General features: G+C 41.1%; 7 protein-coding genes across 20 annotated transcripts; 2 read left to right on the top strand and 5 right to left on the bottom strand.

The window, feature by feature from the left end:
- Positions 1 to 17250: 17250 nt before the first annotated feature.
- On the bottom strand, positions 17251 to 23624 carry LOC308038317 (transmembrane protein 14C-like). Of its 3 annotated transcripts, none has more exons than XM_080340718.1 (5): positions 23262 to 23624; positions 22921 to 23004; positions 20869 to 20970; positions 18005 to 18092; positions 17251 to 17815 (listed from the first exon to the last, which is right to left on the bottom strand). In XM_080340718.1, exons 1-5 carry the CDS (start codon positions 23539 to 23541, stop codon positions 17758 to 17760), a joined length of 612 nt encoding a protein of 203 aa, XP_080196844.1. In that variant the 5' UTR covers positions 23542 to 23624; the 3' UTR covers positions 17251 to 17757. The 3 variants fall into 3 exon arrangements, with proteins under 3 accessions (XP_080196844.1, XP_080196846.1, XP_080196845.1); XM_080340720.1 differs by lacking the exon at positions 23262 to 23624 and adding an exon at positions 23244 to 23261; XM_080340719.1 differs by lacking the exon at positions 23262 to 23624 and adding an exon at positions 23154 to 23239.
- A 746-nt stretch (positions 23625 to 24370) lies between these two features.
- Positions 24371 to 34594, bottom strand: PAK1IP1 (PAK1 interacting protein 1). 2 transcript variants are annotated; one of them, XM_080340709.1, is made up of 10 exons: positions 34365 to 34594; positions 33435 to 33597; positions 31971 to 32091; positions 31801 to 31875; positions 30805 to 30857; positions 30182 to 30327; positions 29994 to 30091; positions 28508 to 28607; positions 26757 to 26883; positions 24371 to 26119 (listed from the first exon to the last, which is right to left on the bottom strand). In XM_080340709.1, exons 1-10 carry the CDS (start codon positions 34425 to 34427, stop codon positions 25959 to 25961), a joined length of 1107 nt encoding a protein of 368 aa, XP_080196835.1. In that variant the 5' UTR covers positions 34428 to 34594; the 3' UTR covers positions 24371 to 25958. The 2 variants fall into 2 exon arrangements, with proteins under 2 accessions (XP_080196835.1, XP_080196834.1); XM_080340708.1 differs by having other exon boundaries at positions 26748 to 26883; positions 34365 to 34495.
- LOC308038315 (tRNA selenocysteine 1-associated protein 1-like) lies at positions 34022 to 48105 on the top strand. Of its 6 annotated transcripts, XM_080340713.1 has the most exons (11): positions 34022 to 34288; positions 35607 to 35784; positions 37308 to 37388; positions 38399 to 38475; positions 38572 to 38708; positions 39362 to 39493; positions 40384 to 40503; positions 42804 to 43002; positions 43724 to 43769; positions 44372 to 44540; positions 47783 to 48105. In XM_080340713.1, exons 4-10 carry the CDS (start codon positions 38446 to 38448, stop codon positions 44506 to 44508), a joined length of 801 nt encoding a protein of 266 aa, XP_080196839.1. In that variant the 5' UTR covers positions 34022 to 34288; positions 35607 to 35784; positions 37308 to 37388; positions 38399 to 38445; the 3' UTR covers positions 44509 to 44540; positions 47783 to 48105. The 6 variants fall into 6 exon arrangements, with proteins under 6 accessions (XP_080196839.1, XP_080196836.1, XP_080196841.1 ...); XM_080340710.1 differs by lacking the exon at positions 47783 to 48105 and having other exon boundaries at positions 44372 to 44757; XM_080340712.1 differs by lacking the exons at positions 34022 to 34288; positions 47783 to 48105 and adding an exon at positions 34599 to 34712 and having other exon boundaries at positions 44372 to 44757.
- Positions 48106 to 50088: 1983 nt separating this feature from the next.
- Positions 50089 to 96521, top strand: NUP153 (nucleoporin 153). Of its 4 annotated transcripts, none has more exons than XM_080338928.1 (22): positions 50089 to 50674; positions 65539 to 65755; positions 68248 to 68496; positions 69726 to 69865; positions 69948 to 70076; positions 71897 to 72013; positions 72141 to 72185; positions 72288 to 72341; positions 75783 to 75929; positions 76655 to 76707; positions 79175 to 79307; positions 80754 to 80891; positions 81683 to 81775; positions 82010 to 82100; positions 82381 to 82500; positions 84070 to 84684; positions 86543 to 86737; positions 87204 to 88043; positions 89939 to 90301; positions 92024 to 92296; positions 93598 to 93742; positions 94209 to 96521. In XM_080338928.1, exons 1-22 carry the CDS (start codon positions 50576 to 50578, stop codon positions 94291 to 94293), a joined length of 4341 nt encoding a protein of 1446 aa, XP_080195054.1. In that variant the 5' UTR covers positions 50089 to 50575; the 3' UTR covers positions 94294 to 96521. The 4 variants fall into 4 exon arrangements, with proteins under 4 accessions (XP_080195054.1, XP_080195056.1, XP_080195057.1 ...); XM_080338930.1 differs by having other exon boundaries at positions 82013 to 82100; XM_080338931.1 differs by having other exon boundaries at positions 69975 to 70076.
- Positions 96522 to 97076: 555 nt separating this feature from the next.
- FAM8A1 (family with sequence similarity 8 member A1) lies at positions 97077 to 105581 on the bottom strand. The gene is made up of 5 exons (XM_080339719.1): positions 104940 to 105581; positions 101286 to 101406; positions 98921 to 99044; positions 98553 to 98692; positions 97077 to 98232 (listed from the first exon to the last, which is right to left on the bottom strand). The coding sequence occupies exons 1-5, from the start codon at positions 105526 to 105528 to the stop codon at positions 98088 to 98090; spliced, it is 1119 nt and encodes a 372-aa protein (XP_080195845.1). The 5' UTR covers positions 105529 to 105581; the 3' UTR covers positions 97077 to 98087.
- An 8826-nt stretch (positions 105582 to 114407) lies between these two features.
- On the bottom strand, positions 114408 to 169573 carry CAP2 (cyclase associated actin cytoskeleton regulatory protein 2; the record flags this gene model as incomplete). Its single annotated transcript, XM_080339358.1, has 12 exons — positions 114408 to 114491; positions 116047 to 116187; positions 118847 to 118929; positions 119154 to 119277; positions 120507 to 120682; positions 121546 to 121729; positions 134812 to 134917; positions 136627 to 136712; positions 136944 to 137087; positions 148647 to 148724; positions 165663 to 165763; positions 169450 to 169573. 12 exons carry the CDS (start codon positions 169571 to 169573, stop codon positions 114408 to 114410), a joined length of 1431 nt encoding a protein of 476 aa, XP_080195484.1.
- Positions 169574 to 210532: 40959 nt separating this feature from the next.
- RBM24 (RNA binding motif protein 24) lies at positions 210533 to 221202 on the bottom strand. 3 transcript variants are annotated; one of them, XM_080338631.1, is made up of 4 exons: positions 220656 to 221202; positions 219994 to 220117; positions 218838 to 218892; positions 210533 to 212644 (listed from the first exon to the last, which is right to left on the bottom strand). In XM_080338631.1, the coding sequence occupies exons 1-4, from the start codon at positions 220821 to 220823 to the stop codon at positions 212254 to 212256; spliced, it is 738 nt and encodes a 245-aa protein (XP_080194757.1). In that variant the 5' UTR covers positions 220824 to 221202; the 3' UTR covers positions 210533 to 212253. The 3 variants fall into 3 exon arrangements, with proteins under 3 accessions (XP_080194757.1, XP_080194758.1, XP_080194759.1); XM_080338632.1 differs by having other exon boundaries at positions 210533 to 212672; XM_080338633.1 differs by lacking the exon at positions 220656 to 221202 and having other exon boundaries at positions 219994 to 220437.
- Positions 221203 to 288358: the final 67156 nt, after the last annotated feature.

Raw genomic sequence — 288358 nt, forward strand, 5'->3', positions numbered from 1 at the left:
GGTAGAGCTTTGCCATGCCCAATACAGTGGTACAGAAAAATCTTCTTAGTAGGAGAAGAAATATATACCATGTACAATCATTACCTTTTAACCACCCAAGTCCACTGGATTGCCTGAAACAAAACAGAAATTACCCAGGCAGAAACACCTGATCAATATGTGGAGGAAATTCCTGTGCTTTCACAGAAGATGCAAGGGAAGGGGAGAGAGAAGAGAGATGAGAGAAGCAGATTTTGTTGCTTTAGAAAAGGACAACGAAGATGTTCAAAAGAAATGCTAAGTAGGACAAGAAAAGTAGGGAACTTGAAAACAAAACAAAACAAAAAAACCCCACCTCTGCTTACAAGAGATCCCCAAAAGAGACAGCATAAAACAAGCACTGAAGTGTAGAGTTACTTGGGTGACTGGTCTAGCACTTGCTCACTTAATGTTTGCAAGGAGCAAAACTCAGAGCGGTTTTTGTCAGAAACACAGTGTTTGGGGCATCTTGCCTCCCTCCAGAAATTTGCTGTTGATTCAGAGTTTCACAAGTAGCTCTTCCAGTAACCCAAATAGTCATGGAAAAATGCTAAAAGAGTCCTTTCTCCCTTGCCCTCTGACTCTTTTTAATTGCTCACTGGAAACTTTTCACACTATCCATCACACAAGTCCTGTCAAACCTCCCTTCCAAACAAAGACGGGTTCCCTGCAGTTCCCTTAGGAAAGAGACAAGTTCAATGTTTGTTCCCACGGAGCATTTTGGTGACCTTCACTCCCTGAAGTATTCCTCTTCATTTGATCTGCAACCAGCTCGCCTCAACACGAGCGTGTGGGGAAGAGCACAGGAGCTGGAGATAACCTGGCACCTGGTAGCCACTCTCCTCCCTTCCCACCGAAATCAAAACCCAGCTCTTGGCAACAGCAGAGGCTCCTGAGAGGCAAAGAGGTGACCGAGGTTCATAGTCCTTCATTAACAGGTTGTGCAGTGGCAACAGCCTGCTGGCAGCAGTGCATGAGGGCTGTGCAAGGCCTGCGTCACAGAATCACACAGAATGGAATGGAAGGGACCTCTGGAGATAATCTAGTCCAACTCACCTGCTGAAGCAGGTTCACCTAGAGCAGATCGCATAGGAACATGTCCAGGTGGCTTTTGAATGTCTTCAGAGAAGGGAATTCCACAACCTCTCTGGGCAACCTGTTACAGTCCTCTGTCAAGCTCTTGACACCCACCCTTGAGATATTTATAAGCATAAATAAAATGCCCTCTCAGCCTTCTCTTCTCCATCGTCTCCCTGCAGGTAACCATGAGCCCCTGCAGCCGTGGCCCTGACCCATTGTGGCAGCCTTTTAGCCCTCCTGACTGAGGAAAAGCTCATGAAGATCAGAGGTCTTCCAACCCCCTAGCAGATGTATTAGCCCTGCAGCAAAACCCTGTCAGCCCTTCCCTTGGCCATGAAGAAAAAAGTGTGTCTTCCAGGTGGGCAGCTCATAAACACATAATCAACCCTCTCCTGGAGAGAAGCGAGCCCAGAGCATACCAACAACCAAATAAGTGCAGGAGGACAAAAAGAGTCATGGCTAGGGCACAGATAAGGTGCCTGGATGTCTCCTGCTGCCTTTGAGTGGACACTGTGCCAAATCAGCATTTGAGGGCGGTTTTTACTTTTATCCAGGATCGTCTTGCCAGGTTACCCAGCAGACCAGTTGGTGTTTCTGCAAGAGAGCTATGTCTGGAAATTTCGAGCTTTTCTTTCTGATATTTTGGGGAGCAGAAGCTGACCAGATGCCTGTTGGATGCTCAATAGGCACAGTCTTCCCTGTAGGTGGGCACAGCATCACTGCGTGGCCATACCATAGGTCCAACTATTGCTGGCAGCACTGTGAGTACTCAGCACACAAACCTCATCTGTACAACACATGTACAACACGCTCACGGCTTTCCAGAAACCTGGGTGCTGCTGAGGAGACGCTACATCACACACATGGACATCTTTGTACCCAAAATCTTCTACGGAGAAACACGACAGCCCTTAGCGTGCATCTTCTTCCATCTACAGAAAGGCTTGGCTGGCGCTGTTGAATGGCCTTTCTGCATGTCCCTGTATCCATAATTCATCCGGTGTGCAGGCTGTGCTCCAACAGGCTGCTTGTGATGCCTCTTTTCAGCCAAGCTAGTGGGAGCTGTGTTGATCTTTACTTATCACTGACTGCTTCTTCACCTATTCATTACATACATATTAGTGCCTTCTCATTCTGCAGAAATAACTTCTAATGTGCCCATAGGGCTGATGGTGTAAGATGCCACATCACAAAAAACAAGGCATTTCATGTTCACATAATGTCGACTGCTTTTCATCAGCAGGTCTCAAAGCACTTTATAAAGGTCTGGCACCTTTATCTCCAATTCGCATACAGGGACATTGAGGTGCAAGTAGATGGGCCATCTACAGCCAAGCAGTGGGTCCAAGGACAGAAACAATGTCTATTCATTTCAAGTCCAATATTGTATAAACACGGATCCCCAGGTTTGGTTATTGAGCTTGTAAGCCTCTGTTTACCCCTCACTTTCATATACTTTGTGTATGTTACACCTTTTCTCAGTTGCAGAAGCCTCATATTATGCACCTCACTCTTCCCTCCATGGCAAAACAGATGGGAACCAGCTAACAGCAATCCGCTTCTTCTTTCTAGCACACATGTGATTTCTGATCGAAAGCCAGCAGCTTGGTTGGCAGGAAAAGACTGAAAAATATCATTGCAATTAATGTGGAGAAACTTGAAGCTACAACACTATCAGCAGCTCCACAGAATGAGACATAAAAGCGCAAAAAGACTAAGCGATGCTTTGCAAGCCATATGGGTGGTTTTTCTCAGGGACTGCTGGACAGTCTTTAATAGACCAGTTGGATGGGCGAATTCCCATTATTTTAGGGCAAGCTATGGGACAACAGAAAGTCTGCTAGATTGGCATCTCTGGTGGAAAAAGGAAAAGGAAAGGCATTTCAGAAGGTGGATATCAGAACCACAGGGAGTTTAATACTGCTGGGTTAATGCAGACAAAAACCTCTTTAATAGCAGTCTGTCTGGGTTTGGGTTGCAGAACCTCAGTCAGATTCAGAAGCAGAAGATTGAGATCAATACAGAGCAGAGTACCAATTAACATCCCGGGTTTTCAAGAGCATCCTTCATTTGTCCTCTAAAATTTCTTTTGTCTCTGTCACAATTCAATAGACAGTACTGAAATTTCCCTTATAAGTTATGATGCAGGTTGCATCTAGCAGGAGAAGCAACACCATACACATAAGAAATCTGTGATCATCATATATAGAAAAACAACTTGCGAGTTTAAATATATATGGTTCCTTGCCTTACATCAGAGATTTACTTGAGAAACAGACATGATTTGTTAAGAAAATACTTTTTTCATTCTCCTCAGAGATACGTTTTCTTAAAATACAATGTATATCCTTATATATATAATACTATCATGGTAGGGAAAATACAAACAAATTGCCTTTTCTGAAGACAGAAAATGCTTAGATCAGTGTCTTCCTCTGAGAGTCAGGTAGCTGTGGCTCCAAAATCTCTCTTCGTTCCCCTTCCCCCTAAGCACCCTGGAAAACATTTTAAAAGCGAAGTTTCAGCCTGAACATATAACTTCATGACCACAGTTGGTTGTGTTTAGCTGGTTATGTTACCTCGTTCCTTTTATGGGACAGGTCTCCACTGCAGGGCTGAACCGGCCAGCCAAGGGTGAATTTTATCCCTTGCTCCTTTACCACCCTTCCTCCCTTTTTTATTAAATCATTTGCACTTTTATTCCCCGTGGGGAACAGTGGAGAAACACTTCAAAACAACAAGAAGTGACGGCAGCGACCGGTGCACAAGCAGGGCAGGAAGCCCAGCTGCGCCACAAACAGGTGCCACGTGCTTGTGGTCACTGAGGTCCACTTGCCATTTCATCATGGGGAGAGTCTTGCTCAGCAGTCATACCCACCAGCCTGGAAGGTGTGACACAGCTGGCCCAAGACTTGAGCATAACATCAGCCCCTTCCCACCTCTGCAACACCCCCCTCACACCCCCAACTCACAGGGCTGCTGAGGGGATACATTTTGCATAGTCGTGTTTTTTATCTCCCATCTTACAAACATAGAATCATGGAATGGTTGGGTTGGAAGGGACCTTTAAGGGTCATCAAGTCCAACCCTCTTGCCATGGGCAGGGACATCTTTCACTACGTCAAGCTGCTCAAAGCCCCAGTGCAACCTGATCTTGAACACTTCCAATGACGGAACATCCACAACTTCTACAGGCAACCCATACCAGTGTCTCATCACCCTCACTGTAAAAAACTTCTTCATGTCCAACCTAAATCTACCCTCTTTCAGTTTAAAACCATTGTCCCTTGTCTTCTCAGTACAGTCCCTTGTAAAGTCTTTCTCCATCTTTTCTATAAGCCCCCTTTAATACATTGAAAGGCCACAATAAGGTCTCCCTGAAGACTTTCTTTTCCAGGCTGAACAGCCCAAAATCTCTCAGCTCTTCCTCATAGGACAGGTGCTCCAGCCTTCTGACCATTTTAATGTCCCTCCTCTGTACCCTCTCCAACAGGTCCATGTCTTTCTTGTGATGAGGACACCAGAGCTGGACACAGTGCTCCAGGTGGGGTCTCACCAGAGCAGAGGGGCAGAATCGCCTCCTTTGACCTGCTGGCCACGCTCCTTTTGACGCAGCCCAGAGTGTGGTTGACTTTCTGGGCTGCAAGTGCACATTGCCAAGTCATGTCAAATTTTTCATCCAATAATATCCCAAAGTCCTTCTCCACAGGTCTGCTCCCAATCCATCTTCAGTAACAGAGCACTTTGGAGGAGGAAAGCGTGGCTACCTTGAATTAAATGACAGCAAAAAGAGCAAAGAATAATGGCTGGGAGCATTTAGCAACCTGTTCACTGCCAGAAGCACAGCAAAAAATTCACGTAGCTTCATGACTGGATGTTGTAGGATCTTTACACATCCTACCAGACCCTGCTCTAGATAGCTACCTTTCACCACAGCTCCCTTAACAAGCACATCAGTTCAGATCTCTTTGACAGGGTCAGTCTCAGGCACTTTTTTCCCAAAGGAAGTGGGGGACATACCAGCTACAGACAGGTCATGCAACATCAGGCTTCAGGAAGGTGGGAACACTAATTGTTCTGTATTAATGTAATTATTTCAGTTAATTGCTCTGGTGAGAGCAGCCTGCTGCTAGCTGTACCTCCTCCCTGTGATGGGCTGAATCACTGGGTTTATTTTGAATAGGACCCATAAAAATCGATTGCCCTGAGCAGAGGTGGCCGAGGTGACCAGGGTGATGCCCAGGACACTGGTGCACCCCAGGCAGCAGCACAGCACAGCCAGCTCGGGGTACCAAGCCACCCAGACCCCACATATCACTGCCCTGGGAAGGTTTTAAGGCTGACACTTCATCTAGGGAAGCAATTGCCCCTACCTGAGGGTTTGGAGCCACAGCACGCAGGAGCCAATCCATGGCCCACGAGACTTGCATTTGGGGAGAGAGCTCTGCCTCTACAACCCCTCCTCCCCATCACTCAGTGCCCTGCACCATTCCAAGGGGCTTCATTTTGGTGAGAGGGGGCACTTTGCCTGGCTATTTACTTGGCAGGGCTCCAGCTGTGCAGAACCTTACATGCAGCTGTAGTCCTGCTTTACACATCTGGCCAGTCAAAGTCACCAGAAAAGCATAAATGTTCAAAGAGCACAAGACTGATTTTTCTGCAAGCTATCACTTTGCTGCTTCTTCAGGAAAGAGGCTTGTCTACACAAATAAAGGTAATAATTAAAGTGGGTGTGAGGGGGCATAAAGGGGGAGAGGTGAGTAACAATTTCCATTTCCAAATTCAGCCCATTTTGTCCCACAGCCAGATTCCACTTCAGCTACCTTGGGCTGATGTTTGGGGTCAGCCATGGTAACAATGTATATATAGCAATTCAGCTGGAAATAAAAAATATGATCAGACCTTGTGAAAGCGAGCTTATTGGTATTTATTTTTTGTTGAGTGCATGACCTGAACAAAGGCACCTTTACTTTTTTCCCCACATCACATTTTGTTTAAGTTTATAGCACATTACAGGGACTCCACCATGCTGCACCCATCATATCATCTTACAATTCTGAAGAAAGAAATTGTATTTGATTTTGTCTCCTGAATTTCATTTATTGCCAGAGACAGGTTGTTGGTGCTTCTACATTTTGTTGTAGGTTTGTATGAGAAAGGCTTTTGAGATGAGGAACAACGAGGGGTCAAGATTTCTACCCGGAGCGACATTTCTAGAGTATGTTATAATTTATAAAAAGTCACTCCACCCAAAAAGTAGATTGTTTTTGTTTATTGATACAATTTGTAATTCTTGTATTTCAGAAATGTAAAGGAAAACGCTCATCATAGATATCTATTCTGCTCACATGCATTCTGAGAACACAGATCAGTGCGTAGGGAAACAGATGAAGGATTTGGTCAAATGGAACAACAAAGGGAATATTTTCTCTGTGCCCACTTCTCTGAGTGAGCAAGGGACATGGGCTTTTTTTTGGAGTCTGCCTGCCACATAACCAAGACACAGCTATTTTGGCCCAAGTCCAAAGGCGAGGGGCCACAGATTCCCTCCAGCAGGGTCAATGGGGTTTGGCTAGGGGGTCTCAGATTCAGCAGCCTGAGGGAGAAGAGGCCACCACAGCTCCACTTCCCCAGGTCCCAACCGTAGCGTAGCTGAGAATACGTTCCCAGTAGGTACACATACAAACGTAAGTATGTATACATCACATACATACATAGATGCACATGGCCAGCCACACAGACCACACTCAGCATTCATGCAAACACATGCAGCACCAACAGCCTTGTCCTCTTCCTTTCGCAGCCTGATCAGGTTGAACACCTATTAGGGGAAAAAATAGTATATGTATGTATTAACACAATGTGGATCCCTCGAGTAGCTGCCCATAGACACTCAGCCTGACCAGCAGCTGGCACTGGATGCTCTCACCTCCAATTGCCTCCTGTGCAGATACACACAGAGGTCTCCCAGTAGACCCCAGCTGGCCAGGATCCCTTGGGTCACCAGCACCTCCAGCTTCCCAATGTGCAGGACACAAGCACGTCCAGCCCAGACTTATGGCCTAGTTGCCTGACCACTTACCCTTCCAAACAGCTAGTCCAGCTCAATATTTCATTCTCATCACACAGCAAGATATGCACCCAGACTGGCTCCAGTTGCTGACACCATGGATGCTCAGGTACCTATGACCCCTGGACTCACGCCAGCAGCTGGCACTCGCACCCCTACACACAGGCACACACTGACAGGGAGCCCCTCACCCAGGAAAATACGAGTTTAACAAGGAGACATGGCAGACTGCACTGGCCAGGAGCATTCTTGCCAGCCTCTGCTTACCTGTGACCTGTCCCTTTTATCCCATTATCCTTCTATTTTTCAATAATCAATCCTCCCCAGACTACCTCAATCCCTCCCTGTTCTCACTTCTGGTTCCTCTGCATCCCACGATGAGTCCCCTACCCTGGGGCAGGGACCCCTCAGTCTGAGAGGCATCTTGAAGACAGTCCAGGGAGCAGCCAGGCCAGGGAGTTTTTTGGGTTCCCCCACCTTTGTGTCTGGTGATGAGCCTTTTATCGTTTAATCTAACAGGGCAGAGAGACCAAAGGATAAAAAATATGAGGGGAGGGGGAAAGGGATAACATACTCTGGAGATGATACCAATAAAACAGGGAAGAGCTCTTTGGGCTACAGTGATGAAGTTTTCATTGTCTAATGCAGCCTGTAGCAATAAAGTCTGCAGGGTGACAGACCTCTGGGCAAGGATCCATATATCACCAAGCACTTCCATCTCTGCTAGGAGCTGTAGGCCCAACTATGGTTTGATAATAGTAACACTAGAGCAACAGAAGATTATAACCTAGCACTGTAAAATCACTCTTCTTGATATAAATGTGTTGATAATCCTCAAAGCCTATATACAGTCTTTTTTATAACTCTTCCACCAGCAGGAAGACTAACAAAACCTGGTTCCTTGCATTGCACATGCCCTCTTGTGCAATACCTTCCTGTGCCCTCATGTCCCCAGCCAGTTCCCACCAAAATGTTCTGCTCTTTCTCTATCTCCACCCTCTCACCAGGGGACTACACATGGTGTGACTGGTCAAGGGCCATGTGAATGGTGCTTGGAGAGGCTGGCAAATGGCAAACTAACTCTGATCAATTTTCCTTCTGGTCCTCTATTCAGCTAATGATTTTCAAAAATCTTAAAGAAATGAAGCTGCTGAAACTTTTACCCCTCTGAGTAATTCAGATGAAGGTGGCAGAAAGTCCAAAACTTTTGGCAGAAAGGGGAATGGACATGGCATGTCTAAATTAACCTCTGTTCTTTGGGAAAAACAGATAATAAAAAATACTGACTTTCTAAAAGAGCCTAAGAGAATACTCCTCCAAGAAAAAGACATTTAAAACAATTTGGTCCAATCCCTCTATAGGAGATAGGCTGTACAAAGGGAAAGGAAAGGTCCTCTAGCATAGTGAAGACCACAGCTGGTACCTAACAGGCATGAGGGTCTGGAAGAGGTGTAACCAAGGTGTGATGGCACTTGTGTCATTCTCATCTGCAACCCCAAGGCCAGCAAGCTGTGAGTACCCAACGTGCCTTAAAGCTCTGCGATGTCTTTAACTGTGTGGGGGCAAACAGCTGCACTGCCCTTCGCCTGGCTGGGCGTCACACAGAGGGCTCTGCTGTGGGTGCAAACAACTGAGTGCAGTTGGGAACTTCAGTCTAAAATTACCAACAGTTTATCCCGTCAGGCTTGCTCATAAGCCAAAGCCATGCAGAGCCTCATTTCCCATGCAAAGGGGACTCTGGGGGATTAGGAAGATTTCCCGATTGAGAGGAAAAGGAACTTGGTCTGTAAGATCTCGAGATCCCAGCCTGCTCCAGTTTGCACAGCTTCAGTCAGGGTGGCTGGGTGGAGGGTGCCTCAGACAGCCTTGCCTGCAGGGAGAAGATCCTGTAAGTGCATCTCCTTTAAAAAACAATTTTGAGTGGATCAGTGAGTATTAGTTTTCCCAGGCATGGTGATTAAACTAAGCCTGAACAGTATTGCCTCCAGAGGCACCTAAAGAAAAGCTTATTGCTTCAGTTTTCTCCTCTTCCATAAATTTCAGAGCAACCTCAGGAGAAATTAACACAAGAAATGCCTTCTCCTTACATCCTCCTCTGTAGGGAAATACTTCAGTTTCTGAGAGGTTTTTTTTTGGCAAGGTCTGCCAATAGATTTACCACTGGTCACAGTCAGATCTTTCTGTTGGAAAATGAAAAGCTGAAGAAGGAAGGACAGAAACTCAGACGGGTCAGCTGGCACAGCAGACCTCAAGCCAGCAATGCTTAGCTCTGCGACACGTCAGGATAATCTTCTATGAAACCCTTGTCCAGGGCAACATCTTCACAGCTGTTTCATTCTTCCTTTTGTTAGTTAACAACCTGTATTTTAATTTTTCCCTTGCTCCCAAGGATGCCGCACAATCCTATTTCTGCTTAGATTCAGCAGAAACAGGGGCATACCCCATCTTCACAGTTTCTGGATGAAGGGGAAGCACAGCACCCAGCACTAAGCAGGGCATGGCAATACAAGAGTCACTCTACCTCTGGGCAATGCCACAGCTGAATTAAAATTGTCAGATGCATAAGAAACACATGTTTGATAAAGAATGGGAGACTAATTAAGACAGCACGACTCTGAGCAAGCACAAATCTTGCCAGGTGTTGCCATCTTGGATTTCAAACCAAGATGTCAATTAAAGATTTGAATGAGGTCAACTGCAGTGACCCAGCTAAACAAGATGCAATTAATAGAAGGCTGACCTCTCTTACCCTTCTTCCTCCAACCTCCTCTTCTGTGTACACTTACTGCTCCTGGGTCAAAAAAGAAAAATGGAGATTAGCACTAATTGGGTGTTACTTAACAGGGTGGTTTAAATAGTTAGCTCCTCTCTTTCCTACTGCATTTTTAACATACACACCACACCCTGTTTATGGTTGATAGGGAGGGATTTGAATGCTTTTAACATCCTCTTTTAGCACATCTTTTGCTCTGCCCTTGCAGAGAAGCTGTCTAAAGCAAGCCATAGGTTACCACCATCCAATATAACGCCCACATGTAAGGAGTACTCTTGAGGAAAGTCCTGATCCTAAAGGGCATCCTGTGGGATATATTCTGTAAACCAAATATGTCTAACAAAATATACAACTATTTTCTGTCTCCATGCAACACACCATTCCCTAGAGAAGCTGGTACTCTGACAGTTGACAGCTAAGAGGAACAGGAATAATTGCAGGCTGCTGCCACCTCTGTCTCAGAAAGTCTGTAGCCTTTTACCATTGACTATCACAAATATTTGCTTGCTTGACAGTGTGGGAATGTGATACAGATAAATAAGTGTTGTATCGACTGATAAATACCAAAAACATACATAAACAAACAAATTGCTTAAAAAACCTGTAAATAAAACACCTGTGCATTTGTGGTACTGTCTGTCGCTGTGCACACGCGTGAATGTGTGTTGAATGCACACCTGGCTGCAGGAAGGATGTAGTTGAAGCTGAGTTTGAGTTGGCTGGAGAGTCTCTGTGCTGCCTGAGGAGCCAGCTGCTAAACTATCTGGGCTTCACCTAAATAAATGAATTATATAAAAATAAATTATTATAGATGATAATTATAGAAGTTGAACAGAGAGTCATTAATGTTTGGCAAGGACAAGCCAGTAGTCGCATACAGAATAGAAAATGTGGTAGCAGTCCCTCAGCTGATGTAAATGCTGCATGGATGCCAGGTGAGGTAGCATCTGGGAACTGAAGGTGTTGCTGAGTATAGAAAAAAAGCAATGCAGAGTGGAGCATCTATCACCCTGCTGAACACCAGGGATATGTAACTACCCAGAGAACCAGAAAGATCATTTTCACAACAATTTTACAGATTGGGATGCGTGCAAGAAGATTTTAGGTTTGTTGCTCTGTGACCATTGTCATGGTTTGTGGGTCCTTACCCGCATCACAAAAAAAATTCTCCTGCCTCTCAGTTTAGGCTTCAATTTTGTTTTGAAAACAGGACTTGGGTAAGTGGACCCATCTCATTCTTATCTCAGAATATTTCAGGTCTTGTCATGATCCCATAGACCGGCACAAATCTCAGTGGAAAGAAATTTCAGTCCAGAATTTAAAAGCGTTTACTTTGCTCCTGCTGCTTGTCATCTATTTTCTCTCCTCCTGGTGTGTATTTTTCCACCCTGCTGGCTGTGGTGCTGCATACTAATCGAGCAATACTTGGCCCATCCCCAGAGGAAGTTGAGTGCAGGTTTATTGGGGAACAGAGAAGTGAGAAGGAATTTCAGTGTATCAAATAACTCTCCTAATAATTGGATGCCTACAGGTAACAGCAGTTATTTGATTTCGGCCATTTCCTACTGTTATACCACTGCTTGAAGAGCACAACCTCCAAGCAAACGTATCCAACATCCTCTCCCTGACTATATATATGCTGCAGCAGTTTACAAAACTGTAATGCTTGTGTGTTTCTTAGAAGTGCTTAGAGAAGGAAGCCTGTCCTGCTAAATCTCCTCTGCTCATGACTGAACCTGGAGATTTTGTTTCTTGCTGTTAACATGCACATGATAAAGGCTGGGCTGATCTTCCAGTGCAGATAGGAAGCGATTTCTTTCAGGGGGTGCAGGAAGAGTGGCAGGAGGTTTTTATTTTAATTCTTCGGGCGATTATAATCAGCTTCTTAGCAGCACTAGTTTGGGATTGTATAGCATGCTTGGTGAGAGAAGCCTTTTGCCTCACTATCAGTTCTCATTCCTCAGGTCAGTGTAAAGGTAATAAATGAAGCAGGCGCCCATATTCGGCTGAGTGAGCAAAGGAACGTGTTTGGCGTTCCAGGTTAGACAACTACAAGTGGGTAACCCCAAATTAGAAGCAGGTAAGTCGTGTTGATTGTTCTTTATCCTTGCCTCCATCTCTCGGGGCGGGGTGTCTCTCCCCCAGCTGGCGGGTTGCCGGGCGGAGCGGCAGCTGCATCCGAGCAGCGCTGCCGCCCCCTCCCGGCTCTGCGCGCTGCCGAGCCCCGACCAACACTGCCCGTCCCCAGCGCAGGCAGCCACGAACGAACGAACGAACGAACAAGGACGGAAAGGGAGAAAGGGAGGAAGGAGAAAGGGAGGAAGGAAGGAGAAATGAAGGAAAGGGAGGAAGGAAGGAAGGAGAAATGAAGGAAAGGGAGGAAGGAAGGAAGGAGAAATGAAGGAAAGGGAGGAAGGAAGGAAGGAAGGAAGGAAGGAAGGAAGGAGAAATGAAGGAAAGGGAGGAAGGAAGGAGAAAGAAAGGGAGGAAGGAAGGAGAAAGAAAGGGAGGAAGGAGAAAGGGAGGAAGGAAGGAGAAAGAAAGGGAGGAAGGAGAAAGAAAGGGAGGAAGGAGAAAGAAAGGGAGGAAGGAAGGAGAAAGGGAGGGAGGAAGGAAGGAGAAAGGGAGGAAGGAAGGAGAAATGAAGGAAAGGGAGGAAGGAAGGAGAAATGAAAGAAAGGGAGGAAGGAAGGAGAAAGAAAGGGAGGAAGGAAGGAGAAAGAAAGGGAGGAAGGAAGGAGAAAGAAAGGGAGGAAGGGAGGAAAACAAACCAACCCTCGAAACAAAAAAGGACAATATGAAAAAAAAAAAAGAAAATTAAAAAAAGGGAGGGGGGGGGAGGAAAGAGAAAAAAAAAGAAAAAAGGAAAAGGGAAAAGAGGAAAAAAGGCAAAAAAAAAGGGCAAGAAGGAAAAAAGAAAAAAAGGAAAAAAGGAAAAGGGGAAAAGGGAAAGAAAGGAGGTAAAGGGAAAGAAAGGAGGAAAGGGGAAAAGGGAAAGAAAGGAGGAAAAGGGAAAGAAAGGAGGAAAAGGGAAAGAAAGGAGGAAAATGAGAAGAAAAAAAGAGGGAAAAAAGAAGGAAAAATGAAAAAAGACATCAAAGAAAAGAAAAAATTAAAAAAAAAAAAAGGAAAAGAGAGAGGGTGTTCTTCATTGAAGGGGTGGTCAAGCACTGGAACAAGCTCCCAGGGATGTGGTCATGGCCCTAAGCTTGTCAGCGTTCAATATGCATTTGTATAATACAATGCTCTTAGATACATGGTTTCACTTTTAGGTTGTCCTGTGTGGAGTCAGGCGTGGGACTTGGTGATCGTCATGGGTCCCTTCCAACTCAGGATATTGATCCCAAGTATTACTACTAAAACTCAATTCAACTTGGTTGTAGTACTTGCAGGACAGGATCTAAAAATACTATGCAAATGCTAACATCTAATGAAATGAAAGGAGGGAAATAGATGTTTGTCCTACCATAATTTTTCTCATTAGGTATTTTTTTAAAGAGTATTAAATTAAAACAAGGTCAGACTGTATTGACTATCAGCAATAAAACAGTGTCAGACCTACCAATTCTTGCTTCTGGGGTGAGGAACATGTTATGCCACGCACTATACAAGACAGCAACGTAGAAGACAGACAAGGAAAAGATACAGAGAACATTATTTCAGTTTCACAGGTTCAGAAGAGAGGCACAAGAAGACTAAAAAAACATCTGAAATCCCTTGTGTATTGGACTGAGCTGGGGACATGGCACAAAACCACACGCATTTTCACCTGCTCCAGCACAGTATTTCAAGGACACAGGAGAGGAGATGTTGCATCAATATTGGCACAGGGACATCTGGACACATTTTGCCACTTTTACATGTAGGGATTCTGGAGGAACAAAGACTTGCCTCCTTCTGTCATAACTGCCTGGAGGTGCTTCTGACCCTTTCCTCCCCTCCCCTTTTTCCAGGTGATTAAACTGTGCAGCCAGAAAGCATGACTATAACGCCAAGAAGCCAGCAATTTAACACCACAGAAGGATAATTGTGTAAGACTTCAGGCCATATTAGTTTCAGCACAGACTGACCCTCACCCAGGGATGACAAAGCGCCAACAGCTCCAAGCACAATGACTGACAGAACTGGGACATGGCAAATTGCACTTTCGAAGCCTGCTGCAGAAAAAGAGCTGGGGTTAAAACTTTGCATTAAAACCAGTCACATACTATATTCTTAGAACAAGGGATAAAGTAGGACAGCACACGACTAAGTTACCTTCTAAATCATTTCACTTGAAACGTTTTCCATCTTCCTCTTATTCTCCTTTTCTAGTCTGTAAAAGACAGTTGTCTGTACAACTAGTGTAGCGTTACTTCTATTTTTACACTGTACTACAGATTTGTACTCAATTAAAGAGACTTTGCTACCTGCCAATATCACGTTGATTGAAAGAACAGCTTTGGGTGTGACATCTGTCATGAGTGAGGGAAAAGACTGCTCTTCCTCCCCTCAACTCAGTGCTGCAATTGAACTGCAGCCCATTATTGCTGTATTAGAGGTCTCAGTGTTGCACCTGTAAAGATGTAACACACAACCAGGCACTCAACTGTACAAGATTTTGAGCTCCCCAGATCTTCGCTCACACCTCCACTTACTGGGTGGTTTGTAACATTCCCAGCCTGTATGTGCCTGGTGCTGACCCAGTGCAAGCAACCAGGAGGCCATAAGATCCTGAATGGGAAAGGATCTAAGGTTAGCCTGAAGTAAACATATAGCACAGGGGAAATTTAGGTTGTACCATGAGTTTTCCACCTGGGCAGAAGGCAACCCGAGTTTTATTTCTCAGCTTCAGGACCATTGTTGTATTTTTGCCAGTTACTATTTAGCTTTAAAAGGTGACCAAAACAAACCAGTTGTTCCAGTTCCCACAGGTCTCAGGAACTTCGCACTCTCTTCTCTGCTGCGGTGTGGCTTCCACAGGCAATACCCCCCAACTGTGAGGTACCCCATGGCCTGAGGCACAGAGCCATCTCCTGGGAAGGGAGCTTGAACCACACCAGAGTGGGACCTGAAGGGAGCCCAACATCTCTCACTTTCAGGACTTAGGGTAACCAACCACTCTCACAAAGACAGATATGCTCATAGATCCCCCTTAGAAAGTCTACTTGGAAGCTCCTACTTTCAAGAGATCATTTATCTCCCTAAGTAAATAGGAAATTCCTTCCTCTAGTCTTGAGTGAGCCTCTCAAGAGAGGGCTGAAATACTTGACATTTCCTATCGCCACCCACCAGGCACTGCAGATGTGACAGCAACACACAGAATATACACCTTGGGTCTTCACTCTGGGAAATGGGGCTTCGATAACCCAAACTCTCTTCTTCTGTCATTACTATATCGTATTTGATTTCTGGAGGCAAGATTGAACTCCAGGTCATTGAATTTTGGTGACCCAATCTGCATATTGTAAAACTAGTTTTCTGTTTCTGTGCCTCATTAAAAATAAAAAAATCAGTACTCATTTCAGCTCATGCTGACAGCTGATACTATAAGTAATATTAAACTAACATTTTTTATTTTCAAAGTGTGCTTTGAACAGCCTTAATTTAAGAATTACTTTAATAGTTCATTTCCTAAAAATAACTAAATCACTCTTTCCAAACATTTTGTCCATACAAAAGCTGACTCACAGCATGAAGCTTCACTGAAGCCATGGCATGGCCACAGTGAGTTCAATGCAAAAGCAATAATCTCAATTTACATAGAGACCACCCTCAGTGAAAAAACAAAACAAATCACCAAAACCTACATAATAAAAATAGGAAAGAAAACTTTTGGGATTATCTAAAAAGCAGCCTACAAGCACAGCCAGTCTGCAGAAAGGACATTAATGTCTTTAATTCTTGAATGGCTCTAGAAAATTTTATAGCAGGGATGAAATATTCTATTAAATTACATAGGGTGATTTAAAATATGTAAAGGTAAATACAAAACTTCTGTTGTATTTTGCCTACAGCATGGTCAAAAGAGACTATGATCTAACCGATACTAGAATTTCAAACATGCTTTTACATGTTTTCAGTGTTGCTCCCTGCAGATCCATCCTGTACAGATCAGGTTACTTACGGATTTAGTTCCTGGAAACAATAGAGGTTACAATAAGAATTATGTTCAAAAACCTGGAATTTTATAACTTTTGCTAAGGGAACTAGTAACGCACAGCACAATTGGCCCAACATCTATAGATCTGCTTGTAATTATTACTTTCTACCATAACAACTTTCAATCTACTACGATATGGGTTTCCATTGGTTCATGACAATGGAAATGTCACTCTGGCTCAATCTTGTTAAATGGAATCTTCAGAACAGGAAATACAAGCTTTGAAGTGACCAATAAAATGGAGCAACTACGTAGTTTAGTATTTGCTTTAGGTAGTTTCAGAAAATTGTTACAAATTTCTTTAAGCACTACAAAACTGGAAGTAGCGTGCCTAAGATGTAAGTTAATTTAAACCTGCTTTGCTGTAATTACGTTATGCAGTTGACAAAGTTTTGATATAATCAATGGTAGAGAGGTCCCAGAGTAAAGTCTTAAATAGTCGCACATATCACTATAAAATACAAGTTACACACTGTAAGAACACTAGTATACCAATAATCATATAGAATTAAGAATAAGTTGAGAAAGGATTTTCTTTCACACATTTCTTGCCTTTTCCTTCCATCACGGTGCTAAGCCCAGGTTAGCTGTGCCTGCACTAACAGAGCTGGGAGAGTCTATCACAGGAGAAGCGATCAAGATTGGCGTGTCAACAAAGACACCAGATGTCACTTATGCCTCTTCCACACTTCAGTCCTCAGGTACCACAGCAGAACCGGGAACTCTCCTGAGTCCAAGGCTTTCTAGTGAAGACAGATTTGAAGAGGCACAGCCACTTCCCTAAGTGATAAAAATAAAATGCTGATACATTCTATTGTCAAGTAAGCCTGTAATATCAGAATTACATAGCGTTGATCTTAAGCTTTATTATTCTAGTTATACAGTCCTTTGGTCAGACCACATTCAACTCTTCATTTAGCCTAGCACAGTTCTTGCTTAATTAACCCACAAACTAATTTCCCTTCCAACAACTGTTTTAATGCAGTGTTAATGAATTTAATCTTCTGCCCTCCATTTAAAAAGTGACTTTTAAATATCATTAAAAGACAGTACTTTAATACTAACAGTTCATTGTAAAGACTTCCACGGAGAATAAAATAAGAAGGTTCAAAATAAAAAAAATCCCCTACCCCCATACACAGAGGAAGGATATAAAAACATGCCAAATAAAGGTTTGTAGCAGATTTTATTTGTAGAAAAGCAACATTTTAGCATCACTTCACAATAAAAATGTAAGATCTGTTTGGTGTTATACAGACATGGTGTATCAACTCAGAATGCAACAGGTAAAGCATACTGTAATACTCAGTATGAAAGGTATGAGATACACTTGTATTTAGCCAATTACTCCTGGTGCTTCTTTGTGGATACTTTCTTAATTACAGGTCCTCTCTGCTTCATGCACATCTGCAGCGTATTTTGGCATAAAAAAACCTGAAAGTGTTAAAATACACTGAAATGCGTCTGGAAAAATCAAATTCAGGACCAGTTTCTCACTACACAATAATAGCTCTACCAGATCATTGAAACAAATCTGTCCCATCATGCTACTCCTCCTTATATAAAAAAAGGAACAAAATTGTCATAATATAGAAAATTGTTCCATCTTGCTTCTGCATTCACACAGATCTATCATCAGTTTTCCTTATTCAGATATTATGCTGTAAAATGAAGTTATTTATCGTGGGGCTTTTCCATCATCTTCAGTGCTAATCTTCCAACCATTAGCAAACTGTATAAGAGGGAAAAACAGAGAATTATAATTACAATAATAATTATTTTTCAAATAATTTTCAAATGTTTCCCATGTGCAGGGAAACTAAAAAGATGCACAAAACATGATTCACTTCATCTCAGTTTAATTAAGCAAATAAGAAAACACACATAGGAGGTTAAAAAAGAAAAGTATATAATGTTGTACCTGACACCAGCAATTAGCCCTGCAGGCATGAACTTTCCAGAGTTGTAAAATCTTGTTCCCATGACAGCAGTCAGTGTTCCAGATGTAACTTAAATGAGACATTATACAGTCCGGTCAGCAGAGATGCATGTGTGTGAGAGAAATGCTACAACTCAAAACTAACAGAACAGAGAGAAATAGTAGCATCAAGTAAAAAGTGAAACAGGGTTATTTCACGTGATGGACAAAAAGAGCCAATAAATTGTGTAAACTTTGGAATGCCTCAGTTTGTGAAGCATAAACATTCTGAACCAAGTTCTAACAGTCAGTGCAGTCTATATGCTTCTGCACACACTCCTTAGCCTTCTTCGTCAGAATGTGCTGCTTTGGAGACTGGAAACAATCTGTGCTATACTGCTCTGGAACACACTCCTTCCGTGTGAACAGGCAAATCAATAAATCTGTGCACATAACTCCCCTGCTCCGCATAAAAGGAAGAGAGCATTTTCGTGTCTAACTTGTTCTGAGAATTAACTAAATAATGCTTGCAAAAGACTTCCAAAGGGAAGAGTACTATGTAAGTGCTAAGCCTTACTAATCCATTTCATAGAATCATAGAATAATTTTGGTTGGAAGAGACCCTCAAGATCAATGAGTCCAACCGTAACCTAAATCTAGCATTAAACCACGTCCCTAAAATTTCAGCCCTCCACCACCTTCCACTATGATCAGAGAGTTAAAGCTACCAACCCTGACCACTCGACGCAGAGACAAGACCCAGGTAGCTTCACTGAGCCAGTAAAACAGAAAGGGCAATCAATCCCTGGAAAGATGGAATACCAAGAAAGCTATATGGAAAACATGCTGATTAAATCCTCAGACTTAGCATGCATATGCTACTCAGTGGTAACAGCTACACATTGCCATGTTGTACCAACCACTCATCTTCTATCACTGTTCCTATGTCACAGCTGTTCCTGCAGGACCCAACTCATCTTCAATCCTAGCCACAGCATCCTTCCTCCCTAATACCACCCTAAATACTGTCCTTGATGTCTAATAGTCTCTTACAAGAAGATATGTAAAGGACCAGGCCCATAGTCTAACACGCAAGAAAGAACTACTACAGTGTTCATGTACCTCAAGTTCTAATCAGTAGCCAGTCTTCAAAATATGCACATAAGTAATTTTGTCTAAACTAGAGCACACCTTTTCCAAAAACTTTAAAGCATGAAGGGGAGGAGGAAAAGACTCCCTATGCTACTGAATAATAGAAAGGCACCTGTCTTTTGCATTTGGGAAAATACTTTGTCTCCTGTTAAGCTTCCCATATTTGCAGTTTATTCCAGTTATTTAGGCTTGAACACGCCCAACTTTTGACCCATCCCTTAGATGTGGAAGTGGACTGCACTGTAGACAATGCTGAAGTGGAAAGAAACACTGGGCCTTCCCCTTTCACTTCTGACTTTCACATATCAATGAGCTAGATGCTATGTCACTGCTTCAGGGAACAAACGCTAGTCAGTGGCAGCTCTTTAAGCACTGCCTAAGCAGTAACCCACCACAAATAACTTCTCAAAGTCAGGGAGAAGGGAAGCTCCACTTCTGAGAAGAAGGAAGAAGATACCGCATTACTGAAGCTTGCTTCTCTGTTGAATCTCCCCAGGCGTACAACACCTTTGTAATTCCACATTTTTGCCACATATAAAAAAAATAAGCCAATCACAGTCTTTTACCACTTTCAGCAATAATAAAATAACCTGCTAGGGTGTGGGCAGTCTGCACAGGAATCACTCTTTCTGAACTGCTCCAGTCTCCTGCAAGATGCTGAAGGTAGGATCCAGGCGAAAAGAGGACACACAGAGGTCAGACATCTATTTACTAGCACTTCCCTTGCACTATGATCACTCAAACACATCAGTACAAGACTGATGCATGATGGCAGCCACCAACGTCTTCTACAGATCAAGAACAGAAAGGAGAGGATACTGCTCACACAGATACTGGGCAAAGGATTACGCAAAACACACGCTCACAAGTATCTGAGATACAGCAGCCTAAGAAGTGTCAGGCATCAGCTGAGCTGCAGGAATTATCTATGTGTATTTTCTTAGCCCACTTCAACTGCAAAGTACCTCTGCTTATTAGTGAATGAGAAAAGTTCAAATCCTCTTATTTTGCAACTGGAATGAGCTTTAGGCATGCACAGGTTAAAGGCGTAGGTGATAACTACCCTAACTTTATTGCAACCCTGAGCTCTATATGGTAAACGGCAGAAAGACAAAAATTGCATTTTGGAGATTCACAGCATACAAGCTTTTAAACACAAAATACTTATTAGATTGTTTTGCTGAAGGATGTAAAATAACGGTGTTTGGTTTGATTTTTTTTTTTAGCCACATAAATTTCACCTCATCCTAGCACACATTTTCCTTCACAACCCGTAGGTTTTTCAGTGTTCAGAAGACAAACTCTAATGATTAAAAACCCAATATTTTCCTCTTCTGTTGTAGAAGAGGAACAAAAATGTAAGTTTGAACTAGCACCCAAAACACTTTATACTTCTTACAAAAGGGACGAAGGAATGTAGTGAGAAGTCACTGAGTAAGACACACCAAGACAAGCAGATTTTAATATGCATTCTCAATACAGTCTTTAAAATAATAATTAAGTAATGCTAACAGTTCGCACTCCAGTGAGAGTTATGGAGTTTGGACACTAATGGAGATTTTTCACTAAACACAAGTTTAAAGATTGGACTGAAACTAGACATATAACGCTGTCAATTTAACTCTTCTGCAAAGACTTTTAGGTACTTATTTTGAGTATCCAGTTATTTTAGGGTAAATACAACTCCTCCTCATTAAAAATTTTAAGCTACTTACTCAGAGAAATCCAAACATTATTTGGATCCTGTGAGAGCTGATAGGCACCCAGTCCAGCCAAACTCCCAAAGAAAAGGCCAGCAGCTAATGATGGGACACTACCTGAGCAAGTGAAAGATAATGCATTTATTAGAAGCTCAGAAATAAACTTGTTCATCATTTTACCTGTTTTGTAAAACACTAACAAAAAAAAAGATGGGCATTCATTATTATTAAACAGATTAGAGAGGTTTTTTTCTTTTAAGATATTAAGACCATACTGCTCTGCACGAAGAAACATGTTAAAATACTCTTGCATAAGATATAAATAGCATTAGCATTTAATTCTTTAGCGGCAAAGCCATTAATATATTTATGAGGAAAAGAACAGTGAGAAAAGCAAAAGAATTTCTGTTTTCTTCGTGCAAACTGAAGCATGCTGTTTCAACACAGTAATATGAGAGAGGCAGTAGATGGATTAAATAATAATGGTTTAAGATCGGAGAAAAAGGACATATGAACTGAACTGTGTAGGAGGGCACTTGGATAAATTATAAGTTGCCAAAGACAACAGCGAAGTCAAATAAGAGAGGCTGTATCTCATACGTATATTTGAGATCTGATCCAAAGGTAACTGAATACTTTGTCAGAAGATTTCCTGGACTCATCCAGGAAAAGACGCACACTCTTGTAAGCAGCCGTTCTGCACGGAATACTGTTTAGCAGTCAACATGTGGTAGGCAGAATTCTTTCCACAAGTTTGGGAGGCCACAAATGGTCACCATATTCTTGAATTTAAAGCATTGTTTAGGCAGCTATGGCACATACACTTACTAGGGACCACCACATACACATACTAGGGACCACCACACCACTTCTGGCTCAGGAAGTTCCTGAGTCTCAAAACTGTGGGTCCCAGACAACAAAATTTAATAAATCACTCTTTGCTTCCCAAGGCATCTACTGTTAACCACTGTCTGTGTGGGCAAATAGACCTGGTTGTATAAGAACAGATCACCACCTTAGCTTTATGGATGAAAGTTCTGTTTTCTTTTGGTTTCTCCAAATTATTAGTAGGGGTACAACAGCTTTTTTTTTTGTTTTTTCTTTTAAAATTTCCCTACAAATCACCATACAAGTTTCTGTTCCCCCTTCAAAAACCCTGTGACCTCAATTCTCCTGACTCAGCATGACCATGTCCTCCCCTCTGGGACCAGAGGATAAGAAAAGTACCCACCATTTCATAGTGACCATAGAGAAATGCAGGTGGGATTAATAACTTATTGTCCCACCACTCACAACCCAAAGGATAAATCAAAGTAGAAGAAAGCAGACTAGAATAGGCATTAACATCCATGTACTCAAACACACTGGTAAGATTCTTACAGACTTCAGCAATGCACCTTCATATTGCAAACACTAGGATGGCTTAGAGACTTTCAAAGTAGAAAGAGATAATATTGCAGTAGGGTTGAGTCCACAGTTCTGTCTGGAGGAAGGCAAACTCAGAAAAAGGTCAGGAAATGAAAGCAGTGGGCCAGAAGGGAAGTTTATGAGTAAAGAGCCCAGAAAAGGAGCAAGCTTAAGGACTGATTGGCACTGCTCAGCTCTACTTGCAGAAAGGAACCTTCTGAAAACTCTGTGCAGCTTGCAGTATACTGTTATCATCAAACATTAAAATAAGAATAAAACTCTAAGGAAAAAAAAGTGGTGATCCGTGCCATTTGAAGATACAGAACACTTATAGAAGGTTTACATTTCAAATAGCAGAGGAAAAACCTTTCTGAAGCAAACTTATGTCAGTTCACCTAAAGCGCACAAAGCAGAGGCAGGATACCAGCATGGACCAGAAAGCAGATTATGGGTTTATCAGCCTAAAGCACTAGCTCAACCCAAAAAGCACCACACCCCAACAGCACCAAGTTAGTAGCTCATGGCACAAACTGATAAACTTTACATCTGCCTCTCTCCTTCGAGATAAGCGGCTTTCGTGAAAACCGCCCAGTCCACGCCAAGTTATTGGGGGGTAACAAGGGAGTGAAGAAGAGTGAAAGAGACCTTCGCACACCGTACCTGCTTTTGCATAGCCAACAAGCCCTCCTGATGCCACCAGGGCGGCGTAGCCAAAGCCGAGCCAGTCCACGGCCATGCTGAAAACTGAAAGACAAATTGGAGTGAGGGCTGGTATCTTTTAATTTTCTAGGAAAAAATAAAAAAAAAGGGGCATTACGCCGCGTGTGTGTGTGTGGGGGGGGGGGGGGGGGGGGGTCCAAGATCAAGGCCTGCCTAAAGCCTAAGCCCTATACCCCGTCCGAGCGATGAAAATCGCTATGTTGTGAATACAGCCCTGGGGGCGGCGGGGCGGAGTTTGGGCTCAGCCCCGACGGGGAGCGTACACGCACACCGGCGCTCACCTCTCCAGCGGCCCCGCTCCACAGCAGCCCGGGGCGGAGCAGCCTGCGGAAGGGGAGGTGAAGGAGACACGTACCGCCCAAAGCTTCCCTCTTCCGGCCCGTCTGAAGGAAAGACCCAAAAAAAAAGTAAAAGGAAAAAAAAATAGGCAGCAAGCCTGGGTGCCTGAAAATGCGAAGGTTTTGCGTGGTTGTTCAGTGGGGTGTCGAAGCTGCCTTGTAGCTGCCTTCGTGTGCACCGTGTCCGTACTAGTCCTGACAATTTGGGGCTGGCTTTTGGCATGGTGTGAGCTACCACTGTTGGCAGCCCACAGGCTGCTTCTAGCTTCAATCAGTAATAGCCCTTTCACGGAAGATGTAGAAGGTTTCTGTAGTTTTAAATTATAAACACAGCTAGAGCAACAGAAAACGAAGTCTGCTGAAAAAAAAATTAGGCAACAGTGGGAGATAGTAAACATCCTGTAAAGAAAATACTTGGCATTTTTTTAATCTGGAAAAACATAGATTTTTATCACTGTCTGCAAAGACAACTCTGTCTTTTTTCAAGTGGTGGAACTGGCTTTCTTCACGTACATAGTGCTGCATAATTTATTCCAGCTGGCTTACCTCCTGTGGTCTCTAGCTGCATTGTGAATTTTCCCATCTTTATGAATTAGCCTAATGGTCAGAAAGCAGAGAGCAGTTTAATTCCCTTGTTGGCCTAAGTGGTTTAAATAGAGATCTATCTTCCTGGAAAGCACCACAACCAACACAAATCTAAGCTCTACTGCATGGGGTTCCCTATGCAATAGCTATGAAGTTTCACTGGGCTGTGCTTTGTAATCCAGCACTGGGTATCCCAAGAGGAAAACAGGAGTATGGGAAGAAATCCACTGCTGCCTAAGCTGCTGAACTCACCTGTGGCTCAGCTGAGATGCTCGCTTAGGCTGCTGTTTCTTGCAGCAACGTCTCTATCTACTCTACCAGCATCATGCATGCTCACCCTCTCTGACACAGGAAGAGCTTTCTCACCGCTGACATCTCCACTCTCTTTGTGCTGCTGCCTCCCCTTAGAATGGAAAATGTACAGAAAAGGTAGATGTGCACAAGAAAACAACAATAAAAAGCAAGTGCTGGTTAGTAGCTCAGCATTTACTCAAGATGCAGGAAATACATATTCTCCTCTCAGGGCTGTTTCTGTATGTCAGCTTAGAAGCTATTAGGACTTGTCTCTGTCTCCAGTTCACAAATTGTTGAGACTCATAAGATGCATAATTCTTTGTGACTACACAGGGAATTTGGATTTTTACAGCTCTTGAATATTTACTTGTAAGTCTAAACCTTAGAACCAAAATTATGTGGATTTTTTGCTTTATAATCCTTAAAAGTATGTGCAGAATGGATTTTTCCTGATCCTTATGAGAACTTGCTTCTGTAATTGTGATGTCCATGGCCATGAGCTCGTATATTTAAAAATTCAAACAATTAAACTTCTTAGTAGTGGCAGCCATTTTGTCAAGCACAGACATAAGCACTGTAAAATAGACATATCACTTTACTAAGTATAAGCTTAAATAATGGAGTTATGTAAGTCCTATATTTACTACAGGTGCCTTGTTATCAATCAGAAATCTAATTTAGTACCTTTCCTGTGAACCCTACAAAGTGTTTTAAGTCCTATATTATTTGTCCATGTTTGTGTGCACGCATATTTGGGGTATTAAGTGAAAAGCTCTGTAAGTTCAAACTGAAGTACAGTTGAAACCCCTTTTATGTTGAATTACACAAAGCTCATATAAACCAACTGTACTGAATACTCAGACAATACTGTGTATTTGTAATAAGACTTAGGATAAAATCCTGTTCCTACTGACTGAGAAGGTCAGGAATTAAGTTTTTGTTTAAGAGCAAAACAGATGGGTGACATTTTATCAGCATTACAAACTTTCAAATGTTAGATAATTTTTTTTTTAATAATACAGCTCAGGTCAAGGACTTGAAAAAATACTATGGGAAAACCTTATTGATATAGACTCTTCCACCTAAAAATTTGTATCATATTGTGAATAAAAGTTTTCAATCATCTGAACCATGGGTGCAAAGACTTTTTAAAAAGTTAAATGCATGAAGTATGGCCATGGTAAAAAAACAACCAACCAACCATTTTACTTAAAAAGTCTACGTATAACTCCATGTCAAAAACTGGAAAGTACGATTTTTTGTGAATGTATGAATGGAATGTGATCATCATATTTTAAATAATTTTAACATGTTCTTTCTTACAGTAGGAAAAGTAATACATGACAAAGGCAAGATCATATTTTGAGACAAATCAACAGTAACTTCAACACTAAAATGAAAAAGTGTGTTTTTAATATACACATTTAAGTGAGACAAAAATGTAAAAGACAGATGCAGCTATTTTTATTATTTTAGCTGGCTTTTTCAGAGCCAGTTAAAAAGTGTATGCTATTGTTAACAGAAAAATATAAATATTACACATTATGAATTTATTTTTGCCTCATTCACTTAAGAAAAGTTGCCGTCTCTTTTGCGACTTCTGAGAATGATCAGCCAATTTATTAGGGTAAAAACATTCATTACTTTTAAACAACAGATCAGTTTGGAGGTGTATGTCCTGTCAGAGATTTACATTCTTATAAAAACTACAGCAACACCAGCATTTACTTTTTTTTCAGGAGAGAAAGTAAGTAGCTGCCTTCATGCTGAGCTATTCCGTTTCTTTTTCTTCTTTTGCAGTGGAGCTTCCAATTTGGTCTTCTCTGGAGTAATTTTTCTCTTTCTTTTTGCTGTTTTATCACTTTTTTGAGTCCGACAAACTTTGTTTTTCCTGACTATTGATGATTTTTCATCTTCATTTGCTGAAAAAAAAAGCAGGAAATAAATCACAGTGATATATGTATCCAGTCTTTTTTAGTATAAAATGGCACAGAGACGTATTTGTATCTCATTTTTAAACAGGAGTTATAAATTATTTTTTATTTACAGTGCAATGTGCCATTTATGATAGTTTTGTCTGTGATATGAAAATATCTGAAGACCAAGGATGTAAGTGGATTATGAGACAGGAAAACAATTTTTAAAAAGCCCAAAGTGAAACAAAACAACACACTGAGCCAGACTTCGTAAGGTTGCCCAACTGCATCGGCCTCAGACCTGATTTTGGTTATAGGAGAAAAAGACATGCAGTTCTATTGAACTGTTTATTAATTTCTTATCTGCCTCAAAAGCTTCACAGTGTCTTCCTCAGTGCATTATTCCAGTAAAGAGAAACAAAACTTTGATGTGATAGAAGTTAGAACAGGCTTATGTCCTCCAACATAGTGCAGGCTTGAGACACTACCAGATTGGTAAGGATATCTGTATCACTGCCAGTGTCATATCCCAAATTCTTCAAGATACCAATAATTTTTCCAATGCATATAGTAAAGAGCTCCCACTTAGTAAATTCTGTTTCACAGTCACATTAACAACTGAAAATACACACACCTCTATTACCTTGAGATGATGTTTCAGCTTTCTCAGAATTTTCTTTTGTTTCTGAAGATTGGTCAAGCCATACTGCAAGACACGTCAGCCTAGCTTTGGTATTGACTTCACACAGTAAAGATGGCACATCTTTTATCTGAAGATAATATAGAAAAAATAGAAAAATATTAAGTATTAATTAAGGTAGAAAAAGATTAATTAAACATTACTTATGTGTAAACTTATTGCAGTATTTGAAGTGAGAAAGTATCTTACTCCCCACCTTCCACTTAATTTCTGGTGCCTAACAACGTTTAGAACTAGAGGCTGTTAATGGCCACACTGTTACAGTCCTGCTCCCGATATCATTCCTCAATGGTGGTTTTCAAAAAACTCCCATGGCTTTAAGATCCTATCATCTTGATAAGCAAGATCAGTGGGTTTCAGGCACATGGGTATGGGGGTAGGTTAAACACCAGAAGTACCTAGATGAGTCACAGATGCACATAAAAAACTTGCTAATGGTTTCAGAAGTTTCTCCAGAGTAAAAGGTATTTTTTGGTTCAGTGAAAATAATTTGACTTAAGTTATTGCATCAGATTCCTTTTCTCCCTCACAAAGACAAATCTGCTGATTAAAAGTAATCTCTTCAGAGTATGTGTCAGTTTGCTTAACTGCAATTTTATCAGGCATCTCCGAGAATACTTGAGCAAATGTCCTATTACAGATACTGGGGGGGAAAGTGTCACAAGGACATGTGCAACATAACAGCATCAAGCATCAGAAATTACTTTTATTAGGATATTCTGACTCAAAGAGCTGGACAGAGCAGCCCACACAGTTATTCAAAGTTTTACAAAACTTTGCCTTCACAGGAAGAAAATCACACATTTGGCCAAAATAAAGACGATGTTACTGAGGAAGTTAGAGTCCCCTCATCACTGTGTCAATTATGTACAAGGGGAACAGAATTTTGAGGTGAATGGAAAAAAGGGATTTTTACTACTGCACGTAAAAGTATAAAAGTAATCAGGGAGGATGAAATTAAAAATGGGCAAATTCAGACAAGATACCTAATATGAATAAATGTTGAGAGATATATAGCTAAACTATTCAGGATACTCATAGTGGAATATAGTAAATCTTTTATTACTAATCATTACATTTTAAAAAATCTTATTATGATTTCAAAAGACAAACTGCAGATGAAACAATAACATGGGAAACTTTGAAGATATGATTCCTTGTTAGAAATGTGCTACTCAGAATGGTTTGAAAACACAGGAAATAAAAGTATCCAGTGTATTAATGTTTTTGAATTTTTCAAAAGGACAACTTTTTTGTCCTACATGAAGAATCACCACCGCCCTGAAAACATACAGTTTGTGTTCTTAAAAGAGTAGCAACAGTCATCAACATTACAAAAATTCATGGCAGTCCTTAGAACATATATAACTGATAAGACAGTCGTAAGTCTGGCCATGTAGCTCTACAGGGAAGCAGGACTCCACATAGAGAGGAAAGGAGACCTCCATAGCATTGTCTGATTTTATAGTTTGTTTAAAAGAAAATTACAATAATAGAAAAATATACAACTGCATAAAAATATGTACATAGACATGCTCATCTCTACTGAACATAACACGGAGGAAGATCAAGACATCCAGATTTCAAGTTAAATTTCCTCAGTGATTTAAAATTAATCTTTGTAAGAGAACTATCTGCAATTTTGGTTGTCCGATATTTTTCCATAAATGTAACAAGCAGTTTAATAGACCAACCTTATTAAGATCCAGATTCCACATTTTAATGTAACCATCACTGGATGCAGTAACAATAACATGTTGTCCTTCTCTTTCAAAACTATAGATATCTTTTATTCTGTGAAGAAAATGCAATACTTTGTTACATTATAGGATGGCAGCTCAAAACAGTAAGCTGACAGAAATTAAAGATGAATAGGCAACAGTCTAAAAATCAGTTTGAACAGAACACCCACAAATGACAGGCAGGAACTCATAACAGTAATCTGTTTTGAGTGCTGTCACTTACAGTCGGAACACTTGCCATTGCTCGGCTTCTTAGGATTCAGTTCTGAATGCTTTAATACTTTTAATACTTAAACCGCATCAATGACATTTGAGCTAATGCTTTTGTGTTTTGATGAACTAAAATCAGTATTTGGACAAATATTTGGTATTTGACAAGAACAGAGAATATGTCATTACCCTCCTGTTGTCTGGACTGAGCACAACTGGTTTGTTTTATTTAAGAATTCTAAAGATTCAGAATCTGTAAAGACTGGTTAAACATTCTTTAGGTCTTACAGGAAAATATCGGTACCGAATTTCAGAAACACATAGACCATACACACAGAAGTGTGCACCTGTGTGTGTTTATTTTTGCACACATGCACATATATAAATAAATAAAACCATATACATGCATTCTATATAAACCCAAGTAATTTAGCAGAACCTTTTCTGTTTTGCTTTCCTTACCAGCCAGCTATCCACTTCAAAGCTTTGATATACCAGCGTGACTAACCTATGGTTCTAGAGACATCACTGGCCTCTGAGCAATTCCACTTTAGCCAGAGGTGGGTGCCCTATTTCAGGCCGTGCAACAGGGATGATGAGCCTGCTGGGGAGTTCAGAATCCGAACTGCAAAGATGGCAATTGTTACACGGACTGATCAAGATAGGACAAGAAAACATCACCAGATGTCTTTCTACCAAATTTGCCTGTCCAGTACAGTCCAGTTTTGTAGTGGAGCACTTGGAACGCTGTACAGCCATTGTCATCTATCTCCTGCCTGATAAGCACTACAGACCCCACTTCAATTCTGATACAACAAAGCTTTGGGAAGGAAAGAGGGAAAGAAGACCTTCTACCTGAAAAAAAAAGTTAACATAAATCCATGCCAGTATATCGAGATCTTATATTTAAGACTTCTATTTAGATATGATCTTTTGATCTTACACTGAGACCTAAATATTTGTATTGTACTTAGATAATAAATTTGGAATGATAATATTTCTAATTCTATACCCTGTTGTTTTTGTAATGTGAATGGACAGCAGAGTACTTGCCTTCACACTAAAGCAAACAGTCTGTCCCAAATTTGGAACTTAGCACATAAGTAAATGTACTTTCTGTACTAAAACAAAACCAGTAGTAAAATATGCTGAACATTACAAGTCATTGAACTTCACTGAGTACTCAGCATTGCCGTAAATATTTAAACAGTAAATAAATATAAAATACCTGTTTTCATGGGCTTTAAATTCACACAGGCATTTTTGAGAGTCACAGCTGTAGAACCTTATCATTTCATCATCTCCAGCTATGGCAAGGACAGAATCCTTGGAATGAAAAAAAGGAAATTCAAGTCTGATTAATTTCACGTGTTCTGAACTAGATAATTTCCCAGTACCTCTCTTTTTCGTACTTACTGTAACAAAAATAAGTGAAGAAATTCTCTTCTCTGTTGTGATAGTGCCAGTGATTGAAGCTGTGTCAAGTTTGTAGATATCCACTTTATTTGTTATCACGGTCACATATCTTTCTCCATCAGGGGACCATTTAATTATGTGGGCATCTGTAAACATTGATACATTTGTAAACACATGTTCACAGGTCTTTTGCACTCTATATTGCATAAAAATCTAAAAATAAGAATCTTTAGAAGCTACTAGACACTGTTTTCTACCTAAATGTGAGAAAAATGCAGGAAAAAAATCAAATAACCTAGAATAAGCAAGTGAAACTATGCTCTTAAATGTTTATTTCTGATTATCAGAAGCATATAAACAAAAAAACCTCACGTTTATTTAAATGTCCTGACATCACATTTAGAGGAAAAAAATTACTTTAGTGTAACTATGTTTTCGTTTTGGTAAATGGTTATTGCTAAGGACATAAGCTTACATATGCTTGCCTGTACGTGTAAAAAAGTTATTGTGAAAGTTGCTTGCAATTAACTGACTTGTTGCTTCAGTCTACTTTTCTTTACAGAAAAAAAACCCAACAAACAACAAATTCCACTTTTTCAGAGAATTTAGACTGATAAACTCACTTTGCTTCAGGTTTTTGATAAATGCTGATCGTCCTTCTACAAGATTCCAAGTTCTGAAAGACAACAATAAATAATGTGCATTCTGTTTAAAAACAGTACAGTGAAACTGAAGTCCAATCTGCTGACATTAGGCATCCAAAGGAAGCTTTTAAGCATCTCTATGCATTTTACTGCCTTCTTAATGTAAGAGAAAATGATGACTTCGTATATCACTTGCACATAATAAGGAGTTTGGAATATTTCTTTTATAAACCACCAATACCAATTTGTGCTTTTAAAATAGCATTTTATATATTTAAAACACATATATACAGCAACTTGTACACACTCACAGAGAAAAATTACTTTTCTCACACTAAACAAAACCTGACAGCGTTCAGAAGTTTAAAAAAATTGTGTTCCAAAATGCAAATGTATTTACACATCTACAAGTGACTACAAAGAGTCAGAGCATAGCAAGAGGCTAGGAACAGCTAAGGGAGACCTTATCGCTGTCTACAACTACCTGAAAGGAGGTTGTAGCATGGAGGGTGTTGGTCTCTTCTCCCAATTAGCAAGTGATAGGACAAGAGGAAATGGCCTCAAGTTGTGCCAGTGGAGGTTCAGATTGAACATTAGGAAAAATGTCCTCACGGAAAGGGCTATCAGGCATTGGAACAGGCTGCTAAGGGAAGTGGTGGAGTCACCATCCCTGGAGATGTTTAAAAGGCATTTAAACACGGTTCTTAGGGACACGGTTTAGTGCTAGAGTTAGGTTATGGTTGGACTTGATGATCTTGAGGGTCTCTTCCAACCAGAATGATTCTGAGACTTTAAAATATTGCTGGTACCTAGAACTTCAAAAGACAAACCAAAAGATCTTTGAAACATTTGATGTCAAACTATGTTTTAGCAGTGTTGCACTGTCCAGTCCCAGCACAGAATTGTTGCTTATAAGAATTTACTAGAAGTTACTGAATTATGATTCTCAGTATTCCTTCATCAGTTTTGACTCACCTTAGTGTTTTATCTGTTCCTACTGACAAAGCTAGTTTCCCAGAAGGATGAATCGACAGAGATGTCACATGCCCCCTGATAAAAACAAAACAATGTATTAGTCACATACATCATTTACAAGGAAAATAAAGATAAAAACATGTGTGAATATGCAGAGTCAAGAAACTCACTTATGCGCCTTAATGGATTTCAGGCATTCCCATCTCTTTGTGTTCCAGATACAAATTATTCCATCTTCAGCCCCACTCAGTAGATGTGCAGTACCATAGAACTCCAAACAAGTTATTGTGCCTAGAAATCCAAACCAGAGCTATTAACAATATTGTACATACTGAACAGTTATCACACAGAGAACTTATGAATTAACTGAGAAGCTCCTAGTGGCAAAACACGCCAGCTACTACCCTACCCTTGGGCAAATCTACCCTAGGACACAAAATTGGGAGGAGCTGTCGACATTCTTGATGGCAGAGAGGCCCTGCAGAGGGATCTGGACAAACTGGAGAACTGGGAAATCACTAACAGCATGAAGTTCAACAAGGGCAAGTGCACCTTGTTGCATTTTGCACCTGGGACATGGCAACCCTGGCTGTACATGCACACTGGAACGAGATGCTTGAAAGTAGCTCTGGAGAGAAGGATCTGGGGGTTCTGGTCAACAGCAAGTTGAACATGTGCCAACAGTGCCCTGGCAGCCAAGAGGGCAACCGTGTCCTGGGGTGCATCAAGCACAGCATTGCCAGCTGGAGAAGGGAGGTGATTGTCCTGCTCTGCTCTGCACTGGTGCGGCCTCACCTGGAGCACTGTGTGCAGTTCTGGGCAACACAGGATAAAAAGGATCTAAAGCTACTGGAGAGTGTCCAGAAGAGGCTACAAAATTGGTGAATGGTTTTGAGAGGAAACTGTATGAGCAGTAGCTAAAGTCACTTGGTTTGTTCAGCCTGGAGAAGAGGAGACTGAGGGGAGACCTCATGGTGGCTACAGCTTCCTCACAAGGGGAAAAGGAGGGACAGGTGCCAAACTCTTATCCTTAGTGACCAATGACAGAACCCCAGGGAATGGCAGGAAGATGTGCTGGGGAGGTTTATTAGGTTGGACATGAGGAAAAGGCTCTTCCCCCAGAGGGTGGTGGAGCACTGGAACAGGCTCCCCAGGGAGGTGTCACGGCCCCAAGCCTGACAGTGTTCAAGAAGAGACTGGACAACGCCCTCAGACACATGGTGTGAACTGTGGGGTTGTCCTGTGCATGGACAGGAGTTGGACTCCAAGATCCTTGTGGGTCCCTCCCAACCCAGGACATTCTATGCTTCTATGAAATCTGAATGATTTCCTAAGTATTTATTCACAACCCCCCCAAATCTTCTTGTTATATTCAACCACTGATGTTCTCTAGAAGCCCTGCTGCAGCCATACACGTCTGAACTGCATCTTGTCAGTTTTCTCAAACAGCAGTACTCAACCACTATGGCGCAGGTGACACAGAGCTTCTATCAATGACTATCATGGCTGCAACACCATCGTTATTAAAGACTTAATTAAAAAAAAAAAAAAATCAATGTCCTTCTTCTGGCAAGGGCCAGTTTTTCACCTGCATTTCTATCATCAATGCTTTTTATTAAGAAAAGCTCCCTTACCATTGTGCTGTAGCAGTGCCCCATGTTCTATCTTCTTTTTCATGTCATAGATTTGGATTGTCTCATCTCTGCTCCCAGTGACCACATATCTGTTATTCACTGCTACTGCTGACAATGAGGCAGAGTGGGCATGATGTGTAAAATCAGGGACAACCGTCCAGGACTGTAAATGAAATACAAAATAAACAGGTCTTTCTGAAGCTTCCTGTAGTGAGCTTCTACTTCATCATCCTGTATTTTTTTTTAAACCAAAACCCGAAAAAGTATATGAGTAAAATGCAAAAGAATTATGCTTAGCTGTAAGTGTAATGGGATCTAATTGAGTTAATGTGGTGTTAGGAGATTATTCCGAACGATTTAAGTGTGCAAACTGCTTCACTGTACTCAGTGTTGGGCTTAGTTGAAGCTGTGTGAGGAAGAGTATCTGCAGAGAGATAAATCTCGTGGACAACGGAGGCGAACTCTCCCTTCTCCCACCATTGCAGACTGGAGACACGCCTTCCGCCTCCCACCGCCCCCCCCCCCCCCCGAAACAATGTGGCATCGGTCCTCTGCGCAGCCGCTTCTCCTCAGCTCTGCGCTGACAGGCTGAGAGGAACGAGCTGGCAGCACAGCCCCTCGCACCCACGCGGCCGGCCGCCTTCCGCAGCTCCGAGGATCCGCATCTCCGGGGGACCCTTCGCGCTTCCCGGGCCGGGCAGCGGGGTGTCCGCGGGGTGTCCGCGGGCCGCTCCCACACCCCACGCCAGCAGCGAGGGGCCGAGCCTTGCGGCTGCGGGAGCCTGCCCCGCCCCCGCGGCGCTTTAAAAGCCCACCCGGCGCGCCCGGCCCCTCCACTCCGGAGCGAGGAGTCGGTGAGTAGCGCGGTGCGCTCCGGCGCGGCCTTTCTCTCCCTCAGGGAGGCTGGCGGGCGGCCCTGTTTGCTCTCACCTCGCTGGGCCGCGCGGCGAACCCGAAGAGGACCTGCTCGTAGCAGCCCGCCACCAGCTCCATGCGCCGCTCTCGGGGCCCTGCCGCCCTCGGCTGCGGGTCCGTCCTCCGCCCTGCCTGTGCTCGCGCCGGGCTGGGTCCGCGGCTGGCGGCCGGCAGCGCTCGCTGCGGAGAGAGCCTGCGGCCTCCGCCAGCCGCTGAGGAGGGGGAAGTGCCGGGGTGGGGGGGGCGGCGAGGCCGCGGGCTTGGCGGGTCAGGCTTCGAGCGGGGCAGCCCGCGCGGGAGGTCCTCGCGGGGCGGAAGAAGTGTCTCGCGCTGCTGCTGATGGCGACGCGGAGGATGAGCGGCGTTAGTGCTGGGATCGGGGCGGGGCGGGGGGAAGCGCCGTGATCAAGGCCGGGGTGTGGGGGCCGGCGTCGGGGGAGGGGGCGCGAATCCAGATAGTACGCAATGGGGGGCGTGGGGGGGGCGGCCTCCTCCCTTCCCCCGAGGCCTCAGAGCCGCCGCTTCACGGGCGGCTGGGCCGCGGGCCTGCGGGGCGAGGCGGCCCGGCGGCCGTTAGGCCGGACGGCCCGTTGAACCAGCCTCCCCGCCCCCACCCCGGGCGCTGCCAGGGGAGCGTCGCGGCCGCTTTCAGGGCCTTGCGGGCTTTTAAAAATCATTATTACTTCGTTTCTTTCCCCCCCCCCTTATCTCGTAGCACAATAAACGGGAAGCGCGGTCCCGACGCCAGTGTGGCCGCTGCGGAGGCCGCGGCCGGGCGGGGCGCACTACCTTGTGCGCCGTGGCCTCTTCCCGTCGTGCCGTGTGGCTTATAAAAAATGCGTCACTGTACGGTGGTGAGGCTCGGGCCTGGGCTTGTCGGGCTGGTCGGCTGGGGGTCACCGCACCAGCCTGAGGCGATCTGGGGTATTCCCCCTCCAGCGCCTCGTGAGCGAAATTAATGCAGGAGGGGGGCGGCTTGTCCTCCATGTTTGGGTGAGCGGTGTTCGCGCATGTGGTTTTATTCGTAAAGAGTTTAATCCGTCTGTTTGCCAGTACAAACGTTAAAAGGTGGAATAAATGGGCTAGTAAAATGTGTATGTAATCCAGTTAAGGAGCTGCTTGAATTCTAGAGGTTGATACTGCCCCACTGCTTAAATAATAAGCCAGCTGTGACTGTAGCTAGAGTTAAGGCATATATAGGAAGTATAATGTTAATGCATGCTGTTTTAACTGCTTTTAAATGTTGTTGTTTTATAGTGAAAAGATCAAGAGGCAACAGTCAAGATCAAACGGGGAAAGAGTACAAAAACATAGTTTCGCGTAAAAGTCTGTGATAACTGCAACTGAGAATTGCATCATTTGCCTTCTGATAGTCTTTTGGAACACAGCTTTTTTGTAGTGTACTCCATCCTCTGTTAAATCTGCAAGAAGACAGGTAAGTTTAAAACAAAAAAACAAAAAAACCCAACCAAATAAAACAAAACAAAAGCCCCCAAAATACCTCAAAACAACAAAACAAAAAACCCAACAAAAAGCAAAACAACAAAAAACACATTATGCAGCTGTAAATTCAATGATTAGTATTTCAGTGTTAGAACATGGAGGAGCTTATGGTTCATTCTAATAGAAGTAATGCTTGAATTACAGGTACATCACTATGGATGTTTTTATTAATAATGACCTTCTTTAGCAGGAAGAACTTGATGCTTATGATTCTTTATAATGAGCACAGCTAGGTTTAGCAAGAGGGCATATACTAACTTTGCTAGTATATACCTGTATTTAAGGGTTGGTTTGTACTGGACTATTTTATGGCTTTGGATGGGTGTGGGGATGAAGTGCATGTTTTTTCTGAATTACACCATGCATGGGTGCTCTAATTGTGGTGTATGGCTGTCCTGTGTCAGGTTAGCTGAGTGCGTTTTCAGAAGCAGTGCTCTGAACTGTTGCCCCATGTGGACAAGCCTTTAAGGCATTACAAACACTCTGTATTTATTGTATTATGTGAGTATGGATTTGACCAGTGAGTATGTTAAAACAAATATGTGCGTGTATATATATATATATATATACATACATACACACACACATTTTTGCATGGAAGCAAAGATTAAACTTAAAGAATCAAGTATCTGTGTAGAAGGAGCAACACTGGATGCGGAAAAAAAAATCAGTGGTGAAGGAACAGTTGTGTGTAGATATAAAATATTTTGCAAATGAAGTTGTTTTGCACTGACTTACTCTTGTTGGATAATTAGGGGGAAAAAACGTAAAGGATATTACAATCAAGAAAGATTTCCTCTTCAGGAAAGTTTCTCAGTGGTTTAGTGACAGTAATAAAAGGTTACTCATTGTGGTGAACTCACTGGTAGTGAGAGAAACATGTATGTGGAAGAAGCAAAAGAGAAGACATACCTAAGAAAACGTGAAGAGAATGATCACATTTACCTGTACTGTGCCCTCTTCCATCTTACATGTCTTTTGTTTAGCACATAGGAAGCAACACTTGTTTCAGCTGTATCATTTGTGGTACAAATAAATCAACTTTAAATTTGGCTAAAAGGGAAAAAAAATGAGGGGTTGTACAGAACATTGAAACCTCTGTTGCTTAGTTTAACTGTTCTAGAACACGGATCTGAATTACTATGTTAGATGTAGACATCTCAGAAATGAGGATAATGTATAGGTGGCTTAAAAGCTCTCTGTAATTTTCTTGTGCTTTGAACAGTGGAAAAATCTTTGGATTATTACAATTTAAGAAAGTGAAGACAACTTCTAATCATCCCATTGGCCATATATCCTTATTCCTGCTGCTTTAGCAGTGACAAATCAGAATTTACATTTCTAAGTTCTGAATACTAACATTAAAGATGTAAAATGGAGTAAACATCTTTGAAAGTAGTTCTTCTCAAGTTTAAGATTCTTTATCTTTTTGTTCCTCCCTGACATCTCTTTCAGCGGAAGGACTGCAACAAACTGAACCTGTGCAACCATATCATTCGAGAAAGGGCGAAGACAGTTTGAATCATGGCAAGCCCGGTAAGATCATTTGGTCAGAAATTCAGGCTTGCAGTGCCTAAATGGATTCCAGAACCATACTCAGAATTCCTAGTAAATGTAAAGCTGAAATAGCTAGCTTGCTCTGAGTTGGGTGTTCTTTTAGTCCTGTGATTTCTTCTGATAATGTGGTAATTGGTGGCTGTCCTCTGGACACTTAATCACATCAACTGAAGCAGGTTTGGGGCATAACGTTAAGCTTTGCAGTTTGGATTATTTGAGCATGAGTTCATCTGAAGGACCTTGCACATAACACTCTCTATATAAGATACATGTAGAGGTGTTCTAGAGGAAGAACGTTAAAGCCCGCGTAAGTAAAAAATGCTGCTAAACACCATTCTTATTTTTTGAAGTCCTTGTTCTTCAGAATCTTAAGTGAGGGAGGCAACCTGTGTTAACACAGCTGTTGTTTCCCTCCTCTTTTGTATAGTTGCCCCACTTCCTTTTTAAACTGTGGGGTTTGTTTTTTTGGTTTTGGTGGTGTGTGGTTTTTTTTCTTTTTTCCTCCAAGAGGCACTTCTTATGCCTCTTTGTTCCTGGCCTTGCATCTGGGTTTGAGTTTTCTCTCAGCCAAGCTAGTGCCTGTTCCTGGTCTGCTTTCTCATGTTCCATCAGCTGGCCTCCTGTTGTTCCTGGCCTAGGGGAGTGACTCACAGCTGGGTAGTGAGTAGAGGCATCTCACATAGGAGAAGAAGGATTCCTACCTAGATGAGGGGAGATAGGGACAGCCAAGATCCCTTCTAGGCAAGAGTGGTGACTTCGCTGCCTCTTCATCATTCGGACGATGCTGCTGCAGGGTTTTTTTGAGTCCTGGAGCTCAAGTGGAACACAATCCAGTCCTGAAGCTAATTAACACTTAGGATTGGCCAACATCAAAGGGCTGTCTGCATTTTCCCTGGTTCCAAGAGGAAGCTGTCAGTCCTTTAGCCAGCTTGACAAGTCAGGGGAATATGGCTGTTCATACAATCCTTTGGCTCTGTTATTTTTGCCAGGCGTTTTCCCCAGAGGCTGCTTTCCCTCATGGGAGGCGGAGGGAGAAATGGGACCCCAGGCTTCTTTCAAGGGCAAGGTGAATATGGGGAAATCACCTGTGGTGATGGGGAGTGGGAGGGAGGAATGTAAATGAGGCTAAATATTATAAAGGTGATTTTTTTTCTCCCAACAGGACTTGATGGCGAAAAAAAGAGAATGTCTCCAGGCCTACAGCTGGTGGAGAACACCGCAGAAGAAACGGAAGAAAAAGAACAAAGTAAAACCAGCAAGAATAGAGTTTGTGCCTAGTAGTACTAATTTGTCAATCAGGTAAAGGAGAAGCTGTGACCTTTTTATCTGTTTGAATTGATAGTGACTAGTGAATGCCATGACTTACTTTTAAAATCCTGAAATAGCAACCAAATGTGCTATACACTTAAGTATTGCTTATGGAAATCTATTGCCAGTAGAATAATGACGGTTTCTTTGTAGTGTCTCTCTCATAATCACTGAGAAGAGGTGGTAAAATAGTCCTAGTTCTTTTGAATCATGGCTGTAACTTGAGTTAATAGTTTTTCTTGGTATTTTTATGCCTCCTTCACCTTGCCTTCCCCTCTCTCACCCTGTTCAGGCAATAAATATTTATTTTTAAAATGAACTTAAATCATATATATATTATATATATAATATATATAATATATATTTTATATATATATTTTTTATAAAATGGGTTTCTGAAGTGCTCTTACTACAAAAGCAGTAGAATGGACTCAGAAACTGAGAACTGGAGTGATGGCATTGCAGTTCTGGACATTACTCAGCAGAGTTTTTCAGTTAATACTATTTTCACATTTTGTTTCCTTATTTGTCCAGTGTATCCTTATTTGTCCAGGGATAACTACCTGCTGATATGTTAGATATTTTAATGATTCAGTCAGCTACCTTAGTCTCAACCTTAACAGTTCTCTTTTATCTTCTTCAAGACCTGATTATTCAATATTTGTTGGAGAGCTTACTCCTGAAGTGGATGACTTCCAGCTCTTTGACTATTTCCTAAAGAGGTACCCCTCATGTCTTGACTGCAAAATAGCAACAGACCTGCTGGGATATTCCAGGTAATGCTTGTGAAAATGTATAATGCTGTAAATATATTTGCTTCTATAAGTAATACAGAAGAACTTGTGTTGAAACTGTTTCCTGTATCATCTTTAGAGGCAGGAAAAGACCGATTAGTCTCTAGCATCACTTTTTTTTTTTAACAGCATGGGTCCTTGTGTTTTAAAACTTCCTGGTTTAAACAGTTAAAGTGATAAGCTTCAATTTAGACATGCTTATCTGCATTAAATAAAATAAATGGTGGGAGAAAGGAGAGCCATGCACTGAAATCTGTGCAGCTGTGCTTACATACAGCAGTGAGTCCACTTAGTCATCTGCAGTACTGAAGACAAAATTATTTCCTTTTTACATGTGGGAGAAAAGTGTAAGGCCTGGCAAATTGTAGGGGGCTGGGAGGCTGAACCTATTAATATTAGTAAATAAAGCCTAGCAGGAGTTAGACTGGCCAGGCAGTGAGTCAAGCAAGGGTGAGTGAGTTTGCTGTTCAGACAATGCTGAATGCAGTAGACAAATTGAAGAAACTTAAGTATAAAAAGAATGTTAGTGCTGTACAGTGCTAGAAGTGGGTTAACGCTGATTGATAAATTAACTGCTGTAAGTGCAGAAATATGGAATCTGATTACTTACACAGATAGTAATTAAAATGTATTTGCTCACTCTCAGCAAGTTGCATCTTAATGCTATCAGAGAACAAACATTTTTGCTTCTGGCCCACGTGTTTCACTTGAAAGCATCTTCTGTGTATATGAACATGCCACAGAGGTTACTTAGGTAATGGAAGCTATAGTAGCTACTATCTTCAGTTTTTGTAGAAGACAGGAATTGAATTAATTAGCTTTGTAACTGTTATGCATACTAGAATTTGTTTTTTCCCTTTTGAAAATTGCAGAGGGTATGCCTATGTCAGATTTGGTGAGCAAGGTGATCAGATGAGGGCACTGCAAGACTGCCAGAATGCACCAGGTCTTGGGGGAAAAAGAATCCGCCTGAGCATAGGCATTTCTAAAAGGTAACAATGAGTTATGCATTGATACAGTAATACTAAACAATCAGATTCTTGTAGCTCTGCCTTTGTAAAGTCTGTGGCCCCTGATGTAGTGGCTGTACCCACGATGCAGTCTCCAAAACCAAAAATACAGAAGCATTGTCTTTTGACTCCCTGGATTAATCAACGTGTTTCAGGATTGCTGGGGGAATTAACTTCTTTAAGTCTAGCCAGACGGTGTAACTTGAGCCTAGCTGCTGTTGTAGCCAGCCTTAATTCTTATAGTAATGAAGCTGAATGCATTAATACATTTTTCCAGGTTTGGGCCTAAAAAAAGTAGAAGGGCACAGCAAGTGGTTTTGTATGTTAGGGTGCTCTTCTAGACTTTTCCCTTTAGTTTAGACAAGCTACCAGGCAGCTAGTTTTATAGAGGCTGGCAGAGGAAGAAACAGTTTTAAGTAGAAAAATACAGAATACAGGGTGAAGAAACCAAAGTAACCGTTGCTCAAACAGTTTGTTCAGAATACTGTTCTTTGCTTTTCAATTGATAGGGGTAGCAAGGAAATTGAAGTTGATTAATTTTGAGGGTTTTTCACTCTGCCAGCTCAGTTGTCTCAGTTACTTAGGGCAATTCAAGTCTTTGAACAGTTAGAGAATTGATACCAAATTTGATAAACTTTGATCAAGGATACAGACGAAATTACAACTTCTAACATAAAACAGTTTCAGTATATTTGAGGTTAGCTTATGTGTTCTGTTAAATAGTAAAAATAACAGGTTTGTTTTCCTCTTTGCCCTGGATAATTCTGCAAATGTCACCTCTTTACTTTAGAACGGAAATGCTTTTACTCGAGAGCACTGTCCAGAATTGCTCTGACTACATTATTTTGAAAGCAAGAGGAGGTCACAAAGAAACAGCAAGTTCCTTCACTTCTGCTATTCAGAAGAGTGTCGTCAGTGTTTTCAGATTTTTCTTTCCTACAGAGATGTATGTAGGAAAGAAGCTGGAAGCAGAACATATTGACACATCATGTCATTTGTTTATTACAGTAGCAAGACAAGAGTACTTATTTATTATAATGTATATGTAGCTTTGCAGTAATGAAATAAATGTAGGTATTAAAGTACACATCAGTAATCTTTTTTTCTGAATGGCTGAGTACTGTACTGTCTTAGCATCAAAATATGCAGCCACAGTAGTTTGTCATTAAGTCATCTATACAGGCATCTCTATTTCTGAGCTCCTTCAGTCTGTGTTCTTGACAAAAAGCCTAGATATGACTTGAGTGAAGTGGAGAGACAGAGAAATTGGACTTTGCAAATGCAGGAGGTATACCTGTTCATAGTAAAGAAATCTCTAAGCATAGAGGATTTTTTTGGAATGTGTAGCTGGTTATCTGAATGCATTTCTTGTAGTGTACCTCTGTTTTTGGACCTTGGTTGTAGTACAAATAACACTTGGGCACTGATTCTTGTCAATAGTGTGAAGTTATCCCTGAGAACCTGCTCAGGAGAGTAGTGAAAACTAATCAGCAGGCCCATTCATTTTAAGAACCAGTGAATTTTGTCATTTCCTGCTGCATTGGTTTCTTGCTGGGTAATGGCAGTGCTGACTTCACCTGACAGCTGTACTTTGGCAACTGTTCATGGACTAAAAATTGAGCAGGTGGAGGTAGCCATGCCAAACTGGTAGACAGTCAGATACTTCTGAGAGTGGTGAGGTTGCCCAGAGAAGCTGTGGATGCCCCGTTCCTGCAAGTGTTGAAGGCCAGGTTGGACGGGGCTTTGAGCAACCTGGTCTAGTGGAAGGTATCCCTGCCCATGGCAGGGGGTGTGGAACTAGATGATCTTCAAGGTCCCTTCCAACCCACACCATTTTATGATTCTTCTGAAATGGATAATCTGACTTCATATCATTGTTTCTAGAAATAATGAGTTAGTATTAACAAAACAAAAGATAGAAGGGCTAATTAAAACTGAATGCATCTTTAAAGCAGCTGTGCTTGATGTATGTCTCTGGTTTTACTAAATAAGTTTTTCAGCAGCTTGCTTATATAGATACTAAAAATACTTGAATACAGATAAGTGTCATGGCTTGAGTTAATCCATGAAAACAATTGCTCTTGGTACTGGCAAAGGTGAGAGCATTTGCATCTGTATAAATATGAGATCTCACAGTGACTTACTGTTGCTTAGGCAACTATTCAGAAAAGCTTCCTTTTAAACTTTGAAATGTGTAAATCTGGAAAATTGTGTAACTTTAGAACTGGATTTGCAGCTTATTGCTCTCAGACTCTTAACTGTATAAACTTCTCATGTTTCAGACTGAAAGCAGAATTCCAGCGGTATCCATCGTACAACTATAATGATTATTACCAAGATTATCAGAACTACTATTCCTCACAGTGGAATTATGATCCTTATGCTGATTACAACTACAGCTCCTATACTCCCTATGATAGCATGCAAGCTGTTGGAGAGTGTTCTTTAGGAGATGCTGTTATGGCCCCAGCTGTTTTTGAGGTAACGATACTATACACTTGTTTTGAATGAATTAAAAAAAATCACAACTAATAAGTTGTACAAGTTGTGTAAGAGCAAGAAGTGGTCCTGAAACTGAAATAATGTCTTCTGCTTAGTGTGGAGGTTGGAATAGCAGGCTTCTTTCTGAGGCATCTTTAAGTGCTTAAGTAATGTATCTATAAAATTAGATCTTTACACCATTATTTGTTAATGTATGCCAAATAGGTTTTGACAGCATAATGGTGTAGGCTTCCTCTCTTCCTTTTGTTCTGAGATAATTTGTTAAAAGCAAATTAAGGAATTATCATAAGGTGGTCTTACCTTAAATCAGCCAGTTTATGAATTACAGCTTCCAGAAGTTGCTTCCAACCTGAACTATACTATGTTTTTTGTTGTTGTTGTTTTTTTAAAGAAAACAACCCAAAACAAAAAAACCAATCCAAAAACCAAGCAAAGGAAAAAAAAAACCAACAACAAACAAGGGGGGGGGGAGGGGACTAAAGAAAGAAAAAAAAACCAAAACAAAACACAAAAATAAACCACAAAAAAGAACAAAAACAAACTGCAAAACTGCAACTTTCCCCAACAAACACAAGCCCCCTGCCTATTCTTGTAGCTGTGGGAGAAGGGAATGGTTTGGGAGTACAGAATTATTTTGGGCTTGTGATGCTTTCCAAAATTGATTAAACTTAAGATATCTTTTTTTTTTTTTTTTTTTTAGGAAACTTCAGCTATGACTGAAATCAATGATGACCTGATAACTGAAGGTAATGATTCTATCCCTGCAAGTTGAATTTAGCTAGACTTGTGCCCTTTAGCAATGCAAGCCAATGACTATTGGATGAAGAATCTTATTCAGCTGTTGCAGTGGCAGCCTCCATGGGTTATAGCTGAGATGAGGTAGGATTTTAAAGCTGATAATGTACACCATGTCAGGCAGAATGGGACATTGTCAACACCACTTCTGCACTTAAAGATAGGTACAAAACTTACAAAATGTAGTTGTAGGGCCTAGAAGGTTTGAAGGCAGTTCTGTGTATAGACACATCTTGTGTTAGTGTTCAGAAACTTTATCCTGCCTAACACATTCTGTATAAATGAATTAAATGGCTTTTTGGAGAGTTTGTTAGTTATCATGAAATCTATTATTTATCTTGAAATGCCGATATAGTCCTAGCATTCTAGTACACAGATTCCAAAAGGAGCTGGACTTGGCAGGTTTGTTAAAATTCTAGCTGGATAAACATCTTACTACATTGACTGTTAAATCTATTAAATGTCTAAAACCACGTTTAGACATTTATTTACAGTTTTTGTGTGCATGCTTCCCAAGATCTGACCCTTGTACTTACCAGGCTTTTATTTTCAGATCCGCAGCTTTACTTGGATATTGATGAAATGAACAGACAATTTATCGAGACAAGTGAAGAACTCTATGATTCCCTCATGAATTGTCACTGGCAACCTCTGGATACGGTCACTTCTGACATCCCCCCTGCTATTTAAGTGTCTTATATAGCATGACCGTTATGACCAAGGTGCTAAAATTACATTTCTTCTACATTACTCTAGATCATAAGTTTTAAAGCACAATGATAGGCTGAGTTTTTCTGCTATGCTTTTGACAGTTTCTGTAATTTTTTTTGTCCATCAATTGGAGCATCTTGAAATCATGTAAATATTCTAGAAATGTAAAGAGTTCAATGGGGTCTGAAGATAGACTTGACTGTGTAAATAAAATTTTGTTTCTGCAAACCTGCCAGCAAGGGATTTTACTTACGTATATTAAGCACATTCTCTTCTGGCTTGTGGAATTTAGCTGGAGGCAGTAGGCATATTTCACCTGGTTTTGGTATGGGCATTGGGACACTGTTGAAAACTGGCTCTGATGTATTTCCAAGTTACCTAGGCAAACTTTTACAAGCTCTTAACACACTTGCTTAGATCATGTGTGTATTTGGGAGACACTTATAGGGTTTGTAGTGAGAACACTTGAGCCCATTCTTTTTCCTGCAGTCTGCTGCTGCTAACTATACTACTGTTGATCTGCTAGGTCAGTTAGAATTCCTTTATCAATATGCTATTGTAAACATACAGAAGGACAAACATTCAGCTGCTGTAGCTGCAAACATTCCAAAGACTAAGGATGATCCCTACTAAAAGTTTTATTCCTGTACTTCTTATTATTAGTCTTCTGAACTGACACTTTACAGCAAAGAAACTGGTGTAACATAACACATGTTCTTAAACCTAAAAATTCTTGGGGGAAAACAAGTCTCTTATTTAAAGGAAGAAAAAATAACCCATTGGGAATAAACTGCCCTAATAACAGCTCCGCAGTTAAGTTGCACCCTATGCTAGGCATCTCTGTAATTTGTTCAGTCTTCATGCTCAGGTGTTTTATAGTGATGAAGTCATAATTTTAGTAGGATGACAGTTTTTGGTATTTGAGGACATTAGGGGAGGTAGCAATGAGGAAAGTTCTGCAACTTTGGAGTGGCTTCCTCTAAACTGTTCTCATCTTGAAGTATAAAGTATTTTCTACCCACAAGGACTACTTAGGCCCATGTGTATGCAAAAGTTATTTACTGCTTAATGTACAGAATAACATAAGTTAGGCTGGAAACAAAGTTAGCAGAAATTATCATAGGTAATAGCTGTGGAAGCTACTAAAGCTAGTCAACACTGGTACTGCCATGTGTGTTTTGGGGGCAATCTAAACCATAATTGCTATGATGGCAGATAGGAATAAAGTTCTCTGACTTTTACATGACAATGTAATTAAAGTGGTAGTCACGACCTATATGCTGTTCTTGAATTAAAAATAAATACTGAATTGCTGAGTGATGATTTGGCTGCTGACCAGAATATCTGTCTTGGCACAGTTTAATTTCAGCTAGGAATACTTAAAAAGTCTTGCCCGTTAAATGTAGATGCTCTAAAACAGAAGAGGTTTCTGGAGTACTATAGGAGGTTCATTCTTCCTGGATTTTGTGCAGATGTGTATGTAGATAGAATTCAACAAACCTCATCTAGGCAGAGGGAGTAGCATTGCAGTTTCAGCAGCTATTGCCCTGCTTTGGGGAGGGCTAGTTGCAAGGTAGCTGGGAGCTTAAATTTCTTGGGTGAATAATTCCTATGTGAGGAATTGGAGGGTAATGGTAGGGAGGTTATTAACAAGAATGTGACAGAAAGTAGAAAGGGAATGAAGCAAAAAGAATGAGTGGGGAAAGGGGATGCCTCTGCATGTATAGAACTTCCAGCAGACTACGCTAAACTCCAGATAGTAGATGCAGGCCCTTTGGATTTGGATGGGAGTATTAAAGCTTCAGAAGCGTACAGGATTTGATGCCACTTCAGTTGTGCAAAGCTGTGGTGCTTGAGCTTGGTAGTACAAACTAGTCTGCTGAGAAAAGGGTTTTGTATCTAGCAAGCACGCTCACCATGAGCAGCAAGGCAGCTTCCATGTCTGTGCCTGGGTTATATCCTGATTTGAAGTGGCTTGCATAGCATCACCTAAAACTGTACTTAAGTTGCAGCAAGTAATTTGTGGAAACCTTTTATTGTGTTGTCAATTAAAAACGTGATGCTAAGAATGAGTGTTGGGTCAGCAGAAATACTATGGGGTATCTGCTGATTTTTTGTTTGTTTCTTCTCGTTTGGGAGATTGATCTCTGTGTCAGTTATGTAATGAATGGCCATGTAGCCACGTGATTTCACTTAGTGCAACATACTATCACCACAGTACTTAAACCTCAAAGTCACAGTTTGTAGCCACCTCGTTTATGCAGATTTTTACCTCTTAACAAGATCTCTACACTCTTAGAAACTGTTTTCAGACGTGCATGCATCTTCTATTCCGGACTGTAAAGTACACAGTTAAAATGTTGTTTCTGTAATGCAGTGAAAGAGGTAGTTTGGGCCATTAGTTTTCCAAACCTGTGAGATATTGGGGGTGTGTTTTGTTCTAGTCAACACACAAGAAAAATGAGGTGAGGAAGAGAGTCTGTTGGTTGCAACCCATGTGACACTGTTGTTCTAAAATAGCTCTCTGACCTCTTTTTTCTGTCTCTTGAGCCTTACTAGTCTGTTCCTCTTTCCAGTTAGGAGTGCATACATGGGATCAAGATGGTGTGTGCAGTGCATGTTCTTAACTGTAAAGGCATACTGAATGCTAAATTTCTTTCTGTATTGGTGTGTTATCCACGAGCCCCAAATACAGGAGAAGGCGAGTGCATCAGAACTATGAGAATGCATTGCTGAGACTTTTTACTGAGTAAAGTTAGAGCTGTTCAACTACCAGCCTGTATTTAGTAGCTTGTACCTGAAAATACGATACAGGTGCCTGCCATCGATTCTGCAAAGATGTGATTGCAGTGGGAACATATAAGAAAAAAAAAAAAGTCTTATAAGCAACTTTTGCAACACCATGATATTTCACTTCTGGTTGCGTTTTGTCTCTGATTTACCCAGCTGAAATATAGGTGTGTTTTCTAAGCTTGATGGTTTATTTGCAAAAATATCTAGTTCTGGTTTTAGAAACTCTTCGTTGCACCTAGCTGCCATGGATAGTGCCTTTACTCAAATCTTGCTAATTTCTTTGAAAGGATAGTGGTTTGGTTTTTACTACTTACCTGGACAGGCTTTATGATGATGGTTTGAGGGACTACTAATCCTGCAATCAGTGAGCAGGAAGAAATAGGCCAAAAAGGGTGGAGTACTTAAAAGGGTACAAAAAGCACAAAATGGTACTTAAGACAATGAATGTTTCTTTTTGCAGGGATACTCTTGGACCAACAGCTTCTTTCTAGTGCTACCTCAAAGTAACTTGCAGATATAAGTCAACAGGGAAGACAGATCAAATGGTGATGATCCCTATCATTCTGCTGGATATATATATTTGCCTTTTGTTTTGTCTCATTTTTAATAACACTTATTTACTTCAGTGACTCACATCAATAGATGTTGTTTGACTACATCAACAAGTATTTGAGTCATGAGTGTCATTAAAGGAATGTAACCATATGGAAATTATTCCAAATAAGTAAAATGGAAGTAAAATAAGTAAATAAAGCAGCACTTGAATTTACAGAACAAACATAAGAGTAGCTGACTTTGACACACACATGAAGGAGAGCAGCATGTCTACAGGTTACCTCAATATACCTAGCGTGCATCAGAAAGGGAATCTTGTTTAAAATTTGCCCAGCTCTTATGTGTCCAGTGCAGGAGTGATTTTAGTCAGTTCCTCACACAGGTAACATTTTAGAAGTCAGTGTTACTACTGATGAATGTCTGTTACCAAAGGGCACAGTTTATATCCCTTTGTAAATCTTGCTCTTCCCATAGTGGAAATAGTGTTCCTTCCCCTCCTTAAGTTGGAGTGTAGCATAACAGCTTCCTAGACAAAGAGTTACAAATCCAGGCTAAAATACTATTTTTCTTGTATTTTGATGATAATATTGATGTAGTGGTTTTTTTTTTGTTTTTTTGTTTTTTGTTTTTACAAGCATATTGTAGAAGTAGAGCCTCACCCTAAAATTGGTCCACAGATGTAACACACCAGCACTTTACATGACATGAGGTGGTTCTTGGAGGTCACCTCTAAACCCATGTGTTTCATGCCCTGGGCAGGACTATCTATCACTGCAAGCCATCCCACTGCACATAAAATTGTATTTGCAGTGGTACGATAGGAGAGGAAGAGACTGTGGAGTTCTGAACATGCCATTCACGGGTGCAAGTACCTGCAAAGTAATTCCGCTCTCCTGGGATTTTGAAAATGGTTGTCTCCTATAGACAACCATGAAAGCAATACTAAGAAATGGAGAAGGAGCAAGTCATGTAGGAGAGCTGGGAAGATAACAGGTTAAAAAAATCCAGTATAAAACAAGCAGCAAAGACTTGCATGACAGAACTCCCCAGTAATATTCCATCTAAAAGCATGTCCTACTCTGCTGTTGCTGCTCAATTTTGTTTCTTGACAAACTGGTTTGAGTTCTCCTAAGCCCCAGAGCTTAATACACTTTTTCTTCATGTTTCTGTTGTGACACTCTTTGGTGGAAGGAGTGTGAACTATGTAACAGCTCTGCATTTCACTGTTAAGTACCTGTGTCTCATTCTCCGACAGTAGTTTTTTTAGTACATTGTTTTTTCTAGGGTGAACATTTTTATTGTCTTCTAAATAGGGAACGTGCTTGTAATTTTCTGTTCCATTCTCAGGGCAGATCAGTGCTCTGTAAGATCTGGAGCAGAAGTGTCAAACTCATTTTCACCGGGGGCCACATCAGCCTCGCAGTTGCCTTCAAAGGGACGCATGTAATTTTAAGCCTGTGTAACTGCTCCTACATTTATACCGATCTGGAGCTATAGATTTTTCTCTGCTTTTAGTAAAATTTTTAAAAATCCAAATATTTTACATTTATAGAATGGAGAAAGAAGCAGCTACGTTGCAGCATTTTTCCACCTGCTTCCTATCTGCCAAAATGAGCGACGATAAACCTGCAGGTTGTCATTTCTATTGCTTGCGCAGACCCAATAATTGTCCAGTGGCACCCCGAGGTCATGCCGCCTACCTCCCCCTGCTTCCCTGGCGCCTGCCGGATGCTACCCCTCGCCGGCTCCCCGGCAGGGAGAAGGGAAAGCCTCGTCCCTTGGGGAAGCTGTCGTTACGGTGAATTGTGTCCCCTGGGAGGTCACGCCGCCAGGACAGGCGGAGCGCCGCGGGACGAAGGAAGAAGACGGAGGCGCCGCCAGCGCCACCTCTTTCGGGGTCACGCCGGCGCGGCCTACCCCCGTGACGAACCTCCGCTCCCAGCCTTCGCTTGCGGCCCGGGGCTGGAGTCATTCCCGCTTCCCCTCGCGAGTCCCGGCAGCCCCTCGAAGCCTCTTCTGGCGCAGCCGGCCCTGCGGCGGGGGCTCGGGGCCGCCGTCGCGTCGCGCCCCGTGTCCCGCCCCACCCGCTTCCCTCGGGCGGGCCGTGCCCAAGCGCGCGAGGGCTGCCGGGCGGTCCCGCTCCTGTGACGCAGCCCGCGCGGCGCAGTGACGCAGCCCCGCCCGGGCGGGCGCTGTGTGGTTGGTCGGCCGGAGAGGGGGAGGGGTGCAGCGGCTCGGCCGCGAGCGGGCGGGCGGGCAGCGCGGGGCCGGCCGGCGCCGGGGGAACGCGAGACAGAGAGAGAGAGAGAGAGAGAGAGAGAGTGAGCGAGCCGGAGGGCGCGCGCGGGAGCGCAGAGGAACGTTCGAGGCGGCGCGGCGCGCGCGCTCCCGCCCGTGAGAGAGAACGAGCCCGGCGAACGCGCGCGGGGTTTGGCGCGGCGGGGAGGGGCAGGCCGCGGAGTCCCCGCGCCAGGCCGCGCGGCGCGTGGCGGGCGGGAGCGGCGCAGGAGGCCGGGCCGGGCCGGGCCGGGCCGGGCGCGTCCCTGAGGTGACAGCGCAGCGAGGCGAGCGCGGCCGGGCCGCGGCGGAGGAGCGCGGCCGCACGAGGCGGCCGGCGGGGGCCGGGCCCGGCGCGCGCGCGGCGAGGCCGGAGCAGCGGTGGGGAGAGAAGGGGACGGAGCAGGGGCCGGATCCCATCATGGCCTCGGGTGGCGGCGGCGGGGTCGGCGGCGGCAAGATCCGGACCCGCCGGTACCACCTGGGCGCCGCGAAGCCACCCTATGCGAGGAGCAAGCAGGTGAGGCGCGGCGGGAGGCCCCTTTCCCCGTGCCCCCCTCATTCCCTTGGCGCCCCGGGAGGCGGCCCCGCCCCTTCCCTCCCCCTCCCCACGTGCGAGGCTGCGGGCCGGGGTTTCCCGGCGGAGCGGGCTCGGGGGGCGGCGGCTGGGGAAGGGTTTCCCGCCGGGGCCGCGGGGATTGTGGGAGTTGGGGTGGTCGCCCCGGCCCGCGGGGGTGGGGGATCCTCACCTCCCTTTTGTCTCCTGCTGGGCCGGGGGAGATGGGCCCGCTCGGCGGGAGGAGGAGGCGGCTCGGGGTAGATGTTCCTTCCCCCGCCATGCGGCCGGGGTGGGCTGGCTCCCCCTTTGCCGAGTGATCGTTTTGACTCCGGGCCGTCTGATTCTTTAAGGACCCCGGGGCGAGCACCAGAAAGAACCATCTGTGCTTGCTGTTTGCATGCACCCGTCTCAGAGTGAGCTCCCCTGCTTAAGTTGATGCAGGGTTACCATCCTTTCTAATATTTGCCTTTCTTGACAAGTTTCAAATTGCGAACGAGTTTGTGGGGGTGCTATTCAGTTCGGCATCTTCGATTTCTTTTTTCTTTTTTTTTTTTTTTTGGTAGGATGCTGCATGCAGAACCCTGAGGTCTGCATCTGGTAGTTTCTTCAGTCACTTGTCTGTGCCTAAATGTGCTGATGCAGTGCAAGTGAAATGTAATTCATAAGGCATTTGGTCTCCTTTGTATTGTAGGGCAGAGTAGAATTTTTTTTTTTTTTTTTTTTTTTTTTTTTTTACAAAAAAACCAGTTTGTAAATTAAAGCACAAAAATCTCACACCATTCGGAGTGGCTGGGGAGGGGAGAAAGAGAGATCCTTCCCAACTGCTGTTTAATCAAGAAATTTGAAGATGCCCAGAGACAGTGCTCTGGAGATGCCTTTGCACGTGTATTTATGAACCTGAATTTGCCTGTTCAACCGAAACCTTTACATTATTTAATCAGTAACATAAGTTCAGGGATTGAATATTATATGCCAAATTGAGGGTGTGTTATGCACGAGTTGTTGCTCAATTAGTTTTTATTGTTCGGGAAGTACTATACTTCGTCTTTTATATAGTCTACTGATCAGCAGTGTTGTCCTTGTAAAGATAGGATGGTGACCTGTAATACAAAGGATCGCTGCACTTACAGGACAAATACTGAAAGCTCCTCTGTGAATGATAATGTTGAAATCGCCATATCTTGCATGTGTTGACTACTACGTAGATACGTGATAAAGCTTACAGAGGACCTTAAAATAATAAGTGTAGATGGTTTTCTGACTCTTCTATTGTCTGTTATCTCTGTGTGTTTTCCAGTAGGTTTATTTAGACAATGTGCCAAAGCAAACACGTGCTTGGGGATATCTGTGGGATTCTGCCCAGAGAATGGATGCTGCAAATACATAGTTCAAATTAACATAGTGGGGAAATTAATATAGGGGGCAAAAAATTGTAATGATTAAATAGGCAAACTGATCCATGTGCATTTGTTATAATGGGTAGCTTTTAAACCCTATGCAGCTTGCTAGCTTGCATTACAGAAAAAGATGAGCTCTGGGTAGCGAATGAGCTTAAACTGAAATTAATTGACAAGTGTTCCTATTTTCAATATGATATCTACTTTGCAGAAGTATTCTGTGGTTTAGTGTTAATTGCATCTCAGTAATGAGTTTGGGAAGACATGAAAGTGCCCAATGCAATCTTGACATGAGGTTATACCTCCTGATTCTCCTCCCCCTCTCCCCTAACTATTATCAATAAGGAGGTTCATAGAAATACTTTAATAGAGCCGTCCTTGGTGCTTGCAGCCAAGACTGTGGTCCTGGAAGCCCTCGGTCCTGTATCACCAAGCTCTGAAGGTGCCTAAGTACTGTACGCAGTATAACTAATAGCTTTAAAGCTCCTAGGATACGATTTTTTTTTTTTTTACTTAAACGGGAGATGATTAGCATGATGCCTGGCTCATGATTGTCTGCTTTCTGGATGTTGTTATTTTGCCATAGTCTCCTGGGGAGTTCAGTCAGGTGAGAATTCTCCGGTCACGCCCACCGTGTGCTGCAGAGTCAGTCTTCTATAAAGTACAGCGACAGCTTTAGAAGACAGTTGGAAGAGGATGTGCTGCTGCTGCCTTTTCATGACTATTAGCTAAAGCATTTGTTCAGAATGTGGTAGACCCTGCTTCAGATTCTCTTTTTGCCTGGAGATGTCAACCTACATCTTCCACTTTCCGGGTGGATATCCCAGTTGCTAAGCTGTGTGTTGTCTTCAGTTCTTCTGGCTGAAGCTGTGTTACTATCCAGAAAAAGAATGCGTGATTCACTGAGCCAGAAGGATGATGTATACGAAGACATTGCCTTCTAAGACTGGAGATATGCAGGCTCTGATCCTTCATTTCAGAAGTTAATTTCTTTTATGTTAGATGTTCCTTGGAGCAAACACGCAAAGCCTAATACTTCCCGGCCTTTTCTCCAAAGGTACCTGATCATTAAACTTCAGAGCCGTGCTTCATTATGTTTGTGTGTGTGTGGTTTTTTTTTTTTTTTTTAAACCAGACTCAAATAGGAGCAGTGAACAGATGCTGCCTGGAAGAAAGGACTCTGACTTGCAGCTTGTGCATTCTCCTGGAGGTTGCAGACAATGGGCACAAATTCCCTTACTAGTGAAGGAACTAAACTGGTATTTTCCCTTCTGAGTTACCATCCAGCCTTACAAAAAGTGCACTGTCAGCAGCTATGTTATTAAACAAACCAACAAACAAAAACAGCAGCACTGCTGATTAAAGATGGTATAGACTTGCCCATTGCGAAGGTTTGTGGGGTGGGAATCACATCTTGGAAAGAGGAGAGCCTTTTTGTGTCTCTGTGTTGAGCATTCTAGGAGTAGAACTGAGGAGTCCCTCCCCATTGACTGTGCCTTCCTGGTGGCTAAATGCTGACAGGTCCACACTGAATGCATTGACTTTAGATTACGCTGTGGTTAGTGTGCTACCTGTTTATTCAGCTGTCTCGTGCTGAAATGTCCAGCTTCCTTCTGTACTGTGTAAGGAGCTTAGGCACTTGGGTTAAAATTATGGCTTCTTTGAGAGCTAAGCACGTGTGAGGGAGCTGTTGCACTCAACATCTGGGTTTCATCCTCTGGATGTGGCCTCAGTGCTTCTAAATGTTGGTTTGTCTGAGCCATTTAGGTAGGCTGATGATTGGAATTACTAGTGTGGATGTGTTAATGGGATGAGTGTTTACATTGTTGACTTATTACACAGCTTCTAGTATAGTATGTCTTTGTTCCTGTTAATTTTATGTTTAGTTTTGCACTTTTGTGCATGTACGCTGGTTTAGCCTGGAACAGTGCCATTCTCATCCAGGTAACATACACATTTCAAAGATTCGAGATGTGACTTATAGGAGAAGAGAATCAAATAACTTTCTTGGTTATTTTTTTATTTAATAGTTAATCAAATGAAAGTGTAGAGAACTTTGGCTCTCCTGGGCTTTCATGGAAGCAGATTGAAGCATGCGAAAAAACAATTATCTGAAAAGGCTTTATAACCTTCCTATAAACCTGTACGTTTATGTTAAGCTTCAGCTTAGAGTTGTTTGATACTAGAGATAATATTTGTAGATTGAAAATTTTGCTGGGGAGTGATAAATTTTTGGTTTTTCTTATGTATGTACGTGCCAGTGCATATTTATAATGTAGATCACAGAATGTTGGGAATTGGAAGGGACCTCGAAATATTATCTAGTCCAGTCCCCCTGCCGGAGCAGGAACATGTAGATGTGCTACACTGATATACAAGAGAACAGTCCAAGGATGTTTTCCTTGGTGAAACCAGCATAAGCTCAGCGTGCCTTTAGTTGGTCTTGTCCTGGTGTAGTTAGGATATTGCTTGAAATGGGGGACCAGAAGGCCACTGAAAGGCACATTCACTGGTCCTGGTCGTGAAAACCTTTCTGAATGGGTGAGTTTCACAAAGTGACTTGAAACATCATGTAATGTTCTTCCCGAATGGAATAGGTACAGGATTGGGAACTTAAACTAGATGCAGCAATGTCTAAATGATTCCATTATCACCTGCTACTGTCTTGAAGGTAGACCAATTTTAAATTATTGTTTGATGTACGCATGGGATTTTCTTGGTGGATGGTGACATCAGGCAGAAGTAATCTTATAAACCACCTGGTTTATTTTGGGAGGAAATTTTGAAACTCATGCTAAAGATTTCCTAGGGTATCATATTGAGCAATGTATACTAATGTTTCATGAACCTGAAGCAGGAAAATATTAATTAAAAAAATTTTATTAAGAATGTTTATGCGGACCTCCACAAGTAGAATTGTGTTGGTTTAAGTCCTATCGATAAGATTGCACCTTGAAGCTTGCTTAGGTGGTTGTATTTATATTCGTATGCTTCTCTCTGCTTGTTTTGGTTCAGTAGTAGGTTAGCACATTGATCTAAAGTGAATAGATTTGAAGAAATGTTTAATGTGTATTTAAAGATTTGTTTTAAAAGAATGGTCTAGTAGTTAACATCACAGCTTTTGTCTCTGTCCCAACAATATCAAATTGTATTAGCAAACCAGATATTTAAATGTGGTACTTGGCTTTCTACTGCTACTGTAAACAAAAATGTATCCTGGTTGGGAAGAACTTTTTAAACTGAGATATTGACAGTTCTCTCTCGTTTAGGCTAACAGTTGCTGTCAGTGGTACAACAAATTGTAGATGATGATTGCTATAGCATTTTATTAATACTTTGGGTTTTGTCTTTCGAAGTGTTGTCATGACAGCCTTGGAGACTGTGAAGTATTGGAGAAAAACAATATTAGTGAGCAGTATCTTAGGAGAAGAAAAAAACAGATGAAATAATTGACTGTGTTAGCTGGGACACTGCAAATTGCCTTTGGATGCTGGCAGCACATCACTTCCTCTGAGTTATTTATTCCTCTAGTCAGTAATTAGAACCGGTTCTTGCTCCCCTGCTGTGGAGGAACTGCGCTGCTGATGATTCTGAGGACTGTGAGGGGACTGAGTTCAGAACTTCTGCTTGCCTAAAAAAGTTTGAGCAGAGCTATTTCGGATTAGTGTAGGTACGGGCTGCCATATAATCGTGTAACAAATTCGTAATGCGGTGGGAGGGCTGGCTTAGTGGACATCGGGCAAGCAGTGGATGTTGTTTACCTGGACTTTAGCAAAGCCCTCAACATGGTCTCCCATGTTATCCCTGTAGTCCAGCTGGTGAAATACAGATTTGTCAGGTGGATTGTAAAGCAGCTGGAAAATTAGCGGGACCATTGGCCTCAAAGGGTGGTGATCAGCAGTACAAAGTTCCAGTGGCAGCTGACTGCTAATAGAGGCTCTCAGGGGTTGATATTGGGCCTGACACTGTTATACGTCTTTAGTAATAACCTGGGATGAAGGAATGTCATGCATCCTCAATAGGTTCCCAGACGATACCAAACCTGGGGGAACGTCAGCCCTATTGTATGATGAAGGACAGGGCTGCCATTCAAGGATCTCAACAGAAGTGGTCTGCCAGGAACCTCATGAGGTTTGATAAAGGCAAATGCCAAGTCTTTCATCTGGGACAAAACAACCCCACCTACCTGCTGGACAGCAAGTTGAACCTTGAATCAGTAGCATGCCCTTGAGGTGAACAGGGCCAACTGCATTCTTGGTGGTATTACTAAGAATGTGGGAAGGATGTTGAGGGAGGAGATTTTTCAGCACTTCTGGGACTGCATCTGGGGTGTTATGTCCAATTTTTGCCTCTCCAGTGCAAAAAAAAAAAAAAAAAAAAAAAGATGTCGAGGGCTACCAAGGTGATTAGGGGGCTGAGGCACATGAGGACTGTGTTTATTCAGCTTAAGAAGAGCAAATGCCTGACAAGAGTGTAGAGAAGGTGGAGCAAGAGGTTCATAGCAACAGGAAAAGAGACAATGGACTCAAGTTGCAAAATGAGAAGTTCTGGTTTCATATTAGGGAAATCTTCTAACTCAAAGGATAGACAGTGTGTTGGAAGAACTGCCTAGAGAGGTCCTAGTCCCTGGAGATGCTCAAAACCCAGATGGACACAGCTGCGGGCAACCTGCTGTTCTTGGCCCTTCTCTGAGCAGGATGTTGGAGTAGGTGACCTCTGGGGTGCCCTACAGCATCTGTGTGTACACGGTTCGGTTGTTGCTGCTGTTGGACCACAGAGCACGCACAGACATGTGGCTTCAGCATAAATGTCAGTGTTACTTTGGGTGGGTCGGTAATCCTTTTGTTGATCTGTCCTCTAATTCTGTCTTCAGGGCTATGATGCTCTTTGAGGGAAGCAGTAATGCCTCTGTCTCACTGTTGCATTTTATCTAGAGAAAATTGCAAGGTTGCCCTTAAGAAGAGAATAGCTAAGAGGCTTTTCTCTATGATTGCTGTTTTCCAGATTTTTTTTTTGTCTTCTGGATTTTAGTGATACACTTTTCAAATTTTCTGCTGTTAAATTTCAAAAAGTCTGTGAGTTTTTTGCTTTTTAATATTAGGTATAATCAACCCAATATTTAATTGTGTAGCTATTGTACATGTATGGTATGTCTAATAGTGATACTTGAACAGTCATGAGAAAAGAAGGAGGAGTCTTCCTCAGTATATGTTTCTTGGTATGTACTACTAAGACATTATAATGAAAACTCCTGTGCTTTTTGTAACGTACAGTATAAGTCCTCAATGCTGAATAATTGCTAAATGCCCACAATATTTTTCTAATGAAGAATTCTAGCCACTAGGCAAGTTTTTTATTACTTGTTAGGGTATTAAGTTACTTATTTATGCAATTTCATGAACAATTGCCCTAAATTTGGACATATTTCTTATTTTCACTTGTACCGATCTCTTGTGCCAGGTATCTTCCCTTCTTGCCACTATATTCCATATTTTATTTTATTTTTATTTATAGTGCTGCAAAAAAGTCTTGGCTTGCCTTCTCCTCATGCCTAAACACTACAGGTCTTATCTGCCCACTACAACTACCTAGTTGAAGGTACAATTTAAATACATCATTTAAGCCAGAGAGATGTTAATTTCACTAACAGTTGAGCCACTTGAAGGTAGTGTTATTTGCTGCAATTTATCACCACATCTGGTGAGAGATTGTTATCTCCCTAACGTTGTTGTTGGAAGGACAGGGTAAGTACTCTAAACCTTTGAAGCCAAGTCAGTTGGACCATCTTAAAATTGAGTGAAGGCAAGTATGAACTAGCTCATTTAACTTTGCCTGAAGCATAAGTACTTTTGCAGTTTGCTGATACACTATTTGTCATTGTGGTATCCTAGATTACTGTACAAAAATAATTAAAAGATCTTCTCTTAACGATGAGATTTGCTTTTCTTTGTTTTTGTTGCAGAGTTCACAAACACATTCCCCTTCTTTTGACAAGAAAAGACTTTAAATATTTTTTCTCCCCTTTGTGTATGAAATGCAATAGCACTAAAGCTATTTGGGCAGCAGTACTAATAGTTCTGAGGGAGGAGTTCCCTTTGAGTTTTTATAACTCATCTCATAATTGCATGTTGCATTTAATTACAGTGCCTTTGTGTGTGTTTGGCTTGATTGTGACCACCATGTTTTTTAAAGAAAGCCTAAGTTCATATTTACATTCACATTTGCTGGGGAAAATTGTATATGCCAGCACCTGGACACCAACATGGACTGAAATCTTACCTACAGTTTTAGCACATGTGAGCTTTGTGAATACCTGTGCCAGTAGAAAATTTTATTTCTCCATATTTATCACTGTTTCCATTGCTCTGGTGTTGGAAAGAGTTGTATGATACTGTTCTGGAAAGCTGGCTGACTTTGCTTTTAGTTATGATTGTATTTTGAATCATCTGCCTTTTTGGAAGCAGGTATGTCTCACGACTCCTTCCCCTATTAGAGCTCAAGGTCTGGTGACCTCCAAGACTAAAGTAAACCAAGTGAAGAGTTAAACTGTTCAACTGGCATTTTCTTTGGGACTGGATTACAGATCTAGTGAAACACTGAAAGATTTACGGTAACAAAATATTAAATTGATGAGGAAAAACTGTAATAGTATGTGCAAGCCTGTAATATAGGTACATTTGTAGCTTAAGTCACACCAAGCTAAGCATATGTAAACAAGGCTTAAAATGGTTTGAATGTAGCTGTATTAAGGAATTACTGTGGTGCAACTAGGTACGTGGTAAAATGAGCTGTGACAGTGCACCTCTTCTAGTGTCAGTCCTCAGTATTTGTTATTAAATTTACAGAGTGATAGAATATATACAGACTTGTAGATGCAATTGCTTACAACCGGTAAAATAATCTGTGTGTGCAATGGCAATTTTTCATCTTACTGATAAGAGAACAGTGTTTGGAGGTACTGGTTATGTGTTTGTGAGATGCTCTTGGTTCTGTCAGATGGGCTGTGATGAAAAATTATGGCCAGAAATACACTGCTGCCCCTTATGTCCGAAGATTACTGCCCTGCAGCAGAGGTGAGCCTAGCTTGGCTTTACAGTTTCAGAATCCTACTTTCAAATGTTCAAAGGATATAACTATAGCTGCTGCTTTCGCTAAAGCAGCCGTGCCTGAGAGTCAGTGGTTTAGTTTCTCCTAGGCACTAGTTCTTACATTTTAAAATCTAGTCAAGAAGTATATGCGGCAGGGTTAAATGTGTCCTATTTAAAGTGATTGCAGGTTCTGCTGATTTAGATTTTATGAGGCTTAACTTCTGTATTCTAGACAATGCCTATGTACAATACTTGAGAAGTAGGAAGGCTTTGAGTTTTGCTAAAATATCAGGTGATCACAGAAGATAATTAACAATGGTTCTTTGGTTTTCTTCATTTTAACTTACATGGTAGATGTTTTGAATAAGATAACATACTGAATGTGCAACGGGATTGACTTATTGCATTTTGCAAAACCATTTGCACATTGTATTGTCAGATCAGTTTGTAGATTGGCATGGATAGGAAAGGTATTTCAGAGGGAGCATGAGAGTACTTCACTGTCTTGTTAACACCAAATTTAACTTAAAAATTTAATTATGGTCTTCTTTGAAGACGGTGATTTACTTTCGAGTGCCACTCTAAAGTGGCAGGAGTGAAATATTGTAGCAGTAAGTACTTCATTTTGTGAGATATACTTAAGTTATCTAAAAAACCTTGTCTGCACACAACAAGGGGATGAACATCAGCAAACTGTGAGTTGCCCTGGAATGGTATTTCACCATTATTTCAGGAGTTGCTGAAGAATTTGGCCTGCCCTTGCTTGTGTTTTATATACATAGCGTGTACTCGCTCCTACGTGCTGAACCTGTGGTACCATGTTTGTGAGTGCTTTTAGGAGAAGTGGCTCTAAAAATGTTTAATTCATTGCTGGAAGTCTAGTATATTACAGGAGGTGGAAAAACTGTACTATGGGGTTTGATGCCTTGAAAGCCTTTGTATGCATAAACTTACCATAAATGCGGGAAAGAGGAAGAGTTTGGTGTTTCCATGATCGGTTATGTTTGGTGATGTTGAAATATTGTAATGAATTGGGTCTTACTGTATAGAGAATACCTATAAATAAGATAGACAATTTTATGCCTAAACTGTGTGTTTAAATCCTAAATATAAAACGTGTATTATCATACTCTGCTAAATCTGGAGAGAAAACCATTCAGCATCACAAGGATTAAATCTAGTGGGGTAGACACCAACTTATCAATCAGAGCATAAACTGGCTTTTTGCACTCAGATGGAAGTGATAATCGTGTGGTAAAGATGTGCAACCACTGCCAAAATGAATAAAGCACCTGAATTTCCCTGGGGTGTTTATTCGAAAGCTAACTGGACTCAGGAAAATAAGGGTCACTTCAAGCAATAAGAAGGAAATACATTGGTGCCTGGCATCATAATCTTCTCTTCATGACTTTTAGAAATGAATCTGCACTAGTCCACTTGGCTTAAAATTGTTGTTTTTCAAATGTTACATAATTAATTGCATTCCTGTAGCATATTGTTCATATTAAGTCATAAGTTTTTATTGTCCTTTTTCTAAATGAAATATCAAACTCTGCTGTCCTACATCCAAATTGAAACCACTCACTGAATAGCAAAAGCAGGGTTAGTTTAAGCCAGTCTGAGTCTGTGCCACTGCAAGAGGCAGTCACGTCATGTTACAATTTCTATTCCTGCATGAGCACCCCTGCAGCCACAGGGTGACCTGCTGCCCCTGAGGGGTAGTCCTCACTGCCGCAGTCTATTGACAGATTTTTTGTCTAGGTCTATTTGAGAGAGCCCTCATACAGTTCGTCACTTGGCTGTGTGTATGTGCCAGTGCAGCACCAGGGAAGGGTGAGTGGAAGAAGAGAAAGGGATGGTCTTTTTAACAGCAGTCCGGACACAGAATGGAGGAAGTTTACTTTCTTCCTCTCATCCTGGCTGCCCCATCTTCCTCTCTCTCTGGGCCAGTTCTGGTGCACTGGGCCAGTTCTGGTGCACTGAGCCAGTTTAACTCATTAGTCCACCAGAGAAGCTTGTACTTTTTGCCAGATTAATGAATTCTGGTAGTTTCCAGAGTATCCTGCAATGCACCAGAGCTGGCATGAGGTAACCGTGGAGGATGGACAGAGCACAAAAGTTCCTTTCTGATGGCTGGAAGAGGTCAGATTGATTTGCTGTATCTCAGTGAACTTCACCATTAGGTGCATGTTTTCTTTTTGAGGACTTACTAATTCATATGTTTTAATAACTTGAAGCTTGAAATGGGGAGCAAAAAATCTGAGAAGCCTGGAGAAAATCTTGATACTCTCAAAGGTGTGCATATAGTGAAGTGGAAATTGGGTCTTTTATCTGGTTGTTTATTTTGCACCTCTTGACAAATTAATATTAGTGTATGACCTTTATAATTTTTTTAGTATTTCCTGTGTTGTATAGTGGGATTTACTTAAACCTTTCAGACTGATCAAATCATTTACAAAAATAGATGTTTTCCAGTAATACATCGTTGCTGAGTACTCCTGCCAGCACTGTCCTCCTCCATTGCTATGTGAAAGACATGAGTGGGAAAAGCATCCTATTCCATACATATTTTTGGCCAAGAAATCGCCTGCTTTTAAGTTTGGTCGTCAAACTGTGACCATAACTTAGGGATATTTCTTTCTTTATAGAGATCATTTGAAGAGATTATATTTTAAAGTACTAAGTTAGGACACTTGTTTGTTTACTGCTTAGTATTTGTATCTACAGATCTTTTGCTTAGAGTTGCATCTTAAAGCAATATGCCTTGAGTAACTGTAACTGTAGTTACTGTTGCTGTGGCATTTGTATACATAGAATATATCGAGCGGAGCTGCAGACAGGTTGATGCACAGGATTTGAAAAGCCGTTGTAAATATCTGTTCCTAAGCTACTGGCTCTTTTCAGGTTTTTTGTTGTTTTGTTCTGCTTTCCTGCTGATATTTTATGATGAAAATAGAGTATGAATGCATTTAGGATGAGCTGACAGCCGTGGGTACTGACAGCAGCTCTCAGACTGCTGAAGTCAGTCACTTAAGGACCAAAACACATTCACTAACTAAAACGCTGCTATGCGCAGTCAGGATTGCCCTAGGGCATCTTCTGCCCTTCCACGATACTAAGCTTGGTGCCTCTCTGACCTGTAGAAATGAGGAGTTATGAGCGTTAAAGCCGTGTGCCAGCACCGCTGCTTCCGCTCCCAACCCGGCCCTGAGAACTGGAAGAGTTTTTGTGCAGTAGCGTGGTTGGTGTAGCTGTAGGGAATGAAGGTGTTCAGGAAGGGGCTGGTACAAAATTGTGACACCAGGGGCTTGGGATCTGAGTGGTCTGCTCAGATTTTGCTAGAGGAATAAGCATGTTAGAGTCATCCTGTGTTGTGTGTTCTGTATTTCACCTCTAAAGATCTCTTTGTGTCAGTGGGATGGACAAAATACAGAGGTGGTGGTGCAGGAGCACTAGAGGGAGGGTGCTCTGCTGCTGGCAGGGTTGGCTTGTCTTGCATGTGTAGGCAGAGAGAGTGTTCAAACCAATGTGCTGGAACTGTAGAGCTAGAAAATGAAAAGTTAGAGTAAAACTAAAATTCCAGCTTTAAAGGCGATATAAGGCATAGAAATGTCGTAGCAAGGATATGGAATGTGCATGTTTAAAAGTGTAGCTAGTCAGTTGTACCTTAACTGCCTGACTTGGACAGGAATCCAGCCATGGTCCTTTATTGATCAGTTTTCAGCTGTGATGGGCTGGAAGGAGATACCATAAGGAATTATTTTTTCTTTCTTTTTTTTTTTTTTTTTTCTTTTTTTTTGGTGAATGTGTATACCTGGGGTGCATGTGTTATTTTTAGGGGGAGGTATGATTTTTTTTATTTAGCAAGATCTGTATTTGATGGTGGCTTGTTTATAATGGCCTGCCGATTTTTTTCACAGTGCCTTTAATCAACTTTTTCATTTTGCAGTCAGAAAATGGAGGTGCATTTCCATATATTTTGCTTTTCCTTGCTTTGTCACTAAGCCAGCAGTATTCTGGAGCATAAAACTATGCTTCTTGTCTTCCACTGTATCTCAGCCAGATGGAGCAGGCTATTAGGACTTGCCACAGTATGGCTGCACTGAGCAAGTTCCAGCTCCTGGATTGATTTGGGAAGTTACTCTGTGATACCCAGCTTAGTCTTAAAGTGCTGATGATGTGGAGATTGCCAGCAAGGCTGCCACATGCCAGAAAGGGTCAAACCATTCTGGTTTTAGATATAGATGGTAAAATGTCATCTTGGTTAATTATTGGTGTAGTTAGATTCTCCGGTTACTTACTTGGATCACTAATGATTGTGTGTTCTCTCTTCTGGATGCCTACATCTTCCATCCTGAGTCTCAGGTAGCTTTCAGTCCTGGGATTTCTTCAGCAAGAGAATCTGTTCTATGGCAAATAATATCTGTTTTCTGATGGAGAGACTCTCTAGCAATACTGAATTCAGTTTAGCTTTTTGGAAAGAGCATTGTCTTGGATGCAGTTTGTGACCCAAACATTTGCTCGTTTTGGCAAATTTTAACTCCTGTGAGTTCCTGATAAGCTTTTATTCATAGCAGCAAAATACTTACCCCCCAAAAAGGGGGAGAGTGTGTCACAGGGAAAGAGGGGCTGGGGATGGGGTAAGGTGAGACGCTTCATTGCTGGTACTGTGCACCGAACTGTTTGTGAACTCTGGTATTACATGCAGTTAGTAGTTTTTGTTGGAAAGCTGAGGCTTAGTATTTATGTAGAATAGCAGCAAGATCCTGACCATGGTGTACTTGCGTGCATCTTAGTGTAGTAATTGTGATGGATGTGTTTATTATGCTGTATTCTGTCAGGTTTAAATTCTCCCTGGATATTTATTCTGTCTTTGCGCAAGTACAAGATGAAATTAGAGATCATTATGAAAAACGTCAAATTGTAAATTAATATGGCTTTCTGTGAAAAGGCTTTTTGTTTCCTACCTTCCCTTCCTCGCTCTTTCCCCATCCCCCTCTTAACTCCAAATTCAGAGTTGTCTAATTTGTTCATAAATTGTGTAAGTTTGTGTTTGCATTATCATGTACAAAAGACTTCAATAAGTGATTTGGGCTCCTGTTTTAATTTGTGTGCTACATTTTTACAGGCAGTTGAATACAGCAGAGTTCTTCTTGTTTCAGAATAGATTACTAGACTGTATCTGTTACATCCTCAAAGAATATTTTCAATATTCTACACCTGAATAACAATTTTGACTAGAAAATTTTGTTTCCTAAGCTCAGAAAAATATTTTAAGCACCTTGGCAGAGCCTTTGATACATGTGTTGGCAGCTGACGATGGAGTTCAACAAAAATCTGTTTAACTCTTGCTGCTTTTCAGTTTTCGAAGTGTTGAAATTGCTGAGTTAGCTGTCACATTTGTTTGCAGCTTGCAGTTCAGCAGCTGGTTCTGCGGCTGCAGGCAGTGTAAGGAGGAGGGAGCTCCATGCTGCGAGCGTTCTGCTGTGCGGGTTGAGATTTGACAGGAAAGTGTGTTGTGAAATTTTGAGGGCATGATGGGGAACCAAGTGATTGCCTAAAACAAAAGGGTAAATAAATATTTCTTAAATGTAGAATGTAAGCATTGCAAATAATTGGTAAACGTCAACGTGGAAGTGGCTTTTGTGTGTTCAGTAACTGCAAAATATTAATGTTTGGAGATCCAAAACTTTAATATAGCATGAAATGAAATTTGATCAGAATTGATCTGTTTAACAGTCCTGTAGTGAAGTATCTGTTATTCAACTATAGCTGTGTTTCTTCCAGGATTTCTTTCAGGATACCCTAACTGTTCAGAGCATAACAGTGGGGTTTTTTAATACACGTTGTTACTGCAGTTTAGCATTAGAAACATTAGAAATATCTAAGTTCACTGATGATCTCAGCTGTTGTGGCTATCACTATCACTGTAGATAGCTGCTGAGCTTCTGGTTTTGGTGGTTTTTCAAGTGAGGATGTGAAGAGGAGGAGTCGTCAAAAAAGTATGTACATCAGGAGTTATTTAGAAATAGAATTTCCTGATGGCCTTGTGACTTCACAAGCCTATAGTGAACTTTGGCTGAAATTTCAGAATTCTAAACATTGCTGAGGTCACTGGGAAGTGCAGAAACTGATAAGTTAGTAAATCCATCTTAGGTGGATTTTTGTCCTGCGTGTCCCAGAGTTCTGGAGATCCTATGTCAAGTATCAATTCACTCTACCTAATTCTTGTTACGAATATTTGCTATTTATTGTCTGTCTTCAAGGTCTGTGCAAGCTTTCATCCCAGCCTATGCTGTTGACTGTGTTTGTGTAATTAACAAGTGTTTTTTCTTTCAAGCAGGGAATCATTAGCAGGGTGACAGAATCAGTGAAAAGCATTGTACCAGGATGGTTACAGAAGTATTTCAATAAAAGTGAGGATGAATGTGTAGATACAAATGAATCTACAAACCAGGAAGAGAATCCAGTAAACTATCACCATGATTATGCAAATGAAGATACCATAATGATTGATGGGCGAGTCACGCCTGAATCAGCAAGAATTAATTTAGAAGGTATGTGAAAAATCATTTCGTATTCTGGCCATCTGTATTTATTCACAGATTTCTGATTTTGAATCTAAATTTCTAAAGGAAGCTGGAAGGACCATTTTGACAAAATTAAAAAAAATAATAATAACAACTCCCCCCCCCAACCCCCAAAGTAAACAAAAAGACCCCAGCAACTGTTTGTGAAACTGTCTTAGCTTTAAACTCTAAACATAACTATGAAACATACTGGAGGTTGTCTTACAGCTCTTAGAAGTCATCAAAGTCATCAGTTAACTTCAGATAGTCAACTAACCAGGTGGAAAACATTGATAATATTCATTTGCAACTGTTCTGGGTTGTATTTTCTTTTTAAAACATCTGGTATGGAAGTCTGTCTTATTGCCTGAGTTAATAAAATATTAATTTGTTTTGTTGTCTTTAAAACAAAAGGCCCCATGCTGGAATGCCAGGGGAAAATTCGTTTTCATGTCCTGATTTATTTTTTTTTCTCCTTTGGGCTTCTTCAGTCAATTTAGTAAAGTGCCTTGTTAGCTTAATGGATAACTGGGGAGCTTGGTTTATGACATTATTATTAAAATATTCAGTAACATTAAGGTGCGTGCATGGCTAGCATGGGGTCTTTGAAAACCTATTTGGGCCCTTGGCAAAGAAGTCTGCAAACCCTTACCTTACCATACGATAGATTATGTTTTAAATCCAGTGCCTCTGACTAACTCTTTCTGTAGTTTTCTTCTGTAAATCTGCATGTACTCTCATTTGAGTTTTTCTTAAAGTAGCAGGTTTGTGGAACTTAATTTTTAATAAGGAGAGAAGCTTTATCTAAGCACATGTACATAACCATCTGTGTAGAAAGTCAGTTGCTTCTGTTGTTGGAAGAAGGAAAAACAATGAGGAAATATCTTTGTTGCCAATGTAAGGAGTTCTATTGCTTTCTGTGTAGCTGTGGTTTGAGAGTAAGTTTGGATAAAGGAATAGAGAAGGTCTTCATGAATGAGGAACATGTGTTGGCTTTCCTGAAGAACTGTGTGAAAGGACCTTTCAGTAAGAACAGCTGCATGGCAAACTTTCTAACTCCAAGAAATCAGGAGCAGATGGACACCCTAAAGCCTTTAGTAGCTTGTGTTGCAGTCTGTGGATGTTGAAGACCAAGCTTTCTTGCTATAGTTAAGAATAAGATTTTATAATTATTATTACTATTAAAATTGTAGAAAACCTGTTTCATCAGCTCTGAGATACTGATGTGCTAGAGCCTGTATTCCTTTGCTTGGTCAACCTTCAGCCTGATAACTCTTTATCTCAAGCAGAACAGTCTTAAAAATCTGTCAGTGCTTTGGAGACCTAATTACTGAGACTGTGGTGGTTATGAAGATTGAACTAGCTTGTTTAAACTTCAGTGCAAATATCAAGAGGATAGTGACTCAAAATCATGTTAATTCCCAGAATTCCTGAGAGAGATTGTGGACTTAGGTGGGTATCAGGCAAGATATCCATTAATAGCTCTTCTGTTTGTTTAGTGAGTCGTAGACATTGGGATGTTGGAGAGAGTGCAGAGAAGAGCAATGAAGCTGGTGAGGGGTCTGGAGCACAAGTCTGATGAGGAACAGCTGAGGGAACTGGGGCTGTTCAGCCTGGAGAAAAGGAGGCTGAGGGGAGACCTGATGGCTGTCTATAACTACCCGAAAAGAGGCTGTAGTGAGATGGGTGCCAGTCTGTTCTCTCAAATAACAAGTGATAGGATGAGAGGAAATGGCCTCAAGTTTCAATTGGCTATTAGGAAAAATTTATTCACCGTAAGAGTTACCAAGCATTGGAAAAGGCTGCTCAGGGAAGTGGCTGAGTCATCTCAAAGACGTATAGCTGTGGCGCTTAGGGACATGGTTTTATGGTGGACTTGGCAGTGTTAGGTTAGTGGTTGGACTCAATGATCTTAAAGGTCTTTTCCAACCTAAACGATTCTATGATTCTATTTTTTCCCTGTAGCATGACCTGATGTTATAGAATTGTGGAGGTGGGCACCAAAACAAACAAAACTCCCCCAAAACCCCTGCAAATACACAGTTTCATGTTATGTGTTCAGATTAACACCTTTGTTACAAGATTGTATAAACTACAGCATTGTCTGCAACTTGCCATGTCATCCCAAAGTTTTTAAAGCTTATTGCAAGCTTTATCTGTCAGAAGAAGGCATTCATACATGTTTGATATAGTGAAAGACCTGGTGTTAAAACTCTTGAGCATGGGGTCAGAATTTGGTGTTGTAAAACCTCATAATTAACTACTTCTCAATGTGACATTAATACTTAGTATTGCAAGCAGTGTTGCTGTTGTAATCAGACATTTAGATGAAACCCTATCTGGATGAGGAGCAAGTTAAATTCAGCTTCTCTATTTTTGTGCTTAGAACTTGGCAATAGTATGACTGTTGATCGAAAACAGGTTTTGGCTTCTGTGAGCTTGCCTACAGGAAAGCTGATTGTCTCCCTGTTCTTGTTTAGAACCATCCACGAGTAGATCTGCATTGAACTTCTCAGATGTGTTAACAAGGCCCTCTCTTCATCGGAGCCATTTGAACTGCACCATGTTGGATTCCACAGTACCACACTGTCAGCCCTCTACATCATCTTCATTTGGCATTGGCAGTCCTGGACTGTCTCTTGTAAAAGAAATAAAAGATTCTACCTCTCAGCATGATGATGATAACATCTCAACGACGAGTGGCTTCTCCTCTAGAGCGTCTGATAAAGGTAATAACTTTCATGTTCTCTAGATGTTTTTTTTTGGTAACGTGAGGTACTTTGCATTCTTTACTATTGCACATCACCTTAGTAAATAAAGTAGGTGAATGTCAGCTTTGGATGTTAGAATTAATTTTTTTGTATTTTAGAAGTATATAATCCTGTCACTTTTTTAATATAACCCTATTGCAAATAGTTGGTGCTGATAAAAACACATGTTTAGCGAGGTGATCTTTAAATCTTGAACTGAGATAGAAGGAACAGAAGATGATTCGCAGTAGTTTGGCAGCTAGGTTGATTGCCTGCAAGGAAGAGTGACTCAGGATGTCTAACTGACAGCTGGCTAAATATGAATAAATGAAAGTGACAAATAGAAACACCAGATGTCCTCCTGTGTTTCCACCAGGAGTCAATCAAGAAGCTATTCTGCCTGGACAAGTTTTGTGCTTCTCTTTTGGCTTTTCTTGGTAGAAGGTATCAGTTGTCAGTACTGCCATGTCTTTTGCTGAATTCAGTAAGGAATGCACACCATTTTAAAGTAAAAAAAATAAATAGGTGATCTCACTGAGAAAGGGCAACCAGCACGTCTGCAGCTTTAGTCCTCCATATAAACAGGAATTGAGGCATGCTTAGCAAGTTCTCTGGAGAACGTATTTTTACAATTCAGAATAGATGTTGCCAGGCTTTAGCAATATAACCTGAGTTTACTAGAGCTTTCTGGTGTGTCTCCATAAAACATACATGGAAAATATGTCATTAAGTCTGTTAGATCAGCCTTTGGGGAATTTTTCAGGTTCAGAATCTCTAACAATTCTGGCCTCTGACCCTTTACCAACATAGAAAAACTTGGTATCATTATAGAGGCACCAGTGTTTTATGCATTCCTTTTTATGTTACTGTGGAAGAAGAGAAAATAAAATGGCTCTGCATTGGAAGCATACAATAATATTAACTTTTTGCGCAGGCTTTTGAAAGATTACTCAAATGTAGTGTATTTGCAGTTCTGTGAGCAGATTTCATGCTCAGAGTTGATACTTGGTTTTCCTGCCATATATGAAATTGATCTATTTGAAGAACTCTGAAGGTTGAGAATGCTGGAGAAATGAGTGTTGGGGGACTTTTTCATTCTGTAAGATTTATTTTTCTGTATTGAAGGACTCCGGAGTTAGTGTGATCTTTAATATTAAAGTTCTCTCTCTGCATAAGACGTTTACATACAGTATGTCTCATTTTGGCAGATATCACAGTTTCAAAAAATACTTCAGCACCGCTGCTCTGGTCCACAGAGGCTGAAAGATCTCATTCCCTCTCACAGCATCATGCAGCCAGCTCTAAAAAACCTGCATTCAATTTATCTGCTTTTGGATCTCCTTCTCCTGTAAGTACTGCACAGTCTTAATTTTAATCAGTTTGAATGTGTAGCCATTTTCCTAACCACTTATCATACCACCTTTCTGTAGTCACTTGGAAACACTTCTCTCTTTAAGACAAGCCAGCTTGGGGATTCTCCATTTTACCCTGGAAAGACCACTTATGGTGGTGCAGCTGCAGCAGCAAGGGAGACAAAAGCCCGGATTGCTCCTTATCAGGTATGAGAATAGTAGTGCGGTGTGAGGGAGGATATAATTGAAGTACAGGATGGGTAGCACTGCCAAAAGAGCTGGGAGGAGGGAGCTGAAAATGTGGCCACATTTCCTATTTTTCCCTCTCAGCCTACAAATGTAGACAAGAACAATTTGTGTTTAAATTATTTTTTAACGGTTTACATAGAAGTAATTGTCATAATGCACAAGAATGACAGTAGCTTCTTAGGTTCTGGCTAGTTGTTTGTAGTCAGGATTTCTTCTGTTGTTAAGTCTAAAAAAATTCGGTTTTCTGCCATCATCTACCTCTGACTGTATTATGTGAAAATAACATGTAATTAAACCCAATTATGGTATAACTTTGAAAACTTGTGGTTTTAGTAGCAAAAGATACCTGCCTGATACTTGTCTGTAGATCATCCACAAGCATGCCTACACTCATGATATGAATATAGTGTATAAAATGATCCACTCTTTACTATAATAGTGTCTAAGAGGCAACTATACTGATCCTTGGCTCTTCTGTTACCTAGAGGGGGGCACACAGTCCTAAATGCGGTCTCAAGATAAACAATGAAATGCTTTCTATTTTAATATCATTCAGATAGCTCTTGAAAAGTTACTTGCTCCTAAGAGTTCTTTGCATTCTGAAATGAACCAGCAAATTAGAAATGCTGACAACTCTTAGTAGCTAGAGTTGAATCTAAAAAGGAAGTCAGTAAAATATGGCTCGGTTGAAATGTGTTTAAATAAAAATGACCTTTATTTAAAAAAAATTAATCAAAAGTCAAAAGGAGCTTTATTTAAGGAACTGGAAATAAAAGTTTGCTGGACCTGTTCTGGCAGTCTATTTCTACCATGGAACAAGAGGACCTACAAGTTCCTGACGTAGGGGAAACCTTGAAAACTTGTGGTTTGTTTTGACTTAGAGTTAAATCAAACTTCAGAACACTCAGAACTTCCTGTAAGCTAGGAGCCCTCTTTGGTTAGCTATTTAGATATTTTACAAAATAAATGTGGATTATGCTGAAATGAGGAATCAGAATACTAGGCTTTTAAAGGAGAGACTAGCTTGCTTGTTGCTGCATGCTGTGGATTACAGCGAATCGCTTGTGTTTTGTACATGCTGTATGGTCTGCTTCCTGTCTTCACACAGCAGTATGGGAAGCATGATGTGGTTACGTGAGGGGTTTAACGTAATTTTTTTTTAAAGTCACACTGAAATAAGTTTTTAAAAATTATATTCAAAGTCATGTGGTACAGATACAATAGTTTACTTTTTCAGTGTAATGTTTAGATCTGTTACTGTTCACATCAGATCTTTATCTTTTTAAAGAGAGTTAAAAGATCTGCAGTCATCTGTAATCTTGGGCAAAGGGAGGAAACAAGAGAAGCAAAGCTAGAAATTCCTGATGATGATTGTATACATGGTTTTAAGATGTAAGATTTAAGCTAACACCATAATGAAACTCTGAGATCCTGTTTTGTCACTGAAAGTATTTTCTGTAGCACAAGCTTTTGCTTCAGTTCTGTTTTCCTGATTACTGCTTCAGAGGCCCTACAGGCCTAACATCTTCCCTTTTAGGACCTTTTACATTTAAATCATTCTTTTGTTGCTTATCCTGTATGCAGTATGTGTGGGGCCTCACTTAAATGAAGTCAGTAGAGTGCATTTTCTTCTTCATGGCTTGAATGCCCAGGGAGTGCATTTTTCCCTGTCATCACAAGGGTATTGGTTGTATCATCAGTATAACCATAGAGCATAAAATACATGCATGTGTAAATCAAAATGAAGCATCGTAACATTTGCAATGCTAATTTTTCAGCCACCAGTAAGAAGACAAATGAAAGCTAAACAAGCAAACGTGCAATCCTATGGTGTAACAAGTTCCACAGCGCGGCGCATCTTGCAGTCATTGGAGAAGATGTCAAGCCCTTTGACGGTAAATGGCACTCCTTTTAATCTGTTTTGTTTCATGTGTTTGAAAAGCATAGTAAAGGTGCTGGTAGAGGACAAAGATCTTCCTTATGTGGTGTCCAGTATAATTTATTGCACTGTTTTTTCAACAGGATGCTAAAAGGATTCCATCTTCTGTTTCTAGTCCACTATCTTCTGTAAGTCAATCACAAAACCCCCATGTTTTTGTTGGATGAAACCCTCTCTTAAGAAAAAAAAGTCCTCTAATATTTAACCTTTTTTTTTTTTTTCTCCTTTAGCCTGTGGACAGGAGTATACTGGATATTACTAGCTTCCAATCCAAACGAAACCAGGTAAGAACCAGTAACATCTTAAGCTCAGATAACTTCCTATGCTTTATAGCTGTTAGAAGACGTCACAAACCTCAGTGACAGCATACACATGAATTCTAGTTAATATTAGCATTATGTGAATTCTAGTTGTCTGGGTTGTGTTAAAATTGCTAAAACTGTCTTTCTACCCACACTGGATGAAGGACTGTAAAGATTACTCAGGTTAAGGATTATGTTATCTTTTTGTGGTGGTGTCTTGATAAGTCAATCTTAAGAGCAACTTCTCTAGAACACATGAAGTAATTTTATCTTATCGTGCAGTTTGCGGTTATGTTGCATGATAATCTTTCTGTTTAGGAAAGCTTTCTCTTGCATAAATGATCAGAAGTATAGAAATATTGATTGAGCTGTCATACTGATCTTGTGCAGATTTCCATGTTTAATGTTCCTAAATCCCTACTTGGAGGTAGCACTGACCTGGTGATAATGTTATGGTAAATCATGATTTCCTTTGTTTTTATTGAAAAAAAAAAATACAACTAGTAATGTTTTTTAATCACTTTTATTTTGGGTATCAATCATTGAGTTTATTAAATTGTAAAACCCATAAAAGGCCACTTTAAGACCAGGCAACCAAAGGAACAAAAGTGTGGGTTTTCTTCCATGCAAACTTTTCCTCTGCTGTTTTAATGCAAAAGTGGACAGAATGTCTCAAGAAGTTTGTATGCTAATGCATTGATTAGAAGTAGAACTAATTTTATAGTCACTTCAGAGTTTACAAGCATCTTGAATTTCCTGTACCATCTTTTAACATATGCTAAATTACAAGAATGTTGAAGAGGAGAGCATATTTTTTTTTTTTTCTTACCATAAATATTATCCAAATAATTGAGGACAAAGCTGGTATGGATTCTCAGTTAAATTGTGGAACTACACCTGTGATGAGGCATTAAGAAAGTTCTACCAGATTTGCAGTAGAGAGCCTGACGTCAGTCAGAAGCGAATGTTGCATGCAGCTGTCACTGGGTAAAAGTAGAGAAATTGTCCATTCATAATACTAGAATTCATAAAGTTTGGCAGGGGAAGGGTAGCCCTTGCTGAGAAGGGGAGGGGAGGGCTGTGTGTGCCAAGCAGAGGGTTGTGTGTTTTCCTTCTAAAGCAAGCATGGTTGACAAAAGACTTCAGCACTCAGGCAAAACTTCTGCCGGTATTTTTGGTGATATTTTTGTTATTTTGAGGATCGGCATCAGAAATAATAGCTCTTAGTGTGCTAAACATCTAAATGGGTGACTTTTATTTTTTTTTTTATTTGTACATTCCAGTCTAACTAATTTGATATCCTTCTACAATAAGATCACCTGCCTAGCGGGTGAAGGGAAGATAGCACATATAGTTTTTCTGGATTTTAGTGAGGCTATTGATATTATCCCTCACAGCATCCTTCTGGACAAGTTGTGGGATGAGCAGGTAGACGATGCACTGGCTGAAGGGCAGAGCTTGAAGAGTTGTAGTGAAGGGGGCTACATCTTGCTGGTGACCAGTCACCAGCGGTGTTCCTCAGGGCCCAGTTCCAGGGCCAGATCTGTTCAGTATTTTCATCAAAGATCTGGGGACAGGAGTTGAATGCGCCATTAGCAAGTTTGCTGATGATACCAAACTGGCAGGTGCTGTTGACTCTTTTGAGGGATAAGAGGCCTTGCAGAGGGATCTGAAGAGATTGGAGCATTGGACAGTCATTAGTGGCGTGAAACTGAACCAGAACAAATGCCACATTCTGCACCTGGGATGAAGTAACGCTGTGCACCAGTATAAATTGGGAGAGGAGTGGCTGGAGAACAGCCCTGCAGAAGGGGACCTGGGGGTGCTGGGTGACAGCAGGGACAGTGTGAGTCGGCAGGTGCGCCCTGGCAGCCAGGCGGGCAAACTCCATCCTGGGGTGCATCAAACACAGCGTCACCAGCTGGGCAAAGAGGTGATTGTCCTGCTGGATTCAGCGTTGGTGCAGCCTCACCTTGAGCACTGTGTGCAGTTCTGGGCCCCACCATTTCAGGATGTGAATGTGTCCAGAGGAGAGCAGCAAAGCTGGGGAAGGGGCTGGAAGGCATGTCCTCTGAGGAGTGGCTGAGGACACTGGGCTTGTCCAGCTTGGAGAGGAGGTTGAAGCATGATCTCGTTGCTCTCTCCGGCTTCCTGAGGAGGAGAAGTGGAGAGGGGGGTGCTGGGCTCTTCTCCTTGGGATCCAGTGCCAGTATGTGTGGGAATGGCTCAAAGCTGCATCAGTCAGGGGAAGTTCCAACTTGACATTCAGAAGCATTTCTTTACTGAGAAGGTGGTCAAACCCTGGAACAGGCTTCCTTTATAGGTGATTAATGCCCCAAGCCTGTCAGTGTTTAAGAGGTATCTGGGCAACACCCTTAATACCATGCTTTAACCTTTGGTCAGCCCTCAAGTGGTCAGGCAGTTGGACTTGTTGTAGATCCATTCCAACTCAACTGTTCCAGTTCCAATTCTATTTACATTTAGAAACAGCAATGGACAGTCCTTTACTCGTTCACTTACTATGAACTTGAATAAAACACAGTTTACTCAGGGTTTCAAAGTGAGTATAATAATTATTAGAAATACGTACTTTTATTCACTTTGTAGGTAGTACAGCATGAATTTTATTACCAAGAGGTGGAGGATACTGGGAAATTAAAGCTACACTGTAAACACAGTTGTCCATTTATACTAGTTTAAATAGTAACATGCATCCTCATTCTGATTCTTCTGATCCTTAAGACTGCAGATTTTGGGGACTTTCTTATTTCACAATTCAGTTGTCAGTTTTGCAGAATGTACATTGCTTTCTGTTAAAAATTAACTCCTGTCTGTGAAAATGCTTTGACAAGGAAAGTCAAACCAGTATTTTAAGTGCATCTGAAGCAAATCTAAAGCATTGGAACATATTTTAATGAATGAGACTATTTTTAAATTGTTTTACAACATTTACTTTTTTATTTTTTGGAAAGTGTGGCTTTCAAGGAGGAATATGTAGGAAAAATGAAAACCAGAAGCCTCTATAATTAGCTGCTTAACACTTTGAATGTTAAATTAATAGATTAAACCAATGAAAAAAATACCACAATGTGGGCAGAGGAGAGGAAAAGATGGGAGCATATTATAGTAACATGAGTTATTTTGTTTATAGTAACACGAATTATTTTGTCTATGAAGTTAACTGCCAAATTTTGAAATAGGATTCAGTCAGACTTTGGCTACTTCTGTAGCTTTTTGTATTTCATAACTGGTTTTCTGGTGATTTCCATCTGCAAGCTAAATGCTTTCAACACTTCCAAATAATTTTCACTGGGTGCTGAAACTGATCGGAGGTTTATAGTTCTATAACTTTTTCATCAGTAAATGCTGCAGTAATTTGGGTGGATGTGCAAGGATAAATTGATTGCCGCTTCTTTTTCAAAGATGGAATCACAGCATCCACCTGTCCAGAAGCTTGTGACCCCGAAGGCCATCTCTCTGTCAGTGAGTCGGACTCAGTATTTTAAGCCTTCTCTGTCTCCAGCTGCTGATTCTGGCAAAATTCACCAGGGGGTGGATACAAAGCACAAGGTAAGTAAATTTTCTGGTCCTTATCTGCTTTTTACAAGTTTGGAATGTCTCTAGTGAATTATTCTACTAAGTTGCTCTTTCTTGGCAAGGAGTACGGTATGTTTGAGGTAAGCATTAAGACAGTGGGAGTCATTGTGACGGAGATACTTTGAGGTTTTATGGATTTAATTGTATTTTTGGAACAGTAAGTGGCTGGTGGTTATTTTCAGAACAAGATGATGTGCTATTGGATCAGACTATTCTCAGTGAAAGAACGTTAAAATACAGGAACAACATTTTCCTTTTTGTGTGCTCTCATACACTAAGCTGTCTGTTTATGACGGAACATGCTGATGTTGTCTATAAACTCTTTGAGGTGAGCTACAGGCTCCCAGTGAGATTTCTGACAATAAGCTTAATTATCTGTTCTGATCACTTTGCTGTAGATGAAGTCCCTGATAAACTTTACTTAAAAAGATTGTCATCGCTTTCAGAAAAGAAGCACCTGTGTTTCTAGTATCAATCTGAATGTAAAAATGACCTGGTGTTAATTCTTTGGCATTTTAGGCCAGAGATCAAAGTGGATAGTCATACTGCTTAGGGAACAAGCTGAAGTAGACAAGTTATACTTAGTGGTATTAAAAAACAAAACAACAACAACAGACTACAAGTAGTTGTCTTTGCTTTGTGTATAGTATATAAATACATTCAGATAAATCTTGAAATAAATCAAACTTAACTTGCAGGGCATGAGAGAGAAGAGTTTTCCTACAGAACAGCGAGTAAAGCCATCTGAAAGGTATGACAAATCTATTAATTTAAAACACTTGAAAGAAGAAAGCTCTATCCTTTGTCACTACAGCCTGCATGCCTTTCGTCTTCTGGAAGGGCAGTAATAGTTCTCAGTAAAGGGAGCTGAAAATAAAGTGAAAAATTTGTGTTATGAGAGTTTAACCATTTGTGCATCTTGGTGTTCATTAGGGGACAGCTATTAGTTTCAGCTATTTATTTAATTCTTTGGAGTCTGAAAGCTTTGTCCTAAAGGAATTCTTTCTGAAAGATTCTTTATAAGGTGAAGTGGCTTACTTACACTTCAGGAGCATATTTAGTTTTTAATTCTTTCTTAAAAAAACAAAAACTTGGAGGAAGATTGGGGTTTTTTTCTTATGTTCGTTTCGTGGATAAGTCACCTATCTGCTCTGTGAGTTTGCATGAGAAACAGGCACACTTTAGAATCATCTGAGGCCAAATGCCAACTTCTCTCTAAAACACAAAATTCCAGGAGAGTTAATAATTGTACATCTTGAGGAGTCTGGAGTGTGTTACAGTGCTTGCTTGGTTTAGGGAGAATGACTTCACCTCCAGATAATACTGGTGGCTGTTCCTTCTGGGCATCTAGTCTTTTGGGTATTGCATGAATTAAGACACTTTGTATTCAAAGGATACCTTTTTCAGAGGATTTGTCCTTTTCCAAGAACAGCAGGGAATTGTATTTTGTTGTCTCTGTGTTCATCTTCCAAGCAATTCTTATGTTGCCTTGGGCATTCTTTGGCTTGCAAAAAAACCCAAACAACCAGCCTTTTGTTTTGGCATCTAATATTTTGACTTCACAGCCACACCTTTTCCGGAGTGTAAAAGATTGGCTCTAAGGTTTTGGCATAGGTGCAAACAGATGTTAGGTTTTAATTGTGGGTTTTTAAACTGCTCTGTATTTTCTTTGATAGAACTCCTTTCTTCTCCATGAAGAAGACAAATCCAGAAAACTGATACTGCTCTTTATTTGGTTCACAGGTTTTACTGCCATGTTCTACTTTTGTCTGTAGAGTAGATGATCCTTTTTAAAAAATTCTTTTACAAAGCCAGTCTCTGTTTGGTGCCATTTTCTGGAGCAGGAATGTAACACTGAGAAGGGGCAGCTGGCCAGAATCCCTTTGTGTAGTTAATGTGTAGTACTTTGGTACATCTCTGTTCAGCCTACCAAGGTCTATTTAGTTTTTAAACTTGGGTCAGAATTGTATACTGGACTTTCTTCCTTGAAAACAGAAGACAGTCTTTGCCCTTTAGAAGCTGGCAGGTGTTAAGAGAAAAGAGGAATATGGGCTATTACAGGCAGTCTGTAATTGTCTGAATAAAGCTCTATTTTGACATGGGTTTTTTTTCAGAATTCAAATTGATTGTCAGTTTGGATTAGAGAAAAGTTTGAGCATATGGCTTTGAGGATCTGGCTTCCTCTCTGTGGTTACAGTGCTGAGGAGACTGTTCACATGTATGTGACAAGTTTAGACCAATTCTCTTCCTCAGTCTTCTGGAAACTTGACCTGGTGTCTTCCAGGATGGTCAAATGTACTTTTGTAATGACTGACTGCTTGGCTGCAGGGTAAATTTTGATATGGTAATTTTTTCTAGGGATGCTTCATTTTGATGTCATCCTGCTTTTTATTGTTGTTATTCTGCAGTTTACTTATGGTTTAGGGTGTGGTTTGGGGCTGGTTGATTTGTTTTGAGGGGTTCTTGTTGGTTTTTTGTTTTCATTTCCCTTCCCACTTGGATTAGGGAATCTTTCTGGTTTGGATCTCGGCTTCTGTAATGAACAGAGAAATGCCTTTGTATGGCTTACAAAAGGGATCTGTCTTCATGTCTGAAAAGACTTGTGGAGTGTTGGAACACCCAAACATCTCTGCTGCTTCTGCTGGTGGCCCCAGGAAGGCCCGAGCTGCTTTGGGAAGGTTTTGCTGTATTATCTTGCCACACAAGTTTAAGCCTCTCTGTGTCCATAAGAGCTGGTGGCAGCATTTCATGTGCGATGCACACGCATGCGTGCGCGCACTCTCTCTTCATATGTATTTTTAGTCGTTCTTTTATGTCCCTGCAAAGATACTTGCTCATCACAGAATCACAGAACTGGCAGTCAAAATTTCCACTGTCTAGGCTATTAAAAGAAAACATTAGAAAATAACATTCTAAATCAGTTCTTCTATTTCAGGGCTTCTGGCTTAGTCATCATTCCTTTATGGATGTTGTGACTGTTCCTTATGTACGTCCTGCTCATTGCTGCTCTTATTAATGCAGCTTTTGCTGCTTAGAACATCAGATACTTGCCAGCATTTAGTGACTTGTGAAAACAGTTTATTCTCATTAGAATATGTTAGTTTTAGGACTAATAGTGGCTATAATAGCTTGAAACAATTAGTTGACTTTTATTTTCACCTTTTTTTTTTTCTTTTTTCTTCCTCTTCCTCAACCTGCGCATTGTTATTTGGTGCCAGCAATTTGACATACCCCAAGTTCAGTCCTCCTGCATCCAATGGTTTGTCTTCAGGAGCAGGAGTGGGTGGTGGTGGCAAGATGAGAAGGGAAAGAGGAGTACACTATGTATCAAAACCCGGACAAGAAGAACAGGTAAGGGACACTGAGGTTAATTGCTCCCACTGATATTACTGACGTAACTGGCAGAGTATGCCCAGTGTGTCGCCTCATAGTAGTTTATAATAATGCCACTTCAGTTTTATGGGGGTTTTGCTGTGGATTTCAGGGCAGGCTCCAATTTATTTAAGTGCTTCAACTTCAGTTTTATATTTAGTCATGTTATCTTGGAGATGCCTTGTACTATAAAGTTTCTCATTAGCAGTTGAGTAAGGAATTTTGTTGGAGGTTTGTGTAGTTTTTATAAAGGAATGATGTTTGAAACAACTGCCAAGTAAGTAAACCAAGTTATTTAATTTGCTATTTCATATTTAAGTCAAGTAGAACAATACAGGCCGTGAGTTTGAAGCAGAAGACAGTGTTCTGCATGTCTGCTAATGATCATTCACAATTTTTGGCACTTAATAAACTGATTGTGAGGCGTTTTTTTTCTTCTTTTAATGGTAAAAGTCCATTTAATAAAACTATGGTCGTGGCTATCCTGAAAATTATTTTCCCGATTGGATGTTATGTAAGCTGCCTACTACTGGATCTTAAATGAAGATATTTTAAATCATTCGTCTGGCTGATGCAAGAAGAAGAAATAGTAAATACTGGAGAATGTTTCTGTTAATACAAATGGTCTGAACACTGAGGTCTAATGAAGTACATGTAAGCTGTAGGATGCATTAAATTTCTGTAGTGCCAACTTACATCTCTGTTTAGTCACTTCTGGGTAGATCTGAGTACTACTGTGCAAATTGTGATTAGATTGGCTATTCCCATTTAAACTGTAACTAATCTAATCTTGATAAGACCAGATGTTTTTAAGATACACTGGTTTCTAAGTTAGAAATTTGCGTCCTGATACATGATGTGGACTAGATTTACCAGAATATGATCTTCTGTGCTGCTGGTCAGGCTTTCTTTGTTGGCTTTTTGTGCTTTGGTTCAGTTTGGGGGTTTTGGTGCTCCGAGGAACCCACGTACTTATTTAGACGTTATCTTTTTCCAAGTTCACTGCAGTAGTGACTTGAGAAACTTTGGCAATTGTACTGCCTAAGTGCAAGAGGAACACTTTCTCATTTGTCTTGAGAATGTACTCTTAATTGAAGGGATGAGAGGATAATAATAAACATCAACATCTGATCTGTGCTACTCTCTGTTCTGCACAGGTAACAATTTAGAGCTAACTTTCAGTGTTCTTACTGGGCAGGTGGTGAATGTAGTATCACATGGAAACAGGTCTGCCATAAATTAGAATGACCTGGCAGACTGAGGTGAGCAGGTTAGGATTCCTTTTGAAAACTTGCTTTGTCTTAGGCTGTAGATCCCTCTGTTGTATTTAAGTTTGTTATGAAAGTAAGGGTGGGTCAGGGTAGGAAAAGGGTATGTCTTGTAAAAGAGAAAAATTAAAATGGACAACAATTAATTTACATCTAGGAAGTGGAGGAACCAGTGCTACCGAAAGTACCCCTACCCATCAGTACTGCATCACTGCCTTCGTTCAACTTTAGTTTTCTTGCCAGTAGTTCTGTCTCATCGTCACCAAGCACTGTTTCAACAGCAGTGACAAACAAGGTAAAGCTTTGTGGTATATGGTAAATACTTTTTTAGGACATGCATACATTTGCTTTGTTGCACGTTAACTTTTTCCATGGTGCTCATGAAACTAAGCATTATTAGTTTATATTCTGTTGAATAAATCAGGGTTGTATTCAGTTTGGAGGTACAAGGAGGCATAAAGTTTTTGATTGGGCCTCTCTCCATCTTATAGTGTGCAAAATTCTGGTTAGCATAATTGTATAACTGTTTCAAATGCTATGAACATTTTGTTGGGATTTTCTGCCTATTTTAAATTGTTAAATTAGAGGTACTGTTAATGGTCATACAAGCTTAGTGTAGAATATGAGCCTAGGTTGCAATAATTGGAATATTAGTGCAATAAAATAAATATTCATCTGTTCCAGACTACTTGAAATATTTTTGTATGTTTTGATGCAGATATCTGCTTTAACATGTTGAGGTATTTGCTGGAGCTCTGACTACAATTGAGCTGAGTTAGTTTAAGGTTCTCAAGCTGCCTGGTCTGCTTTTCCATATATTTATTATATTTAGAACTAAAAAGCATATCAGTTTTTTTTCTCTTGGTTTTTGAGATTTGGTTTTGATGATATTGTGGTATATGTTTACTTGCAAGCTTCATTTTCTTTTATTACAACTCTTCTCTGTGGATTAGAAATAAATATCAAACATCAGATTTCCCAGCTTCACTGGAGAACATCTGTTAGGTAGTGAATTCAGGTAGAAACTGTTGTTTCACCAGGGTGTTTTGCTTTTAGATACAAACCTTAATTCTTTTGAAAATACAGGTACAACCAGCAAGTAATGTTGGCAGTCCTGTGTTCAGATTTTCATCTCCAATTGTGAAGTCTGCTGAGGCAGAAGTGCTACCTCCCTTGTCTGTAAGTAAATTAAATAAAGCTCAATATTTTCTCAAGCCTTTAGTATAATATTGCAGAACAATGAAGCAGAATTGGTCCTGGTAAAAACAACAAACATGGATTTCCGGCTTATAATTTGTCATCCAGCATGGATGCTAAAAGTTTGAAGACTGGATTTCAGATTTTAATTTGTGTGTGAAATTTGATTAAAGTTTCTTTAGCTTCAGAATCTGAAAAATCTCTCTTTTTTCGTAGCAGATTGGGTTTACATTTAGTGTTCCTGTTGTAAAATCAGCAGAGCTTTCTGGATCCAGTGATACACCAGTGACATCCCTACTCACTCTAGGTAAGAGAAATTTTAGCATTTCAAATCTGAAGTACTGATTTTCTTCTTTTGTATATTAAATAGTTGATCTGTCTATTCTGAGCATATTACCAATTCCAGGCAAGGTGTGTTTTCAGTGACAGATCTCCTTTTAACCAAATGGTAATTATAAACTGTTGTAAACAGGGTAGAATCTTGAAAATTCTTGTATAAGAAGTTGGAAGTTCTTGCTTCTAGCAAATGTGAATATATTTGAAGTGGATCTCCTTGTGAAAGATGTTTTTTCTTTTGTTTTTTAAAGATACCACCACTGTAAACAGCACCAGCAATAAGAAGGGAGAAAAAGAAGAATACAATGGCCCCTCCAAACCTGCAAAGGTGTTAAAGGAAGGAAGTGTGTTAGACATTCTAAAAAGCCCTGGTGAGATACTGAACTCCTTTTAAAAAGATACTGCAAAAAATATGGTAGCATATAACCCTGTTGTTTTTTTTAAAAAAAAAAACAGCACCACCATAACAACAAAACCACTTTGTCACAAGTAATGCAATGTTAGCTATGAATATACTACAAACATAGGAGAGCATTATGTTAAATGTTGCATCTGTTAGGGTGGATCTCCCATTCTATTCTAAGTGGCATTTATTGCTGCAAGAAAAACTGCAACTTCAAATCAGATGCGTTGCTTCTACTATATGTGTTAAGATGTAATTGTAAATGAAGTATAAAGAGGATTGGTCAGTTAATCAGTGTTTCATTTTAAGTAAATAAATGCTTTACAAACATTCTTCTTCTACCTTCATCATCCCTGGAAATTAAGAATAGTAAAGACAGTTTCATTTCTCAAGATTTTTCAAAAGCTGCAAGTCTTTTGACCTTAAATAGGTAGTGTGGATTCAATCCTAAATTTTCAGCAGAAGTGGGCTGTTTCCCTTTAAAACCCTTTTCTGATTTTTATTTTTAAGCAATTGTTTTCAACTATTTAATAAAGTGTCTATGTGTAGATTTTTTTTTTTCTTTTAAGAAAAAGGACTTTAATTAATTTGATCTTTTCCCATAAGCCTTCAGTTGCATCAGGACTTTTTTTAATGAAGTGACAAATCTATGGACTTCTTAAGGAGACAGCACCTTTTTACTTTTGAAAGAGCTAAGTGAGAGAAAATACACTCTGCATTTTGTTTAAGGAAAGACCTATAAGCAAAGTGACATTAATTTGCTTTATCAGTTAATGAGAAGCAGGTTCTAAATCCACACTGTTCAAATACTCCGCTTCTGATACCAAACTAAACAAAAAACACCCAAAAAACCCCAAACAAATCAACAGAACAAAAAAACCTCGTCATTTTACCTTTGCAAGTAATTTGAGCTGCAATTTAAGGTGCATTGCCATACCATTGTCTTTAGTGTTTCCATATTTGTAGTTCTTGTTTTCTGTTAAACTTGGCAGTTTTAATTAAGGAGTAAGCCTGTGTCCAGTGCATTTTGAACAAATATTATGGATAACAATTGTTCCATTGTCTTTATTTTTATTACTTAATTAATATTCGTATCTGTTTGGAAACACCATGTGGATTGCTGCGCCAAGTAAACGTGAGTCATCTACTATGGCAGAAATAGCTTTAGGAATTTGATTTGATGGGGCATCGTCTGTTAAAAAGGAATAGGATTATTTCTAGTCTGTGACAGTCAGCTTTCAGTACTGTTTGTTCACACTTGTATTTACCAGTGAAGATTTGTATCTAAAACTTCCTTGGAAATGAAGAGTTAAATCAAGCTTTAAATAAATGTTCTGTTGTGTCCCAGTGCAGCATATGAAATTTCATCCCCTTAGATAAGATTTCCAGGGACTTCCTCTTGCAGTTAGTTGGAATCTATAGTTGTAACCTTTGGCACTTGGTTTAAGTTTGTGCCATCTAGTATTATAAGTAACTTACATGTGGTGAGGGTACTGCTTTATCAGTGAGATCTTTTCCTGTTTATTTTTTTTTCTAGGCTTTACGTCTGTGAAAACACACTCCCCTACGCCTGCACAGCCTGTTACAAGCACAGAGGTCTATACAAGACCTGCAATAAGTAGTTTTTCTGCAGGTAAAGACACCTCTAAACAAGCGTCCTCGTTTTGGCAGTCTGACACACGTGACCCGTGTCTGCAAAACGAAACCACAGATGACAAATGTGTAACATGTCAAGCTGCTAAAGTGTCAACAGTCGAGAGTACGAAGCAGACGATAAGCTCAAGTCCATGTGTCACCTCTAAGGCAGCGGTCCCTGCAGCAGGAACATTGGGCTTTGATGACAAATTCAAACCAGCACCCAACACATGGGACTGTGATACCTGTCTGGTCCAGAACAAACCTGAAGCTACAAAATGCATAGCATGTGAGACACCAAAGCCTGGAACAGGAGTAACGCCTGCTCTGACATTGCCAGTGGTCACAGAAAACTCGGTGACAGTGACATCCTCTTCCAGCAGCACCGACACAACAGTCACTCTGGGGTTTGGAGACAAATTTAAGAAGCCAAAAGGCTCTTGGGACTGTTCGGTGTGCCTTTTATTAAATAAGGCAGAAGATAGCAAGTGTGTAGCTTGTCAGTCTGAGAAACCAGGTATGTTCTCCTCCTTTCTGTTGTTTCAATCTAAGCCTCTGTGCATTCTTTACAGAATAAAATACATTACATATAAAAAATACTTTCAGCAGCGTCGCTGTATGCCAGACAGGATGGATTAGTGCCTGTCTGCAGGAATGGTTACAGGCACTTCTAAGGTCTCAGCCCAGATTCAAGCCTGTCACATGAATTAAACTGATAGTGAAATGAATTAGTGCAGAGTGGCATTGAAGCCCTGCTTTGCAGGTGGTGAGGAAACATGACTAAACTGGATGCCTTAATCAACTTAAAACCAATTTACTCATTTTCGTCGTGGAAAAATGCGAAGAGTTAAAAATTACTATGTTTTTTCTGTTTCAAAATGTAAGTAGAAACAGTATTTGGAGAACATGGCCGAAAATGTCTCCACTCAGCACTGTGTGCTGTTGAGCAGAGGTGTGAAGCTAGATTTCAAGACAGTGTCATCTTTAACTAGTCATCTTAAGCTAAAACAAACCTGTATGTTCAGCTATGACTGTGAAGACCAGGGGTAGACTTCCAGAGCATGGGTGACCTTGTTCTGGAAGGTCAAGGTCCTTCCAGACCTTGGGGAAGTGGGTGCCTTCTTCAGTGCAGAGCTGAGTTGTTTCCCATTCTGAGTGTGGTGAGTGTTATTGTTTTTAAAGCACAAATAATTATTTTAGCACTAACTGTCATTATACTATTATGTCAAAAACCACCTTCGCAAATGTATCATGGGGAAAAAAATATCTAAGATGGGCTAGATTGTGCTTTTGGAATCACGCTCTACAGTAAGAGTGGAATTTCTTCAGATAAGATGATACATTTCAGAGGGAGGTTATTCTCATGGACTTTCAGCCTTAGAGTGATCAGCTGGCACATTTATCTGAGACTCCAGCCATTGCGAGGGGGAGTTTTGGAAATGTGAGGAGTTTGCCATGACCATCATAGTGCAGAGAATTGCACAGTTATGTTACATCTGTGAAGGGGAAGAGTAAGGCAAGTAAAATGAGAGGATAAAAATTCTCTAGATGTGCTGCGGAAGAGAAGACGTGTTCCTGTCTTTGTTTTGAATTTGAGACATTATCTTCTGCCTCTCCTTCAAAAGCCACCCTCAGTGGTTTAGAACTGTAGGTGAACATGACAATTCTGTGGTGCCCTTGTGCCTTCTGGATCTCCACTTCAGTCTGCACGCTTAGGCAATCTGGAGTTTTCTGTTGGGGTGCAGCATCAATGACATCTCTTCCTCTACAGGGGCGAAAAATCAGAAGGCAGTTGTCTTTTGGGCCTCTTTGTAGAAGTTTCTGCTGCTGTTTAAGACAGTGTAGCTTGTGTACTGAACACAGAGTTGTGGGTTTGGAAACTGAGTTCCTCTCTGCTGTGGTTTTTTGTTGTTGGTGGTGTTTTGTTTTGTTTTTATCACAGTGTAGTTTTGAACATGTCTGTCTTTGGGATTTGGTGATGAGTCATTCTGATAAATTCCAGCCTTGCATCACTTGACAGTGATCATTAATCTGTGTGGTGCTAACTTTGACTAAGTTACTTGTGCCACCAGAAATTATTTTAGTAGTTTTAGTTGAATACACCACCTTTCATTTACATCTGAAATAGGCTATGTTGCTGTATTGTATGAACTGCAGTTGCTGTTTAAATGTCATTCATTCAATTTGCCCTTCAAATCATATATAAAGATGAATATTGTTTATATTCTCAGATTGAGTATGACTTGTAGTTTGATGTTGTTTTACTGTTGCACCTGTCCGCTTTGTAATTTAGTGAGAATTTAAGAGTTTCTTAGAAAGTTCATGTTCACTTTATCATTTCAGATGGATGATTAACTACCTTGCTTATTTCTCAGGGAGTTCAGTGCCTGTGACCAGTAGCAGTGTTTCTGCGTTTTCTGCTCCTTCTGGAGGATTCCTGGATTTAGACAAATTCAAGAAGCCCGAAGGAAGCTGGGATTGTGAGGTCTGCTTGGTCCAAAACAAAGCAGAAGCCACAAAATGTGTAGCCTGTGAAAGTGCAAAGCCAGGCACCAAAGCAGAGCTCAAAGGTAATACTTAATGGGAAAAGCAAGGGTGTGCATTCTCTAGTCTTCTTCCCTTCCCTTTCCCCTTTCCTTTGAGGTATGGCAAAATTGTTCAGTTTTCCTTTAGGAAAGGTAACATGCCTCTGTTTACATACCCTGTGCCCAGAAAAAGATTATGCTTTTTAGAGAAGAGCTAGCATTGGTATCATAGTTGTTCTTTACAAGCCTTATGTGTTGTTCATTTGGAGTTTAGACTTTCAAGTTAGCAGCATACTTTTCAAAGGCAGGTGGTGGACAGAAGAATACTATTGCAAAAAGGTGTATATAGAGAGGAAGTTTAGAATTTTCTTATTTGGTTGGTTGGTTTTTTTGTTTGTTTTAAACAGTTTTGACTGTGAGAAACTCAGGACTAGAATCCCAGCCATGTAGCTAAAGCCTGCATGTATTACACCATATAGTACTAACTTAACATTATTGCTTGTTTCTGCAGGTTTTGGTACTGCTGCTGTGTCCACTAATGCCACCATGCCAACCTTTGCATTTGGTGTCCAGTCATCCTCCTCTGAATCTTCTCATACATTAGGTAGCACAGGAAATTTTAAATTTGGAGATCACGGGAGCTTCAAGTTCGGCATTGCATCTGAATCTGCATCCTCCAACACTGGGGGATTTAAGTTTCCTACTAGTTCAGCGGACTTCAAATTTGGAGTTTCCTCCTCAGACTCTAAATCAGAAGACAGTAAAAAAGAAGGTAAAAGTAACAGTTTTACCTTTGGACTTCCATCTACAAGCAGTCAGGCTCCTTCAACATTTCAGTTTGGGACAGCGAGCCTGGGACAGCAGGAAAAGAAAGAGGAACCAGTTTTGGGAAGCTTTGGTTTTGGCACGAGTTCTACTTCTTCTTCCATAGCTGTCAATGAGAATAAAACCGGAGTCGGTGGCTTCACTTTCGGAACTGTGGCAGAAAAGGAGGTAGCATCGCCCGCTCTTGCATTTAAGAAGTCAGATGAAAAAAAGGATGAACCCCTTTCAACAAAGGCAGGCTTCTCTTTTGGCATTGTGGAGGCTGCACCTGCCTCACAGTTTGTTTTGGGAAGGACAGAAGAGAAGCAGGACTCTGTCACTTCTGCTGCTCCATTAGCATTTAGAAAGAAAGCCGACAATGAAGAGCTAAAGGCACAACCGATCTTCTCAGCTGGGATGGCTGAGCATACCAAAGAGGAGAGCACAGCAAAACCTATTTTCAATTTTAGTTTCGCTAAACCGTCGGAGAAGGAAAGTGAGCAGGCAAAGCCGACCTTTGCATTTGGGACACAAACCAGTAATTCAGGTAAATGAAACATCTCTCGTCTTCGCTTGTCAGCTCGTGTCCATCAAATAATACTTTTGAAGCCACATTGGACAAATTCTGTGGGATTTGATCTATTGCTGCATTAGAGCTTTAGAAAAGGTTTAATTGCTGCCTGCAGCCTGTCTTCAGTTTTGATTGTTGGTGTGTAGACAATACGTACCGAGTCCTTTTTACCTCTGGGGAGATTTAGGTTGTATATTATTAATGAGAAAAGGTTCTTCCCCCAGAGGGTGGTGGAGCACTGGAACAGGCTCCCCAGGGAGGTGTCATGGCCCCAAGCCTGACAGTGTGCAAGAAGAGAGTGGACAAAGCCCTCAGACACATGGTGTGACCTGTGGGGTTGTCCTGTGCAGGGACAGGAGTTGGACTCCATGATGCTTGTGGGCCCCTTCCAACTCAGGACATTCTATGATTTCAGTGAGTTTTAACACTAGGTTTATACAAGAAAACTGCCACACCTTAAGGAACCTGTATCGCTTCTTGTATGAGTGGAGAAGTTGTATTGTCTCGGTGGTAGCAGCACAGCTGTAGTATGGAGCAGTATAGAGGCCTCACACTGGCACTGTTTTCCACAGTGAAAGTGGATGAGAGAGGGACTGTCTTATTCCCATGTACTTGCAGCTGTGCTGCTGGGTGGCCCACTGTTTCTCCACTGCTACAAAGGGATAAAAATCACTTCACAGATATTAATTACACAGTTCTGTATTCCTTTAATTTCTTGAAACTCTGGAGTTCTTCTGTGGTGATCACTGTGCGGAAAAATTGTAGCTGTTGAATTCCATTTGTATGACATAGCAACTGTGGTTTAGAGAACGGAATTAGTTCCTAACTTCTGAAGTGATACGGAAAAGGACAGCAGTAAGTAACCCTGAATAAAAGCAATACATAGGTTTATACTGGGTTTAATCAGTATTCTTAGGTTGAACTGCTACAGAACAGGCAGGTTTTTGGAGGATTGTGGGCTTTGGGGAGGGGAGATGGGTGGGTGGGTGGATGGATAGGGGGTGTTGAGGTTGGGTTTGTTTTGTTTTTACCTGCCAGGTAAAGTTCTGGAGTTTGGTTGAGTAACAGCAATTTGATGAAGCACCTTGTGCAAAAAGGAAATCTTAACAAGTGTTCTGAAGAATGGTATAGTCCCTTAAAAATTGCATAGATGAAAAGGGGTCATAACTGCTGGAAAAAAGATAGTAGGAAATCTGAAAAAAGATCACAAATCAATAATGAGAATTAGACCAGCAGCTTAGGGAAAGCTGAAGAACGACTTTAGAGACAGCTCTATTCTAAGCTTGTAAAACTGCACTCGTTACTTTATAAAAATGGTCTTAATGGAGGGTTGTTCTCTGCTCCTAAAAGCGGGTCTTGCAGGTGCTTAAAGTACAATGACCTCAGGCTTGGAAGAGTTAGGAGGATGGTAAGCTTTGCGTGAGTTACAGCTGTATGCACCGGGCTGTATTTTTGAACAAGTTACAAATGCACCTCTATTGCTGTGTTTTTCAATACTGCCCTTGAGCAAAGCCATAAAACTTAGAGGTGATTGATGTTGTTCTAAGAACATCTGAAACATTTCTGTTCAAAGTTCAGAAGTACCGGTTAAGACTGGTTCAGGAAATGACAGCCAGTGCTTAGTGCTTATAAGCACTGAGGCCTAAATAGACTGCAATGGTGTCCTCATTCTTCACAATTCTTCCATTCCTTTAATTGTAGATGGGAGCAATCAGCACAGTAAATCTGGATCTTACATAAGTGACAGTAGCTGGCATAGTAGCAGAGGTGTCATTCAGGACTGCTCTTTGTACGGTGATTGAAACAGGAGTCTACTTGCTGTGCTTTGTTTGGCGTTTCCGTTGTGGTTGATGTACTGCTCTTCCTTTCAGATCAAGGAGTAGCAAAGCCATCCTTCAGCTTCTTGAGCTCAAGTTCCTCCAGCACGGTCGTACCCACCACTTCAGCCAACAGCAGCAGTGTGTTTGGCAGCGCCATCTCTTCCTCAAATCCTCAGCCTGTTCCCGCTCCCTTCGTGTTTGGACAACCCAGCAACACTGTGAGCAGCTCTGTTTTTGGCAATTCTGCAGACTCTGCAGCATCCCAGTCATTTGGCTTCTCTCAAGAAAACAAACCAGCAACAACATCTTCCAGCACCGGCACGGGGTCATTTCTCTTTGGTTTGGGAGCCAGCAGTACCAATACAGCAAATTCAGGCTTTAACTTTGGAGCCACAACCACATCAAGTTCAACAGGTACATTTTAAATAGATGCTCTTCTCGTTTTTGCCATTACATAGTGGATCATACTGTTTCATTAATATTTTACTTTGGAGAATGTGTAGGCCAAATGCATGGAAGTAGAGAAAAATATTGAGTATTTATATCCAACAGCATAAATTTGGGCTCAGTTTTTCATAGTCTGGGAAATACAGTTTAGCTATGAACGGGCAGCGGTGTTGTTTTATGCAAAAGACAACCCTTTACTGGATTTCAGTTCAAATAGGAACTTTTTCTTCTAAGAATGATAGTTCCTCTCCTCACTGTCAGTCCAGTGCCTACAGTTACAAGTCAATGAATTACAACTTTCTTGCCTTTTCTCTCCCATACCTAAAACTCCCAAGTGTTGTAAATAATGTCAAGATTTGCAAAATCCTTCCTTAACAAGTATATAGGAAGACAGTACCTTACATGCAATTGCTGCTGCTTTAGGATTGGTTTCTAATAAGCATTATGGCCAGTGTTTGTTAATTTTCTAGCAGTTTCAAGAAGGCAGTGATAATAATCTATAAAGTTTCCTCACATTTTATGTTCACTACCTCACTGCATGAATTTAGCAGTACAATACTAAATCTGCCAAAGCATGTTTCCCCTGCTAGCCTCACAGTATGTTGGAAATAAAATTGAACCAGTGAGGAAGAGACTTCATCTAGTTTGATGTGATCGCTTAGCCTTGTCATTCACAGAAATTAAATTTGCACACTGTTTTTGTGTATCAGAGAGAGAAAACAGTCCTGAATTACAACCACCAGCAGATCAGTTTAGCCTTACAAATCAGTAATTTTCAGTGTCATTTTGTTAGTAGGCGACGCCATATTTCAAACATCTTCTCAAAAGGATTTATTTTTTTTAATGCGGAAGTGTGGATTAACTCTTACCAGTTATCTGTTCTGTTCTTGTAAAGAAAAGCAGCAGTCAGCCATTCCAAGTTACGGTGCAATGGAGGATATTTTCTGTTGCATGAAGATGGCTTAAATTGTATTAATACTGCTGTTTAAAATGTCCCCTTTTGCGTAGCACATCTACTGTGTGTGTCCAGAGTCACTGTTCAGTCACGTATTTTCGTTTCACTATTTCTGCTGGCTGTGCAGAACCGAAGCAGCTAAACAAACAAGCTGCTTGCTTGTTGATGTTACACAGAGAAATAACTCTGCTAAACAGAGTTTTTCAGTACAGAGAGATCACTGCAAGCATGATTAGGCCTCCAGAAGTTGATAATGGTAAACACTTGGGCAGAGAGGGGTGCACTCGCTGACAAGGAAGATTCATGTCCTCCTAGTAAATCAGGAGCTGTATTTTGCATGTTTGAAAAATACAATTTGAATGAATATTCTGTGCATGATATAAACAGATTTTAGTAAATACAAATTAAAATGTGTTATTTGTGGGAATCTGTTTCTAGAACATGAATGTTAACATAGTAATATGAGTCTAGACAACTGATGTATCTGATATTTAATTTTGTCTGACTCTCATAAACTTGGCGTTTCTTGTGTTACTTACAAGAAAAGGTGCAATTCCTGTTGTGTTTGGTATAATATTTGCTTTATATAATCACACAATTAGTTTGAAATTAAGATGGGAGTATTCAGCTACCAGACTTGGGAAAGATGAGTTTTTAGAGCCTTTGTTTCTGGATTCATCCTTGTGGGGGGCAGAAATTCTGCATATCTTGACATTTCTCTTCTGTTCCCCAAGGGTCATCCTCTTCGTTTGTGTTTGGCTCTGGGCCTTCAGCACCGGCTGCCGGCCCGGCATTTGGCGCCAGTCAGGCACCAGCATTTGGCCAGAGCCAAGGGTCCAGCCAGCCTAGCGCTCCAAGTTTTGGATCACTGTCGACGCCGTTGTTTTCAGCCGGTGCTCAGCCTGCTCCTCCTGCCTTCGGCTCGGTGACAAGCAGCACTCAGCCCTCACTGTTTGGACAGCAAGCGACCCAACAGCCGGGTTTTGGCTCCGGTGCCCCCAGCGCTGGTGAGTGCCAACCAACCTCTTCCCTTTTGGTCTCACAGATTATGTTTTTGTTTGACTTCTTCGTGAAGTGCACCTTCAGTTACATGGAGAAAGAAGACCTTCGGCCTTGCATACATGTTTAAGAATTACCCTCCATAAAAATAATGGCTGCGGGGTTAAAGTATTCATGTCTCACTCCTGACTGTGGAGGATGTGGCAGAGGTCTGCCAGCCTCACAGTAAGCCTCCTCCACAAGAGGCTTGGCACACACCAGGGTTGCAACCCTACCACTAAATCCTGGGGTTTGTTTTCTTGAGAGATCTAGAGATGAAGTGTTGAAACCCATGGAGTATTCACTGGTAAGACTGTACAAACTAGAATGGGAGAAGCTTATTTTTGGACTTGTTAGAGTAGTTCTTAGTTATCCGACTTCATTAACAGGCTTTAGTAATTTATTTGGATTGGGGGCTTTGCTGTGTAATAATGTGGTCAGAATTCTTTTTAAGCATTTATGGGTTTAAGGCTTACGTAAACTTTTTTTTACTAATGAGTACTGGGGGAAGGGAGCAGGGAAGGATCCTTATTATTTAAGCATAAGAAAGACCTGTTCCACACTAGTAATTATTAAAAAAGAAACACACTGCCAGAACGTACATATTTGATACCATCACATCAAATACCTAAAGGGAGAGGTGTCCTCTTCATCTTAGAAGTTTAAACTCCAGAAGTTTAGCCTCCATTAAAAGTACCTGATATTTTTGTACCAATCAGTAGATTAGTTGGCACACCACGTTACTCAGTGTTGCACTAATCAGGCAGCAGTCAAAAGAGAAAAATCTCCCTGTGTTGTCTGTGTTGCTTATCCGTTACTATGATGATAGGGTTTATTTTTTTTTTTTTAAGATGAGGTGCTGTGTTAGCACATTAAATGAAATCAAGTCCCCAGGTCAACTGAGTGAACACAAGAAAGTTTACTTACATACAAATCTACATGATTCAATACTATAATTTAAGACTTCACTGATAAACTTCTGTATGCACAGGTATAAACTTAGTGGTGGTACAGAAGTTAGCAAACAATTCGTTATCAGCGTGCCAGCAGTATTATACTAAGAATCCCTTTATGATTCTCTACTGAAGTGAATTTTTCTATGTACTGTTCCTGTTGTAATGTGGAACTTATGGTGCCAGCTTTGTTGTCTTGAGTGACCTGTGAAAAAAATTCATTCAAGACAATGGGAAGAACATGAGGATTTTGCTGGAAAGGATGACATCACGTTTCAGCTTTCTTAATCCCTTTTGCTTCCACCCCATCTTCCCAGGTCCTGTATTCCAGTTTGGAAGTAACTTTCAAAATAACCCTGCAGTATTTACTTTTGGTGCAAGTCATCCTGCACCTGCAGCACCGGCACAGCCTTCTGGCTCTTCAGGATTTCCCTTCAGCCAGCCTCCAGGATTTACAGTGGGGTAAGAGACTGTATCAGAATTTCACTTGAGCTTCGGGTAGTATCAGTGGACGGTGTTCCGCCTCTGCTGCTGTTAAATCATGAGGTGTTCAGATGAACCTTGGAGTTTGACGCTAAATTTGGCGTCCTTCTGTGTATTAACCTGACTGGCTAACTAAGCAGCGGTATCTGGAAAGGAGCCTAGTTGTCAGAAATACCACACATCAACGGATGTGAAATGGTCTTGTTCTCGAAAGATAAAATCCATATCTAGCCATTATGCTGCTGCTTCCCTTCTGAATAAGAGAGATTTAATTCTTTTGGTTTCTGGAACTCTCTTCCTCCTGTTCATCATATGCCATTTGTTGCCAGCTGGTAACTAGTGAGGCAAGACTATGAAACGGTTGTTCTGGAGTATCTGCTCAGTGCTGCTACTGAATTTTCAGCTACACTGTCCTAAACTCTGAACTACTAATTTCTTTTGATAGGACTAATGGGAAAAATATTTTCTCTGCCTCTGGATCTTCGGTTTCTGGTCGGAAGATAAAGACTGCAGTTAGACGTAGAAAATAACCGCCTGATTGGTAAAGCAACTTTCGAAGCAGCTGCTACCCTGCATTGTTCAGTTGTCGGGATCGTACCTCATGCTGGGTTAGCTCAAGTCAGATCTGCCTAAAGGAATATAAAACTCTGCTGCCCTTTCCTTCCCTGCCCTCTCCCCAGTTAGGTCTTTTTTTTGGTAATGAATAACGTTGGCAACAGGGCCGTTCTCAAGCAAAACTATTTTAGAACTCCAGCAAGTTCCTCCTCTCACTGACTCGGCATGGTCTGGCTGTAGCCATGAGTAGAGCCTGCGCAGTGAATGGCTTGTACAATACCTCTTCATCTGCACCACTATGTGCACTCATCTGCGTTTACTGACGCCTCGAAATTGTAATTATATCAGCGAGGGATGCTGTATAGAGTAGAGAATGTTGATACCGAATGATTTCTATGCTGAGTTTGTGCTGGTGTATGTGTGAAGTGAGTGAGTTTGGGTGTATCGTGCACTAAAATTTTCTGATAGAGGAAGACTGATTTAAGGATGATCCATGCTAAGGACTTGTTAGATCTGTAGTTCTTCATTTAATAATTATACGCTATTTCTATATTTTCATTCTTACAGCCCTTTATCACCTGTCTCGCCTTTGTTATTTTATTATGAAACATGTGTAAATACAATTTTGTTTCTCTGTACTTTTGGCATAACAAATCTGTGAAATTGAAATTTTAATTTTGTGTGTTACGGCCATTTTTGTTTAGTATCGTCTCAGATTTTATGTAAATCCCATTATTCAAAGTTGCCTAAATCCATTTAGAAAATCTTTAAAATTGGGAATTCTTAAAGTAAGTTTATTGGCTTTTCTGATCCATTTTTGTTTGGACCAAAAACCAGTATTGTACAAAGTATTAAGTATATATTTTTATATTTACTGAAATGGACTGTGGTGACTTTGGATAATAAGGAAAAGTTTAATATTAAAGCCATGTTTATTACAGTATAATTAACATGTTAAACCATGGGATAAATGCCATCAATAAAAACTATGAAATACAATTTGGCTTTTTAAATTCTCCGTGAAGGGTGCGACCATATAAGATGATCCAATGAACCTGAGCAATGTCACATGCTTTCTCCAACCTCTGCTTTTTGCCAGTGACACCGATGCTGATTTTAGAGGATCTTAAATTAGTTAGAGGTTCCTTGTTAGGAAGGAGAGTTTTACTGTAGACTTAAGCTTGGAGCTATCTCAGTGTGTCAACTGTTTGGCTGCAATGGCTGCAGCTAATTTTTGTTAGAGGTATTTAAAAAAAGCAAAACAAAACACACCACCCTACAAACGAGTGATTTGGGGATTTTTCCACTTCCGTTCCAGTTAGAGGAGCTTCTTAGAGAACAGACATTCTAGTAAAATGAGAGGAAATGCTTTTTGTTTGGCTGGAGACTGAATCTTAACTTTTGCTTAGCCACAGCATTCAGTGTATGTTTGAGATCTGTGCTTGCTACAGCTAGAAGTGAAAAGACGTGCACAACTGCATAAGCTTTGGCTTCAGAGGTGTTGCCAGGGTATTTTGCTCACACTGCTGCCCTTCGCCCCGGTGCTGCTTGGCCCTTGTACACCTACACGTGCCAGTATTATGAAATGAGATCCTTTTTTTTCACCACAAATTAGACTTGACAGGAGGACAAAGGCCAACTTCTGGTTTTGTGATTGGAGCTCTACATGTGAAAACTTCCACTATTTCCATAAATACAACACACTCAGCAACTAGACTTTAAAATGACACATGGAAACTCCTATTCAGGCACATCCTGCCACTCTAGCTGTGGAAAGATTATACACAATAGTGATTTCCAGATGTCTAAATCTGAACAGTGCCACAAATTTCACTTTTTTTCCCCTTAGCTCTATCACCTGCCAAATAACTCATCCTACAAAAAAAAAAAGGTGCGTTTTTAATGCAATTTGCATAAAACTAAAACCTAGCATTTACAGCAGCATAATATATACATATTTCCATGGATGTGTTCTCTGTTCCTGAATTATGATTTTTTTTTTAACCTGCTGTATAAGGGGTAGTATTTTTCCACAGGCTAAGAAATACTTTCCCTTATCTGAAGTGGGAGCAAAGTTTCAGCCAAGGCTGTTGCTTTTTCCCTTCCTCCCCCTATCTTGTATCCTAGTTTCTAGATCACTCCTAGAATAACTAGAACAAAAATTTTTGAATTCATACCAAAGTTGTAAATAGGGAAGACTCACCCTAGAAGGGACTTGAGTGAGTTCTGGCAGCTTTAGCTTCTGACAGGCTGATTGCCCTGCCTAACTTCTAATTCAACGCTTAAGTCAACAGTGTAATTATTTGAAAGAACACTTCAGTAAAGTTCTGGTTCAGCTAAGCAGCTTCACTCAAAAGGCTGCTTTATTCAGGCCTGCTTATGATCAGTTATTGCTTAGACATTTTTATTTCAGTGATGCACGTCAGTAACGCAGTACGTTTAAGACGCCAAAGCGTAAATTATTAGTGTAAAACAACAGTAACCCTCAAAATGATGAGGTATTTTGATAGATACACTTTCTGATTATCCAGACTTCTAAAAAAAAAAAATCAGCCAAACCCTTGTCCAAAACTGAATGTAGGGTAAGGATTTCAGCCACTGACTGGCAAGTTACACCTAAGGGAGGAACACAGGAAAACTGGGCCCTAGAAGAATTCTAAACTCTTACTCAAATTTTAATACAACATTCCCATTACTGCTTATATTCCTTTCTCAAGATACTAACAACATGAGAATAAACATATCATTATCAAAGCTGTGTAGTCATGCAAAATATTAAGCTTCTTTATTCAGTATTTAAGTTATTCTGAATATACAAACAATTAGCTAGAATTATAAAGTGAAAATAACCAGTATTTGTACTTTTGTAGATTTACACCCAGAACACAGTTTGTGTTTTCTGCATGCTCCTGAAACACATTCAGTTGTTTTGCTTGGTATCATATGCAAGAAACAAACAAGTACTTTCACCCCAAAGAGATGCAAAAGAGTTACCTTTCATTAGCATGATCTGTACTGTTCACAGCTCCAAAATTATTTACATACACTAATTCACTAACACTGCAGTGTAACATACCCTTCCCAGAGAAAAAGCAGCTATTATTTCACCCCTTTTTTATTAGCTTTGATATGTGAAATAAGTGATAATGCTTGAGACAATCATGCAAAAACCTCTTCACATTAATGTTCTGATAAAATACTTAAAGAGGTGAGGGAATATGATCTGTGAAGCAATAATAAGGGATATGATAAACACTGCTCAGCTCTTCTAACACACACGGCAATTAACATGATTTGCCTTACTTTCTAATACTGCAGTTCTCTTCTCGGAGTTTATCAAATGACTTGGGCAACTGCTTGGAAAACAACTTGATTTTCTAGTTACCTGCCAACATCCAAAACTGTAGGAACGACATTTCTTTTTAGGTGAAGTATTTCTAGGTATCTGCTTTCCACAGACTGATGAACGGAACAGCTCCTTTCTGCAATTCATACAGTCACTTTCCTTCTCATCAGTCGGAGGTTAATACTTCCAGATGTAATACGTATTGTTTCTCACAGACTCCTTTGGCATTCATGAAAACTCCAATACTTCGAAGGTAGCTGCTGGCATCATCTCGGAGCAGAACATCAGCTTCTGAACCAGTTCCCATTTCATTTGGGTAAAAGATTCTGATAGACACCTCAATTTCAGTTTTGGGGTAGTTCTTTGTTCACTGGGGGTGGGAAGGGATGTTAAAAACCAGTCTGGAAATCTCATCTTTTGGTATCATCTCACTCCATTTCTTCTTACCACAATAGTTCCTGCTACAATATCATAGGCTGTTCTGTTATGCTGGAAAAACAGCAGTGTAATGAATGCAGGAAAAAATGAAGCAATAGAAAAATTCTTGATCAAAGCTCGTATTGTGGACCTGAAAAGAGAGTAAAACATTCAGTGCCTTATTTTCACCTTTCTGCTTCTATCAGTAGGTAGCTGTACTTTCAAGTTTAGTGCCTCAGTTTTGCACAGCACAGAAATCGATCTCCAGAGTTCACAGATTATTTAACCTGAAAAATATTCACAGGATTGAATAACTGCTGGTTTTTTTCTTAGATCACAGAATCTAACAATAGCTCTTGCAATCCAATTATTGCAAAGGCCAATAACAAAGAAATTGTGTATTTCCTTCCAAACCACATGTTTATCACACTACCAACCTGCAAGCAATGTGACTGATCTAAGAGAACTTACGTTGTCATACTGACATTAGAGGATGGAATGACTAACACACGGCTGGGTGCAATCAGTACAGATGTATCACACGTCACAACTCGCAGTCCAAGCAAGAACTTCCCTGGGGTTGCTCCACCTGCTCCCCAAATACAGATTATCTGTAAAAGAAAAGTTATTTCAATTTCACACACCACCATGTTTTCGACTGGTCTAGCAAACCTGGTTTTCCTCAAAACTATGTGAATGTCATAAGCTTCAACATAACCCAAAATACTATATAAATAGGATTTACTTTATAGGCCAATGGTGATAGATTTTTTTTTTTAAACATTTATTCAACAACTGACAACTATCAATTGCAGATGTTAATGTTTATGAGTAGGTACCTCATAGAAGCAGACTAATAACCTGTAGATGAGAGCTACTATCATCATTTTCTGCAAATCTTCCATGGACGTATCTTCATCTATTTCTTCTATGATGTAATGCATGGCAAATTTAGAGATGTCCCTGTACAAAATAAGATTGAACTTTAAAACCATCTTTCTCCCAATACCAATGTAACCCCTTTAATAATAGAATTCACTCCTTCAGTTCTGCTACTAGTAAAAGAACAAAAGCTTCTTGGCTACTCTGACACTAAATAAGCCATTAAAATTCAGAACACTGGATTTCCTTCTGAGTTGCTGCCTAGTTTGTTTTGTCTTTTTCATCAAGAAACAAAACATTCTTTATTACCCCTTTCGCACAATGGTGTCCCTGGGCAGTGAGCTGCAGAAGCATTCTGAAAATTCTCACGCTTCTTGAAAGATCAACAAGAGATTCTGCATGTGACCACCTAACTGTATAAATGGAAGGCATCCAAGTCTCCTCCTTACAGGAATTCTCAAGGAGAAGGTGGCACTCCTCTCCATAAATGCAAGGGAGAAGTTGCAAGTCTCGCAACTCAGCCTCCCTTTGCATGACCAGGGCTCCTTATTCTCAGTACTCTTAACTGCTCACCACACTCTTCTAGAGGCAGATGTCCTGGCACGCAGGAAGAAATTTTTAACTTAAAACAATTGAAACCTTCAGCTGTTTGGCTTAATAAAATTAGCAAAGCATCAGTTTGGGGTCAAATAAGTATTTCCACAAGATAAACTACAGATTTAACATTCTCATCTGATAGCTGGAATTGGCGTACCTGCAACATGAATTTAGGCAATGACCTTTCACTCACCTCTTAAGCAATAATTACTACTCACAGAAATGTGCAGTCTAACCTCAAAACAGTCTATCTATATTTGTACTACTTGCCCTTCTCTTTATTCAGACTTTAAGAACAAAATATATTAGAAATTAAGGGGAAAAAAAAAAAGTGTAGCACAACTTGTATTTCCCTTCAATACAACCTTGGCCTGAAGTCTCTATCTTGAGCTTGTGAGGATGTTTGCTTTTCATGACAACTCCTGAGTCCAGCCCCAAGGACAACACACCTCACGAGCAAAAAAACCCCAGAATGTTTCTCTGAAGCAACTTGTAAGCAACTTATTGGCTCTTACAAAAGTAGTAATATTGAATATACTGTAAATGGATTGAAAAAAAATTCCCTATCACCTTCACTGCTTTAGAGAAGAAGTATACACATAGTTCTTCCCCACCGTTCCAGTACTTCATTTTTATTATTCTCAGCCTACTAAAACCAAGATGTCAGGTGACAGTTGGAGGCTTTGGCAACTAAACAGAACTGAGAGTTTGGCATTTCAGTTGAATGCTTATCTGAACAAAAAACACTGATCATTTACATCGACATATTTATTGTTTTGGATTTGACCCTCTTCCACACAACTTCCAAGCAGCAGTTTAAGGTGTCTGAAAGATGTTATCTGTACAGTATCAGTTTACAGTCAGTCAACATTTGGAAGGTTCTTTGGCAGAAAACTCAGATTCTGAAATGTGTTTGTACAGTAACAGAATTACTGACTGTACCAAGTTCTTATCTGCTAATCAGAACAACATATTTGATTATACCAACCCAAAGCAGAAAAGCTACATGAGCTACAGAATAAAATATCTGCAGTTAAAGAAGCAGATAAAAAAAAACAGTCTTTGAGGTAAACTATCACATCTGAAAGATTCTTCATTTCACATTTTACACTCGATCTAGTGTAGAGCTGATACACATGATGCTTAATTGTACTTTTTAAGAAACCTAACTTATGTCCAGTAAAGACTGCAGTATGGTAGCATTCCTAGCAATCTGGCTGTATTTTAAAAGTACATACATATCTGACATGCAGAAGCTGAAGTAACTTTTTTTGTTAGTGTTGCTTTGGTCACAAATCAAAAACACAGCACCACAGGAGATGCTATGAAGAAAATCAACTCCATCCCAGCCAGACCTAGTACATTTTTAAAGGCTGTTTAAAAAAAACCATCAATCAATGCTTTTTCTTGGGATTTTTTAGAGGACTTCAAAAAAAATCTTGCAACTGCCTCCCAAAAATAGACTGCAAGTCTAATCTGTCCTTAGTAGGGAGTTTGTGAGCCTACAAAGACACCTGTACAAATTTGTTGTTTCCATCAGCTGACCCAAAATCAGAAAGTGTTTAAAAGGAGGTTAACCTAGGGGTGATTTTTCCTCCACTTTTGACAGTTACTAAGTGCCACCATACGCGTAAGCATACCATACATATATACACATCACAACACTTCAAAGAGCATGAAGAGCTTAAAGCTGTACATAATAAAGCTTTAAACTGTTCAACTTACTTTATTCCACTGAGGTGCATAATACTTAAAACAATGGTTGCCTTTATAAAGAAGAGAATAAAAAAATCCACCATCTCTGCTATGAACCTGTGTGCCAGCGAAGGGATAATGAACTCCCGACCTGCAACAGAAAGAGTTAACATTACTCAGATTTTACTGTGCTTACACAAAGTTAACACTGTCACCTAAAGAACATTTCACATTAACCTCACTGCAAGAACATTATCAAGATCTTGATCTCAGCTCACATCATCTTCGAGAAAACTTCTAGAAGTGTACAAATAGAAAATGATCTGAATTATTTACATTTACAGCCTTCTTCAATTAAATGAAACTCTTTCAGAACTCTGAGTCCCCTCGCAATTAGGGTCACAGCCAAAATCCCACCCCACTAAAGAACCAAAGTACACTGAAAATGCATCAATGTTTATGTTCTTTCATTTAGAACAGCTTTCACAGAGACAGATTTCAGTAAATCTGAGAGTTCAGAGAAAGGAAAATTAGATCTTACATCTAGCATAACTTTCTATTGCTCAGCAGAAAGGCTTCTGTATGCACCAAGTACCAGCTCTCTAAAAGTAAAACACAGCCTATTTTGCCTCAAATCAAACTCAGAAACAGGAATGAATGAAAATACTAGTCATAGCTGGCATAAATATTCCTACACACATCTTATTATAATAAAGCACGGATGCTGCCCTACCACAAACCAGAAAAATCTAACACATTTCTCCTATTTAATTGGCCAAGTGCAAATGGGGGCAAAATAAGCAGTCACAGTTACAAGATAACGCTAAGTCAGATTGATTAAAGCAATGAAAATACTAAAGAGTATCTTAGAAGTTTTCCAAGGAATAGTCTTGCAAAGTAATTTTCATCTGAACCCATCTATCCCTCTGTATTTCCCAAATACGACTACTCATATCAAACTAGCAAGGACTCACATCAAAATTTCATTAAAAAATACCCAAATGCTACTAAATGTAACTTGTGGAATGTAGTGACTGTGTTAAGTGTTCCTCAGATCACAAACCCCTATGCACAGAGAAAGGGAAAAAAGGAAAGAAAAGAAAATAGTTCCTCTCTCTAATCTCAAAAAACATCATCAAATTTCACTCAGAATAAGCCTCCACAGTTCAACTGCTGAGACCAACACTGCCAGCCACTAGCCTCACAAGTTACACAAGTGAAGCTGAAAGCCCAGAGCACTTACTTGGGTGCTTTTTAAATGGCTTAAGTATAATCAAGCAATGATTAGGCAAGAGCAAGTTCTTATTTAATATATGTCGGTTTATAGATCTTTCTTTCATACCTGTTTCACTGATAACTCTGCATTGATACTATTGAGTAGCATCACTGTTACGTAAATAATACCAAACTGGATTAAATTCTCATTATCAAAGTATTTCCAAGTTGGCAACTAAATTCTAATTAAAGACTCTTCAACTAAGGCAGAAGGGAGCATAGCCAGTTTCCCCAGTCCTGACTTGAGCATACAGCACCAGATGAAACCATTCATTTGCTCTGTTAAAAGGAACACATTCACTGAAGTTAGTGGCCCAGTTTCATTTGAATATACTAGACTCAACAACTGAATAAGGAAGAAGCTAAATGGGGCTAAGAAAATAAGTATTAAAACTATGTTAAACTCCGTTACATTAACAACCCCTGGTAAGCCTTAGACTGGCAGATTTCCATTGCAGTGATCTGAGATGTTCCTTGTATCAGAAATCCATTATTTTGCCAGGAACTACTATGTGTACAGCAGGGACAGCCAAATGCAACACACACCCATCTCAGCTCAAAGTCTAGGCATTAAACTAGCAATAAAGATGGGTTCACACCAGGCAGAGCAGGTGAGGCTTGAGCACACATTCTGTTCCACTGTTCCCAGCAGAAGAGCAGTAATTTCCTCCAGTGAGGCAAGGAGAGGCAAAAGGATGTTCTTAAATCATTATCACCTTGCACAAAAAGCCTGCTACCGCCCAGAGTGCTGTTAATTCTGGTGCTTTGACACCCACCTGCAGGCAGATTGAACTGGAAGAGGCAGTTACCCATTCCACTTTTTGACATCCCAGTTTAAAATCTATCACATTAACACAAGCTGTCACTTATTTCAGTTTAGGTAAACACACTGGGCTGTGAACTGCGGTGCGTAGGAACAGACACATGACCCGCCCTGCCAAGCCTGCTGTGTGGGCAATAATCCGCAGCAGAAAAGAAGGAGCCATAATTGCTTTAGCTACTGCACATACATCCATGTGCAATCTGGAGCCAAAGCACCAGTACGACAGTCTTCATTTGTAATTGTATCGTATCACTATATCACATTGAGTTCCCTTAAGAAGGCCTGGTGTTGCAGCAGTATTTAACATTCAGAAGAACTATGTTCAGCAACACAAAATGCTATTCCTGCCTCGAATTACCTTTAACATAGGGCATTAGTTCCTGAAGAACTAGGATTAAAAAAAAAAAAAACAACAAACACCTAAGAGTTTCAGTCTAGCCTTTGTACATATCCTCTTTTCCAATGACTGGCAATATCTGTTTAAAACCAGTCTGTAACCCAGAATCAGGGCACAATTAAAGAAAATACTGCTTTGTGTTACAACCTTATTTAAAGAGCATGTGCTCAAAAACACAAGAAAGAAGCGAGTTCAGAAGCTAGATTCCCTTCAAAAGAAAGAAAAAGCAACTAAAAACATCCTCACCTCACACCCAGCCACTGAGCTAATAAACAGCGTCACAGATCGGTAACGCCGTAGTCTGCCCTCCAGAAAGAAAGGAGATCTGGCTTTTCTCCGAAGTGCATCAGTGTTTTGCTCAACGGTTTTCTACCATTATCCAAGGTGCTACCTTCAGGGAATCTCAACTAGGTGCCCCTCAACCTGTCAAGAAACGTTTGTGCTCCAGGTTTTCTCTCTGATGTGATCAGAGCAACTCTGTCTTATCTCCAAACAAACATAAACAGAAGCACTGCTATGTACAGTATTCAATATTTGTAGCCCTAACAGATTTCTGTTTATTTCAGGTCCTGCCACCAGCTTGCTGAATGTAAGCACGTTTTTACTTCTCTACTTCCGTTTCATCAAATAATTTTATTTGAGCACAAAGAGTCCACTAAAACTGATAAAATGAGCTCATATTTCACCACTGAAACAGGCTACTTATAAAGCTAGATGTATTACAAGCCTGCCACCACAACACTAAGCCTCGCAGGAAAAAAAAACAACAACAAACTCCTTCATATCTACGAAAACACGCCACAAACACTAAACTTGTAAGAAGTACGTACAGGTCAATCCTCTCAAACCCGCTTACGGATTAGAATTATGGATTTAGAGACTGGTGTTCGGGCTGTCAGCTTTCACAAGGCACGGCTACACGCCCAGCTCTGCAGCCCACAAAGGCGCAGCGACCCCCAACCGCGCAACCCCCTCCCCCAAACTTCCTTCTCCCGATAGCGTTGCCTAGAACGGAGCCGGAGGGGCCCGTGGAGGCCGAAGGGGGCACCAGCGGAGGCGACGCCTCCGCTCCCCGCCCACCCCGCGCGGCCGCCACCCGCCTCCCCATGGGTGACAAGGGCCAGGCCGGCCGCCACCTCCCGTCCCCACGCGAAGCGACCGAGACCAGTCCCCGCCCGCCCCCACTCACCTGCCGGCCGCCCCGTCTCCCTGGGGGTGCCGCTGCCGCTGGTCCCGGTGGCGCTGCCGGAGGCCGCCCTGGGCACGGGGGCCAACCTGCCCGCCGCTGCCGGCCAAGCCGGGGTGGGGACGGCCGCGGCGGCGCGGGGCCCCGGCTCAGCGGTGGCTGTGGGGGCCGGCGCCGGAGCGAAGAGGTAGAAGGGGTTGTAGTAGGCAGCAGCGGCGGCCGCCCCCGGCGGTGGCGAGACCGGTGGCGGCGGCGCGGGGACGCGAGGGGGGCCGGCGGCGCAGGGCGGCGCGGCGGAGGCGGCGGCGAGGAGGGCGGGCAGGCAGCCCTGCCAGCTGAGGTACCCGCAGTACGAGTCCCAGAGCCACTGGTGCACACGCCGCGCGTACTCCGCCGCGCTCAGCGGCTTCGCCCCGCCGCCCTCGCCCCCAGCGGCCGCCAGAGGGGAGCACGGCGCTGACGATGCAGCAGCAGCAGTGGCGGCGGCGGCCTCCCCTTCGGCGACACCATCACTTCTCTCGCTGTCGCCCTCCGCCATCGCTGCCGCCTCAGCGCTGGCCCGGCCCGCGCCGGGCTCCGCCGTCTCGTCCATCCTCTCTGACACTGACCGTCCGCGCTCAGCGCGCAGGCGCTGGGGTGGTGCCTCGCCTCTCCCACTTACCGCGGAGGAGCAGGGGGGGAAGCAGAGGAAGTGGACAAACACGAGGCGGAGTCCTTGGGCACCTAGCCTGACGAGGACCGTACCATCCTCCAGCAACCCCCTTTCTGCCGTTGCGCCGGAAAGGAACGAGGCTACCTCCCCTCACGCCTCTCCTCCTCACCGCCCCCCCCCCGCCCCCCCCCCCCCCGCGAGATGGTATCGCCTGGCGCTGAGGCAGGGCCGAGGTCTACCCGGGGCGGTTCCAAGCGCTCCCGAGGTAAAAACCCCCAGGGTGGAAAAGTGCAACGGCTCTGGGCGCTGAAGAGATCGCGCTCTGGGGAGGTCTCTCAGCAGCCGCGTACGCGTAGAAGGCACGTACTTTTTCCTTAGCATAAAACACCAAGGATTCCCGCCCCCGGTCCCCCCCGCGGCGGCGTGGCGCCACCTGGAGGCCGCGCGAGGAGCCTGTGTCACCAACCGCCGCGGGGAGACAGTCGACCTTCTCCTCAGACCCAGCCCTGGCTGCGTAGCCGGATAGCGGCTGTGGGGACTGCCCCAGGGCGGTTAGGCCAGCGGGTTGTGTGGGCCGGGAGCCTCCCATCTTGTGTGCGAGCCATTCCCAAACCGCTCCTCTCCGAACGTCGCCTTAGCAGGGCATGGCAGGCAGGCCAGAGCATGAACTTTCTGCCTCTCGCATTCTCTACCTCTTCAGCAGACTGCTGAGTTTGGCCTAAACCGCAGATTTATTACTTCTCCTAGGCTGCGGTAGGTGAGCTCGTAACCGCGAGTCGGGAATGAGGCGCGGCCTTGGCTGCGGGCCGGTGCAGCTGGGCAGAGCTGGCTGCCCCGCTTGCTGCCACCTGTCATCACAGCTGCTCCTGACCTCCAGCAGCTCACTAAACACTTCACTAGTAGGAAGTGGGTTGAAAACGGGGAGAGAAATGCTATTAAACTGCCACTTGTGTATCGCTACATTTTGTTTTTGTGGTATAAACGTTGCTTGCCATCTCCCTTTTTTATCTTTCCCCTATCACATTCGTGTTCTTCCTGTGCAAAAAGGCTGGATCTCTACAGCAAGTTTAAATGCAGTTCTCAGAATTGCTTTTTAATATTTAAGGTTCCTGTGTACGATTAAGCTTCTCAAACAGACCACAAGTTCCATATAACACAGAAGTTAATACAGCTTCATACTGAATTAACTAGTAATATCTACTATAAACACTGAATATTTCCCATTTTAACACAGTAAATAGCATAGCTGAAAATAAAAAAGTTTCTCTGTCTGTTAGACTAAAACAAATACATTATTTTTCCCATGTAACCCTAACCCATTTAAAAACTGACATCATTTCTGCAGTATGAGTCCCTTATATAGGTAAGATAAAGTGAATTGATGAAAGTGCTTAGCAAATAACCCATTCTGTCTTAATTAAATGCAGTTGTGTTAGGTGCTGGCACTCATGAGGATATGGTCCTAATTACACTGGCATCTGTTTTGTAACATAGACCTGGGTGAAATCAATATGGATAAATCATTTGGGAAACAGCAAGTTTTAGCATGATGAGGAAGGTCAATGAAGAATGAAAGGAAGACAGACAACACCATGATCTTAAAACAGCTATTAACTCCTAATAGAAAAACTAGCTTGGGAAACTGATAGTAATATAACAGAGCTTCTTCCTTTATAATATTCATGACTTCTTTCATCAGTTACAGTCTATTTTTTTTTTTAAATTGGTTTTTACCACAAACCCTTCAGGACCATACAGTGTCAGGCTTTTTGTGTGTGTGGCCACACGTTTTGCAAGCCAGATCAGATCCTAAGGTACAATTACAAGATCTCACAGGCTTCATATAATGCTGACAGTCACATGTAAATTTTAGGATCACCAGCAACATTGCACAGGCATACCAAGTTAGAACCCAATATGTGATTAGGCTGGATACTCAAGGTGAAATGGAATGGCTGATAGTGGAGAGAAGAGGAGTAAGAGGTAACAGTGACAACGTAATATTTCCTCATTCCCCAATGTTTCAGTTATTAGTTTTTAATTATTTTGCCTTAAAAATGATTCAAAAAAGATCTACAAATTCTGCAGATATTCAGATTATTCTATTCTGGGATGCATATAATAGAGTTGTTATAACAACAGGGCTTGCTAGTGGTGGGGAACTCACAGCTGAGGCTTTTGATGGCAAAGGATCTTGTTTCACTGCTGTATCAGATTGCTACACATGTTATGGGAGTACTTGTAGTCTTCTGTAGCACTGATTTCTCCTTCCTTTAGTTTGCTTTCTCTTGTTAGCAGAGTCAGGAAGGCTGATAATCTTGGGTAGTTCATTGTACCAGTTAATGAAAATAAGTGGCTGAATGCCTTGGCAGCTAAAAATCCTCTTTAGAAATTAGATTTAGGCAAGAAGAGTTGTTTTGAACTGGATCAAAAGCAGGAGGTAAGAACCTAAAAACTGATATTGCAGTAGTTAAGGTTTAAGGTGAATCTGGAATCCCATGTTAAACTGTTTAAGTAATGCTGAAAAGCCTTGTCTGTCTCTCTTGAGTGGGGAGTATTTTGTAATCAATGGGAAGTAATAGAGCACTGGTCTGCTGTAAATCTAGCTGTTCAGAGCTACAGAGGTGTATTTTTCCCCATTTTTATATGCATTCTAGCATTTGTTTTCAAGGGAGGGCTTCAAAACCTTTAAAAACCCAATACATTGCTGAAGCATTCATCTGGATGTAAGAAGCTGAAGTTCAATTCCTTTCTTTGCTTGGAGGAGACACATCACATCTCCTGCATCATGTTGAAGTGCTCTAATAATAGGAGCTCTTTTAAAAGACTTGGATGAGAGTTGTTGGACGTTAATCAACACCAACCTCTTGTCATTCAGAAATGGTTAATTATTGTTGTGCACAGCAGCCTACATATATTCATGCTATTTAGACATTTGTACCAAGTATGTATGTTCATGTACAGAGTGAAATTAAATGGAAGTGTTGGTTAAAGATATTGTTCATTACTCAAACATACACACTGAGTCACCAAAGAGTGAGAACATTACTGCTTGTTGGGGCAAGGAGTCAGGTACAGAATATAAAACTTGAGCCAAAAAAAATGAATTATACATTTATGTAAGTATAATGTAGAGCATTATATGTTTCAGTGTAGGAAAATGGCACAACTGTCTCTCAAATCAATGTAGCCTTTCACTCTGAAACTGATTTGTCTCATCCGAAGATTTTGAAGGAGAGATTAAAAGCTATCATAGTTCACTGAGAGACAAGTGAATAACAGATGCTAATAGATGCAACTTCAAGTGTAATACAGACAGAAAACAGAATCCAAATGGTCACAGTTGATAAAAGGCCAGAGCAAATCAGCTAGAGGAAAAAAGGAACTTTTCTGCTTTTATTTTAGGGTACATATATTTTTAGTGTAGTTGCCTGTTTACTAGTACTGTCTGTTTTGGGCGCTGTGTGTAAATACCTTTATTTGCCTTTGACTTTGATCTGGTTTGAATGAAGAGTCACCAGAAAACAGCTTTACTCAGCAGCGTGGCACTCAGAAGCCCTACCAGTTAGCTAATTCCCTATCACATTTCTTAATGTTCCCAGAGAGGAAATATGAGTGTTCCTTCATTGAAGCAGCACTGGAACTAGGGATTTGGAGAAGAGTCTTTGGTGTTCAGTGGTGATCAGGTAGGGTCCTTGGAATGCTTCAACACTTAGGGAAGCAGGGTTAAGCCTAGGAGATGACCACTGGGTTTTGGGTGGAGGAGTAGGGAACGTTCTGTGTTCTTCTACAAAAATTTGGCACCTGATAAGATTTTTCAGGATTATTTCAATTATGAAGAGGGGGCACATTCTTGTTTTCTAGTAGCCAGAACATTTTTTGAGGAGTGTTATTTATGATTTTTATCTAATGACAGTTTCATATGTCAGGACCCTGTTTATAAGAACCTTCTGAGGGGAGTAGCTACTTCTGGGCAATATTTTCACAGCAATGGGCCCAAATTGCTTCCAGCAGGGGAACTGAACCTGTCTTGTATGTTAGTGATAACTGCTCTGCTTGCTAGCATATCATGTAATTGAGTGAACATTACCTCCATTTAACTGAACAGTTTCAAATGGACAAATGCTTGATCTCTGGGAAAGAAATGTGAGGTAGAGGTTTATGAACATGTATGTTGTACAGTAATGTGGAAGGAACTCATGCTGATTCAGCTACACTGAGGACTCAGAAAGGAGTAAGAACAAGAATGGTTTGTCTGGATAATAACTATGGCACTGGGAAGCCTTAGCAGGTGCCTAGTTCCCTAGGACATTTAAAAGATGCCTGGTTTTCAAATGCAGACTTGAAATTACTTACTCCTTTATCTTCAATAGCTCTGTTAAATATTACTTTTAAGTTAAATCAGGATTTTTTTTTTAAATATGCTTTTAATGGATATACGCTTAGCAGTGTTCAGAAAACCAAAAGATCAAATTAATCACTGGTAACAAGTAGTTGTATTTTATTCTTCCTCATTCATCCCAATCAAACCTTCTCCTTTTACCAAAATGAGAATTTCAAAATCAGAGTAATCTTTAAATGTTTTTTACAGTGACTTTTAGACAGTAGAGTTTCCCAGTTCTTTGGCAAACAGTATACACATCCTTCGTGAACATTGTGGTCCCACATTTTTTCATTAACAGAGTTGGCAGAGGCCTAGGCCTCAGCTGGTTCCTGCCATCTGGTGGATACATGGACTCATTACCTCAATACTTCTAATTTCCACTAACCCTTAGTAACCAGTATTTTAAATAACTAAGCAAGTATCACAGAATCACAGAAGGGCTGAGGTTGGCAGAGTCCTCTGGAGGTCACCTGCTCAAGCAGGGCCACCTACAGCTGGTTGCCCATGTCCAGATGGCTTTTGAATGTTTCCAAGGAGGGAGAGTCCACAACCTCTCTGGGCAACCTGTGCCAGTGCAACCTCCTGTGTTCCAGTTTATGCCTGTTGCCTCTGGTGCTGTCTCTGGGCAGCACTGAAAAGAGCCTGGCCCTGTCCATTTTGCACCCTGCATTCAAATACTTAGAGACATTTACACATCTCTCCTGAACCTTCTCCAGGCTGAACAGTCCCAGTTCTCTCAGCAGTTCTCATAAGGGAGGTGCTCCAGTCCCTTAATCATCTTCATGTTCCTTCTCTGGTCTCTCTCCAGTATGTCCATGTCTCTCTTGTACTGGGCAGCCCAGAACTAGACCCAGCACGCCAGGTGTTGCCTCACCAGTGCTGAGCAGAAGGGATGGATCCTCTCCCTTGACCTGCTGGCAATGCTCCTTATGCAGCGCAGGATACTATCAGCCTTCTTTGCTGGCTCATGTTCAAGTTGGTGTCCAACAGGACTCCCAGGTCCTTTTCTGCCAAGCTGCTCTCCAGTTGGGCAGCCTCCAACATAAATTGGTGTGCAGGGTGGTTGTTAACCAGATGCAGGACTTTGCAGTTCCCTTTGCTGAACTTCATGAGGCACTTGTACAGAGTACCTCATGAGTACTTTTACAGAGGTTCTCTTTGAGAAAGTAGGAGATCTGCTGAAACTTTTAATAGGAAAAAAAACCTTTTACATTTGGACACAGTAAAAACTCCTCTTTTACATGTGTTTTAGTGGCTCATGGACAGCATCTATACTGGTGAATATTTGACCCATGCAGGTTTATAAAAAAATGAACTGGTTATTGTGCCATACAGATTTGTTCTATATCACTATATGCACCAAATGCTGATTTAGCATAACCACAATATTAGTGCAGGGCAGAGCTGAAATCAAGGGGCATATCTAGTGTGACAACATTCCGTAAAAAGAAACGATCAATAGGACTTTAGGGATGCTCAGCATTTAGCAGTTTGTTCCGTGCTGGAGTCAGACATTAAATACAGATCAAACTTGCTGCTGAAGACTTGGTGGGACACAACTGATCGTGGGTGGGATGGCTCATGAAATTGTCATTCTGAAGCTTGTTGACTAGTTCTATCTCAAGATATACTTGATTTTTCAGAAGATGAGTTTTTAACCTTTAATTGTACAGAATTCCATGTAGGGTAAAATCAGAACCGTGCATTTATTTGGCTTATTTAGGACTTCTTTATATTTTTGAAGTTAAGAATAGGTTGCAGGAAACAGTCCAACCTACCTGAAATGTATGACAAGTATTTTTATGAGGACCAGAACTGACAAAAGCTGGTTATAGATTTTTTTCGTCATGTGGGTGACTGAGAGTACTGGATAAAAGCTGTTTGCATATTTTAAAAGTCTCTCACCTGTTCTGTTTTCTTGTGTCCAAGAATACACAGGCTCACTAGCCTTTTCTCCAGATGAAGCAATTATACCTTGGGTCTGTCCATGCAAGGCTTTCTTCCTTGTCTTTAAACCTCTGCCCTCTGACAAAATTCTCAGGTGTGCTCAGACTCTCAGGAACACACTGTTACTGCGTAAGACTTCTTCTTTTTAAGAAGCCAGTCAAAAAAATGTACTTGGGTCTAACATGCTGCAGGAACATGAGTGTTAGGGAGAAGGTATAGACACAACAGAATTCGCTTGCAAACATCTAAAAGAAGAATCAGTCCGCCCTTCAGACAGTTTGTTTTTGAGGGAGGAGTTAAATCCCTAGGAGGAACTAAAATAATTTGTCTGTGTAGCGATTCAGAGCTGTCCTGCTGCTTTCTGTTTAACATCAAGCATTCGATACTTGTTTTGTATCGTACCTGCAAAGGTTGCGGTTGCTGCTGCACAATGACTTGACCCCTTTTTGATGCTGGATGAAAACAAGAGTCTGTATTTTGATTCAGAATGCTCCAGAATGAGATTATTTTCTGGAGCAAATTATGATGTAAGTATTAAACAATCCTTCAACAATGCTTTTATCATGACTGGTATCATGATGCCCATTTTTCATATGTGAAGCACACCCAAGTGAAATATGGAGTAGACTGCTTGTGGAGTTTGTTAACACAGGAGGGACACATCCAAAGCCTTATAAGGAAACCATGGGAAAAGCTAAAAATAGAAGGCAAACATAAACTTTTAGCAGGTCATAATCATCTCCTTAGGAATAATGTCTGGAAGACACAGGTGTACCTAGAAGTGAGAAGTTCAGTTCTCTGTCTGGCAACTATGTATGAAACTTCAGGTTTATCTGCTAGCGTGCAGAATACCCGTTATTCACTGTCAGATGGATTATGGTGGCAAAAGTGATAATGTTTAATGAAATGGGAGGAGCAGCTACTTTTTCTCAAACTCCTGAAACAGCATTAATGAAGGAGGAAGCATACAGGACAAACACTGCAATGGAGCAAGCCCTGAACAAATTTGTATTTAAACAAGTACATTTTTCTTTTTATTTCATAGGAAGTTTACTGTTGAAAAAATGGTATGTATTAAAGCAAACACATTGTACACAAAGATTAAAGATCAGATAGCAAAACCTTACGAATGAGCGTTACTGGTTGTATTGTACAGGGTTTACAATCAAAGAGATACTTAAAAACCCTAAAGAATGAATGTACTTCAAGGTAAATTAGGCACAAAGTTTAGCTTGAATAATAACTAGCTCTGCAAGCATCTCACTGTGATTTCACTGTTACAAAGTATTACAAGTGATCAAAAACATAAACTGACTTTTAAAATTTTTAAAATTTTATTTGTACTATGTGCTGAAATAGTACAAATGTATACAACACTATACCTTTGTTAAAAAAGCATGTACAATAAGGACTATAAAGTAGAATCAAAGGGCTAAACAGGAAAATACCCCGTTATCTGGGCTCAGAATTAGTATGACATAAATCTATGGCTTTGCTTTGTGGACATATTTGAAATTGAGTAAGTCCTACAAACGTGGGGAAGAAAGAGGGAGATATTTTTAATGAATATGAGGTACAATAGCAATATTTTAGAGGAACATTCTTAATAAGGAAACTAGCTGGTATCTGACATATGTGCCTTTCTCCTTTTCTGAATAAGATGCAAGATACAATGTGAAATTTTAAAGAATGAGAGATTGTCTCACAACAAAAAGAAAAAGGAAAAAATAAATCCAAGGAGCAAAAAACCTGCAAGTGATTTGCTGCAAGGTTTTTAGGTGAGGCTTTAGCTTAGAAAGAATTACTAATTTGCAACGAATGAGAGGGCAACAGCAAATCTGTGGACCATAATAAAATCTTACCTCACAGAAAACCTAGGGATCTTCTAAACATACATATTAGAAAAGTGTTTGATTAAAATATCAGATTTTTAAAAATCTTCCGTTAGTGAAATGTATTGCTGGAAGTTGCTCTTTTTTGCTTGTTTAAAACCAAACCCATAGTGATTGCCACAGAACTGCAAGGAAACATATGCTTTCTAGGGGTACATTTTAACTGCATTGTACAGGAATTGCTTAATAGGTAAAAATAAAGTCTTGATGCTGTTTTTGATTAGCAGAAACGTAAAAAGGAATGCACTGAAGCAAGATGATAACAAAGTGTATCGTGCAGTATTTTGGCTTAATGTATATAGTATTTCAAACCAATGATGTGACTGGAGGGTGGGGGTTTTAATCCATTACATTCACATGATATCATTTAGAATTAAAATTGTACGTGAAGGCAAACTGTGTGGAAATGTGAAAAATACTGGGATGCCTAACAAAAGCGTGCCAGATGTGTTATTGTTTCTAGCATGCAGAGCTAATGCTTGAAGGCCTGTCACAGCAGTATGAACTACCACTGCTCCTAGTTCTGTACATTACTGCTTTGTTTGTGCTGGCTGCGGTCTGGTCACGGTCAGCAAGTGCTGTATGGCGTTGGGAAGTTAACCCACAATTTCTGCAGGTTCAGTGACCAACTTAGATCCATCCCATGCTGTCTTGAACTGTTCAGGAACCGGAAATTCTTTCTGGTAAGAAACAAAAGCGGCAATGACAGTTAAATAAACAGAGGATAACTAATGAAAACTGGTTGAATACTATTAGTGCTACATGACTGAGAAAGCATTGATAGCTCAGACATACCAGGATTAGAGAGAAGCCTTCTTCATTACCCTAGGAAGCTATTTTACAATGCCACACAGGAAAAAGCCTTATTACTACGCAGTTTCAAATAGCCTTGGTATGCTACTACTTTGCAATAATCCCTCTCACACCATTATTTGGAACAACTGAGAAAATAAGCCTCATGTCAGAAGAGACTTTGGATTCCATCAGTGTCTGGGCTGGAAGACAGTAGAAAGGATTTAGATGTGGAGATTTAGCAAGGAGACTAATTTTAAAGGATAAAAGCAATATTACAATATGGAAGGAAAAAAAAAACCCCACACAACTATCATTTTCGGTGTGATACACTTAAAAAGACTCCGCATCCCTTCTGAGGTACACAAAATGAAGCAGGACATCAAAGAAAGTCTCATTCCATTCTGTGTATTTAGTGAAAGGATGGGAGATGTCACTGTGTCTTTCTCTGCTCCCAATAAACAAAAAAAGCTGTGAAGAGAAGGGCTTATTTGTTCAGACCACAAAAGGGAGTTTTGATAGCCAGTAATTTCAGATGATACAGTGCTCTGGGGCAAGACTGATTAAAAGGACCTTTTTAAAATTTAAAAAAAAAAAGAAAAAGAAATATGGACCCCCTGAAAATCATTCCCTTTTTAGTAATCTGAAGCTAGGCATCAATCAGTCACTTTTGGAAACGTGGAGTGTGAGAATTCTCTTGTTACATATTTTCTTTTATAAAGCCTAAACCTCTCTACCATACAAAATTCTAGCCCAAAAGATCTACAAGAAATTTAAGTTCTATCTGTGGCCATGCAGTGCAATTTCAACACTGCTCTGTTGAGGAAACTATTAGGAGAATGTTTTGCCTGCATAGTCCCTTGTTAGTGTGTGAAGTGACAGAGCATGACTACCAGAAATGCTGGTGGGTACGGTATGAAAATCTTACTAGAACAGAAAAGGAGGCAGGAAAATACATATGTTTAAGGACATGGCTTTTAAGCACATATGTGGAAAATACTACAGATTCTGTCCATGTACCAAAGGTTTAGAAAAAAACAAGTATATTATGCTGTATTATTACATCTGTAGTAGTATTACATTTATCTTAGTTTTAGCATCATCATAATCCTTGAGTGCTCTTGTGTGAAGTTAATTTCTTTGGGAGATTATTTTAGATATCAAAAAAGAAAATTAAATGGAAAGGAGATTAAGCCATTATCTATCAAAATGGAAAGTAGTAATGTCATGTCTGATCTTTGAAGTTACTTTGTGCTCCAGAAAATAACAAGTTCTTCCTGCACTGATAGCTGAGATATTGGTACACAGAAATTCAATTGTTTTGGATCATTTTTTGAGACATAATATATGTAGTATGTTAGTTTATTTCCTAGCAGTTCAAGTGCTGTTAGCTACCAAACTAGTGGGGAAGGGGAAGGAAAGCTTTAAAAATGTCTCACTCACATAATCACCATCTTGGGGGATGAGTATGTTCATCTCAGATGACTTGGCGCTCACAATCTCACAATCTAATGATTCCTCACTGAGGTAGATGTGGCAGCCTTCTGTTTTGTTAATAGAAATGGTTGGCACTTTCCCCATCACCTGCAAAATAAAATCTACTTAATATTAAATCTTAAAATGCACACAAAGATACTGCTAATAAAATCCTTCTTGCCTGCCAGGTCTAATTTTGGCCACCAACACCTGATCTGGATGTCAGCTGCCTGCATGATGCTCATATTTGAGATAGAGCTAACCACTTGTTGGACTGTGTGAAAATTTGTGGTGGTGGTGGTAACAAAGATCTATACACAACAGCAAACTTATAATATACAGCAAGCTTTTATACAGTTTGATAAAAGTGCGCCCCTGATTCTAATTTCAGTGACTCTTTTGTGCTGATATTTAGATGGTGTTCACCTCGTTCATCGTTGAGAACTGGTTGAGAAATCAAACATGTCAACTTCAACCCAGTAGGGGCAAGTGAAAGATCCGCAGCATATAGGAGTACTCAACAAGTGATTTGTAATAAGTTCTGAAGACTTCAAAGCTCTTCCAGGTTTTACGGCATACAATAGGAAAGGGTTTTTATCTCCTTCAGGCAAGCTACAGTTCCAAAAGAGTACTGAGATCAATTTAATTAAATCTCTAAAGGTATTTCTTATGTCACTTTAAAAACAAGCACAAGAGCATCTTGAGGGGAGAAGGGTAATCTTCTCTTGTTTATAATTCCACAGATTAAAATATTTCTTCATGGCTACCTGGCTGACTTGCTAGTTGCCAGTAAAAATTGCTCCTTCTCCTGCCCTCTAGCAGGGACAGCAATATACTCTGGACAATGCATGAAAAGGGCAGGGGTTATTCTGAGCCATAAAACAGTAATAGCATGTGATACATATCTACATGTTAATGAAAGAATGTCTCCCATCATTCAAGTTAAGAATGTATTTTCAGCTTCAGTTCCTTAAATGTGACAGCAAAGAATAAGTGTATCTGTCCTCTTGCATCCCACCCTGATCCTGTAGTCTGATCTATATAGTGATCAATGGATCTTAAACTGATCTTTCTTTTCTTCAGTGAGTTCTCATGCCATAGAGAATAAAAGGAGGGTTTGTTTAATAAATTTTGCAAACATCTGGCAAGAAAAAAAAAAATAAACACTGTCAGGAAGGAAAGCCAAGCAATATGGCACTGAAGTAACTATTTAATAGCAACATCTCTAGGATGAATTTACTGAAGTTTGTTGCATTAACATACAATGTATTGGCAAATTATAAGATCAGGTCTTCAAAATAAAAGTTGAGGTGCTCAGCACTTGGCATACTCAAAGCCTGTGGAAGCTGCCTGATTCAAGCAGCATATAGCCAGACTCTACCATTTTTAAGTGGAGCTCCACTCTGCTCTGTGGCATAGAAGCCTTATGCAATATTCATAGAACTTGCTTAATCAAAAGAATTTTGATTCTTAGAAAATATATTCCCCCTTTATTTGAGTATTAACAAGCTGTGGTTTCGTTATTCATTACATCTGAATTCCTCAGCTTTCATGAATAGTTGTAGAGGTAATGATAAAAATCATGTAGTTATTTAAAAAAAACCCACTCAAATAAATGCCTAGGATCTTTTTCTTTAACTAACTGCCTCTGCCATAAGAAGACATAGTGATCATGCTCGCTACATTCAGAAGATGATGCACAGCTGGTAGCAATGTCAGTCGCTTGCATGAGGTTCAAAATATAAAAAAAATCTTGCTATTGTTCCCTGTGGTGGTTGTGACCAACATTTCTGAAGGATGGAGCAGGATTGTCTACATTTAATGTCACACGGCAGGCACAGTCTTTTAAGCAAAAGACCTCACTTTGCTTGAATACTGGCAGCTTGATATAATTTGATTAATATTTAATTTCTTTTTCACTTAAAATAATACATCCTAAAGTCCTTTCTGGAGACTAGGCAGTGGATGCTGGATACAACCCTGTACTACAGGATTTATAGTTCTACCTCTTTGGAATGGGATGAGCAAAGTGCTGTAAATGTCAGGCAGAATGTCTGTATTTTGAATGGGGCAAGTGTCCCCAGCAGGGAGGGCAATATATGCACTTAAAATACATATATTTTATTTTAAAGAGAACCACAAGGAAGGTGATCTCTGATGAAGGTTTGCTTACTAGTTATCAAAAACAAAATCAGTAGAGGCTCAAAGCCCCTTTGTTGGCAAGTGATTACATGACTTACTCATGTAATGTGTCATGTCACTGGCACAAGAGATTTCAGAGATCCCATTGCCTGCTTTCACTTTATGTCATTTAGTTGTCCTTTGACAGTCTCTTGGAACATTTCCATTGAGAGAATAAGAAAAAAAGAAAGAACCATCTTCTGAGCTTAGAAATCAATTAGCTAACTGCCAGAATTTGTTCCATAAGCACCGCTGAACTTTCAAGTGCCAGCAGCTGTGTACCATGAAAGCAAGAACATTAGGGCCAGAAGTAATAGTTTTGACAGCATATAGGTGTCTCAGCTTCACTGGAACCAGGAGGACTGGGCTAAGTGAGGTTTGTTCAGTGATACTCAATAGTTTTCATAGGCATTTTCTAAATACATCAGCAGAATTCAGTGCTTGTAAAGATGCATATGGATGCATCAATCTCTTATTTTTGTTGTGCTTCTGTGAGTTTTTACAATCTCTTGTAGCCACACATCGGCCTTTTTCCCTACTTGGTCTCCATTCTGTTTCTGTCTTTGTTTTTCAAATAGATGTTTACCTGAATCTGAATATCCCTGGAATTGATCACTTCCACGATTCCCACAACGTTGTCAAACACAAGGCCAAACTTTTTACAGTTGTCTAAAATAAAAACAATCATAAATAAGCAAGGTGAGATAAAAGCAAATATACGCAAACCTCCTACATTAACTATGAAAATTCCCAGTCTTGCACTGCATAGCTGAGTGGCATTACTCATGTGATCAATCTATTAAAGTGAATAGAACAATTCAGATGCATTATTAATCACATAAGTCAGTGTTTTCAAGACTGGGATTAAAAGCTCATCTGAGCTAATCACTCACCAATAGTAATTGAATTGATTTTTCCTTTTATCTGAAGTGTAGATTTGTTACATTTAAAAATGTAGGCCACTTGCTTGAGTTCGGTGTTGTTAATGACCAGGTCATTCTTATCCTCTTGATATTCCTATTTCAAAAGAAAGTTTATTTAATTGGTTGCCTTTAACTAGCTAATAGTCAGACAGAGTTTAGTATAACTTATCCTCGAGTCATTGTATCTTCAGTTACAACAGAGCAATATCCTTCCTGTGGCTTAAAATTTTAATCTGCTTGGTGATCAGACATTTAACCTAATTCACCCTTAGGTAACGTATATTTTAGAGCCGCAGAACTAAAGAACTTGGGATAGACTATGACAAAACCCATTGATTTTGTAACAAGGGCATTATGCTCACAACAATTTTAAAATGCACTCACGAAACTGTTGCTTGGCACCCATCCAATTTAAACTGGCATCTTGAAGAACAGAGCAAGTTTTTGTTCCCCCTGATGTCATATAATGGTCTATACAGTGTGCTATGATCTGGTGCAGGCATTACCATATACAATAAGGAGTAACAGATGAAGACATTTCCATTCATTATGAAGCATGAAGGGACATTTACACTCCATGGATGTCAAGGAAAGACTAGGTATTCACAAGGAAAGCTCCAGGGGCTGTAACCCTAAGGCAACATAACACAGGCAAACGGTGACTGCACCTTCTGCAAACTCAACTCCACAGTAACGACTGTGTAGATAACCTTCTGCATGACTAAACCACATCTTGATTCTTCCCTCTTTTAACCAACACAGTCACGTGGATTTTCACTCATAGATTCTGTGGTATGTGCCTACATCAATTAACTCCCAAACTTGAAACAAATCTATCTTTTCCATCTGTAGATTGAGCAAAAGGAAAACACTGCTCTACTTTTAAAGCATGGGAGTCATGCTTGCATGGTGATGAAAAATAAATTTATAATTCTATTGGTTAACAATGCCAGAGCAAGTGCTCTGTGATAACACTGTTCTCTCTCACATGAATGGCCTGCAAGAAGGAATTTTAATTGGAGTCCTCCACTGGACTTGTTTCTGGGGATTGTCTAATTTTGCAAGGAATTTACATGCTCATTCTGACATTCTCCAGTTCAGAAGAATCAGTATGATTCTCAGAGACAAACGAATTCACTTTAGATGCTACAGAACAGTAAAAACTAAACTGCAGCAAGGCAGAGCAATGCAAGAACCAGCCCGTTTTACTTGCAGCTGTGATTTGTTGCACCCTGGTCATGGACAGCCTTTTTGCAAGATGTTCAGTGCTCAACCTGGTTTGCAATATGTCGGGTGCAGTTCTGAGGCGTGACTGGAACTCACCACTCTCCACTTCTTTCCCTCTAGCTCCAAGACAGGGGTATGGCTCTGCTGCGGGGAATTCTTGGGAGAGGTGGGGCTCGGAGTATGGCTTTTTGTCGGAGAACGAACAGGGGGACACTGGGCACGTAGGCTGGGGTTCTTGTGAGTCTTCTGGTCATCAGAGACATGGCGAAGCCCTAAAAAAAAAAAAAAAAGAAAAAAAAAGGCATTTATGAGAGAATCTGTTTTCCAGTCTTAAGGGTGTTAATATTTAAGCAGGAAAGGTTCAATTGTGTGAAATTATTCTGTGAATTATTTACATTTTTTATTTCCTCAAGGTGTGCTTGGGTAACAACCTAAAGTGTAACTGCCTACACATTTTCAGCAGCTCATAAACAACCTCTTTTGCTGTGGATGGGCTATCTTAGTAACTTTAATAGGAAATGCTGCAATGTCTTCTGTCACTCTCTGTCTGTAGCGAGCTCTGAGAGCTTCTTATATTTTTCCATCCATAAAAATGATACTATTTTTCTAATTTATGACAATATTTGACCTTCTCCGCAGCACTAAAGGCAGATATATCAATCACATGTATTTAAACTCATAACCATCCATAATCACAACTGTCCAGTATTAATACAAAAAGCTTTATTATTGTATTTCACGCTGAGCTGTAACCCATAGTTTTTCACCTAATGTAACACATTTTGACCCAGGTTGGTATACTGAATGTGAATCAGAAAGGGGGACAAATTTTTATTGCAATTGCAACTTAAGAGGTTCACCAGCCACTTGGGATTGAAGATGTCCAGCTTGGCTGCCTTAAAGTTAAAATGATACCTCTAAATAAAGTGTGAATTTCGAGTGTGCTCAACATATTTTGGTGCTGTTGCTTCTAAAGGCGGTTTTGTTATGCAGTCACATCCATCAGACTTAGTGCAAGCCTCAAAAATATCTGAGCTGCTTAAACATAACTTAAAAATGCAGTGGAAGTTGGGTTAATACACATAGCACATGTAGTTTGACTCTTCGGCCAAAATTTGATATCTTTTCTCCTGACCTTTGGTAATTGCCTCTCCCTGGTTAAGCTGTGCAAACAGGGCTGAGCGAGCTGCAGTTCCTTCATCCTTTATGGGTTCTGTATCAAAGATGGGGGGAGGTCCAGGTGGTGGCGGCGGCGGCGGGGAGAGGCATGACCCGCTCGTTACAACAGATCGCATAGACATGGGTGATGCAACAGGACCCTGTTTGAGGTAGATGGAAATTATTTTACATACGGTATTTCAAGGAACATTGTATTATGATAACTGTTATTTATTATCATCCTTGAATGCTAGGACCTTGGGTAGCTCCGGGCAGCTGCAGCATCAGAAGAATTGCTGGCACCATAATCAAACGTAATACTATGAATCTTTCCCTGCATCAAAGCAGGCAAGGCTGGAAAGACTGGCAGTCCACAGCACAGCCTTACTGCAGAACTACTCCACTTTAAATAGTTCTCTTAAATGCATGTCAAGACTGATGTTAAAAATCTTTAATAGTAGTGATTCCATAATTTATTCCAGCATTTACTTAAATGAAATGGGAAATGTCCCTTTTTTTTCAGATACCAAATTCAGTTTGCCATAGGTCACTGTGCATTCAGAAACATATGGAAAATGTTTTGATTTAACATAAATAACTGGAAGAGTCACAAACTATCAGTTATGCAACATGCTAAATTGTATGCAAGATATAAAATGCTGTTCTTCACACTGTTCAAGTAATCTGCAAAGATTCAAATACAGCAGAATGTAAAACTATGGTGATTCAAGTTTGTTATTTATGAAATTCAGTATTTGATTTTTTTAGTTCAATTTCTTGAATTCTTTCCTTTTTTTTTTCAATTGCAGGAAATCCCACATGCAAGTTATGAGTGAGGTGGGCCTTGCTAAAGTAAGTAATCCAATCTTTCTTTCAGTTTGCATAAGCAAAAGTACATGTTTTGTTCTGAAATATAACATACATAGAATATTATTAAACAGGCAGAAAATACTACTAATGATCTAATTAAAATTTTATGCGTCCTAATAATAGATACTAGATAGAATCTGAGAACCTGAGAGTGACTTTTTCTGTCTTGCCACTGCGTGTCACTCTGATCCCACCTCTGTGCAGTAGAGCTGAGACTGTTGTGAAAAATTAGATAGGTTCTGATTACTTTAGCTAGCTATACAGACATTGTGCATTGCACTAGCATGTAGTTATTAGCTGAGCAGTTACAGTGGGAAAATGACAGGGACTTACAGAATCACAGCTCTTCTAATTGGCTCCCTTTGTTAAGAGATACAGGTTGTTAAAAGTGCATCCTTGGTAATCAATACTGGAAATAGATATGGCTTAGTTGGACTCAGAGGATATTTTAAGCCATTGATGATGCCACTCCTTTCTGCTGCTTTCCACTAAATTGAAACAGCAAAGTATCCATCTGGTTCATGTGTCTCACATGAGTGAACACTGTAGCTATTTTTTAAGAAATAAACTTGTTCTGGCCTGTAATCCCAAACTGATAATGGGAACAGGGCTTAGGTGCACATGCTCTTTTTTTTCACTCTTCAGACATGCTTTTTTAAAAAAAAAATAAAAAAAGAAAAAGCTGCCACATTTGAGTAAGCAACTGCATTCAAACCTCTCGGTGATGATGACCCTAATTAAGGTAGCAGGAAAAGGGAATAATATTAGTTAACCTCTTAATGTATGCCCTCCATTGGCACATGCGTCTTCAGCATCTAAGTACTGTTGTATTTGAAGGAGCTGTTAATGGAATACGTTTAGTGATCAGTACATAGCAGGATTCTTTGTTACTTTAGTGACATTAAAACTGCATTGCACAAAAATGACTGTTCAATCCTTGGTACTTGGGTGAGTAATGAAACTGATGTAGTGGTACAGTTTGACTGTTTCTGAAAAGATCCAAGGTCTCTTTAGGGAATGAGCTCTCTGCTATTAAATCTTTTTGATCAAATGTAAACAAATGAGAAGAATCCCTTTTTTCAATTGGTTCACATTTATTGTCAAGATACACCAGCACTGGTGTGGACTGCTTTTAGAGACATTTTGTTGTTGCATGGATTCATTTAACTCAGAGTGTTTCTGCTTACATACTTAGTAGTTATAGGTTATTGTTTGAGGCTGAGGACGACTTCTTCACTGTGCCCTCAATTTACACTGCCTGTCTTCCAGCCTCTGCTAATGCCAGTAATGTTACCTGCAGCAGAGTTAGCGCAATTGTGAATTAGTATAATTAAAAAAAAATGAATGTAAGTGGATTTAGTGGCACAATCAGTTGATGCTGCTTGAGGTGCAATAGACATCTTCCCTATCTGTTGCCTGCAACCATAGCAACTGAATCCACTATGTCCTGGTTATCCAGAATTATGAACTTTGCATTTTCATGGCTTTTCAAAATACTCAGACACCCAGAAATGGCGCTCACTGTTCACAGTCCAGTGTGGACATGCAGATATGAATTATGTAAGCTTTATGGAAAGAGATGAATAGTAGTAGTGGTAGTAGTTAATAACTTGTAGTCTGAGATAAAAATCTGATTTCCCAGATTCCAGATTGGCATCTGATTTCCCAAACATACCTTATTGCTTCCACCTGCATAAATAGAGTGCTGTGATTTTCCAGAAACTTGTGTGTGTAAGACTCACATGTTCATTTGGAATTGACACCAATTAAATTCTGCAAGGGCTGCAAAGATGCATTAGAGAAAAAAAGATGTAGAAGTTATCTGGGTGTTCTGCATACAACACAGAGTTGCGGTTCACTCTGCCAGTTTCTTTACTTAAAAGTGTCAAGCTGAAGGCCATCACAGATCATGCAGGTGACTCTAGGCTGAAATGATGCTGCCGAGTACTGCATCAGAGGCAGTTTCCAAAATAGCAACAGAAGTATGGGAATGTCTACGTAACAGAGGTGGAAGCAAAACTCTGAGGGATTTATCTGAGGAAGTGGATGATGTCTCTCCAAGAACTCTGAAAGAACTGTCTTGTGAAAGTACACACAAAAAAAGAAGGATTTTAAATACATCAATTGAGTTTGGATGTGGTTTTGTACGACTGGAGAATGTCTTATTTACTTTTCAAGAAAGAGCAGAGGTAGGAAAGAATCTGGGAAAACAGGAGCATCTTTCCCTTCTAGGGCAGTACTGATGAAAAGACAAGTCTAGTCAGAAATCCCAACCTGAGGAGTGAAGACATTCTAGTCCTTTGAGTGGGTTTCAAGAGTGGGGAAAAAAAATTTATCCTTTGCACTCATGTTGCCCACCTGCCTCCTCTTTTCTTTACAAGCCTGGTCCCTCCATCAAAGTCAGTTGCTATTTCCACTGAGCTCAAAGAGTCTGAGTTAGATCTAATTAAGAACACAGGAGCTGTCACAAAGTCTTGGAAGACAACTGGACTTTAGTCACCCTTCCCACTTTTCTTCTTAATTTTGTGCAGTCACAGAAATAGGAGACGGACTGAAACTTTCTTGTTAACTTTTCTCCTGCATGACAAATTCTTGTCTAGTTTATCAACTGAATTACAGCTACACAAGCTAACGTATATTGTAGAATGATATTTTCAATTATGTCTGGACATCTATGGCTATCCTGGAAACTGCAAACAATTTAAATCATAAATGAGGCCAGGCAAAATTGAAGGACAAATCAAAGGGGAAAAGGTCACTAAAGTACAGGGAGGGACTAACTGCTCCATTGTAGGTCTACCATCTTATGACATGGACACATCCAGTGGGACAATCCCCCACGGAAACAGACCAGCATGGAAAAGACAGACAAGTCTCACTGACAAGGAGGCGTGCAGAGACTTGCTGTAAAGAGGGGTTCAGTCTTACTCTCGTTTTTGTCTTCTTTGCCATTTTGATTTACCTCATAAATAAAACAAACATTCAAGTGCAGCGAAATTATTTGTGTGAAGAGTGGCTATGGGGACAGAAAGCACAAAAGCAAAGGGGAAACGGCAGAAAACACGCACTTCTTGCATGCCAGGAAGATGAGACCTGTGTTGCACTGAAACATCCAGACAGAAAGGGCAGTTTTAAAATCAGCCTAGTGAAGTGTTCCAGGAACTTTCTTTTTTGATTATTTTTGACCTTTATTAATACATTGACCTCCAAGTTCCCAACCTAAGTCACTAGCAATTGGTTTGCTTTCCTTAGTCCCTTCCAAGGCCACTTAAGCCCTCAGGCTCTAGAATATTTCTGAACCAGACTATTAAACTGTTCTGGTATCTGACAATGCTTGTGTATAGTCCTATCCAATTTCAACTAAAGTGCCCTTCACGAAGTCCCTTCATTTCTGTTCTGTATAGGGTGGTGTTTGTGAGAGCTGCTGGGAATAAAATAGCATGTTATATGCCCGCAAAAGTTCATCTATCCTAAAGCAGCAGGTGCTTACCAGCTTTGCTATTTGCAAACAACTCTTAAGATTAACTTCAAGCAGATGTTAACAACAGTGTATCTTTACACAAGGAGTATTAAGAGCCATTTGGACTAGCAAAGGCGGTTATTTGCAAGCCGCCTTTCTTCCTCTTTTATTTCAGCTGTTTGCCTTGGTAACAGCTGCTGTTCTGAGTACTGTGGTGTCTATAGACATCACGTCAAGTTACATTGAGAGCTGACTCCTCCTATTAACGTGTTGCTGTGGTCATTTTCTTATTGTTTGCAAATACACCTCTTGTAAGAATTATTATGGGAACAGATGATAGCTTCAACCTTACTTTGTGAAAATCTAACACAAAATGAAGCCATTAACTTTTAACCTGCTAGCTTTGTATCATAGTGAATTTGATGTACATTAAACCTTGTTTCTGGAGCCTTCTGAAATGAGGGAAAATGTAATTCTCTGAGTGACGTCCTATCAAGAACAGGAGATATGTGCACTGAGGCCATGTAGTTACAGCTCTGTAGGGGATGGAACATGCCAGAAATTTCCTCCCAGGGAAAAAAACTGTCTTCAACTTCCAACTAAACCATGCTCTGAATGGGGTGACAGGAATGGGTATGGGTTTGCTCCTTGCTGGAATAGCCCAGAGCCATCTGCAGAGCAGCCCAAGGGCCTCTCACTGACTGTGTCTCAGCAGCTTCCTTTAGTGACAGTATTTGAGGCTGGGTCTGATAAACGTGTATTATCACTGGGCAAGGGTTTGCAGGACTGCAATAGAGTCTGAAAGTATGTTGTATTTCTACTTTATCTTGTAGAACTGGCAGAAGGGTGAGGTACTTTTCTTTTTCTCTTTGTTGACTACCTAGCTGTCTCACTGGAAAAACGAAATGACTGCTTATGTTGAGGCAGCTGGCTGGTTAAAATTCATCTCTGTTGAATCTCATTTAATTCCCTTGAAATTAGAGTAGATACAAGTGAGGCACTTTGCTTCTGAGAAGCTGGGACTTGTTATAGCACTTTTCTCCTAAAGGCTTCCCCTGGATCACAGGGCAACAGCTAGTCTCGTTAGAGAAATAAAATGCTGTTCATGCATAACACAAGTGCTCTGGATGCCATACTGTCAGTACTTTTTGGTGCCCCTATGCAGCTTGACATGTCTTTAGGTTAAACCCAGCTACTGAGAGACAGTACGAATTTCTTTTTATGTCTCACCACAGATGTTACTATTTCCTGAGCCATTCTTGCTGAACAATTCCCTGGGTTAGCCTTCCATGTCATCGTTGCTCTATTTGTAGTATTGTAGCAGCAAGGAGCCCTCATCAGAGACTTGTAGCTTTGGGAATATGAGGGGATTATGTGGCAGGCCCTGTATGAACAGCCAGGGCGTTCCTCTGTGTTGATCCACCTTCAGGCCCACACAGCACAGCATGGAAACTGTGGGGAACAAAGTTCTTATGGTGGGAACCTGCCGTGGAGCATTTGAATGGACACAAATTTCTAGAAGCTGCAATGGTTGTTTTTACTCCAGAAAGACGTATTATAAACATCTGTAGAATGCGTATAAAAAATTATATATGCATCTGTATAATAGTACCTATTTTATTATTCATTCATATTAAGAGGTATCTATTTGCAGCTGAGACAACAGGTGGCTTAGGCAGAGGCATAAAATCCCTTCCTTAATTTACTGAAAAGCCTTCTTCTCATGGCAGCAGATAAAGAGGAAACCTAACAGGGACTATGTTCTTCTCAAAAAAAAGAGATATCTCTGTTTTCTCCCCCTCCCCCTTTATAGTAATCCTAGTTTCACATCTAAAATGATTTCAGCATTCTGTATTGTTCTTTCCATACATATGCACAGCCAAAGACAAGAATCACGAAGCTCAAAATATCATGTATCAGTCTCTGGGAACAGGTGGACTGTGACTCAGGGGCACAGAGCTCTTGTTTAGGTGTTTTTTTGTGTAGAAGTAGCTTAGCACAACAGTTCTATTACCTACTGTATTTAAGCCACCTGTCTGCAAGGGGTTCTGCTGCCCTGAGATCCACAATTTGCTAGATGGAACAGCTGACTGACAGGGCATGTAATCTTTGTGAGTGAAAACACAAAACAGCAAAAACCAGGCCAGCCTCTTTTCTTGCTACCAGGTCTCAGCAGAATTATTGTATCTGTTGAGTGTTCAAACTTTGAAGCCCCTTTTGATACACTCCTGCTGTTTATCACCTGTTCAGAATTTAAAATGGTGCTTACATCTTCACAGTTACCCAGCCAGAAATGTTTTACACAGCCAAGGTCTTCTAAATTATTTGAGAACTGTATGCTAACGTAATTATCAACAAGTAATATGCTCCCACAAGCACATGAAACTACCTTTTACTTATATAAACATTCAGCTAAAAAGAAGATCAATCCCTTTTACAGGGTAGTAAAGTTTTAGTAGATGTGCCTTTTTCTCTCTATTTTACATACTTTCAATTTTCCTTTCCCTTTTCCACTGGAACTAGGTTGCATTATGTTACAGGTCAGGTTGCGTTTGACAGCTGTTGTGAAACAAGCCTCTTCTGGGTTCTCCCTTAAACTGTCTGAATGGTGTTTGGTGACTGATGTTAAAAGGACAGCACTGATACTCAGTAAAGACAAATATTGTCAGCCTTTGTTGGAATAAGGGAGTAAAACTGCTTTCTTTCGAAGGGACGTGGATGTAATTGAGGCAGTCTCCACCAAAGAGGCAACTATTGTAGAGTTGCCAGGATGGCCAGTTTTTAAATCGACAGTGTACCACAAACTGAACATTGCCTGTTCTCTGAGGAAGAAACAGTTGAGATTAAAGGATGCCTTTAAAAAAAAAAAAAAAGTATAAGGAAATAGAGAAAGGGAAGGCAGGAGAAAGGAATAGAAGGAGACAGAAAAGGAGAGGAGAGGCTATGGCTGAGACAAATTCAGCACTCTGAAAATGTCTGTGTCTTATCTAAGCATTTAAATCAGTGTATCTATGCCGCCCTTCCTTCTACCTGAATGAGGCCTCTGGGATGGAAGTTGCAGCTGGAATTTGGCACTACAGTCTTGACCTTTAGCGTCAGTGAAGTGTCTCTGCCAATGGCTGCTTGATAAGTGGGTCAAACTAGACACAGCACAGAAGAGATACTGAAAGGATAAAAGGAAGCTTTTGCCTGCAGAAGCTGGTGTTTTGCAGCTTGTTCACCTCAATAGGTCAAGACTCAATATATTACAGGAAAATGTTTTGATAGTACGGGAGAGAAGCAGGGCCATTTAATAAGAAAATGTCTGGAGGTTATTATTTTAGACAAAAATGAAATCACACAGAATCACAGAATGTTAGGGATTGGAAGGGACCTCAAAAGATCATCTAGTCCAATCCCCCTGCTGGAGCAGGAACACCTGGATGAGGATACAAAGGAAGGCGTCCAGGCAGGTTTTCAATGTCTTCCAGAGAAGGAGACTCCACAACCTCCCTGGGCAGCCTGTTCCAGTGCTCTGTCACCCTCACTGAGAAGAAGTTTCTTCTCAAATTTAAGTGGAACCTCCTATGTTCCAGTTTGAACCTCTTGTCCTACCATTGGTTGTCACCGAGAAGAGCCTGGCTGCATCTTTGTGACACTCACTCTTTTCATATTTATAAACATTAATGAGAAATGAGGTCACCCCTCAGTCTCCTCCAAGCTAAAGAGACTCAGCTTGCTCAGCCAATGACCAATGTCTGTGCTGAGACTAGTATAACTGCACTCAATCAGCCTAATGTAGGAATTACAATGGTTCTTGGTGTGGAGCCTGTGGAGAATTCCAACTTTTAAAGTCTAATGAGTTGTAAGCATTTTTTAAGATGGTATTTCAGGAAAAAAAGACTTGAATATACTGTATTGGGTTCAATAGGAACAGGATATAAATAAATCTCAACTGCTTATAAAGATGCAGACTACCTTTTAAGAATTTGTTTTAATTTGTAAAGGGAGGAGGAACGTTCATCACTTGAATGAAATTCTGTATTAGAAGCTAAACAGTATAATGAAATTCACTGCTAGTTTGTAAATATTTCCTGTTTGTAAATAATCCTGCTGGCAAAATTTGTCCTAAATGACTATTGTATACAAAGAACAAAAACTTAGCTGCAGATTTACCTGCAACTGAGAGAAACACTCAAGACGATTATCCTTTAGTAAGATTTGTTTCTTAACACTTATTTGATATACAGGAAACTACAGAAGTTGCTCATTATTACTGGTTTTCTTGCTGCAAAGTTAACCTGTAGAAATAGGAGCACAAGTTTCACTTCCCTCAGCTTACTCATGAGGTCCTTGTAGCAAACAAACTTTTATTAGGCGTTCTTGTGAACTTACATTACAGCTGTTAATTTCTTTGCACCACCAAAAAAAAAAAAAGTTGAAAGGGAAGAAAGAGCTGTACTTCAATACTTGCTGCTTATCAGTAAGAACTGAAGAAAAGACATAGGTTACTGTTCCAGCTGTAGATTTCACCTTAAAGTCAGAAAGCATGCAAAAATAACAGTTGCTGCATGAGTAAAATGCCACACTGGGCATTTAAAACATTTTGTTATAATAATGGCTTTTGCATAAGACTCACTGATACCTGAGAATGTCATATCTGGTAGAGGATTAAAACTTGCAAATCTCCCTGAGGTTGGTAATTGCTGTTGTTCCTGTTGGCTAAATGGAGATGTAGTGAGTGTCACGAGGATGGAGCCAGGCTCTTCTCGCTGACAACCAATGGTAGGACAAGGGGCAATGGGTACAAACTGGAACATAAAAGGTTCCACTTAAATTTGAGAAGAAACTTCTCAGTGAGGGTGACAGAGCACTGGAACAGGCTGCCCAGGGGGGTTGTGGAGTCTCCTACTCTGGAGATATTCAAGACTCACCTGGATGCCTTCCTGTGTAACCTCATCTAGGTGTTCCTGCTCCAGCAGGGGGATTGGACTAGATGATCTTTTGAGGTCCCTTCCAATCCGTGACATTCTGTGATTCTGTGTGTGATTCTGTGAGTGTAAAGAACTGCTACTCACCACACAGTACATGTGTGGCAGAAGGTGGCTCACACTTCACATACAAAATAATGAACTACAGAATTACACTTTAACGGAAATACTGTAGCTCCATCTGACTTCCACTGACAAGCATATTTTCTCTGACATAGCCACAATAATTTAATGAAAATGAATACTTCCGTTCATGGTGGAAATACAGAGTGGAACATTTTACTCTCTGGGACAATACTGCTCACAAATGTATGTACTTTAAATAGGTAGTTTTCTTCTGTGAGCACAGTAGCAACAAATATGCTAAACTTGTCCACCATGTCTTGAAATGCCTGTGATTTACATAGGGTCCAGTTTGTACCACTGCTCCACATGGGCAGCAGAATAGGCTCAGCTATGTGAAGGTCTCAAAGTCCTTAACTCCACTGATTTCTTGGCTTTCTCCTCATACAGTCCCATGCATTTCAATAGGATACCCTCAAGGAGTGAAATATTGTCACACATCTTGGCAGAACCAGAGCCACAGTGAATAAAGAGAGAACTGTCTCAGGTCCAAAAGACTGTAAGCATCTGTTTTTATCACAAATTTATTGTAAAGCTGATAGAGGTAACTGTTATTGTCAGAGCCAACTGCTTAGCCATTATTTCAACCTTTTGCACCTGTTTCAGTGTCTGTCTTATAATTTATTAAGACATTTCTTTCTCTTTCCTGAAAAGTGCCTGCCTGTGTGCTCACTGCCAGAGCCAGGAAGACTTTATGCACCAGTGATCTGTTCCAAGGTTGGCTGCAGCTGCCCTGTGCAGCTTGATGGAAGGGTACAGGGGGGGCTGGAAATGGCACAACTTTGTGATACTGCCAGGGAGCAGAGCCAGAAATGTGCACACTGTGATATACAGAGCCTATAGGTAAAGGGGCCAACTGCCCACTAAAAAATCCTGTCCCTTCCTTTTGGGAAACACAAGCATAGTCTGATCTAAGCTGATGCTCTTGGGGTTTTATTGCAGCTCCAGCTATGAGAACACAGCTCTGAGAGGAGCAATAGTTAATGTTCTCCCTGACTCTTCGGTCTCTTCAGAAATATCCAAATAGGTTACTTAATAGCTTTTTATCTAAAGCTTCAAGCATTGCTTTGTTGACTTCTGCAGATATGAAGGGTAAATTATCAGTATAATCCACTTCTAAATCTGTATTTATACAGGCCAAAAACTTCCTTTCTTTCTCTCTCCCTCTATAATAAAATAGCAATTCTGCATCAACATCTCCCTTTCATAAACGTGCCACTTTCTTAATGTCTTCCCAAACTACTGCTTTTTCCTTTTTTCCTTTTATGCATGTAAGTAGAAGCTGCTGTATGCAATGATTAACGACTGTGTCTGGAATATATCTACAGCTTTTACATATATCATATGTCTGTCTAGGCCCTGATTCTGCAGACCTTTATGCTTAACTTCACACAGCATGAATTTGTGGTGTTCTCACTTTAAGATGTATAACAGAAATGAAATTATCGCTTGAGTAACTCATTGCTTTCTTGAATGTTTGTTACCAAGCTTCGTAGAAATATTTAAACAACATGTAAACAACAAGCTATTTAAACAACCTGCGAACTTACTGGATTCCAATTTCCTTACACTCACATGAAGTAAAACTTAAAAAAAATTATACATCCTTAAAAATGTGTTTGTAATTTATTTTTTCTGACATACATTACATGAACAATAATTTAAATAAGCCATACTTCCCAGACAACTTTCAGATCTGAGTGATATCCAAAGTGAGGGAAATCAATCCTTCAGGCGCAGTAATGGGCTCATCACTCATGACGGAATGAGCTCTGTTGGCTGGAAACTATACTTAATATGAATGAACAAGTCACACCTAGATTTGTATTGAGCAATTTCCTGCACAACTGAAGAGAGGGAAATAGGAAGATGTGATGGCTGAAATGTTAGTTTTAAGTGCAGTCAAATATAATCTGCAACAGCTACACTTCTGAATAAGATCACCAGTACTCAACAGCACTGACAGTTCCCCCTGTCTGATCAAATGGCTACAACAAATCTTTATCTTAGAACACTATTTCTGTACTTGTCAAGTTCCATTAAAGCTGAAGGTGCTTCCTTCTCTGTATTAACAAAACTAAATTTGTCCTAAATTCTCAGGCTAATTCTGCTTACAGGGTACTACAATTCCTTTTTCTTATATAATAATAATAATTTAAAAATCATTAGCTCTTCTCATATTTATTGATTAGAATAGAGTAGGATGTAGCAAGTGTGAAATTTTGTACTAAATTAAGAGGATCATGTTTAATATTTCAAGTTTTTACTACAAAACCTACAAAGCAGCAGATCATTCCAGTCTTCTAATTTATTATGTTTAAAAATTTTTGCATTGCTTCAAGCTAAGAAGTACATACAGATCATGGTCTCTCTTGTCTTTGAACTTGCACTTGAATACCTGAGTTCTGTAAGGCCTTGTACAATGTCTAATGAAGGGTGTGAAGAGAAAGTTGCATAGTCTGTTGCTGAGCACAAGTAGGATAAAATCTCTTACATGGTTATCACCTCCATACAGGAGGAGAGAAAGTAATTTTTCCTGGTACCACAGAATCACAGAATGGTTTTGGTTGGAAGCAAACTTTAAAGATCATCTAGTTCCACCCCCCTGCCATGGGCAGGGACACCTTCCACTAGACTAGGTTGCTCAAAGCCCTGTCCAACCTGGCCTTGAACACTTCCATGGATGGGGCATCCACAGCTCCTCTGGGCAACCTGTTCCTGTGTCTCACCACCCTAATCATAAACATTTCTTCCTTATATTCGCTACCGTCTTTCAGTTTGAAACTGTTACCCCTTCTCCTGTCAGTACAGGCCCTGTTAAAGACTGTCTTTGGTTTGGTTTGGTTTGGGAATTAAATTATCCAGTAGCCTACATCAGTCCTCTGAATAGTCATTCAGTTTTGAAAAAAATATTTGCCTATACAGAAGAAATTATGAACTTGGTGTGAAAAATTGCATGTGCAAGCATGTGAGTGTACTGTTAGGTTTAGGAGATGATAACAGCTCCCTGATTAAATTTTTAATATACTCCAGCGATTCTCCTGACCTGCTAATAAACATAAGCACATTATTAGAATAATAGAGAACATTGCATCAATGTAGACAGTGGACATAAACTCTTCTGTCCAACAGAAGATTAATACTTTGTGTTTATACCTTTCTTTAGAGGACCATATTCACAGCCATCATCTTTCTGTGCATCTCAGATGTAACACACAGATGTTTATGTAAATACATATAGAGAGAGCATACATAGTTAGGCATACAGTTATACTTACTTTCTCTCTATATATGTATTTCAGAAATTATTTCTCTATGTATAAAATAACAGTTTTATAAAGATAGGTATCTATGAAGTAATAAGCTGGTATGTATCCCTTGAGTTTGTTTTTCCTGTTATTAAATATCCTTCTTTGTTCAGATTCTTTCCACCACTCTTCTCCTTTCCCTGTCATGTTCCCCCTATTTTCCTTTTGTCTGACTTGTCCTTCAAATTTTGGGGGTTTGTTTTTGTTCCTACCTCCTACTGTAGCAGACCTGCAGAACTGTGTCTGTGTCCCCTCACCATCTGCAGCTGAGGCTTATGGCTATAACCATCCCATGTTATTCTTCCCTCTTCCTCCAAACTTTATCACAATGGCCTGACACATCTTTTCCACCTGTATTTCAAACTTTTGTTGGTGTGGCTGGGAAGTCCATGGACCTTGACTTCTGTTCCTGGTCTAGATACTTATTTCTACCTGAGCTAATGACCCACATTAAAAGACAAATTGGTTACTGGCATTTTACGGTTCTTCATGAAGAAGTAAAGAGTACTTACAGTTTTACTCCAGGTGAGACCTGTGGTGTGATGCTCTTTGATATAAGCTTGAAGCTCAGACCAGATGTTCAGATATGACTTCACCCAATCAACATGGCGTGTGTCACTGCAAAAACAGACACATTATTTATATGTGTTAATGTACTTAGAACCAGAAAGCATTGCTACTCTTGCTTAAAGCAGGTAAACCCCAATGTCTGCCTTAAAGCCACAGACAAATCAAGTTAGCAGGCAGCCAGCCAGCCCAGTGCCAAAAATCCTGAGATGTACTACACTAGAAAGCTTTTAGATCCTTCCAGAGGACAAACAAGGGCAGAGTGCTTCCTGCTGCAAGGGTCAGTCATCATCCTCTTCAGGCTCAAAGCCAAATGAAGAAGCACTGAAGGCCTATGGAGTTGTGCAGCCATTAACCAGGCTCAGTTTCAGGGTGCTGAATTTTAGGAAATTAAATATCTGTGGGTTCTGTAAGATGTTCTAGCTTCCAAGTTCATATGTAGCCAGGGTAATACTGGATCATGTTACAGTCATCAGACTAAAATATTTATACATCAAGAATTTTTAAAGCACAAGTCACAAGTTGACTCTGGAATCATTGTTTGGAAGACTTAGTCTTTCAATGGGACAGTAAGTGAAAACAAGAAATATGTAGAGAGAGAGAGAGAGAGCAACTGCTTGTCAGATGGAGTCCTTAATTATGAAGGATTATTACTGAACAGTGATGGCTATGGACTGGATGCTTACAAGGATTTGAGTGTCTACCTCCTGCTTTTTTCCTTTGGAGCCTGATGCTTTATACTGCTGAGGATCTGGATCAACAGGTTTAATCCACAGCCTACTGAAGTCAAGAGAGAGCCTTCCATTACTTTGGAAGACATGGTGATCTGATTCAGTGAAAAACAGGAAAAGAATTCCGTATCAGAGGAAGAATGAAATACCTAAACTGCCGTGTAAGAGATTTTCTTCTCCAGAATAATTAATAAAGCTATATTGTAAAAATCTTCAGTTACCCCAGTAGGTACTACCTTCAGTAAGTAAACTGAGGCTTCAGGAATAATATGTAATATATATAACATAAAATATTATAGATAGTATAAAATATATATTTATACATATGCAATAAATATAAATATATACAAATGGTTTATATATATAAAGTTTTCCTTACTAAAGAGGAAAAACTCAATAGCAAATACAGTTCTTTGCCAAAATCTGGCTTCCAAAAGTACCAGATCAACAGGATTTATATATGACTTTTAAAAGAGGGCATAGGAAGGACCTTATTTTTTTTTCTCTTTCTCTGTCAGCTCACAGATCTCATTAATGGACCTTTTTTTTGTTAATTCCTTGTGCTCTTTAAGAACAATCCAGTGGTACAGAAAAAAATCAAACTGGGAGCTACAGAATTATATGCTCAGTTATATACAGCTACCACCCAAATGCAAATTTCCAAGCAAAGAGCGAGAACAGCAACAGTATGAGTGCACAAGTGAGATGAGGACACGGAGCAGCTAGCTGGCCACATGCTGATACGTAAATATGCATTTGCATATAAGCTTATGATGCTGGAATGCCAAAAAATGAAATGTAATCCTAAAATTTGCAGAGAGTTAAAAACCAGCACCGCCAGAGCTGCTGCCACTCTCACTGCAACATGCTGCAGGTCAAAGATGAGGAGGGGAAAATATACTACTGCAAGCAGATTTTACCAAATGCTTTTTAGTTTACAAAATGCTTTCTGTGATGGCATTGTGAACCCTGTTGGTGTGGGTAATGTTCTGTTCTCTGGCTAGTAGATACTGGGGCTTGGCAACATACCTGTTCTTGTAGTCCTTTAATACCCTGTTAGTATAAAAGGTGGCAGCATCATTCATCTCCTTGACATAAGGGCCTGGTTTAGGAGACTAGGACCATCAACCCATGGTAGCAGGAAACAACAGAAGGAGAAAGGAAGTAAAACATTAGTCAGACACCCTCCCCGACTAATTAGGGATAATAAGAAACACCTTCTTTGGGTACAGTAGACTGAAGAACTAGGCAGATGAGACTGCAGAGTTATGCAAGATTTTGTACTATTCTGGGCCACGCCATCCAGAACGCATGTACAGCCCTCCCAGCCACCCTGTGTCACTCACCACTGCTATCCACCCAAGGGCAGGGATGCTCTCGCTGACAGCTGAGAGGTGGTTGAACATTTTACTTCCTCTGTTCCTCTCTCTGAAGTTCTGGATTTCCTGAATTTTCTCTGATATTGGCTTGAGAAGCATCGCCACCTCATTCTGAAAGGAAAAAAAAGAAAGAAAGAAGATGCTGCTGTTAGAATGGGTGATCCAAAAACTACCTGTTGGTTAACATTGCCCTTCCTGCCCATTGATGTAACAGTTGCAAAGAAAGGTCAGCATATTCTCTACATTAAAGTAACAATTTAATTACCCTCCTCTGGCTGCAGCAGCAAAATTCACAGACATTAACAATTAATGTTGCAGCAAAAATTGTTCTTAGCACTGGCAGCATTTTCACATGCTGCTCAGATTAAGACCCATAGCGACCCCATCGTTCAGAGTCTGCAGAGTGTATTTTTCATGTATTTTCATGTGTATTTTCATGTATTTTTCATCTGACATTCCTGGAAGGTTTTGAGAGTCTTTATAACAGCTTGAGTTTTTGAAGTTATTAACCAAGTTGTTCTTTCTATAAGAAACACAAACTGCTTGTTAGGTTAGTGGTCTCTTATCATCTGGCAACAAGACCGAGAAAGTAAGGCAATATCAATTTTAGCTTTCCCTATTGGTAAGTTTTAATGTTTTAATTTCCTTTGGCTGCAAGTAATGTGGGATGATTTCATGGGAAACATACTGCCTGCAAGCCGTGGTTTGGGGAAATTCTCTTGTGTTAATCAGAAATGAATGGTATCCAGGGGAGTGACTGTTGAGCGGAAGGAATAGTGTCTGAGTGAAAAGCAGAATGAATGTAGAAGCTACCCAAGCTCTTTCCTGTGCAAAGTGAATGCTGATCACACTGGCCCAGTGTCTCGGAAAAACGTATGTGGAGCACTAACTTACTGGGAAAGATTCTTCCACTCAGAAACAGCACACTGAGGGACAAGGTGTCAATAGTTAGAAGCAAAACAACTGCTGAGGACTAATGCTGTCATGACACACAGAAGATGATGTGTGCATATGTCCTGCTTGATCTCTGTCATCTGCAACATATTTCTGTTCACCCTTCCACAAGACCTCAGCTTTAGAGAATTTTATGTCACCTTAAAATAAGCATGTCTGCTATGGATGATCATAGGTCAGAGGACACTCCAAAAACATAACAAAGAAGTGGATCTGCATTTTTAAAAGAATTTTGATCCAACTGTGGAGCCTTAATATTTTAGTGGTAATGTAATTTTGAGAAAGCCCTATGCATTTGAAAGGCATGGGGATATTTGGTCTTTTTTTTCTTTGGGAGAAAACAAATATTTACAGTATTACTGGGAGATGAAAAGATTTTTTGTTGATGGTGTAATGACCAGCGTAAATCATTAAGTCTGAAAAAGCCCTGAAACCTCCATGATTTGTAGTTCTTAGAAACTGATTTTGTTGCCATAACATGATAAAGTCTGCAGGAATTCTTCTTTTTAATTTTCGCTTGTTTACAACATGCTGCAGCTGGTAGGTCCTTTCTTATTTTGCAGGGAAATCTTTCAAGTATGACAGTAGTTAGCAAAACTGAAATTTAAGAAAGTGCTTGTTCTTCTTTGATATTATGCCAGTTTTCCTCTCATAAAGTCTAAGGGATATTTACAGTCCTTAGCTTACTGCGAATCTTCATGGCCCAGTTCCAGCCAAAGAGAATATCAGGGCTAAAAATACAGCTCTGCAGATGCCTGGTATATCTAGACAGCACTGGGAGGCAGCACATTTCTGTGGACGGGGCACAGAAGTGGGAGTCCATAAATGGGGTTTCTCTTTGCAGCTCTCCCACCAAATTACCATCAGGTTTCAGGAAAGCTCCATTACCTTCTGTGCTTCAACTTCCTAGATGTGAAATTATGCTATATAGCTGGTTTGTTTTGTAGAACACCTTGATATTTACATGTAAGAAGTCAAAATGAGGGCCAAACATTCTCCTGAATGGTACCATAAGACCCACACTTCCTCCTACTCCTGCCAGAAAAACTCCAACCACTTTTGTGAGGGTTTTCTGTCAGTGATACAGACAGAATTTCTGCCCCTCAGAACACAGGACTTAAACTGTCCGGTTCATAAAAACATAGTGGATTTATGTAATTTCACATTAAAAAAGTGCCTTGTGGGAATTGTAAAGGTGAAATATATATTGCTAAGGAAAGCAGCTCAAAGTAATCTGGCACTGGAGGGATGCCCGAAGGAGCCACAAAGGGCTTGAGGTTTTGCCCAGCCCTGTCACTTGTGAGATGTACAGGGGAGCAGACCAGGCTGCCTTCCCTTCGCTGGGACCCCGTCCTACCCTGCCAGGGCTGCTGGCTCTGTGTGTGTGCAGGCGCCTTGTGAGCCAAGTTTCTGTGCAAGGGCTGGACACAAAGGAACACCGGCCTGCAAGGAATCACTTAATTGAATCTTGTCTCCACGCAGTCAGTTCTAAATTTTTATTTAGTGATTAAACTGCAGATGAATTATAGTGTATGGCATACGGGTATAGAAAGGGTCGTTAATCCTGTCAGTAATCAGTCTTGTTTGGCTCCACAATGCAGAATCAGTTGTGCTGAGTGTTCTAGAAGAATGATCTCTTTATTGCAATGAATATTAAAACAGCTGGTTGTTAATAAAATTATTGTCTATACTGTATCTCTAAGAAAAAATGAATTCAAGGAGATGAATCAGAGCCGTTGGAAAAATCTTCAGCATGCCTTTGGCATGTGCTAGATAAAATTTCTTGTCATTTAAGACACAGAACAGTTGTTTAACAGAAAGTTAAGAGTCTTTGTATAAACACCATTCCTATTATAATATCAGTTTTGCTGAAATGTTTAAAAATGCAACAGTGGCACAACTTAGAAATATCAAAACTAATTCCCAGTATGTCTTTGTCCTTTTTAAATAATTATTAAAACCAGATGGTCTTTTAAAATATTAATACCTAAACAGCCAGCCAGCTTCCGTCCATGTCTTATAATTCATATGAGAAAATCAAGGGCAGTAAGACTACTGCAGTGATTAGCTAAACCACTCCGAAACAGTTACAGCGTGCAACAAGAACTGCCTTAGGCTTTGGCTTCAGAGACTTCACAGTCTCAACCCAGTCTCAGAAAATGGCCTGGCACACCAGTGTTCCAACAGACCTCACCAAACAGGCTTTCTTCTCCTTCACATTATTGTAATACTCTCACAAGAAGTTCCCCAGATGACACGTTTAACAGGACTGGGGCACACGGGTTTAATTCAGAAGAATGGCCAAGCTTTTGTGTTTTGTGGGTTTTGCTATTTGCCTGTGAAATCACACTAAACTGAGGGGCTTGCTTACGCTTTGGCTGCTTGAGCCAGTGATTACTTGAAAATCTCAGCTTTAATTTGAGAATATTTGGATATTTTGGATATTTTCTCAGGACCGTTGTTGTCCAGAAACCTGCCAGCATGAATCACAAAGACACAAAACCCAGCAGGTAAATAAAAATACAGTTTTGAAAGATCTTATGTATTTCTAAGCTAATTGTACGTGGTTTTGAGGGGTGAGACTGTTTACTGAAGAATTTTTATGTTAATGGAAGGCAACAAAATTCAGACCTCACTATTATAGTGTTTACATCAACCTGACCTATTATGAAAAAACATGGCAAGGGAACAAATACCCTTTTAAGTTTGGCTAACTGAGGGGGTGGCAACCTTTGGCATAGGAGCAGCAGGAGAAAGCTGAGAGCATTTGGGATCAGCAGCCCCTTCATTTTACTCAGCTGCAACCAGAAGAGCATGACTGCAACCTTTCTTCCATGGTGTACAGTTCTTTTATTTTCATCTGTCAGTTCAAAATCTCCACCATACTTACACTGTATTTTTCACAGGCAGGTTTGAAACACAGAGGTGATTTGAATCAGCTGTCTTTGTGTATGTTGGCAAGTAGTGCAGCCTAATAGGAATGGTTCTGTAGTGCTTAACAGTTGGTGCTGACACCCTGACATTCACATTATATGTGGTTGGGGGGGATTATGTTGGACTAGCTGTAAATCGTGGTTTAGGTGCTGTCTGGAAGTGTATCTTTCATTTAACTTCATCACAAAGATACCATTTTTGTACACCCTAAGACTGCTTCGCAACGTGAATCACAGCCTAGTAAATGGGACTGATTTGAAGAAAAAATATAGTCCTACTGTGAACTAAAACATTAATGTATACACAGCCATTATCTCTGCAAACAGCCTAGTACAGTCCCATCCCACATTTCATCCTTTCAAGAGATGAAAGACGTCATGGATAGCATCCACCACCCTCAGTTCTAGCAATTCAAAAGGTGAGCATCTGCTCTCAGCTGAGACTCGATTCCCTCTATTGTGAATGAAGAACAGGGTGTCCCTGGGAAATTATTTCCACCTATTAATAGATGTTAGAAGACTATATATTAGAAGACATTAATAGATGTGAAGACTGCATTCTAGAGGTACTGGCATTTACTGTAAAGAGAGCCTAGAAGGACACCTTACACAACATGACTACCCTGATGAGCAGAATCTCATCTCGTATCAATAGGAATAAGATACTGGGAGCCTCAGTTTTCACCAGTGAGATGCATTTCTGCTATAAGTGTCTATGATTCTAGAACTTAAAGTTTTAGATTAACAGTAATTTCCCATATTTTGTATTTTGTAAAAGGCAATCTGTAAAGAAGATGTTAAAATTTAAGTTAGGGCTTGGGGTTTTTTTATATATATATGTGGTTTAAGAAAGGCCTGTCTTTTCTGTTGTAGCTGTGTATCAACAGTCTGAATGGAATCAGTGTTCAGATTAGGCTGAGGAGTAACCTCTTTCTTCAAGTATATAGTGCTTTTTATTTTTCCAGAGGTGAATCTAAGCTGGTTGCTAACTTTGAGCATCCCAATGCTGCATCCAGATTCCTCAAATGCTTACTTTTTTTTTTTTTTTTTTACTTTTCATTATTGCTTCCATAGCAAAATGTTACTAGCTTTTCTTGGCAGCTGTCAAACTGTTCTTCTAGCACTGCCTATCTCCATTTCTCCTTGCAGAAAGTGTTCCGCATTTGCTACCACAGTTTTGCTTTTAAAACTGCAGTATAACTCACTACACCTTAAGCCAATGCTTTCTTTGCAGGCATTTTCTGATTGGAAGTAAAGACCATCTGAGATCTTTCTCTATGATCATTACATTCATGTCCCTCTAGTATTCTGGTATTTTCAGGGTTCAAAAGTCTCCTCCTAACTAATTACAGAGAGACATTCATTTATCCTGGTCTTGTTTTCTTTGATTGTAAATCTTCAACATAGCAGCCTAAGAAGCATTTGATTTGTTTGTCAACAGTGCAGTTTTTGCCACTTTAACTCACTGCTGTGCAACAGCAGGACTATGACACAGAGAGACAAATCTGCAGAAATGTCTGGTCAGCTTCATCAGCACAGATGCTTAGACACATTTGTGTGCTTCCAAAGTTACTTAATTGGTATTTGGCTTTTATTCCTCTTAGATAACACATAAATTCTCAATCTAACAGCCAATATTAGCTGTACCAATTTTGCGCTTTGGGGCGGGGGAAAGGGAAGACCAAACCATAACCCCACATGACAAATTACTAGTTTGGTCATTTGTGGGTTTGTTTTGAAACATAGACTCTGAGGGAGGGCAAATGAAGAGGAATGTGAAAGACAAACAGCGTAAGTTTCAGAATTCAAAAATCATTGGTTGTGGTCTGATTTAGACCAAAGTAAAATTAGAAAAAAATTAAATAACCCATGAACCAAAAAGCCCTGCTTTTCAGTCAGCTGTATCTCCAGTGCTTTCCCTTTTAGAAGATCATGCATAGTCCAGAAATCCAGGGAAACAATTGGGTAGCACAGAAAAAAGAGCATACTGGTTTGGATTTGGGTTTAGCACAGATTGAATATGCTACATTGCTACAGGGATTGAAAAGTAGCCTGGTGATTTTAGGACAGTATTTTAGGACACAACAGAATTCCAATGAGAGTCTGTAGGATCCCCAGAATTGCTTAGCAAGTACGTCAGATGAGGAGCTAGACAAGATAGAGAGTATCATCTTCTGCAATGTCTTCCTTACAGGATGATGCTGTTCTTAGCCCAAGTACAGACATACTGGAGTAAACAAGTGCAAGGATCCTTTGCTTACTGGAGTCTGGTTCTCACACAGAACGTGAACTGCTGGAGAGTTCGTGGCATTGATGTGAGCCAGTCCAGAGCTGTGCAATAACATGCATCTCTGCCTCTGTTTCTCTTTGTAACAGGCTGGGAGATGTTGCGCTGATTGTGGCCCTTCTGTACTCCTTGGATCCTCAGGTGTCTCTTGGCCGCCTTCTGGCTGAGTGCTCTGCCCCTGGGGCAGGGCTGAATCTCAAATGCATCCATCTTTTCATGGCAGGGGCTATCGACCTTGTAGTTTTGGCAAACACACATGAGGAAAGAGAAATGGTACAAGGATACCTGCAGAAGTTAACTACAAGAAAGATGCTGAGGTGCTGGAGTGTGTCCAAAGAAGAGCCATGAAGCTGGTGAGGGGTCTGGAGCCCAAGTCTGATAAGGAGCAGCTGAGGGAACTGGGGCTGTTCAGCCTGGAGAAAAGGAGGCTGAGGGGAGACCTGATCACTGTCTGCAACTACCTGAAAGGAGGTTGTAGCATGGAGGGTGTTGGTCTCTTCTCCCAAGTAGCAAGTGATAGAACAAGAGGAAATGTCCTCAGGTTGTGCCAGGGGAGGTTCAGATTGGATATTAGGAAACATTTCTTCACATGAAGGGCTGTCAGGCATTGGAACAGGCTGCCCAGGGAAGTGGTTGAGTCACCATCCCTGGAGGTGTTTAAAAGATGTGTAGATGTGGCACATAGGGACATGGTTTAGAGGTGGACTTGGCAGCATTACAGTTAGACTCAATTATCTTAAAATTCTTTTCCAATGTAAATGATTCTATGATCAGAAAATAAAATGAGCTTGGGGCTGGTTAAATGCAGTTGAGCGCATTTGAGACAAAATTATGAGATAACAGGTGTCAAGGGGGCTATCTGGACCTGAAACTGAGTAAGAGTTTGCAACAATATCCAAAAATGAGCCTGTGAATGCTGTAAGGCAGCAGGCTGGCGACTGAAACCTGCCAGTTGGTCCCTCACTGCGGCTGTGACGACATGTCGCATGCATTTGTAGGCTTGCTGATAGCAGAAATATGTCAACAGCTTGGCAAGATTTCAGAGCACAGGAGGGGGAAGGGGTTCCCTTTAGAGCTCAGGACTCTCAGGCTCTGTCCATGTCACTCTTGGCACCTGCTCTAAGTTTGGGACCTCAGGACCTTAAAAGGACTGAACTAAATTCTTCCTCGAGCTATTTCTAGATACAGAGGTGCAGGTTTGCAGCAGTCAACTGAGTAGAATGGCAGCAAAACTTGTCTGCAACTCTTTTGCATGAGTAAATAATAAACTAATGAGATGAGGGGTATCTCACTCTTCATATTTTTGGAAAACAGTAAGGCTGATCTCAGTAAGTATGAGGAAAAGTAGTGGGAAATTGAATGACATCAGAAAATCAAGGTAATTAGAAAACAAATCCTGCTAGGATGCAGGATAAGAAGTCCTAGGAGTCCTGTTACTGAAGTACTTCAACATAGAAGAGAGAAAAAAATGAGCAGTCCTACACTGTCAGAGAGTAGGGAACTGTAAATCTTCATATTTGATTTCTATATAAAAATTCTAAGAATGAGTTCTTTATTCAAAGAAATTGCCACAACTATTCTACTCCTACAATAGATTTTTTGCTTGACTATAAAAATTAAAAACCGCACAACTTGTTCTCATGGCTCTAAGTCTCACTTCAAATACAGTTTCTTGGGTTTCAGGTTTTTTCCCCCCACTTTTCTAGTTAGAAAAGGGAAAGTTCTCCTTCATCTCTCACTTCCTTCCACCCCTCTCCTCCCACCTGTGTGCAGAATCTGGATATTTAAGCTAGGTATTTAATTGGAATGCTTGTCTGCACAATGTTAGTAATTAAATCCACAAGCTCTGGCAGTCATATGAACTCAGCATTTTTTTAAATGAGAAATTATGCAATCAGTTATAGCCTGAACTTCATCTGTCATTTAAATCTGTTTGTAGTACTTCTTACCATGAGTATGCTTGTCCTGGATATGTTTATATAGATTCACAGAAAAACTTACCTCGTTACCTAGTTTCCATTATGGGAACAACGGATCATTCATGCCCTCAGAGCAACTCTTAAAATTGTTTGAACTTTTAAAGCGAAATGAAACCACTCATAAAAAGAAGGCAGCATACAAGTCCCCATTCACAGTGAATTCAGTGCAGTGCCTTTGCGTAGTGATCTTGTACATCAGTATTCATGACCATAAAGTTAAAAAAAAAGTTACAAATATAAACTTGCTCAGGAACACTGATAACTTTTAAAATTACTATACAATAAAATAATAACGTTTCAATCAGAATTGTATTTGAATTAGATTATGGGGAATAGAAAATTCAGATCCAAACTGTTTCGGAGTATTTTGTGAAGGTTTATGTTAAAATCTATCTTCTGGATTGCCCAAGCAACATGTAAATGTATGGTCTCAAAACACCTTTTTAAACAGAATATAGCAATATTCTAATTTAATTTCCCTTCTCCATCTTCTCTGTACTATTTAATATATAGTCAACAATTTATAATAGAATCTTTTTTCTTTACTATTTGAAGTTTGGCGTCAGAAAATAGTTTCTAATAAGTGGATGAACTGCAGAATCCCATCTTCCTGAATGAGCCTGTATCCAGCAGCCATAAGCTGGGACATACACAAACAGGAATATCAACCGGTGGCTTCATCATGTGATGTCTTCCACTGCACTTACAAATATAGAACATGACCATAAAAAGTAACAGAACATGCACTCTGCAAAGTAATTTATTGCAGTTGATGCTAGATTGGTATGCCAGCTGGAATTACCTTCTCGGCTCCTACTATTTTCACATATACAGATAATAAAGGCAGTGCGCTGCAACAGATTCCAAATGAAAAAATATCAGCATTTATTAACAAGAAGCAAAACTCTGCAAAAGCAACTTCAGCAAGCTTAACTGTTTGAAAATGTTTGCTAGCGACTCACAGCAGGAGTTAAAGAGCTAAATGAATACTAGAGCTTCAGCATTTTCATAGGGGGGGAAAAATATTGCTTTTTGTAAGATATACATTTCTCTCCGCTGAGCACAAAAAAATCTAAGTACTATTATAGATATAGGAGCTTTCTTTTTGTTTGAATTCCTTCTTCATTAGTTTGTAAGCTGCAAGAGCTGAGCTAATTTATTTTCCCAGGGCATTTCCCCCTCCCTCTTTTTTTTTTTAAAGGCACCATGTATGACATCCCAACATGACAGGAACTCAGTAAATCCCCTCAGTCTCCACACTGCTGTCTCTGAATGTCTACAAAGCTACTATGCCATAATCGCAACTCGCTGGCTCATTCACAGCTTTACATTATAAAGCAAACAGTCTAGACAGCTGAATGACAGAATTACTCTCTTTTCTCTTGCATTTGTAGATATGCTGTCATCTTCATTTGCTTTTCTCTGCTCTGTGCATTCTGATACACTAATGATTAGCTTTCCTGTTTGGATTCCAGGCTGTCTCCGTGGCTCTAGGCTATAAATACAACCAGAGCCCGGATGATATCACATGAATAAGGTACTGGGGATGTGGGGGGGAGGACCCCTGCTGCTTTCCTTCTCCCGTGTTAGCCAGTGATAACCAGATTTTTCAAAACGGTTAACCTATATGGCTTTACAACGGGATTATTTTCCCTGTTGAGATGGAGATATAAAAAGCCTGGTGCCTGGAACCATCACGCTTTGCAGTGGAAAATACCGTTCAGGTTGCACAGAATAGGCAGCCTTTAATTATTTTCAGGTCTGTCTATAATATAGCTGAATTATCTGTGCAAAAAGTATGTGCAAAAAAGAGTGAAAGGAAATTCAGTCTGTAATATTCCTGGTGTTTTAACTTTGGAATGATGCGTACACACATATGGCATTTCCTTGGTGCTAAAAGACAGTTAAATGATAAAAGTATACTTTCTTGCCTTCAGCAAGTTGCAGAAATCTATGCAGGCCTAATAACATGCAACTAAGACATATGGATACACATGGCCAGCTCTGGTAATGTTTATAGTAAGGTTTTTATTATTTGTTGCTTTTCTTCATGCTTCTGTAACTGTCATTCTGGACTGCTGGAGAATCTCTTTTTACATCTGTTTTTGTTCTTTTTGTCCTTGTTTATTGCCATTTTAAAAATGAAAGTTTCTAAACTTTACAGTTGAAAAAAATCTCAAAGCCTTGACTTCAGGTCTGAAAGTTGTAAGGCTAAAAGTGGGGAGAAGCCGTGGCATTCCCACTTGAAAAGCAGAGGAAGTCAAACCGGTGGCACATCAGAACATGAGGCCAAACAGCGAGCCAGAGCTTCTGCTCTCACCAGACCCGAGATAATACCAGCGCTTCAGCACATTGCATTTTGTTGTGGGCCATCAGAAACTGTTCATCGGGGAATATTTTACCGAGGAGCCTGAAGAGTTTTGTGGGCCACTGGGTGCAATTGTATTCACAGCCAATATAAATGACTGCTTGAGGTCTGCACCAGTGGGAATTTTGCCTGTTCTCTGTGAGTCATGACCCACTTTTACTCTCTGAGATCAGGGACAGCTGGAAAAACAACTGATCCCTTCTTGCTTGCAACTCTATAAATCTAAAGCCTCGCCTGGAATATCTGTGCTTTTTTTTTTTTCTTGACTACCCTTGCCATTAAAACATACTGATTAGAAAAACTTCTAATTTGTGTCTCTAAGAACGATAGTGACAGCAAAATTTCAATAATTTATGTCCATGGCAGAGAGCTCTGATTTGAAAATATGTAATTTAGTGAACTATGGAGCAGGGAGCTGGTGGAAAAGAACTGAAGTCTGTGGGGCACTATGCAAGAGAAGACTTTAGTTTCTGCACTCTCTAAGAAGGAAGGTTCGAGGATGGCCACAGAAGCGCTATGTGGTTGTTCCCAGGAAGGATACGGCGCTATTCACCAAAACTCTGTGCCCTGCAGAAACTACAAATCAGATTTCATAACAACTCCACAGCCTCCCTGCGCTTTCTAATTGTGAGGGAAGGATTTAAATAGTTGCCACTAAAATAAGTATATAAATCAACTTGTTTTTCTTTTTTTTCATGACAAAATGCTTTCTTCCTTCCAGAATTGGGCTAGCCTGGACCTCATCTTGGAGAACACTGAGTATATGGGCCAATATTGATTTTTCTGTCACTAGCTTATCCCTTGATTTCAGAGCCTGTCCTACAGCATCCGTGGAGGGCCAGCAAAAAGCCAGTCTATTCCATGGCATTTCCACCTTCTAGAGAAACACTGATCCCACTTACAGCTGTAAAGTGGACACCTCCTTTGATTTCTTCAATGATTTTATATGTACTGGTACAGAAAAGGTTTTTAACTCTGAACTGTGGCTTTCTGATTATTGCAGCACCATGCTAATAAAACTGAAAGCAAGTCTCTAAGTGCACTGTAAAAATAAAGCAACAAATAAAAGCAAATGCAGGGATTGATGACACATGGGAACACAACCTTTTTAATATACTTTCTCTCGAAACTCTAGGTCACTTTTCTTACCTCTTGAGGCTCTTGACATTGAGATGCTAACACCAGGAAAGATCTCTGCGCTTGGAAAGCAGCACGCACCATCTCTGCCTGTAACAAAAGGAGGAATATGAATTAAACCTTAGCCTGTAACCTCCAATACCTCTTCTTGGCAGCTCAAAGTCAAGTGTGACAGCTCAAATCTTGCTTGCAGCTTCTCATCTAAATCACAGCAAGGCTGACTGGAAGAAATGTATTACAGTACTGGCTTAGCTATAAATTTTTTGAAATCTAAGGTTAAGTTCCCTGTCTTCTTCAGATAGGAAGTAAAACAAGTTGATATGCAATCTTTTGGTTATCATTTATAAGATTAGTCACAGGAGGACTTAATTTTAACACTTCAGAGGATGTTTAGGCATTTTAATGATGATGTTTATCCTTGAATACATGATAACAACTTATTACCGCTGAGAACAACAAACTGCAAACACTCTGTTGAACTGTGACTTAGGTTGTAGTGATGTTGAGTCATACTTGAGTAGTTGAGTTTGGCATATTTGCTGAGGGACCCTGCTGCAATTCATTCATTGCCTGTCCTCTGGGAGCAGACCCTAAGATCAATGGCTATGAGAGATGGTGGCTGAAGACTTTGGGGCAATTTTCCCCCACAGAACTCTAGAATTTGGCTTAAAGCTGCATCTGACAGCATGTTGACATGGTAACAGTGTGGATGGGAGGTAAATCTCTACACCCCCAGGTGGACTCTACTGTTCAAATTTCTGTCTTTTTGTTTTTGAACACTCCACATTTTTTTGTACATTATGGGTGTCGTACACTGATTATTGCTATTTCAGTATCACCTACACCTCATTCAAGTGGATGAGCAGGGACTAGGAGAAAGCAATATTGGTATAGAAAAGAACTATTCATAGCTAGTGTTTATTGCTAAGTAGAAACCAAAGCAAACCAAATTCTGTTAAGTTAATCTAATATGAATAGGTACATTTATAATCACTTTGTGAAAGGGTGGGGAAGCTCATGCTGTTTTTCCTTGGGGTTTCTTCAATCTAAAAAGGAAACAAGGAAATTTTATATACGGACCTATGTGGATGCAACTTAAAATACATAAAAGTCAGGAAATTCGAAGTTGTAGCAAAGTAAAACAGCCAAATTATGTTTATTCATCTTAAAATGTGATGGCATGAATAAAACATAATCTTTTAGGATGAAAGTCACTGCAAGGAAGATGGTAAAAAGAGACCCAACTTGGACAGTGTTTGGGGACAAGGGGATATTATGGTCTGACAGGCTGAGATTTGAAAGAGAGTAACCATGTCTATAAATAGATAAAGAAATAAATAATAAGGGAATTTGTGTGAGCATAGGAGAGTTAAATTTTCCAGGCATAGACATAAATACCATCAATAATAACAAGGTTTAGATATTCTTAGACATTTCAGAAGACTGACTTTTTGATACAGAAATTCATAAAACAACAAAATGTGTGCTATTTTAAGCTTAGTTTTTTGTGCAAGGAGGATCTTGCAGAACAGCTGACCAAAAACTAATGTTATAGGAGGAAGCGATAAAGAATGGATTTGGTTCTTCTTAAATTGCAAGATGGGCAAAAAAAAAATTATAGCAAAGAATTAGAATAGCAAACTTTTAGAAAACAGATCAGTGAATGAAGATGACTGGCCTGAGGACCCTAATGATTTGAATGCAGGAAAGGACAGATTTACATTAAGAATAGAAATAATCTATGCATGCTGGGCAGGAGGGAGAAATTGTAGGAAAGGGCTAGTCTCTGAATGAGTAAATAACTAAAGCAAGATAATAAGAATAGGTACAAAACATCCAAAGAATGAGAAGAGGCCTTGATTATAAAGGAGAACCTTTTTCAGGCATTATAAAACATAGTAGCAAAGGAATGATGGAGAAAGGCCTTGTTGGACTGCACCTTGCACAGAAAAATAGAAGAAAGCTTTATTGGTTTTAGGTGCTGGAACAATAAAGAAATAAAGCAATGAAGTGAGGCCGTGGCAGTGACCTGCAGGGTAAGCAGGGCATATCTGCATTATTCTTTATGTAGAGCTTACCTGTGGTTGACTAAATGCTTTTCTCCAATTTCAAGGAAGTTGGTGTACATGAAGATACTGAAAGGATAGCTAAGGAGAATGATGATAAATCAATGGGAATTACATAATTTGAAAGGGAAGTCAAATATATGTGTGACAAAATCATTGAGTCCATAGTATCTTCCTTCTAGAGTACTGAAGACACTGGAAGATGGAAGCACAAGCAGAAACTATTTTAAATGTATATCACTTGAAGATAGTACCAGATGACAGAAGTATGCAATGACGGACTAGGCAAATATGCCCAAGAAGAGGGGCGCAAAGTATGTCAAGTGATTTCATGGCTGTTAGTTTGACTTTGGCACCATGCACATTAAGAATGGATTTGAAAAGAGTGATTAAAAACACACATGAAAATTACAAAAATGGGAGAAATTACAATAGGATCATCTGCAGTTAAAATCATTACTTTTGGGGATTGTTTAGAGTTTTGAGTTTTTTAGGCAAGGATAATGTGTCAGATCCAGTACATTTAGATATTATATAAAAAGCTTATCATGGGTCCTCATAGGAAACTCCTGCTTTAAGTGGAAATGATGCAAATTAGTATAAAAACTCCTAAGTTGGATAAGAAGCTGGATACATGGAGACGACAATAGGGTATGCTACAGGTGGTGTTACTTGAGAGGAGGAAAGTTGCTAGTTGTGTTTCTCAGGGATTAGTTTTAGGAACTAGCAATATGTTTATTAGTGTCCTAAGAGCAAGAATTAGCTGTGCACTCATAAAATTTGTGGGCCACACAAAGTCAAGAAGGACTCAGCACTTAAGAAGAGTAAGACAACTTTGTTGGCACAGGTAATATGAAAAGGATAAAGTTTAGCAGTCCTCCGCTCCACCCCTTTAAAACAATGCATAATTTTGGGTGTAAACAAGGAGTTTAATGAGTTTAGTTCGGAACTGATGCAGAGAAAACCTATTGGAATGTTTAGAGCACTAAGTATCTGCCATACAATAAATGTTAAAGTTTCGCTTGTTTTGCTTAGCAATACAGTGGCTGAGGAATATGATGATTCTCATACAGAATGTAAATAACAGAGAAGGAAGATGACAGGGCTGTCAGCTGGGTCACGAGTAATCATAGTCTCAAATTTAAGATTTCCAGCTATCCAGAAAGTGAAGTTCAGAAGCGATCTTCCAAATTCCTGCAAAGAATCAGCATTATTTTAAGACAGAGCTTTAAATGCTGATGAAACAGCTCATAAAACAAGAGCAAAGTGTTCTTAGATACGGAAAATTAAGACTGTTTTGTAAGTTCCTGAACATCTACTGAGCTGGTAGCATCAACGAGGTTTGAAAAATGTGTCTGTTTGGTACTTTGTTTACAATGCATTAAATCCATGCTTTTGGGTTCCCACTGGTCACTCACGGAGGGTGAAGAGGATTTTTTTCTCTCCTCAAAGTAACAACTGGTGTGTTGTCTGATTCTTCACCTCTTTCTGATGAAGCACTGGGATTTAATCAGAGCTGGAACAGATTGTTGGATGATGTACACTGATGTTCCTAAAAGACTGACATTCCTTGAGTATGCCTCATACATGTGTCTTGCTCATCTGACCGGTGTTAAAACTATTTTTGGGTGTGGAATAAGATGTACTTCTCCTCCAGACAAGTGTTACTCTTTAATGTTCATTACTCCTCCTCCTCCTTTACTGCAGAGTGTGGCCAAGGCCATTTTCTCAAAACACCTGGGAGCTGTCTTTGAGGGCACTCAAGCCATTGGTAACTCATTGAGTTACCCCTGGTGCATGAAAACTCTGGCTTTTTGCATTTTCTTATTATTCCAAATTTATTATAGGTTGTTGGGAACATTCAGTGGTCAGTGGACTCGACACTGATTGTAAGGCCTGTGCTGTATGCCTAGAATTTTTCCAGCCCCAAAAGCTTTTAGTTGTGTAGGGATCAGAGCACTCACTCCCTCACCTTTGAATTTCAGTCTTAAAGTATTGTGCTGACACAGTTCTTGCAATTTTCAAGCAGAATTTTGTAGGACTTCTGCCACAGTTCCTTCCTTCTTTCTCCAACAGCATCAAAAATGCCTTTCTGAGTTTTACTCTTGCCAAGCATGCGGTACTTCTTTCCACGCATCCCAACAAAATAACAGAAGAGCTTCTTCTCATTAAGAATGTATTAGTTCAGTCTATCACCCTTCCAGTTCCTTCTTGGTCTTTGAAATGTGACACTTCATGACTGTCTCCTATTTAGCAGGATGGCTGTGTAACTAAGCAGCCAGCACTACTTTTTATAGAAAGTTGACGCTTTTCTTTAGACCCTCATATCCAGTGAAGACTAATGAGACAGCTTGTGAGGCTCAGCCCAAAGATTGCCACAGGACAAATCAGCTGAAACTCTTTCAGTTATAATGAATAATAGTAATGAAGCCTGAGTGTCAAAAATGCATGAGAATCATAAGTACATTTATCAAAGTAGACTAGACCACAAATTCGCACACATCTGTCTGCAGAAAGAAATGGGTGTATTTTGGAGCAACAGATAATTGACATCTAAAAACTCTGGGTAATCCTTCTGGCACTCCTGGGATCATGCATGGACACAGCAATCATCAGACAGCTTCCTCAGCTGAGGCGAATATTTTGAAGGAAGCCAGTTCCTCAAAGCATTTCCTACTTGGCTTTTAGCAGTTTGTTCTGGGAGCTGGAGGAGACGGCTGTGACTGTGAGCCTGAACACCAGGACTGTGTGGTGTTCCATTCACCGTCTCTGTTTCCCCATCAGTGAAATGCGGAATAAATGTCTTATTCCTTTACCTCAGGTGTGTTTGACAGCTGAGTGAGGTCACCGATATGGTTGGAAGAGCCAAAGTCTGATACATATGCAACATCTGCCAAATCTGACACCTGTTGAAACCTGTGGCTGACTACAGCGAGAGACCCGTCTGTCGCCATCGCAGTCACAGCACAGACAGGCTTCTTCATAGTGAAGCCTGCAGAACTTAATGGAGGAATCATCCGTGTTTAGAAATTGCCTTTTTAATAACAACTGGTTTAACCTTCTGTGTCATGATACAATGCCAACTTTTGATCCTTCCCAGAAGACACTGCTTGAAATATTTGCCAGAGGCTCTGTGAGAAACATGTAATGGTGACAGTGCTTCTGACCTGTTTGAAGTAGCATTGAGTGTGGATTCCACCCGAACTTGCACTCTTTCAAACTGAGTAGACGTAGATGCACTGAACCTGGAGCTTTAACTACCAGTTTGCTTTGGCAAAGTTCAGTTGTTCAGAGCAGATGTGATTTTAGGATCTGTGTCTCTCTTGTTTTGAATGTTTTAATTCAAGCTAAGTTGCCCATCATTCTGGTATCCAAGCACTAATAAATATAAATATTATTTATGTGACAACAGTTTGGCAAACTACAAGAAGAAACAGGCATATGAACTCAAATCTTGAGTTGCAAGTAAATTCAGTCTTTGAAAAAAAAAACAACCAAACCTAAATACAAGAGAAACAAACAAAGGATTTCCTAATGAAATTTAGTCAAGAAAATTACCATATTGACCTGATAATATTAAATTTGTCAAATACTATTATATTTAATAATGTATTTCCTCAGAGTCATAGCACTGAAAAGCATAATGTAAAGATCAGAATCCACTGGACGTCTGTTGCTGGAGGATAATATCTATCTGCATATATATACATGCTAACATTAACAGAGATAATTTGCAAATCAAAATACATATCTCTAAAATATTTCTAAATATACTTAATGACTTTATTCTGAAACAAAATAGTAAAGAGGACATGAGGGTAATAACTGGAATTTAGTGATCCAGAGTTCTGATCGTAGTTTCTGCAGAAAAAATTCTGGGTCCTTTGGGTCTAGCAAAAGACACACTGCCTGACAGCAAACGATAAGTACAGCTGGAGCTTCACCTTTATGAGCAGAAACCTCAGTCTTTCTGTAAAAGGGACAGTACTGCCCGAGGAAAAGAAATAGTTTGCCTTTTACATTCTGCTTTCAAGAGCCTCTTCAAAGTGAAGTGGTGAAGTGGCTGGTGGCTTGAAGGGAGAAGCAAGAAATGGAAAAAGAATGGAGTTTAGATTAAGTATGGGGCTGCCATAGAAACTATCCAGGCCGGCCGAAGAGACAGTATTTATTTTGTACAGCTAAATGGCTGATAGAGATTTTTTTTAAACTGGGCCAAATGCTGAAGAGCCAGTGGCAGTTCTCCAAACTTTTTATACTAGAAAAGGAAAAGGAAAGAAAGAAATTTAAAAAACACTGTCACCTTTATCCTACTGGTCCATGCAGAAAACAGGGTTGAAATTCTAGTCAAAATTGAAGTAAATGGGAGATTTGCCATTGATTTTGATGGAGCCAGACACCACCCCAGATATTTTCTATTTTCAGACAGATGTATTTGACTACCACCAATCAGCTGTCCTCTATTACTGGGGTTTTTTGTGTGTGTTTTTCAGCCTTCATAGCTATGTCTATATTAGGGAATTTTTGCTAAAATTTCTCAGCATTGCTACTGCCTGTCCAGTACCAATGTAAAGTTATATCAGTGCTGTTCTCTCTAGTTGTTTATATCTGCCAGTGTATTAAACACTGTGTCATGTAACTGTGCACAGTGCTAGCCAGTATTACTGATTTGTTGCCTCAGAGTAGCATTTGTATCTAGGTTAATTAACTTTACCTTTTAGTAAGCTTGACCATGACTTAAACCACTCAGAGCTCATACCTCTTAAAGATCTTTCAATGCTAATGACATAAGACAGATGGATAGAATTGTTTGGGGTAAATTGTTGCTGCCATTTTATTTCTCCATCTGAAACACAGATGTGCTGGAGTAAAAGCCATGATAGTAGTTTTTACATTAATTACAAAATTATTGCCTTGGATAAAGAATGTACAGGTTCTGCCTCTTTTGCACCAATAACATTTGCCCAAATATTCCAGAATTTCCTCTTAAGTTCTCCCAGGTTTGAATGACATGAATGGTTGAGATTGTTCTCAAGGGATTCTTAGCTTTAAAACCTAATGAATACTATTTAAATGTCAGCTTTGATAAATAATTAATTATTAATCTTGGTAACAGAAGCAGTCAGTTATTTTGTTCATCTGTCACTGTTTCAAACAGATATAAATATTTGGCTGCAGGACCATTGCATCTACTGATTACTGCCAAGTGAAGTAGTAGGAGATCATATTCTCCCAAAACATCTCTAATAACCTCCACCCACCCGAGAAGCAGAGCAAGTCCAGACCAAAGCTCTTGACTAGTTAATGCTTTCCTGAAGCTCAGGCTGATTCTGTGTCTTCCAGATTCACAAATTCTTCATTAATCTCTTTTACAACAGCCAAAAATCTGCAGCTCTCTTGACCTCTGTTCATTTTAACTTCTACATGGAAGTCGAAAAAAGTGATGTAGTGTGATGCCCATCAGGGATTCCAGAAGATTCAGCATAGAATTGTGTGCAAAAATAAATAGTTCACACATTACAGAAGATGTGGTCTATTGAAAATGTTTAAGAATTCAAGTTTGCCATTTACATTGCAGACTGCTGTCTTCTGCAGAGAGTCGGTCACCTGCTGGAGATTTCAAAGCCATTTCATTGCACAGCAGACAGTCATGGATTTACATTTAAAGGTCTCCGCATCAATAGAAGTAAAAGATGCTATTGGCACATTGCAACACCTGATCTTCCAGTCCCTGGTGCTTGTCTATAGACTAGACATCCCCAAAATTGATTGTCAGTCATGCAGAATTTGTGCTGTCATGTTCTGCCTTCATGGTATATAATTAGTGATAATTATAGAAACAAACAGCTGATAAAAACAGCCAAACATTTTAAGAATAAATGGCTTCTCTACAGCACAGAGTATATACCACTGAAATCTATATTGGCTACCATTGTTGGTTGGAGCATCTAATAATTCAAAGACTGTCATAGTATATTTTATGAGTTTTAGAGTATGAGGAACAGCAAATAGTGGTCAGTTGGTCTTGACCTGCCTCCAGTTTGTCCCCAGGAGTCCTGAGGTGAAAGGCTAACACTGTAAAGGAATGACATCTCAGAAAGTATGCAGTTTTCCACAGGAATTAATTGAACCAATGACAGTATGGAAATATCATTTGTGTAACATGTCAAAGCTTATGCCATTGACAAATTGTAATTTTTTTTAATCAGTATCAGGGAGAGGAGATAGAAAGCACTCCAACCTGAACAAGCATTTACAAAGTTACCCACAATCTTGCTGAGAAACCTCTTATAGCTCTTCATCCTGACTAGCCTGCAAATGCAAGCAGGTTCTCAAAGAGATACAAGAAAGGATAACCAGCCCACTTCAAGGGTTTCATTAAAGAACAGAAACTACGGTACATTAAAGCTTCACAGGCTTCCAAAGCTGCTAGTTTCTACTATTGGAGCTACATTCTTCATCTCTGAAGACGTCACTTCCTTAAATAAATAGGAACCACATATAATGTACTGAATAGATGAAGTCCAACTTCAGCTCTTATCAAGATGAAACATTTTCAAAATTGAGGTTGATGTTTTTTTCTTCCCATGGACATCTGAGTTTAGAATTCTTTGGAGAGCCTGGCTGTCCGTGTCGAGGAATTATTTGTGGAGAGACCTCATCCCCTGAGGAAGGCAAACCTACACGTCCTACATGGAACAGACCCTGTACATCAGACAACCAGAGAGATCTCAGGGCCCTGCAGGTCCCATTGTCAGCTGTACAACCACAGTTTTGCCTGCGCTGGCTGCAGGCACTCCAGCTCCCTCTCTGATGGGCTGCTTTGCCCCAGACATCTGCTACTAAGCAGTCCCACTCTCTACCCCAGCTATTCCCTCAGCAGCACTTCTCAGTGAAGGTCCAAATCCATGCTGAGGAAATTTCAGAAAAGGTGCTGGGATTTCCCAGGCTTTAGAATGTCTTTTGTGTGTCTCTGATTAAACAAATACAAGTTCCAGGAATTTCAGGTTACAGCACTTGTTGAGGTATCACTTCATGAATATTCTTCTAGGAGTGTTCACTGGGCACCCTACTGAGGAGCTGATTTCTTGACTTTCTGTGTCTGACAGATGCCAGATTCCATAATATAAAGTCTGGAGAACCATCCATTTGTAAGAAATCGCACTGTCTTTAGAGAGAGAGCTTGGATAAATAGGTTCTTATATTAAAATGGTTTTGTGTGTGTTCTGACTCTCACGTACTTGAGGACAACTGGTGACGTTGCCCACATCATGCTGCAAGCAGTCCCGTTGAGCTCCCTGAAAGCATCTCAAAAGCTGAAAGTGCCAGGATCTGCCTCCTTGTAACTTTGCTTCCATTTTTATCACCTTGGAAGAATCCCAGACCCCGGCCAAAATGAGCTAACACAGAAGAAAGTTCAAGCTTAAAGCTGACACATCTATAATGATATTTAAAGTTTCTTCCTACCCAAGCCAGGCTTTCCTTTTCAGAAGTGCTAAATATCAAAAGCACACATTTTCTTGGACAGGGAGCCTCAGCCTCTCTGAAAGGCAAGGTGGTTATCTACATGCACAGTGATGTGCTTCAAAAGCAGATTGGACCTAAGGTGGTTTTTTTTTTTTTTAAACAGAATATGTATTAAAACAACACAAAAGAAATATTTCAGCCTCAAAGATCTACTTCAAGACCTCAAACTGATCTTTTTATTATAGCTCTGAGACTTAGAATAAAACATGCAATTCAACTTACGAAACAAAACAGCAAAAATTAAATTGGTTTGCAGTTCAGATTTATTAGGGAAATATGTAGTTCTGTTTATGGATGTTAGTAGACTAACAGAAGTTAGCAGTGACAGTGACATGGTTTAATCTATCCTAATGGACTCTTCAATATTAATTAATCTGGCCATATTGATCATGCAATTCATACTGGATAAAAAGAGGCAATACCCATTTGTGGCCACATTCTACCCTCATCACTCCTGACAGCATTCCTAGCTTATTTAAAACAACATTCAAACCGCACGTCGGTTTCCCTTGTGGCTTAATTCTCATTATTCACTGAACTCCTTTTTACTAGAAACTGACTGAAGAGCCAGATTCTGAGCTCATTGTTTGGATTTTTGCTGACTATAATGAACAGCCTTCTCAGTTTCCAAGCCCAGCATTTCTATACACTCAAAACAGTTGCAACCACCAACTAGCAAAATAAAAGCAGGTCAGGGATGGGGAGGCAGGATGAGTGAAAAGAGTGTGCATGTGCTTTTCAGAAAGAATGACACTGAAAATTAATAAAAGACTTGCTTATAGCCTGTAGCAACAAATGACATCAATCAAGCACGGGAGATGTGTGTCCAAAAACAGGAAAAAAAGAAAAAATAATCATGGATGTGTGTTTCTCAGCTTGAAATAAATGGGCTTAAATAATGTTACCACTGCAACTTGAAAAATCATAATTATTCACAAGAGAAATAAGAACCATGAGCAATGATGCAAGTAAAGAAAGTTTTTAGTCACAAGAGGTTGAGGCTGATGAGAGAAGCAGGGACACTGTCTCTCTGCTCCTCTGTCTTGGTTCTCCTGATGGATCAAGATAGTTTAATTTGGCAGTGGTTCACTGGAAATTACTGCTGTAAGAACCACAGACCTCACTGTTCCAAGGCTGAGTGCCTGAAATGACCCACCACCCATGGCCTCCCAAACCTGGACTGTTCTGAATCAGAAGGCAAAGTAAAAAAGTCAGATTACCTTCTCAAGACTTCCCCATGGACCTTGGCTCTGTGCCAACTCCGTGTCTCCAAATCTCTCTCCTAAGTTTCTCCCTGCTTTACGCTGGCAAGTGTCCTACGCCACGACTTTGCAACAGGCTCTTTGAGACACTCTCACACTGTCTTGGTGGCTGTGAGTGCAGCTGATCCACACACTAAAGCTATTCGTCATTTAGCTAGCTAATTTAGGCATGTAGTTTTATCACCTGATGATTTTTGGTTAAGCTGATGAAGTGGTTTTCAACCTGTGGGACACTCTCGGTCTATACAGTACTTCTCCTGGAAAGCCACCAAGAAAACCAGGTTTTCTGTCAGTAGATTCAAATTTGCTCTTAAAGAGCTTCAGTGAAAATATTTTAGAGGACAGCAAAATCAGCATGAGCATATAAGGAGTTCTGATTTGGACTTCAATGGCTGAAAAGATAATGTAGGCCTTGATTATTTGTGCCAATCATTAATTAAGTGAATTGGTAAAACATAGACCTTAAATCTAGTCTGAACACTGGATATTATTCTGGATAGTATTCTGAATTTATCCGGTCGATTAAACAGCCCTTCACGATTGTTAATTTTTTTCATATGAACAAGTTATCTTTTAACATTTTCTTGGGCAAACACAATGGAGTTTTGTTTGGATTCGCACTGCAATAAGGTTTCCCACTCAAATCATTCAGATACATTTTTCCTGGCATCCTTTGGAGATCAGAAAATCCCATTTTAGTATGTAACAACATTCAGATATTATCTGTGTTTTTACGGGACAACAGTTTTAGACCCTTACCCAAAAAATGGTCCCTGATCAACTGCACTACTTTGAAATCAACAGAACTACTTCTGGGTTTAGTCAGGAACTACTCCATATGCGGAGAAGCCCCACGAAAACAGGTTATGAAGAATGGCTGACAGCCTTGACTGTTCGTGTTTCTGATTTGTTATGCTTCTGACTGAGGGAATGCCATATGGAACGTTCTCATCATATATTCCTATCACCACCACCCTAAATTTACAGGTGCATATTTCTTGTGCCAGCAATACACAACTAAATAAATACCCTGTATTGGCCACCATGGCCTGTATTTTTCAATAGAATCTGTTCGACTTTTGTATCTTCCTTGCCTTCTTAAATAAGAAGAAAAGCAAGTGGTATTTACTGCAGTGTTGGTGTCAAGAAACTAACAGCCTGATCCAGCTCCCACCAAAATTAACGGGAAAAGCTCCCATTCTTTTAGGGGGTCTTGGTCTAGACTCACAATGAGCAGGTTCTTCATGCTCAGGAGCCATCTCTATTCCAAACCAGGTGTTTCAATGGTCAGGTGCAACCATGTCTGCACACCAATAGATGACCCAATAAATCCTGCTTGTTTTGAAAGTCAGACTCAATGCCTAGGCCACGAGTGAAGTCGTCCTTTGGAACAGAGCAATCCAAAGTTGTAAAGCTCCTAAAAATGATATTTTTTTCTGGATTAGGCACTCGGCTACATTGTGTATATTGCATTTCCATCTTTCTTGTCATACTAAAGTGAACGTTCTTTATTGCTTATGTTATGAAATGTCTTGTAGTGCACATAGGGGGTGAGAAATATAGCTGAGTTAGCATTAAAAAATCAACTTTAATATTGATAGATTTCAAAGGCTGCTTTTTTTGGATCATGGTTACTTGCTCTATTTTTACTTTTGATGGATAGCAGTACTGTTTTCTACACTTAGTCGCTTTCTTTCAGCCGAGTGCATTTTGTATGCTATAAAAATGTTTGTCTTTTTATTCTTTTCTATGTATTCTGTTTTTCCCAGTCCTGTGGTAGCTACTTGGTTTGGTGTTTATTTCATGTAGCAGAAAATACCTATCATAGAAATGCAAAGGCAGCCTGACAGCAAGCTTCTCTTTGGGCATGTTGACATCATCCTCCTTTCTGAGCTCTAATTCAACTTTCAACACAATGCCTAAAACCGCACAGCCTCTGAGCACAAAAGATGAACACGAGAATACACTTGTGCATTCTGTTGCCCTGTAAGCAAATTGCCTTGTTCATGAGGAATCAGTCAAATAATGGGTTTGATAGTCTGTGTTTAGATTAGGTAAGATAAAGTGCAAAAGTGGGTTTTGGTGTATTGCAGACAGCAGCACATCCTGTTCAAAGTTCAGGGCCATGGAAGTCATTGACTAATTCTTCAACATCGCTCACAAGAAAATACAAGATACAGCTATTTCATGTGTAATAACTGCTCTTTGGAAAAAAATGAGGAAGGTAGGATTTTTTAACTTCACTGACAGGCCAAACCAGAGCTGCGCTTTGCAAAGGGCCTATATACCTCATAAAAGATAACTCCTGCTTTCAGTTGTCTGTCTATATTTACATGGACTATGCTTGGAGGAGGAGAATGACATCGCTTTCATGTAATAGACAGTGAAAGAAACTCTGTGGGTATGTACATACGAACAATGTCTGTGGGGTGAATGTTCCTTCCCCTGCTCTAGATGGTAACAGATCAGTGCCAGGACACAGAGAACCCCTGCAGACTGGATAATGTGAATTGCTTCTTTGTGCCAGCTTGTTCGAGTAGTCATACATGTAATGAATTGTATCTAAACTCTCTCTCAATAAGTGGAAAGCTAACCAAAAGCCTTTTTATTTCTGAGTGCTCCAAACCCACAATGTAGTTGGTTGTCTGTCTGAGCTCTGCATTTCAGCAGCTGGAAGTGGAGGGAAGAAAGGTGGGAAAAAGCATCTGTATTTCTATAGTTTTCCTTTCCAAGCTAAATAGCTTGGATGAGAGAAGAGGGAACATAACTGAATCACTCAGACAATCTGTTCTTTCAGCTGGTGGGGTTGGGAGGTGAAAAGATTTTTACAAATAAACAATTAAAAAAAAAGGCAAGTATTAGTTTATGTGTTTGACAGGAAGGCTGTAATTCTGGTCTGTACCACAGAAAATACTAAAATATGGAAATTTTATGTTATCTGTCCCTCTCTTGTAGAACTAGTACATTCTCTTCTTATCATGATGTTTCATCTGGTACATTATTCAAGCTCAAGCCAAAGTATTCCACCACTTGAGATACTGCATAAACAAAAACAATGTGAAGAAGCTCATAATAAACACATCACAAAAACCTGCTTCTTGGCCTTCTAAAACTTTGCTTGCTTTGCTTTGACAGGCCGAAGAGCACATCAAACCTGCCCAACCAGCTTCCTCCCAGAGGCACAATCTGAAGGCAGACCGTGTCTTCCACAAGCAGCTCTTTCTCATCCTCGGCACACTTTCTGTGGTGGTGGGTGCACCTGGGCAAAGTGATGGGACTCACATCACGTCTCAGTGATCCATCAGTCAGACAGTGCTATCCTATGGGCTGGGTGTCAGAGAACTGCCCGTGCTATAGACCCACAGTCTGTTTTATACTGCTTTTGAATTTCCCTCATTCTGACAGAAGAACGGTTCAGTGTTGGCACACATGGTGAGCCAGCTTCAGGGCTGTTATAACCTGTAATAGCTGCTGACAGTCTCCAAGACACTGGTATATCAGTCCAAAGACATGGTTGGCAGCAGTCCTGGCCATACGTACTCTTTCACTGACTTCATGTGTTCTACAGTTATGACATGGACAGTGAAAAGTGGTTTCATAAAATCTGTGCCTGTATGGGACTTTGTATTTCATAGAAATATCCATATAATCACCAGATTTTTATTCTGCAGTGACAGGATGGAAAAAGGATTTAATTTCACCTGTTTAGGAGAATTTGTTTCGAATAGACTAAGTAAAAACCCTAGCCATTCTGTCTGTCTTTTAAAATGTGGTTAGCTTCTTTGATGCAGTTGACCTCAGAGATTCACCACTGCGTGTACTGTGATTTGAATGAGAAATTTGCTGCTCTCAAGACTGAGTCAAAGCAGAACTCCTATTTGATAAACTAATCTTTGTAAAATCCACCGTGCTGCTGTGTTTAACAGAGCCAGGAGCCAGCGATTGGTTCTTTTTTTTTCTTTCTTTCTTTTGTTCTCTTTCAATAGACTATTTAGAGTACAGCATGCTGAAAAACTAGGAATGAGGCTCCCCAACAGATAATAGTTATGTCTGTATTCTTCCTTTTGCCAGAAACACAAGCCACACAATCCTTAGAGCAATCAGCACAAAACACATCATGTTAAATCCCTCATTTCTATAGCATAATATGAAGTTTCTCTTTCTCTCATATTACCATTCTGGTCAGTCAGGTATGTGAGGTTTTTCTAGGCAACAGGTGTTTTTTGAAATAAAATACAACCTTCCCTTCAGTTATTATGTGAAAGACACAGCAGCTGCAAGTATAATGCTGAGGACACATGGTCTATAAGACACCCAGAAGAAAAATACTCCTTGTTCCACTTGTTAAGGTAAAGCACAGATGTTGCCTCAGTGATAAGCATGAGCATAAGGCAACCACAGTCTGCTTCATGTTGTAAATTCAGAATCTAAGATTTCAGAATATTTAATAGGCTGCAATCAGGATCACTGGTTTCTTTATGTAAGGGAAAGTTGTTTATGTCTAATCTCACAGTCCTAACAAATACTCTTTATCACAGTTTGCATTACACTATAATCAACAATATGCTAGGGACTATCCACAGACTTGGCAGATACATTATTAATAATATTTTATATAGATTCAGTTATGAGTATCAAATAATGATAAATGTATAAATTAATACACTTACCGATTTAAACATTTACAGAGAGTGTATATTAAAAACATTTTAGTCATTTAGGATGTTAAATGCCATTTTTTCTCTGCTTAGTGTTGGTACTAAGGCTAATTCTGTATCTCTCAGATCCAGAATATTGTGAAATCAATTTCAAAATAAAGGTGTCTAATGAATGTAATGACCCAAGCTAGAACAGATCCTTTCCAGGGAGCAATTCTCTGCTTAGTGAGGTGGATAATTCCCCCTAACCCCTCACTCTATTGATTTTTCCCTAATTTCTTTTAAGAACAAAATACATATTTAGTAGCTTACAGTATAAATGTTCAGATGAAAAGGCTTTTTCAAATAAAAAGGAAGTGCAGCATTTTCTCAGAAACAAAAATATCATCTAGAACTGCCCCATCTCCTTACTCCTTCCAGTTTTCTAGGCTTATCTAGGTCAGAAGCCCAACCCTACCAACAAGAATATATAACACCACAGAGAAAACACAGTTCACAGAATAATCCCAGAGTTCCTGCCCTGTTAGCAGACTAGTTACTCTGGTTGTCTTGCAAAATATTTATGCTGGCCTTGCAGCATAAATCCCAGTAGCCTGCAGGACTGCATGTTTTTCTGGCTACACTGTTCGTTATGTGGAGCAGCTGCTGCAGTTAACTGGGAAACATATGGAGAAAGGCCTCCTAGAAAAGCCAAAGGCTTCATGCTCCTGCACATCCAGCTCAAACTGATCCTGGCTCTTTCATGTGTGGTTTTTTTTGTGGTGTTTTTTTTTTTGTTTTTTTTTGGTTTTTTTCCAAAATCTGTATTGGTAACCTGTCAATGAGTCCATATTTTGTCATTTTATCACCATCAGTTTTAGAGCAGACCAGCTTAGAAAATAAAATGAAACAAACAAGCTCTGATCACAAGATATTAAGGTTACAAAATAATTTCATAATGAAAATGATAGCGTAGTATTTACTTGCTATGACTTGTGGTAAAAAAGGGTCATTTAACTGTCTGACTTCCTCATTTTTTAGTTTGCTATGGTGTTCCAAATGAAAGAGATGTGACTAGTAAAAACAATCAAAAGAACGAATTCTCTACATTAACTGCAATGATGATATATGTGTTTAGAAGACAACCACAAGAAGTTATCGCTGCTATTTGCTACTGTTTGCTACTCATTTGTTGCTGCTTGTTCTTCGTTGCGTTCCTGTCATGCAAAGGGCTCAGCAGCCAACAGGACAATTCAAATTGCTTGTGACTGAGAATCTTCATATATTTTGCCCTACTATGGTCTTCAACCTTTGGTGCTGTAGAAGAGGAGCAGTCTCTTCTCTTGAATTCGTACAGCCTTCTGCCCTTCCTGAACCAACTGTCCTCAGTGTATTATGCCAGGTTATTGCCAGTACAAGAACTAATAATTCAGAGTACTGCTATTAAGATTCTCCTCTACTCAGCAGTCAAGGCTGATCATACAGATTCCAAGACTTGTGCGCTTATAACATAAGAAGAAAATCTGTGTAAATACTCACATGCGTCTTCACGTCACCTTCAAGAATCTTGCTGTACCTGAGAAACTCAGCAACACTTCCATTCAGCAGCCTGTCAAAGGCTTCAACATATGGTGCTATGCCTATAGAAGAAGAGCATTCCGTTATAATGGGTTCATAAAGTACATAATGCATAGGACATTTCTTTGTAGCAGATGGAGAAGAAATACCATAGAAACAGGGGAAATTGCTGTAACTCAGTTTCTCCCGTACTCATTGATTTGTGAAATCAGTGAAAAAGGATGTATAATGATATTTTTCTAGTTTTTCTAGAAAGAAAGAAAAACAACAACAACAACAAACCAAGCCAAACCAAAACAAAAAACCTGATCTGGTAGAACTTGGCTGGGAACATGAAGAGAATTTACTCTAGAAAGTAGTGGGAAGCCTCCTTTGTCTTAAAATAACAGGTGCTAAAAGAAACATTTCTCAGCCCTTCAAAGGCCTAGTGGCCTGATAAGCATTATTGTCTTAATAAAATTCTACTGTTGGTCATAAAACAAATATTATCTCCTAAAAAGAATATGCACGGTACTGGACAACTATTTTTATACAACCTACCCATTCCTGAAGATCTTAGTATTGTTTGGTGGCTTTTAATAACAAGCAATTCGATTTCCAGTAAGATACAGTCTTAGAATCTGTTGGCAGTGGATTAATGCAGTGAGATGTAGCTTTGTAATCTCCTTATTTTGTTGTCTGACCTTGCAAAACTGCCACTGGATAAAGAAAGCTCAAACGAGCCTTCTAGTCACATCCCGTTGACTATATATATGCTACACATTCTAACAGAGGAACAAAAATGCTATTCTCTATATGGTATACAGAGCAGTTTCCTGATAAAGTGGACAATCACAAAGTGCAGATTAGACTCAGGTTCTTATGCACCTGGCTTCTAAAATGGCTCTATGTGGCACCTTTTAAAACAGCAAAAGTAATGTTTCCTTGGATGCTTTCCAGCCCTCCCTTTACTCCCTGACATATCCTCATGGTTCATCAATGCCTCAGAACCTTTGCCAGGTCCAAACATGAGCAACACACATGTGAATTTATGGCATCTGTAGGATCTGAGAGACCAAGGTTAAAATTCTTCCCAGCCTCTCTCCCTCATTAACGAAGCCTGAAGATTTCTCTTGAAGAGGTACCAGGCTTTCCCCAGAGTTTGCTTTAACCTTTTAGCACTATATGACAATTGTGTCCAAATTCATAATCTTGAAAGCCCTTTTTATTCCATAAGAGTCATCTGGCTCCTTGACAGAAAAAAAGAAAGGCCCCAGCAATGGGAGTTTGCAATGGCCTGTGTGAAAAAAAAAAAAGTAGTTGGCCAGCTAGGCAGGATTTCAAGGCCTCTTTTGTGCTCTTGATGTCACTCACCTTTAATTCTGAGGAATTTCTGGGCTTTCTTCCATATTGAGTGTTTGTGTGTAAACCCCTAAATGACCTCGTGTACAAAAGGTTTTAGTTGGGGAGATGCTTTCCAAAGCCCATTTATGTTCTTTGTAAAAATCTGTGTATGTCTCCAAGAGAATCATTGTAACCTTTTACTTTAGATCAGAGTTTTAAATAGCAGTTCACCAAATGGCAATTGTCTTATGCAAAACTAGAAGGCAACTATGCTATTTTTCACTATTCAATACATCTAACACCCAGCAACATTGACTAGATTTTGCCGTGGGCTCTGCAGAGCAAATGAATGTTTTGTTTGTAATCCTGCTGTTGTAATGCCATTTAGGAAAACAGTAAAGGTACAGTTCTCCCATCTTCCTAAATATTTTGTTGGTTCTGAAAAAGTATTAATTGAAAAGCCAAAGCTATTTTTTTGTAATAACTATAATTATGGAATGATCTTCCAGGGGAAGGGGTCATGATAGAAGAAAGCAATAGAAGTCCATTTCCACTAGAGACTTTAAAAGGGTGACACTCTGGCTGAGTATCAGTTTTAAAGGAGAAAAAAAAAAAAAGAGACCTATTCTGTAAGACTGTCAACTCTGCAGTTGCTGTGAAGGTTAAGTGAACCTCTGCAGGAGCACAAAACCAGAGGCACATTAAATGATGCTTGTGGCACTATAGGCATATCAGTCGCCCAAACTGAAGATCTAGCACAGTCTTTCCTAACTGCATCAAGCAAAAGCAAATTCCTGAGTCCCCGTGTGAGACAGCTCCGCCAGGAGATGTGGCGCAGGCTGGCAAAGTGCCCCATGGCACCGCTCAGCTCAGCTGCTTGCTGCAGCCTCCCTGCGGGTGTGTTTTATCATCTCGCTCCGACCAGGTCTGTCAGCTGGTTTCTTCTAGGGATCTGTTGAGGTTTTAAGGCTCTGCTTCCCTGGGGGGTGAATCTTTTCACCTGCCTGAGCTCTGAGGTCAGGCCAAGGGTACATCAGTTGTCATGGAAGTACCTCACATGGTGGGTTTGTCTCCCCTTCTGAAAGCAGCCCTGGTTCTGCAATACTGAGATCTGGATTAATACAGAGATCCACCTAAACTGTTTCATTAAATGATTGAAGCCTGTATTTTTTAAAAATGTAGATTCTCCAGTAGTAATTTATTTGTCAATTTGTACATGGATCGTGTTTCTCCATGACTTTCCTACAGTGTGCTAGCTGTCTAAGTTTTCTCTGGACTGTAAGCATTTTATTCCTGAAGATCCCCGTGACTGGCAAACTCATCTGCCATGGGAGCCTGCTGGAAGACGCTCCCTTCCTGCCATAAAAACATGCTTCTCTCAGTCAGCTGCTGCACAGCAGCTGCCAGCGTGGGGGCCCACGGCATCCATGGCTATGGGGAAGGTCCCTCAGACGTGTTGTGGAGAAGGGCTGGCACACAGGGACAATAAAGCAGCTGACATACGCTGACTTGCTCCTGTGGCAGTGAGGAGGCTGCCTGCAGCTTTCTGCTGGTTCTGAAGCTTTTGTGCAGCAACTGAGTCCGTGCTGGGATGTGCAGGAAAAGGGCCAAGGAATACAGAAAGCAAAGGACATGAAGTGAATAAAGGGATATTTGTCAGGGTTCTGGGTGAAAAAACAAGCTCTGGAGAAAGGAAAGGGCACCTCTATTCAATCAGCATTAGAACTGCCACATTTATAAGGTTATGTACCCTGTACATTTCAGGAACAACAGGAAAATTAAGGAGTGAAAAAATAAGATTTGGTCGATTTATGTGAATAAGTGAAGACAGGCTTTTTTTGTGTATTCTCCAATGTGGTGCCTTGGAGATCCGCTTGAGAAGGGAGAGCTCAAGAGATAACAACGTAAGGCCATGGATGTGTGGCCGCCTTTAGTGAGCAAATGCTTATGAACAAATTTGATTAAGGATATTAAATAAGTGAATGAAGTAGGTCCACACCATGAAATTCAGAGACCTGGCAAATAAACTCAATGTTTATATTGCTGACTTCTTCAGGAGTATGTATGCTGTAAATTTTGGATATGTCTCAGTTCTTCTGCTAGTTGGGCTCAAGCAGACATTTTCATCTGGTGAGTTATCTACAACAATATAAATGCTGAAATGGAAAGAGTGATACAGCTTGAAATATGGACAGTATATTTAAGAGACTAGTCAAATATTGATTTTTCTAGACTATATTGATTTAGAATTATGATTACGACTAAGCTTGTCACACGACATTTCTCAATTCATTTTTTGAAATCCTACTTTCTCTTGACACAGAATTCATAAGTGGTGGGATTGCACTCCCTCTTAGAAGATGAACACGTGTGCTACTTGAATTTTTTTTAATAACAAAGATGGTACTTAAAAAAACCCACTTACTTCCATTGACTCCATTGATGGCATCACACTCCATTCCACCAGATCTGTGTGAATCTGAAAATAATGATTCAAGTCGAGTCACTGCTTTCTCCAGTCTCTCCATCAAACCATGAGTCTCTGCCATTCTGAAAAGAGAGTAATCAAGGACAGAAACAGTGTTAGACCCCTCTGAGTAAAGCCCATGCTTCACTTCATGTTCATCTCGTGTTCATGTTCATCTTCTGTTCATCTCATGCCTTTATCTTTTATCAGCTTTTACGGTAAAACTCGTATATTTAGGTATTGTCTTTCTGGCATATAAGCAGTTGCAGTGAAGCAGCTGACATACGGTAACTTGCTGCTTTGTCAAACAGGGAATATGATCAGCACTCAGCCCTGGTTTTTCCTTCTAAATAGCAGATTCAAATCACTGCTAGCATGGCTTTGGACAGACTATATGCAGACAATTTATGACAAGTGTATGCGTATGCTCCCAATCAGATATTGAGAAGACTGAAATATTTATAAATGTAATTGGTAGAAACTTATGCCTACAATGATTTGCATCAGCCATTTACAGAGGCAAAAGTACGGACCCAATTAATACTTGACTGAAAGCCAGACTTTAAATGTATACTTCCTGATTTTTGAAAAGGTACATTCTGAAATTTGCCTTAGCCTTTTATACTTTGTAGTAAGACTGAGCCACTTTATTGAAGACTACACAAGATATGATTTGATTTCCCACTACTTATTTTTTTTCTTACAAAAGCACCTGATGTGAACCAGGGTTTCCCAAGCTTTTAAATCAAGCAATAATTAACCTTTGGAAGGAAAAAAAAAAATTAGGGGCCTGCTTGTGCAGTATTGATACAATGCTTTTTATTTAAAATGAAATAGCAATTAGGTTAAATTTTTAACAACTCGGACATTACCTTCTTTCCCCACAATGTGATTATCTGCTTCCCTACATGTGAGGAAGCGTAGGCATTGACATTTTTGAATACTGGCCAATGTTTCAGGGAACACGGTGCTATACACACCTCACACTGAGAAAATATAAGCAAAGACAAAGCTGTGTTTAAGTCCCCTATCAATATAACAAGTTTAATGTACACTTTCCTCACTTACAGGTTGTGAGTGTTTTATTCTGCTAAGCGACATACAGTAAGAGGGGAGGGAGGGGTGTGACCTATGGCTCTTGATTGATGTGATCCTTCAGCTCAGCTTCCCCACTAGGGCTACATCCCCTGCCCAGCACCGGGCTGTGCAGGAGTAGGGGTGAGGGGATAACTTGCTTGTAGACCAGAAAGCTTAGGCATACCTGGAATATATGTGTATTAGTTCCCAAAGAACAGCCTGCTAAAAGCGCTGGTATTTCAGAGATACCAAAGTGCAACAGGAGATTCCAATAAACTCCGTAATACTGTGCAACGTGGGCAACCAAAACAAACAACCCTGCTTCAGTGTCCCCTACCCGACAGAGAATGTCTAAATGTTATCATTAAAAAGTAAAGTAACATGGAAAGAAGGTTTGATTTACAAACTATTATTAATATTTCTTATGAATAAAAATAATAAGTGGGTTTTATTCTTAAAATTTAAGTGCGAGAGCAGATCGGCTACTAGGACAGTGGAAACACACGCAGAGGTCTTGTGCCGAGTCATCCTGAGCTGTCAAACAAGGTGGGACCTTCAGACTTTACCCTATAAATATAATAAGGTTTGTGTTTGACCTAAAAGTGAAGCAGAAGATTTTACAGTGAGAAAGTCTTGTCTGGAGTTTATGGGCTTTTCCTATTTACATTAAATAAAAAAGCAAACCCTCAACAGAGATGACATTGGACAGTGTGCATATAAAGACTGTCAAAATTCAGAGGGGCTCCCTGCCTGTGCTGAAAATGCACACTATTCTGTTTGAAAAATCAATGAATTAAAAAAAAAAAAAAAGCTTAACTTTTTGTAAGGTTACAAGTATCTTGGCAGCCATGAGATCAAGGTATCAGGAGAGCTTCTGAAATCTGCAAATTTTTGTAAGAATAATAAACGTTTTCTTAAAACAAAGCACTGTTAATCCTCAAAAATATCATGGACATATTCTTTTCACATTTTACCCTGCTACATAAAAGCCCAAAATGGTGTCTGTTTTAAAAGTTATGTTTTAAACGAGTCTGAAGTTAGGCTGGTCTAATACAGCATACTAACAGTCAACTCAGTTAATGAGTATTTTAAAGTATATTTCCAGTATAGTTACTGTTTGTCTTTATTTGAAGATACAGTCTGGTAGGTTTGGGGTTTTTTTCATTTGCCTTAAAATCTTCCTTGATGACACATACCGATTTCTTTTGAAGACTCATTGCTTTTTGATCTCTTCAGCCTGATTTTGCCTGTGGAAGGACTCAATTGTTTGACTACAAACGAGGTGTGTCTGACTGCACACACTTGGAGGTCTGAGGAACCTCACAAATGAACAGTGGTGCTAAGACTTGTAATGTTCTACCTAACAAATTGCCCTCTGTAAGATGCTAAGAATATGGATTACAGTGTTATCAAGGGAACAACCCAACTCAATAACTCTACGAATATTTTAAAGCAACACTTTCCAACTGCAACACAGTCTTTTGCTCACTATATTCTTCATGGCTTTATTCTGTTCCTGTTAGCTAGAGAACTACAATGTTGTTCTTCCAAAAGCAGCTATCACCAGTGAGGCTATCACAGAATAACACATTGTTACAGTCTTGTTAGACAGATCACAGTATCACACACTATCACAGTATGTTTGGGATTGGAAGGGACCTCAGAAGATCATCTAGTCCAATCCCCCTGCCACAGCAGGAACGCCTAGGTGGGGTCACACAGGAACATGTCCAGGTGGGTTTTGAATGTCTCCAGGGAAGGAGACTCCACAACGCCCCTGGGCAGCCTGTTCCAATGTTCTGTTACCCTCACTGAGAAGTTTCTTCTCAAATTTAAGTGGAACCTCTTGTGTTCCAGCTTGATCCCATTACCCCTTGTCCTATCATTGTTTGCCACCGAGAAGAGCCTGGCTCCATTCTCGTGACACTCACCTTTTATATACTTACAGACATTAATAAGGTCCCCCCTGAGTCTCCTCCAAACTTAAGAGACCCAGCTCCCTCAGCCTTTCCTCATAGGGGAGATGCTCCACTCCCTTAATCATCTTTGTTGCCCTGCGCTGGACTCTCTCCAGCAGTTCCCTGTCCTTCTTGAACTGAGGGGCCCAGAACTGGACACAATACTCCAGATGTGGTCTCACCAGGGCGGAGTAGAGGGGAAGGAGAACCTCTCTTGATCTACTAACTCACCCCCTTCTAATACACCCCAGGATGCCATTGGCCTTCCTGGCCACAAGATGTAGGAACTCTTTTAACCATAAATTTAGGGATGCCGGGTTTTCATTGTTTTTATAAGGAATGTTACACTTAAGAACTCCTCATCCATTATCTTTACACTGAACCTACCTTTTAATCTGTGTACTTATATTTTAATGCCTACATAGTATTTGTATCTATATTTAGATATGTGTGTGCACATAAGTATATACACAGGGATGCACCATGTATGAATAAAGTGCAAGTATACTTTGCCATTACACTACAAGAACAAATCAGTTGTATATGTAATAACCTTACATTTACACTACACTTCACCATCAGTGGACTAGGTATCTATCTTACAAACAAGGCTGGAATTAATGTTACTGTTCTGAAGACTCCACCAAGCAATAGCATAACAACTCTTCATCCATTCTCAGTCTACACATTGACATCTTTGCCTATATTTAGGGATTCATGTATTTAGCTCATACTATGACAACCTTCAGCATTTTTCTTGGCCTGTATTCAGCTGTTCATCTGATTACTTATCATTCTGCACTGCACCCTGCGTGGTCAAACCGACATCGCAAAGCCGCAGCTCAAAAGGAGTCAGAACACAAATGGTACAGCTTGGATCTGTGAAGATACCATCTGTACAATATAGCATCAGAGCTTATATTATAAATAAACAATAAGACTGGTTTACTTACAGTGCCAAATAAAATATTTGCATGTTAATGAAAAGCAAAGAGGATGTAAATACCTCTATGGGGTGCTTCCACTCCCATAAAGCAAATTTTTATATCAAGTCAGATTTTCTATCTCACCTCTACTAAGATTTTAATTAAAGCTTTGATCTTCAAGTGGATTATTGGGGTTAATCATATATCTTTTCCTGGAGTTCATGATGACCACCTATAAGGAGTTAAAACCAACAGTGCTTCGACTTCCATGTAATCCTGTATCCAGTTGCTCTCTTGGTGAAGTACACTGTCCTTCATGGAAAATAAGGTCAACCGAGAGCCAGGAAAGGTGTTAACCCACATCTACTGACAATCATTTAAATGTTGACACTGTTAACTGTCTCTTGTGCACAAAAAATAAGACGGAGGATCCACAGATCTGCCCTGTTTACTGTTAGTGATATTTTTGGGCGGAGTGCTAAAAGTATGTGGTAATACTACCATCTGCTGTTTCTTCCCCAAAAGAAGTGAAGCCAAAACCAGGTAGAACAAGGCATGCTGAAGAGCAAAAAGCAAATATCTTTTTATAGGCAGGCCTTGGGAGAATATCACTGCTTTTCTCCCCACTTTTACAGCTGTCTCAAGGCACCATTTATCTACTATCAAGGGAAAAAAACTTGCCTGTAGACGAAAAATCCCTGACATACTCATCCCAAATAGCAGTCACACTGGAAGCCAAAACACACAACTACTATTCCTGTTATCATCTGTGACTTACAACAGAGGACCATATTGCTCTATCTCAAGAAGAAACAAGCTGTAACGAGCCCACTGGGAAAAGCAGTATACGGGGTGTTTCAAAAAGATGGACCCAATTTGATATCTATTTGCTTTGAAATTGGGTCCATCTTTTTTAAACACCCCGTAGTAGCATAAGGGGAAAAAATAAACATATGATGACGTATCAGTCATGTAAAAATGGCAGTTTTGAACACAGAAATGGTGCCACCCTGTAAAGTATTTAATTATTATGACAAACACGAGCAAGAGATAGTATGAAGTTCCACAGGTGCTTTTACTTCCTAGCACTCTTTTAATTTAGAAGAAAAAGAAGTGCCCTGTTTTGTTGTTATTGTTGGGTTGTTTTGTTTGTTGGCTTTGGTTTGGTTTGGTTTGGCTTTTTTTTCCCCCTTAAGTACCAGTCCTTCTAAATCCACTTAGCATGTGAAAAATTAAGTCAGGTCTCACTTGTGCTCATCATCTGAGATGCTACAGGTCAGATTTTGATTATCCTCTCTATGGCAAAAAAAGGGCAGGTGCCTAGAACAGAATACAGGCAGGAATGTGGCATTTTAACTGTACTTGACATTTCTGCACTGCTTGAAAAATGTCAGTCTCACTGACTGTATAGCAGCCTGCACATGTGCTTTCTCTCATAGTCTCTTAATAAATTGCTACTGAGATCTGAAATAAAATACACAAAGACCTAGATTGCCAACTGGCACTATCAGAGAGCCAGTCTTGAATATTTTATAGATCCAAAGTACTGTGTCCTCTAGGAGTTTTTCTGTACAATATATATCAAGGGAGGGGAAGTGCATACACGTTCCTGATCATCCCCTCAAATTACAAAAGCAGCTTCTGGCACTTCATTTCTGCAAAAAACAGTCGCCTTGAGCCTGAAATGTCTCACTTCTCTACATACCATTCATACACATGGACCAATTCCAGGCTGTGTTGAGTGGGTGGTCATTTTGCCACCTCTGGCATCAGATGCAAATTCCTGCTGCACCCCATTCTGGTCCAGACAGTGAAAACCCACTGGCCTGGGGTCTTGGGGTTTCTCATTCCCAGGCAGAGCTCCGAAGCAGCCTGGTGCTGCCTGAGTGGTAACAAGGAACCCCTGAAGCTGTTTGGGTTACTACTATGAAAGATTTTGGGTGGAGATTGCAAAGCAAGGGAGTATTGGTTAGAAGAAAGTGTGTGTTGGTAGACAGACAGAAACATGACCTTGTATGGTTTGTGTTTTGTTTCCCATTAGCTATATTGGAGGAATGTAAACAGAGGCTTGTCAAATTGATCGTCAAATTGGATTAAACCAGAAGACCTCTGAGTATAGCCCTGTGTGAGCAGAATGATTCAGGGTTCAAATCAGAGCCTTTGGTGACCCTTTTTTTTCTTGTTTTGTCCCCCCTTCCTTTGGAAGCAATGCTTGAGTATAAAGAATTATTATTATTTTTTTAATCATAGGAAAAGATAGAATCTTGTATATCTAACAGTATTAGAATTTTGACAATTTTTGTTTTGTTTTGTTTTGTTATAGTGGACAAGTGTTGCACCTGGAATAGCAAAAAGACAAAAATGTCTGTGTGACTTCTGCTTTTTGTAGATGGGTGTGCCATCCTGACAGATAAGTTAGTTTGAAGTCTTGGCTGGCTCTTGTGTACTCACAAGAAAATATTTCTGTCTATAGCTCAATGAATGTGTTAAAACCACTGCTGTGCTATGAATGAATCCTCTACTGCTGTGCACAAAAGTGTGCTACCTAAATTCTCTCATCTGTGGACTTCTCTCTTTGGCATACCCTCTATGTTTTTAAAGGCTTATTTTTAATTAGCAAAAAACATTTTTGTGTAGAAGAGGTAAAAGCAGGTTCGTGTTGAACCTCTCCCATTTAACCTATGTATTTTTCCTTTGTCTGGCTTTATGCTGTTGGTACCAAAAAGCAGGCTTTTCTCTTTGCATTCTGGCTCTTCCTCTGCTTCTCTGCCTCTCTCAGTGATCAGGCTGCTGTCTACAAAAACATGCAGGAAAGGAATGGAGGCATTTTTGTATCCCACTATTTAAAAAATATTACAAAACTCCTTTGTAAAACAATCTCTATTTTCATAAGTACCCCTAAGACTGTTGACACATTTTAGATTTCTTATCTCATCCCTGTTTAGTCCCGTAATTATGGGTGAGCAACTGCACACATCAAGCTGTGTGTCTACAAGTCAGTGTAATAATAGCACGGACTGTGGCTAGGCCTCAGATAATTTAATATGAATTATTTAAAATATGTCATGTGTTAATGTATGTGCTTAGTATCTCCCGCAATATCAGTTCACTTTCTAATTATATGGAAATTCTGTGAAGAGCTCCTATCCTTTGCTGAATAATTTTGACTGTCTTATCAATTTTGCGATCACAAAGAAAAAGTTCATTATTTAATGATATACTGAAGCAGTCAAGACTTGACAGTCTGTGTAAGCATGATTGACTCAAAATAACCAAGGCAACCCAGTTTCTAAGTACATTCTCCTATTCTTTTTATGCTCCCTTTTTATGTCACCACTGCTCATGGTCTTTTGTCTTGGTTTATTTTATTCTCTCCCTCCAATGAAGTGTAAGAGTTTTAGTGTCTCTCCAATCAACAGAAACACAATGTTCTTAGCCACCTCATTTACTACATATTAGTGTGGTGCTCTTCATGTAATCAAGCATCCTAAAGGCCTTACCAGCCATTTAATTACCTGTCACAAGTCCAATTACTGTATGTAAGCAGGCTGCCTCGCTGAACCAAGAAAATACTGCATGCAAGGCATTGATTTTATTTAAGTGCTTCATTTCAGTTCATAACTGAACAGTAAGATTCTTTATGCTACGGTTCCAGACAAATTGAATTTGCACTGTCTGCAAGGGGAAACTCTACAAAGTTACACACCCTTATGGCATGTTTCAGTACTTCTGGGATGTGAAAGGAAAAAAGCAAAGGGGGAAACTCAAAATTAAGCAGATAGTGTTGCAAGCTGTAAAAAACACAAAATATGAAATTACTTCTGCAGAAAAGATGAGATCAGAGTTATTCAGTACTGAGGTTAGTAACGGTTTTGTTTGCTGAGAGGGTGGCCTTTCATAGAATCATAGAATGTCCTGAGTTGGAAGGGACCCACAAGGATCATGGAGTCCAACTCCTGTCCCTGCACAGGACAACCCCACAGGTCACACCATGTGTCTGAGGGCATTGTTCAGTCTCTTCTTGCACACTGTCAGGCTTGGGGCTGTGACACCTCCTTGGGGAGCCTGTTCCAGTGCTCCACCACCCTCTGGGGGAAGAACCTTTTCCTCATGTCCAACCTAAACCTCCCCTGGCACATCTTCCTGCTATTGCCTTGGGTTCTGTCACTGGTCACCTGAAAGAAGAGATCAGTGACTGCCCCTCTTCCTCCCCTTGTGAGGAACCTGTAGCCTCATGAGGTCTCCCCTCAGTCTCCTCTTCTCCAGGCTGAACAAACCCAGTGACTTTAGCTGCTCCTCATACAGCTTCCTCTCCAAACCCTTCACCAACTTTGTAACCCTCTTCACAACACTTCCACACTCTGCTTCTCCTGTGTATTCATATTACTCCAAAGCATGAACAGCTGGGCTTGACCTGAGCCAAGTTAGCGAGTGTTCTTGCTCTTACCAGAACATCCTGGGGCAATTATGATCTCAGTGCTTGTTGCTGGCTGGTCTCAGACTCATCGTGGCTGTCCCGCTCAGCCTGTGGCCCTTCTTCCAGCATGGCAGCAGCCAGGAGGGGCTGAAGCAAACCTTTTGCCCTTTGAGTACTCCCTTTGCTCTGCCGCTTGCTTGTGATCTATGCTCATCACAAAAACTCAAGGCCTTCGCCATCTCCCCTTCTGAAATTCAGCCCGCTGATTCTACAATGTTGCCAGCACTGCAATGGGTTGTGCCTTTCCTTCTGATTTGGGATGAAATGGGCCACCTGCTACTAAAAAAGACCTTTCTATTTCCTGCTATAACCTGGTTACTACTTAGAGGCCCTGAGTTTTAATGACAATCCACGCAACCTTGCTCACTTACAAGATCTGAGACATGTGGCTATTTATCCTTCCTCTGTTTCAGTGCGAGCTATCATGAAGCTCAGAGAGATCAAACTGGACCCATCTTAGATGCTTGTAAAGTTAGGTTTTTCTATGATGGTTGTTCTAGAGGACCCAGAGCTGTTAGGTGAATTATTCTGCTGTTTCTTCTCTCTAAACAATGACGAATTACACATAGAAATGTAAATCATTCTTTGCATTCCTTCCAAAAAGCAATTAATTAAATAAACTAATACAAAACATAACTTAAATGCATAGGATCTCAGCATATCTTCTTGGAAAAATACGATACAATTCAATTATGTACTTGAGCATATACCTGTTTGGGGTTTTTTTAAATGTATGCTACAAAAGCATTAAGCCTTTGATTCTCAGCATACTACTACTGGTGTTTTGGATTTTACATGTGTTTCTTTAGCCTGCTATTCCCTGAAAAATTGTGGGTCAGACAGAGCGATTTCTATTAGCAAATACTCAGGAATGTAGTCTCACTGGGACCTTTCTTGGTAACAAAAAGTCCCTGAAAATTGACATAGTCAGGATACCTTCCAGACACAGGTGAAATGAAAACAATAGTAGCCAGTATGTGTATGGACTAAGGCCATGTCTATGCCATAAAGTCTTGCTAACATGGTGACAAAGATCACAGAGGTGACCCCGAAACCCATGCCCCTGCTGAACTAGCTGAATCAGCAGAATCTCTGCCATAGCTGCAGCTGTGCTTATGTGTGTTTTTGTTATCTCAGTGTACACTGCTCAGTAAAGGTGCTGATATTCTGGTACAGCTCTAGCGGTGACACTCTTGAAGAATAGCCAAGTTCCCCGCATTTCTTATTTGAAGAGCCAATAAACCATTTCTGCCAAAATTACTCGTTTTTCAAAAATATGTGAGCAACTGGAGCTGATTCTGTACCTCAGGAAAACTACAAGTTCCCAGTTGCTCCTCCTATTACGAAAGAAGCACATAAAAGTTTAGAGAAAGGAATTAAAATTATTTAAATATACTAGGGTGCTTAATCAAACAAAATCTTTTAACCAGTTAATAATAAAACATCTGTTTTAATAACTGCAATAATTTATACCTGATTTGTTGTACATGTTTCTTTGGTTTTGCCCCAATAAGCATGATAAGTAAAGAATGTTCTCTTTCAAGTAGTCAGATGTTCTAATAGGCAACAACTGCAACTACTTGGTTTGCTGCTGTTGCACGTGATATTAAAACTCGTGCATTTCTTTAACGTATCTGGCAGTATCTGGCATTTTTCTCTCTAGAGTTCGAACCTCTTGCAGCGTTATTGTCACTGACAATCCACAGGTTGAAACACGGGAAGATGATCTGACTTGCTCCAGGTAATGTCACAAGTCAATGTCCAGGCTGGGAGCTGAATACAATCCAACTGGTTTCCAGCCCTCCTTGCTGCGCTCTGCTTCTTTTCCAATACCTGCTAATTCAGATTCCCATGAGTTTTAGTCCTGGGGGAATTTTTCTTCCCCTAACTAGAGTCCCCAATGTATTTTACATGGTTAATAACAATTATACACTGCGATTAGAAAATCTAATGGGGGGTGTTTTAATACATGTATTCTTAGTACCCTTGCTCCTTATGGTATATCAAGAAGCACTTTTTCTCCACTAAAGTGAGTACCACACCTGACAAAGAATAATGAAAACATGTCATAGGTTGGTTCTACTGTCATAGGAAACAATGCACATCCTCTTCATTTTTTTTTTAAATTGAGAAAACATATTTTATTCATTACATTTGGAATTGTGCCTGTCCACCTTCTACATCTGAGCAGCGTTCATTTGAAGGGGAAGACACAAATGAATCATAAGAATATTCCGAAGACTAGCATTTTTGTTATGCCCAAGACCAAAAAGGGCCATATTGTTGTTATGAGCCTGCCTTTGCTACAGAAGGTGAGTTGCCTTTGTTCTTGTGCTAACTTGCTCAAAATAGAATCAGTGTTATGAAAGCCTTGTGTTGCAAATGTACAGAATCAGAAAAAAGTTTATTAGCATTTGCATAATAAGCAATTAAAAGGAAAAGTTAAGATAAAATTTGCATAAAATTAGGATATCCAGCTCACAGTAATGTCTTAAAAGGCCAGCTCTGAGAGTACTATATTGAGTTTCAACTCTTCTATCTACCACTTTGCTATTCTAAATATTTGTTAAAGTTATGTTTCTGAAGTAGGACTAGTTTCCTGATTACAGTTTCACTGAACAATGAAACATGGTAGTCCATGAGCCACTGCCACTTTTGCCTGGCTCAGAAATCAATTAATAAAAACGTGCAGTATTGATCCCACCCAGCCCCTCTGCTACACAGACTCCTTCCAACTATTTCCTAATAGACTGACCTCTATGTAGTTTTTTCTTTTTTCTGAAAACATTGTCCATCATTGGTAAACAACCACGTTTAAGTAATGCATATAAATAAATCTTTCTTCCCCAGATGGTCTTTTTAAGACTACCTCTATATCTTATGAAACCTGAATTTTACTTGATATAAATCCTCAGTGTTGATCTTGTAACGCTGAGATACAGACCCAGAGCCACCCTCAAAGCAAAGGACAGATTTTCCATTTTTAGGTGGGGTCATGACAAGTTCTCCTCGGCTATGTGCTGGCTGCATCTCAGGGGGGTTACTCCTTTCAGATGTCAAGTTATTGCAAAACGCAGCATCTCAAGCTTCACAGTTCTTCATCTCTGCCTTCCTCCCGCCCCCTCTGAATACCATCTTCTATTCGGAGAATCTCTTATACATTTTTATATAAAGGTATATGTTCTGTCTTCAGATCTCTAATCATAAGATGCTGTTTAAGTCTTTGCTCTGGGCTAAACCTGCCGGCTGTGCAGCCACCTCCACCTCATCCGCACCTCTGGCTCCAGGCGCGGGGGGAACCGGGGACTCCAGCCCAGCTCCCCACCGCACCGCAGCCGCCTCCCTCAACATCAGATCATCTTACGCTGATTAAGAGAAGTCAAGATCGGCATCGCTTGACAGGTCTGCATAAACGAGCGGAGGGCATTTTTAGTAACGTGTCGCGAAGCCGGGCTGCCCGGCACAGCCGAAAGCCCCCCGGCAGTCAGTCCGTCAGTCCGTCAGTCCGTCAGGGCGACCGCCGGCGCTGACCAGGGGCTTGGCGGAGCAGGTCCGGCTTCAGCCCCAAAGCAGATCCCTCAGCTGCTGTGGTATTTTGCTCTTTTTTTTTCCCCCCCGCTACCATTACGTGTCCCCCGCGCCTCTTTGCATTTCTCCCCCGGGGGGTGGGGGAGGCTCTCCGGGCGCAGGTGACAGGAGGGAGGATGAGGGGCAGAGCGGGGTCCGGGCGGGCAGCGGGGCCCTGACCCACATCGCGCCCAGGGCAGCGCCCGCTCCGCGCACTGACGCCGCCGCCCCGCAGGCCTCGGCCCCGGCTACATCCCGAAGACAACCCCCCTATCGCTATCCCCCCCTCCCCAAGATGTCCGCTGTCGCCGGCGGGAGCGCACCCACCTCCCCGGCCGCGCCGAGCCAGGCCCGCCCCAGCCTGCCCGGGGCCGGGGGGGAGGTCGGGCCGCTCCCCGCATCCCGCCCCTCCCGCCGCAGCCTGCTCTTGAGTTACCTGTTTTGATGACCCGTGTAGCTTTTTTTTTTTTCCCCTCCTCTCTGCAATGAAAATCTGTGGCCGGTCACTCGCTCCCCCCTCCCTCGCCTCTGCTTTCCTTCCTCCTCCTCCTCCTTCTCCTCCTCCTCCTCAGCGGGAGCCGGTGTCAGTCAGTCACATCAGCTGCCCGGGCAGGCAGGGAGAGAAATGCCCGGCGGCTTCCGGGAGTGCCAAATAAAGACAAGTCCAGAAAGAGAGAGAGACGGTGGCAGAGATGGAGAAAGAAAAGCAAAAAGTGGGTGGAGTGTGAAAATGGAGAGAGAGGGAGAGGTGGCTCTCGGCGGCGGCGGGGAGCCGGAGGGGAAATGGCAGCGGTGGAGCATCGCCGAGGAGCCGGGGATAGCGCAGGCACCTGGCCAGGGGCAGCCAGGGCAGGGGCAGCCAGGGCCACAGCCATGGTGGCCCTGCTGGCCCATCGGGCACCACTGGGGTGAGGGGAATGCGAGCACCCCAGCCCACGCCGGGAAAGGAGAGCGGGGTTGGTGTGGAAACCAACAGACCCCTCGCGTGGCAGCGGAGGCTGAGGGCAGGCTCACGTACACCAAGTTTATTGTCTACGCAGAGCTGGACTAAACCGTACCAACTTGGCCCACAGTGGGGCCTTCATTCCGTGCACCCAGAAAAACGGGACTTCTCCTAGCCGGCAAACCCTCATGCCTAGGCCTTGTTAGGCTTGTGGGCTTCACGCTAGTCCTTAGCCCAGGTGTTTTGCAATTAACGCAGTGCTCATCACCACAAGGTCCCAAGGGCCATCTGATCATCCACCTGAAATCTGCTTCGCCTCCAAGTGTCAAATGAGCTGGCTTTCTGCACAGCTTCTCTGTGGGAGAAGACCACAAATTCACAGCCTTTAAAGGAACAGTTTGCTCTTGAATGGAAAAATGATTCATTAGTTAGTGATAATAAAAATGAACACATGTATTTTTCAAGTCAACCATGTGGTGGTGTGAAAATCGGTAGCACTCTTCCCTGTCAAATATAGAGCTTATTTTTGAAGACTTTGTGTTTCATTTCTGATCACTTAACAACACCACTATAAAATATGGAACATAAAGATTTGTTTGAATTGTGCAGCAGTTAAATGAGGGCTGAGGAAAGTCGTATTTTAACAAGGATGCCATAGTTAACAGAAGCTCACAGACCTCACTTGCCTAAAAACAACATTAAGCAAAAGAAAACTAACTACAAGGATCTGTCTGGGATCCAAACTCACTAGTGCAGTCGATGTAATTGACATTGGATATCGCCAAAAAAAAATAATATCAGTGCCGCAGCTTTCTGTACAAAGTGAAAAGAACTACTTCTCCTTGGCATTTATAAACAGCCAGATAAAATCAGTAGAACAGCACAGGTTTTAAACCAGAGGGTCTTGCCAAGCTTTCCAAAAGGGAAAAGAGCAGTATGGAATTGAAGACCTGATTGCAAAAATGCACAGAGCACAGAAACTACTTAAGAGAAGCAAGAAACAAGCCCAGAAGTTATCTTCCAGAAATCAAAAGGATTAAGAAACTGTGAAGCTACTACATTTAGATTAAAGCTCAATCAAGGTCCATATTCCATATAACTTGGAGAGAAAAAATAATCCCTACATCTGTGCAGTTTCAGCATGATGAGTGGAAAGTTTAGGATGATAAATGCAATTGAATTTTGTAGAATATCAGTTTAATTTGAGGAAAAAGTAATGTAGTTAAGAAAAGTTTTACAAGCTCTTGCTGTAAGAGCACTGTCAAGCACTGCTCATCATCCATTTACACCACAAGCACACAGAAAAAAAGGAAAAATCATTGGGCGTTTCATCTCCATGGAAAGTCTTATGAGAGTACCACACTGGCAGATGCCACACGTCTAAAACAAGTTCCCTCTAACACATCTTTGCGCCCAACTTCTAGTGCTTTCATCACAAAACAAGTTATTTTTTCTCTTCCCCAGGAGAATGTTGGCAAACTTAAAAGGCTAAGGTAAAGGGAACAACATGAAGTAATACATTTGGTAAGAAGGGAAAAGAGGAAGATTCAGTAACTGTAAAGTGAGCTCACAATACAGAGAAAACCCAGTGGGATGCAAATATGTGAGACATAGCACCTGAAAACGTTAGAGAGCTTTGCAGTTTCTGTATAAATGAAAGTGAGCTTAATGGGCAGCTCTATAAAGAACTTCATAGTTATTAACTCAGGTTGAGCAACAGCCCCCTAAAGAGAAAAACTGAATGAGAGATGTGCAAAGTTTGGACTTTGCAAAATACTGTACGTGCAAAAATATTTACTAGATGACATGCTCTTGTTTCATCCCATCAAGGAAAAAGAAGCCTTGGGCAGCAATAAAAAATATGTTTCCAAACTGCTTGGCATTGACATCAAGTGAAACACTGAGCAAGAAATGGCTGCAAGATCAGACTTCTGAGCTGAGTACTTTGTCCTCAGTCTAACAATGCATTCATATATTTGCTTAATTTTATAAGCAGAAAGTACATTGATGCCAGTAATTGCAACATTAAAAGTTAAAAGTTTTTATTTGTGCACTTTTTTTTGGTGGGGGCAGGGTCACCAACTTCAGGATCAAAACATTCAAAAACCCCTTACAATTCTAATTTATGCTATAGTCCTTCTGAAATTATGAGTCCTTATGAAATTATGCAAGAAGTGCAGTAATAGCCCTCTTGTGGGTAGTTACCCAATTTAAAAATAGTAGCTCATGGAGCGTAGCGTATGGCATTTAATATAACTGTATAATTTTTTTTCATTCTACTTTTTGACTTTGCTGCTGCAGACAATCTATGCTAAGGCTGGCATGTTTTATTCCCTTTTATTGAAGGATGTATTTCTGAAGTTGTGCAGGGATCCCAAAGTACACGTCAGAAGCTTCAGAGATAGGCTATCAAAATCTCTATAGATTGGCAGCATTGTAACCTACTTAGAAGAAAATGCTCTGGTGCATCTTTTATTTGCATACATGTTTTCTCATAGAAGAAAACTGTTGAAAATGTTAATGCTTATCTTCTCAGTATTTGTTGAAAATGGACTTTCAGTGTATATGATTGTAAAATGTCCTTGTTGATACAAGTTGCATCTATCTGATTCACAGATGAGTTTGGAGAACACCGCAAATATTGTCCCTCATTTCTTTGATTTAATGAAGTCTATCTTTGATGGGACAATGCAGAAAATATTATTAATAATATGAATTAAAATTTCAGAAGCACTTACTGACGTGAAAATAAATTCGAATGTCATGTGAAAATCTTGGTAGTGTGACTTGCTAGATCTGCTTAAATCATATTGGAGTGCATCCAGGACATGTCAAGATGCCTTTTGCTTTCCAAATCTGCTGTTTAGTCTACAGAATTTGAAAAACAGCATATAGCTAATTAACTCGATGGATCTTTGAAGAACACTTTGTGGGTATCTTGTATGGATCAAGTGTCAAGACACACAGGAAAAAATGAAAGATTCTGCCAAAGAAGTGGACTATTTCTCCTCTTTCAAACTAGTGTGAAACAAGGCTGAATCGGTCATCATTCAGTCTGATCACCTGTAGAATAAGATTATGGCAGATTCAAATTACATTTAGTTTCATAGATATCACTCTACTGCTTTTTTTTTTTTAATCTCTTCTTTTTATTCTCTTTTATGCAGTAAGCTCTGGGGGTGTGGACTCTCATAATTGTACATTAATTAGTTGTATGCTTCTCTTTAGGCATGGCAACATAAAAAGTTAAATAATAAGCACGTGCTTATCATTAAGTATGTCAGTAATGGCATCCCTGTGTAGCAGAGCACTTAGGCATTCCAGTTGTATTTAAGCAGCTTGTCACATAGGGATGGAATTACTCACTTGTTTATAATTCAGTATATGTTTAAGGGCTTTGCTGAATCCAAGGGGAATATGTCCTGATCTCACAAATACTAATCTTTGTGACTACTTTTACTAATGGTAGTTTTGCCGTTTAATTCAGTTCCGTAGAGCTGTTCTTTTGGGAAGGTTACTCAGTAAAAGTTGTAGACTTGGGCCGCAGTTCTGCTAAGTATTCACATTGCCCGGTCTATTTATTATCATGAGATACAGGCTTCTGTTGTATTTTTTGTAAAAATCCTGGTTTATACAGTACTGGGTTTTGATACTGATTTTGAGTGAAGTTTCATGGTTTTCATTTAATTACAGGCAGAAATTTGCAAGGAACTTTTAGTGAGGATGATTTACCTGAGAATCAGAGGAAGGCCAAATTTTCAAGCATGTGAGTGTAATGTTACCATGTCCCCTTGAGCTACTCTTTTGCGATTTGTTAAGCCTATAGAAGCAGTGCTGGGGAAAAGGCAAGCATACCCAAATACTGCTGAAAGTCAAAAACTACTATGGTCTTCTTCATGCCACAGCTTCTTTGCCACATTCAGTCTGACGCAGCATCCTTAGGAGCTTCAGTGACTTTCAGAATGCACAAATGGGTCAGGCGTGAGAGTCTCTTTTTTCAATCTGTGTTTTCTTGTGGCCACGGTTTTCTTTTACCAGGTGACATTCTTTTCATTGTTGTCTGCTGCTTTGTTTGTTTCATCACTGTGTCTGTGATGGCATCAATGTCATGACCAGAGCCTGTCAAGACTTGCTGCATGTACACCATCAGTAAAATGCATCAGTCCCCTCCATGTACTAAGGGTTAAAATCCCTTATCTGATGTTCAGTAAGAGCCATTTTTGCTTATTGCTGAGAAGGTTCTGGCATGGCTTACCTTTGTCCCTGTAAATTCAGATTGCAAATACGTTTTTTCAGCCCCTAGGGGCATAAAGCACAGAGTCAGTTCTAAACTTTTTCTTGGGATGATTTACTAATGATTCCCTGAGATCAATGTTCTTGTTGTGTAGGAAAGCCCAGACAGCTGGTGCGGCAGAAGTACTGAAACATCCAGACATGCACAACTTTTTTTCCTAAAAAGCTGGGGATGTGTGAGATTCCTTTTGTTGCTATTTTTGAGCTGTTGGGCAATGATCAAGTAAAGAATTCAAGGTTTACTGTACAATACACTGGGCTAGAAACTTAATTTTTGTTTAAAAGAATTACACAATCACTCGATTCTAGGAAATGGTGCTTTAAGGAAAACACCATATTATGTAAAACTTGTGGTAAAATCTCATAAATTGATAACTTTGTGAACTAATTTTTTTTTTTTTACGAAGAGAACATTTAGTAGGATATAATCAAAGAGCAATATGGGCAGATGACCAATGTGTATTCTGACAGTGACGTTTTAGTGTTTTTCCAAGCACTTAACTAGACAGTGTTCTTATTCAGACAGTGGTTCCTAAATAGCATAACCCCAACTGCAGTCCTTGCAGGCCAAGTAAGTCAAAGGGACAGAATTCCTCTGTTCTTCCACAACGGTTAATTAGCTACTGGGTGACATTTCCTACCCCTTTCTGGCAATGCCATACCTTCCTGGTTTTGTCTTCCATCTCCAAGCTCCTTTACACAAGATGGGTGAGGGGAAAGTGAGATAAGTGCTCAGTGCCTGTTAGATCAGTTCACTCAGGCAGAAAAGAAAGACCTTTACCTTGCCATATACACCATGCTTGGGCTTGTCCTTTGAGGACCCATTTAGCTGTTGATAATAGGATAGGATAGGATAGGATAGGATAGGATAGGATAGGATAGGATAGGATAGGATAGGATAGGATGGGATAGGAGAGAATATGAGAGGATGGAATGGAATGGAATGGAATGGAATGGAATGGAATGGAATGGAATGGAATGGAATAGAATAGAATAGAATAGAATAGAATAGAATAGAATAGAATAGAATAGAATAGAATAGAATAGAAGGTGGAAAGACCACGACTTTTGGATGTGAGTCTTTGAAATCTTTTACCTAGTTCTTGAAAGATACTGAGGTGATTTATGCTTTTCCAATACAGAACTGGAATGCCAGAGGCGACAGCAGTGTGAATTTTCTTCTGCTCCTTCAACCTCTCCTTCAGCTGAGGACTTGAAGAGTGAGGATCTCTCAGTTTTATATCCTCCTGCGAAATGAGACTGCTGGTAAGGATCCCTAGGTATAGTATATTGCTTAAATTAATATGCAGTTTTGTCAGCCTAAATTATTATTTTACAAATTATGACTATATAGATTAGGTACAAGGAGCTGATCAGGCACAGCAGCACAAAGCCTAGTACAGCCATTCACTCCATCTTTCATATTCTCCATGGCAAGTGGAGTTGCATCTTTCTGCAATATTCTGAGAGCTTTTCAAGACCAGCCCCCTTTTCTGAAATCTGTCCTTCTCAGTACATGTTTTTCCCATAAAGCTGTGGCAGAACCATTTTATCTGTTCAGTAAAGAAAGGTTTGTTCTTTCATAAGAACCTTCTAAGTGTAAAGCAAAAAAATGTTTTAGGATAAATCAATCCAAGTACTGGAGTAGCCAGATTATCTTCCTTTTATTTTTTTTTTTTTTTCCAAAAGGGGAAGGAGGAACAAAGAAAAGGAACAAAACATATTTAAATTTAATGCCTAAAATGGATTAGAAGGAACTATAAATATTTCACACTGAGGGGGTGTGGTTCCCCTCAAGTCAATGAGTGTTTTGTCACTGATGAACAGGGTCAGCACTTCACCCTGTATTTCTGGGTTCATGTTTCACTTGAATAAATGTAGGAAAATTATTTAAGTATCAGAAATAATATTTTTGTTTCAAAACGATTTGTTTGTTTCATTCTTATTTTCTTGCATTCCTCTACTTAAACAGGCTCTGTACTTACTGCACCATATTTCTAAAATTGATCATTTTATTTGGAAAAGAATATTGTTTGCTGTCCTGAATAATTCATCTTAGAATTCTCTTTTAATCCCCCATCAGATGTGCCATTCTTGTGTCTTCATAAAGGAAGAGAAAGGAAAACAACATTCTAAGGCTGATTTATGAATTAGACCATGAACATTAAAAATATATAAAGCCTTGGGATAAATAAGAACTTCAGTTTAGATTCTCCTTCAGTTATATTGGTACCTCTGAAAAAACACTCTTGGTTGTGTATAGATTTCTTTTAAGGTAACTGACTTATCACATAATATGAAAAAAGGAGCATAAGAGAGAAATATAATGAGGATTTTATATTTAGTCTTGAGCTAATATAACTGACAGTGTATGTAGGATTTGAAGGGAAACAGAAATGCATAGAGTACAATAAATATTCAACAGTAAATACAATGCAGTTTATAGTATTTGTGAAACAACTGACTAATAGTTGATAAAAGAACTTTTAATGTAAATTCCTGTATATCCTACTAGATTAAAATGTAAATATTTTAGATGGAAAGGAAAGAACCCAGGAGCACCTTCATAGATAGTCTGTGGCCTACAAGCACTTCTTAAGGACTTTCAGTAGGTTACTGTTATACATTTGATGTACGTGTCGGATTAGCGAGAGACCTTTCATCATTGCTTCAAATTGTGCCAGGGGAGGTTCAGATTGGATATTAGGAAAAATTCATTCATGGAACGGGTTGTCAGGCATTGGAACAGGCTCCCCAGGGAAGTGGTGGAGTCACCATCCCTGGAGGTGTTTAAAAGATGTGTAAATGTGGCACTTAGGGACATGGTTTAGTGGTGGACTTGTCAGTGTTAGGTTAACAGATGGACTCGATGATCTTAAAGGTATTTTCTAACCCAAATGATTCTATGATTCTATGATTCTATGATCTGCCTCTACAGCCCAGCTGCTGAGCTGGGATATCTCCAAGTCTTTGCTGTAAGCAGCTCCATCTCATTTTCCCAGTATAAGATAGACTCAGGCATTGCAGCTCCTACAAAGTGTAATTTCAAAGCTTTATTTCTTTAAAACATTAAATGGTAATAACCAAAATAGTTGTGTATCACCATGAAGAATATATTTACAAAGTCAAACCGGTATTAAAGGCGCACATTTATGCCACAGCATATAAAAGGTTTTTGCTTGTAGCTGAGGTGACCAATCCTGAAATGTCACCCTCTTCCAGCCGCTGGCTTCATTCAGCCTGTAACAGTCAGCCAAAATGGTGGTGTTTACCTGTGGCTGGTTGCCTCAGCATGGTTGAGTGGTTTGTCTCTGGCTTCTCTGATCTCCTGTGTGCATACCTCAGCCATAAGCAACGTTAGGGGCTACATCAGGGAGCAAGGAATGAATTGTTGAGACTTCTTTTGTATAGCACTTAATAAAAGGGAAATAAAATGTGTTAGAGAAACAATGGACTGAAATCTTTTGGGAAAACAAAAGAGAAGAGGGTCCCCACATTAACAGTCTTGGAACCATTGGCAGATCTCCATCATCAATTGTGGTGAGCAACATATAAAATCCCCTCTTCCTGAGTCATCTGTCAGTATTTATAATGTTTCACCAGTGCCAATGTAATAATGTTTAAGAAGTTGAAATACTTCTGAAGTGTATCTTCCTCAGGAATTCTCATGGAATTCAGAACAGATCTTCCCTAAGCCCCTTATTAATGTTATTGAACATATGTGGTAGAGAAGCTGATGTGCTCCACATATGGGAGTTGTTCAAGGTTGACTTGTTGATTGGTGTCCTGATCTTTGTGTTATACAGGTCCCAGCCAAAAGGTTGCGTGTTTTGTAGGGTCATTTACTGTTCAGTTAATAAAAGCAAAACAGAAGGGACTATGATTTGTTTGCTTTATTTTGATATTAATCGCAACCTTTGTAATGTTTTCATTTTCTGAAATGCAAACAGTCGTATTTAGGAGTACAACCCAAACCTAGATTTGAAGTTTCCGTATCACATTTCTGACTGTTGGCTGGATGCCAACAAATGACAAGCATTAGAACAATTAGTTTCATGTAGAAGTAAAAATGCGCATATATATTGATGTTTCCTAATACTGACCTGAAACAGGATAATGAGCAAAGGCTCAGATCCTCAGAAGTGTTTAGGCCTCTTTCAAATACACATTTCAGTACAGACACTAAATAGAAGATGGGCACTGCCAGTATGCATCTGTATGTGTCCTGGAGCCATTTTTAGCAATTGGAAGGTCATACAGGAGCCTCTCTGAGCAAAACACCTGCTGATTTTAGTCCAGTTTTGTTTGAGGGAGAGCCCCAGGTTTGATCCAGGATGACTGAAGTCAGCACAAGTTTAGCCATTGATCTGGAAGAGCAGGTGGCAGTCCTTAGGGGTCCGCTCCTGTTCCAGCTGAACTCAGCTGAGTCGCTACCTTTATTTAATAGGCGGGTGCTGTAATTCAGCAAATAATTAGCAAAAATATCAGTAAAAAATGTCCTTAAACCTTTGTGCAGCTGAACCAGCTCACCTTTGAAGAAAGCTCGTCCCCTTCAGATAATGGGGCTATTGACAGGAGCAGGGGCAGCAGCTGCTGTGTGGGTGGCAGGGGGTGCGTGTCTTGCCCAGCAGCCTCATTCACTGGCTGTGGATTCCACCTCCCACGCTCCACCTGCACAGGGCACCATTACTCAGTTTCTGTGCAGCAGCGGTAGGTTCAGCCTGGTGCTCACGCTTGGCTGAAAAGCAGTTGCAGTTTCTCTTTTTGAAAATCCTTGAATGCTAGAGATGTTTTTCCAGCCCTCCTTATGCAATATTCACGAGCTTCAGAATAGCTGGAAAGGTGTGACTGCATGCAGGATGAGAAGTACAAATGAACCAGTATTATATTAGGACTGGTTTGTCGTGTATATGGATGTGTGTATGTATGTACACACAAGTGATCTATTTTGGATAAGGAATTGCGGTACTGATAGTCATAGTAGTTTCTCTGTTGTCATTATACACATTGAATTGGAGGGTGTGCTGCTAAAATACCTAGTAAAGAACACAGAAATAGCCCTTTTTCTCTCTGTTTCTCTTTGCTAATACTTTTTTAGTTTGTAATTTTTTTAAAGAAAACCACATTAGCTTTTCTTTACTTTTATTTGCACGCTATGTAGAATATGTAAAATATAATGTATAATAACTATATAATGTGTAATCTATGTTATATATGGTATATAGCATAAGGTCTATAACATAGGATATATATAAATATCTATCAGAGAATCACAGAATTGTTCATGTTGGAAGGGACCTCTTGAGATTATCTACTCCACCTGCCCCTAAGTTTTTTTTGTCCAAAATTATTTTTCATTTTAGCAAGGGGGTCCTTTCATGCAGTTTCTTCTGACTTATTTAAACTCTTAATATGATGTACCCTAAAAAAAATAAACCAAAGATAAATATAAACATTATATAAAGTATATAAAATAAATGCCCTTTTTAGAAAATTTTAAATAATTGCAGCGCTCCTTTGGAATTAATAATAATGTTATTTATAGCATCTACAACTCTGTGTCTGAGTTATTCTATGTTTCTTTAATACAATCATTCTAATCACGGGGTTTTTACCTCTTTAGAAACTGGTTTGATCATTCCATGTTGGAGCCACACCCTGAAAAACCAAAATGCTTTGCACACCTAATTTAAGATTTAATGTAGTATCAGTGTTAAACCTGTTTCTGTCTGTCATTCTCTTGCTTAAAAAAATCTCCAGGGTTTCTTTCTATTTGCCTGTTTAGCAAATCAATTTATTATAATCTGCCATGGTTTAGAACCCGATTCCTGCAGTCTGAGGTGTATAATGCGCTTTTCTTCCACTAAAAATAATTGGGAAAAAAAATTCACTGACCCTTTTTTTCCAAGCGCATTGAATGTAACAAAAAGAGCCAACTTGATAGCACTGTAAGCTAAACTCTCATAATTGTGCTCAGAGCACACAACAGACAATCAGGCCTCCTTGCGTAAATCCTGAAACCTTCAGCCTTTCACCTGCGTGCAGCTGGTTTTATGTGCTCTTGCTGAGGTTTTCAGCAATGGTCACGGTTGCAGATCACCGAGAACTGGATTGGTACCACCTCTGATCGCTCCTGCACTTCTGAAAAGGTTTTGTGGGAATTAAAAAAAACAGGCTTCCTAATTCATGTTGCTTTAGGCTATCATGATGCTACAGTCTAAAAAGATCCCCGGCTTTAGAGCTGCAGAATCCCTGGGAAGTTCAGGAACCTGACTCCACAGTGACCTTTTCTGAAAAAAAGGTCAGCATGCCACAAACAGACTTGCCAAGTCAACTGCTTTTCCCTGTAGACTAAAGCTTTGTGGTCTTATCCGCAGATCTCTTAGGAAACTTGGCCAAGATACTGCTTTTTGTTGTTTCAGGCACAGTTTGTGTGTTGAATGGAGTTTCATAAAGTGAGAGTGATTTCAGTACAATGGAAGTAAACTCAGCATTGAAAGTGCTTAAAATTCATTCTGTGGCTCCCTCTACATTATCTCCAATTTTTTACAATTTTAATGCACATTTCCTAGATGCATTCATAGGATTTGGTTCTGTACAAGTCTCTCTCCCATTTTCATGCTTGTTCTTTTGTTGGCTCAAAGTTGAGGCGAGATGGGACTTATTTGTTACAGTAGGGAACGATCTTTCAATGGTTTGAATTAGCTTGGGATCAAAAAATATCCACGTTACTGACACCTCATTATTGCTACCTCATTCTTTCCTATGCCATAGAGCTTTTAAGCTTTTAAACAGGGGTTTATTGCTTTTATTTTAGGGGAGCATTTTTGGGGTACAAATTCTGGATAGGCCATTACCACTTACTTTAAACACATTCGTAGAAATGTTTTGACAGTTGCGGGTGGCTTGGGGTGGCCATTTGGCTTTGGCAGTGGCTTGGGGCTTCTTGGGTTTAACTGAAGATTAAATTTGGGCCAGAAAAAATACGTGGTCTTCCCATCCTCTTCCTTCAAACTTCTCTTTGTGAGATAAATTGACATTAATACTGAAAAGACTGCAGAAGCTGAATATTTTATTGTACTAAACCTCTCTTTTCTTTATTTCTGTTTATTTGCATCTTAGATTAGGGTACCTGTTTAGCACAAGAACTGTGTCTTTGGATAGTATTCATCAGCTAATGTATCTTTGGAGATAAGTATGTGAATTTTTCTGTTATTATTTTAGAAGTAGACTCTTACCTGTAACAGTTCTTTTTACCCATTAAATGTTTTGGATCAGATTCTCATTTCTTCTAGGTTTCCAGACCTATACTGAAAGCTGCAGGAATCTATTGATTTATAGCCACTGCACATCTGACCCAGAATTCATGCAGTTATTTCACCGAAATATAATCTGAAACTAGGAATGTGTATGCTGCTAATGACTTCAAACTTTATTTATGTAACTAGCAAAAATACGTGCCAATCAACAGTGGCTTCTATATTGAATATTGTCAGTAACTGTGCAGTCGTGCTCATACGTACCTCCTAATAAACCTGGAATTCAGAGGCTGGACACAGATATGGCATTGGAAAGTGGGAGCTCCGAGGTTGCGCTGACAAGGATCGATGAATGATGGGCTGCTCTGAATAAAATATGTTACTCTTTTAATTTTTTATTAACCTCAGAAGCCTCAATCAAGGTACTTACAGCAGAGTAAGGTATGAATATGTCAGATTCCTATGTGAGTCACAGACTAAATGCTGTGGATCAAAAGCTCAGTGGCTGAACTTTGCAGTGGTCTTTATAGCAATAACTTGCACTTGAGAGTCCCAGTGATACCTGTGGCTGCTGCAGGTTCCATGTTCAGATACCTCTGCAGCGTCGCAGCTCAGCACAAACACATTCACCTAGAATTTGTTATGTGCTCTAAGGAATAACTTGTCATCAAACCTGTGTATCAGTAACTATATATGTAGTGAATAAAGGTGGATTGTTCTCATCCATGGCAAAAAAAGCAGGGGAATATACATCAGTTTGCTGTTTAGATGGCTCAATTGGCTCAAATCAAGTTTTGTGATACAACTGGCTCTTCAGTTGTTTTATGATACTTTCCCCATCAAGTTCCATCTGTTTCAGAAGGGTGACAGAGTTGAATTTGTGGAATTCCCGTCATTTGGTATGATCAGAAGGGCATAGTGAGGTATTTTGAGTCTGGCAGCACTGCTGGCTATTTTGGCTCATGTTGTGCAGGATGAAATGGGATTCGCCGTTACCAGCTCCACATGTGTGTTGTAGCTGTAAACACTGGTTTGTCTCTGTGGGTTGTATCTTCTGACAGGACACTTGTAGTGCTGTCCAAAAAAGAGGAGGGAGATTCGTGGTGATGCGTAACGTGATGTTTAAATTTATACAATTGCTGTCTTTCAGTAATTGGGGGAATGTTGGATTTTACAGCATGATCCATGATCAGCTGTGAAATTCCAGTGCAGCTTTATGAGGAACCGAAACTTTCCAGCAATCATTTCACCTATATGCAAGAGCTTTTTCTGCCTTTTCACAACTTCCAAAATACTCTGTCTTTCAAGATTATGGATTTACTGTGACTACTCATTCAGAAAAAGCCTGCTGCCTTCATTTGTCTGAAGAGAAGTTATTTAGCAAACAGGCAGTCTGTATTGATCCACTGTCTTGGCAAGGTAAAAGTGGCCATTAAAACTGCAACAATTCCAGCTCAAGTATTTTGAAAGAACTTATATAATCTGCTCCTCTCTTTTTATTGTGGGGAAAAAAAAAAAAGTCTGTGTTTTTCCAGCAGTTTTTTTCCTTTTCAAAGAACAGCCACAACAGCATCTCACAGGACAAAGTCAGTGAAAGCTACACAAGGATAAAATCTGGCCCACTGATACCAAGTTTATTTGAAATTCCCCTCCTGCACACAGTCATCTGAGGCGTTTGCAGCTTTGCGCTACCACACCTGTGTTAGTTACCTGGCCTGCGCATCTTTCACATTCCATGCGTTGTCTGGCTCTCAGTCCACATGCGGATGCATGCGCAGATATTCACACCACAGTGAGCAAAAGTAATAAGCCAGAACCAATAGAAATGTTGAGGAAAAGGCTATGTGGAAAAGACTTAAGCAGCTGTGTTCATCTACATGTGTGTAAGTGAAAACAGGCAACGTTGTCTCAACACTAAAATAATGTGTTGATGAAAATAAGATAACCAATATGCAAAAAAATGCATGTGGAGTGCATAAAATGAATGTGTTATGTATGTGTTTGGTATCCCATAGCACTCGTGAGATAAAATTCGATATGCAATTATGTGAAATTGTTTATTATATTTGGTTAATTGTTTCTGTTCTTTCATACCTTACTGTTTGATTATAGAGATTAAAGACTGACATCTGTTCTTGACTTACAGTCTGTGGCTTTTAGAGTTACAAATGTTCATTTCCAAAAGCTATGTGGAAATATGTATCACATGTAATATAAACATTGTACAGCATCCATGCTGCGTCAGCTCCATTAACTAGATGCTGACACCAGATTTATTGAAAAGTGAGACTTGAAAATTAACCAAAACAAAAATATTGTCCTTCTCTCCAGGCACTTAGAGGTCCTGTGCACCTCCATTCACTCTCATAAAAGAACATTTAAATGGTCCATATACTTACAGAATTTTGGTTTAATGATTTTTTCTGTAGAAAACTTCGTTTCAAACAATGAAAAATGTGGTGGAAGATGTTTCTTCCATTTTTCTTTTCTTCTTAGACAAGTTTTTCTTCTTTAATAAGCTATTTACTGGAGGTGCCACTTTTTACAATAGACATTTTGATAATTTCAAATGCCAGTTTTCACAAAATCATCTTGATTTTTCTGAAATGGAAACTACTTGAAATATATTGTGAACATTTTCCTCCAATGGTTTTGAATGGTCTATCTAAACACAGGCTGTGCTTGCTATTATTTCTTACTGCCAATATTTGATATCATAGTGAAAGTTGTATCCTTAAGACTGCTGGTGATTGTTCTGTGAGTTAGCAGCAGAGTATCATTGCCGTTGATACGACACATTCATAATTCATTGTGTTGCAATATTGCTTTTATGATTGTCTCTATGAACTGTCTTTAGGATTTAGTTCAGTTCTAATCTGAGAGGCAGAGCCAGGCAATCCCTGTCTTATATTTCTATTTGAAAAACAGAAAATCTGCAGAAAATATTTTACATAGATGATAAAAATAAAACTGGGTGAAGAATCTACAGAAGCAAGCTTTAACTTAGGTGAGCTAGTCCCCCTTGCATCCTTTTACAATTAGCAGAAAGAGGCTCCTCTGACAGTAATTCAGAGGATCTATGTGTCTCTTGATCACAGAGCAAGACTGGGGAGATTAACTCTCCTAAAGTTAGGCCTGTGGAAAAGACTAACAGTTTTCTCTATTAGAAACAAGTTCTGCTTTGCAGTGAACTACAGTATTCACCACTGGAAGATGTAAGATACAGAATGATAGTGTTTAGCATCATCAGAGAATACTTGTCTAATTCATTGTAGGAAGGGAAGTACATATATCTTATTGTCTTCCCCCCCGCCAACGAGAGAAAGTACTTGAGCCCGTTCTTACCATTTAACTTGATGTAACCCTAGATACAGAAAGTGATTCTGTATTTTGTATACAGAATATATAATCCCATTCTCATTTCTCACTGTCAAAGATATCTGGTGATCTCATGTGGAAAGTTCAGAGTGCTGTGTCACGGTCGGCATATTTGGTTTCTTTGGAACTAGGCAACCCCAGCTTAGTGTATTCCAAATAACAACATTTCTTATTAATAGGGTTCTTTTTAGAGTATTGATAGTGCTTGGAAGGTATGGAGAGTTGCATGTGCTAGATGATGGCCTAGTTAATTTTGGAATTTGATTCTCCTTTATTTCGTGGGCTGACTTGCAAATTCTTTCTCTTTTTATCCGAAAAGATTTTTGCAAGCACCAGAAACTAAACTGAAAAGGAACACGGGATTTTTTTCCCAGGTCTGATAACAATCTTGTGTGTTGCAAATATACCACAGCTGTCCTGACTTTAGAAGTGTTTGAAAACATCTGTTAATGGACTTTATTAAAACCATCTAGTCTGAAGACAAGTCCACAAGGCCGGATCCAAAGTTCTCTGATGGTATCTGGAGAACTTTCAATTACTTCACTGGGCTGTGGAGAAGACCACTAGACCCCTTGAGAGGAAAACAGTTTTCAGTCAGTATGAAAACATCTGTGATTCTGTTTGTAACCTCTTTTCCAGGCTCTGCTTTGTCCTGCTGATTCTGTACTTGCTTCTGTCCTGACCACTACAGTGATGAAACCTGTTCTTAAACTGCAGGCTCCTCTTGGTGTTTTTCAAAGCCTCAGGATACAGTTCCTTTCTCCTTCTCACAATTTGAGAATAAGTGGGCAAATCCAGAAGTCCTTTTTCCTCTCCCAGCACCAGAGGTTTCAAAGAAGAAAAGGGAAGAGGATGAGCAGAGGAGCCTTCCTCCACAGTGGTAAAGGAGGGTTCCTGTCTCAGGCCCTTCCAAACATGTGCCCCATTCTGCAGCCTGGCGTGATATTTATAAATGGATTTTATGAGTTCATTACCTATTTCAAAGCAAGTGCTGGATGCCAACACATCTTTTCGTGGCTCATCTGTGGACAGTGGGCACCTGTTGCAGAGAGATTCCTCACCCAGGCCTCTCCAGCAGATAAATCTGAGCTTCCACCTGGATAAGAAAAGGTCTTGATTCAAAAGGAACAGCCCTGGGTGAATCAGATAGAAAATTAGATATGCAGATAAGATCTTTGGGGTTTGTTTGTTTTGTTTTAATTATTATTCTTTTCTGAACTTCAAGCACATTTATTCAAGTGACATTGTTAAAAGGGAGCTTGCTGAAAACCCGGTTAGGATTCCATAACATTTAAGTGCTTCACATGGCCAGATTTCATTTTACTTTTGCTGAAATATGGAAAAAAGGAGAGCAAATAGCTTTGAAATTTATTTTTGAGTCCATTTAATTGGATGGCAATTAGATTTTCCTGTAACTATACAGGTTTGGGTCAAAATTTTACTAAGGCAAGATACCATGAAAGCATTACCTGCTTCTTAAAGTGTGTAAGAACACATGAGTGTGTGTGTCTAAACTGTCACACATTTAAGAGGAATTTGTGTATGAAGTTTTTTTCTTGCGCATGGAAGTCAAAGGATTCACGTATACCAAAGTATGTTTCTTAAACATACATAGAGCCTTTTTTATGTCAGTTCCAGAAGCAGCAGTCTGCAAGAGTGGTGTAAGGATCAGGGATACTGTTGGGCTAGTGATTCTAGATTGTGAGCTGAAATTAGCTGAAATTTCTTCTAAATTTCAGAGGTTTTGGACACAATGTGGGAGATCGGCAGTACTTAAGAGAACAGAGAACAAGATGCATGAAATCTGTGAAACAGCAAGAGGTGAGATTTGATCATCTGATCACGGATCATTGTGTTTTTACCACCTTGGTGATTTAGCACCATGTTCCCCTCCTTCTCTCAGCTTCCCAGCATTCACCAATAGCCAAAAGAACTTTTCAGTTGGGTACATGAAAATCTTGAAAGGACTTGGATTAGATTCCTGTTAGGGCAGAAAAAGGCTTTGGAAATCTTCTGTCATCCCATCAGCCCACAGAAACACTCCAAAATACCATGTTCAGTGGGAGAGAATGGAAAGTATCTAGAGCACCAAATGTGACAGCTGGAAATTATTTAAAAAAATACACAAGATGGGTAGGCCAGTAATGTTATGAGGGGTAAGAGAGGCAGCTGGGAGATTTAAAAGGGCAGGCCTGAGAGCAGCTGAAAGATGCCAGCAGTCTGCCAGCAAGAGTGTCTAAGAGCTGTGTGTGATGAGAAAACATGCCAAAATGATAAGAAAAACAGCTGAAGAAAAACAAAATTTCAAAGCCTGTGAAACAGGGATGGATATGCAAATTCTGCTAACACTATTGAAAGAGTGAATGAAATAGTTTGTTTGGTTTTTTTCTTCTGTATGCTTTCATAAGTTACTCTTGTTTTCACAAATGACCTCTTTCTGCAGAATCTGCAAGAGTCCTTTGCTGCTGCTGCCTCCTTCTCTTGATCTTTTGGGCTTTGGTTGTTTCCTCCACAGAAAACACCTGTCTCTGAACAATACTGTTCACTTGTTAATAGTTTCTTAAGCCAATATTTGAATAGTTTATTTTTCTATTTCCTGACCTTATCAAGATTTTCCCTGCTTATCATTCCAAATGTGAAAGCCCCTCAGTGGAATGCCATTCTCTGTGAAGAAAATGCACTCGTAGCAGTTCTTTTTAAAAGTTCCACATCTCATTCTGTGTTGGATCTATAAGACTTAGATGGCTTTGTATTCCAGAGGCCTAGCTGGAGGAGCTGGCAGGCTTGAAGGACCTGATAAACAGTCTCTAGAATTTGGCAGGGCCTAAACCAAGCTTGTAGTAAGAATGTGGTGACTTGGGAAAGTAAACAATAAAAACACACAGTGGGGCAGATTTTCAAGGCTTTATGCATTACAATTGCACCTGTATTTTTGCATGTATTTTATTATACGTAGAGCTTATAATTTACTTGCATCTGATCACAAATTTGACTCTAGTCTGGGTGTGCACATCAATGATGTGAAGACATATGCCAATATCTGCATATAGTAGCATGTTTTTTACCTTTGAAATTGTGGCTCTGCTGCTTTTCAGCTGTGAAAGCATGAGACAGTATGTGTGTACTTTTTTTTTCCATAGATCATAAGGAACAAAGAACTTATGTGAAAAGAAGAGTACACGATAAGATCTTAATAGATTCTGTCCTATCAGAAACTGAAATACAGCAACATGAAGAGAGCAAACATGCTGTCTAGCTCCTCTGAAGCTGTTTGCTAATGACCTCCAATGAACTAGAAAATGTTAGAGAGCATAGTCTCAGCTTGAAGCCTGACAGGAGAAAAAACAGCAGGCAGAGAAAAGGATGAAAAGAAAGTGAAAGAGAGAATGGAGATAGTAAATCATTATTTTTCAACAACAACAAAACCCTAATCTGGCAGCAAATTTTTGATTGCTTCCTGACCTACACTGTTAATTCCAGGCCAACAAGAAAAACAAAAGCAGTTCTGGAGGATAGGAAAGCAGACTTACAGAATAATAAAGTAATAGAGCGAATGTAAAGGAATGAGAAGGTATAAAAACGCAGATTAAAATATATTAGACTGAGCATTTTCTGAAAGACATCTGAATGATAACCAGTTATTATTGGTAAAATGTAACTCATTATGTAGCATATACTAAATATTTTAAATAAAGAAAATAATAGGGCCAGGTCAAAAGATTTACAGTCCAGTCTGATAAAATGTCAAATGAAACAGAGAGCTAGAACTTTTGCCAGGCAACGTTATGCATGTTTGGCATAGGGAAAAATACGTGGAATCAGTGAGAAGAAATGTTCATGATGCAGATTAATTGTTTTTAAAGAAAGCGTGTACTTTAAGTTTTCAGATACCTGAAAGCCTTTGACTGTATATTTTAAAAGACGATCTTTTGTTTTGGAAGCCCTTGACACTATATTCCCCTAACAGGGACAATTAACCAGAAGCATAAACTAACAAGAAATTTTACATGTAAGATCTAGTTCTGCACTTCTTATGCTTAAGTAAATTTCTCTCTTGGAATTTCAGCTTCCTCGTTTTCTCCATGATTAGCAGCAGACTAGGCAATTTATTATTCTACATTCTACTGTAAATATAGATGGACTCTGTTTTATGAAAAAATGAGTTTGTGAGAAATGAGTGCAGGTGCACTTATCTGAAAAGAAGTAAGATAGTGGATTTGAGAAAAAATGGGGAAGGCCCTGACCAACTGTTTTTTCAATGCATTGCCTTTGATAGTTGAAAGAGCCCTCCCTGCCTGCTACATGTCCTGCTTCCCAGCCTGTAGGTTAAGAAGATCTTTGCCACTGGCTTTGCACCACTTTGTGACTTAAGAGAGTTCTCCCCCCCAAGAAGGCTGTCTGGGTTCATGTCTTAGCCCTCAAGAAAAGAGGATTTCAGTTGCAGAAGGAAGTATGGTTTGGTCAGTTATGTTTTTAATTAAAATGAGGCAGTGGTGGAGAGACTGAATTTGCCGGAGCGTGAACCTGTAAATCAAGTCAAGCTGCTATGAAGTCTACAAACTAGAGATGCGCCCAGGTGGCTTCATTTAAATGGAGTGCAATAATTCAGTTTCAGAGTTGGCATGGTTCCCCCACATGCATCTCTTTGAGTGATATTACTCCATATTGTTTCTCAAAAAATCCCAAGGTAGGGCGCTTTCTGCCACTTCTCAAGAATGAGAACGCCATGAGAGATTTCACCACTGATAATTTTTTCCAGACTCTGGGGAGTAAGCAGAGCATCACTTTGGTATTTCTTTTTCCTCTCCTCAACACCAAGCCATTATCAGAAGAGGAGCCAAAGTTCATCACAAACATGAACATGTACCTACACTTATCTTCTTTCTAGCACATCACATTGAACAGCAGAATTATCTTTCCACTGAACATACACAGGTGTTGGAGTGTGCTCCCATACCACAAATTTTGGAGCAAGACGGTAGGGCAAGGTAGGGCAAAGTACCATTTGGAAGGTCTGTAGGCAGCTTGCTCTGCTCAACAGCAAGGCCTTCCTGAGTTGTTCAATGGGATAGCCATTGTTTTGCAAACACAGGTAACCCTCTAAATACCAGGATCTGTGAATAGTGTAGTAAAATAGATATTTTCTTGAGATCTTTGCTGATTTAGGAATTAAAAACCAGTTAGTATCATTAAAACTTCTACCTGTATGACTGACAGAACCTGAGACTTTGCAGGTAACCCTGCCTAGATTTAATAACACCCCACTGAGAAGCAATTTGTTTTCTTGTTGGCATATTTATGACTTTGTCTTCAGGAGTCATCAAATGGGCAATAATTCCCCTTGTTGTCAGCCAGTTAAGACCTGGAAGATCTGCTCTTAGTTTTTAAACTCCAAACAATCCTACCATCCTAAGCACATTAAATACCACAGTAAATGTCAAGAATCCATGAAAATCTTTTGATGTTTGCAAGTAATAGCACTTTTACCACCACTGAGCAGACTGCACTTCTGACTCCTTTGGAGCAGACCTCTCTGACCTCCAGCAGTTCTGTCAGGTTATGTTCATGCCTATCTTCTGTTTTCAGTCTATGCCCTGGCTCCAGTCACAGAATCACAGAATCACACAATGTTAGGGATTGGAAGGGACCTCAAAAGATCATCTAGTCCAATCCCCTTGCCCTGGGTATCAAGCTCATCTCAATTGTGCCCAAAGCTTTGCTGTTCTGTTCTCCCTGCAGCAAGGGCTGTGGCACTCAGCAACCAAGCTGTCCTACTGAAATGGAATATCATTAATACAATGCAGCCACATTTCAAATGAACCGTATCTTAAGAGCAATGGAATCACAGAATCACAGAATGTCAGAGATTGGAAGGGACCTCAAAAGATCATCTAGTCCAATCCCCCTGCTGGAGCAGGAACACATAGATGAGGTTACACAGGAAGGCGTCCAGGCAGGTTTTGAATGTCTCTGGAGAAGGAGACTCCACAACCTCCCTGGGCAGCCTGTTCCAGTGCTCTGTCACCCTCACTGAGAAGAAGTTTCTTCCCATATTTAAGTGGAACCTCCTGTGTTCCAGTTTGTACCAATTGCTCCTTGTCCTACCATTGTTTATCACTGAGAAGAGCCTGGTTCCATCCTCATGACACTCACCTTTTATATATTTGTAAACATTAATAAGGTCACCCCTCAGTCTCCTCCACGCTAAAGAGCCCCATCTCCCTCAGCCTTTCCTCATACGGGTGATGCTCCATTCCCTTAATCATCTTGGTGGCTCTGCACTGGACTCTCTCCAGCAGTTCCCTGTCCTTCTTGAATGGAGGGGCCCAGAACTGGACACAATATTCCAGATGTGGTCTCACCAGGGCAGAGTAGAGGGGGAGGAGAACCTCTCTCAACCTACTAACCACCCCCCTTCTAATACACCCCAGGATGCCATTGGCCTTCCTGGCCACAAGGGCACAGTGCTGGCTCATGGTCATCCTGCTGTCCACCAGGACCCCCAGATCCCTTTCCCCTACACTGCTGTCCAATAGGTCGTTCCCCAACTTATACTGGAACCTGGGGTTGTTCCTGCCCAGATGCAGGACTCTACACTTGCCCTTGTTCTATTTCATTAAATTTTTCCCCGCCCAACTCTCCAGCCTGTCCAGGTCTCGCTGGATGGCAACACAGCCTTCTGGCGTGTCAGCCACTCCTCCCAGCTTCGTGTCATCAGCAAACTTGCTGACAGTGCACTCTATTCCCTCATCTAATTAGTTGATGAATATGTTGTATATAGTATAGTACTGTATAGTATGTTGTATATATATAGTACTGGTCTCAGTACCAACCCTTGAGGAACTCTGCTAGATACAGGTCTCCAACTAGACTCTGTCCCAGAAGAGAGAGTACAGACAGTGCCCAGTTCTCCATAACACTGCCATTCCCTGAGTTTAGGAAACCCAGATTCCTTGAGGCTTCTCCACTCACCATTTGTATCTTTGCCGAATTGTGTTCTTTGAGAACTGCTGGCAAGCACCGCTGCCATTGTCGGGATCAGGCCAAGTCACTCCAAACAGTTTGCATTATACTGAAGACAATATACTAGATCTTTGAAGACAGCTTCATTCTTTGAAGTTCCAGACTAAGACTTTCTTCCCCAGGAAGACACTATGTTGCTGCTTGGTTTGCGCTTTGGCCAGTCTTTATGGAGCTAAACGGATGCATTCACACAAGAAAGCCTTTCAATGGCGGTGTGGCCTTCTCAGGAGCTCCATCAGCTGAGCTGCTGCAGCCACACCAGGGCAGCTCCCTTCTGACAGAAACTCTCTGAAGGCTGATGGGCACACTTCTGTTTTCACACTCAGCTGCTGCTCTCGGAGCTTTACGTTGGATTCTGATTTCTTTTGGCAAGATCCCAGGTGTGGTTAGAGCAGACGGGAAAATCACTGTTCTTGATAAGGTCAGAGGAAGACCTGTTTCAAGATACAGTAGTGTATGTGGAACTGGTGACATTTGCAGCAGAATAAAGCCTGGAGATCTTTGTAATCTCTCTCACATGAAAAACAGTATAAATTATGGTGGCACTCAGGTTAGCAAAAGGATGCACTTTACGGAAAATGGGAAAAAGAGTTTCCTTGATAAATAAGTTCACTAATAGAAAAAAAGCCAATATTGATGAAAATCAGGAAAGAACAATGCATAAACTTGCATACTGTAATCCCACTCTACTCTGTGCTGGTGTGGTGTCACCTGGAGCACTGTGTTCAGTTCTGGCGCCACAGGATAAAAAGGGTATAAAGCTACTGGAGAGTGTCCAGAGGAGGGACATGGAGTTGGTGAAGGGTTTTGGAGGGGAAGCCATATGAGGAGCGGCTAAAGTCACTGGGTTTGTTCATCCTGGAGGAGACTGAGGGGAGACCTCATGGGGCTACAGGTTCCTCACAAGGGGAGGAGGGGCAGGTGCTGATCTCTTCTCTCTGGTGACCAGTGACAGAACCCGAGGGAATGTCAGGAAGATGTGCCAGGGGAGGTTCAGGTTGGACATGAGGAAAAGGTTCTTCCCGCAGAGGGTGGTGGAGCACTGGAACAGGCTCCCCAGGGAGGTGTCACAGCCCCAGTCCTGACAGTGTGCAAGAAGAGACTGGACAATGCCCTCAGACACATGGTGTGAACTGTGGGGTTGTCCTGTGCAGGGACAGGAGTTGGACTCCATGATCCTTGTGGAAGAGATCATACCAGACAAAGACAGCAGCCCACTTTTAAGGTCCTTTGTCCCTAGTGTGATGAAGAAATTTCATTATGATTGAAACTGACCATGCTCTGGACATACCTTGAAAAAAACCTTGTGCTTCAACTTGGTTATGCTTGGGTTGTTCATATTGGCCATGTTTACTTGTCTGCATAAAACATTCCAAAATTGTCCAACTATCTTCAGTGAAAACAAAATTTGCTTCTCGCCTTTCATTATTTCTTTCTTCATTCAGAAATATTACTAGCGAACAAATTAGGAGATGAATTCCAGCGGTTAGAACAAATAGCCAGAGAATCCCAATTTTTTGGCAACAGTATGGTATCCACAGCCTTGAGCAAGTAATCAGTCCTCCCTTTGAAGCAGCTGGAAAATATGCTGATGTGTTTCTGTTGAAAACCATTCAATCGTAGTGATTTGTGTCAGGAAAAAGTCAGAACATTCTACTCTGGTACTTTCTGAATGCAGAGGTATTTTGGTTTTAAACCATTTATGATTTTTTTTAAATTATCAAAACACAAAATGTTAAAAAATATACCTTTATTTTTCTGGGAGGGAGTTTTGTTTAATACAGTGTTTTAAATTTTATCTGCTAATTTTTGTCATTGCTACAAATCCAGACAAAACAAACAAACAAAACCACCAAACAAACAAAAAAACAAAACAAACCAAACCAAAAGCCCCACAACCAACCAAACAAAAAAACAGTAAAAGTTTTTCAGAGGGTGGCAAAATCCCTTATTTGCAGTGCTGGAAAAAAATGTGTTCTGTTCAACTATGTGGTAAAGATTGATTCAAGTACAAGAGGGTACTGAGCTAAAAAGTATACACGTCTCAAGAGACCTCTCACCAATTAATTTGGATAGCATCTTTTGACTTTCAGATGCTTGGTGATGGAACAGGCTACTGTGGGTTCCTCCCTATTCCCAGACTGTTTAGGTCAAAAATAATGATAGTGTAAGCTAGCCGAAATTCATGGCTTATCTCAGTAAAGTTGGCACACGGAACTGAGAAACGTTCCAGAGCTAATTTTCTTCATATTGAGAAAAGCTGGTAATTGTTTTTTCTGTGCATATCTGCATGTTTGAACATAGTCATAGTTGTAGTGTTCTACTTGTTCTTTGACGCTCTGTCAAGCTTATTTTTTCTCCTAATTTTAGACTGGGTTTTGGAGGAAAACATCATTGGTCATAGTAAGCATTTTGTAAATTCAGACATAACCATGCTGTTTTCAAAGTCCTTAAAAATCTTTAGTTGCTGCTACTGTCAGGTGTTTTATTGGTTTTGTTAAATGTAGTATATAACAATATAATGAATCCATTCCTTGGGATCCTTATGGCCAATAATATGGTGGCATGAAGGCATGGAGGCTTATGGAGGCATGAAGGCATGATCTAGCTTAAAAGAGCATTCCCTCATTGTTTTCAGGGATATACAAATAACAGCCAATTGAAAACATGTGTGTAGGCTCTTTGGAAGTGAAATGTAGGTTCAGACTATAGTGCGTTTTCTCATGAATTTTTGAGCATAACGAAGGAATTGCTCAGTTTTAAATGGCTCAGCATCTGATGAAGAAGACTAAGAGGTGCTGTGAATGATTGCGTTGTTATTTTAATCCTAATGTAGTCGTTTCATGTGTTTGAAGATCTGATAAAAATTAGAGACAATGAACCCTAGCCGTACCAAGTTATGCTCATTATTTAATAGGAAAATACAAATATTAGGAAAAATTACAATTCTAGCAGCCAGGTCATCAGTGTAACCCTTCCAGGTGTTACACCTTTTTTATTCTACACATTCCTTAGCAATGGTTCTTGGTTTCAGCTTCTCCCTTCTCCCTTCCCTCTGCAAGGAACTTGGCACTGATCATTTTTCAGTGTAAAATACCTTTTGAAGGTTTTGGAAACACAACTGGAAATTGTATTGTGTGCAATTCCTTGCCGCTTACGTATATGCCATCTCTCAAGTAAGATGCTAACATTTCTGCCGAGTATTCACATGTTTCACAATTAAGTGCGGCTATTTCTCAGTTATTTTATTTTGGTCCTGGTAATATGCACTCTTGGTGTTTCAAGTATAGGAGATGTCATTGAGGTGTATTTTATGTACAAAGGTCCATTCAGCTAATTACTTAGCAAAAAGAAGAGTTAGTGTTCATGTTGCGTGCTCAAAGCTAGGTTTGCTAGTGGAAATTGAACATGTACATTTTTTGCTGAGGTTATTTAATCTGTCAAGTCACAGAGCCAGCATGTGATTGACCTTTATAAACTGAATCTCGAACTTTTACTCTGTTCCTCGTGTGGCTTCCCACAACACAGTCCCCCTCCAGGGCAGCAACCATTCCCTTCATGTCCCACCTTGGGGTGTCCATCACCCACAAATGGAAGCAGGGGAAGGCCCAAGAACATTGTCAGGGGTAAGATGCTTTCTTCATCCTATATCAAATAATAGGTTACTGTGCCACACGGTTTCTTGAGCCATCAGCATCCTCTGTTTTCCACTCAGAGGGACTTTTGGTTTAATTCTTGCTTGATACCCTATCTTGTAGGCAGACCCTCTTGGGGGAAGACCAGGGTGGGGAAATGAGAGAACAGAGTAGAAAATGGCACTTAACTGTTTTCTACTCACCTTCCTGGAGGGTGTTCACATGCTTCTGAGCAGAATGAATACTCCATTGCGCTCTGCAAGGTTGCAGATCTTAAGGTCAGATTGCAAAAGGCAGTTTGGCAACACTTCTCAGCAGCCAGGCTGCAAGCACTTGTTGAGAACAGAACATGGCAGCATCAGCCCAGGAACACAGAGTCATAGAATAGTTTGGGTTGGAAGGGACCTTCAAAGGTCATCTAGTCCAACCCCCTCTGCAGTGAGCAGGGACATCTTCAACTAGATCAGGATGTGAGTGAGTGTACCATTTCTGGACAACTGAGGCTCATAATCCTCCATGGTGAAATGAAGTCTGACCCCAAGACCAGGAAGAGTCTTTTCTATCGCTCGAGTTTCACTTCTTTCCTCTTTTGCAGATGAAAAAGACCACTTTTGTGGATGAAAGAACAGCTCAAATTCTGCAGTCAAGCCTGTGCTTCTGCCAAAGTCACTGTAAGAGTGACAGCTGCAGTAATGACTTTCAATATGAAGCTTATATGAACATTCTCCCCATTCCTCAAAGAACTGGCCAAGACTGTCATGCCTTTCACACCAGCTTCTTTCAGGCATCAGGCAGCAACTGGTTTTGGTCATTAGTGGCTTGGACTGATATTGAAATGTTGAGTATTTCTAAAGATTGCAAATCCATCATCAGCTAGATCTGAACAGCTACTTCAATGCTTCCCAGTTCAAGTACTGTATACAAAAAGGTGCCATGGCCTTTAGGTTTTTTATAACACCACTTTGTACTTATAGGAGGGGCTCAAGGACAAAAGAAGACCCCAGATGTGGAAGGCAATTGATTCAGGGAGCTCTTGAGGAATATCAGTCCACATAAGTCCATGAGACCAGATGGGCTGCATCCAAGAGTACCAAGAGAGCTGGCTGTTGTCATTGTGAGGCTGCTCACTATCATCTTTGAAAGGTAATGGACAAAGGGGAGGTCTTCCATGACTGGAAAAAGGCAGACGGTACACTCATCTTCAGAAAGGGCAAGAAGGGCAGTCTAGGGAAATACAGAACAATCATGGAGTGAACAATCTTGGAAGTAATTTCTAGGCACAAGAAAGAGAAGGTGGTGATTTGGAACAGCCAGCATGGATTTTCAAGGGTAAATCACGCCGGATCAACCTAATTGCCTCCTGTGCTGAGATGACTTCATCTGTTGGTGACAGGAAAGCAGGGAATGCTGTCTACCTTGAGCTTAGCAAGGCTTTCCGTGTCATCTCCCACAGAATCCTTGTATGCAATTTCAGATGGTCCAGTCTAGACAAGCAAAAAAATGACTGGATCATTGGTCAAAAGGGTTCCTGCTCTGTTCAGAGGCTGGTTACAGTGGAGTCCCTTGGGAGTCTGTCCTGTCTGATACCTTTATCAATGACCTGGCGGAAGAGAGAGGATGCAGTACTATCAGGTCTGTGGACTGATGATTCTAAACAGGAGGTGTAGTTGATGTGCTTGAGATAAGGCCTGCCACTCAGAGAGATTTAGACTTGCTGGAGGACTAGGCCAACAGGAACCTCATGAAAAGCAGTGAGGACAAATAGAGAGTGCTTCATCTGAGATGAACTAACACCCTTCATACATGAGTGGCTTGGTAGCAGCTCTGCCGAAAAGGACATGGGGAGGTCTGGGGCTGAAGAGGAGTCAGTGGTGAACTCTGGCAGCAGTTAAAGTCCATCAGACTGTATCAACAGAAGTACAGATGGCAGATCAAGGGAACTGATTATTCCCTTTCACTCAGCACTCATTAGACCACAGCTGGCATAGTGGATCCAGTCTGGAGTCTCCCAATGCATGAAAGCTGTTTATAAACTTGGATGTCTGCACTGGAGGGCCAGCAGCATGGCTGGAGGTTGAAGCACAAGACTTGTGAAGAGAGGCTGAGGCACTGAGGTTTATTGAGCCTATGGAAGAGAACAGCAACTTTCCAGTTCTTAAGAGGAGGTTAGTGAGAAGATAGGGCTGGGCTTTTTGCCAAACAATGAGAAACAAAGGTGATAAACGAACAGTGGAGGCTCTGGCTGAAGCGGGGGGGGGGGGCGGGAAGACACTATGGGTATAATTAGTTAGTGGAGTGGATTACTCAGAGGGGTTGTGCAACCTGTACATGGAGGATTTTAAGATGTTCCTCCGTGTAATACAGTTCATATCAGTCTATGTATTTAAAGTCAGTGCATATGCTGCCATTCACTCCACAGACGAGGAAAATCCCAAAAAAGTTGCCCCCCTAGTTTTATCTAAACAAGATCTAAGACAATTTGAGCAAGAACATCAGTAGACAGGATGAGACAATATTTTTTTATTGTTTTAATACAAGTGAATAGATTAGGAGATCTGAAATGTTGTAAAGCAATATACATACTGAATAAATAATATGCACAGGAGAGTCATGTCTACATTATAACACTGGCTAGTATTCCGAATACTTAAAATAAATCCAGTGACATTAGATAAAGTCCATAAAAATGCTATCCTGTCTTCCCTTGTATGAAATTGTTCAAGTATAAAAAAATCCAATACAGTGTAAAATATTAAATTCCATTTCGGTCAAGAATAAAAATTGCAAGTATTGTAGTTTCACAGGACAATGTAAAGCAGCATTTTCTAGCAAAGGGAAAAATAGTCAGTCTGCATACGGAAGAGTGAGAAAACGGCACTAATGTATTTGAGAGCTCTATAGGAAAAACTAGTAGAGGGAAAAAGAATGAACTAGCAATATTTTATGTAAAAACCTAAAAAAGTGTTAATTTAAGAGTACCCTCATACAGTGCACATACTGAATTTAAATAAATCCAAGTCAACATCCTTAGTTAATTAGGTTAATATTTAATATGCTACATCTAAGCCTACTAAATAATTTATGCCATGAGATGAATACATAATTTTACAGTGTCACATCTAAAGTCGCTTTCTTTAGAGCGCAGCATAGTAAAACTTTCAAAATAAATATTTCTTTTTAAATAGCATAACAATTAAGGCACAGTATAAATCACATACCATTAACCCTTCAAGAACTGCAGTCTTGGTAACAAAAGTCGCCTCATGTACTGTATGTTTGCTAATAAATATTTTAAATACAATCCTGAAATAGATATTAAAATTGTACAAATGCTTTCAGAAAAGAAAATTCCCTTAAAACAGTTCTTAAAGGTTTTAATTCATTAAGCTTCTTCCTGCCTTTATTCACAAGTTACGAATAGATGCAATAAATAGAAAGAGAAGGCTGTTGTAGTAAAGGGCTGATCCTATTTTAGAATCAGAATAGCTGACACCAGCAGTTAAAGTTTCCCAAAAGTGAAACAGGATGGGGCGAGGGATTAGGATGTGACAAGCTCATCACATGAGCACGAGTGATGTGTTCTGTCCAGAACTGTCTGTGTTATTGTCTCTACAGCTGTTGCACCCCTTACTTCCACATCACTTGCTCCATAGTTCCACTCATCCAGAGGACAGAGAAGAAAATAACTTTGGTGCCTGTCCGCCATCTTACTAGCCGACCATCTTCCTTGGGTTGTTCGATGCCCGTCAGCGAGACAGTGAGAAGGTACTATCTCACAGAGACAACTTCTGAGAGCTAGAAAGGACAATCAGTGCTTTAAGCTTGTTTCCTCTTAACATGGATCAAGATTACATATTGCTCACTCAGTTTTTTTTTCCCTGGTTCAAACTTTTCAAAATACCATTTTCTTACTTATAAAAGGCAGTTTTGCTTCCCTGATACTGTAAAAAGGACACCTTTGCTTTTTTTGGTTCTTGTTTGCTTGCTTGAAAATATGAAGTCCCATTGCTGCTGCTGCCACTCTTTCATGACAGTACAGTATTTTTTAACCCATTTTCTTCTGGCTTGATACTTGAAACTAGACATGCTGCACTACCCCTCCCCTCTACCGACACGATTTGGATGCATACTGTATGAAGACAGTGGAATAAAACAAAAAAAAATCTTTAGTTTTGCAATAGCATCGCTTTCCTTAAAGCTCCTTAGTGAATATCAATTGTCTCTGATTAACTACTTATAACTGGAAGGCTGAAAAGAGGAAGAGAAAGAAAGGGCTTCTTCCCTCGGGAGTCCGTCCATCTGCTATTGCATTCGGTCCGTCTGCAGCTGCTGGGGCTGGTACTGGCCGAAGGCGGCGGCGGCGGCAGCGGCGGCGGCCGTCCCCGGGGCGGCTGCGGCAATGGGCTGCTGCACCGCGTAGCCGTAGCCCCCCGCCGCCACGTAGCCGGCAGCGGCAGCCGGGGAGGCGGCGTACGGGTACTGCTCGTAGGCGGCGGCGGCGGCAGCGGCCGAGTATTGGGCGTAGGCAGCTCCGGTGTAATCAATGTAGGGAGTGGTGGAAGCAGCGGCTGCTGCGGGCTGAACATGGGGAATGACCACTCCGGGCTGGACAAAAGCCTGTGGATAGACATAGTGAGCGGGTATCCTGTTGAAAGATGGGAGAGGGAGTTACAGTCGGGACACGAGTCGGGCGCCTAAGCGTCATATTCATACTCCAAACTAAAACGAATTTAGTTGTTGTTATGTGCATAGGGTTGCCACAATAACTAGGCTGAACGGACCAATTAGTCAGCTCGCTGGCCCAAAGAGAAGCATCACTCCAAAGCACAGCATTATAGCCAAGTTAAATTGGAGTGCTTAATGTTGCTTGAAGATATTACGTTTAAGGCTATTAAAATCTTCAGAAGGACCAGGAATTACTGAGGTCAGTTTTAAGACAACTCTAAAGGAGTAAACTTGATTATTCCGTCTGGAAAACCGCGGTATCTGTTTTTCAAAACACCTGTAAGTAATTTTTATTACTCCGCTTCTCGCTCAACTACTCGACTCTTAGTAAAATTATTTCCTGCAATACTTCTATTATTAGTAACTGAGCAGTTTGACAGCATCACTATAATGAGTTTGACAATAGCCAATAAGGTAACAAAATGGTTGAACCCTGACTTCATGTAAAGTCTTCTTGGACCAGGGAGGGAAAGTGTGTATTGTGGCAACCCTACTTAAGTTGCTATGCAGACTCAGCACACATTAATTTCTCTGCAACCTCAGTCACCCTTATTAAAAATAAGGAAAAAAAAACCAACACAGGCGACAAAGAAGTTTAAATAAAGTTCACAAGTGTGGTAAACACAGCAAGAATCACACTTTCCAAACGAACGATAGTGCAGCTCACTCCGTCACAAGAGGCCATTGAGGGGAAGCTACATAGATGCTATTAAAATCCATAACAGTGACTCCTAAGTACATGTGCATCACACTTTTGTAAAGTTTGTAAGGACACAAGGGTCAAACCTGTTTGATTATGAGGCCACTGATGTCTTGTTTTGTGCCAGCTTGTTTATTTCTATGCAAGACATACAGCATAGAGTTTTTTGGGAGATGGGCATAGGATTAAGTCTAAACAGATCTGGTGCTGAACAAAAGCAAAAAAGCAGATTTACAGCTTAAGAAATAACCATTCTGAACAGATCAGTACACACTTTCCCATCTTCTACAAGTCACCAAACTTGCCTCCTTGGCTTTTTTACTTAGTCCTTCAGTTTTGAAAATTGGTCATATCATTGTCTTAGCACACAAGTGTACACACAAGTTCATCTCATTGTTGTATGTTATCATATAATATTATTTTTAAAATAATATAGTCAATATAATTATTGTTTCATAACCTTGTCTTTCATCTGGATTTTTCAGAGAAGTCCTTCACATACGCAACTCTTTTCCGGTCAGTCAGTCTTTATAAATCCAGAAAAAACTGCTCATGCAGATTTTCTACTATTTCATACTGAACTTTATTTTTACAGACAGCTCTAAAGACTGTGCCAACCTTTTAGCGCACTGTAAGCACAGATGCAAATTGCAACGGTAAAAACGGTCTCTTCTCTCCAAATTCAAGATTTAATGGAAAGGGGACTTTTTTTGTTTGTTTCGTTTTTAAAATAACTTCAAGATTTACTGAAGTGGTCAACAAGTAAACATTTCAATCAGAAGGGACACTGTCAACTAGATTAATAGCAAAACATAGTTTAAAATAAGTGATAGTCAGGCTTTGGAACAGCCTAGGTTTCTTTTTAAGAAAAAAAGAGCTCAGTTGATTGAATAGGAATATTAGCAGAGAGAAATGTTCAGTTGCCATGTTTAAGACGTGAACACCACAATCATAAAAACCCAACATGTCAATGAAATACATTTTCTACTGTATAAAGGAAGAAATAAGAAAAAAAAAAAGTGACAAATAGGGATTGGGAAGGGAAAGAAAACATAAAACAAAACTGTAAGTTGGGGTTTTAAACACTCACCTAATTTACGAAGTGATTAGCCAGAAGTGCATTTGAAGCATACTTAACCTGGCTCTGTGCATTTAAATACACATCGTTACCTGAGCTCTCCATACAAAATGGATGAGCATAAACAATCAAGTACAATCCTAATAAATATAACACCACAATTTTTAAGTGTAAGGAAAGAGGTATAAAACCAAGAGAACTTCTTCTGCATCACTAAGAGTCCATTTAACACCACATCGAAGGAATCTTTACATACAGCATTTGTGAAGGAGGGTCATTCTAACACAAGAGACAGCAAGCAAGCTTATCTAGATGCTTTTGTTGACTTGAACTGATGTTACTAAGATTTTCTGAAGACATTAGGACATTTGGCCATATCCTTGAACAAGACAGAAAGATACATGTGCTCCCACTTATACTCTTGTGACTTGTTTTATTTAAGCCAAGAAACTAACAGGTGGCGAAGTTATGAAACATTATCTGTTTGCCACATCTTACCCTACAATAAACATAAAGCCTCTGCAGGCTCCTCACCGCCATGCCATTTCTCACATAATGATTGACAGCATAAGCTGCAGTGGGGCTATTTTTGATCATCTGTCATGCTACAACTGTTTTGAGACGAGTAAAATGGCTTTATATGGCCAAAGTGAATTTCTACCTACTGCAGAGGCCAGCACATGCATTCAGAACCCAAGTGCTTTTAATGCTCTGGGCAGGTCAAAAGCTGAAAAAGCAATTCCCAGTTATGCTGCATATCCTTAATTTTAAATAAAAGCTGCTGCTTTACTTTTGAGAGTAAGGGTGTGAGAATTATAGATAGTTTAAGCTTTCTTTCCTGGCAGTAGTTTTTATTTTGGAACACGTATTTATTGTTTTACACTTCTGCAGTAACGAAAAAGGGAAGCCACATTTAACTTCAGCAATAACTGTAGCTTTGGGATATTCAAAATTGAATGACAGACACTCCTGCCATGTGCCATAAGACCTTCACTGTTGTTGTAACAGAAGGCTTGTGTTTAACTAAGACCCCCAAAATAATCCTATAAGCAGTAATAAAGTGAAAACTCATTGTTTCAAAGTAAATAATTTTGTGGGCTAATGCGGAGAGCTGTGGCGTATAGAAATTCAGCGGTAGTAGCACATCACTGACTCTCAACATTAAATTCTTGTCAAAGTAGATATCTAACTTTGAACTAAATGTTTTGCTTTGGCCGTTGCATGGCATCATCTGGTGTTGTAAGAGTAAAGAGTACATTTTCACCAATGCACAGCTTTCCTTATAGCAGCAATAGATCACATAAACATCAAGACATACGAAACCCTTAAAATGCTGCCTTTTAAATTTGTGCCTTCTCTCTTAAGAAAGACAGAATTGCCTAACTCTTGGAAGATAATACCACACAGGTAGTATCAGCTAACCATTTGATAATGAACTTAATGGCTTTGGATTTAACTCAGGTCTTATGGAAAACAGGGGGTCTGTTCTCATTTTGATCAGGTACAAGTTCAGAAAACAAAGAAAAAAAAAAATATCTCTCCAACAGAACTGAGTCATATTCTGCACCAGTGCCTCTGTAGAACCCCATATTTTCCCATCAATATTAAAGTAAAAATGGCATAAGCAAAACAAGAAAATCTATCTCAGGAGGCAAAGTAATCTTCACCCTCCATAAATTCCTATTGAATTCAGAGACAGTATTTTAATAAACAATCCTGAAAACAGGGCTGTATACATAACCAGTCCTGTGATCAAACAGCTTGCTACAAAACACACCCACAGTAAGATAGATGCTGAATGTAAAGAACAGGGAGAAATGTTATTTGGTGGATGAATTGATCTCTGCGGCACTGAATAAAGAAGAATTCCCAGCATTTTAAATGCTACATGCTTTGAAGCTAATCTAGTTTCTGGCTCCCTCCACCACAATAATGCTGTACATAATTCAAAATATTGTACTTCTGCATCTTCTCAGTAGAAGTAATGTAGCATGATCAAATCGTTTTCAGTTTCTTGTTTGATAGGTGAGGAACCATACCAAAACACTGCTGACCGTACCAGAATATGGCAGCACCTCACTAATTTGCATTCTGGTAGAAAAAAACAAAACCAAAAGAACAATACAAAACATTTAGAGGTTTTGTGTATGGATTAGTAGAGTATTGATAGTGAATCACCACTACAACCCATTTTACATAGGATATTAGTAAAGTGTGCTTTTTAAAAGTGCAACTGCACAGGAGAAAGAAAGGCTTTAAGGTGACCATGTATTTCAGAGCTATCCATGTTACATCCTCTAAGAGTGACCCTCAAATAAAAACAGATTCAAGTAAGCACTGAAATAACCCTCCTTATTGTAAAGGAATACAGTGAATGAAGATGTTCATTCATGCTAGTGTATGCTATTCTTAATCTTAACTACATTATTTAGAAAAGCTACAGGTCACCAGGAATTTGGAGGATTAGTAACTCCTTTGCAGCTAGCAAAAGAAAGGCAAAGGATTAGAATTGACTAATTTCATGTACACATGGCCCTGCAACCAGCATTCCTTTACTTCATATTTCTATATATTGCAATAGAAATAAACCTTATTCAGCCTGCTGCAAGAATTTCCCTGACCTAAACACGATTCACATCATCTATTGTTGGCTCCAGGTAAGAAAAGCAAGAAAGAGCCCTACATCTGCACAGTCCTTTTAGCAACCGATTGCCACAGGTTCTCCTTTTCCTGTAGCGCTCAGCAAATGCTCGGTCTCTCCAGGGCCGATCCCCAGGCAGTTCACTGGTTCACTGTAGCAACAAGTGCTACAGCAGCTCTGGAGACAATGCGCTCCTCCTCCTGCCTACCCTAGCACAGGCATCGTAAACTGATCACTGCAGATACACCGTCCTCTCCTCACACTTCAAAGAAATTGAAGAAAATAACACAGTAGAGGATAATCATAAGAAAGGAAAAAAAAAAAGACAAAAAGTTTTCCGCAACCTCCCCACAGGTCTCAGAAGAATCAACATTCTCTTTTTTAGAAGTACATAAAGTTTCTAGGAAAACCTTCTCCTACAATTTTGAGGACAGGACCTATTTCCTACTGCTTTGACAAATCAAACTACTGATAAGCTACCATTGCTTAACAAATATATTCTAAAGCTATTCTAGTCGAATAAACAGAATACATTTGTGACACATTTTCCCTACTTTATTGTTAGCTTACTCATTAATTAGCAAAATGCATTATTTTGCAATGAGTTTCTCAGTCAGGGTGCATTAGTGAAGTGACACTGTATGGAAAGTTTAAAGCAGACTTCACCTCCTAATTATACGCCTATAAGAAGCAAGAGTTAGATCTACTTAGGAACAGTATACTCAAGTAAAGGAGAAACGCGCTACATATTAAAGACAGCTTGAAGAAAAATATATCTCAAATTAGAAAGCCCAAATGGACGCACATTGTTAATAAGGAGCTCCACACCCCTCCCAAGAACAAACCCCCCCAAAAAATTATGAACATGCAAGCAATACATTGATTTACTTAAAAATCAAGAAGTCACACAATTTAGCACTCACTACAAAATATGGTTAAAAAAGTCACAGGCTACAGCTTTAAAGCAAGGAAAAAAAAAAAGGCCCTTTGCTCCCCATGGCAAAGTCACTCCTCAACAACAAGAAACAAAATCAAAAAGACCACCCCAAAAAACTTTCACTACAGCTTTTTCAATTAAATAAAAGCACACAGTTTAGCTATAAACACCACTTCATTACTGTAATAAATAAATAAAAAAAGCACACGGAGGTCTATTGACTATATGAAAAAAACATACATGCATCGTTAATCACCATTTTAGCTTGTTTGTGTTTGAGTCTACTGGTTACAGTTTAATTCCAAACAGAACTATTCCACCTCTTATCATCATATCCTTCTGATCAGTTATCTTAACTGTAAACGATCCCTGTCAGATTAGAAAGAGATAAATAACATTGAGTCAAGCTGAAAAAAGAGAAATGGGGCACAGCAATCTTGCATCAAGTCATACCTCCTTGTTTTATCATAGGGTCATACAGGACTGGGCTGCTTAGGTGGAAGGGACACGTCCCACACAACTTGACTCAGCTGCGGCATTTAGAACATGACCAACAAGGTGAGCGGATTTACAGGTATACATTTATAAGTCTGAGAACTTTATGAGTTTATAAGGCTGCTACTGCACGAGGCCTTCAAGGATCATGCTTTTTCTTTCCTTTTTTTTTTTTTAAAAAAAAAAAAAGAAGATTTTTCCTCCCCTGTTTGAGGTCCCATTGAACAGACTTACCCAAAAGGCCTCTGTATGAGAGCTGGATGAAGCTGCTGGACACCAAAGGCAAAACCTACCAACAAAAACACATCACATTCTCTGTATGGGTGTTCTTTTGGCCACTTATTTACACTATGTATACACACGCACACAAATGCAGAGTAATAGCCTTCGCCAACAGCCTCCAGTGACAGTGTCTGAAAGGCTGCAGAACCACAAATTGGAAAGCAAAATGTATCAATCCATATATACACACACACCCCCCTACATGCACACAGAACTGAAGACTTAAGTAAAGCACACACTTTTCTAGAGATGTTAAGAAGAACGACTTTTTCTAAACATCTAGCACAAAGTTTTCGTTCACATTTTATTTTGTGCTCCGTTCTGGTTCTCTAACTGTAGCCTCTGAAGGATTATATAGGATTTTCTATTCAGTGTATCTGTCTAGTTTCTGCAGACTTAAATTTGCGCCATCTCTACTCACAAGGGCTTAGCATGGAGGTCAAATCCTAACTCACTTCTGTTCCTCAAGCACCCAAACAGAAGTTCTTTCCTTGGTGGGCTCTTAATTACTTGCACAAATATTCCTCGGGCCAAGGACATGGGAATTCAGAGCAGCCTCCTTCAGAGCACAAATGTGCACATACTGTCCTCCTGTCTCTCTTGCTACAAAGCAGGAGTTTGGGAAGTAGCTGGGACATCAGATTGGCTCAGATGTGGTCTTAGGAAGAGCGATTTCATTTTAAAGTCTGCATAATCGCTCCCATCTGTTTGAGGAGTTTGCATTACGATACTGTTTGTATTAATAAGACCGCACACATTGGAAGCGATTCATTCCTAGTCCAGTCTTTCCCTGCAACGATACTGTAAATGGTCAGCGCCACCACGTTCCCAGCAGTGGGAATAACCAATGAAGTGTCTGAACTGTGGAAGTTTTCCTGGGGAACTTCATGTATTTTATTCCTGACTGCTTCTGGTTTTTAAATAAGGCATGTGTACAAAATAGCCATAAAGTTACTACATACTGCGTTTATAAAAATCAAACCCAAAGCACACCCAAACAGTGAGTGTACTCTGGGCAAGTGCAGGACAGCACTACCTTTTCCAAAGTTTTACTCTCTTCAGAAGCCTAACGTACAGAGAGAAGAGCTGTTCAGGGCCCCTTCCTCACCTGGCTGCATTATCCGCGGCTTGGCACCCAGGTACGCCAGGTTCACGTTGGCTTTCCTGCCATCGATGATGGGGTTGGGGTCTTTACAAGCCCTTTCAGCAGCAGCTCTGTCAGCCATGGTGACCTTAACGGGCAATGCGGCGCATTAGATCCCTTCCCGCGGCCAAAGAGAAGCCTCTCGCCCACGGCAGCGACCCGGCTGCCCCTCTGGTAGGGGGGACAACCTGGGCGGCGAGGGGGCCCCCACTCCGACCCCCGCTCGCCGAGCGGAGCGGAGCGCAGCCGGGAGCCCCGGCCGGCGCAGGGCGGAGGGCGCGGGCCGAGCTCCGCCGCCGCCAGATAAACCCCCGGCGCGGCCGTATCAGGCAGCAACAGGCGCGCTGGCGAGAAACTGGACAATTCCCCCCTCAATCTCCTTTTTCAGCATCCCCCCCTCCCGCCTCTCTCCAAACTCACCAGCAGGGAGAGGAAAAAAAAAAAGGGAGAAAAGGCAAAAAGTCAAACGCCCGACACCCCGTCCCGTCCCCCGAGCCTGGGGTTGCCCGACTCCTGACGGCGGCCCCCGCCGAAGCTTCCCCGGGACGCCCCCGGAGCCGTCCACCTGCCCCCTCGCCGGCCTCCCTCCCTGGCCCCCCGCGGCTCCCCCCGCCCCGCGCACTTACAAAGCCGTATCCCCGGGACTTGCCCGTCTGCCGGTCGGTGATGACCACCGCCTCCTCGATGTCCCCGAAGACCTCGAAGTACTTGCGCAGGCTGGAGTCGGTGGTGTGGTAGGGCAAGCCCCCGACGAAGATCTTGGTGTAAGTGGTGTCCTTCTGCGTCGTGTGCATCTTCCGCCCGGCCCTGAGCGCCGCGCCGCGCTCTGCACCCACGCGTGGCCGCCGGGGCGTGCGGGTCCTGGGCGGCGAGACCCGCTTCCAGAGTCAGCCCCGCTCTCTTTTTCTACTTGATTTTATTTTTTCTCCTCTCTTTCCCTCCCGTCTCCCCCCGCCACCCAGTTACAATGCAATTCCCCTGTGCCTTTGCAAACCCAGCTTCCTCCTCTTTCAAGAGCGGAGCCCCGCAGCCTCCGGAGGTTTTGAGGTAGGTACCGGCAAAAAGAAAAGGGGAGGCCGGGCAGCAGCCAGCCTGGCAGCCGTAGCGCTGGATACGAGCAGAAGCAGCAGCTGGAAGAGGAGCACAGGGCCTGAGCGCTAACAACTGAGTGGCCTCCCCCTCCTAAAAGCCACCGGGTCGGGCACTCTCGGTTCCTCCCCCTCCTCCTACTCGCAGGGGCGGGGACGGCGGCGGGGCGGACCCCGCGCTCGGCCGCGGCCGAGCGGGGGCTGTCACACAGCTGTTGGCAACAGCTGGATGCCCCTCCGTGCGGCGGGAGCCGGCCCTTGGAGCCGCCAGACGAAGGGGCTGCCTCAGAAGTGCTCCGCGGGGAGGCTCGGTGCCCTCCCGGGCAGGTTTGCCCCGGGCTTGTGCAATTGGGAAGCGCCGGGAGGCTGGGTCCGATGGGGTCACCGCTGCTCCGCCAGCCGGAGAGCCCCAGGGAAGAGCCGGGTCACTGGGAGCTGGCAGTCCTCGAACGTTCCGATCCCGCCCTGAAGGCTTGTGGGGAAACCCCTGCCACCCACACTTACGTCTCCCCCCAGTCTAGCCAAGCTGCGGTACCGCAGCACTTCCATTATTATTATTGTGGTGGTGATGGTGGTTGTGGTTCTTGTTATTGGCTTGGACACAGAATGAGAAAAAAAAAATGGTAAAGCTGCTTCTCTTGTTTTTCTCTTCTCTTGCTGCCTCTGCCCTGTGCTGGGACCTGGAAGGGTGCAGAGGAACAGAAAGAAAAGAATGTCTGTGTGGCATGGACAGGCAGAGGACTGTGGGAGTTGGGTGGGAGACCCACAAGGAGACAGAAGGGATGGGAGGAAGGTTAAAGATTGGGGAAAACAGATGTGCACACATGTATACATTTTGTTCGATATTCCATAGAAGATTAAGATGGTCCCACAATCCTCCATCTAGTTCTCAGACCTTAGTTCTGTCCCTAAATCAAACACTAACTGTAACCTTAGCTCAAGAACTGTTCCTGCCATGATCCAAAGCATTGTCAGCCCAGTTTTCATCTTACTCTGGCAGGCTAGCACATCCTCTTTTCTAAAACTAGAAGTGACCCTGGCCATTAAGAGATCAAGATATGTCCTCTAAGCTATGCTATTGTTAATGCAACCATTCTACTACTGTATTAGCTTTCTCAATTTAAGATGGCAATCCCAATAAAATTCAGGAATAAATGCAGTTCTCCAACCCATTTTCTCTTCTAACCCAACAAAATCGCTAATGCTAACACTATCACAAGAAGACAACCCCTGCTATTGAGAGCAAACCCCACAAAACTCAGTTTGACCCTTTCATTCCTGCCAGCATCAGACCTCTTCCTATTTTGGTGGTCCTGACAGAATCTAGGATGTGATTTTCCAGCCTTAGGATTCCTCAGGTATCCTAACTTAAATTCCAGAGAGGTGATACCTTGCCATTCTGCAATTAACTCTAGTCCATTCAGTCCATTGTCGACACAAGCCTTTATTTTTGCATGGCATACGCTATGAAAAACAAACACAAGCCTCCAGTTCTTGGATGTATGATCTTTACTATCTCAGGACCAAATTAGTGCTGATTTGGTGCTACCAGTACCAGTCTGTGTCTTACTTCAGCATCCCTCAGAAATAAAAATATTTCCCAACTGTTTCTCAGTCTTACTCATCACGTTAACTTTAGGTTTATCTAAAGAGAAGTGACCTCTGCCATCTGGAAATGAATTAAAGACCATTTGAACACTTTAGTGTTCAGCAATATATTGTGTATATACTTCTTTCCTAAGCTGTATGTTAGCTTCAAATTTTAGTCTAGCCTTAACCCAAAGGAGGTGACCACAAACACCCTAGAAGGGTAGTTCTTTCAGATTATACCCATTTGGCATATATTCTGGCCTTACTAGGGCTTGTGTCTTTGTACTAGGGTTAGGGTTCAGTTCAGTGAAGCTTGAAGAGTGAGGTTCATCTATGGAACTTGTAGGTAGCATGGGAAACTGATGAAGCTGGATGAATTTTGAGATGAGGATGAGCCTAGAGTTAGCTGTTGGTTGGATGGTGTTTACCTGGCTATGCTGGATGTCTAAGTTTGCAGGCAGACTAATGGGTTTGATGGTTTAAAGGCACGGACTGTACAGCATCTGTTGTGCTGCAGGAAGGTTGGTGGGCAACTTCAGCAGTGTCATTGTCCCAATTGCTTGAGATAATGTGTATTTTGTGTTTTGGGATGAGCCACCGAGATGACTTACTGCAAGGGAACTGGTTGTGGCTTTGGAATGCAAGTGTAGAAGAAAGACATTTATTCCTATAGCCTGCAAATTTTGCAGTAGTGATGCCACTGGTGAAAGTGTGACAGTTCCGGCAGGCAGCAAGAACATGTGGAAAGAGGGGTGTATAGGTAGGGCATTCCTGGGAAAGATGTGAAACTGGGATTCCTAAACTCGTAAAGTGATTTGGAAATTGAACCTGGGTCAGACATGTCCTTGTAAGTACCACAAACTGTAGACCACTGAAAAACCCGAGAGAAGCATCAGTCTCATAGGTGGCTATTTTGGCATTTTCAGGATCTCAGTTTTGAATCAAAATATAGTGAGGCACCTACGTCCTGCTTCACTCTTTTACCTCTCTGAGTCTCTCACAGGTAGGTCAATATTGTTGCTAAAGGCTGTAGTAGCTGACAATTACCTTCTGTGTAATTTTAATGGTTTAAAAAATATGTATCTGAAGCTATATGTTAAAAAATGGTCTAATATTTCTTAGTAGCGTGACTTAACTGGAGGAAGCCTCAGAAGCTATTGGTTACAATTAATTGTTTTTACTCAGATATTTTGTGGTTTTGCTGTCAAGGTAAGATAGAGTAGACCACTTGCCAGCTTCCCAAATGTTACTACTCACTGGTATCAGCGTAACTGTATCATCATGCTTTTTATTTATTTATGAGCACCATATGCCTGTCATGTCAGAATCCCGTGGATGTCATGTGTTCATTCATTACATCTCTGAAAACAACAAAGACCCCTGATTATGTTGCACAGCATTCATTCTTGCTCGTTCTTTATTTCAGTAAATAATAGTGATCTTCAAAACATTCAGTATGCCATCAATTAAACACAGTCAGAATTTTTCTATATGTTATATACATACACACACACATATTTTATTTGCTGACACTATTATTAGAATGCCTAGGGCCTGAAACTCCATGTTTTTTAGGTAGGGCTGAAAATGAAAGTAATTTTTCTGTTAACTTAGTAAGACCATCAGTTTGGTCAGCTGGACTGACGTTTTCGCTGAAGTTCCACAATGCCATAGTTCCATGAAAGCATTCGGCTAATAATGTTGGGCACGGCTTTGTCTGCTAATCTGTGGACTTGCACCAACCACATCCCACTACAGAGGGGAGCAGAATGTCGAACCTCTCCTCTGCTCATGTGTGTTACATTGGCAATAGTTTGTTTGGGGAAGCAAAAAGTACAGTAGTAGGTCATACGCTCATGTTCTTAAGCAGTATGTGAGAAACTTAGAAACCTCATCATCTTCTCACTCTTCTTGCTGAGGTACAATCTTTATCTGTGATTAGTCCTTCAATTGTCAATTTCTGATAAAAATTTCCTAACTGAAGAAGCTTCCACCACCTCTCTTCCGATAGTGTCCCCATTATAACAGATTTTATCATGGGATTTTTTTCCCCCCAAACGCACTAATCTTGCTGTTTTCCAAAGTCCTTTTTGCTATAGTATCTGAGCACTAATCTGCATAATCTTCGACTGTTGCAACATCCTTATTGCAAATTAAAGCACCAAATGTAGACCACGAAGAGTAGTTTCTATCTGACAGGAATATTCTTCACTTTAGAGGAGAGTGGAGGAGGTGACACAGAATTTCAGTGATTCAGCAAACAAAATTCAAAGCTTCTGAAACTGTGGATGCAAGACATATTGCCTGTATAGGACAGTAATAGGCACATCGGGTGAAGCAGGGCTAGATGATAACCGTACCCAGAAGGCTGAATGCGTTCATGAAAGTTACAATGGGCACAATGTGTTGGGAGGGGAACACATGGAAAGGAGTATTAATCAAAAAAAAAAAAGGAAAAGGGTTTGTGAATACTGAATCATGAGTGCTATACTGAATAGAGCTTCCCAGTGCTAGAACAGGTCAGAAGGTAGAATGAGACTAGTGCCTGGCATGAACTGACGTTGCTCTATGATGCTGTACCGGAGGGAGCGCTGACACCAGAGGCTGAACCTGCAAAATCACAGCGCTCCCATACCCGCCATGGGACACGCGGAAAGTCAGGAGAACAACGATTCTTAATGTTGACAACAAGCAAGGCAGTTGTGCAGGAGAAGGAATAAATGTGGATTTGTAGACTAGCTGAAGCTTAGGAACTGGAGTGTGAAATACCAGACTCTCACACTTACCTGTCCTGGTCACAGGTAACTAAGAGACAGATATCTAACTGATCTGCAAAATGCCACTGGTGTTGATTTGTGTGGTGTAATAGCTGGATGACTCTGTGCTAAGCACAGCTCTCTCTGCCTAACTTCTGTGCATCTTTAAAATGTTGTACACCTACCCCCATCGTGATACCTGATGGGAAAAACAGTGCTCAGAGCTGCCTGCTGAGCCATATACACATAGCCTGGACCTATACAACCACGCAACTCATTGCTTGCTTGTAGTTTGTCTGAAAAATAAGAAGTCTTGGTACAGAGAATATTGTTGAGAAAAAATTTGCAGCCAGTCAAAATTGGTGGAGCTCGCTCTGCTAAAAGCATAGAAACTAAACCAAGTTACATCAGGTTACATCTGGCCTTTGGTCAAGACAAGCAGGGGAAAAAAAAGAGACAGAAATACAGGGATACTGGTGAAAGACAGAGCCACTAAGCCCTAGTCAGTTATTATTACAAGTGATTAAACTAACAGTCGACAAGCTGTATGCCATACATTAGCCTCAGAGAACACTGCACATCTGTTAGTTGAAGTAGGTTAGTCGAAAAGAAAAAAAAAGAAAAATGGATAGGTGGATAGAAATGCAGCGAAGAATTCATTCAAACACACTTCAGCCCTTCCAGTTCTTAAGCCATGTTAGAGGAATGCTGCTGGGGAAAGTCCTTCATGAACAACTAATTACCTGTCACATGAATATCCTCATTCTGCAGCTCTAGATTCAGGAATTGCTTTCTCTGTGGCCTTGTGCACTCTCAGCCCTGCAGAGGAGTGACTTGCACATTCCTGTCAGAGAGCTGAAAGGCTCTAATTTATGGCCAGGAGATACCACGTCCTCATTTGCCAAGTTTAACACCTTCCTCTTTTTTTTTTTTTTAAGGACTTAGTTCTTCTTGCATTGCTCGTACTGGGGAAAATGAGTTTGCAAGCAACTTGGCTTTCATCTAACCACTAAGGCAATTAAAACAAAGTCCAAAATGTACCCTTGCCTACTTTTAATTAGAAGAAAACGGGAGGTTTCAGCATTTCTCAGTTCTCAGCCAGAGACGTGTCTGCTAATCCCAGCATGAGCACAGAAAGAAGGGGAGAGTTGCTCCACATAACTGTCCTCTCCTTTCCTTTGAAGGTGTCTGGTACACGGAGACACGTAGGAAGGGAGGATGGATTAAATTTGCGCTCTGTCTTCTTCACCCAGAGCCTTTTGCTGGGGCTGTGGAGGAGTCCCTCATGCTGTGACTGGGACACCCAGAGCTTGGGACTTCCCTTGCAAGTGTTGGAAGAGCATTTAGGAGGGACGATGGACTTTAGCCAGAGGTCATCCTGTTTACATGCTGTCCTCTCTCAGGATAAACAGTATATTGCCAGTCTCACCCATAACGTGCTGGTGAGTTGTGTCATAGGAGTATGTAGCTTGTTTACTAGTTCAACCATGTTTCTGATCCAAAGATATCACGTTGCTGTCAAGTATTTTTAGTTTGAGCTTCTTAATAGCCAGTTTACTTTGCAGTCTTGGTTTCTTCAACTGAAAATAGCTCCAAGACAACAATAGCTTTTAGGTGGTTCCACTTTCTGGATTAGATGTGATTTGTTGAAAAAAAAAAGTAGCAATATGTGATGGTAGTTTGGTGCCTTCATTCCAGAAGGATCATGGAGAGATTTACCAGCCTGTGCTGTGTCTCACCACCTGCTGCTGTGGTACAGCCAGCTCTCCACTGTGACACAGCATTCCTCTTCTTCAAGGACTGTCAGAGCAGATTATCTTTTCTGATTCAGAGATTTTTTTTTTGGTCTTTTTTTGATGGGTAGAATGAGCTGGGTTGGAATTTGGCCCAAACACTGAGGCGGAAAAAACCTTCAGCTGAGAAAGATAGCGGAGGCTTTCTTCGCACCCCTCCAAAAGGTCAAGATCTCTGCAGTAACATTCTCTTGGTAAGGTGACACCTGTAGGTACACAGCACTTCTCTGTCTTCCTTTGATATCCCAACACAAGTGACTCGGGAGGGAGGAGCTTTGCCTGCACTGAATCAGCATTGCTTTCTATATTTGACCTACAAATTTGAAAGCCAAATTCCATCAAAAATTCTGTTTGACCTGTAAGATCCTAGCCCTGAGGGCTACAGCTTCAAAACTATGCAGCAGGTTGGTTGGTTTTTTTTAGTTTGTTTCGCAGTACGCGTGGAAGTTTGAGCATGTCACCGCTTGAGCACTGGGAGTTCTGTCAATGTAGCATCTACATACTCATTGCTGCAACCCAGTAAGGTAATGTGAGGTTTTTAAGCATTCTTATAGCCTTTATTGTCCTCAGCTGGAAAAAACATGACTTTTGCCTTTAAAAAGAGGGGGGAAAAAATTAACTTTGTAATGAGAATAAAAATAGTACTGTTTGCCTGGTTTGTGATGTTTGTCTCTTAAGTTTCACAGTTCATCTAAGGTGTGAGGTTATGAAGTAGGAGACAGAAGACATGTCGTGCTCTAATGCCTCAATTTTCACTTCTGGAAGGGACCTTTGCTAAGAAACTACAACTGTGAGTGTGTTAACAGTTAGTGCTGCAGAAAAGATATCACATTGCCCTTTGGCTAGCCCTGTGCAAGAATCAAATCAGATTTAATTCCACCAAAGAATTTTCACTCTTTGAAAAATGGACCCTGTCAACATGAAACAATAAACATTTTATATTAATTGCATTTAAGGCTCAAGCATAGTCCTTGGATTTTCTAAGACACAAAATGTAGCCTGTCTCTTCTGTCCTAAGATAAGTGTCCTGTTTACCCAATTAGCATTTGACAAAGTCTGTTAATTTTCACTGAGGTTTACCAACTCATCACTTTTAAAAATCAGAGTCTGAGCAATAATTTTTCTGAGATTTGATCATTTTGTTAATATCTGCTAACAGGTTTAGCAAGGCCAGGTAAGCAAGAGTCAGTCCACTTGCTGACCTGATCTTGCTCATTGCTTTCCCACTGGGAACTGCAACTACATTGCAGTGCATTGTCTCCCTTGGGAATTTGGGAACAGGTGAGCAATATTGGACTTGCTGCAGGATTGTGTCTGGGACCTCAGTGAAGTCTGCAAAACTGACTTCTTGTCTGATCTGTACGTGTCCTGCCATTTGCATAGGCCTGGACTAAGCAGAATCACCTCACTTCAAAACACAATAGTAATTTAGGTATCTAGAATGCAATATCATTAAATCAAAATTATGAGAAGAAATTTGATTCCTGCACATTGATAAACTGGCTTGCTGGCTACTGTCATACACAGACTGTCATACATTCCATACTGAAATCAGGTGTATTAAATGAAATAGCAATACAACAAAAACTTCGTATTAAAGCATATTTTTTAACCTCCCTGGGAAAAACCTTGGTCATTTCAGCCTACCAGCTATTTTCTCGGTATTTATTTTTCTCTGATCATCTTTGAAACTCAATAAGGAAATAAAATACCAACATAAATAAATGAAGAAGAAGGTTTCTCAACACCAATAAGCTAGACAAAAGAAACAGAACACTACAGAGTGTTTACTTATTCATGATATCTTCATGAATGCCATACTTTAGAGGGAATGGGAGATTTTTGTTCATGTTTTACTCTTAAGCGTGTTAATCGGGTTTTATTAAAATCGGGGAGAGGGACAGTTAGCTTGAAAAAATAGAGAAGCTAAATGTAACCAGATTAGAAGTTCGTGTGAAATACTAGAGAGCAAGAGGAATTGTTTAAAGTTGATGGGGGATGGAAAAATATTTTCATAATCTTCTTTAAGAGAAGAAAATCTTTGCGAAAGGATGCCTGGTTGTGTGGTGGAAGTACAGAGTTTGTTCTGAAGGGTTTGTTCTGTTCTCTTCCCTGTTTTGTAAAAGCATCTTGTGTCTGTTTTAGTGGTTTTGTCTGTGCTGTTGTCGCGTCTAATACACATCTTCTTAAACATGTGAGAAGTCCCCTTGAAAATAATGAAATTCCTTATAATGAGTTCAGTACATACTTAAGTGTTTTCAAGATTTCAGAGTATCTCCGCGGTTCAGATCCCTCCCGTCTGCCTCTCTCTGTGACTGTTTTGCGTTAGCGTGTAGCACAGGGAGTTCTGTCTTGGGGCTTCTCTGTACTGACATGCACCTGGAAGTGTCAGGGAAACAGTCCTAAAAGTGAAATCCAGGCATTATGCAACAGTTTTCTCAGCTGGCTGACTGCGAATTGACAGCAAAGTACAAGAAGATACAATCAGGGAAAAACAAGCCCCTGCACTGGCAAGGGTATAAATTAACAAGTCAGGTCAGTCCTCGTCACATTAAATTTCTCAGAGCTTCATCTCTGCAATATGCTGCATAACCTCTCTTGCCACAGAAGTTCAGGGGCTCTGGTCATGTTTAGCTGTCTTCAAGTCTATGTGCAGCAAAACCACGCTGCATCGCATAGGATCAGATTCACTAGAGCCTGTTTACTGTTTGTATGGTCTGTCTAATGTAATTTCAAGTTATCTGATAGCAGTTCTTAACATGCTGGCAGTTTGCATGCTGCTAGGCAAATGAGGCTTAGAAAATGAACATATATATATATATTATGTATATATGGTCAGTGACACAATATGGAACAATGCATATGTTTTTCATTAAGTGGTTTCTTCGCAGATTCCTTTGCATTTATTTACATTTTCATTATTCTTTTTAAAACAGCACGTGCATTAGAAAACAAATGTCAGAAAACCCTACCGTTGCAGTTGTCACCCCATCAACTAACAGCCACACTGGGGGTGGGAGTAGCCTCTCAACCCAACCATAAAGGACTTCAGATTTCTATGAACTACTTACTCGTGGGGAGAAGTGAGCTTATTCCTTAATGTAAAACAAGTCTGGTAGCATTTAATCCTACTAGAAGTACTTGCTTTTTAAAAATTGTGTTAATAATTATGATAATATAATGACAGAATCTGGCTGGAAGCTCCTAGAGCAGCTGGGGCTGATGTTCTAGTGCTGCTGTTGGTGCCGATGTGGGTGAGAGGTCATTAGTTTCCTTTGCTCTCTCTGCTGTCCCCAGGAGGTGACTTGTGTCAGGAGGGGCTTTAAAGCTAAAGATTAGAAGGACAGAAGTCATCTCAGCTCCAGCATTTTGTTACTGAGTTTCTAAATATCTTATTTCAACTACAGCTCTTTTGTTAGCCTGATTTTCTTGCATTGATGCAAAAAACCCTGCAAACCTAAAATTTGCAAATGAGAGTCTAACCATGCATCTCCTTTGCTTGGGCATCTCTGTACAGCTCTGCTGCAGCTTTGGTTGTGTGGCCTGAGCTTTAGAAATCTCTCCTGCATAAACAGATTTCTCTTCTGTTCTCCCAAATATCACATGATAATTGTAATAAATAAATAGATCTGCATTGGAGGGTGGTCTCGGTCTAAACCCACAGATTCGAATAGACAAAGGTAACTGTGAAGAGACACTTGGAGATCAATATTAACTATCTAATTGTTCATATAAGACTGGCAAGGTTGGGCACACTGGGAGTTGCGATGGTTGATTTCATACAGAGCCCTGGTCGATACAAGTGTCTAAAAAAGCTGTCAGCTCCCACTGAAGCTTCACCTGTGACTGGGGCAATCATAACCATGTACTTTTTCATCTCTTGCCCCAGTGCTGACGTGGATTCTTGCACAGCTAACAAGGCAGTGAACTAACTTTTCTGACAGTCAGGGCATGGAAATGATCCTTTTTCTCTGCCAGAGAACTGTTTTCATGAAACTCGAACAAATTTAACTGCCTCTGAGAACTGACCTCCTTTGCTGCCTTTTGTTGATGCTGCCAATGGATTTGCTGGTCATTAAGGGAAGGGAAAGAAATACCTGGACAGATGGACAATGTGACCACATACCTTTGAGGCCACTGTTTATAAAAAAAGAACGGGGAAGTAAAAACAGAGGGGAAACATAGAGCTGTCCTGGAAGTGCCCTCTTATTTGGCAACGGGGAAGATTGGTGCTTGAAACCATTTGAAAAATGTTGGCTTACCTACTGAAGAGAAGAAAAAAAAAAGCAAGTTGAGAGCTCAGGCAACACTTCAGTATCTTTGAGCGCCACCACAGTGCAGACCACCTCACAAAACCTTCTGAGATACCTACAACCCACCAAAGACTCAGCCCACAAAGCACAGTATTTGCAAAACTCCAAGCAAATTGTGGCCACGTTCATCAAGTTCAGAGACTGTGCACAGACATGACTTGGACTTTACCACCGTGTACTGCACGTAAGGCCTAATTTTTGTGATTGACATGGCCAGGAGCATGTTTTGCAGATGGGGTCTGGCAAAGTGTCAGCACCTTTTCTTTCCTAATTTTGGCTGGTGTGGGTGCAGGGGTCAGCCAAGACTGTCTGTTGAAAACAACAGGTTGTATTGTGCCATCATTTTTCTAGCCGTGCTTTTGGTTGATGTCCGTGGTGAAGAGGTCACTTTAATATCCGAATTCAGTGTCAGAGCCCATGGAATTTCTCTCTGTAGCAGAAGCTGTCACTGTACTGCGCTGGCAGGAGGGTGGTAAGAAGAGAAAACAGTGGATCCCAGTTTCAAGTTCTTAATAGGTTTAAAACTAGTGTAAAATACTACTGAAAAGAGACCTTTGTCTAAACTACTTAGACATTATATTTATCATCTTACTCTGTAGGAATATGTTCAGTATAAACGAAGAAAAGCCCAACAACTTTCGCCATTGTTAGGAACATGGGGAAGCCATTGCTGATGACAAGCAAAACTACATCCAGGAAATATTTGTTGCCATGGTGACCATATTTAGTTGATTCCTTTTACTGCTGTACAGTTCTGATTTAATTAATTCAGATATTTATAAATAGCTTCCCGTGGGACCAAAGCTAATGGTTGCAAAGTTGCAAAGACTTTGGATGTGCAGCTCTGTATGGGCAGTTGAAGACCCCACTTCAGCAAAGCAGTTAATGTGAGCACAGAGTTTTAAGCATTACATCTCACAGAATCACAGAGTGTTAGGGATTGGAAGGGACCTTGAAAGATCATCTAGTCCAATCCCCCTGCCAGAGCAGGAACACCTAGATGAGGCTACACAAGAATATGTCCAGACGGGTTCTGAATGTCTCCAGAGAAGGAGACTCCACAACCTCCCTGGGCAGCCTGTTCCAGTGCTCTGTCACCCTCACTGAGAAGAAGTTTCTTCTTAAATTTAAGTAGAAACTCTTGTGTTCCAGTTTGAACCCATTACCCCTTGGCCTACTGTTGGTTGTCACCGAGAAGAGCCTGGCTCCATCCTCATGACAATCACCCTTCATATATTTATAAACATTAATGAGGTTGCCCCTCAGTCTCCTCTTCTCCAAGCTAAAGAAACCAAGCTCCCTCAGCCTTTCCTCATAAGGGAGATGCTCCAATCCCTTCATCACCTTCATGGCTCTGCGCTAGTTTGCCTCTGTGCTGCCAGTTGCTTCCTCTTCCCTGCCGCAAATCACAGCTCATGCCCAAAATACAAAATCACCAAACAGCGTGGTCCAGAGAGAACTGAGAGCATTCCAGACGACCCAGCTCCAGGCCATGAGAGCGAGAGAGAGGGAGAGCCTGTCTGCCTGGCCTGCCCCTTTGGTAACTCAGCATGACCTAAGATGGTATGGAATACCCCCTTTGGCTGGTTCTGGATCCACTGTCCTGGCAGTGTAGAAATTAACCCTATCTCGGCCAACCCAGCACAAGAACATATGCAAACAGTTGTCTCCACATTTGGCATATCAGGGGGCATTAGCATGTTGTCCAGCTTCAGAATAGCAAGGCACAGCTGAAACTGGGGGAACAGAAAGGGAAAGGTCCAGAAGCAACTTAAAAACTACAAGGACACAAATTGCCACCTGCAAAGACAAATAATCAGAAAACTGGTTAATACTTCTAGCATCATCTTTATCCATACTCCTTTCACATATTTTCAGACTATGATTTGTGTCAGACATATGACACCTTTCCTAGCTTTCTGCACTCAGTCTTCTAAAAACCAGCTTTTGCATTGCAAATTTGGTTTTGTCTAAGAGTCAGAATCCAGGTGACATCTCTACAGGAAAAAAAATTTCTTTAATGTACCTCAGGTTCCCTGTTGTTTTTCTTTAATGCACCTCAGCTTCCCTGAATTGCTGTTCTCACTTTCTCCACCCAGAAATTACATCATCTTAGCCATTTTCTTAGTCTTATGGAGACCCAGACTCCAGGTCCCTCAGACTATGTACAAAGAGGGGATGAGTGAACTGAACTTCAGAATTCATTCTTTCACCTGCACCTGGAATCCACAGGAAACAGTCAAGATGTCCTGAGATTGCATCTGCAAATGTCCCATGGCAGAATCTATGCCATGGCGCCCCTCATTTCTTTTCACCAAGGCAAGACCTGGTCAGGGAGGTCTGTGGTGCAGAATGTCCCTCTTGAACCTGCGCTGCTGGACAGGAGCAAAGTTTCGGAATATCCGTCAGCTCTGGAGGCCTTGTATCTACTTTCCTTACTTTTCCATGCATGTTTTTGGGCAGCTTGACCTCCATTTTACTCTGCTGAAGCATCTGAAGCAGCTTGCAATGGTCCTTTTCCGTGGAGGGGCTTTTCAGAGAGGAACAGCAATCCACCCAGAGCTGGAGTGAAGGCTCTTCAAGGAGGGGTGCCAAAGCCGTCTGTGTCCTGGTCCTCCTCCTGTCTCATGGGAACAGAGGAAACAGTTTCTCCCACAGCACGAACCTTTCTGGGATAATAATTTGATAATTGTGAGCTTTTCTGTTCTGCAGTCCTCACTGTAGTTTCCTGTCAGTGCATTGGACTTAGTGGGAGATTGTTTAAATAGATAAGAAGTGTGTCAGTTTTTAACCTGATAAAGAGCAGCGATGGCGCTTTTTTCCTCAGTGTAGTATTTATCAAAGATTTGGAACTCTTACAACCCAAAACAATGCAACTGGTGTGGAAAGGAAAAGTCCTCTTCTGCACATCTCATCACACCTCTGGGTGAGAAGGGCCATTGCACGTCAGGAGCTGAAATGGGCAAACTCAAATAAAGGAGGCAGGGCCAGGCATTCCTCTGCCTTGGCAAAGCCAGAAAAGGACATGCTGGAGAACCCCCTCAGAGGAGGACCCAGACCATCGCAGAAGGATTAAGCTGTGATATACTGCAGAGGGTAAGCAGAGCTGAACCTGGCAAGAGGCAGCCCCGCGGAGCGCAGCTCCAGCGCGCTGCGTGCAAGAGGCTGTTGTCCGTCAGCTCCAGCGTGACCCCGCGCACGCTGTTGTGACAGCTGTTGGAAACTGTTATGTCAGGGTACCCTTTCGGTCTCTTCAGGAATAGAAGATGCTGTGCTCCTTTGGATTTTTTAATGCCCTGCTTAGTCTGGATCACAAGTCAGTGAGACATTGATCATTTTAACCGTGCGCTGCGCAGACCTATTTGTTTATATTGCTGGGACGTGCTCTTTGTTTCTGGCAAACAGTTCCAGAGGAAGCCTGTGCAGAAAGAGGCTGGAATACCTTTTCTTCCCTTACATCTTTATCTTCTCTCCTTCTTCTGCAGAACATTGCTACCTTAGCACTGTATTTTTTAAAAATAAACTTCTCTGTCTGAAGTTTCCTTTTGGCACTGTGTTATTTTTTTTTTCCAGTAATTTTGTAATGGACAGTGTCAATTTGGGGCTTACCTTCATAACAAATGCACTACAATTTGTTTCTGCTCGCAAACTTGCACCAATCCACTGTAAAACCGACATCACAATTGCATTCCCTGCTTTTCTACCCCTGCTGCTGTTTGATTTTCAGAGAGAAAGGGAGAAGCTAAATATTTATATAAGGGAAACTACATTTACATGATAAATAAACAGAAAAAGCAGAGAAATAATCCCCCCCTCTGCTCTTTAAGTTTCAGTAACACTGCGTGTAGGCTGTTTCAAAGAGAAGTGTTCCTTCTACCCTCATCCCAGCTTCGGCAGACATCCCTTTAACTGCTTGTACTACTTTTTAAATTCTTTTACATAAAAGAAAAAGTCCCATTGTATCTCAGAAATTCAATATGATATGGAAAACAGGTTGTTTGGTTTTGTTGGTTTTTTTTTTAAGACGTGTCTCCTGCCCAACTTTAGTATGGCAAGGAAATTTGATTATCACTTGTTGACAGGCATGCAGGTCATGTCAGGTGTTTCTGATGTGTCTATTTTAAGTTAAGCTAGAATTTGTATTTTGATTATGATAGAGTAAAAATACTTGGACAATAGATAGTCCTTGCCTGTGAATGAAAGTTAGAGTATGCAAGTTGTGGTCAGACACTTCTGTCAGGAAGATGAGGCTTTGGTTGGGTCACTGCTCAGATGTCCTGATTAAAAAAATAAAAAGAAAAAAAAAGAAATACCCCCTGTCCCCCCGCCACTCTCCCTTTTATTACTTTGAAAGAGAAAAACACGATCACAGCAACACAGGAGAACTAACATGAAATTACTTGTGAAAGACAACTGGAGATTTTCCTCTTGCCCATTTTAGTCAAGTGATAAAGCATCCACCTCCTTCTGCTTCACCGTCTGCTTTATTCCAGGAGCCTGCATTTCTCCAGCATTGCAAGATGTTTTAAGTGTTAAACACCCTGCGGGTCTTGGCTCCTTTGGCTCGCAGCAGTAACTGACTCCATCAGAGCTGAGACACAGAACGAAGCTGGTGTGCGGTCAGGAGCAGGGCTCTGAGCTGGCTTGTTGGCACGCTGAAATGACTTGGCCTCCTTCATGCCATCGAGAGTTGGCAGCAGCAGCATCTCTGCCCAGCCCTCCATGAGCCAGCTCAAGCAAGCTGAAGTACTCTACATCCATAGGTTTGAAAACAGGGTTTGTGTCTCTGTGGGGGGGTGTGTAACCTCAGGAGCAAAGTAGAGAGCCCAGTTACAGGCCATTTATCTGTGCCAATATTTGGGGTTGAGGGCTCCCCAGAAGTGGAGTCCCAATTTGTAATGGGGTCATAACCAGAAAACATCTGAAGAGGGTTAACAAGGACACTAGGTTTGAGAGTAGTCCTCAGCAGAACAAACTTTTAGTGCTGTTTTCCAAGCAGTTGTCATGTCAAGTCTGGAAGCAAGGGCCATGTTGGTCAGTATTCAGCTCGCTCCTTTTGGAAGCAGACTGGTTCTTGGAAGAAAAAGATTGTCAGAGGATGTGAATGTTTCTGAAGAGGGGGATACTGAAATTCTTCTGGATTCAGTGTCTGTTTGGTCTTTATCCAGCTCTGAGCTCAAAGGCAACACTTGTGATAATACGTTTTCTTCACCATAGAGACAAATGTACATCCTGAGGGAAAAACAGTTGCTTTGACATTTCAGGCTGGGAAACCTGTCCTTGACACATGCACAGGCCCTGATACATGGTGTCTTGGCTCTGCATCCTCACGGCTGTCTGGGAGGCTGGCACAGTCCCTGCTCAAAGGCAGTGGCATGCCAGCACCGCGGTGGTGGGGTCCCCGGTGGAGATGTTTGCACTGGGAAGGCAGCAGAGCACGGCAAATACCATCTCTGTCATAGGAAATGATGTTCTCTGCATTAGCCATGGCACTGCACACTTGCTCACACGTGGTAATGTATTTGTGTTAGCAGAACCCCAACGGGACAGGGGAAAAAAAAAAGAAAACGAGCTTGTGTTATGTTGTGGCTGCCAACAGTCACAAACGGCACCGTGGCAAGAAGCTGAGTGTAAGAATCCGCTGTGTTTTCAGACTTCTTCTGGGAGCTGCAGTCTTGATTTGCAGAGCTGCCAAAGACCTGCAGTGCTCCTCCTTTCAGCTGGATGGGGGAGTAGTCATTCTGGAAATCTGTCCAAGGGATTTAAAATCAAGCCTCTGGCTAGTAACAATAACGTACAATTAAATATTGGTGCCCATAGAACTAGATAGCGCAGGAAAAGGGACTGGGCAGAGAGGTGACTATGCTGGAATATACATCATTAATAGGAGTGATAAGGTGAAGCACAAATAAGGGAACATTCCTATTCCGCAGTATTACTCCTGTGGTTCTGCATCCATAGTCACCATTTCATAACACTGGCTGACCAAGGCTACATAAAAACTCAACCCTAGCAAATGTTGAGGCTCTGATAGTTATGGAGAATTCAATACAGCCGGCTTTACTGCCTGTTTGTGCTTCTTCACCATAATAATTCTCCTAGCTGAGAGGTTATAGGCTCATAAAACCAGAGGACACTATGAGATGATCTGTGCATGTGGCAGTAAGATGAGCAATCACACCCAAACACAAACTACGCCATTAGTATTACTTACTTTTAAAGCGCCATTATCCCCGCATTGTTCTCTCTCATTAGCAATTAGTCATTCAGGCCCTTGAGAACTTTAATACAATAATCCCTACAAGCTCATCAAGCAAGCCTCACACAGTCACAACGTTGCACACAAGATTTAGAAGACGGAACTGGCTGGATGGGAATGTGGGAGTAATGGTCCATAAACAAACGTGACAGCCCGGAAAGCAGCCTCCTGAACTCAGAAAGCCTGGCTGTGGTGGGAGATGCTGTTATTTCAAAACTGCTTTCATCTTTCGGGGTAGAAGGGAGTCATTTTGTCATAGGAGAAGAAGCAACTGCATAATGTCCATGGGATTTATATACTAGTCAATGGAAGTCAGTCCCTGGGTTTGCAATCATGTAGCTGTATGCATTTTCCATTTGAATGCTGTATTCGGAGAGCCTGTGTTCCTCCATTCCCTCCCCCTTCTTTCCCTTCTCCTTTTCAGCAAAGAGAGACCTCACCAACAAAGAGAAAATAGATTGAAAGCTCTTGCATCCAGACTCTTTAAAGCAAAGCTTGAGAGAGACTTTGGCACATAATGTCTCTAACATTATGTTCACTGCCCTTAGAAAGCAAAAACCAAATACATTCTGCTGGCAGTTAGCAAGTGCAGTGATTTCAACACAGATGAGAGAAGAGAGGACAAAGAAAGAATATGCTTAGAGCATCCCTTTCACTATGAACCTATGGGCCAGCTGGAGTGTTTACAAAGCTCTAAGGCCAGCCAGCAGGGAGTTGCAATAATCTAATTTTAATTATGTGACAAAAGCATGAAGAATCATTTCAAGGGCTAACAGAGGAAAATAGTTGCAGCCTGCCAATATTCCTTAGATGGTAAAAGAAGACAAGTTAACCCACAGAATTTAGTTGTTTCTCAAAAGACTAAATGGGATCTATCACAGCTCCCAGCCTGTTGTTGTTAGAGAACAAATCGATTGCCAGAAAAAGGCTTTAGATGTTAAAGAAAGTTCCCAAGAGGCATCTAGGCAGAACAGCAGTATCTATGCTCTTCTTCTTAAATAAAATATATACTCTACTGGTGAGAAAACAAGTCCCATAATCCTATTAAACTGGCTAATATGAAATACAGAGAATACCAGTTTCTGGGTATAAATTGACAGACCTTTCGTCTGAGTTCTCCAGCATCACAGTCTTCTGGCTGGATCACAAGAATGAAACAGCTGGTTTGCTGTCCCAGAGCAAAGCCCAGTTAATAAAAGAGAAGGAGAGAGAAGGAGAGGGACAGAAGGAAGGGAAAGGGGAAAGGGGAAAGGGGAAAGGGGAAAGGGGAAAGGGGAAAGGGGAAAGGGGAAAAGGGAAAGAGGAAAGGGGAAAGGGGGAGGGAAGGGAAGGGAAGGGAAGGGGAGGGAAGGGAAGGGGAGGGAAGGGAAGGGAAAGGAAGGGAAGGGAAGGGAAGGGAAGGGAAGGGAAGGGAAGGGAAGGGAAGGGAAGGGAAGGGAAGGGAAGGGAAGGGGAAAGGGGCAAAGCTCAAATCCTGCTTTGCACACACCCCAGCCCTTTGGCAGAAAAGGAATGTTGTCTCCTGGCAATAACAGAACAGAGCTCACAGCAATGAGCCAAATCATTTGGACTCCATGAAGTAGATGGACATAGTGAAAATATGGGGAAATAACTTACATTTCATGCTACCAGAAGTTGAATCTATAGGTTCTTATTTTAAGATTTTCTACCTCTTTCTGGACACACAGAGTCCAAACTTTTAATATGAAATTATCCTTAATTGTATTGTTCAGTAATACTTTATACTATTGTAGCACTCACTAAGCTGCTGTTGCATGGGGATTTCATGCTTTGGTTTTATTATTGCTTGAGACATCCTAGCAGTGACCAAAATTTCAGTCTTTTGCAAAAGCATTATTTGAAATACTGCTTTTTCTAGCAATTCACATTCAGTATTTTAACAGTCACTGGGGCTCCATGGGAACTTTCACATAATGGCATCACTTGTTTCAGAGCTGGTGGTGTGCTTGAACTATTCTACTTGACACAGCATCACTCTGATGACAGCGCTACATAGGATGCCAAAAATTGCAGGTAGTTTGGTTTTCCTTTTACTCCTCATTATTCCATTAAGTGAAAATAACACACTGCTAAAGAAGTGCATGGCTTTCAAGTTCAAGAAATGTTAATCTTGCTCTCCATAGATTAAAAATCCTTAGTTAAAGTACCTTACCAGAACTCAGAACAATTGTAATTTGAAATAGAAGCAAACTACAATAATATATGTGTGTTAAGCAAACATACGCTATGGTGTATGTAGTCACTGTTTAAGCATAGTCCTATTTACATCTGGGTCTGCAATTCTGCAGAGAGTGTATCATGGAAATAGGATTTGTCTCCTGGATAGCCAATGGAAAAGCATGTGACAGTGGTGTCATATTTATTGTGCATGTCCTCAAAATTAGTGAAGTTCTCTCCATAGGAACAGTTGGGTCTCTCTGTAGAGTGACTTTTTAATTAAAGCCTCTACCTGGGTGCAAATGATTATTAATAAGGTATTATACAAATCATTATTAATAAGGTATTATACAAATCATTATTAATAAAGTAACAAACTTTAAACTTTTATCTGCTAACATCTTATACTCCTCTCTTTTTTCAAGTGGTCTCAATGATCATTACCAAATTGTACCTTAGAGTAATTATTCTCAAAAATACTGCCAGCAGATATTGCCATCTGCAACTTAATTTTCCCAGTGATGGTCTTGTTCCCGATCAACATTGTCACTCCAATTTTCATAACCTCAGGTCTTTTTTCTGTGAATTTAGCCGCTCTTCCATGGGATTTCCTTCCAGCACCAAGTGCTTTTGGCTCAGGTTAGTAGTGCCTTTTTGCATTTCTCCGGAGTAGGGTTTAAGGCGTGATGTTAGCATTCTTGTGCTTATTTTCAACCTTTCCCTGGCCCAGGTTTTAATGCAGACATCTTGCATACACTTTGAAAATATGTCTGCTGTCACATGTTAACACGTACTGCCGTCACACCTCGAATCAGGGCCAGCAGTGGTCTGTCCTCCTCAGTGACCGACTGCCTACAGCACCTGTGCTGGAAGAGGCGAGAATGAGCTGTTTGACCATTATATACTGCTTGCGCATCAGTTCTTGTTACCAGTGACTGAAGATGTCAGGGCAAGAAGGGGAACAAGGTGAATGAAGCAATAATTACTGTTGTGAGGGCTGGGAATGGTTCTTCTTTGCAGCCAAAGCCACTAATGCATCTCTCCAGAGATGCTAATGGGGCTATCGAGAGATGTAGCATGATGCTACATTGTATCTTAAAATGTAAAATGAATTGGTTTTGCAGCTAGACAACAACCATTAGCCTGCTGATGCTTGAATGCATATAACTAACAGTTTTACATGGGTAAATGAAACTTTTTTTTCTTTTTTTTTTTTGAGTCCTTCTAACCACACTGTAATTTGTTCCTGTCTCTTTGGAGCACTCAGTAGGTGTAAACTCAGACTAATGAATTCTGGGCAAATCATTGGATGAATTTAGGAAGCATGTTAGGAAAGAGGAAAGCGGGGAAGAAGTAAGAATTTGTCAGTACCAATCAGCTTTCTGATGATATGTTTGCATAAAGGTTTATGCTTACCTGTGGGCATGAATAATTCTTCAAATACTTCTCAAGCAAACATTTTGTACTCTACTGTTGTTTTCTTGGTAACCTGGTGAGGGACATTTGCAGTTTCTGGAGAACTGTAGCCATTTCCCATGAAATTGGCAAATTAGAATAGATTCTGATAAATAGTCCCAAGGAAAAAAAGAAGGGGTGAGGCCCTAGAACAAGTGTAATTTTTGAAACAATCCAGTTTAACTTTTCATTTTTAAAGTGACCTTCTTTCATTTTTACCACGAGGTTTAAAATGTAGAGTCTTGAAGCTAGATTGAATAACTCTATATCCAGCCCACAAGATTTTTTTTTTTTAAAATTTATTAAATGCAGAGCCTGAAGTGAAAAGTCCATTATACAATCAGCTCACAGGGGTGTGAGTTTCAGAAGCCAGAACAGGGTACTGAGATGGGAGAGCAGGGTAGAGTGGAGGGAGCGATAATGATAAGCTCAGCACTAGCTGTTGGTTGACATTACAAAGATTGTTTTTGTCAAGGGAAGAGGTGGAAATATCCTCTCTTCTATTTTTTGTTCTTTAAAGAAAGCTGAAGTTCACAGTGGCATTCCCAAATCCTTAAACGTCAGCACATCCCTCTCTCTCCAAGTTACCTTAAGAGTCATGAGGCTGTTTTCTAACAATATGCTTTTTCCCCTCCAACAAGATAACTTTTTCTCCACCTGGGGAAAGGCCTGGAACCCAAAGCAGATGCCTTAAGAAATCTTCTCTCCCTCCACATGCATTTTGAGTTTTCTAGTGTCAGGGACACTTTACATTGGAGATAGATATTCGAACACCAAGGAAACCCAGAGTCTCTGTGGACTGCCAGCTATGACAAAGCTGTGGTATTTCTGTAAAGCAGACAAGGTGCAATGCACTATCTGTAGTTATATAAAAAGGTCTTCTTTTGGTTTATGTCGACTGATGCACGCAGCAGTCTAATGACTAGTGAGATACTGTGGAATTCTAGATTGCTAGTGAAAATCTTCAAAAAGCATACATTGGTTAAACTGTTAGACAAAGAAGTATGTACAAACATCCAAGAATATATCTAAGAATGTTAGACATCAGCATTAATTGTGCTGAGTCCAAAATGTCACGTAATGTAGCCTAGCATTTCAGTCCTGCACAAGCCAGACCCTCATCTTTATAAAGTACTGACCTGGAATTGGCTTGACAGCTCAGATTCCAAGTGGGCTATCTGGTAGCTTCATGGATTGGATACAAGCAGGGAAAGAGTCCAGAAGTTTGCCCGCTGCTCCATCTAGTGCTTGTGTTCAGCATCCTATAGGATTGTGAAGTATTTTTTTCTTCTGAACGCTGATATCCCAGGAACAGCTTTATTGCAGGAGAGCACTTGTAGTCCACTGGCTTCCCAGCTCAGGAGGGTTATTCATCAGAAAGTCTTCTCTTTTACTGACTTTTTTTTTTGCCTGTCAACCTGCTGGAGTGAACAAGTGTTTCCAAAGAATGGCTGAACTGCTTTTGCAAAGGGGTGATATTCCAGGAACTCTTCTGAGAAAAGGAATACACAAAGCATGAGACTTATCAAGCGCTAGAGCCCTTGTGATAAAAATGGAGTATTTGTGTCAAGCAGACTAGGTCAGGTTTAATAGAACTGTTTATTAACTAAAATAGCTCAAGTCTACCAGGTAAGTATCAAATAATGGGATAATGACGTATTTTGGCAGTGTACTAGAGGTGTATATTATGTGTAGTGTATATCATTATGTAGAAGATAGAAGATGGAATATTACACTGGTGAGGAAAACATTGTTTCAGATAGACTATGCCCATTCTAGTAATTTAAACATTGTCAAGGAAGGTTTCTGAATATAAACTAAATTGTTGTAAATTCAGTTGTCAAAACAGTGTCTGGCAGTTGTTACACTGGCTAGCCAGCACTTTCCCTGGCAGCCCCTGGGCACAATTCAGAAGATACTTGGGATCAAGGACCGTTTAATAGGATGGATGTTGGCGTTCCGTCCCACTTGACTTCAGGCATGTTTAATTTCCCAGTGTGGATGAAGTCACAGTGTAACTGAGAATTTTGATCCTTTGTAGTCCTAGCCTGAGAGCTTTGGCTCTGTAACTCCAACTGCAATAGCTCATGTTTCCAGCTCTAAGCACCCAGGGAACGTAAAGGGAAAGGTAGCAGCTCTCACAGCTAGGTGAGAGTACAAGAAGGAAATTTCAGAAGGAATTTTTTTTTGTCTAGCAGGACTTTATACGGTTTGCAATTCTGCAGCTGGATCTTTCTTATTTATTTGTTTTTTAAGTATGACTCTAGTCTAAGCAGCTCTTGGAGATGCCACTGCCAATAATCATCAGCTTCCATATCACTAGCTGGCTTTAGTATCTTCCAGAATATAAATAGGTTCAAAATAATGGAGGCAGTCATATCAGCATACTATAGTAGCCAGGCACCACATCCTGCCACAGCACACTAAATACTCTCATATGGAAGAGAAAAAATTTTCCCGGTGCTGTCTTTGTAAATATTTTTTCTGAATTTGTTTATGTTTACCTTATTAAATTTTTTTTTTCCTCCCACTTTTCTCTCCTCCAAAACAAAACACTTCTTATGCTAAAACTGGCAGGGAGGAAGAATGGGTCCAGCACCTGCCAGAGATGTTCAGATATTAAAAATAAGAGATGGCCTTTTGAACACAAAAGCCAGGAGGAGCAAGAGAAAACAGAATATCAGTGGAGCTGGGAAAGTGCTGGCAGAGGGCAAGTCTATTCTGCTGCTTATGTATCAGTCAGGTCTTTATTTCAGAACAAATCACACCACAGAATAAAACCCCAGGCAGAAGGGTTAATGGGGTAGCTATGAGCGAGGGCACGCAGGGGTCACACACCCGGGTAGGATATTCTAACTCTGCTCTGTCCTCACCCTCCCCGAGATAGTGTCTATCAGCTGGAAACACATCTCCAGAGCTGGCTGCTTCATGGTCAGGAGAGGCTGTGACCAGAGCTTATGTACATCTCGATATGTTGGCAGGAGAGCTCCATTAATATCCCTGACAACATCTCTTTATCCCATGCCTTCCTAATCTGCAAGATGACAGGAAAAGAGAGGGAATTCACTGCACCAAACCGAGTCCCTGCTGTGCATGATTGGTGCTGGGTTTACCTTGTAAAAATTACCTCTTTATCAAATACTTAATTATTTTTTTTCCCCAAAAGGAGAAGAAGGGAAATATTTTTGTTATTCCCACTATGGGAGGGGTTGCACAGCAGAGACTTCTCTATCCCAAAGCATCCCAGTATCCAGCACTCTCTCCTTATTAAATCCTGCCCTCTCTCTATGCCCTCTGCCTGCAGACTTTCCCTTGTGCATTAAGAGTCTTCAGCCAACTGGGATTTCTTCAGTAGTTGTTTATACAATCACTGAAGTCTTTTTTCAGTACTTGCTGATCCTGTGCTGGGAAGAAAAATTACAGTTTCTCTTGATGTGCTGCCTGAAATAAGAACTTATTGGCTCCTCAAAGGAAACCAGCACTTCTGACAGCAACTAAAAAGCAGCAGAGTTGTTTTGAAATGTAAAATTAATGTAGAAAAACAAAGGGAGGTTGAAGGGCCCTGATTCTTTTTTTTTTTTCATTTAAGATCCCTCTGTACCCTTAGTACTACACTCAGTAATTAAATGTAATATTCTATATATGTAGGAGGTCAGATTACATTATTTACTGACCCTTCCTGGCACTAAACTTCCTGAACTCATGCCAAAACATCACACTGTGTAGTACAATTGTACCCCCACCATATAGTAATTTGTATTTGTCTGAGCTACGTTGATAGAGGCAGGCAGCTAAAGCAAAGCTCAAAGACAGCTCTAAGGCCTGAACTTATTTTCCCCATTCCAGATAATATTGAAAGTGTGCACAGAACAAGTTAGGAAACAATGCAGCTTCACGAGAGATTGCTCTGGAGAGCTGCTGCAGGACACTGGCTCAGCACTACAGCCTGTTTATAAAACAGAGACTTAGGCAAGATATAATCATTTGGATGTTGAGCTCCAACAGCTCAAAATTAGAGAGATCTCAGTTGCTACCAGCTACTCCTGTTCATTGATTATTAGGGGCTTGTTTGAGAATGCTCCTCTTGGTCTAGGTATGTGTTTTGTTTCTCCCTGGAGAGATGCAGGGGATAGTGATCAGCTGTGTCTTGCTTTTTGTCAGGAAGCTGTTTGCCGCAGATTTTCACACGCCACCTTGAAATGGGAGAATTTTGGTAGTCCAGCAGCAAGAACTGATCTTTTAAATGGAACATTCTTCTTCAGCATAGAGAACTGTAGTGCAGCAAGGACAGGATAAAGACTAGTGATTCCTCCATATGCTGGAGAGAAGGCCAACTGGGTCAGAGAGAACAAAGAGCAACAGATGAACAAAATGAGGAAGGCAAGAGATATATACAAAATCAGGTGTGAGGGAGCAGAAACACAGGCTCATGAAGGAAATTACTCTGACCATATCATGCAGGGAACTGCAGCAGCACCTTAGTTGCCCAAGAACCATCTGGATGTACCAACGTAGGTGTCAGCCTCAGGCAAAGGGTCCTGGCCCTGCGCACTCACACTTGCACAGGATCCGTGCTACTGCTTTTCCATCAGACAAACCAGAGAGAGCGAAGCCCAGCCCTCATCCACTGGTTATTTTGACTATTTCTTGCCCTTCCTTTTGAACTCATCATCTCACTGTCACATGGAGCATTGTCCTTCAACAGAGGTGTTTTGCACAGGAAAAAGCTTGTGGGGTGATGGCTGGTATTGCTTCAAGTGGAAGAGCTGTATTTGTAGGAAGAGGAAAAGCGAACTGATAGGACCCCATCTGGAATATTGTGTCCAGTTCTGGGCCCCTCAGTTCCAGAAGGACAGGGAACTGCTGGAGAGGGTCCAGCGCAGGGCAACAAAGATGATTAAGGGAGTGGAGCACCTCCCTTATGAAGAAAGGCTGAGGGAGCTGGGTCTCTTTAGTTTGGAGAAGAGGAGACTAAGGGGGGACCTTATTAATGTTTATAAATATATAAAGGGTGAGTGCCATGAGGGTGGAGCCAGGCTCTTCTTGGTGGCAAACAATGATAGGACAAGGGGCAATGGGTACAAACTGGAACACAAGAGGTTCCACTTAAATTTGAGAAGAAACTTCTTCTCAGTAAGGGTGACAGAGCACTGGAACAGGCTGCCCAGGGGGGTTGTGGAGTCTCCTTCTCCAGAGACATTCAAAACCCACCTGGACATGTTCCTGTGTGACCTCACCTAGGCGTTCCTGCTCCAGCAGGGGGATTGGACTAGATGGTCTTTTGAGGTCCCTTCCAATCCCAAACATACTGTGATACTGTGTGATTTTACTTCCCTTTAAGTTGTCTTTCTGTATTCTTGGAACTCTTCCCCCCTTCCCGCCCACCCCCCGCCTTGTTCCTCCTAGCGACAGCATGAACGAATAGTTATTCACATCTTTCTTTTAGCTAGGTATCTTAGGAAACTGTGACTGACAGGGACAGTAGAGTAAATATTGTGTGTGCCATATATTCTCCCTTCCTGTTCAAAAACTCGTGGAGGGGGGAAAAAAAAAAGGAGAAATAAATACCTAACCTCTCCACTGCCAGTGTCCGAGCCTGCAGGCGGACCCTGGGAACCTGGAGCGGCTGGTCTCCCTGCCACCACGGCCGGGCCAGCCGGGCTGGGCACCGAGCCCCCGGGTGTCCTTCCCCCCTGGGCTGGGCGCTGGGCGCTGGGCTCGGCCGCAGGCCCGCCCGCCAACGGCTGGAGCGGGGCGGGAAGGCCGGCAGGGCCGGGGGAGGGGAGCGGTGCCGGCCGCGGGCGTTCGGCGGGGCAGGGTGACACCTGCTGGGGCGGAGGGGGAAGGGGCGAGCCCAAAGAACATCCCTGTGAGAGGGAGAGGCGGGAGCAGCAGTTGTGCTGCGCAGAGCCCTACGCTCAGAGGCGTTTGCCTGCGTGTTACAGCATCGTACTCTTAAAACTTCTCCCGCTCTGCTCTGCACTGGTGCGGCCTCACCTGGAGCGCTGTGTGCAGTTCTGGGCAACACAGGATAAAAAGGGTATAAAGGTACTGAAGAGTGTCCAGAAGAGGCTACAAAGTTGGTGAAGGGTTTGGAGAGGAAGCCACACGAAAACCAGCTCAAGTCACTGGGTTTGTTCAGCCTGGAGAAGAGGAGACTGAGGGGAGACCTCATGGGGCTACAGCTTCCTCACAAGGGGAGGAGGGGCAGGTGCTGATTTCTTCTCTCTGGTGACCAGTGACAGAACCCGAGGGAATGTCAGGAAGATGTGCCAGGGAGGTTTAGGTTGGACATGAGGAAAAGGTTCTTCCCCCAGACGGTGGTGGAGCATTGGAACAGGCTCCCCAGGGAGGTGTCACAGCCCCAAGCCTGACAGTGTTCAAGAGGAGACTGGACAACGCCCTCAGACACATGGTGTGAACTGTGGGGTTGTCCTGTGCAGGGACAGGAGTTGGACTCCATGATCCTTGTGGGGCCCTTCCAACCCAGGACATTCTATGATTCTAATTTCTTCATCATGAGAACAGGAGGCTCCAAAATGCCTCCTGACACATATTGCCTGAGACAAGGGCTCACTGCCTGTCACAAAGACACCTGAGGGATTTAGAGCAGAGACTGAGAAGTCCCTGGCTGCCAAGAGTAGGAATCATTTAGTTTGCATTTAACGTGAACACTGGTGATCCTGATGCTTGTCATGCTCAGACATCCATAGCTCTGGCTCTGTTTACCCAGTTCCTCAGCCAGTTTGAGTTCAGTTTCAGAAAGTGGCTGTCCTCCAGCAAAGCTCAAGGGAGCAAGTTGAGGCAAAGCACTCCGATCAAAATAGGTCCATGATGATTTTAAGTGTCTGAGGAGAGCAAGCCCTGGCTGGTCTGGCCTACTGAGATGCTCCTGCCTTCCCTCTTATCTCTGCCCTAGCATGGGAGAAAAGGCATCTTTGCTCAAGTCACCCTAGCTTAGGCTTGTGTGTCCCTCCCTCCATTCATGGCTGGCAGAGGGAGATCAGTGCTGACAGGGAGACTGGTGCTCCCTTGCACAGTTGCTATGGTGCTGCGGGCTCCTACTGCCTACCTGTTGCCTTTTCCAGATCCATCAGGAACAGGGATTAGTGTGAATGTGGCTGTGACACAAGTCAGTGGTGCTTGGTCATGGGCACCGCTGAAATGTGCACCAAGGTCTCTGGTAAGTGCCCTGCCAGTCAGACAGGAGAACATTAAATACTTGAAGGCATTTTAAAAGCAGACACCTGGCACTTATTTGCTGCCCAGCTTTTTTTGTGCAAGCAGTTAGCCACAGCTAGGAGCCCAGCAGTTGTCAGCTACATCTCAATGTAATTTTATACACAGGAATATTCACAATGTCCTGTTCCTTTGAACACAGTTGAAACACCAGGCTGTTCCTTTGCTCAGAAATGTAGCTTTGTTCTCCCTGCTTAGCTATTCTCTTATGCATCAAGAGACAAGTCCAACACCCACTGAAGGCAATGGAATGACATGGGTGCTTTTCAATGGGAATTAGATCAGTGTTCAGATAAATACACAATTCAGTTAGGCAGGCTTTAACTGCTTCTCTTAATAGTAATATAAACATCAGTTTATTCAACAGAGAGATTTGGTCTCTAAATTATTTCCCCATTCAGAAAAGATTTAAACTGTGTGCCCAACCAAGAGTTTATATCTTCTATTGCAGGAAAAGGCTTAGAAACTTATTGTGCCAAAAAATATGGGTTTCAGCAAATCCTCCTAACGGAGGCAATAATTAAAGTTCTTGTGAACATTGTGTAAGGAGAAATCCATGCATTTTTTTCTGAGATTGCCTTCCAGTGCTTGTACACAGTGTTCAGCCTCTTCCAATAAGCATCCTGGAAAGACTCAGAATGTTACTCCTGCTGGTCTAACAGTGTCAGCCAGACAACACAACAAACCCTTTGCAAAGCATATAACAAGCTACTTACCTTTCATAGCCACCCTGTCCTGTGAGACGGACATAGAAAAGCTACCTGCTCTGGGCTTCAACTCTCAGATGTACTCAGGAGGAAGAACTGAGTGTTTCACTTCTGAAGCAGGTCTGTGCCCTCTCCATGTAAAGCTAGCAAGCTAGACAGCAGCACTTCCCAGCCCACTAGTTGAACTACACCGTGGCACAGCTTCATCTTGAATCTTTGACTCTAGGGAGTTTTTCTAAGTAGACCACTATTAGTAATGACACCTGCAAAGGCCCTCTTGTTTCTTGTTCCCTTTTTTTCAGGGTATGTTTGCTGCATTGTTGACTTGAGAGACTGGCAATCTGAGCCAAGAAGGAGCCTGTGAGTGGTCCTATTACAAAAAAAAGCACCTTTCCTGATGCTATGCTTCAATCTGTTTATTACAAGGGCTTTGTGCTGTAGGGAGCTGAGATCCTCACACAAGAAACAGTGAAAGAAATGGCATTGGCTGGGGACAGGCCATCACTTGTCCTTCTGAAACTATGGGAAGGCCCTGGGAGACTATTAGCCCTTGAGTAACCTCACCGCAAAAGGAGGCAGATTTCTCTAATGTGATGGAAGAGCCTGTATGGGTATATACATGCATACATACACCAGTCTTTATTCCAAGCCTGGCCAGGTAGCCTTAGCTTGAAGTACCTGAGAGACAAAATTCAGTGGACAGCCTGGGTTAACTGTGTGGTAAGAATGTATCCTCAGATCTCTTGCTTTTCTTATTTGTCAGGTTGTTAGATAATTTTGAGCCAGCCGAGTAAAGTTTCTCTCTTTCCTAAGGTGTTTCTTTTTTTTTCTCCTTTTCCTGTTTTTTACTGTTCTTTCCAGGCAACACAGAGTGATTTTCAGGTTCTCTTCTCTCTTTCTAATAGAGATTCTTTTCACAAAAACTGCCAGTTTGCTGGGCTGAAAGAACAAGCTCTTTCTGACCGGCTGCCTCAGTCACCCAGCTACTCAGGTGGGATCCCAGCTGCTCAGGAAACGAGATGAGTTCTTGCTCCTCCCCTTAGTGATGTAGTACAAGTCTGGCAAGAGAAGAGGAAGCAGGAAAGCTTTTTTCTTCCTGAGAGTAATAGGGCAAACTACCACGAGACTGTAAAAATAGGAGCTACCTTTTTGTCTGTTTTGCAGTGCTTGGCCTGTGATTTAAAAGAAGAGTGTTCCTGTGTTGCAGCTGAATTTCCTTGACTTGGAAAGTGGAAAGGAAAAATGTGTCATCTGTAGCTGGAGGTAAGAAAGTAAAAAGCCAGGGTAGGAGCAGAGGTGACTGTGGTATGGAGTTGATAGGGGAAGGAGGTGGGTAAAGCCTGTGACCCAAATGGAAGTGGGGATGGATGTGTTTAGAGATGAACCAGAAGGGGCTGGCAGGGCTGACAGCAGGGAATGCATGAATGGCACAATTGCTTTACTGATTACTTTTGGAAGAACTGACTGCAGTAATTGTTGTATGTGCATTGGAGGTATGGCATGGGGGATTCCAAAGTCAAAAGACTGACCAAAGGCAATATGGTGTAACAAAAACAGTCATCTCCTTCATGTGGACAATCCTCCTCTGCTTTTATATCTCAGCGCATTAGTTGTTTTCTCCCTTGTAATTTCAGTACTTAGACTGTCCCTCCCTCATATGCTAAATGCTTGTCAAATAGATGTTCTTGGGGCCTGTTGTCACCTTACTATCTTTTGCATCTTTGCCAGTTGCTCTGCACAGTAATTTAGGTGTCTTTTTTCTTCATCTTAGGGTCCTACCATATTTTACTGCCCCAAATCCCTGCTGGTCACAGCTTTTTTCCTCCATACTCCTGCTTCTGTGGTCCTGTGTGTATCCAAAGCCTTTCCAACCTCCTGTTCCCTCCTTCATGGGGAAAAGGAATCTTTTCTTGGAAGCCATCCAAGAAGTGGGCTAAATTTGATAATATAATAACAAAAAGGTAAATTTGATAGAATCATGATAATGTGCATGGGCTTGAACTTAGTGACTGGCTGGTTACTATTTGGCTCTTCCTGGCTCTTCTCTTTTTTTACTTTCAATTAATATGTAACAACTAAGATTAAATACCATTTCCCCAGGTGAGATAGGTAGCAGCAAGACTTGGCTGTGTTCCATGACAAATCATTTATTTATGCCTCAGGTGCAGGGAACAGAACGGTTCATTTTTTGCAAGACAGCTTAGATGTGGATGGTTTCACGGAGGCAGTTGCAAGTCATCAGACTCGATGGTGGAGTCCTCAGTATAATCACCTGTGGCTTCTACTATGGCTATTTTCTTCAGCAGTACCCTTGGCTCCTCATCTAAAGGTGAGAGCTGAGGGGTGTCTGTGTCTCCTTGAATTCCAAACCTTGGGCAGTCATTTTCAGTCAGAATATCTGTAGTTTGTTCGGCAGTTGCTGGAAAAAAATTGTTGTGTTGTAGCATTCTGTTCAGCTTGTTTTCTTTAACCTAGAACAAAATGAGAAAACCAGCAATGCTTGATAATGAGGGATGGAAGTAGATATGTGTCAAACACAACTTTCTACATAAGCGTGGTCAGAATGTTACTCCAGTTAGCAGTGAGTTTAGTCAACTTATACTGGTGTTTATGGAAGATGCATCTTTTGCTATAGAGGAGAGAAAAAAAAAACCCTATTCTAGAAGTTTCCTCTCCTGTGCATGTTTGCAGAATAATCTTCCAGGCTTTCAGCAAAAATAAACCTGGACTTCCAATATCTGTGAGATTAATATAGGACCCACTGCACTGCCATTAATCAGGTTTTGGTAGAAGGTTGTACATTAACTGTCTGCATTAGCTTGACTTGTGAAAAAAGTAGAGGGTTTTAGGTGATAAACCAGACACTGGAAAAATACACAGCAGAATTAGGTTACCTGTTTTTTATCTTCAGCAGAAATCTTCTCCTTCACTGTAAAATCACCCACTTCGTTGTCTCCAAACTGAATTTCTTCCAGCCTAGCTCGTGGTTTCTTCAGTGTATTTTCCAGGGCATGTCCCTATAGAGATATTAAAAGCTTTCAGCAGAGTTATATTTTGATATTGAGGTGACACTTTGCTGCTTGTCTTCTGCTTTTTTGTGTGTGTGTGGAGGTGATGGACTCTGATACCAATAGAAGCCTAGAAATAATTATGTGCTAATAACCTCGGCGCTTGCTCGTGACTGTTGTCTGCGGTGAGAATTCCCCTTTTCTGCTGAGTGATGTGTCTGTGAGGCTTGCAATGTTGCTGTGCACCTGGCCGATGTGGAGATTTGGTCATGAGGCCCTGAGTATTTAAGCAAGTTACTTTATTACTGTGAAAGAGATCTAAGAACAGTTTTGTCAGAGCTTTGTAATCATGATACTGCCAGCCTCTGCTGCATACAAATGAGCAGCCCGACCTCAGAGCTCTGCTGCTGAGGGTAGCACTTACTTCTGGAAAGATGTGGTGATTATTTGATCAGCCAGAGGCTGAATTCTACAGTTTCTTGTATGACGAGCAGTTTTAGCATTGTTAAACCCAAACCGAGCACCTATAGTTGAAATAATCACTATCTTGTTACAAGTTTCCTGAGTGATCGGCTCCCCCGACTTTTATTGCCATAAATAATTCTAGAAGTCAGGCCTTACTGCCAGGAGTGTTAAGTGCTGCAAATAGTACGGAGGGTGACTCATTTAGTGAGATGAAGGTGAAGCATGAATCAGTAGGAAGAAAACTGATTTACAAAGGAGACATTTCAAGCGTAGATGACACACACAAAAATCTGAACAAAGCAATGTTCAATCATCACCAAAATGAAACAAAAGACTTTTTCTAAAGAAATAAGCTCTTCTAATGACGAAGGCCATTCTAGCAAAAACCCAAGGTGGGAAGGTATTGCATACCAAGCATGTCATTCCTTACCCAAGATGAACTGTGGACTGCATAGGAAGAGATGAATGTAAAATTATTCCCAATATGTCCAAACTACACAGAGTATTCAGCGAGCACATTGCTTTCCAGAATGTTCTGTGTCTATATGAGCTGAGAAAAGAACTTATCTTTGAGCTAGACAGTTTTGGAAGATCAAGAGTCCTCATAGCTTTCAGTGTGGGTTCATTGAAGCTAACAGCAATGGAAGTAACAGAATCACAGAATGTTAGGAATTGGAAGGGACCTCAAAAGATCATCTAGTCCAATCCCTCTGCTGGAGCAGGAACACCTGGATGAGGTTACACAGGAAGGTGTCCAGGCATGTCTTGAATGCCTCCAGAGAAGGAGAGTCCACAACCTCCCTGGGCAGCCTGTTCCAGTGTTCTGTCACCCTCACTGTGAAGAAGTTTCTTCTCAAATTTAAGTGGAACCTTTAAGTGGTAGCCATTACCCCTTGTCCTATCATTGGTTGTCACCAAGAAGAGCCTGGCTCCATCCTCGTGACACTCATCATTTATATATTTGTAAACATTAATAAGGTCACCCCTCAGTCTCTTCCAAGCTAAGAGACCCAGCTCCTGTGGGAGACTGTCAAATGCCTTACTGAAGTCAAGGTAGACCACGTCCACCACTCTGCCACCATCCATCCATCTTGTTACGTCTTCATAAAAGTCAATGAGGTTGGTCAAGCACGACTTCCCTTTGGTGAAGCCATGTTGACTGCCCCTAATCACCCTCTTGTCCCTGATATGCCTTGAGATGGCACCAAGGATAAGTTGTTCCATCAGTTTCCCAGGGATGGAGGTGAGGCTGACCCGTCTATAGTTACCCGGGTCCTCCTTCTTGCCCTTTTTGGAGACTGGAGTGCTAAAGTAATAACCTGCATTCCTGTGTGAACTGCTGTAGGTGAACCTGCGAGGGACTAGCCAGATGGGTTGGACTAGATGATCTCTAGAGGTCCCTTCCAACCCCAACCATTCTTTGATAAGTGGATCAAATTCCCATAGACTGCTGTGTTTGAAACTACAGGTTTTGATCCTTTTGCTTACCCTGTAGCTCATGCACACAAGAGTGCCTTTAAAGGTAGACTTGGAAAAAAAGGTACGTGATAGATTATACCCTATGGCTGCTGGTGCACTAACACACTACTGTGTCCAGTGCTGCCTATAATTCAACTCCTGCCGCTTCTTGGGAGTGAGGGTGTTAAGAGCTTAATGTCACTCTTCAGGGATGAGGATTAAATATTTGACATCAGCTGTGATTCTTGGGGCGTTAAGAAATGGTTCTTCACTGAGAGGTTGGTCAGTCACTGGAACAGGCTCCCCAGGGGAAGTGGTCACAGCACCAAGCCTGTCCAAAAAGTGTCTGGATGACCCTCTTAGTCATATGGTTTAGTTCTAGGTAGTTCTGCAAGAGCAGTGAGTTGGACTTGATTGTTAGGGGTCCCTTCTACCTTGAGATATTCTTTGCAATCTTTCTGAAGCACTGGAAGGAAAAATAGAGGCTGCTCTTTCTTTTCTCTCCCTAAATGTTGAAACATAATCATACGAAGAAGCTTAGATACCTGTGTTATAGGTGGAAGCTCTGGCTCTGCCAGCATTTTTATTAAAAGCCACTATTAAAATTGTAGAGGTTGTTTTATCCTGTGTCAGGTATGGCCCTTCCTGGTCTTTGTTAACACTAGACCCATGAAATGTTGCTCTCGAAAGCACTGCTCCTTTGGAACAGTAACATTTAGAAACAGGTATAACAAGGCAGCTGAAGCTGTACTACTTGGTGTTCCTTTTTTTCAGGGAAAGGCGAGGAGGGGGAAAAAAACAACTTGAGCTCAGAAGCCAAAATAAACTTCAAGTTATCATTTGGAAAGTAAAGAAAATGAACACTAGCTTTTTAGTCAAATACCAGTTCTGTAATTCCTTTAAAAATCCATTTTGTAATGGTTTCTTAGTCTGAGGTAAAATGTGAATTGTAGATTTCTCAAAGTGTGAATATTTAGGATTTCTGAGGCCTCAAATGTAATTACAAGCCATGGCAGCAGTATTTCTTCTAGATTCATGGACTGGAGAAACTAGTTTATGGCATGTAACTTCCAGTGAGTTTTTCAAAGGGCAAGTTCTTAGTACTGTCGCTGTCTACTTTGTCCCCATTTGAAACAAGCCCAGAAGCTGTAAACAACTGAAAACTACTGCCAGCTTCTGTTGTATTAACATCTTCATAATACAGTTCTCTGCTGTTTAATAATTTGCTTCAAGAGTCTTAGAGGAGATATGCCTGGATGCTTTGCATGTGCAGAAACTGAATCTCGGGGTGCTCAGAGCAGGGTCAGAGCTATAGCAGAGGGTCCTGTCTCATATAATGACACTTACCTTGTATTCATACATTCCTCCAGTGGTACTTTGACTCTTGATTATTCCCTGCATCCTCAGCTCCTCAAGAATGTCTGATGATTTTTGCATCTCTGTTTCCTGTGAGGGCTGTGATCTACTGATGCCCTCCCTGATGAGCAGTGTGCCTTCAAAAGATGAGAACATTAAAACTTAGTACTTGTAGAGTACTTGGCACTCAAAGCTTCATAATATATTTCCAATGCCAGATTTTTATTTATTTTTTTTTTTAAATTTAAGAGGTTACATACTGAGAACATCCAGTGGAGAAGGCCTGCTCGAGGCTCTCTTCACTGCTCAAGCTTTGCAGTAAGCTTTTTAATGGCTTGAAAGATGGTGCAGGTACCTCAGTTTCTCACTGCACCTAGAAGGGCAAATTCAGGAAAGCATGGAAGCATGTGCTGGAGGGCTGTGAAGCCAATTTTTTAGCGTATACCAAAGAGGGTCCATAGGGAGCTCTTTACAGTTCGACTTGCCAAGGGCTCTGTGATCTGGTCAGAGAAAGCTGGGCTGGGACAGGATAGTACGAGCCTACTAATGGGCAATCTTGTAAAGAACTCAAACTTTCATATTTTGTGGTCTATGATTTTTTTGTTGTAACAGCATTGCTAAATTTGAGTCTGATCATAAGCATTCCAACACTTTATTCTTAACTGCTGTTTATAAATATATAATTAAAACCTAATTATTTTGATAACCCTTCTGATGGGCTATGTAGTTTCCACATATTAGACATGAATAAACAACGAACAACATTATTGCCAAGACCCATCAGGTTTTCAACCATCAGTTGACAGTTCTACCATCTGCCCAACCTCTATTGGCAGAAGATAGAGTTTTTATATGAAAAATGCTTGGACCAAATCAAAATTGCAGTTATTTGACATCTGCCAGTCTTTACAAGCAGAGTGGGTATGACAATGTTGTCTTATTTTTTCAGTTGTAAAACAAAAATACAGAACAGCTACCATTTTGTAGAAGCTGACTCCGTATCTCTCCTAAAATAACTGAACCAATCACCCTAAAAACACTGGGGTTTAGCTGTCAGTCAGCACACAGAAGTGTCAGAAGCCAGTATACAGCAAAACATATCTTGGCAAAAAAAAAAAAAGCATGATGAGTGGGCAACATTGACAAGTGATGTGAATGTGTTAGTTTTACTAATCCATTCAGGAGAAAAATGTAGTTGAAATATCTTGTTATGGGATGGTGTTGTGTTTTGTTGGTTTTTTTTTTGTCTTGAAACAAGATTGAAGCATGATTTCAAAAATTTTCTGCTTAGAAATCTTCTGTGAAGTTATCTTTTAGGAAGTGGGAGGAAAAGGAACTTGCTATGAAAGAAAGTATTTTTATTTAATTTCAAGCAAATAATTTTGTTCAATCTCAAATGAAATCCTTTCATGTCCTTCTGTGGCACCGGGAGTTAAGTCCTCTTTAATGAATAGCAAACACCAGTGATTATTCCTTTTGTGTTCAATTTGAAATATTTTATTACAACCCTTGTTTATTATAAAGAGTAAACAGCCACTGTAGATTTTTCCATTTAGTGTGTTTGTGAAGTGTAAGCTGTTCATGACACTTGAAAAATACAAGAGGTAAACTACAAAATTACAGGGTTTAAATGCACCAAAGATGGTGCTGCTTTTCCATTAGCAACTCTTACTACAATGGTATCCTAAGATTATAGGAAAGTTTGGGGTTAAGTGTTCACTTGTACTTTAAAAAGCCCCCATTCTTAGCAGTCCTTTGCTTATCATCATGACGATTTCTGAAATTTTTATAGGTTTTTTTCTATATGATAAGTGGCCCTGCAACTTTTGTTTGCAAACTTAAGGAATAGCACGGTGTTTACTCACTGTCTCTACCTGAGGCGAGTCAGGAGCATTGTATTGACTGTTCTGTTGTAAAAACTCATAGTAACAGCAGACTGACAGCCCTCACATGGGCAACGTGTCTTCTCAGCCTGGTGTAATCCCAGTTACAGGGCTACCACTGGGGACATGACTGACTTTCTTTTCTTGGTTTGTTCCAGGTGTCTGCCAAGAAAAGTATCTCCCCTGCTGCCTGTTCTGGTGGTGAGGGTTGAGTCATGCTGCAGCACATGATCATCAGCTAGGAAATACTTTTGGTACTATTGCATGGTTTTAAGTAGGTGCTAAGATCTCGGTCCTTCTGATGTTGCAGCATGAACGTTTCTGGGTATAGGAGTTGGCTGTGGCGATAGACTCTCAAGATTATTTCCTCCTAGGTCTCCATTTGTGAAGCAGCTATGAACTTCAGTTACTTCTTACCTGTCCTTTGCACATTGCTGCTTTCCTGAGAGGATGTTAATTTTTCTGGGAGTTCTTCAGGGAGGTCTTCCTCACTGGTCTCATCTTCAAGTTTGGCTCTATCCTTTGAAGTGCCTTTTGGCTCATCTGCCCCATCCTGGGAGGAGACAGCCTCTGTTCCAGCAAGACTGCAATTTTCAGTCTGCAAGAAAATGAAGAAACAAATGACAAAAGCTCCTTGGGCTTATAAACATTTAAGCTGGTGTTTAGAATAGTTCCATAGAACTGGCATGTTCCATGTGGAGTAAAAGACAGAGGTGTTCCTGATACTTATCCATGTTCTGTCACGCGTGGATATTGATGGTGAGGAAAGGTCTTTTGGAGCATTTTGGAAAGGAAACAATGACCTTAAGCCTAAGTGTGTTCATAATCCAGTTGACTCTATTGGAGTATTGTTTCAGTACTTTAGGGGCTTTCTGTATGTGGATCGTTGGTTAGAGATTTAAAACAGAGCTTTAAATTAGCACTTGGTAAAGAGTTAACCTACACACCTTCTAAACCGTTCTTGGGAGGCCTAGATGTATTCTTGTCTTGTCTCTGTATGTTTGGGCTTGAGTCAATGCAACTCTGCAAATTTCATCAACGTGGCTGTGTATGCGTATCTTATAATATTTGCAAATATACAAGCTGCCTGCCTCATAATAACCTTTTAAGACAAACCCCACCTTGCTGCGGTGTTGTAATTCGTCACTGGTATGGGTGATAAGTGCCTCTAATTGTGTCTTTAATGAGCCAAGTAAGACAGACCGTGAAAAGCCACTTTTCAGGGTGCTGTAAAATCAGGTCACACACGTGGCCAAATAGTGAGTCTGCTTCCCCTGTACCGTAAGGGTTGTATTAAGCTGAGTGATAGCCCGTCTCTTAAAGAGCTCCCTGACAGATTCAGAGCTACTGTTGTCAGCAAAACCACTTCTGTGTACGGATGTGTCCTTGTAACCTCATGTGCCAAGATGTCTCCTGACACACTTCGTACAGAGTCTATTTGGAAGTCATCACTACCTGGCTTTTGGCTTCCTCCTCGTTCTCTAGCTGCTCGGGAGGCAGCTGTGTGACGGTGACCCTCCTAGAAACATAGCAGCCCATGGTGTAACTGTGACCACTGCTTCTCACTGTCTGTCCAGGGAGCAGAAGTGCTCTGGTCTGTTCCTTGGGAACCTGGTTACTTGTTGTCACCATGGAGTCCAGCTGTTGCCAGGGCCCGTTGCCGCAATAAATAACACCACAGAAGGCGTTCTTCTTGTGTCCTGGCATACATGCATCTTTGTCCAGGCACCCTCATCTGAAGTTGAGAAGGAAATGTTTCTTCTGTGCAGCTGGGATCTTGGTCAGAGAGCAGCAAATCCCTCCAGGTCATTCAGGGCCTTAGTGAACCTCCTGTGGGAACTCAAGCAAAGACACTTGAATGTCTCCAGACTCCTTTTTTTTTTTTTTTTTTTTTTTTCCTGGATGAATGAGTCACTATCATGTAAAATACAAACACATTTCAGTGTCTGGTTTGGTTTCTTAAGTATTCTTCAGCACCATTAGCAATTGGAAAAGATAAGCCCAGAATGTGGATTTCCCAGCAGAAAGGCTTTTAAATGGGAGGAAATGTAATCAGGAGACAGGGAAAGGCTGTGACTAGGGAAAACATTTTAAGTGTCCTTTTCAATTGTTGTATGATGTCTTGATTACTGTTTGAGTCTATTCATATCCTTGGAAGTAGATATCTGTTGGACTGTTAAGAAAAAAAAAAAGTGGGCACAGTTTATACTTCCATGAGATTGTTATAACAGAGAAATGTTAAGGCAGTGCTGTCATTTGAAAATCGTGTCTTGCATCACTTCTGCTGAGACCATCAGCTATTATAGTTAGAAGAAATAAATGGTTTGGTTTTTTTTTCACAAATATTCACATGAAACAGACTGCCTACAACTACCTGAAAAGAGGTTGTAGCATGGAGGGTGTTGGTCTCTTCTCCCAAGTAGCAAGTGATAGGACAAGAGGAAATGGCCTCAAGTTGCACCAGGGGAGGTTCAGATTGGGTATCAGGAAAAATGTCTTCACAGAAAGGGTTGTCAGGCATTGGAACAGGCTGCCCTGGGAAGTGGTGGAGTTGCCATCCCTGGAGGGGTTTAAAAGGTGTTTAGACGAGGTTCTTAGGGGCATGGTTTAGTGCTAGAGTTAGGTTAGGTTATGATTGCACTAAATGATCCTGAGGGTCTCTTCCAACTGAAATGATTCTATAATTCTAAAACAAAAGCTTAAAAAAACCCAAGTAATTAATAATACCTATGAGGAATTATTATTTTTTTTCACTTCCTGAGACACTGGTAATAAATGAATGTCAACTTGTGACCTCACCCTGATTCATAGTGGAAAACTTTCTGTAAAACTTGTGCAATTTCTTTTCCATATAAGTGAAACAGACGTGTTTACATGAGTAACGTGTCTTTCAAGGCTAGTAAAATCCCAGAATCAAATGAACCCCAACACTGAGACAGAGTGACTCCAGCCAAAGAGATCCCAATGGATGGATGGCTGCAGGCAGCTCTGCATGTTCCTCTTGTCTCTAGCCCAAATCCCTCAGCTGGGCTGGTTGGAAAGCTGAATAAAATCATTTGCATGGCAGTGACCCCGAAGTGATCCTTCCCTGGCCTCAGTGTGCCTGTGCCTCATCTGCCTGTGCAGATCTCCGCATTGATGTTACTGTACAGCTTCGAGGTTGTGGCCAGCATCTCTGCCCAGCTCCCAGCACACATGTGTGACTGCACCTACCTGCGCTGGCATCGGGAGCTTCAAGGAACTCTCAAACGTGCAGCTGCTGTCCCTTGAGAAACAAGTGTCTTCCAAGAAACGTTGTTCTTTTTTCATCCCTAATCAACAGGGATTTGATTCTCATGTCCACTTTCAATTCACACAGCATGCAAGTCAAATAACATTTTGGTGCGTGGGCTTTTCATTGTCGCTATTCTATATTTTTTTTTCCCATATCCTTAGCAGATGTTTGCAGGTTTGATGTGATAATGCTGAAATATGATGGCTGCTTGATGTATGGCAGAACATGATGGACAAGCTGAGCTTCTTGTTTGCATTTCTGATTAAACGATTGCTGTGATGGTGCAGTTCTAAAACTTGTTTGTAAGTAAGTAGTAGGTAAAGTTTTAGTCCTTGCAAAAAGGTGACTTTTTAAGTTTGTTCCATCAAACACAAATAAGGTGATAAAATGGAAGCTGAATGTCAGTTATCAAAGTAAGAAAATTGATTAAAATCATAGGCTGTAGCATAATTAAAAAGACCAGGTAAGCTTTATGATTTGTTTTACAAATTGGTTATTGGTATATAAAGACAAGAGAGTTTGAAGAAATAGAGTATACAGTATATAACAAGAGGCATGAAGTTGGCCCTCATTCATATTTATGAAATGAAAAGAACCTCATATTTCAACAGAATTTGTGCACTTAGAGCTTGATCTTTTAATATCTTATGCACAATTAAAATGAGATGGTGAACAGCATGTTTTTGAACAATTGGAGCTACAGGCTTTCAAGAGCAGACTGCTTTCACACTGCTGATGATAGAAAATCTTCCTCTTCTTTTAGAAGCTTTTCATCAATCTGTAAGGTTTAGAATGAGCAAGTTTCAGTACAGTCAAGACATCAGGCTATGGGGTGTTGATTGAAAAACAGGGGATAATTCTTCATAAATAAAAATATAGGATATTTCTCTTTAAGAAAACCCATGAAACAGAGCCTATGTGAAGAACAACATTGAAACTGCAAAGGGGAGCTGTGAGAAGGCTAGTAATGGTGGGAACAGGAAAAAAAGTGCAGGTCCCTCTGTCTTGTGAGAATGAAAACAAAAACCAGTCACAGGGAGGTGCATACTGGGGAAAAATCGCTACGATATTACAAATGGCTGTTTCAATAATTACAGGTGTTAACGTGGAGGAAATTGAAATGTATGTATATTTTTGAAATGAGGAAATCTGTTTTCAAAATTCCCAAGTCTGAAGCTGTTTGGTGGCTTGTGGGATGATTAGGAAAACTGAATAGAGGGCGGGATATCTTGGTTCCTACAACCTTATCAGCTGTCTCTGATTTGTGCTCCTAAGTTAGTGAGCTACTGCAGAAAGGTGAGAAAAGGGCGATATGTGGAATGGCATTCCTCATACACAGCAACACTTTGGTCTCAGTAAGTGAAAGATTCCCATATAATATCACCAGCCTGACACATATGCAGATAAAAACTACTCTCCTAAGACTTGGAAGTTGGCTACAGTTATTAACAAAACAAAGCTTGGCTGATTTGAAGGACAGAAGTGAATTTCTGACTCTTTTTTTTTTTTTTTTTTAATCTGACAACATTCCTACTGACTTCAAACAATAGAAAGTGGCAGGGTGGATATTTTTTGAGGAACTCCAAGCAGCCACATTTGTTTGAAAACAAAACTGAATACTTGGGAAGTTGCCCTGACTACTACTGAGTATGAGTAACAGTTTGGGAGAGAGTTTGAGAGCAAAAGGACTCTGAAAGTTGGCAACCCATACCGTGCCTGATGATGGAGTAGGGTGCTTGTTTCCTCTGTGCTCTGATGGCTCTTGCCCTGGGTGCTGCCAGAGTCCTGAGGAAGAAGGATTCTGAGGCATAGGTGATGGAGTGGAGGGGAAAATCCAGCTCAGGAAATGGGGCTGAGGCTGGTGGGCATGGAAGATGAGAAGTGAGCCAAGTGTTGGAGTGGGCAGAGGGGAGGGACAGGGAGGGATGTGAAGAGGTGGGTCTGGCTGCATAAAGTGACTAGAAACAGTGACACTGGACACAGACTGAAACTGAGAGATCTTGCACCTGAAGTCAAAACCTGTGCAAACTGTGTGAGAACTGCTGTACTTCAAAGATAAATCAAAATAGACTTTCACAGACATGGACTATATGATGCTCCTTTCCCTGGGGTTTTCTTCTATTCCCACTTTGAAATCCTGCCTGGGTGGTAGTGGATAAATACGTCAGGGTTTTAATCTTGGGCTCTTCCAGGTCAGGTTCTAAGTACCTCCCAGATGTAGCCAGCAAGTTACAGAGCTGGCCTTTAACGTGGAGCCTGAGTTTTGACATATAGTTTAATATTGGTAAGACTGGAAAGGGGAAGATGGCTAGAAGGGACCACTGACTGGGTGGTTGTAGTTGATGGAGAACTGACTGGTTATGCCACTCTAAACCAGCGCTGTGGCTGGCTTTTTGTGTGCATGTTGTATTTCAGTGCTGCACGGGATCCAAATGCTGTCCGTAATCTCTCCATGGTGACTGCACAGCATTTGTTTCTATTTAAGGAGCGAAAGAGGTTTGGGTTTTCTGCCAGAATTCCCACTCAGGTAATTATACTTCTACCTGCAGAATTTCCCTATAGGTTCAATTGTAGTAGTCATTCTTCACTCCCACTCCTAAAAAAGTGCAAATGCAGACCTACTGCTGTGTTTCGGGAACACAACGGTGGTTGCTCTGACAAGGCAAGTGAAGTGACCCTGCCATGCATCATTTATGTTAGATTTTCCTTTAGTAGAGTGCTGCATCCAGTCACACCACTCTGCAGCTCTCATCTTTCTGTTCCTGGCTTTGGCATAACAAGTTGGTCTTGCTGCTAGATGATAGTGAGACAGCCAGCTGGAAGCCAATGAAAAGATGATTAAGAGCCAAGAGAAAACCATATGGAGAGAGAGAGGGATTTCTCTTTACAGAGTTATAAGTAAAAGTGTTTATGTCTTTGGATCCCACTAGCTGTTTTTTCCCGTTCTTTCCATCAGTTTTATGGGTGGGAAGTGGTTGCAGTTGATTAGCAAATTCTATCAAATCTCTTTAGCTAGAACAAATGTTGTGAACAGTAGATGTTTCAGGCAGTTCTGTCAGTACTAAAAACTAACAGGTCAACACTGTAAGGGTGACAACAAATATTTAATAGTTATATTGTACTTAATATTAGTCTAATAACATAGGCTATCAACATTCTATAAATAGTGTTGTTTTTGAAAATGAGATATATTAAATGGTCTTTTGTCTCAAACGTGGGTGATGTGGTGAGAACTGTTTTTTCTGAACTTACGACAGCCAAGCTAATAAAGTCCAGTTCAGTCTAGAAAACACTTCTGTAGATGCTTCGCTCTCTTTGAAGTCAAAGCAAATGCAGGCCTTGTTCACTTAGAGCCTTACACAGAGATTTAAAGTAGAGAATGTTAATAATAATAACATTAATAAGTTAAGACTCATCAAACATGATATAGATAGTAAACAGAACCAAGACAATTGAAACAAATTGATTCATGGAATTTAGTCTTTCTCTTCACAGAATGTTCACATGCAGATTGTGTTGCTGTTGAATACGGTTCTTATTCAGATTTACTAAATGAATGTTATGGTGAGTGTGTGGGCTTAAAAAAAAGAATCTGTTAACTAATTCTGTATAGTTCACATCCTCAAGACTCAAGCTGTTTCACATATGTTATTACTTCAGTCTCCCTGACTGAATGCTATTCACATGAATAGCACTGAATCCATGCTTGAATTGACATTAGGAGTAGGGGTGCTTAAAGTCTCTGGGGCTTCAAGTTTCTCATGAACATGAGGTGGTTTGAGGAAAGTCTGACAAGTAGGAAATTAAAATTTTTGTCAAAACTTGGTGTCTTCCTTTTTCTTCAGTAGGAGCATGTTAGTTTGACTGGTTACTACTCACAGAATCACAGAATGTTAGGGATTAGAAGGGACCTCGGAAGATCATCTAGTCCAATCCCCCTGCTGGAGCAGGAACACCTAGATGAGGTTACACAGGAAGGTGTCCAGGTGGGTTTTGAATGTCTCCAGACAAGGAGACTCCACAACCTCTCTGAGCAGCCTGTTCCAATGTTCTGTCACGCTCACTGAAGACTTGGGTACTGTGCTACTTGGTTAAGAGCAAGGTATGCTAGTATGTTTTTTCTCTTACTGCAATGTTCAAAGCAGCTTTTGCACAGTGGTCTCTTGAACAAAGATTCAGGCCATGGCCTTTCATTATTTTAGTTACAATATAGTGAAATACTAACTGTGTGTATAGGTGGGGGTCACTGGTATCTGACTGTAAGACTGCTCTGATGGTTTTGAAGGACAAATCTTCATGGTGTTCAGAACCTCAGCGTTGTGTCCCACCTCTGTATCCAATTCTGTGGAGAACACAGTTTGTCTGAGAGACACAAGAGCCTTTTCTGTATCCAACTGGAAAGACTTTATAAAGTTGAAGATGGTGCTTATCTGAAGTATGCCTTTCCTGCAGCCCTCTTTGTTCTTTTTTTCCTCTCCCAAGCAGTAGCAAAAAATGTTCTGCTCCTCTGTTAAGTTGATCTCTATGAAAGCCACTCAGCCCAAATACACCAGCCTTTTCTGTCTTCGCTGAAACTTTCTATGAGTGTTGTAAGTGTATCTGTTGGTCTCAAGGGCATCTGTGTTGTCACCTCTATTTGAATTGGTGGATGTTTGGTCTTCTGAGAAAGGTTGTGTTTTTGCCTCTGAAGAGTCCTTGCAGACTGCATGACATGGAAGAGCCCTGTGCTCTGGATAGTAACTCACAGTTAATCACATAGTCAATGCAGATGAAGACAGCTTCTGTATCAGGTGTCTCAGGAACAGTTCAGAAGTCTCAGTAGGACAAGGGGTAATGGGTTCAAAGTGGAACACAGGAGGTTCCACTTAAATTTGAGGAGAAACTTCACAGTGAGGGTGACAGAGCACTGGAACAGGCTGCTCATGGGGATTGTGGAGTCTCCTACTCTGGAGACATTCATGACATGCCTGGACACATTCCTATGTAACCTCATCTAGGTGTTCCTGCTCCAGCAGGGGGATTGGACTAGATGATCTTTTGAGGTCCCTTCCAATCCCTGACATTCTGTGATTCTGTGATATACATTTGTTGGGCGGAGCTTGCCTTTTTCCCAGGTGTTTTCAGACCTAGACCTAGGAATACTTGATGCTGGGTTTGGCATCAAATTTGAAGCCAATGACACCAATGACTAAGTTCTCGAAGATAGAGTGGAGAAATTGCCAGGGGTTCTCCTCCTAAGCTTTTGGACTAAGCCAAAATACACTTTCCTAGAAGAATACAGGAACCTGGAAGTGCAAACCCTTGCAGAGGTGCAAACCAAAGTCCTGTCAAAATAGAGGAAGCCATATCTGTGGTTGGAAGGGATAAATAAATGAGGATTTCTTGGCAGCATTTCTCCAGCCCTGGGAACAAGCTATGTGAGATGCTGTGCATGGAGAAGGAAGTGTGGATGAACAGACAGCCCCACCTTGAGCTTCTGCTCACCACTGGGATAAGACTACAGTTAGGGGCAAGTTATCCCATAGGGGATGAAATAGGCCTGTGATTCCATGTACTTCTGGTTGCTGGAGCAGGTTGGGAATTTTCAACAGAGCAAGGCTGATGCCTAGAAGTGTGGCTAGAGCTCCTTTTGCAGGATGGGAAGGCTCTGCTGCTGGAAGAGAGCTGTCCCAAGAGAGCACCACCTGGCTCCAAAGTGACACAGGAGGGTGGGCAGCCCTCCAGCTTGGGTCAGCTGGCATCCTTGCTGGTCCCCGACTGCTGTTTGGGCTTTGTGGAAAGGCTCAGGAGAAATCACAGTATCACAGTATGTTTGGGATTGGAAGGGACCTCAGAAGATCATCTAGTCCAATCCCCCTGCCAGAGCAGGTACGCCTAGATGAGGTCACACAGGAACATGTCCAGGTGGGTTTTGAATGTCTCCAGGGAAGGAGACTCCACAACCTCCCTGGGCAGCCTGTTCCAGTGCTCTGTCACCCTCACCAAGAAGTTTCTTCTCAAATTTAAGTGCAACCTCTTGTGTTCCAGCTTGATCCCATTACCCCTTGTCCTATCATTGTTTGCCACCAAGAAGAGCCTGGCTCCATCCTCATGGCACTCACCCTTTATATACTTATAAACATTAATAAGGCCCCCCCTCAGCCTCCTCTTCTCCAAGCTAAAGAGACCCAGCTCCCTCAGCCTTTCTTCATAAGGGAGATGCTCCACTCCCTTAATCATCTTTGTTGCCCTGTGCTGGACCTTCTCCAGCAGTTCCCTGTCTTTCTGGAACTGAGGGGCCCAGAGCTGGACGCAATATTCCAGATGGGGTCTCACCAGGGCAGAGTAGAGGGGAAGGAGAACCTCTCTCGATCTACTAATCACCTCCCTTCTAATACACCCCAGGATGCCATTGGCCTTCCTGGCCACAAGGGCACAGTGCTGGCTCAGGGTCATCCTGCTGTCCACCAGGACCCCCAGGTCCCTTTCCCCTATACTGCTCTCTAATAGGTCATTCTCCAGCCTATACTGGAACCTGGGGTTGTTCCTGCCCAGATGTAGGACTCTACACTTGCCCCTGTTAAATTTCATCAGGTTATTTTCCACCCAACTCTCCAGCCTGTCCAGGTCCTGCTGGATGGCAGCACAGCCTTCTGGCGTGTCAGCCACTCCTCCCAGCTTCATGTCATCAGCAAACTTGCTGATAGTACACTCAATTCCCTTGTCTAAATCGTTAATGAATATATTGAATAATACTGGCCCCAGTACAGACCCCTGAGGCACTCCACTAGATACTGGCCTCCAACTAGACTCCACACCATTGACTACCACTCTCTGGCTTCTCTTCTTAAGCCAGTTTGTAACCCACCTCACTACTCTATTGTCCAGACCACACCTCCTCAACTTAGCAACTAGGATGCTATGGGAGACTGTGTCAAACGCTTTGCTGAAGCCAAGGTAGACCACATCCACCACTGCCATCATCCATCCACCTTGTTACATTCTCATAAAAGGCTATGAGGTTGGTCAAGCATGACTTACCCTTAGTAAAGCCATGTTGTTGTCTGAAATCTAGATGTCTGGCAGAAAGACACTGCCTGACTTGGCTGCAGTTTTCCCATGCTAAAGGTAAGGGAGGTTTGTGGAGTTAATTAGACTCCAGATTTGAACTTTTCTCTTTGGTCAAACTGGTGTTTCTCCTTTCAGCTTATCTGCATATAGAGCTGCTGTACATTGGACTTAGGATGCTCCTGGAATGAGAAATGGAGCATACAATATAGCTGCTTTCCAGCGACTGCCTTGTCAGAGTCTCTGATTCAGCTCTTTGCCTTATGGATTAAACTTGGAGTGTTCGTGTACTTTTAAGTTTCTTTTAAAACAGTTTGCCGAGATGAAGTCTGTGCTGTTAATTAGAGCTCTGCTGCTGTTCACAGAATGCTGCCTGTGCTGAGCAAAGCTCTTCAAACATGATTTTTCTGAATTTGAACAGGCAAATCGCTGGCCTCTCACACTCCCTGAGTAGGCAGTAGAGGTGAGGTAAGGAGCTACTTGTTCCTGGTGGCATTTCTGCACTGCTGGGAGACTGGATATGCAATGAAGTGGAGCCAGCACTGCTTGTCTCTGAGGAGCACGGGGCAGAGAATGGCTTATTGCATTGCCAAATACAGTCCATCATTACTGAGAGTAACACATCATAAATGTACTTTTTTTCGCAGTGACAAATACCATTTTAGCAGATTTTTAGTGCAAAATTGTCAGAGCTTCTAAGGAAGCTGTGCTGCAGCTTTGCTCCTCTGCTCAGTGGCAATGTCATTCAGAATCTCAACCTCTCTTATCTGTAAGTGGTTCATAGTCATATGTTTATATTTTAACCTTTTGTGATCACTGCTTCCACCCCTTGATTCAAGTGGGTCGCATCCTGTTGTCAGGAAGCATCCCTCCAGCCTCTGCCCCCCTCTGAATGAGAGACCTTCATGCTTTGCTGATCCTTGTCCAGAGCTGGTTCTGTTTCCTCTGTCTTGTTTTGATGGGGGTTTTTGTTTTGGTTTTGGTTTTTTGTGTGGGTTTTTGTGTGTGTGTGTGTAGTGTTGTTTTGTGGGTTTTGTTTGTTTGTTTTCTTCTTCTTGTGGGACGGGGGCTGTAACTTTTTGTGTAAGCCTGCACAGAATTGAGGTTGTCCTGAGAAGAGCTGGACATCTTTTTTGTTTTAAGTAGTGTATGGAAACAAACTTCATATATATGTAGTCTAAGTATCTGCTAAATATTTCCACTTATTTAGCTGTTGTTCACACTCAGTTTGTTAAGTCCTCTGCTATACTTTCATTCAGAGCGTTTTCAGTCCTAATGCAAAAGCTGCTCAGAAATAGATTGATTCAGTTTCTCTGTCTAAACAGGGAATGGTCCAGACTTGTACATGAGACCTGAGATCAAAAACTTGTTGTTTGCTTCTATTTAAACAAAATATGTTTAAAAAAAAATTCCGAAGAGCTTCCAAAATTTCTCCTGAAACATTTTTCACTTTCATATATTTCAAAGAAGATTAGCAGAAACATGGAGCTTCTTCAGCAGTTGTGGAGATAAAATTAAAAAAACATGAGTTACATTACGAGTGCTCAAGCTCGGCTCGGCGGGGGGTGGCTGAAGCGTGTTTACTAGAAGCATGCTGGCTGTGCGGCTGGGGTAACTCTTAGGTTGAGGAAATATTACAAATCTATTCATTTTACATATGGACAAGCGGTGATATACCAGAGTGCAGTGTATCATGTGTATACTCTGAGTATAAAAATTCCTTGTTCTCAGGAAGCCTCCATCTCCGGAGTGGAAGGCAGCAGTTATTTTTAGTAGCATGCTGTAACATTACACAGGAGAGCACAGGATGACGCTGTTTCCCCAGCTCACTTCATGGATGACTCTTCTAGTTTACTAACGAAGGACTGATGACAAACCAGTACAACCGGATAAGCATGGACACAGCTTCACACATTTTTGAAAGAAGTCAGCCAGGCTGTGCTGGAGAACAGACTAAAGCACAACAATAAAAATTGTTGCATTGGAGAAGAGTTCTTTAAGCTGTGTCCTGGAACTGTAAGTGCTTGAAATACCAGCTTTAGAAATAAACATTACAGTGAAGGGCCTGGGCTGTGTCTGTCAGGTGTTCAGAACCATGCGCAGTGAGATGTAAGAAGCTGGTTGGCCTCGTGTCAGGGTGGAAAATGTGCCCTGTGTAAAAGGATGGCAGGAGACTTGTGTTTTACTTAACTCCTGTTTGAACCCCATTCCTGAAGATCTACCTGATTCTTAGATTAGGTACTGCCCTCTATGTATGCATGAGATAAATTCTGCATTCCTAAGAGACAGCAACAATCTCATGCTTTTCTGACCTGTGTGATCAATCTGAGGTGAAATCCTAACATGAAATCTTAATTAAAAAAAAAAGAGTTTGCAGTGGGTTTGTGGAGCCTTTGGTGAGAATTTCCAGGTTGCTGGAATTTCTAAGTCAACATTTTGTGTGGGTAATGATAATGGACCATCACATTTACTCTTCCATTGACAGCTGCTCTGCTGATTTCCCTCTGCAAATTACTTTGGGTTTTGCAACTCTAAGTACTGAAGAGCCGTGTGAGTGCAACAACGCAGTCTGTTACTGCAGTAAATGGGAAAGGCGAAATGCAAACACATGGTTAAAATATCGCTGCTTGTATTCTGATTGTTCACTTTTAAAACTGCTGTGGCTGATGTTTGGAGGAGTTGTTTTTTTTTTGCTTTTTGCTACTGTGCATTTGTGTATTTTTCCCACTCCAGACTAGCTTATTTGTAACATAAAAGAAGTTACGTGCCAGAAAGCCTGCTGTAGTTGAGGGTGGTAATGCGTGGAATTTGGTGAGTTAGTTACTAAAGGGAATTATTTCAGCAGTTATCAGAGAACGGGTATGTAAAATGTAAAATTGCAGAACTGCTAAATTTGGCAAGTACATCCAGGATCTATGTTTTCCTGATTAGCAGAAGTTCTAGTTACTGTAAAAGCAAAACATAATTGCAGGTTACTCTGTTTAGACGATTTTCTTCAATAAAACTGAAATGTATGCACAAAAACATGTTTAAAAATGAGGGATTTCAATGCAGTTTGAAGACTTGTGAACATCCAGCCTTTATGACTTTTATAAAGCCTTGCAGGAATGTTTTAGAAGGTTGTCCTGGTGCATTGATAATGATGCATGGTGGTGATATTGGGAGGGGAAACAATGTTTTGTTTTGCATTTGTGAGCAGGGACCTTCAGTTGTAATCACAATATGAAAAATAAATTGATAAAGACATTCAGTTGTGTTACGAGCTCTGGAACTTGCATTGCTGTAGAGGAAGACTGCAAATGGATTTCAGTCCATTTGGAACTGTGATGCGGTTTGTATACCTGTCACCATAGATCTTTAATGCTTTACATAGTTTAACATATGACCAACATAATGGTGCTAGTAATGTTTCTCTTTAGAGTAAATTAACCAAATGTTCAGCTTTTAAATATCCATGATAATTTCTCCCGTTGTTTACAAGGAACTCCCATTGTGGCCATTAAAGAAGAACATATGGCTTATTGATACAATGTCTGCTTCTCAAAGTATTTCATGCTGTGCCTATTCTGGAGCTGATGGGTATCTGACATCCACTCTGGAGTGCTGAGAAGGAAAAATATCTTCAGATGTCAGAAACAGTTCCCAGCTGAGAGTCCCGCAGCCAGGAGGAGTAAAAAGTGCCCTCTGGCCTTCAACCATCAATTATCTCCCCTGCCCCTGCCTTCTTCTTTTAAGACGTGTTGACTTGAAATTCCTTTCAAAAGAAGCTAAATATAAGCTTTTAATGCGGTTTGTCACTTTATGCAAACCTTTACAACACAATTTGCCCCCTGCCAAGAAAACAACAACAACAAAACAAACAACAACTGACCAACCAACCAACCAAAAACACAATCAAGAGGTTGGGAAGGTTATGTTGTATTTTGTTTACATGGGTATTCTGATATGTTGTGGTTTAACCCAGCAGGCAGCTAAACACTACACAGCTGTTTGCTCATTTCTCCCACAGTGGGATGGGGAAGAGAATTGGAAAAAAGGTAAAATGCATGGGTTGACATAAAGACAGCTTAATAGGACAGAAAAGGGAAAATAATAATAAAAGGATATCCCAAACAAATGATGCACAATGCAATTGCTTACCACCAGCTGACTGCCCAGCCAGTCCCTGAGCAGCAGCTGCCCAGCTAACTTCCCTCTAATTTATATACTGAGCATGATGTCATATGGTATGGAATATCCCTTTGGTCAGTTGGGGTCAGCTGTCCTGGCTGTGTCCCCCCACAGCTTTTTGTGGAGTGCCAGCCCTCCTCACTGGCAGGGCAGTGTGAGGAACAGAAAAACCATGACCATCTAGGTGCTGCTTAGCAACAACTAAAACATCGGGGTGTTATCAATATTATTCTTGTTCTAAATCCAAACCATGACACTATACCAGTTACTAGGAAGAAAATTAACTCTGTCCTAGCTGAAACCACGATATGATGTCAAAGCTGCTATTTCATACAATGAAGAACCTCTCTAGAGCTGGTTCAAACACTTAAAACTAGGCTTGCCTGCTGGGGTGTGAGCATTCTGGCATAGGTGATGCAAACTAGATGAAACAGCAGCTTCAAGTCTAGCTTAACAGCCCAACTGAAATCATGTCAGCAGGTATCAAACACCTGTTTGTCGTGGGGCACAAAACCTGATGTGCTCTTGGCAGAAAGGCTGTATTTTGTGTCAGAGGGGCCCTATCATGTAAGGTGCTTGGCAGCTTAGTGGTATGGGTGTTAAATTAAATCAGGCCTAAGAAAGGGTTCAGATGTTTCACTGAAGGTAAGATTTTTTTTTATTTTTTTTATTTTTTTTAAATTATTATTGTTATTGTTTTTCTCAGATTGGGAAATCAGGTTGGCCTTGTGAATCTCTGTCCTGCCTTGCAAACAGGTCAACATATGAAAACTCAGAATGGCACAAAGGTACTGGGCTGCTAGTGGGTACCTGGCAGCGGTCTGCATCAAGCAGAAAGAGTATTTTCCAGAAGCACTGGCTCTTGCATGACTCAGTCAAACTTTCCTTGATGCAGAGTACCTGCAGTATGGCTTTCCTGGGGCTGGTTCTTTAAAACTGGTAGACTCAGCTGAGCTTAGCATAATGCAAACTTTTGTCTGCATTCCTGTTCCCTGACCCAGGTCTACTCTGCAATGACCACGTCTAGGGCTAGGAGAAGAGTTTGGCATGTCCTGTCTTTAATACATTCATCCTTGGAATATTCCTGTAGGTAGGGAACTGCTGAATCTCTAGTGGAGAGTTGGGCAACTACTCACACAGGAAACGTATGACAGAGATAAGAATTAAATCCACTTTGCTCAAGGCCGAAGACAAGCCCTTAGGTGTGGAGGTAGCCTTTCTCTCTTTGCCAGTCCTTGATCTTCTTGCCAAAACTCCCAGTGATAGCTGTGAGGAAAAAATGCTCACTTGTGGGAAGTCCTACTCACAGCCCCACTGAACATCCAATTCAAAGTGCGTTTTCATGCTTGGTGTGTTTTATTCCTGCCTCTTCAGAGATCATGTTAATATTATCACATCTCATCAAACATTAATCTGTACATCATTTGCCAATTGAAGCATGAGTGGGTTGCGCAGATTTATTCAGCAAGCAACAATTGCTGCCTAGACTCTGCGGTCTGGTTGTTAACAGCTGGCTGTTTGGGTTCTGTTTTGTTAAGTGCAGAGCCTATTTATAGGTGGCAGAACACATGCATGTCCTTGTCTGTACTACTGCAGAGCCTGGTTAATCTCTTCTGGTACAGAAGCCTAGCCTGACAGCTAGCATACTGTATATTAAAGTTAGTGTGGGAGAGTCTCTGAGCTTTGGAGCACTGATAGCACAGAGACAGCCTGCTTGTCTAAAAACTGGGGGCAAATGTTTCCCTTGTAGCTCGTCCCATCCAGGATACAGAGAAGTGATCTGTGATGGTGGTGGTCTGACACATCATGTCACTAAGAAGCATTCTTGTGGCAAAGGATCAGATTTTAAACAAGGTATTTAATGTGTTTGCATCACACTCCATTCTTTACCCAGAGAAGGGCAGTGTTAGATTTTTGTTTGCTTCTTGAAAAATAGATTGCAGGCAAAGTATCTGTGACAATAGGAGGCTGGGAGCTGTCTCATTCCTGCTCAAGGGCTGGGGGAGAAGAGCATGTTGGCTAATACCCAGAAAAGGAAAACCTATCTGTATCTGCACACTTGACACTGTCAGTGAGATGAGGAGCATGGCCCAGCGCTTCTGAACACCCGAGGAGTTTGTCTGTGGCACTTTCCTATTTAGAGGTACTTGCTTGAGTCACTGTTAATGCTGTTCATGGTTAAAATGAAGTGATTCAAGCATAGCACACAATGAAGTGCTTGATTACAAAATTGAAAGTGGAGTTAGAAAGAAATATAAGTACAGCACAATTTCAGATTATTTTAAATAGCAGTTGTTTTTTTTCTTAGTTGCTTTAGTGTCTCTGTTATTTTAGGGATTGTAAGGAGTTATGGAGGAGACTGTGAAACCACATTTCTCCCCCTGCCCAACTTGCTTGTGCCAGGGTTTACACACCTCTGGGCTGCTTTTCTCTCTTTTTGTTAAAGAAGGAATTCCCCTGATCTCGCACATCTTTCTTCACTGCTCTCTTCTCAACTCACGCTGTTACTTTTTTCACATGTAGGAAGTGATATCTCCCATTGCTCCTGGCCTTGAGAGCTTCTCTTCTTTTATAGTCACACCATAGTCTTTATTCAGCACTTTCTACTCCACTGGTCACAATATTTTCAGGGACCAGTGCAGCATTTTTGGAAGCCCAGGCCAAAGGAAGCATTTGGTGACCATAAATCTTACTGAATGCCACATCTCTGGCCTCTGTAAATCTTTTTTCTAGACTGTAAAGATTGTCCTTTGCATGGCTAGCAACTGTGACAAGCATGGCTTCCCTCCCACCTGTGCACAAGAGTTTTCTACCCATAGAAATAAGTGTGGGTATATGGGAGGGTTGGAATATGTCTGGGTCTTTGCCTATCATGGCTATCAAACATGCACAGACCCAACAATTGAGCATTGCTACAGGCTAGACTACAGATGTAGCCACAGGGTCATAGCTGAAGAAACTGTAATACAGGCTGGGCACTTGGCGTTTAGAGAGCTTTTATTATGTCTTCTGCCAATTTTACAGGCTCTTTCTATTACCTGATCAGCACTTACTAGACAGGGAGCACCTACGTTTAGTTGCATTGCCCCATATTGGCAAATCTTCAGAGACCAGGTTCTGAACAGAAGAAATGGGGAGATCGAAGTTGTTCTTCAGTGCAGCCTCGAAGTCTCTACTAGTGCTGGGGGCATCCAAGTGACAGAGTTTGTGATTCGTGGTCCTGAAATAGCAGGTTATCTCCTGTACATTCATCTCTAAATGCATGAGAGAGATTCCTGTATTGGGAGAGAGCTGCTTTTGCTTATGAACAAGGTACAAATTAGCTGAGTAATTAGTAAATGCGCAAGTGTGCTTTGTTTGCCCCAACTCAAAATGATTTAATCCTCAAACGCTTAAGATGACCAAGCAAACAAAAAAAAGTTGGCAGTAGTTAGCTGTGCTTTAAAAAATGTGACTCATTACTTCGTGTGTTGTTGGGGGTATTTCTCAGGGCCTTTTTCCAGTCTCCCAGCTGAGCTGTGTGTGTGGGACACATGGGTATGAAGTCTTCGCTCCAGTATGTTGTCCAGGACCTGCTTTCCCTTTGGGAAGAGTAGCTGTCTCTACCCATAAGAAGACTCTGGCTCTGTCTGCAGCAGCAACATGTTCAGTTCCTGAGCAGAATTTGCATTTCGGTATTATTCTTCTGAATGGGTAGGAGCTGGGATGTAACAGGCATGAACTTTTAAAGAAACTTTTCAAGGAAAAAGCATTTTCAAACTCTTAGCCAAATCTTACATAAATCAGTGTTTGGCAGCAAGGCTGCTGCCTTCAGCCAAGCGATGTTGCTGAGTAACGTGCCCTAATAGAAAGAAGAACGATGTTCTGTCTGGCTGCCTTCTTTGTGAGAAGTTCTGCCAGCTGCTCAGACAGAAAGCACATCGGTGCTTTGGGAATACCTAGAGAGGGGACAGGGCTCTGATAAGAGGGCAAAGTGGAGCAGTAGGCTGCAGAGACTGGTCTCCAGAGAAATTCAGTTACCCAGTCTTCAAGAGATGGGCTACTAGCCTGTTTCCCTGAAAGTAAGACTCGGTCTTATGCAATTTTTGCCCCAAAAGATACTGACTTTTTTACATGTATAGCTGCCTTGGTACTATTTGAATTGACTTTTTTATGAATTGTAACTAGGGCTTATTTTTTGAGTAGGGCTTATATTTTGAGCATCCTCAAAAATACTGAAAAATCATGCTAGGGCTTATTTTTGGGGTAGGTCTTATTTTTGAGGAAACAGGGTATGGACAGGACCTGAATGTGGAAACAAATTGTCACAGCAGTAGAATCACATTTTTAATGTTTGAAGTGTTGTTACCTCTGAGACATGCCTTACACAAGTATCTTGTAACATAAGGAAAGAGTGACAGTTCACATTGTTTGACATTCATGGGCATGTCTATATTTTAATTCCATCACAAAAATTATTCTATGTGTCTGGGGAAAAAAAGGACAGCTGCTGTGCTGTATTGTGCAGAACACAGAACAACCTGGTTTGTCTGTCCCTTCTCACCAAGTCACTTGTCACATTGAGTCCCTGCAATAAAGTTTGGAAATAGCACGTGGCACAGGAGAACTAAGAAGTTTTGCAGGGTGCTGGGGTGAACACAAGTACAGACTGGACTCCAGCTACAATAACAAGGGTGTGTGCTTCAGTCTGCATAACTGCTTCTTACAGCATGGTCCTCAAGTGAATGTGAACAGCCTCAGAGATGTGCGTAAACTTTGTTTCAGTCACCTGTTTATACTTCTCCTAAAGCAGTAAGTACTTCAGTAATTCTTATATTCATCTGTATGCACTTCAGATTCAGACATACAGGCATTAATATTGCTATACTAATTCAAATGTAAGTTAGTAGCATCCATGACATCACAAGGATTCATTTATAGAATTACAGTATAATACAACACCTCCTGAGCATCGCCTGTGAAGATGACGTTAATACGCTTGGGGTATATTCTGCACTTACTGGCAGCCTGCTGCCAGCAAAGGATGCAAACCAGTGTAGGCTGTGGTGTTTTCTGCAGGGCACTGTGCCAGCATGATACAGATGATGGGGAAAAGCTGAGCAGATACTTAACATCTCTGTGTAAATCCTTCCTGTTCTGTCACAAGAGAATCTCGTATAAATAAATAAAAGCGATGCAGTTAAATCATGCCAGTCACCAAAAAAAAAAAGTCCGTAGACTGACTCTGGCTGCCCGCCCGGTTGTGCTAGGTTTTCCAGGCTACGAAGCATATACTTGTGTCTGGGAAAGTATTTAACTTGTGGTCCATGGACTTCTGAAGGCCTAGTATGATTTCTGAAGGTTCTGCTAAATGTAAATAAGAGGTACAAGGCTCTTATGATGGAACTTAAATCTACTCTGCAGGAGTCAGCACCTCTGTTAGAAAATGCTGAGATCTGTATATTGTAAGAAGTTGACAGATATGTGGCTGGAGTTTTTTCATTTATTGAAAACTTGAAGATGAAGAAATGCTGTAGGGTCTTTTGGCACTGAGTGCCAGGACAGCTTTGTCTTCTCTGTGTCAAACCAACATTGGTGGGATTTGACTTTGGATAGTAAAAGGAGATCTGTTGGAGATTCATGTGTTATCATTTGTTTTCCTCTCAAAGTCCCGATGAAGTTCCTCCTGCCTGGGTGTTGATCAAATTGCCGTCATTCAGTTTCATACACTGTGCCATTGTGGTTTTTAACTTACTGCTTCTGAGCAAGCTGCAGGTCTAGTTTGTTCCTGGACGGATAGTTCTTTAGGCTTTTTGGGTTCCCAGTAGTAGTGCCGATGTAGTGAAGATCTCTCCTAGTTGCTTAAGTGCAACTTCCCTCAGAGCTACAAAGAGGTGACCACTCTATTCACAGTTCTTCATAGACAAATGCTAGTGAAAGCAAGTGAAGCCACAGGCTCTGAGATTTTTCAGAACCCATCTTTTGGAAGCAGAAGGAATACACAGATCCCAGCTATGTGATACAACATCTGGGTGGTTTTCCTCATCTTGTTTTTCTTACCAATTTTGAGTGCTCTTTGGAGACTGCAAGCAAACTCCCAAATGGAGGGCGTATCTTCTTCCCAGATTGGTTTGTCTGTAAACAACCTTGGGTTGGTTCTCCACGTAGGGAGGACCTCTTTATTATGATAGGCATGTAGGCAGCACTTGGCAGAAAGCATGCAAAGTAAATCAGAGTTGGGAAGTGACAGGGTACAGGTATTCTTAAATAGGTTAATTCATACTGTGATTTTTAAATTGTACATAGGCAGATTCTCAAACATCTTATTTGAGAAGACCTTGAAAACAGGAGATGAGGTGAGTTTGTTGCAAAGTGTTTGTAAGAAGGGAACTTTGCAAAATGGGGGGATGCAGCTGCAGTGCTGAAAGCATGAAATGCGGGCTGAAATCTCCTATGTTGCCGATGTAAGGAGGCTCCCTGTTTCTCATGTGTTCTTCCTTGATGGGGAAACAGGGACCACCCCCATACTCCCTTAGAACAGGTTACATAGGGGTTGTATAGGCAGCTTAGCTTGATATGGTCATGACCATGAAAAAGGACTGTTTTCAAACAAACAAACAAAACAACACAAAATCCCACAAAACAACTGGAAAGATGAGTTGTTTCAAATAATCTGCCCGTTTCCTATATTAAATAAATACTGTCAGATATTTTTGCTAAACTAAATAAATACTGACAAATATTCCAAATATGTTTTCTCGAATCTGGGACTTATGGGAGCAAGGACTATGAGGAGGGACTAGTCTTGATTAGAGGAAGATGCTGCCAGAGTAAGAAGCCAAAACCATCTGATGTTTGCAGTTTCCTCTGCCATTTGGAGTGGACTTGTGGTGGGTTTTGTGTGTGAGTGTTTCTTTCTCTTACTGTGGTAACAAATAACTTTTTCCTCAGCTGAGTGACCTACTACAGGTTGAAATTTGGAAATCAGTAGAGCTTTTTGTATTGTTTTATTCTGCTGTCCTTGAATCTCTGTTAGGAAGCTGGTATCTCTGAACCATCTCTAGAGTAATCAGAGGGCAAACATGTACTTGTTTAAACAGCTAAATTAAATTGTGGGGAAGCTATACTCTCTCACAGAATGGGATGATGATCACGTTCAAATTTTATTGGTAGACTCATGCCTCCAGCCCCAGGGCAGTCATTAACAGAAAATAACAAGCTGCAGGATCACAGATCGGCATGCAATGTGACCTGGGGGGAAAAGAGACACCTTCAGCAACAAGCTGACCCAACCTCCTCCCCTGCCTACACACCCAGTTAGGCATTTCAACATGGCAGGTTTCAAGGTAGAAGCCAAGCAGTGATAGTTCTGAGGAGAAAGCACAGGCCGATGTGGGAACGTTTCCAGAGCAGAAGCAAGCACTTGATGGCTTTCAAGCATGGGTAAATTTTGAAAGAAAATGAAAGATGAGCCTGAGCTGCATGTCAGTTATCAGAAGATATAAATTAAAAGTAGTGTTGAAACTTCAGATTGAAATGTTCATTTTTACTATCTGGTTTAAATATCATGTTACATGAGTTTTCCTTGTGTTTTGATATTGTCAAAATCACTTTATAGCAACAGGTCCCAGCAGATTATACCATCTTGTAATATTTAATCTGCTAAAGTAAAGCTTTCTGGTAGCGGGATGTAGTTTGGAAACTACTCTCCCAGGAGTCTGGGAGTGAGGAGGAGGAACTAGGCTGTTGGCTCCTGGTGGGAAAGGACAGGCAGGTAACTTGGTAGCTGCAGGAGGCTCGGCACGGGGCAAGGGGGGAGTTGTTCTGGTGGGTCTCAGGTTCTCTGTGAGTCTTTGACTTGGAGTTGCGGCAGAAATGCACGACAGCCAAGTCCTGCTGGTGCTACATCTGCAACTTCAGAAAATAAGTGAACCCCCCCTTCCTTGCTCTGTGAGGTGAAGCCATCCCAGGTTTGCTCCTCCACAGCATCTTCCCCTGGTCACCCCTTTCCCGCTCCTCTGCCCTCGCAGCCTCTTCAGCTTCGCTTCCCTCCTCTCCAGCCCCGACTGGGTCTCAGCCCTCCTTGCTGTTGTCGGGGTTTGTTTTTTGGGGAAGAGCCGTTTGGAAAGAAGTTTTCCCTTCCATCGTGGTGTTGGGAAGGGGGTTAACTAAACAGGTTGCTATTTGACCTCCTCCTCCCCATGGACTGCACTGCGGCACGCCTGCCTTTTGCCTGCTCCTGCCTGCCTGTTAGCGAAGTTTGCTTTTGTGCCGAGTCAGTTCAGTCTTTCCCCTCTCTACCCCCACTTTTCCTCACCCACTGGGGCGGAGCTGAGGGGCTGGCCCGGGCCCCCCCCGGCAGGCAGGACCCTTCTCTGCCGCCTTTAGGGGCTCAGCGGCCGCCGGTGCCGGATCGCGGCCGCCAGGGGGCGCTGTTGCCGCTGCCGCAGGGGCGTTTGGGGGGCACCGGGGCTTTACTTTAGGCTTCCACCCCCTGAAATGACGTAGCACGGGTGTGTTATGTCCTGCGATTAATTCCACCTAATTATATTTTTAAAATTTTATTATTTTAAAAAATATTCTTTAACCTTTTTTTTCCCCCCCTTTTTAACGTACTCGATTTGGTAGCATGGTGCAGCACTGTGCATGACCTGCTCTTCCCCTTGGCACTGCGCACCTCCCCGCGCCCCCAGCCAGGGTCTCAGTGGCCCCGAGGTCACCTCACACTCAGGGTGTCAGTGCCCATGGAAAAGCCGACTGGTGGCTGGCACAGTTGGGCTCCTACTTAGGGACTCAGCTGTGTCTCGTGGACTACGAGTAGGGCAGAGGAAAAAAATGCCTGCCTCCAGTAACACAGCTTTTTGTGCAAAACGGGTTTGTTTCATGCTGATGCTTGGGTGCTGAGGGTGTTACCTGCTAATGCAGCTGCCATGCTCGAGAGGCTGGCTCTCTGAACAGGAGAAGCAAGGACCTGGATGATAATTGCCAATTTGACATCTATCCAAGTTATGAAGCACCGTTGAAACGCAAGACCGGAGTGCCCTTCAGGAAGTCATCTTGTACGTCAGCCAGCTTTTAGGCAGGATCTGTACTTAAACTCTCCTGACAGATGAATTTCTAGCTTAAAACCCTCCAATGAGAAGGATACCATGACCCCCTGAGTAGTTGAGTCTACTGTTTAATTATAGCTACAGTTAGAAAGGTTTTTCCTCCTAATATTTAACTACATCTCTTTACTGAAAATTATGTTCAAGGTAATACGTGAACAAGGGGTCATGTAAAGTCTTTCCTTGTTTGAAAAACCCGACTTTTTATATCTTGGAAACATATTATCATCTCTCATCACTTCTCTCTTTCTCTGACAAAACAAACAATTATTTTAACCTTTCTTCTTCATTAATGTTTTCCAAACCCTTTTGGTCTTACTACCCCTTTCTGTATTCCCTCTAATTTATCTACATGTTTCACAGTTTGCTGCATCAAAGTGGCTGCAAGTACCACATAGTTGCCAGCGTGACATGTAGTGATTATATCTACTCTGAATGCCTGCAGCACACATAAAATCATTGCAAGCATTTCTACATTTGTTATAGCATAGGTTTTTTCAGGCTGGCATCCTTACAGCAATGTTTTATATTGGAGGAAAAAATATCCCTAGATAAAAACCTCTTCTTCAGTCACCTTATTTCAAGTAACTGCCTAATAAAATTAAAGTGAATCTACATCCCTCATGTTCCATAAAGTGTTGCTTAGGGCTTGAACAAAGCTGTCGCTGTTCAATTAGTCTCTAGCACATTAAAAAGGTAATCCTGATTTTTTTTTTTTTTTTTTTCCCTCTGCATTAATATGTTTCAACAAGATTTCTCATAGCAAGTGTTACAACAGCACGTACCTTTTATGTGCTGCTTTCTGTGGAATTTACTTATCTTGTAAGTAATTTGTGCACACAGGTCTCAGTGGGTATGATCCAGGTTGTTCTAGTCCCCACTGTCCAGGCTGAGTGTTCAAAGTGCTGCTTACGATCAGGTGTCTCTTCTGAAACAGAAACATCCGTATGCTGTAAGGGGAAGCAAGTTCCCTCGCTTAGGGTGAGTGGATGTCGGGTTGGCAGGTCTGCCTTGCAGTGGTGGGGACATTCATTGGATTTTAGGGTGTTCTCGCGAGTCACTCCTGATCTGTTTGGGAGGGAACAACCAGGCTGTGTAAATCTGTTACCAGTGCTGAGAAGGGGAGGCTGACAGCTATGAGTGATAATGTGTCACTTCTCAGTTCCTCCTGTTCCTGGCTGCCCTGCCTTGCTTGCTCTCTGTGGGATGGTGGACCTCGTTTGCTAACTGCTCCTTTCAGCTCAGGCAGAGCCCCTTGATTCCTGGGGAGCTGTCCCATATTGAAGGACATGGGCAATAGGCTGTTGCTGAAGCCAGAGGAGATGGCAAGGCAGTAAGCAGCCTAACCTACAACACCCAGGCAGAGTTAAGTGTTTCATGGGGCAATTCAAGACATGTTTTCTGATCTGTCTCCTCAATGTGCAATTTGTAATTTCTTTTTTTTCCAGTTCTGTGGCTGTGAGAATATTGTAACACGCACAGTACGAAATGACATGCACAATCAACCCTGTGTTGTCTCCATATCCACTTAAGAGATCACACAGGAACACCTACGTACACCATAATTGTGCTTCAGCTGTGGATACTCCGCTGGAGTGTTGAGGTGGGCTTGACAGTGCTAGGTTGATGGTTGGACTTGACGATCTTAAAGGTCTTTTCCAACCAGAATCTATGATTCTATGATTTTTATGTTCCTTCAGCCACCTCTGCAGTCACTGTTCTGTTCTGCAGAGCAGGACTGTAGAACCGTAGCCACAGGCCTGAGCGAGATCTTGCCCAGGAGGGCACAGACAGCATCTCTGACTGCTCTGTAATCAGAAGACCAAAAATTCTCTTTGGACTGTTAGCTATTTATATGCAAAATTAAGGTACTCTTTCTCTAAAGTAGGTTTGATATATCTATATACATCTTTCTGGGAATTCTGTTTAGCCTGTCCTCTTGCCATGTGCTAAGCCCTGTGTTGATGTTTGTAGCATCTCAGACATTTGAATTATGATTACTTTTTCCTGTTGGCATATTGCTGTGTAACCTACCAGGAACAACACGTCATCTTTAATTTTATGTGCAGCTTAAAAATCTTCTGTGTCTGTAGAGACATTTAGAGTAGCAACACAACTGCATGTTACTTTGTCACTCCTAACGACATTTACCTTGTGCTTTATTTGGTTATTGTTTTGGTTGTTGTTTTTTGAAAAACTGCAGGTGCTGCAATGGGGAAATGGCTTGTTGTTACCCTTGGATTTTATTCTGACACTGGAAGTGGACCTTTTTGTGCTTAATCTTAAGGAAAAAGACTTCAGAGCTTTCCTACTTAGTTCTGAGCATTTGTGAAGAAAAAAAAATGTGTTGTTTTCAGAGGCTCTAATTTTCCAGTTTTTCTGTAAGTTCTCTAAAGCATACATTCTAAAACTCAGTTCACTCAAATTAATGGAAATCTGCAATCCACATTGGACATGAGACTTGGCACAGCTATTCAGTCAGGCAGTTCTGGAAAATGTGGGGTTGAAATTAATATAGTGTGAAGAGAACAACAAAATCTCTTTGAATTGTTTTGGAGAAAATCCTCAACTTTAATTCACAGCTTCTTGGTGTGCATAATTAACAGCTTATAACACTTTCAAAGTAATTGAATGAAATATATGACATATTTTATTCTCCATTGTGCAAAGGTGCAGCTTTCCCCTCTGATCTCTCCAAAAGACTGTGTGAACCACATCACAAAATAAAGGCAGTGTCTTACACAGTCTCATAGCTCACAATGGCAGTGAAATACAGAAATAAATTTCTGCTTATTTTGCCAAAGTAGGCATTTGAAGTACAGAGTCACTTACTAAATAAGAAGCTGTAAGATGTTTGTTGAAGAGAAATTGTTTCGCTGTGTGTACATCTATGTTCATTACCAATTTTGGGATAAAGCTACTGGGATTACTGTGATGCTGAATTGATTGTGTGCTATAGTTGTATGTTCTCAGCTTATGATTTTTGCATACAAATATGGACAGTGCATGAAATCTGTCTATTGTTGTTGATTTTTAAAAGGTAATGTCTAATTAGCAGACTTAATTACTTTGATGCTTCTATTGAAAGCAATAGTAAGACTTTCAATGTATTGGCTTTTTTTTTTCTTCTTCAGTACTCATTGCAGTGTTTCCTGGCATATTCATCAACACTTCTAAATTACTAGGAAGAATGTGATTAATCATTCACTTCCTTATGCTTCCTAGCAGACATACACAGATCATTGCATACAAGTTGAAATAAGCCACTTGAAATTTTCAAAACATGCTGCAGCTAGTGGAAAATTGGGGTAAGCACCAGTTTAAACAATCTATCAGCAGATTGCACTACAAAAGGTAACTCAGCATCTGACTGTAACTGAGGATCTGATGACTAACAGTTGGTGAGTTGTCTTTGAGGTAAGATTTCTCTGTCACTAAGTCAATAAAAATCCAGGAAAAAAGAGTTCATGGAATTCATTTTGAGTCCAGCCCAAATGCATCACAAAACAACTTGAGAAACCAGAGTTCAGATGTCAGAAGCCCCAAATTCTGAGCCAAACCTCGAGAGCTGACAGTCCCATGTTTGCATTGGGATTTATTTGGGTTTGCTGGATTAAATCAGAATTCGTATACATGAATGTTCCATTCTGGCCAAAAAGGAACAGTAAACCAAATAGACGAGTTCAAATGACAAAGATCAGAGTTTTCATCTTTATTCTGCAAATATGGAACATTTGGAAAGCCTTGTGTAAACTGAGCTTCTGCCAAGTTTTCCGAAACAGTTATAATCTAATTTCTCTGCGTTATGTTCAGTTGGTAAAAATGCATATTGTTCTGGTTTTGGAAGTGAGAGATTACCCATGAACTGTAACCTGTAGTGACAGAAACTATCTTCTCAAATGGTTTGTCAGCAAAAGTTTAAATCAACTCCTGTCCTTATCTGCCTGTGCTACTTCGCAAGCTCGCATCGCCACTGGAATGAAAGCGCACCCGGCAGCCACAGAACAGCAGCCAAACGCGCTTAATGTGCTGCCCCATGAGGAAGGAGGGGAGGGAACAATCTGGCCAAGAACTGAGTGCAAGTACGTAGCCTGATTTCTTCTGAAAGAATGAAACAATCCTTTTATGTCCTCCTAGGAAAGTTTCCCCCCCGCAGCCTCCTTTTTGAGAAAAGTGTTCGTAGTGCAGCATTGTGCTTCAGTCTCCAAGATTCACACGTAGGAAATAGAGTATTTTTGAGTTATTGATTCAATGAACAATAATAATAAAAGCCCACTAACATTTCAAAAAGCACCTTAAAACAATGTCACTTAAACATAATAGTTGTCATTAATAGTTATCTCACTAGTTTTAATGTGGTAATCAACTAGCATGTTTCACCCTAGATCCAGGGCTGTAAGAAATCTGTACTAAAATGAACATAAATTTGCCTCACCAAAGGCTTCCAACTGAATGTGAGCCACAAAGGGTTTATTTTAAATTGGATATTAGCTTTTCCCTCCTCGCCCTCTTCCTCTGAAGGGGAGAAAACAAGTTCTGGAAGCCTGGTTGCTGGTTTGAAACATGTGAAGTCTCTCCGATGTCTCTGCATTAAACACTATTTTTGAGCAAATACTGCTTAAATGAAGGGATGTGGTTGCTGAATACTTATTGAAGACATGTTTTCTCAGTTAAATATATCAGTTGACCTTAACACATATGGACCAATTATACCAACGGCTTTTTTTTTTGTCTGATTAGTACCTTCTTTGTACTAGTGCTTAATTATACAATGTCATTAGGTCTTGGAGGGGTAAAACCTGCTTTTGTAATGGAACTCAAAGCAACCAGATGAAGGGAGAGTGTTTGTCCTTGCCTTGCAACTGGCTGATGTGGGAGTATTTGAGCCTGCTCAGGTGCTTAGACTCAGCTTGTTGAAGGCATTTGGCCAAAGACAGTCTCACACCTGTGCTGTGAAGGCCAGCCATGGAGGCTCACTGGGGGAATGATGGGACATGTAGGTTGCTTGTTTAGTCCTGTTACAGCCCAAGTACATTATTTTTTCTTAATCTGCACCCTTTAGAGTTAAATCTTTTTCCTTTGTATACCTCGTAATAAAGGAAGTTAAGTGTTATAAGTACCGCAAGAGTCCTGGAAGTAGATCCAAGTGAATCTCCATATGGGGGAATTCCAAGGAATTGGGTCTCATGGGCTTTTAAAAAGGGAAGGGGAAAAAAAAAAAAAAAAAGAAAAAAACCCAAAAAGAATGTAGTTGCTGTGTTGGCCAAGATTCCTGTCCACGGAGGAATGGCTATTGTGGGAGGGCTGCCTGTCAGACAGAGTGAGCTTGTAATCTATTTGTAGTGGCAAATTTCACGTTTGGCACACTGTGATACCTCGGTCTAGGTTAATTACAGAGTTTAAGGGAAACAAACAAACAAACAAACCAGGAGTGAAAGCCCCTCTCAGAAAAGCTAATTCGAAGGAAAGCAGAGTGCAATTCAGCACCTTCCCTTCTGTCTGACACTCAAGCTGCTGAAAGCACCGCACCCTCATTCACACAGATGGGACCGTCTGTGGAAGGTCCTGTTGTGAGAATCACGTGAAGCAGCCTGTTGTTGGGCACGGTTCTGTGTTGGGTTCACTTTGGGGTTATAGATGCTACCGAGATGTCCTAGCTTTTCTTATTTTCAGATCACTCTGTTGATGCATTTTCAGATCACTCTGTTGATGCATTTTCAGATCACACCCCTGCATGCGTTCTGTTTGTGACCTATTTTTGATGAGTTTTACATCTGCTTTAGCAGATCTTTGACAACCAGAAAACAGAGCTGTTTACTGAGTTCACAGCTGCTGCTGCTATCAGTGCCACTAGCCAGAAATAACTGTTTTCTTGGTTAGCTCATTCTGTTGAATGAACCTCTCCACAGGGTTTGTTACAAGTTTGTTTCAACTGGAATGCTATCAAAAGTTCCCACATCTGTGAAGTTCTCATACTTCAGCCTTCCTAGAAACCCAGAAACGTATGCACCTTCACTAATTCCAGTAACTTATATTTCCCATGGCTTAACTACATTAGCTTTTCACAGATAGTGAAAACATGACAGCCTGTTACAAATGGGACTTTTCCTGCTGTCGTTAGTTAATACTAATGCTACTGACAGCTTTGCACTTGAAGAGAGTCTTTAAGGAAGTAAGTCTCCTAGTCTAGTTTAAGGGCACCGTTACCTAACGTTTCATATTGTAGTGTTTTATTATGTTAACTGAATTTCCTTATTTGTCATGTTATTTTTTGTGTACAGATGAGGTTTGAATGGCTGGGATTGTAAATTAATTGTGCGGTGATATGTGTTTCCTTGCATCACCTTCAGGGATCTGGGGGACTGGTTTGCTCATAGTGTACTGGTTCTCGGCTGCGTCCTTTAAGGCTGAATTATGTCACGCTGCGTCCTTTAAGGCTGAATTCCTTACCCGTGCTGTCATCTGAGTGCTTGTGGGTAGTTTGGTACTCCTGCAATTTATTGCTCTGTGGATTAGTTACTCCTGGAACATTCATTCCTACTGATCAAAGAGATTATTGAACCCTTGCGATTTAGGTGGAAGTAGTTGCAGCTGTGTGAAGTCTGGTTTGTTATTGGGAGCTTTTTTGTTTTGCACTTAGGCATTCATGATTAGCACAATATCACAGGTAGTATGTGCACGCTTCTGGAAGTGAACAGAGGACCTGGGGTCTGTGAAGCGATTAGCCCGGGGACACACTGCTTCTGTTCTTGCTGTATAGGCCTGTGCCTGGTGACTCCCCTTCCTGATTTTGTAATGCTGTTCAGAGATGTTATTGATCATCTCCCAGTGCTCATGTTTTTAATATCTGTATTTGCTAAGCCACATCTTGGCTCTCAAGAAACCTTCAAGCTTTTCTGTATCCATGTGGGATAAATGGTACAGATTAACTGTGATCTGAATTACAGATGTGGAAATGTGCTGGTTTGACTGAAAATGGGTTCATTTTCTTCATGCAGTTAGAAACCTTTCTTTTTCACAGCTAGCACGGTCATTATTTGGACTTAGTTTGAGAACAACAGATAACATCCCGGGACAGAGTTAATGTTTTTAATTGCTCTGGTCCGAGAGCCAAGGAGGTTCTGAGCTCTGCCCACAGGTGTGAGGCATCGAGGAAGCGGGGCATGGATGGGGCAGAGCTGGACTGACATCCAGGCTGATCAAT

Source organism: Nesoenas mayeri, assembly GCF_963082525.1.
Source record: "Nesoenas mayeri genome assembly, chromosome: 2".
Taxonomy (NCBI): Eukaryota; Metazoa; Chordata; class Aves; order Columbiformes; family Columbidae; genus Nesoenas; species Nesoenas mayeri.

What these genes read in the sequence shown, in the direction of transcription:
- LOC308038317 (XM_080340718.1), bottom strand. Translation starts at nt 23,541, where the DNA reads ATGCCAAAAGCCAGCCCCAAATTGTCAGGACTAGTACGGACACGGTGC. An exon ending in TAATGTTTGGATTTCTCTGA is followed by an intron (nt 18,093 to 20,868) that starts GTAAGTAGCTTA and finishes GTCTCATTTAAG; the next exon opens with TTACATCTGGAACACTGACT. An exon ending in GGGCTAATTGCTGGTGTCAG is followed by an intron (nt 17,816 to 18,004) that starts GTACAACATTAT and finishes CCTCTTATACAG; the next exon opens with TTTGCTAATGGTTGGAAGAT.
- PAK1IP1 (XM_080340708.1), bottom strand. Translation starts at nt 34,427, where the DNA reads ATGGAGCTGGTGGCGGGCTGCTACGAGCAGGTCCTCTTCGGGTTCGCC. An exon ending in GGAACAGATAAAACACTAAG is followed by an intron (nt 30,858 to 31,800) that starts GTGAGTCAAAAC and finishes GTTGTCTTTCAG; the next exon opens with AACTTGGAATCTTGTAGAAG. An exon ending in ATCATCTCAAGGTAATAGAG is followed by an intron (nt 26,120 to 26,747) that starts GTGTGTGTATTT and finishes TTTTTTTTTCAG; the next exon opens with CAAATGAAGATGAAAAATCA.
- LOC308038315 (XM_080340713.1), top strand. Translation starts at nt 38,446, where the DNA reads ATGGGACCCCAGGCTTCTTTCAAGGGCAAG. An exon ending in AGTACTAATTTGTCAATCAG is followed by an intron (nt 38,709 to 39,361) that starts GTAAAGGAGAAG and finishes ATCTTCTTCAAG; the next exon opens with ACCTGATTATTCAATATTTG. An exon ending in TGATGACCTGATAACTGAAG is followed by an intron (nt 43,770 to 44,371) that starts GTAATGATTCTA and finishes TTTTATTTTCAG; the next exon opens with ATCCGCAGCTTTACTTGGAT.
- NUP153 (XM_080338928.1), top strand. Translation starts at nt 50,576, where the DNA reads ATGGCCTCGGGTGGCGGCGGCGGGGTCGGCGGCGGCAAGATCCGGACC. An exon ending in GGGTGGATACAAAGCACAAG is followed by an intron (nt 75,930 to 76,654) that starts GTAAGTAAATTT and finishes CTTAACTTGCAG; the next exon opens with GGCATGAGAGAGAAGAGTTT. An exon ending in TTGTCAGTCTGAGAAACCAG is followed by an intron (nt 84,685 to 86,542) that starts GTATGTTCTCCT and finishes CTTATTTCTCAG; the next exon opens with GGAGTTCAGTGCCTGTGACC.
- FAM8A1 (XM_080339719.1), bottom strand. Translation starts at nt 105,528, where the DNA reads ATGGACGAGACGGCGGAGCCCGGCGCGGGCCGGGCCAGCGCTGAGGCG. An exon ending in ATGCACCTCAGTGGAATAAA is followed by an intron (nt 99,045 to 101,285) that starts GTAAGTTGAACA and finishes TATTTTGTACAG; the next exon opens with GGACATCTCTAAATTTGCCA. An exon ending in TCTAATGTCAGTATGACAAC is followed by an intron (nt 98,233 to 98,552) that starts GTAAGTTCTCTT and finishes CTCTCTTTTCAG; the next exon opens with GTCCACAATACGAGCTTTGA.
- RBM24 (XM_080338631.1), bottom strand. Translation starts at nt 220,823, where the DNA reads ATGCACACGACGCAGAAGGACACCACTTACACCAAGATCTTCGTCGGG. An exon ending in AGTCCCGGGGATACGGCTTT is followed by an intron (nt 220,118 to 220,655) that starts GTAAGTGCGCGG and finishes TTGCCCGTTAAG; the next exon opens with GTCACCATGGCTGACAGAGC. An exon ending in CTCATACAGAGGCCTTTTGG is followed by an intron (nt 212,645 to 218,837) that starts GTAAGTCTGTTC and finishes GTCTATCCACAG; the next exon opens with GCTTTTGTCCAGCCCGGAGT.